Source organism: Vanellus vanellus, assembly GCF_965231255.1.
Source record: "Vanellus vanellus genome assembly, chromosome: 1".
Lineage (NCBI taxonomy): Eukaryota > Metazoa > Chordata > Aves > Charadriiformes > Charadriidae > Vanellus > Vanellus vanellus.
In genome coordinates this window covers 86,685,507-86,945,550 of record NC_138905.1, presented here as the reverse complement: position 1 = coordinate 86,945,550, position 260,044 = coordinate 86,685,507, and the positions used below count along the sequence as shown (strand labels likewise).

Here is a 260,044-nt window from a genome sequence, read left to right as displayed (position 1 = left end):
GAGAAACTGTGTATTTCACTGAGGTACTATGTATTTGTGACAGGCTAACAACATGTGTGGAGTTACCAGGGCTCAGATGACATGCAACAACTTGACCTTGTATCTGCATCTTGAATTTGTTTTTCTATACAGGTCTACCTAAAGTATCCACAAATTTGTCAGATAATTTTTAACAGAGAGAAGTATTTGGAGAGGCATTTGACTATTGCAAAGGAGCATAGCCTGGTTCTGATCCAGCATGACTGGCACAATCTGGAACAACTCCAACAGAGGCCAGTGAGAATTATTTGAATCTGTTGTCTTCAGAGTACAGGCCTTGGCATTGTTTAAGTTCAAACCTGGCAGTGCTTTATACCTCTTAAAACACAGCATCTTCCAAGAACTTCTTAAATGTACGGTTTGTCACACTTGCAGCCTGCAGTGGCTTTCCATGACAAAGTGATTTCTCCCATATCTATGGGCCAGGCTGTTGGAATTCTCATGTTGCACGTAAGTATAAAATCACTGTAAATAGGTCATTGACTTCAAACCAAACTGGGACTTTGACGAGCAAATCATCCACCCCCTTTGAAACCACGTAGCAAAAATCTGCACACAGGTCAATTTTCCTCTCTCTCCCTCACTCTCTTTTGCAATTCTGACCAATTGACTGTTGTTCAAAGACTCTCCAAAGCTGAAATAATTCTGGCTTAATGACCAAAGAATTCAGCTGTCAAAATCCTTCCTAAAGCAGAGTTACAAGCAGAAGAACAAAAACACATGCTGAGAGAAGGGAAAGGATGGCTACAACCATAACATCCCACTTTAGTAAACTTCTCAGAATGGGTCTTACTTCAGTTTAAACATATGGCAGTCAGGGGTGATTTATAAACCCCGAGGCCAGCTATATGAACCAAGCCGTGTCCCCTCCGCCTGCACACAGCATGCAGGCACAGGGTACCCCTCATTGCTGTGCCTGGTGAGCCTTCTGCTGGGGCTCACTGCACTCCGCACCCCAAAAGGCACCGAACCCTGCCAGAGCACCCATGCCGGCCGGCAGCCAAGCAGGCCCTAACAAGTCTAGGAAATGCTGTCACGGGGAATATAGGTCTGACATAGCAAGTGGCATTTGGCTATTACAGCTGCCTGAACAGCTGTACTCTTTCCTCTCATGACGAAAGTTGCTAGCTCAGAAAGTCTGACCAACCACCAGCAGCTGGGAAGATACACAAAGGAAAAGATCACTCCATAACTGCCCTGTCTCTTAATCCCTTTCCTGACGTTTCCAATCTTAGACAGTCTCAAAACCAGATGAATCTTTGCTCTGACTCTATATAGTCACCCACACACTTGTGACCAGATGGAAATGCCACTGCAAGCCACATTCAGACTATAGTGATATAATAGTCTGGACAAGATTCTCCTTTCATGCTGCTTTTACACACCTAACCTTCACTTACTTCAATACAGCTCATTCTTGATTGACACCAGTGTATGAGGTAATCAAAACCAGGCCATCAATTTCAATTTCACAATAACACTAACTTAAAAACAGGTTTAAAAATATCAAAAATCAGTGGGACAAGCTCAGCCTATAGACGGTCTTGACAAGATCTGACCCAGACTCCATGTGCATTGGATGTAATACTTCCCCCCCTCCCCCCCTCATCTCAACGATTTCTGAAAAGGCCACAACTGCAGGAACAGGCCAAACTCAACGTGATAGTGCTGCTAGTCCCTGTGGTTTCTGTACAGTTCATTAGACTTCCTTAAGAAAAAGCAAAAAGAAAAATTGTGCAAGTAATAGACAGCCAATTGCATCTGAAAGAATAGAAATGTGAAAACAGATTAAAAATGGTGGAACAAAAAAGCACTATATACAGTTTGATAAAGTTGTTTACATTTAGCAAACAGTACAGCTACAATTCAGAAAACATCACCAGGCTCTCTAAATACTCGCATACCACAAAATGAAACTATGTGCATCACAGGAGCCTCACCTTCTTACAATTTTCCCCACCTTTCATACACACCATAAAAACTTGCTACACAGCAAGCATCTTGAATACAGCACAAAATTAAATTAGAGCATACACTAAAATTCTTAATCCTTACAGCAGCTTTCATCTTAGTTCCTAGAGTGTCCTGATACTTTGCAAATGCTGGTAATAACATGAAAGATTAAAACTGCAATTTGCCCCGTGTTACTGGATCAGCAATGTAATTACTCCAAGGCCAGTTTTAAATAACATAGGTAGTTCCATTCATTCATGCATCTCCTTTAGAAATCAAATGGCTTACAAATTCAAAAGACTATTCTATTCTATGAAGACCTTTGATTTCTATTCTTTTAGCTACAAACAAACACTTCACTATGCAAAATATGTCGTATTATGAGCTGATGGAAACAAGCATAGCTCCAAATAATACTAAACCAGGACATAGGCTTTATGTTTTTTTTACAGATGATAAATCATGGGGTATTTTTGGACTGGTCTGCAAAAGGCAGGTCACTGTTAGCATTTCAAATGACATTTTCATCATTATTTTCCTGTCAGGTGTACTGTAAATCACCAAACTCGAGAGGTACAAAGCACGGTTGAGCCACAGATTTCGTAAGTCATTACTTGTGACAACCCCATTCTCCCTAATTATGATCACTGAAAACTTACAGAGCTGTTTTATCTGCACTCATGTCTCTGAGTTTCCAGGTTTCAGTAAAATATTTTTTTAGCATCTGTCTATAGTTACAAACTTTCTGCAGCACACTTCAAAACACAAATCAGCAGTAGAAAAATGTAGTAAGCTTACTTAATATTGAGGTCACCATGGATTTATACAAAATACTCATAAGAGATAACATGTATGTTTTACAAACACTGGAAAGTAAAAATGAGATTGCGTAATTTTGCTTCAAGAAATATATTTTCCTACAACCAAATGATCATTGTTAAAATAACCTGCAGTTGTTCACATGACACAGGAACAGGGACCTCTTTAGAACTAACTTAGTGTCAGCATTATGCTGAAAAGCTGCTAAATCTGCTAAAATATACCACCAGTTTGCACAAGTCTGCTGAAAGAAGTCATTCTGTTTCCTGTTACTGTGCCCTGCCCTTGGACAAGTGTTCATCCTGTTAGACAGTGAACCCTGTTGTAGAATCCTTTCTATTTAATCAGAAAAGTTATAGTTTATTTAGCGCAATTATGACCAAGTGACCCATCAAGGAAACACATCAAAGAAAAATCAAAAACCAAAAAAAAGCAGGACCTACGTAGAACGATAGAGCAATGGGACTGCTAAGCCCAGAGAGAGCGCAGTAACCGTCCTCCAGTACGTAGAAGTTTGCTAGATACAAGATTGGAGAAAAATGCTCCCTATGCACATAATGCGATACACAAGAAGTAACACTCTTGTGCTGTAACACGGCAGATAATCTAGACAGGAAAAAACAAAAACATCCAATGATAAAGAACATAGAGCACTGAACAGTGACTGCAAAGGCAGTGCAACTGCCATCATGGAAGAACAGACCAAACACAAACCTGAGAAAGATGAATAGATCAGTGGACCTCAGTGTCACTTTTAGCCATTTTTTAAGGATTTTGTGACATTTCAAGGTAAAAATGCAGGTCCCATGCTTAAAAAAAGTAATAGAGATACAAAGTTGTGCACCCCAAAAAAATCTGTATTTTTTTCCTCTACTATGACTAAGACAATTGCCTTTTAGGGTCTCATGGAAGCATTATAAACCACAGGAACGCCCAGACTGAATTAGATGAAAAATGGGACTTCCATTCCTTCAATTTTGACTTTTCAAGTAGAAACATGCAAGTCTCATGCTTTTTCTTCAGAAAGGTGCGGACATTTGTCATCAAAGCCTCTTTTTTTCCACACAGCCTGAATTCACTCGCTAGATAACTTCTCTCATGATGCACACAATCTCTCATGACTCTTCATCTTAGGAGACAGTGCACCATAGAGCGGCTGTGAAGAGTTTAGTTTAACTGTGGAAGGAGAGATCTGAGGCAGGCTGGAGTTCCTATGAGGGAGCACAAGAGGACAGTCTGAAAGAAATGTGTCGTGAAAATAATTTCAGGGCTGCAGCAAAGGCAGACAACAAAGGAATTCTGCATCCACTGGCCTAAAAAAAAAAAAAAAGGAGAAACTTTAAATTATGTAGAAATTCATTTCCTGTGAGTAAATTTGTGTGGGAGAACCAAATACTGTTTACAATCAGTCTTAATAGAAACTCCCCAACCAGCCCTGACTGTAGCTTTTAAAGGTTAAGGGAACCATTAGGATCACCTACTTTGATATTCTGCATAACATAAGCTCAAAGCTTTATTTATACCACAATAAGTTTTCAGATTTCCATAAAATTACCTCCAATTTATTTCAAGGTAAGGGGGATGAGCAGAAATCAAAAAGGGAAAAGACCCGCAAGAAGACGTTGTGGGTTATAAATACATTGTAATCATAGAAATGAAATTCCTCATTTTCAGAAAATGACTGGTTAAGGAAAAAAAAATGTACCTAAAACTAAAGAATAAGGGAAAAAAAAGAAGATCATATATCAGAAGTACAGATTCCACAATATAACTGGGAAACAGGAGAAAAACAGAAAAGATGCTTAAAGTGACAGCATTAACGAATCCAAAACAGGCTACTGAAGACTTTGGAGAGAGAAAACTCACTCCCCGCTCAGCACTTGTTCCTAGTCCACAAATCCAAACATTGGCAAAAACCCAAACTATGTCACTTCTGTGCACAATGATGCAGGATCCCAACACTCTGACTGGTGATCATGCCCTCATTAACCTTTTTTATTTTCTAACATCTCCATCCAAGCAACTAGTTTTTAATCTGTTTGTAAGAAAATTTGCCTCTCCCAAACGCTAGCTTCCCACACAGATGAGGAAGGAAGTTGCCTGCCTGTCTTCTTGTTGGCTCCTATGGAAGCAGCAAACCAAACTATCCATGTATCAAAATTCAGATGTCCAAAGGTAGCAGAGATAAGCAAAGGAAGCAGGCAGATTCATCTATTCCCCATCCTCCTCCTTCAATATGGAAATACTAATGAAAAACAACTAAAGTGCAGGCAACAATAGTCACAAAACCTCTCACTTTCCTTCCAGCACTCTTCTCTGATTTTTATTGCCTAAACATTAGCAGTTCTTAGGGATCCACACTGAAAAGGTAGGGTGAAGTTAAATGGACCTGCTTAGTGCTACTACGCTCCTTAAGAAGTAAAGCTGCTCTAAGTAGTTAGGATTTTAGTGGAAATGCATCTTTTCCTCTTGCTTCATTGCTTTGGATGCTTCCTTTTTATTGTACTTAAGAAATGAAAAGCTAAGGACTGTCTGGAAATGCAAACTTCTTATAAAAGGACACTGAATTTAGGGGCAACAATCATGGAAATCACTGTTGCAGAATAATCACAGGACCATTAGAGCTGTGATGGTCATTATTCAGCCCAAAAATGACCTGCTCCTCCTGCCTTATTCAAGGACATCATCTCCAACAAGTCTGTTCCTCCTTCCCTCTTGTTCCTTGCCTGTCTGCTGGTTGCAAAACCTTGAGTCTTCGAGAAACTGTTGACCTACCCAGCACCTGAGCAGGATGGTGGTAGAAGTGTGTATGTGTATCTGACTGTGTGTTCCCCCCACAAATTCTGTCTCTCTCATCAATAAACCCCTACTGCATACAAATAGAATTTGGGCAGTTAGGTATTTTGTGCAACAACTCTGGCTAACATTTGTGACTGCAGCATTAGTTCTTTTAAATGTTTGCATGTAAACAGTAGTGACAGTAGCAGTTATAGAACAATATAACTATAGTTATATTGTATCAGAACTTATAGAACTTGTATCAGAACTTATAGAACTATATAGAACTATTTTACCATTATTTTGACTTCTTTCCAAAACATAAAATGTTAGTTCAGAGAAGTAAAACCTCTTGTTAAGAAGGAGCACCTTACAACACATGCAACATATTCTAAGCATGGTGAAGTCAAAACCGAGCCGACTCCATCTGACTGCATGATTTATTGTGTTGCATTGTCCCAAACACTGAAATTAAATGCAATAACTATATTAATAACAGCATTATATTAGTAAATGGTGTAACCTGTAACGTGTTCTGGACAAATTATTTGCATCAGAAACAGACCCCCTTCCTGAAGTAGAGGCATGGAAAAAGTTGAAGTAAAGCAGTATATGTTCATTTTAATTGTCTTATCTTTCAGGGTTTCCTAATGACTCACTGCTAAATGGAGCTACTTTCAGCTGGTGAAATCTGGCTGACAAGAACATCTTTAAAGTATGCCATTTTCACAAAAAAAAATCTTGAAATATTCTGCCTCCTCCAAAAGTCCCCGCTAAAAATGTAAGTTCTGAAAAAAAAAAAAAATCAAAACCTTTTATCTGCCTGAAAACCACCAGAATTTGGCTTGAAAACTAAAATATACTCTATTTCTAGTTTGTCAAGGAATGTTACATCTTTAACCTAAATTAAAGGATTTTGAGATGCAAATTAAATATTCTCTTCAAACAAAAATTCATTTTTAATGGAAAAAATATGAGTGGAAAATTTCAGTCTACTCTGCCGCTGACCTTAGTGGACCCAAGCAAATGCAGATTGCACTAGAAGACCCAAGAGGCATGTTCCAAGTGGCTCTTTACTTATCTGGCCCTTGGGTTGCAGTCAGGTTTGCAAGAATTCTTGTTTTCAAAATTTTCAGAATTTCTAAAACTATAAACTTGCTCTTGCAAACCACCTTCACCTGAGTCAATGGGACAGTTTGTATGGGACAAGACCATGTGAGTGAGGCACAGAGATATTTAACCTTATTTCATAAGGTTAAATAATAATTAACCTTATGAAATTCAACATGGGCAGGTGTAGGGTACTGCATCTGGGGAGGAATAACCCCACGCATCAGTACAGGTTGGGGGCTGACCTGCTGGAGAGCAGCTCTGTGGAAAGGGACCTGGGAGTCCTGGTGGACAACAGGATGACCATGAACCAGCAATGTGCCCTGGTGGCCAAGAAGGCCAATGGCATCCTGGGGTGCATCAAGAAGAGCGTGGCCAGCAGGTCAAGGGAGGTTATCCTCCCCCTCTACTCTGCCCTGGTGAGGCCGCATCTGGAGTACTGTGTCCAGTTCTGTGCTCCCCAGTTCAGGAAGTACAGGGTACTGCTGCAGAGGGTCCAGCAAAGGGCTACAAAGATGATTAGGGGATTGGAGCATCTTTCTTATGAGGAAAGTCTGAGGGACTTGGGTCGTTTTAGTCTAGAGAAAAGAAGACTGAGGGAGGGATCTTAACAATCCTTATAAATACCTGAAGTATTTTTTCAGTGGTGCCCACTGATAGGACAAGAGGTAATGGGCACAAACTGGAACATAGGAAGTTCCATCTTAACACGAGGAGGAACTTCTTTACTTTGAGGGTGGCAGAGCACTGGGACAGGCTGCCCAGGGAGGTGGTGGAGTCTCCCACACTGGAGACATTCAAAACCCACCTGGACGCCGTCCTGTGGAACCTGTTTTAAGTGACCCTGCTCTGGCAGGGGGGTTGGACTAGATGATCTCCAGAGGTCCCTTCCAATCCTGACCATTCTGTGATTCTGTGATTCTGTAATTTGCTAGTCCACTGTTTTTCCATTGCAAGAAGTAATGGTAAAATATGATGCAATAAGAGTCATATTTTCCTATATGCACTATGAGATAACCTTCATGCTATCTCTTCTGCATGGCTCACTTCCAAGGTCTGGGAAACATATATAAACAAATCCACTTATCTATATTTGATTAGTAGGCTTGGTGTACCTCATCCTGTTCAGTTCCACAAAAAACTCTAGCAACACAAAGAATTAAAAATGCATCATTACAGATTCTTAATTGGATTTTAATTCACCCCTGCTTTCAAGTGCAAATATAAATTCCACATTCTCTGCGAGTCAACTAGTCAAAAAGTTATTCTTACAACTGTGCAGGATCCCTGCTTCCTTTTACACTGCTCACTAACGAAGGAAGTTCCCCAGCAAGACCCTTCACCTTTCCTGACACTCCTCTCTGTGAGTCTAAGAGATAAGATGAGCCATGTGAGGAAAAAGCAGCTATTGCATGATACTACAGATAGGGCAAATATCTTCTGGTGTGGCTCTCTGGAGGTCATAGGCTCTTCAAAGGGGCACATATCCTGGCCAAGGCTCAGCAATGTGACCTCCCACCATTGGAGCAGGTATGGCTACTTCGTCATTTCTGTCTGGCAAAAATAAGGTATGAGAGCAAGGGGTAGTCTGGGACACAACAGAACAAACACATGATACAGAGGCACAGCAGAAGGACAGCATAAGAAGTAAGTAAAATTAGACTGAGACATGACACGCAACAAATCTGACAGTGACTAATGAGCAGATTGGACAAGACTTCCAGTAAGCTATCCTATACCTTGCTTACCTGACTCTGTAGTGATTCAACTAACTAAACATGGGGAGGAACTACCCCAGAAAAGGGCACTGGTACCTAGAAATGCAGGCAAATATTTACCATCATTTTTTTTGTTTGTTTTCTCTTAGGATAAAAAATAAATCAGATTTAGACTGAAAACTCTAGGCCTGACCTGGTTAGATCTTTGTCTGGAAAGAGCTCTGAAGTCTGTAACTGAGTTTCAGTCAGTTTCTTGACACAGGCACCCCGGTGCTTCTACATGCATAAATCATGGACAGTGGAATCAATTATGTTTTTACATCAGGTTTAACCTAAAATGATTAAATCTACATTTTAAGCAAGAGAAATAAAACCCTACAGATATGTTACTCCCTCCCTATATGTAGAACTGTACATATATACTTATAGTATATATACTTATAGTACAAATTAGCAAACAATGGAGAAGGAATCTGGGCAGACCATTATATTCTTCACTACTCCATATGGCCATCTACAAAATCATGACAGTATATCATTTGTCAGGGAACAGAAACAGGAGAAGGAAAAGAGATAGATCTGTTAGAAGCAGCACATGCATCCTGTGGGCTGAAGAAACCACAAGAAAAGCTTGCGGAGTAATGCTCTTTAGTGCATTACTTTCTGCTGCTTTCTTTACAGTTCTCTTCTAGTCCATCACAAGACAGGAAGAAAAGGCGGGTGAGGTGTCTCACACAGAACCAAATACACCTCCTTCATTTCAACAGCAGCAAATGTTAAGTGTCCAAGAGCTGACCAGGAGACTGTAAACTATTATTGCCCTAAATCTCTTTTGCTACTTAATCCATTCACAGAAATACATCTGCTCTTTGTACTTGAAACACTGACTTTTGATTTCTTTTCTTGATGTCAAGATGAGAATTTAGTATAGAGAAGACTGACATTTAATTTTCACTCTTTTGAGTTGTAAAATACTGAAGTCCTTAGTGATAAGTTTGGGGACCAGATATCAGAGTCCTTAGGACATCCCACAGACAACCAATAAACTTTTACCAGTGCATCAGAATAATTCATACAAGCCATCCAAAAAGAAAAGTGAAACTAACCTGGAAACTATTGATGAAAACCACAAAGTTGCAACTAAGCAAATAGAAAAGTATGTTAAATTAGTCAAAGTGTTTCAGAGGGATTTCACCATTCTCTCAATTGTGACACTACCCGCGTTTCATTACATGCAGCCATAATCTATTCTGTTTATATATATATTAAGAAATCTATTATCTTGGCAGCAGTAAGTTTCTTTCATAACTGTCATTTACAGTCTTCATAAGCATTCAGTATCAAGAAAGACAGAAAACTAAATCAAATACAATGTAAGACTGATGCCGAACTATTGTAGGGGAACACAAGAATCATTTTTACAACCATCAGTAGCAGCACTGCCTCCATCTTCACCAAGTGCTTGGTGGGTCTGTTCTCACCCTGAAGGCAGTCATCAGCCACAAACTCAATTATCTTTTGTATCTGCAGCTGAAAACCAACTGGGCAGCTCCTGAAGTAACCAGGACATGAAGTGGTTTCTCTGTGACACTGTGTCGATCAGCCTTAGTGTGAAGCTATGTGAGGAAAGCAGAAGTGCAAATACAAAGACTATGGGTCAACAGCACTTCTGGGCACCACCTTTACGAAATGTTCCCTGTGTAGGAGGAGCCACGACACCTCACGCTCCAGCACACCCAGCTGTCCTCGTTCTGAAGGCAACCTTCTCCCCCCCTACAATCATGGAATCACAGAATGGTTTAGGTTGAAAGGGACCTTAAAGATCATCGAGTTCCAACCCCCCTGCCATGGGCAGGGACACCTCCCACTACACCAGGTTGCTCAAAGCCACATCCAACCTGGCCTTGAGCACCTCCAGGGATAAGGCATCCACAACTTTCTCTGGGCAACCTGTTTCAGTGCCGTACCATCCTCACAGTGAAAATTTTCTTCCTGATACCTAATCTGAACCTGCCCTCTTCCAGTTTAAAGCCATTCCCCCTCGTCCTATCACTCCATGCCCTAGTAAAAAGTCCCTCCCCAGCTCTCCTGTAGGCGCCCTTTAGGTACTGGAAGGCCGCTATAAGGTCACCCCGGAGCCTTCCCTTCTCCAGGCTGAAGAACCCCAGTTGCTCCAGTGCCGGTACCAGCGCCGTCCAAAGAAGGGGAACACGGGCAGCGCGCCCTTAAGCAAACCGCCCGCTGTCCCGCCGGCGACGCGGCGGCAGAAGCAGCCGGTTCGGCAACCGCTGACGTTCCCACCCTGCTGCCCTCCAGCCCGAGGGCGAGCTGAGGGCTAAGGGAAAGGCCCGGGGCTGGGAAGGCAGCCTGCTTCCCCCCTCACCGCGGCCTCCGAACCGCTGCCGGGCCGGTCCCGCACCTGCCGCCGGGCAGGGCCCCTCCTCCGCCCGGGAAACTTTCCCCAGCCCCCTTGCGGCAGCTCCCTCCTCCCGGAGCGGGCGGCGACGCCTGACGGACAGCCGGGGACGGGCCGTGGGCTGGGAACGGCTGTCCTTCGCCGGCTCTAGCCCTGAACCTGCCAAGCCCCCGCCGGGCCCGGCGGAGCCCCCTCCACGGCGCCGCTGTCCCGCGGACGGCCCACCCCTCCGCAGGAAGCCGCTCTTGCAACCGGCGGAGCGCGGCGGAAGAGCCGGGCGGTGTTGAGACACCCGGGGGGCCCCGCAAAGCAGGGGGAAGCAGCGGCCGCGGGTGCTTTTTCCGCCAGCAGCTCCGCGAGGAGAACGATCGGGCTGCGCGCCGTCCGCCGCCTCGTCCGCCCCCGCCTCTTTCGGCCCCGTTCCCCCCGACTCACCTCCCGCCGCTCCCTGCGGGCGCCCCGGCGAGGGAGCGATGGGGGCCCTGCCCGCTGGCCGGCACGGTTCTCCCCCGCTTGCCCGCGCCCCAGGGTGGAAGTCCGACCGCGGAATGGTCGAAACAACTTTCTAAACCTGTTTTCGAGCACGGGTGGCATAATGGGGCGAGGCGGGCTGCGCCCCGGGGGCGGGACGGCCGGCCCGTCCAGCCCGGCCTCCTCCCGCCCCGGCGGGGCCGTGCAGTCGAGGCTCGGGCGCTGCGCCCGGGAGGCCGCTGAGGCGCGGGGGGTCCCCGCGGCAGCTCACCCCTGGCAGGACCGGCTCGAGTGAGGTCGGGGAGGCAGGGGGAGGGCGTCGAGGCGCTGCTTTCGACGGTCCCACTCGCAGCCAGGACTGCGATGGGTTTCTGGGGTAAAGGTGCGGAGCTGTCGTCTCCGTAACCTGAACGGCGCAGGGCAGAAGGGTTTGGAAGGGAGCCGGGACAGGCGTCCACAGACAGGCCTTACGGTGGCGAGCAATCGGAGTGGACCGACGAGGATCTTCCACACCTGGTGGTCTCAAACCGCCCCGAGTCTGGTTACACGTGTGCGGATGATGGCAACGGGAGACAGAACTGATTTCACCTTCATTTGGTTCGGAGATTTCGCTTAGGCCAAAGTATATTTTGAAAAATGTTTCAATACATGCATCTGGGGTCGGGTTGTCGGAGTAGTCCCCCAGGAAGAGAAAAATCCTTAACATAGTTCTTAGCCCTGTAAGGTCTCCCGACTGCAGAAGGGCTTGTGGTGCCTGAAGAAGGCTTCATCTGCCTCTTCTTAATCAGGTGATCTGGTGGCAGACGCCTGCTATGACATCAGCTGCACTGGTCTGTTCTCTGGTCCTTACCCACACTCTCCATGGGTTCATCAGCTGTCCCAAAATAAAGCTCCATGCGCCTAAGGCACTCCTTTTCACAGTGTGCAAGCCCTCCTACTTGCCTTCCTACCCCATCTTTCCCCAACAGCCTGTAACCCTTCAGGCTTATCTCCTTAAATTAAGCTACAATACCAGAACAGTGGTAAACAGCAAATCTTACATCTATAAAGGGGAACGTGAGGAAGACCTGCAAGTAGTTTGCAGAATACAGGTATCAGGTATGCCCGATATATCTATTTACAAAGTAAATACAAGTAATAGTTTAAAACAGTTGTTAAATGCCAAGTTGATGATTATGTGACTGGGTTTAACTAGGATGGCTTTTGCAAAGGGAAATTATACTTCCCTAATCGTTACGATTCTTTGACTATAGGCTTGCACAAGTTTCCCCAAGGCATGATCTAGTGTGGGTTTACAGTACATTAAAGTGCTACTTGACCGTTACTGCTCACATCCATGCTCAGTAATAGAGTAAATATTTGAAACTTGCTTACCACAGCAGCTGCCTTATATGTACTGTGGACTAAAATAGGCATATAGGTAGTTACCATGAAATCATCAGCATGTTGAATAGCTGTAATACTTTGCACGTGCTGACTTGACTCAGGCTAACTTTTCAATTTAGCTTTTTGCCATGTTAGTAAAATAGTGGGTAAAAGATGGAATTACACTTCTTTTAAAGGTGTGGACAAGATTCTTTCAGAAAAATGAAGGCACGCTAACAGCCACAAGGTACTAGAAAAATTCAGAAGCTTGGGGAGAAACTGAAGACAGCATATAGAAAGTTAGCTTCTTACAATGTTGAAAACTATTCTAAAGGGCTCCACAGCATTCCATACTCAATAAATTCATGGAAGACAAGGTGAGAAACAGCATAGAAATATTTCTAAGAAACATCCTGTATTCACGATTAGCTAAGACAGGAAAATTCTAGAACAGCAAAGGGAATTTGTCACAGGCATGGGGAAAAAAGCTCGCTGATGTAGCACTTGCAGACTTAGTCGTAACATTAATGTATTAAGGTCCCAGAGAATATATCTTAAAACTGGGGACCGCTTAGGCACATTGTTGCAACAAATCACTCAGTTTTCTTCCTTATCATTTTCTATGATGCAGTTTAGACTTTCCAGTTTCTGTAAGAAAGTTTTGGGGCCTAGTGACTGAGGTTGTCTAGGTCTTTTCTAATCAGCTAATGCTGTTTTTACATTTATCTGTGAATACCTTGGAGTAGAGCCTCACAGAGCCAGCTAGAACTCAGCTTTTGCTCTCAGTTTTCATTCTCTCTCATAGCAAAAAGTTATGGATTCTAGCTCTTCATTAGGAAGAACAAACAGTGGAGTAAGAAGCAAGACATACAATGCTTACGAGTGTAGGACCAGTAATGTATTGCAGTACCTATGCAGATACATGTCAACTACAAGATAGGGCTTAGCAATAACCATTATAATTCACAATTTAAATTATTTAGCCTGGTATTATTTGAAAATCTGGGTCAAATCTGCAGTTTGAATTGAACTGAGTTGTCTAGGTCTCCCAAACAAAGAAAGAAATCTTTGCTTTTACTTCTTGTGAGTAGCAGTTGATGGAGCTACTGAATTTAATCATATTAGCCAAAAGAATAAAGTGGGTATTTATTGTTTCCAACTACCTCAGTGAGTGTCCTGATGAAGTCAGTGTCACCTGATAGGTGAAACTTGCACCATGACACCATCCATTTTACATCCTCTGCATTAAAGTGGATCTTTTCTTTTCTTCTCTTTTCTTTTTAGCAAAATTGGGAAGAATATTGGACTTGCATCAAAGTATTTGCAAACTGGAGGAGTAGCAAGAATAAGGAGCAACTACCTATGTCTTTCAGAGGACTGTCACCATAATCATCAAACTCCAGAAGACCTACACAAGGAATGGACTACTTTGGCATATAGCTAAAGGGTAAATTTATCACATTGAAATTTGGTGTGATTGGAACATCAGATTCCTATATACTACCATGGAAATTCAGCCTCTGAGGCCTTGAAGAAACTTGTTTCAGAATAGAATTATGCTGTCAAAATTGCACTCGTACTGCTGTGATTTCTTTCAGCAGTTCATATACCCTCATATAATCATATATATATAATCATATAGCTTTGTATGCACTCAGTTCCCTAGCTGATTCTGGCAGAGACAAAGACCCTGACAGGTTTCAGCAGCCACAAGTTTGTTTTCATGAAAAGCCAGAATCAAATCAATTTCCATCTCTACCTCCTGGAGTAAGTGGAGTGAAAAGCAGTAAACTCATATACTGTGATGTCAGAGACTATGATGCTAACTGCAAAGAGGAAAAAGAGCCCAAGAATAAAGATGCATATGCATGAACCTACTTCTTAGCACAGGCTTAAATTACAGTGGTAAACGAAATACTTTAATGAATTCCACCCTTTTATATGGGTCCAGAATTGTCCTCTATGAAGTCTAGGTACAAACTCACTTGATTTTCTTCATGGACTAAACCCATAAGATTTTGAAAATCACTGGGGTGCAAAACATATTGTCCAGAGCTAGGATCCTTCTGATTGCTATGTTTAATGTAAAATGAGTTAGAAACTGGATGACAGTCTCTACCACTGGATTATACAAATGCCAGAACTACAAACAGAAACAGGTGGTAGGCAGAAGACAGCTTGCAGCTCTTCAGTCAGGAAATGACAAGTGCAACATAAAAATAAAACCCCCACCCTTTAAATAAAACAGGCTGTATTTCACAGTTTATTTATGGTGATGTGTGTTTATTTCAGTCTGGAGATCCATCATACTGTTGGGATGCAAGGGGTCACTTTCTTCTATGTTTAGGCTGTCAGTAACAGGCCTATTTTGGCTTTCCGCATTAATGCAGCTTTTGATTGCCTATGAAATTGCATCACCCTGAGGGAACTTTATAGAAACATTCAAAATCATGTTTTCTTTTTTTATGCTCAGGGATCAGAGAAGTTACAGAAACTGGAGTCATAAACACAGTGCAAGAAATTTACAGGTTGGCTATAAAGTGGAAATCGTAATAACTGACAGCCAGGAAACTGGAGGTCTTCCAGCTTGACCTGCTCTAGAGTCATCTCACTTGACACAGTAGAGGAAATACGTGTTTGACTTCATGCTCACGTCACCTGCAGCAGTAAAAGTTTGATCGTGCTACACTGCAAAAAAATGTGTAAGACTTTTCTAAAAATAAAGCTTTAATCATGGAGTTAACCTGGCTGTCATCTGTTCCAGCCTCACAGCAGAGTCAGCTACAGCATGTTGCCCAGGGCCTTGTCCAATTGTATTTTGAAAATCTCCAAAGATGGAGACTCCACAACCTCTCTAGGCAACCTGTTCTAGTGTTTGACCATGCACACAGTAAAAACATTTTTTCTTATGTTTAGGTGGAATTTCCCGTATTTCAATTTGTGTCCTTTGCCTCTTGTCTTTTCACTTTGCAGTACTGAGGAGAGTCTAGCTTTGTCTTCTTTAGCCCCACCGACCAAGTGATACAATTGATAAAATTGTCCCCTGAGCCTTTTCTTCTTGAGGCTAAGCAGTCCCAGCTCTCTCAGTCTCTTCTCGGGTGTTTCAGTCCCTTAATCATTTTAGTGGCTGTTTGCTGGATTCACTGCAGTACCTCCATGTCTTCTACTGGGAAACTCAGAACTGCACACAACACTCCAGATGCAGTCTGAGCGCTGAGTAGAGGGGAAGGATCACCTTCTTCAAACCTGCCAGAAACACTCCTCCTCATTGTGAGTCACCTTGCCAGCTGGCTCATTTCTCAGGGATGCATCCCATCAGGTTCATAACTTACAGAATCATAGAATATCTCAAGTTGGAAGGCACTCATGACGATCATCAAGTCCAACTCCCTGCTCCTCGCAGGACTACCTAAAACTAAATCATATGACTAAAAGCATCATCCAGATGCTCCTTGAACTCTGACAGGCTTGCTGCCATGACCACCTCCCTGGGGAGCCTGTTACAGTGACTGACCACCCTCTCATTGAAGAACCTTTTCCTAACGTCCAAGCCGAACTTCCCCTGATGCAGCTTCATTCCATTTCCTCCTGTCCTATCACTGGTCACCAGAGAGAGGAGATCAGCACACACACCCCCTCCGCTGCCCCCCTTGAGGAAGTTGGAGACTGTGATGAGGTCACCCCTCAGCCTTCTCTTCTCCAAGCTGAACAAGCCAAGTGACCTCAGCTGCTCCTCCAAAGACTTGCTCTCAAGGCCTTTCAGTATCTTGGTCGCCCTCCTCTGGACACAGTCTAATAGTTCGATGTCCTTCTTATACTGAGTGCAGAGTGGGACAATCACCTCCTTCGACGAGCTAGCTATGCTGTGCTTGACACACCCCAGGACACAGTTGGCCCTTTTTGGCTGCCAGGGCCCACTGCTGACTCATATTCTACTTGCCATCAACCCAAACCCCCAGATCTCTTTTTTCCGCGGGGCTGCTCTCCAGCCTCTCATCCCTCAATTTGTACGTATAACCAGGATTACCCTGTCCCAGGTGGAGAATCCAGCACTAACTCTTGTCAAATTCATACAGTTGGTAATTGCCCAGCTCTTGAGTCTATTCTGATCTCTCCATAAGGCCTGTCTACCCTCAAGGGAGTCCACAGCTCTTCCTAGTTAAGTATCGTTGGCAAACTTACTTAATGTACATTCAACTCCTGCATCCAGATCATTTATAAAAAGATTAAAGAGCACTGGCCCTAAAATTGAGCCCTGGGGAACCCCACTGGTGACTGGCTGCCAGCCTGATGTGACCCCATTTACTATAAGCCTTTGAGCCTGACCCATCAGCCAGGTGCTCACCCAACGTATTATGGATTTGTCTAGCTGTGTGCTGGACATTTTATCCAGAAGGATACTGTGAGAGACAATATCAAACGCTTTGCTAAAATCCAAAACCACCACATCTACTGGCTTCTCTTGGTCAACTAGTTGGATGACCTTGTCATAAAAGGAAATTACGTTGGTTAAGCAGGACTTTCCCCTCGTGAACCCATGCTGACTATGACCAATGATTGTGTTGTCTCTCAAGTGTTTTTCAATTACTCCCAGAATAACCTTCTCCATAATTTTACCAGGCACTCAAGTGAGACTGACAGTCCTGTGATTACCAGGCTCCTCCTTTTTACCCTTCTTGAGAACTAGGACAACTTTTACCAGCTTCCAGTCGACTGGGGTCTCACCAGACTCCCAAGACAGTTGAAAAATAATGGAGAGACGTCCTGCAATGACATAGTACAGCTCATTCAGTACCCTGGGCTGAATCCCATTGGGCCCCATAGATTTATGTGCATCCAGCTGGAACAGCAAATCTCAAGCAAGTTCAGGGTCGCATGGGAGTTTATCATCCACCAGTCACGGTCTTCCAACACAGGGCTCTGGGGGTTCCAAGGCCCATCATCAACGTTGAAGACAGAGGTGAAGAAGGCATTAAATGTCTCTGCTTTGTCTACATGCCCATTTGTGAGGTGACCGACCCTGTCAAGCAATGGACCAATGTTATCTATGATTCTCCTTTTGCTATTAACATATTTAGAAAAGCCCTTTTTGTTGTCCTTCACAGTGCTGGCCTGCTTGAACTCTAATCGAGCTTTGGCCACATGAATTTTCTCCCTACAGTGGTGAACAGCATCTCTATAGTCCTCCCGTGTTGCCTGTCCTTGCTTCCAGTGTCTACACACTTTCCTCTTCTGGCTAAGTTATGGAAGATCCCTGCTCAGCCAAGCTGTCCTTCTGCCCTGGTTTCTTGACTTCCCACACTTTGGAATAGCCTGTTCCTGCTATCTTAAGAGATGGCTCTTAAAGAGTGACCAGCATTCATGGACCCAAATACCTTCAAAAGCAGATTCCCAGGGGACCTTACTAACTTGCTCTTTCAACAGCCCAAAGTCTGCTCTCCCCATATTCAGGGCTGAAGTTTGCTCACAGTTTTTCTCCTACCTCCAATGATTTGAAACTCAACTACTTCATGGTACACTGTGACCAAGACAGCCACCAATCACCACTTGACCCACAAGACCCTCTCTGTTTGTAAACAACAAATCTAGGGCATTCATTGGTGGGCCACCTCTCCACCTTGCCTGCCCTGCCTATCCCTCCTGCAGAGCCGATAACCACCCATCACAGTAACCCAGCCACAGGACCCTACACCAGCCACCTGATCTGACTCTACTGAGGGAAAGTCTTCACTGTGCCAGACTTTGCCACTTGTCTCAGGGCCCTGAGAATCCTGATGGCAGATCTTCTCATTGAGGCACTGAGTATCTCAGCCTTTGCCCTGTCCTTTGTCACTGGGTCCCTTGTCCCATTCAGCAACAGGCCCATCACCTCCCTAATTGTTTTGGTTTTGTTTTGTTACTGATATACCTCTAGAAGCCCTTCTTGTTGCCCTTCAAATCCCTCACCACATTCAACTCCAAGTTAGTTTTTGCTTTCCTAACACTCAAGACAGTGTTGTTGTATTCTTCCCAGGTCACCTCTCCATGCTGCCACCTCTTGTGTGCTTCCTTCTGATGTCTGAGTTCAGTCAGGAGCTCCTTGTTCATCCATGCAGGCATCTTGCCACTTTTGTTTGACTTTCTTGATGCTGGGATGGACTATTCTTGGGCATAACATATAATAGATAAAAAAAAGCCCAACTAACAAGAAAAGTGTTTCCTTCCGTATACCTGCATTAGAAATGTTTTTCTTAGACCTCAGCATTGCCACATGATTAATTAGAGCTGTTGCATAAACTGGCACTTTTTCCAGTAAGGCAACATCAGCTCAGTAGTAAAGCATGAATTAACAGGTGTATTTGTGTAAATCAAGAGTCTACAAAGCAAGAAGACTTAAGATCTACATTGCTTATTTGTCCTGTCTCCTGAGGGGAGACAGTATCCATTCTTCCTGGTCGCAGCTCAGCACTTTCTACCTCTTGTGGCTTTAAAGGGAACCAAATTAGCTATCTAATCTACAGTGACCTATTTTTTCCCCCTTAATACTGAAAGTACAGTCTTTGTGCATGCTTGTGTCTGTCATGCTCCTCCAATCCTTTTCCCTCAGGCCTAAGCAAACCCATTTCTGAAATACTAAAAAACACAACATTCCCTGGGGAACATTCAAATCAGTTCTTCGTGTTGATTTTTTTCCTATCACGTTTTACAGCCACACTCTTCATATTTCTCAAGCTGAAAAGGACTAGCATTTAATTTTTATTTTAAAAGAAAAGTGCCGTTTCAGAAAGTTTTGCTGCGAGGACGTGGAGCCAGCTGTACTGTATGTGGACTTCTCCTCTCTTAGTCTGTGCCATGATACAGTTCTTTTTTCACTTAATATTCCACAGTTTGCTGAACCATAAACCAGTCTTAAAAACATACTGCCATTAAAAGTCTTGATCTAGTCTCCTAAGGAAAGGTATCCTGGGCCAAATCCAACAATAATTATATACTGCCTTACCAATGCCCCACACAGTTATGCTGAGGGGGTAAACTGTGTATTTTTGTCCACAACGTGGCAATCTGTGATGAAGCGTTACATAGATTCCAGCCCCGAAACAGCTGAAGTACATTGATAGCTAAAAACTGTGCATCACATCTCTTCCGCTCAGGGCTTTTCAGTTTAAATGAATAGCTGTTATAAAGAGAACGATATTGTCTTCCCTAGTGCAATTCACATAAATAGAGTGTTGAACACTGTTCAGTGAAGGATTTTGCACATCAGAGGAAAACTTGTAGAAACTCACCACCTTGTGAGCATGCTTGATAGAAACCTGTTTTTGCAAAGACACAGAGAAAGTTCATATTGTGAAATTGGACATCATTCGTATTTATGGCCATAGCAGTTAAAGGCCAAGAAAAATTGAGATCTATTGCAATAACTACTGTATGCACAAAACAGAAGACAGTTCCAGTCCAGAAATCAATTGCTTCATAGAGAAGAAATACTTAGAGCAATAGCACAGTTTCCTCCAATTCACTAACGCACAACAGAACATTTTTGCTCCTTTCATCACACTACAGTGATCAGTTAAGTCCAGTAAAATTGATATCACACACTTGTCGTGGAAGAGATGCAAAGACAAGATGTATGCAATGTTGCTGATGTGGGGATATTCTGGGAAGCATGTTGGCCCCTTGAGAAGCCAGTTATGCTTACAGCTGACAGCAATATTTTGCTATCCCCATGCTCCTTACAGCAGTGCTTAGAAGAGGTGCTGTAGCTATGTCTCTCATTTCTGACAGTTCTGTGTCATTTATCTGCCACTTCTGTAAATCTGCCCTCATCACAAAGTGCCAAAATTTGACTACAGGTCCCCTGACTCTCCATCCCATACACTGTCCCACTAGGAATACATAAGGTTGCTAAACATTCAAGATACAATCAGCATGAAAGTTGACTTTAAAAATTTTAAAGAACAGATTAAAAGCAGTAATACTTTTATTTTTTCTCCCCTTCTTGCCTCCACTCCCCAGCCCCAGTATACATGCACACACATGCACTATTTCACTTATGTAACCATTTTTCTCCCATTTATCTTTTTTTCCCAGGTTCTCTATCTCTTGCCCTTGTTTTATCCCATTGCTTTGGTCATATTTCTTATACTAAAAAAATAATCAAAAACATTTAAAAAGCTCAGTCTGGAGTTGCTACTTAAGTCACTCTCATATACATACAGTAATTAGTTGACAGTGCTTTGTGAAGGATACTGTATTCTCAACAGTTGTGTTAACACAAAATCTATGGTGAAAATATTCGTGTCAGCCAGCCCTTTTATAGCAAAAATTCTTAAAAGTAATCCCACTGCTTAATACATAGATAATAGCACAGTGTATCCACTATCCAATCATCCTTTGAAAGCCTAATTTGCACCAACTGTTCTCAGTTGGGATTACTTTCTTGGACAACCTTCACCGGCTCAAAGGTAACGTCGACTGGAAAAAAAATCACATGTACCTAGCTACTTGGTCATCACCAGGTCTATAAGCTAAACACATCACTTAATATAGTAAACTGCGTTAGCATTTTACAAAGGGTATCTACACTGAAGATCACAGTATCACAGTATCACAGTATGCTAGGGATTGGAAGGGACCTCAAAAGATCATCTAGTCCAATCCCCCTGTCGGAGCAGGAACACCTAGACGAGGTTGCACAGGAAGGTGTCCAGGCGAGTTTTGAATGTCTCCAGAGAAGGAGACTCCACAACCTCCCTGGGCAGCCTGTTCCAGTGCTCTGTCACCCTCACTGAGAAGAAGTTTCTTCTCAAATTTAAGTGGAACCTCTTGTGTTCCAGCTTGAATCCATTACCCCTTGTCCTATCACTGGTCGCCACTGAGAAGAGCCTGGCTCCATCCTCATGACATTCCCCCTTTATATATTTATAAACGCTAATAAGATCACCCCTCAGTCTCCTCTTCTCCAAACTAAAGAGACCCAGCTCCCTCAGTCTTTCCTCATAAGGGAGATGCTCCACTCCCTTAATCATCTTAGTTGCCCTACGCTGGACTCTCTCCAGCAGCTCTCTGTCCTTCTTGAACTGAGGGGCCCAGAACTGGACACAATATTCCAGATGCGGTCTCACCAGGGCAGAGTAGAGGGGAAGGAGGACCTCTCTCGATCTGCTAACCACCCCCCTTCTAATACAGCCCAGGATGCCATTGGCCTTCTTGGCCACAAGGGCACAGTGCTGGCTCATGGTCATCCTGCTGTCCACCAGGACCCCCAGGTCCCTTTCCTCTACACTGCTCTCTAACAGGTAGCTCCCCATCCTATACTGGAACCTGGGGTTGTTTCTGCCCAGATGTAGGACCCTACACTTTCCCTTGTTGTATTTCATTATACAACATTATACATATCTGGGGGGTGCTAGCCAAGCTCAGCTGCAAGCTGCGCTCCGTGTGTGCTGTAAACATAAAAGAAGAGATGAATGGGAAGTGAGGCATAGAAAAGTGACTAAGTATGTTGAAGGACAAGTGCATTTTAGAACTACTGCTCCCATTCCTACGACTTAAGCCCTGTACAAGGAAGGCTGTTGCAGTTAATGTGGTCTTTCTCTATGCATGCTTTAGGTAATTAAGTGATCCTTCTCTTAAGGACTTCTTTAAATTAAAACAACCCTAATGTGGCTACAACAGTAGTCATGTACTCACAGATGAGTACAGTTGTTGCTCTTCAAGTCTCCTCTGCCTGCTTTAGCCTGATAGCCTTCTCACAAAGTTTAAGGTGGCCGATTTTCCTTACAGCTTTCATGCACAATACACCATAATTGGAGCTACTTCCAAAGACACAGGTCTGTCATTCCTGTTACGTTTTTCCTGACGTTCTTCTCCCATTTTCCTTTTTGTCTTGTCAACAGTAGGTAGCTATACTGGAGCCATATATTATTTATGTGGTAGTGCACAGAGCAGAAAAGAAAACTGAATGGCACTGTAACTAAGCTGAACCATCTTTCCCACTCCAATTTAGTTATTAACAAAGATCCAGATCTTTTGGCTGGTTCACTTTACGACAACACGAATGCAAGCAGAGCATGGGAACAGAAAGAGGGAGGTGAGCAGGCTAGGGCCTTACGTTGCCTTACATTGTTCATGAAACCAGGACACAAGTCAGATACTTGCCACCTGTTACTGGTTTACATATTACATTGATTGATTAGTCAAAGGGAAGAAAACCGTATCAGTGAAGAACCTGAGTAAAGAGAAGAAATATTTAAGGTTGTTCCTTTTGGTGTCAATATGATTTCATTCCCATTAACTAAAATTTGGCATTTATTGGCTAGAAGACTGAGAGAGAAAATCGATCTAACTGTTCTTGGTTTCTGATAGGAAACATAATATCATTTCCACTATCTGCCTTCCTGACAGGTACACTCTCAGCATGTGGACCAAGCAGCTTCCCCAAATGCTGATACATTTCTCCTTTTTTATTCTTCTTTCACCCCCCTCTAATTGCAAAATACATTTTTCTAAAGAAGAAAATACTGAAAAAAAAAAAAACAACTCAAAGACATTTTAAGACAGGCAAAATATAAATACAGAAATTAACAACATTTCTAGTTAACAAAGTCAAGAGCTGAGAAGAGCACAGCTGAAGACTTGTTTCTAGCAGTGCAGTCGCAATCTCTATTGCAAAAGACTCTAGAAGTAGTAGCTGTAAATTAATCTTTAATTGTCTGCTGTGTGCAAACAGCACAGGACCAGCTGGTTTACCATCCTTAACATGACAGCAGTATCAAACTCATAACAGCTCAAAGCACACAAGGAAGAGGAACTCATTTTATGGTATTCCATGGAACTGAATAATGTCTGAATAGGCAGAGTTTATTTTCTTTATCCTTTTCCCATACTGCACACACTATCTTCCCATACTGTACACCCTCTCTTCATTACACTGCAATCACAGAATCACAGAATCACAGAATGGTCAGGGTTGGAAGGGACCTCTGGAGATCATCTAGTCCAACCCCCCTGCCAGAGCAGGGTCACCTACAGCAAGTTGCACAGGACGGCGTCCAGGTGGGTTTTGAATGTTTCCAGAGTGGGAGACTCCACCACCTCTCTGGGTGGCCTGTTCCAGTGCTCTGCCACCCTCAAAGTAAAGAAGTTCTTCCTCATGTTTATTCCACTATACACCAAATACTCTCCTACTTCTGTACATTCAAGCGGGCCCTTTAAAATTAAAAGATCCACTCAAAAGAACTTGCAAGCTTGCAGCCTTTGTGGTCACTTTGGCTGTCTCTTGTCCAGGCATTGGGATGAAAACTCAGTGCGAACAATCCTACTATGTGTGCTCATTACCATAGGAATGACATGTGACCTCTCCAACTAAATCCCCAAGTTAGGACAAATGTGGGAGTAGAATTGCTGGATGTGTTATGTGGCACAATTATCTGTATGTGGAAGGAGAGTGTCTGCTCCTTTAAGGGCATCTAGTCAAGGACCTCTTCCAATACAATGGGGACAATAAGAAAAGGAGGAAGCTATGAACAAGAACATATGGGGACACAAACCTGACTGACATGATAAGGGAGGCAGTGATGAGAACCAAACCTGGTCACTCACGTCAACTGATAAGGGCACATAAGAGTGTGAGAAAGTTTATTCCAGTGAGGTTATCTGACTGGGGACCTGTCAGGTAAGGGAAAAGGAAAAAACAGAAACAAAATACACAGAGACATAGACCTGATGAAACGAACGTGGAGACAATGGCAAGAAACAAACGTCACTCCTCACACTAACTGGTGGGATATCAAGAAGCCACAGCTGCCACTTCCAGGAAGATCAGCCTGAACTTTACGAGGGATGATATTGCATACCAGGGGCAACACCTGACATGGGGACGGGGCATATGTGCAGGGGAAGGGGGAGCAGGAGGCAACAAATGGGTATAGACAGGGGGTGTAAGAGGGGCCAGTCGGCTGTAAAATGGGGCTGGTCAGTAGGCTTGTCTGGCTGAGCCTCGTCCCTGATCACCACAGCCTGGCCTAGCTTGTTGTGTCTTCTTATTCTTTCCTTAAGCATCCCTCTGCGTAGGCTCGCTCTCTGTCCCATGTGGACTCAGTGCCAGCTACTGGTGAGACCTGTGTGTGAATGGGGGGGAATATGGTTCCCGTTCCTGGGGTCAGACTGTGGTGGCAGTGAATGGAGCCAGCAGGGTCTCCACCTCAGCTACTGGGGCCAGTGGAGGTCTTGAACTCCCAGCCACCACGGCGGGGGGAAGGTGTCTGTTCCCAAAACCAGCTACTGGGGGGACAGTGTGAGCGAGGTGAGCCAGGAGCTCAGCACCGCTGGAGCAGGACCCTGTGCCTGGTGCCAGCTGCTGGGGCAGGGTCTGCGTCTTCCCCAATTCTGGTATGCCTGGCATCTGCCTGCATATTCTCCAGCAAACTTTAAGCCGGCCTAGCCGGTGACTAGGGGGGGGCCTAAGGTCCAGGCCAGGGTCCCCCAGTCCATTTGGAAGTTTGACCTCTAGTGTGGTAGTGTGGCTTACTGACATAGGCTTTTCTATGCTGTAACTGACAGAAATCAAGTTGATGAATTCATCAGCAGAGCGGTTTCTGTCTCTGTAAACAAAAAGACAAAAAAAATACAGCTAAGTAACCCCATTCTTATTTTGGTTGCTCTAAACTCCCTCACTAACTCTGCAGGATTGTGTCAGTGGAGAAAAGCAGAAGCAGGAGGGGAGCACACACATTACAAAGCATTCCCCACAATTTTTTGGTGACCTGTCAAGTAGGTGGCTATACTGGGAGAAGATCAATGTTGTTCTCTGAATCTGCTGTTTTGGACAGTGCCTAATAATAATAATAGTTACAACACTGATGGACATATATGTCAAAGGAATTTTAAGACTGACAGGTCTCATCAGGTGTACACTCTGTATAGGGCACTGAGAAGTACACCAAGTACTGATGAGTCTTCTTCCTGAAGGTAGTCTCCACCCATGTAGACTGCACAAACTCATTTTAGCCTTCCTGCTATGATCTTGTGTGCTGATAATGGTTTAAAAAGGATCAGCTGAACTGGCATCCAATGTACTCCTGGAATTTATGTCACTAACTCCAGCTGGTACATTATGTATCTCACATCTAGCTTGGATGTGAGCATACTGGGACATCTGTTAAAAAATAAAGCTGTATTGTTTCTGCCGATTTTAACCTGGAAACAAAAGTTCGTACAAAGTGCCCCTGCAAATGAACTAGAACAAAGACAGACTCTTCTCCCAAACTGCTTTGGATGAAATGAGATTTGTTCAGCAATAATTGAGTACATCCCCATTCAAAAAAAGCAAAGCTGGCACAAGAGGCCAGTATGATATAGAAATAAGATCAGCTCATATTGAAGCGTTGTGCCCATGTGAAAACATTCTGCCACCAGAATAATTCAGTAAGAAAGCTTTAACTCAGATCAAGACACGTATGAGAATGATATGCTCTCTTGCAAAGGTGTAAAAAGAAAACGGAGCATAAAGTTTCACTCCATTAAATAGTACCAGAAAATAGCAGGTTTTCTTCCCCACAATCAGACCAAATCCCTTTGCGTTTCTTTAATGCTCCGTAGTCCAAGAAATTATTTTCCTCCTTTCCCCTTTGTTCCTTTTATTAAGTCCAACTATTTCTTGTATTGGCTACTCATATAGTTTTGGACTTTGCTTGCAATAATAATCTCTCTCCCCTTGCTAGCAAAAGGATGGCTACTTCACAGATACTTTCAGTATCAAGATTCATCAGCACAAAAATGGACACCAGAAAGCAGAACAGTACTTTAAAAAAAAAAAAGAGCTGAAGCTACAATTCGCAGTGATTTAGTAAGATTAAGATTCCTCCATTCAATTTAAATGAGTTAAGTAGCAAACAAAACACCACCACACAAAAAATTGGAAAAGTCACTGGAATCAGTATACATTATGGTATTTTGTGTCCACGAGACATCAAAAAGAAACTTCATTTTTCTTAAGTAAAAACACCAGTTCAGACCTCAGAAGAAATAAAAGACCAAATCAAAGGAACAACAGCATGTACATCTGTTCGTTTCATAAAATGTATGTTGTGTAGAATGCTGTGTAAGAATAAAAAGGAGTCAGTAATACACAAATTCCCTGCATGATTTGCTATTAAATATTTTCTACAATGTGGGGAACAATGTGCCTTTTGCACTGCTAGCATAGTAGCGAATCAAACACAAATCATGCCTACAACAGTAGAACCTAGAGTTCATAATTCCTGTTGCACGAAGATAAAGGAAAACGCATCTCAGCAATAAACGTTTTAGGAACAGAAGCAAAAGGAAAAGATGCCATAAAAGAGATAAAAAGATACCCAACTTGTGCAAGATCCACTGACAGGCAAAGATAACAGAACTAAGGAGAAAAGAGAGATGTTTGTGTCTTCACTTATGATGTTAGATATGTAGTCATATTGTGCTTCCAGTTCCACAGGTTTAGCGTGATTTTCAACAGACTTGATCATGCCAGCTGCAGTGCCTTTTAAATACAATAGATTTTAAACATATCCTTTAATCCAAAAAGTCCGTTAACAATTCCATGACAGACCAACACAGATCATTCTATATCTGCCATAATTATATACTATTTCTACAAGGATTTTTTACTGGTCATAGCCAAAGCAGAAGCCTCAAAGGCTTCCATTTAGACCTCGTACTCCTGTCCCTTTAGCGCTCCTTAGGTCCTTTAACGACAAAAAACACTACAGACACAATTTTGCAGCAAATTGTCTAACATTTCAGTGCATTTGAATGTAACAGCCACTTCTGCAGGCTCTTCATGTATTTCGGTACTCAAGTTTGTTCTTTACCCAAATATTGTCTCTTTTGCTCTTTCTACATGTGAAAAATACTCAACTTCACAGCTATACCAGTTACGAAAACCCAATCTACACAGGTGTTCTTGAAAGCTTTCTATTAAAGTGTTTAAAAACTAAAGGATAGCATCTTTTGATATTTTAATTGTTAGCTTAACTGTATTATTTCCAGTAAAGTTAATCTAAACGTTGTCTTCAGTACACGAGCACCGAGTGCTTCTTAAACCCTGACCAGGCAAGCATCACAGCAGCATGAATGTAACTGCACGCGCACACATGTACTATAACAAGAGGGCAAAAATCCTACAGAATAAGAACTCAGAAAGGTGTATGGCACTGCAGATTTCCCAACACTGAGCTCGACAGTTACACACCAAACAGTTAACAACTACAAGAGCATAATTTCCATCAAAACCAAATTTCAAATCCTAGTGCAAGGGTTTTGTGATCTTGCTAGTGTATGATTGAACCTCTGCAAGTATGGAATTGAAGCTTACACTAAAATGTACCTAAAGTTAAACATAACAGCTTTGGTGAACTTTATAGCTCCTTCAATAGTTTTTTCTCCAGATGGATTTTTTTGTAGGTTTAGAACTCAAACTAAGAGACCTCCGAACACAAAGCAACGTGTACTACAGAACACAGACATACACGCATACGTAGCCAAGTCCCCTGGGGTTTTGTTGTTGTTTTTGTTGTTTTTATGTTCTACAGACAATCTTTATAAAAGATTAGTTTCATCATACACATACTATATAACAGGCATATTTCTACCACATGAATAAATACTTGTAATATATTAAAAAAATCAGAACATAAATCTTGCCTTTCAAAACTTACCAATGCCCAATGTATTTAAGGCTCATTAAGGAATTTCAAATTTGTAATAGTCTCTACGTTTGAAAAATGCATTAATACAGTTTACAGATTTTTTAAAAACAGTTTGACAATCTCTGTTAAATGTTTAATAGCTTCCCTCCTCCATAAACATATGCTAGCTTTTCTGTCACCTCTCTCACGCTTCATGTTTTTATATTGTTGTTTTTACAAAAGGAACAAAAGTATCAAAAAGACACAAACAATATTCAGTTCAGCTCCTTTCACACTTAACAAAATTCTATTAAGTATTCAGGGTAGATTTGGTTGGCATCAAAGATAACAAAGATCTTTGGGTTCCAGGTATTATCCACACAGCTGTCATACAAGTTCACAAAACTTCCATCTTTTGAAGGAGGCCGCATATATTTTGAATCGCCGTTGATATAGTCACCAGTTAATACGCGAGCAAGAAACATGACTTTATCTGGTCGATGCAGATGAGGCTGCAGAGTCACACCATGAATTTGAAAAGTATCTCCATGCTTCATGTCCTCTTTGCAGAAACGACTGGAATATGATGCATCTCTTGCAAAATAGGTCCCTTTCAAATAAAAAAAATCTGATTACATTCTTATCATGACAACTTAACTACTAGAGCATGGATATAGGTATCAGGATGATGAAAAAATGTCTGTTCTTTTATGTTCATTAGGAATCCAATTTTTTTTTCTTTCCTCTAAATTGTGAAGATTATAGTAACGTGACCAAATATTTTTAGCAGGAACATTTTAGTAGGGAGATTGTCTTGTGATCAACACTGCTTTGTTGGGCATCCTTTCCCCATGCTCCCCAGTCCTATCAGCCAGCTGTGACAATTACATTCCTTACTACATCCTAACATTCTTAATTACACTTGATGCAAAAGCAGACCTATACTAAACAGCTCTGAGCTAAACACAGGGAGTACATCACAAAGAACATACTATAGGGAACTTAACAATGTTGAACTGTTAAGATTACCAAACTGTTGTATGTGACAAAAATACTTACCTTTTCCATATACAGCAGCATGCATCCCGTTTATTCTCCAGTCAAAATTATGAATACATATTGCTTCTACAAATTCATTACTGGTACCATGAAATAACATCTGCTCATTAATAGTTGGGACACCTCTTTTCTTCTTTAGTTGAGCTTTCTTCCTACAGAGAACACACAATACAGCATTACAAACATCTGTACAATCAAATTAAGTTACTACTCTGAAAACACTGCAGAGGGGACAGACCTAAAACACACCATACATTCCCCTTTCACAAGGGTCTGGATGATTCTAGTTTTTAAACTAGAATCAGAATTCTTAAGCTACATGTTCAGAAATTACACACTTCTGGATGCTGTGGACTATTTTCATAAGTAACACAAGATTAGGAAAAAAGGTCTTTTATAACAATTTTATCAACATTGTTCATTTCGCATTAGTTTCAGTGTGGTCATTTTTTGCAGATACATTTTTAAAAGAAAGGCATTTTTCTCCCATTTTGTTCCTTCCACCTACTTAAATAGCATGGTGGGAGGGATAACAAAGTTAGTGGATTATAAAGTACATAACCCAAGTAAACCAACAAAAGAATTAAAAATAAAATTACCTATATTTTTAGGTAAAAATACTTCAACATGATCATTTCATAATGGTTTTCTCAATTTATGGTTCACATATTTTCTAAAACAGCTAAGTCGTGCACTGACAGGGTTACATCAGTCTAGAATTTTGAAAAAAAAAAAACCAAACAAAAAAACTTGTACTACAGGTGAAGCTATATTACAGTCTCATGGACAGAAGGCCATGGCAAACCTTCAATTAAAGAACAGATATATTTTCCATCAATCTTTTTAAGTGACTTTTTGACAGCTGGGTTCTCCTAAGATCCATGAAGAAGTGGACTCTGGAGCTGTGTCTAAATCACTGAGCTGTTCATAGTGATCATCCCTATGACTGTCCAAACAAAACCAAGTTGGAATGCATCATAGCTTTGTTCTTGTTCAGGTACCTGAATTTTCTTCCTATAAAAGCCACAGTGCATGAGGCACTGTGCTACATACTGCTTTGCTTTAAGGAGCAAATATTCTTCATCATATTAGTGGCATTACATTGCAATTATGCATTATTTAGAAATAAGTACATTCCACGGAAGTGAAAATTTTGCAGTACTTAGCTTGAAAGATGTATTTATTCTGTTTTGTTGTTCAGCTCTTTTTTTTCTCCTCCTCCATTTAGTGCAAACTAAAATAACTATGTCTTAGCAACTTAATGTTTTGTGGGGGGTTGTTTTTTTTTCCCCTACAACTGCTTTCCAAATCAGAAGAATGTCAACAGAATCTCAAGGGCATCTGAGAGGTTTCACTAATAATCTCCTTTGTGACATTTTCTGTCAGAGGCAGAGAGGTTCCAGGCACTCAAGTTCCACTCTATTAGCAATTCAACAAAACCCAGGAGCCAAGATTCCCTGCATCTTGACAAAACTACCTGTGTGAAGCAACACCGCTGAGCTAAGGGCTAGTAATGCTGAACATTCGAAATTTTTCAGTCAGCACCCCTCTGTTGTTGGCTGTTGATCTCTGACAGTGTACAGAGGTAGCCTGGAGTAACTTCTCTTGAAATAGGGGAACAGAACAGATTTATAAAACAGGCGAATAATCAATTGTCCAAAAATGTTTTGTAACAGTCCTTCACTATCTCCAACCAGTTGATTTCATAAAACCAATTTAAAACAGTCATTAATATGGGAACTATGATAAAAGGCAAACACATTTTGACCACTACAGTGATGCAAATAATCATTCAAGCAATGCTCAAATTTAATCACTGAATTAATGCTCGAATTTAATCAATGAAACAAAACACTTGCTCAAATCCACAAAAGTTTAAGTAGCAATTGTTCCTCATAAGTAGTGGAATACACTGAGCATGCTGGGAAGCTGGTTTTGCAGAATGCAGAAATGCCACAGCAGGACTTTTCATTGATTTGGAACAGAAATCAAGGAGTCAAAGTATTCTAAACCACATTGTCTTAGCACTTTCCACCAGCAGTGACAAGCTAACACAGTAAAACAAAATTAAGTTGATCCACCACTCGGAAGGCTCTCATGCAGTCAGTTCACTCAGTAAAGGAGAAACCTAAAGCAAAACTAAATACCTGGAGACATGCTCTTTGTACATACACAAGCACACAAGCTTTTTCTAAAGATGGTCAGCAATCTCACTGACTAAACACTGTTTTCTACTTGGTGCACTCCTCTACAACTCCAAACTGAGATGCATAAACCAAAATATGCTACACTAAGATTTATCTTCTGTTACTTTCACTTTCCCACATGGGACACCAAAAGAACTTTTAGTGGATTTGAAATGCCGGAATACCTTCTTCGTTGTAATATACTACTGCGCAATAATTTCTTCATCAGTGTCTGTAGGCCCATCTACTCCAAGGCTGTATTTTACCCTCAGCAGAAAAGCAGCTAAGCCTCAACTGCATACACTTATTCCAGCAATTTTCATTGTTACTTGTATTATTTTGATACAGGAAAAGAGTTTTAAAACTGAAATTACTTTTCTCCATATACTTTTATACTGTACAGGTACTAAGAAGTACCTTGCAGTTAGTGATACAGCAATGCTGTAATACTCCTGACGTATGAAATTCTAATTCCTGTTCTCAGTTTCATACCTTGAGAATATTCTAGCACAGAATCCATAGATTCAGAGCTCTTAAATCACAAATTCTAGTCACGAACCAGTCAGGAAAACTAGCACCCTCTCCAAACGACATCAGTTCCTAAGCTAAGCAAAAGAGGTCTTCCCCTGCACCCCTCTCCTATCTACACTGGAGAACTAAAGGACATTTATTTTGAAGTCTGCTTGCTATTTCTATTCTCAAAAATTAAGATTGGTATTAAGATGGTATAAATACACCTCTACAGGAACTTATTTGTAGAAAGGTAGATGTTGTAACACAAGGCCAAGCAAATAAGCCTTAATACCTAAACATGTAAATATAACCAAATAGATTTGCAATTAAGAGGCGGCTAACTCTTAACTAAGAACTTAAATTCACTTCCTTATGCATATTCATGATATAGACCTAAATTAACAATAAATTACATATCTTTCAAAAGATCATGTAACATGCAAATTTTTAATATACATCTGCTTAGTTATTTCCTCACTATTTAACTTAGTTCGGTTGGTTTTTAGTGTAACACATGTAAAACTGATTCTGATGTGTACATCTTCTTAAAGGCTACACAAATAACTTTCGTCAAATACAACTGCTTAAGATTGATAATACGAAGTAAGTGGAAACAGAACTCAGCACTTCCTACTTCTTCCAGGCCAGCACAATACGAATAGGGAAAAGCAGAGAACTTAGAAAAATCTTTTGTAGCACATTAAACTTAAAGAAATTGCATGAATATGAGCTAATTGGACACTTAATTCTGTCCTAGGTTGCATAAAGTTGAGAAATTAAACAAGCCACAGATATTAATTTGCTTTGTTCCCTAAAAATTAAAATAATACAAGCCTGTCAAGGAATTATTTTACAAAAAGGTTATTTGCGTTCTCCTTACTGTACTGCAAGTATCATGGACATCTACCACATGGACATCCTGAACGTTTTTAATGCATGAGTCTTATCTATGCCACATCTCCATCTAATTTTTGCACGCGTAGAAGCTACAGAGTCTTGGAAATGGAATTTTGAATACAGAGGAATGACAAATAAGAAAATAAAAGATAAAGAGTAACACATTTTCATTAATGATAAATTAAACATATTTCTGCTGCATGCCTTCAAGATCTGCTCTGTTAAAAATCCTAAGACTGTTGGGTTTAGAAATAATCTCACCTGCAAAAAAACTCCCACAAGTCTAGATTTTGTATTCTCTTAATTCTTTTAATTCGGTGGCTATCCATTGTTTTTCCAAAGAGACTAGAAACTTCATTATATTCATTTGTTTTCTTTTGCAATGGAATAAGCTGGAAAAAAAGAGGTTAGTACGATTTCAATTCGATCCATTATTGCATTATCACGTGCTTTTGACCAAATTGCATACCAAGTCTTACCTGATATGGCTCCTCAGTATTTACATTCTCCCAGTGTGAAGGCATAGGGATAGCCTCATTTTCACAGATGAAACTTCAAACAAAAGAAGGTAAAAACACATCACATCAAAGACATGAGGCATTTTCTTCTTGTCAAACTCGTGCTCTGAACAATACAGTATGCAAAAAAATCCAACTTATACAAAACTACTTAGGGTTTTAATTTAAACAAAGGCGGTTATCAGTAGGTTAGGTCAAAGGCAAGAGGTCTTATTTTGCATTCAAGTTCTGGCTTAGCTTATTATAAATAAACCACAGTAATGAACAGTTTCAATACACCATCTACCAAAAAAAAAGATAAGATAGGAAGATAAATCAGAAGAGATGGTCAGAAAGGTACACAACATCAGGAGAGCAACACTAATTTAGAAATGTAAGAGTGGAGATATAGCCTGAACTTTCCAAACTATCATGAATTACAACTAGCCTAAGCCTCTGGAAACTGAGCCCTCATTTGAAGTATTTAAAAGCATCATGTTAGAAATACACACTTGAAAATTATAGTTGAATTTGTTTTTTAAAAAAAACAAACCCTCAAAAAAGTGTTTTAAGCATATAAACCACATACATAGCAGCTTTTAAGCCTAAAAACCAACCTAGAAGCAATCTCATGAAAGTAAAGAATGATCTCATCACATAGCGAGAGAGTACTGAATGCAATTATTCAAGAAACAAAAAACCAAAAGTGAACTGCCACATTATTGCATGCACTCTTCAGCAAACATCCATTGTAAAAACAGTTGACGCTTCAATAAAAAAAGTCCTTCTTGAATATCAGTGTGAAAAGACTGCTATTACATTTCTTATTACACACGCCAAATTTCTTTTTGAAAGTATAATCAGACTACAATTCAGAACTAAAATTATTTCTAAGAAACTATTTAGGGAAAAACCTCCGCATATTCCATAGAGTCAATTTTACCTGTAGTAGTAGCACTGCATAGATCAGTTTATTGTTTAGTGAGTATCAGATTTATGTCAGCACAGCTTTACTTCTAATGACTGATCAAATGGTAAGAAACTTACAACCTAAAGCAATTAGACTCATAAAATAATCTGCAACTGTTTTGATGCAATTTCTTGTCTTTTCAATTTATTTTAGAATATATGATTAAAACATACAGGCAAGAAAATATAACTCAATCTTTTTTGCTGTTACAATAATACTTCTAAATAATTTATGAAGTCATTATTACAATGGAACAAACTACCCCATTTTGCTTCTCCAATGGCTAAAGTCAGGCACAGCTTTAAGAACCCTGCCAAAAGATACCAGTACTCAGTATACCTTGCCCCTCCCACTACAAGTTCCTTACTTTCTCAGAAAAAGATAAAAAACTAAAAAATCTTTTGTCACTCGTCTCCTCTGAAATGTCTTCCTTCCTCACCTGACTAGCTCCCCCACCTTGGTTCACCTCTCAAATTGTTTGATGCAAAAAGTAAATAACTATAAACAATAAATATAAAGCATATTTTTCTTTCTTTTTACTTAGAAGAATCAGGAATAAAATAAAAATAAGGAGTCTTCCTTTTATTTCCTTACCTGAAAGCACTGATAGAAAAAGGAGCTCGCTTTATTGGACGTTGCTTAAGGGTAGTTAGGTTGGTTTGTTTCATCACTGAGCATAAAACAAGAGTTAGGATGAAAGTTTCTGGAATTCATCTATAGCATACGAAACATTTAAGTGTCATTTTTTAAAATAACATTACCGCACTCAAAGTTGCCTGACAGGAACCTATTTCAGCAATTAACGAATCAGCATTTTCTATAAATGTTTCTAAATACTGGTCTCAGAATCATTGTCATTTATATGAGTTAGCAAATATTACACAAACAAAAGGTTTATTGTTAAAATACCCATCAAACATTCAGCCCCACTAACTCACTGGCAGAACTTCCGCTGACTTTAATACAATTAGGATGACAAAGCATATTACTGCTATCATCAATGTAAGACATCATGACCTAGCATAAAAATCATTGTTTATCATTTGCATTTAGTGTTTTTATTCTGGATGCAAACCAAAGGTTTTTTTAAACAGACATTTCAACACAAGTAAACATAAAACTCCTTGTATTGTTACATACTACTTTAGTCGCAGTACATTGCTGTTTTACCCAGTCTTCACTTGTTGTGTTTGAAATATTATTATTTCATTTGATTTGGAAGAGGCTTCTATTTAAGCATATAGCTGTTTTGTAATTTAATCAGAAAATAAACAATCTATGGATGGAAAAGGTAAAAAAGAGAGAGAGAGAGAAAAAAAAAAGAAGTCATGATCCTTTTGCCTGTCTCCTTATTATCCTGACAACAGAATTGGCTTCAACTACCTGCTGAATTATAAAATCACTTTTATGCCAGTATTTTGCAGAAAGCTTCCTTTGTATCAATGTTTCTTGTGCAGACTCCAAAGGAAAGAGATTTTTCAAGCTTACAAGCTGTTGCATATTAAAGAAAAAAGGTTCAAACTTCCAAGTCCCATAGATGAGGTAAGTGGCAGTAACATGATGGAGTGCTACTAACCAAGACATGCTACTTTATTAATAAACTACACTAGAAAATGCAATGGGGCAGCTGCTTCTAAAAACTCCTACGTACTTTCCAGTAAAGAAGATATTTCCAATCACAAGTTTTTATACTAGATACAAGGACAATAATTTGCTGAATGAACTGGTGTATCTGGCACCTTCTATTATTTAAATTTACTCTATGAATAGATACATACCTGAAAAGTCTAGCATGTAGTTAAATTTTGCAGTAGTAAAAGAAACAGAACCGTGTGGGTTTGTTCGGAAGCTCCTTTCAATATCTTCACTGCTAACAGAGCAATGATTGTTTGAATCAGTCTTCAAAATAAATGAAAAAGCACATTTAGACAAATTCAGCAACAGGCAGTTTGATGTATGGAATCCATCATAGGCAATATAACTTCATAGGTATTTACCTGAAACATATGCCATTTACCACACTCAGCCAAATAAAACCAGCCCCACTGGGTATCAGAGGTATCCATTTCTTCAACTGAACTTTCCATCTTTGGAAAAAAATCTTCTGATGTTCTTTGAAGCATTTCCTGAAACATTGACAAAAAAAATTTTCACACTATTCACAAAAATGCATTATTTGAGAAATTCATAAAAAAGCAAAATTAAGTCAATTTGCAATACTTAAAAAAAAACCCGAACCCTGGCAGGCAGAGTGCAGATTTGTTTTCTCTTTTTCAGAGAAAAATTCTCAATTTGCTACTTATCCAATATTATCCTTTAGGTTAGTTAAACATTTTCAAAACACTCTCAAATGTCTGTAAGCGTGCCAGTAAAGGCAAGAGCTACAGGCTTTATCAAATCAAAGAGAGGTGCAAAATTTCATACTGATGGTCATATAAGCAAGGTCATTCTTATATACAACAGGCTCCGAGTTAGATACCACTCAGGAATGAGGTATTGGGGTTACATCTGATAGGTTGATGAAAACATCTACTAGGTACTCACCAACAGTGAACAAATCAGACTGGGTATCAGAAGTTGTTAGAAAAAAATTAAAAAGCTAAGACAAAGAATATAATTATTTAACTGTGCAAGTCCACAGTGCATTATTCCTCAACATTGCATGAATGTTTGTTCCCCCCCTAATGCACCCACTTAAAACTGATACAGTAAAATTACTGGTACTCTGTACTTTTAATTATAGAGAAGGTTCACACATAAAGCCAGAGTGGCTTCCACACAAGCCAGGATGACTATAGATAGGGTTCTGCAGGAGGAAGAAAAAGGACTGAGGAAAGAATACAGCAGAGGTCTACAAAATCATGACAAAACTGAATAGGGAATAATGAATCACATTTTCTTCCAACATAAGGAAATGTATCAAAGGTTGCACATGTCAAGCCCAAAACAAGTGAAAGAGAAACTTCTTCATGAAACAGATGGCAATCTATGGAATTCCTATTCATGGTATGCTGTGGATGCTGCAAGTTTATGGAAGTTCAAAAAGCGGCTAGACACGTTCAAGACTACCAAGAGCTATGCCGGAATACCTTTAGAAAAACAGTCCCTGCCAGATTTCAGCTCCTTCTTCATTCATCAATAAAATCATGGAAACTCTGAAAGTACTTGACTCTACTTGCATATACCTCCTAACATGTCCACTCTGTCTGCCACCCCCACCTCCTCCAAGCAAAAAATCTAAAATTCCAAAATCTATGAGGGGACTCTTTCAGAGAAAGAAGCTTGTCCTACTCCCAGAAAAGGTCAGCAATTCATCCACTGTAACTTCTTAACCAACACTGGAACTCTTCCCAACAATTTCCTCAACTTAACTTTTGCTTCCAAAAAGTGGAATAACACCCTCCAGCATAAGTAAGTCAAACAACGTCCAGTGATTAAATATCCTGGATGCTTCAGTTGTTTCCTGGACACTTCAACCCAGAAAAAAAGTAGAGACAAGAAGAATGTAAATACTGGAAACCAGAAGTAGGCACCAGCTGGCCAGTGCTACTGGGGCAGAAGGCACCTCTTCTAGCACTTCAGAAGGCACTTCTTTAGCACTATCCTTCTCCCTCATTTCTCCCAAGCTAGCCCTCTGCGGTTGTTTGAAAAACAATCCCAGAAACCTCTTTGAGGTAATAGCTAGAGACTGTATTCTAATCATCAAGAGCTCCAAAGGGCTGCAAAAATCTAGCTGCTTAGAAAACAGGGGAATTAAAAGTGGACTTCCACAACATCTCTAAATTCCAGAATCCAAGGGCAAACCTACTTGAATACAAATGGAAGCCTACAAGGCTACATACATGCATAGCTGCCTCAAGGACAAGCATAACTACACTAAAGATATATCAGCTGCGTGGAAAATACTTTGAAAGAGATAAGAAAACTGTTCTCTATTTCAGAGGACATCTGCCAACATCTCTTCTATTCCTCACAGCAATACAAAGTCACAGAGCCAACACATCCTTGATGTTAAAAGCCAAGCCTACACCTTTTGATGATAATATTTCACCTTCAACTTGAGTCTTCCTCTATTTGGCTATGTTCTTTCTCACAGAGAGAAGGCAGAGGTAGTCTACACTTTTTTAAAGCTAAGAGGAAAGCAATTCAGGCTTTTCTTGGATAACGTTTAGTTTCCTCATGTTCCCACTAAAACGGCCAGACCTCAGCTCCATCCCAACTTTAGTTCAGGGCCTTGAATCTGATCAATAAAATCAGTAATGCCTTTTGAACAAGTTACAAACAGGGAAGGCATATTCATATGTGACCCATCACACACATGTGCTCCTCTGGGGGCAAAACAGCCTCCAGAATAAACCACTTAACAGTTATTGCCATTGCTTTCAAAAATGTCATATTCGATTAACGTGTCTAGTCTAGTTGCAAAGTCTAGGTTAAGTAGGAAGATTCCAGGTATTTAGAAGTACGGAACAATGACCCAAAGGCACAAACACATAAAGTCATAAAAACAAGACAGCTGTTCTCAAAGGTGACACAAATCCAAAATGCTTGAAAGAAATTTCTCAACTGATGAATTTAAAATCAAACCCACACCATTTATAAGCAGGAGGCAGCTTTTTGTCCCAAGACTCTGAATGCGTACAGAGTGAGCTGAAGTGTCTCAGTGTTTTTTCTGGATAACAGGATGTCAACTATCAAAGATGCAGCAATGAGAATTTTATTAGCAATGCTGTTGCTAACAGAAGGTCTCTCAACTCCCATTATTAGTACTGTTTCTACAAGTCCAGCAGTTACCAGAACAGCTCAAATTAAACACAGTTACTCTGACAGCAAAAACATCCTTCTAAACAGAATGAACGCTCGCTGTGTGTTGTGCCGTGACCAAATGGCTTTACTTACAACTGGTAATGCACTGCCTCGTTTTTCCCGAAGTACTTTTAAGTTTGAATGATAAACACGCTTTACAGTGTGTAGAATCATAGAATGGTTTGGGCTGGAAGGGACCTTAAAGATCATCTAGTTCCAACCCTCCTGCCATAGGCAGGGACCCCTTCTGCTAGACCAGGTTGCTCAAAGCCCCATCCAACATGGCCTTGAACACTTCCAGGGATGGGACATCCACAGCTTCTCCAGGCAACCTGTTCCAGTGCCTGTCATGTTCCAGTGCCTCACCACGCTCATGGTAAAAAATACAGAAGCACCTGATGGGCTATTCTATCTGCTTTTTTGTGCTGTCCACTTCCATTTGGCAGATGGTGCTTTATTGCCAAAGCTTCTTTTGCCTACAGACACCAACTTTGTACAGTTCCCTGCTGGGAACACTAGCAGCTCTGAGACCCTCTGGCTCTTCCTTAAAGAAAATACCTGGGCAGGAGCCCTGGCTAAGAGCGCAGGGCCAGGGAGGGGCACCGAGCAGCAACAACAGCATTAGCACTGTGAGGGGACACAACGCGAAGTGACAGAGCCCTCCGCAGCTGCATCACCACTTACCCCCTTTGTGCTGCCGGGGACCACCGCTGCCGGTCACCCCCTTCTACCGACCCCCTCCAAGAGCTCATGGGCACGGTCGCGCTAAGCACAGCGCCATCACCTTTCCGTCTGCCTTCCCCAAAGATGGTGGCCTACACCCCTCACCCCCTTCCCCAACCGGGCCGCGCGCTCGCCGGCGGGGGCGGGGCGGGGCGGCAGAGGTAGCGGCCTGCGGGGCGCGCGCAGTACGGAGACGGGCCCAGGAGGGAAAAAAAAAAAGGGAACGGCCGTTTCCCCCGTCCCCCTCCCGCCCGCACTCACCGCGTCGGCCGCCCCCCCCGGGCTCGCTCCCCACATGCCGCCCGGAGGGTGTGTGTGCTGGTGGTGGTGGTGGTGGTGGTGGTGGTGGTGGTTGGGGGGGGGGGGGGGGGCAGTGCGTGTGGGAGGGGTGGCACGCAGGCGGCGCGCGTCACTGCTCGGCCTCTGGCCGCTTCCGTTACGGTTGGCAGGAGAAAAGGGCGGGCGACCGCCGCTGTAGGTGGTGCTCCATAGGCTCGTCACACAGAGGGGCGGGGCCTGGCGTACGAGCGTGAGGCGGAGTGGGCGGGGCTGGGGGAAGCAGGGAGGGGGCAGGCTTTCCAGTGGGAGTGGGAGTCCGGGTGCGTCGGGCCGCGTCGGGCCGCGGCCTTGCCCGCTCCCCGCGGCCACGCGGGCGGCGGTTGTTGCGGTGACAGTCGCCCGGCAGTTGCGCGGGCGCTGGCAGCCCCGCCGGCGCTGCGCGGCGCGAGGGTGGCGGTTTGGCGGGGCGGTGCCCGGGTGCGGCACCCCACCTCACTGCGCTGCACCCCCGCGAAATTTGTTTTGTTTGTTTGTTGTTTTTTTTTTCCCTTTCGTTCTTTTGGTTGTCGGCTGTCCTCCTGGATGGCAACGGGCCTCTGCTTTGCCAAGGATTTTTTACAGCCCGTAATTTTCCTGTGAAATACACATATGTATACACGTAGCATTTTAAAGAACTGATGCCATCTTGGCGCCAGGCAGGGCAGCAGAAGTGACCCTTCATACCATGCATAAGGTATGATTTTCTAATACGAAGAGGGAATACGAACGACAGCCTGCTGTGGGCATTCCGCAACCGCGCCTTTGGGGCCTGTGGGCAGCTTCATGCTACAACGGAGGTCTAGAAGCAGCAGCAGCTCTGGGACTGCTTAGTAAGCGAGGCCACAGTCATTCATGAATGTAGCTCATGCCAGCCTCTTGGTGCAGAGACTCTAGGGTGAGAGCTGCAGAGTGGAAAAGCAGGCAGTGATGCCTGCTAAAGCAGGCTGCAGTCAGCCAGTGAGCTAGGAACATCAAAAAACAGGCAGTTATCACAGAATCCCAGAATGGTCAGGGTTGGAAGGGACCTCTGGAGATCATCTAGTCCAACTCCCCTGCCAGAGCAGGGTCACCTACAGCAGGTTGCACAGGATGGCGTTTTGAATTCAGGCAGGTTTTGAATGTCTCCAGAGTGGGAGACTCCACAACCTCTCTGGGCAGCCTGTTCCAGTGCTCTGCCACCCTCAAATAAAGAAGTTCCTCATGTTAAGGTGGAACTTCCTATGTTCAAGTTTGTGCCTGTTACCTCTTGTCCTATCACTGGGCACCACTGAAAAAAGACTGTTCCCATCCCCCTGGCACCCTCCCTTTAAGTATTTATAAGCATTAATAAGATCCCCCTTCAGTCTTCTCCAGACTGAAAAGACCCAAGTCCCTCAGCCTTTCCTCATAAGAGAGATGCTCCAGTCCCCTAATCATCTTTGTAGCCCTTTGCTGGACCCTCTCCAGCAGTTCCCTGTCCTTGAACCAGGGAGCCCAGAACTGGACACAGTACTCCAGATGCGGCCTCACCAGGGCAGAGTAGAGGCGGAGGATGACCTCCCTCAACCTGCTGGCCATACTCTTTTTGATGCACCCCAGGATGCCATTGGCCTTCTTGGCCACCAGGGCACATTGCTGGTTCACAGTTGTCCTGTTGTCCACCAGGACTCCCAGGTCCCCTTCCAAAGAACTGCTTTCCAGGTCAGCCCCCAACCTGTACTGAGGCATGGGGTTATTCCTCCTCAGGTGCAGTACCCTACACTGGCCCTTGTTGAATTTCATAAGGTTTCTCTCTGCCCAACTCTCCAGCCTGTCCAGGTCACGCTGTAAGGCGGCACAGCCTTCTGGCATGTCAGCTACTCCTCCCAGTTTTGTGTCATCAGCAAACTTGCTGATGGTACACTCTATCCCTTCATCCAGCTCATTGATGAATATACTGAACAGGACTGGACCCACTACTGACCCCTGAGGAACACCACTCATTACTGACCTCCAACTAGACTCTGCACCGCTAACCACAACCCTCTGAGCTCTATCTGCCAGCTGCTGTTCAATCCACCCCACTGTCCATTCATCTAACCCACAATTTTGAAGGTTGCCTAAGAGAATGATGTGGGAGACAGTGTTGAAAGCCTTGTTGAAGTCAAGGCAGACAACATCCACTGCCCTCCCCTCACCCACCCATCCAGTCACACCATTGTAGAAGGCTATCAGATTAGTCAGACATGACTTCCCCTTGGTGAATCCATGTTGACTACTTCTGACAACCTTCTTTTCCTCCAGATGTTTGGAGATGATGCCCAGAACAAGCTCTTCCATCATCTTTCCAGAGATGGAGGTGAGGCTGACCAGCCTGTTGTCCTCATAAAGGTGTGCAAAGCCATTACAGTGCATCCTGCTGTGAGGGATTTTTTCTTGAGTAGCATGCCAAAAACAATACAGGTGGATTGAAAATGATGAGTTTCTCAAATTCTGAGGGAGTGTCAGGTAGGATGTGTGTCCAGATTCTGGCTGTGCTGACCTTGCCTCTGAATACAGCATTAGAAAAGGTTATTTTTCTGAGAGAAAAAGTTAAGCCACCTGTGATGAATCACTGGAGGTATTCCACTGGCATGAACGTGATGCTTCTGGAATAAAGGAGTTTTCTGGAAGTAGGGACATCTTTCTCCCGTCATGATTTTTGTATTGACATTGTTGGAAAGCACATGAAGGTGGTGGGTACATATCCTTGCCTGTGCTGCCTTTCTTTATGAACCTATACACAGGATAGAAGTAAGGGAGGATTCTTTTGCTGCCTTAGCTGTTGCAGAATGTCTGTTGACCATCTTTTTTGCTTGAAAAGATGCTGGCAATCCTTTATGTCTAACGTGGGCCTCTTTGAATCATCTATTCCTATTGTTATTACTGCCTGTTGTGTGCTTTTTCAAAAATGATCAGGCTTGTTGCAGAATTTGCCTAAGTATATCTGAAGTTACATTAGCGCAACACACAGCTGTCTAGCAGCCAAAAGTTTTAAAAAGGTTTTGCTGCTATGCCTTGAAGTGTGAGTTAAAGTTGAGATTTTTGTGTATGCTTCTTCGCTTTCTTTGCATGTTCAGTCTGATAATTAATAATGGAGCATAAACCTCTCTTTTGAGATAAGAATATCTTAGTCACAGTGAAAATATAGCTTGTCAGAATGACTGTATTCTCAAGAAGCTACATGCTAATGCCAGACTCTTCATAGCAAGAACAAATTAAAAACCTTTAAAATCCAAAGATTTCTGTGGATATCTTATGTACTGTGTGCAGACTAACAGTCTATCTGGAGAAGACATAATTGCATTAATTGATTCTCATGACCCTCTACTTCAAGCAGCAAAAAGGCAGAAACTGGAAAGGTTTGACCATGTGACCTGAGCTACAAACACATTTTTGCAGTCAATGGTCAAATGGAAGTGAAAGAGAGAACTCCCAGGTACTGCCTGGTACATAAATCAGAGGATCATAGAAAGATCTAGGTTTGAAAGGACTCGTGAAGTTCTTTAATCCAGTCTCTTTACCAAACCAGGTCTAGCTTCAAATCTAGATTAGGTTGCTCAATTCCTCATGCAGCCAACTTTTTTTTTTCTCCAGGAATGTCTGCTGAACTGTTTTCAGAGACAAGAAGTTTTTTTTCCCTTGTATCCATCCATAATCTCCCATGTTGCAACTTGTGCGCATTGCCTCTTGTCCTTTCACTGTAACTGTGTGAGGTGAGCTCCCTCAGTCTTCCTTCTGATGCCTTTACCTGCATAGGGAAATAACAGGCACAGTGACTCCAAGCTGCTAAAAATCAGCTGAAGTAGAGGGAAATTACAGTCAATACCGTAACATTATGCCTTTTTAATTGGATCAGTCTGGGGATTAAAAGAGGATTCAGGTTGGAATGCACCTTGGTCATCTAGCCCAACCTCCTGCTTAAAGCAGGTTCAGCTATCAGATCAAGTCATTTTGTTAAGGGCTCTATCCAGTCAGGTCTTGAAACCTACAAGGATACAGACTGTGCAACTTGTCTGGCTAACCTTTTCCAATGCTTGATGTTTGACTGTCATCATGGTGAAGAAGTTTTCCCTATATCCCTTCAGTACCTCTCATTACAGCTGAAGCCTTCTGTCTCCTCTCCTACCACTGTGAAGAGCCTGGTCTGGTCTTCTTGATAACCTCTGTAGGTATTGGAAGATTGCAGTTAGCTCCTCCAATCCAAGCCTTCTCTTCTTCAGGCTAAACAAGTCCAGGTCCATCAGTTTCTCCTCGCAAGGCAAGTGCTCCAGCCTCCTGACTGTCTTGGTGGTCCTCTGCTGAACTTGCTTCAGTTGATCAGTGCCTTTCATGTACTTACTGATGCAAAACTGGATGCAGTATTCTAGATGGGGTTTAACAAATGCCAGTTATTCTTTCCTTTGAACTACTGGGTAGCGTCCTGTTATTTTCCAGCCAAGGATGCAGTTGGCCTACACTGCCGCCAGGGCACACTGCTGGCTCGCATCCAGCTTTCCATCCACCAGGATCACATCTCTTTTTCAGAAGAGCTGCTCACCAGCTAGTCGTTTCCTAACTTGTATTGTTGCCAGGGGTTATTTCTTCCCAGGTGCAGAACTTTGGTTTTGTCCTCATTCAATTTCATAAGGTTCCTCTGAGCCCATTCCTACAGCTTGTCTATGTCCCTCTGAATAGCTGCTCTCTGCCCTTGAATGTATCGACTAGGATAAGACAAGGAAGGTAAACTGCCATTATACATTCTCTTAGAGGGAGAAGTGGGTGACTCTTTGGTATTTGCTATTTCATAGTAGGTTAATTTTTAATAATCAAAGTAATGATGCATTCATGCAATTGAATGATAATGTAAATGATAATGAAATATAATCTGCCGGCACTAACTGAAAGTAAGTAGAAAACAAACAGAATAACCAAAGAGAGAATGAAATATAAACATTCTGTGCCAAAAAAACCCATAACAATACAATGACGGTGCCATGGGAAAAAAAAAAGAAAGTTTGTCAGTGTTTTGTCACTTTGCAGAAAACTTTAAGATTTTGTGATGTGCATGAATATCACAGCATAAAGGAAATTGTGGGGTGCATGTGAAGCCTTTGGTAACCATAAACTGGTACACGCACAAATACAGTTGCCAAGAGGCAAGAAAAGAGAATGAGGAAATATTCTACCTATTACAGAGCATCACATCTGGAGGCTGTATACTTCAAATATGGCATTGGTCTTGAGATGGGAGGTAGCTGTAGAAGCAATCATTCTGCATTTTTTCCTTGAAAGTCTACATCATCTTGATTTGTTGTTCAAGGAGCTGTTAGACGTGTTAGATGATCTTTCTTAACCTGACTCTCCTGCATCCTTACCTTGTTCCTTTTGTGTTGCTTAAAAGTGCCCAGAGCAAGAATGAAAACATGACTAAGAAAGACCTCAGGTCTGGGTTGATGGCAAGTAGAATATGAGTCAGCAGTGGGCCCTGGCAGCCAAAAGGGCCAACTGTGTCCTGGGGTGTATCAAGCACAGCATAGCTAGCTCGTCGAGGGAGGTGATTGTCCCACTCTGCACTGCACTGCTGTGGCCCCACCTCGAGTACTGTGTGCAGGTTTGGGTGCATCAGTATAAGAAGGACATCGAACTATTAGAGTGTGTCCAGAGGAGGGCGACCAAGATAGTGAAAGGCCTTGAGAGCAAGTCTTTGGAGGAGCAGCTGAGGTCACTTGGCTTGTTCAGCTTGGAGAAGAGAAGGCTGAGGGGTGACCTCATCACAGTCTCCAACTTCCTCAAGGGGGGCAGCAGAGGGGGTGTGTGCTGATCTCCTCTCTCTGGTGACCAGTGACAGGACAGGAGGAAATGGAATGAAGCTGCATCAGGGGAAGTTCGGCTTGGACATTAGGAGAAGGTTCTTCAATGAGAGGGTGGTCGGTCACTGTAACAGGCTCCCCAGGGAGGTGGTCATGGCAGCAAGCCTGTCAGAGTTCAAGGAGCATCTGGATGATGCTTTTAGTCATATGATTTAGTTTTAGGTAGTCCTGCGAGGAGCAGGGAGTTGGACTTGATGATCGTCATGAGTCCCTTCTGACTGGAGATACTCTATGATTCTAAGAGGACACAAAGAGGGCTAAAACATCGGCTCAAGACAGCATGAGACTCTTGAGTTGTGCAGCAATGGACTCTGTATAATAGGAAACATTCCAGGACACTGCCCGGAGTAACTACCCTGACGTACTAGAGCCTTCAGAACAGATAGAGCCCTAAATCACGGAATCACGGAGTTTTCAGAGTTGGAAGGGACCTCTAGAGATCATCTAGTCCAACTCCCCTGCTAAAGCAGGATTGCCTAGAGCACATTACTCAGGACTGCATCCAGGCGGTTCTGGAAAATCTCCAGAGAAGGGGACTCCACAACCTCCCTGGGCAGCCTGTTCCAGTGCTCTGTCACCCTCACCGTAAGGAAGTTTTTACGTGTATTTGAATGCAACTTCCTATGTTCTAACTTGTGCCCATTACCCCTCGTCCTGTCACTTGGAACCATTGAAAAGAGCCTGGCTCCATCCTCCTTCAACCCACCCTTCAGATACTTGTATGCCATAATAAGGTCTCCCCTCAGCCTTCTCTTCTCCAGGCTAAAGAGTCCCAGCTCTCTCAGCCTTTCCTCATAAGGGAGATGCTCCAAGACCTTAATCATCTTAGTTGCCCTTTGCTGGACTCGCTCCAGCAGTTCCCTGTCCCTCTTGAACTGGGGAGCCCAAAACAGATACACTCCAGAAAGCAGTTACACTCCAGGCCTTGGACAACAGAGGGCCTGGGTGAAATGTGGTGTTGCATGTGGCCAGCAGGTCGAGGGAGGTGATTCTACCCCTCTACTCCACTCTCATGAGACCCTACCTGGAGTACTGCATCCAGCTCTGGAGTCCTCAGCACAAGAAGGACTGTTAGAGTGGGTCCAAAGAAGGGCCACGAAGATGATCAGAGGGCTGGAGCCCCTCTCCTATGAAGACTGACTGAGAGAGTTGGGGTTCTTCAGCCTGGAGAAGAGAAGGCTCTGGGAGATCTTATAGCGGCCTTCCAGGGCAAAGGGGGCCTAAAGAAAGCTGGAGAGGGACATTTTACAAGGGCATGTAGTGATATATGAGGGGTAATGGGTCCAAACTGGAAGAAGGTAGACTTAGATTAGATATCAGGAAGAAATTTTTCACTATGAGGGTGGTAAGGCACTGGAACAGGCTGCCCAGAGAAGTTGTAGATGCCCCATCCCTGGAGGTGTTTAAGGCCCGGCTGGATAGGGCTTTGAGCAAGCTGGTCTAGTGGGAGGTGTCCCTGCCCATGGCAGGAGGGTTGGAACTCGATGATCTTCAAGGTCCCTTCCAAAGTAAATCATTCTGTGATTCTATGATTCTATGTCAGGGTTGCAGCCCTGGTTGACTCACTAAGGCACCAGAAAACAGGATGTGAGGGATATGCCATGTCTGGCCTTTGGCCTGTTACCCTAGGCCTGCTTATCCGTGTGTGTACCAATGATACTGTCAAAGGAGACCTTAACAAACCAAGAGTGGCTAAGAGCGCACTGGAGCCCAGACGCTGTTCGCCTTGGTCCTACCAGTGGAGAGGAAAGGCTTGCGTAGGAGGCCACCCAACTTATGGGTTAACACCTGACTGCACAGCCAGTGTTGCAGACAGAGCTTTGGCTGTTATGACAGTGGACCCCCTCTTTGATGAATGGGCAGTTCTGGGGAGACACAGGATGCCACACAGAGATGGGGCAAGACGATGTTCTTCAGCAGGTTTTCCAGCCTAGATAGGAGGTCTTGAGCCTAGATTCATCAGGGGATGGTGACCAAAGCCTGAAGGGGAGGCACAGGGAACAGGAAGGAAGCACCTGGTGGAACGGGTATGCACGCTTTTGTTGGAGAGCTGCAAGGCAGGGGGGCAAACTAGGAGTTGGGGTTGGCCACAGCACAGGTAGCGCCCTCAGTGGCCAGGGTGTGCTCCCACAGCACGCCCGCTGAATAGGGAGGGCAGAGCAGGTGTGCTGGTAACAGGGTCCACTGACTTTGCCAGGCAAGGCAAGGTAATGATCATGGTCCATCCAGAGAGTCTAGTGAAGAGAAGAAGGAGGTGGGGTCAGTGTGTCAGGGCCCGGAGTGCATCCGTCTTTGAGGAGTTTAGATGGCTAAATTAGAGTGTCGGTGGCTGAGTCTGAGTCCTTTGCTGATAAGAGCTGTGGGAAGAAAGCTAGGAGCAAGGCCCTGTCCCTCCTTCCCCTTGGGAACTGTTTTTAAGCAGTGGCCGTACCACTGGCTCCTGCCTGTGTTAAACTGCAGCTGCGTAGCAGCCCTGTCTATGGCTGATCCTGTACCTGCACAGTCTGGGCCTTGACCCAGACCCACTGGTTGAGCTTCCTGGCTGACCTTGCATCTGCCTCATCACTATGGACTTGCTGGGGGATTGCTGGGCTGCCTGTGACCCACTGTCTTTGGCCCCCATCCTGACCTGGACTTGCAGTTCTGCAGCCTGATTCCTTCTTGGTGAGGCCACTGCTTGTGCCTGCCTTGTTACTGTGTACCGCTCCTGACTAGCCTTCCATGGAGGAGCAGCCAGCCCCCACTGCTCTCTGACACAGAGGCAGAACTGCCGAGAAGGCTGCAATGTAGGTCCAAGGTCCATTCAGCCATGAGTGAGACATGTAGCAAGATCACAGCCCTGGACTTGAAGAAAGCAGGCTTTGGCTTGTTCAGGGAATCTGGTAGACAGTATCCCATGGGAGTCGCCCTGGAGGGCAAAGTGGTCCAGGAGAGCAGGTCAGACTTCAAATACAACATCCTCAAAGCACAAGAATGGTCCATTCTGATGTGTGGGAGGTCTATCAGGCCTGGCAGAAGGCTATCACGGATGAACAGAGAACTCCTGACTGAGGTTGACAGCACAAAGGAAGTGCACGGAAGGCAGACGTGGGGCCGGGCTGCTCTGGAGGAATAGAGCCATTGCCTGAGGGTGGTGGGGTGGAATCTGCAAAGCCCAAAGCTCAGCTGGGGTTGAAATGAGTGAGGAAAGTGGAAAACAACATGAAGAACTTTTATGAATACATTGGTGGTAGGAGGAATCCGAAGGAAAAACAGTGGACTCTCTGCCAAATGGGGCAGGGGACCTCGTGACAGAGGACACACACGATGCCTTTTTTTTCAAAATACCACAGGTCAAGAGATATGGTCATGCCTTGCCACAGGCTCCTCCTGCTCTCCTCTCAACCTGTCTCAAACTCCTCTCCATTGGTCTCTCTCACTCAAAGAGCTACTCTGCATGCTTTCAGAGGCTGTTTGAGACTATCTGCTTGCTTCTTCAGTGCCCTAAGCATACTCCGCATGCAGTGGGGTTCTTCTAGTCTGTCTCCTACTTTTGTGGCCTTCCAGTGTGTTCTCCTTGGGCTCTTTTAACATCTCTGCTTCTTTCTCAGTCTATGTGAGGCTACTCACTGCCCTCTCAGCATTCTTTCAGTCTTCCTGCTATATTTTTTCATCTCTTCAAGGCCACTGTATGCTCTCCGGGTCTCTTTCTTGGAAATTTTTTTTTCCACCTTTCTGAGGCTAGTCATTAGCCTTCACATTTGCAGGCTTTATGCTATTTTCTTACCTTCTCTGAGACTACTCTGTTTTCTCTGAGGTTCTTTCAGGCTCTCTTCTAGTCTCTCAGACTCTGTAAGGCTTCACCATTCTCTGGGACCCTCTCAACCTCTTCACTTCATCCCTAGCTTCTCCAAAACTGCTATGGCTGCCTTTCAGGCTTTCGGTCTGCTCCTTCCTCTCACTGAGGTGACTTTGGAGCACTTTCAGTCTTTCTGCTGTGTCCCCTTCTCTGGCGTCCCCTCCACTTTTCTGAAGTTAAACTGGGTTTTCTCAGTCTGTTTCAGTCTCTTCAAGGTTTGTGGCATCTCAGCAGCCACTCTTCTTTCTCCTGAGACTTTTTCAGCCTCCCTGCTTGTTTCTTCCCTTCTCCAAGGCTATTCTCTGTTGCTTTTTTAGCCTCTCTCCTTTCTTAGCAGTTGCAGGCATACTCTCCTAGTGCTTTTTCAGAATGTCTGCTACTTGTTATTGTAAAGGTCTCTGGTGTGTTCACCATGGTTCTTTCAGGCTTTCTAACTAGCTTCTTTGCCTCTTTGAGGCTGTTGTGCTCTCTGAGTCTTTTACAGATTTTTAGCTTCTTTGATGTTACTCTTTGGGGCACTTTCAAGCTTTCTGCCTTTCCCCTTCCCTCCCCCTCCCTCCCCCCCTCCTTCTCTGAGGCCATCCTTGGTACTACTGCATACTCTGGAGCTCCTTTAGTATCTCTGATACTTTCTTGTTATCACTGAGCCTCTTTGGTATTCTCTGGGGGTCCTTTGCCTTGTCTATTTCTTTCTTGGCCTCTTTGACACTGCTACATTTTGTTTCCTTGGGCACTTTCAGGCTTTCTTCCCTTCCTTGAGGCTACTTTATGTTCTCTGAATCTTTTTCAGACTTTCTGTTGCTTTATTGGCTTCTGCTTGGCTCCACTGTTTCATCTGAGGACCTTTCAGACCATCCTCTACTTTCCTGGCATTTGGAGGGCTATTCTGTGATCTCTCCCTCAGTGTTTAATCATTTTTCATGGTTTCTCTGAAATTTCTCAGTGTCCTCTGATGTCTTTCAAGTTCTCTACTACTTTGTCCTCTCTTTGACTATTCTGTATTCTATGGGACACTTGCAAACTCTTTCCTATATTATCAGGCTCTCAAAACCAATTTGCTGTTCTTTGGGGATCTTTCACATCTAATTCTGGTATATTATTGTTTTGAAAGAGAATACGAGAGATTGGGGGTGGGATCTTTTCAGAGAGGCAACAGCTTCAAAACCTCTGAACTTCAACTGCAGTGGAGTTGGAATAGATCTCTGCAGGTCACCTTTTGGATTTATTTTTGTCCCCTTTTGGTTTTGGTGGTAGTTGGGGTTAGGAGACAAATAAGCTCAAAGAGGCACCTTTTAAAAAATCCTTTATTTTTATATCATCCTAGTAAAAATCTTTTATATAAAGGCGAAAGTAGGTATTGCATAGAAGAAACACTGGTGCAAACACCACCTGGTGGGAATGGCATGTTGTTTCTTAGTGTCTGCTATCTACTGCACAACAGATGGCTAGCCCATAGGCAAACATCTTCAGGTTTCCCCATGCCAGCTACAGCATGAAGCTGCTCAACTCTGTGGAAAGAAGTTACGTCAGAATTATGTGTGTCCTACTCCATGCTGCTCCCAAGAACCATATGCTGGGAAAACAGCCTTTTCCTCCTTGCCTTTTCTATGCCTGACCAATACATTGCCCAAGAAAGCCCATGAGGATCAGTTCAGCTGCCCTCTGCTTACACCCCTCCTGTGTGTGAGTTTGTATTTCACGCGTACAAATGGGGAGCGGACACAGGATAGGAGAGTTGGGCTAACATGACCACAGTCCAGGACCTCAATGCATGAAATATACAAGGCATCTTCTGTCACCTTGAAGACATTTATGCCATTGTTTTTATCATCTCACATGCTACTTAGCTACAGGCAATTCTTTTGAGGACCCTCCACTTGGGCTTCCTATAACTAACAGCCTTGGTACCACCAGGAGGGAACATAATTCACTGCTATCACTTCAACAGCTTTCACGTAGAGGTTCTTCGAGCACTTCTCCTATTATGTCTCTGCTTAAGTTCTGCTGCAGCTTCCAAGCATGAAGCACAGTGAGACAGCACGTATGCTACAGTCTGAAGGAACACTCAGAAACAGCACTTTCACACACTTGAACTGTGCTTTCATGAATTAGAGTTACAGAGAGGTATGCATTTATACAGATCAATATTTGTGTATATTAAAGATACTTTTACTCAGTATCAGTTTTTATTTAAAAACATGCTAAAAACTTATAGTTAAATAATCAGAGTGACATTTGGGGAAAACACACAGACAGCCACCCACCAGCATAAGCAAAAAAAGTGCATTCATACATGAGCCAAAGCTCCCTTTGACCAATTTACAGGACGGTTAAGTGTCTTCTCTGACAAATTGACTGATGCAGCCTCATACTTTCCAGGGCTGTTTTTTGTTGCCTGGAAAATGACATTACTTTTCTGCTCCTTTCAGGATGTCTGTCATCACCTCCCACATCAGAGAGTCAGCTAAGAGACACAAATCAGCCCTGCTTTTGACTCCTTTCCTGTAGGTGGCTTCATAGAGATGAATATGTGAAGCTCGTGTAACTATCTCACTTAATACTGTGCTTAAAATGCCAAAAGTAGTCATTAAAAAAAGATTTCAGGATCTATGCTGCTAGATCATGAAATGGAATGAAGCATTCTAGAAAAATAAGTTTGGATGGAAGGCAAAGTAGCTGAGTTTGCAACTATACATTTCATCTCTGAGTTACTCATAAACATTTTTTATTTCCTTATTACTTTCACTAATATATTTTACCATTTTTTGTACAAAAACTGACTGCAGAATAAAACTTAAGATGCGGCAGGTACCACTGTGCGACCCAAAAGGACAGAAATGATGCTCCTGCTCAACCCTGCACCCTGTTCTATTTGAACACCAGAGAAAGCTGGAGAAAGCTAAGCACCTCTGCTCAGAGGGAGAATGCAGTGGAGCCATCAGATGAAAATTGTACTGTCTTTTCTTGCAAAAATAGGAACGCATCTTAGCAACTTTGGATACAGTCTTACATGTAGCAGCAAGTACACTGGGCATCAGAGCCCCTTCTTCAACATGGAACATCCATCTCCAGTGGGGCTCAGATGCTCCTGGTCCCAATTTTTGTTAGAAATGGAAGTAAAACTGGATTCAGTTTCTGTGCTTTCCCTCTGCTTCTTCCCTGACTCTTTCAAAAGCAATCCAAGTGAAATAGCTGAACCCATATGGCATTGTCTGCTTCAGTGGGAAAGAAGAGCCCTGTGAAACTTTAGGCATTGTGCTCATATGGGCAAGGGCCATGCTCTAAGAATAGTAACCTCCTTTGTCACGACAACACCCAAATTCATCTCTATATCCCACACATTCACACTCCTTCCTGTCACACTGATTTCATAGGAACAAAAAAGTGACACATAGGCCACACAAAACGCTATTGCTGCCAGATGCATGCAGGACCTACTAGGAAGATAAATAGGGGACTAAAAGCTCCCAGATATGAAGTGGCTCAACAGCTATTTCAGCCCACAAGGAAAAGATAGGCTGAATGACACAATGAAAATGGTATCTTTTAAGAATCTAAAGTATAAATATTCAGACTGGACATTAAGAGAAACTTGTTTACCAGAGGAGTAGTTTGACATGGCATGGCTCTGAAAGGCACAAATTCTCCATCCTCAACAGTTTCTGAAACTCAGCCCAATAATGTCACAGCAAACCCCATCTCACATAGATGACAGGCCAGGTTGGATGGGGCTTTGAATAACCTGGTCGAGCGGAAGATGTCCCTGCCCATGGCATGGGGGGTGGAACTAGATGATCTTTAAGGTCCCTTCCAACCTAAACCATTCTATGATTCTATGACAGTACCCCTTTGAGAGTGACATTGGATGAGGTAACCTCTAAAGGTCACTTCTGACTGCTGCTCGTACAAAAAGCAGTGTTACTTTCAGAGCTAAGTTGAGCCCTGACTGGAGTTAAATCAGAATATCCTCCAATGTCTGAGCCTTTCCTTCTTCCTTCACAAAACAGCAAAAACCTGGAATAAAGGGTAAGTGGGGGCTGCTTGCAATGAAGCAGCATTCAAACTAAAGAAATATATGTTCAAGTTTTCTAACAGGAATGTTGGTAAAAATATGCATTGCAGTGAACTCTGAACTACCCTATTGGTTGGACTCGGCAATCTGTCAGCAAGAACCAATTCTGTACTGAAGGTGTGACAACACATACTGTCTCTTGAGTGCTGTTTTGGAAAGCGCCCCTTTCCTGCATCATCTGGTCACCTTTAATCAAACCACCTTTTCCAGCTCAGGGAGACAGCTGTCATCTGCCTGAGGAAACCCCTTCAATGGCATAACAATGCTGCCATCAAATTGTCATCCCCTTTCCTCATATCCAGCAGCGTGCCATGCCTTGGGCAAATTTTTTGAAACAGAGAACACAATCTGTGAAGTCTGCTGCCAGCTGGCCAGTAGGTCAGACTGCAATCTCTCTCCTTCGTGCCAGGGAGCACTCACTTGCTTAGTCAGTACTTTTAGCTTTCAAAATAGCATGACATCAAAGCAGCCAGACACTGCTTTGGGTCAGTAAAGGCATTGTAACTTTGCCTCACAGGAGTAGGAAGTTCCCCATCTGGTCCAATGGGAAGGCATTGCATGCCATCTGAGGAATAAGCCTCTGATTTAAAAGGTACCACCTTTGTTACAGTAAGGGCATCAAGGCCCTGGATAAAGGTAGATGATACCTCCCCATGGACTTGAGAAAATTTATGTCCTTATTTGCCCGCACGAACTGTCAACTTTGAAAAACACGTCCTCTGGAGATCGCACAGTGGTTCCCAAATTAATGTACAGTAAATGTGAAAAACCAAAACCAGTAAGAAGTTATAAGTCAGGCAACTAAATTCTAAGCTATATCCATCATAATAATCATCATCATCATTATCATAATAAAAAAGTATACACCATAAGGTACAAGAAGCTGCAAAGCAAAACAGCTCCAATTCCCAGGACTCTCAGTTAGAGTGGCTTTTCCGAGTCTTCCAGTAAATTGGACATGAGGGTTGAAACTTAATGGAAGACTTTGAAGAATTCTCCCTTGAAGTTGAACACACATAATTTTTGCACATATAGCATGGATTAGTAGAGCAAAACATTTTCTTAAGTTAAGAAACATTCTTAGAGCAGATTTATGATTTCGTGTAGAAAATCCATTTGTTTGGGGGGTTTCCCCCCTCTTTGGCAAATAAATGGCAAATGTGAAACAGACAAAAAAATGAGTCAAATAACAGGTTGTGATAATAACTGGACAAGTAACAACAAAGTAGATCGGTCAATGGGACGGATTCCCTCAGCAGGGCTAGGCTTGATACTCTTTGTGGTCATTCCTTTTGTTCATTTTTACGATGAGACAGAAGGGTTGATGTGAAAATGTTTCAGAGGCTTTAGGCATCATATTTTTTGCCAGTCCTGTGAATCTGCTGGAAGAGTGTCATGGAGAAGGCCATGCCAAGAATCTGAAGGAAAACAAACAATAACAGCTTCAGTACAGGGAGGCTGCCTAAACTGCACTGCTGACCTCTGTTCATGGTCCAGCAGTAGTTTTAAAAGATATTCTACACTAGCCATATTCTCTAGAAATATTCTCTCTCTCATATTCACTAGAAATATTCTCAAGCTTCAACACTGAGCAGCAAACTTGGAGGTATGTTGTTCAGGCACACAGTGATGTCTGGAGATGTGTCAGAGCACAGATGGAGGCAAAAAGCTCTCAGGGCTATTTGTCATACATGCAACATTTTTTCAGAATCAATACACAGGAGTCACTCTTCCTTTTTACCCAACAACTTGTGCTTGTTTAGCTAGATAACTGTGACTGAAAATATCAGATTCAGATATTCTCCCCCAAAAGTACACCAGTGATACAGGAACCCCAAAATCTTAACAGATTATGATGCTACTTCTGCATTTCTTTTTAAAAATACATTAACCTACAGTTCAGTGATTTGACTTATTTTGGCAATTTCTAGAACTTTCTTCCAAAATTAAAAAAAAAAAAACAAAACAGTTCCTTAAGGGACAGCGTAACATTTGGCTAAACATGGGAACTCCAAACTGGTGTTCTGAAGTCAAAATGCACGTAAGCAAAACTCCACTGTAGTATGTCTTCTTTGTGGGACATACTACAGTCCTGCTTCCTTAAACGAACTCATAAAACAAATCTGACATTTTTGAAATCATGATCAAACCAAAAGCAGTTGAGTACCACTTTTCACACAGCAGAATCAAGGATGCTGACAGCAAATCAAAGCCATGTTGACAAATGTCATACCAGTATTACCTGCATTATGAGGATGCACATCCCAATCGAACCAAGGACATGCTTGTTCTCATCGAACCAGGTCATAACTCTCTCATAACATCCCTGAAATGATGAAAGACGAAAACTGAAATCCCAAGGTCATATTTTCTTTCACGTACATTCCCTATATTTTATTCCTTCCCACCCCTCCCTAAGCCTTGACCTGGGCAAAGTGAGCCTTACTGTTTTCCACACTAATTCGGTCGAGTTCCGTCCACAGTCTTGGGAGTTTTCTGTACAACATCGGTCTGGGACAGTGTTTTCTCCCAGCACTGGGTACCAATCCGTAAAGTCATTCACACCACAGCATTTCATCTATGGTAAAAGTAAAGGATTAATAAATTAAGTAGCACAATTTGTGAATCCTGCACCACCACAAACTTCCACTGAACCCTGTATATTTTCAAAAGGGTTGCCACAACACTTTTGTATTTTTAAAGTTCTTTATGCTCAGTGATCACTAAAAGCAAATACTTAACAACATTAAAAAAGAAAAAAGCCCAAATAAAATAAATCATCCCATGCCCAAGTCATGTTAGTCTTCTTGTCACAGAGACGTGAGCCCAAACACCGAAACGTGCGGTAAGCTGCCCACAACTGCTGAATGGCAAAAGCCTAGCTGCCAAAGCTGCAATTCTACCTACACAGGTTTTGCTGCTTCTCCTCTGTTTCAGATCATCTCTGTGCCTGTCATAGGCACAGAGAATCTCAGGGAAGGGTAAGCATCTTTCACCTTACAGAATGAACTTTGATCGTGGGTTTCAGAGTACTCCCTGGATGTTCAAAAGTGCAAAATCAGAAACCAAAGCCTGCATTAGTCATCTTTTAGCCTTGGCATGGATGCAACAGTTAACAGACTACAGCAGCCTTTATGGCCAAACTGTTATTTTTCTTCTATTGAGAAAATGCGTTACCTCTGCTTGAATGATATTCCATGCATTTTTCAGTCCAACGTTATTTTCTGAATTGTATAGCTTCATACCTTCCTTCAAATCATTCTTTGCACTCTCACTGACCTGCATCATGTAAAAAATACAGAAAGTCAACGCACTGCTGTTTAGAGGAAAGGACCAAATGGTACGGACTTGCATATAGAATGCATCTCTCTCACTTTTGCTCACCACAAATTTAACATGGTTAGAAAAGCTTCATCATACCTTCAAGACTCTCACAAGTCAATGGGACCTTTCAATACCTGCCAAGGTAATGGCCAATACAAAATCAATTGAAAAAAAGCATTATTATTGTTGTTCTTTTTGTGGGGACAAGCTTGTAGGGTTTATGATTTTCAAATGTGCTCTTCTTTCTTTAGAGGAGAAAGTTGGAATGCTTAACAGGAGACCTGAGATGTCCCATTTCTTGTATAAATTTCAGTCTGAGCCTGGAGTCCTGCGTGCAGGTAGGAATCTACCTGGGTTTTGAAACAGTGAGCTGGCATCAGAGAAAGGATTAACCTATAGGTCCTGGCATAAAGGCCAACTGTACTATAACATCTGTTTCATCCCTCTTTGACACCCCATTCAAAATCAGAAGTTCACCCCATCTCCCTGAAAGTGGCAAGCTTCATAATGACAACATGGGAAGAGACACAAATCTGGTAGGAGCTCAGTTTTAAAATCAGTCTGGACATGCTCATACATACATAAGGCTCTGTCCTGCATTTAGAAGAGTTCTCCTGTTCTCTAAGGATTTTTCCAGTCTTACTTATCTGACAGGCCAGCCAGTTGTGCCTGCTTCACTTAGTCTCTACTAGCTAGCAGATTCCGACAGGAGGGCTTTATGAGAAGCTGCCTCTTGATCTGCTCCCTACCCTTGTCAAACTCTCTGGGACTGCCCAGTCAAGTGAGACAGCTGGTGACATCTGGAATAACCTGTGAATATCCCAGGCCTCTCTCCTCCAGTCCTGTTCAAGGGTTGGCCCTAAGAAGCTAACCAGACCTTAAGTAGGACTTCCTACAACACAGGTCCACAAGATTATAAGCTTCTTGCAGAGACATCAAACAGCTATGTTGAAGGCTATCTTAGCTTTTAGGAGAAGACTAAAAGGGAGGCCCTGGACCATGAGGTTTTTTTCAGGGAGGAAACTGTAAAGCTCAGTGGGTTCTTCTCTGCTGTTTGCCCTCCTCATCACTTCCTCCTCCCCCTGCAGAAGCAGCTTACAGAAAACAGCCAAGATATCAAGGTTAAACTTTCACCAAAGTGAAAAGCAGAGAGAACCCACATACCTCCATCAAACAAAAGCAAACTGAACCTTGTTTATGTGCTAGTACAAATAATTAATCTATATGGCATATTTGCTTACCTTGTCCATATAAACAAAGAACAATATGAGTAATATCAGCTCTGCCAGGAGAATTATCAGCAAAACGATGAAAAACTAGAACAGAAAAAACAGACAGTGTATACATACTTGCCAACTAGAGAGCAAACCTGGGGCTGCTAGAAACTCTGAAGAATATAGGCCTTGTCCTTTAAACCTTTCCTCTACTGCCAAAAATATGCAAGTTTGATTTCAAACTATTCAGGCTTATTGATACCATATTGCCACTAAAGCCCCTGTAGGTCTCACCATCAATGAAGAAGCTCACTGTCTAGCATTCTCTAAATCTTAGGTTTTGCCTTACTACCAGTTTGCGGGTTTCAGCAATGCTTTTGTCTTGATTTTTTTGACTGCTGTCACAGCACACAGCCTTGGTAGTCTCTTTCCTTTATACAGACTACAGAACAGATGCTAAACCCATTACCACAAAGTTCAATGTGAGGTGCCTAGCAGGTGGGCCTTAACCCCATCCGACCGCCTGCTGGAATACTCATTATATCACTCAGCACTTCTATTCCCAACTCTCTGTAGCTGAAATCTCTCTCTGCAGGGGCATCCCAAGTATGAGCTCCAATAGTTGGAAGCTAACCATGGCAGGGGGGTTCGAACTAGATCATCTTTAAGGTCCCTTCCGACTCTAACCATTCTATGATTCTATGAAGAAAAGCATGATAAAGCCTCCTGGGTTTATGCAAGAGGAGTGACCCACACTGTGTTTTATGAGTGGGGTTCCCAACCTCTGTGTTTCAGTGCTGGACAAAGACTGCCAAGGATCAGATTATTTTTTTTTTTTTTTACTGCTAAGGACGGGCAGAAACCTTGACTTCTTAACTTTGGGTCACATGGTTTCCACCAACTGACAAAGGCCTTAGATAAAGGCAAAGTAGAAAATGGCCATGAGAGCGCTTTGAGTGGCATCCAAAAGTAGCTGTTCTTAAGATTTTTTAGTCAGTCCTTCTAACAGACATTTCCAGAAGTGCTACCCAGGTTGACCCTACAGTTTATGTTTAACCATTCAGAGGTAGCAATTGGCTTTGCTATCTAATACATTAGGGCACACAGTAACAAGGATACATTTGCTAATACACCAATGATATCCCAGTGACCAAAGCTGTGGGATGTCATACTGCAAGCATACAAAAGACTGAAAGCCAAGGGCAATGTTACAGTGATCCACAAGACTATTTTGCACTGGTCATTTAAATAAAGTAATAAAGAAACAGTCACTGGTCTTAGTGAAAAGAAGTATTGATATCTTACGCTCAACAGGAGGCACTTGTTTTCCTTGATAGCACCTAGGCAGCCCAGAAAGCCCGTCACCATGATGACCGTGCCAATGGCAATGACGAGGTTGGCAGCTGAAAGTGATGGAAAGCTAGGAGAAAATGTGGCGAAGTTTCCTTGCGACACCGACAGCCAGATGCCCACACCCAGCAGCCCACAGCCACATAACTGCAAAGAGATAAACAAAAGAAAGGTTTCACCATTAAAATAAATGGCACTGGCTCCTCCCCTGCACACTCTGAAAAGAAAGAATTTCTCAAGCAAATTCTCAGGCAACTGTTCGGCAGCTGGGTTGGTGCTGAAACAAAGTGAAACTAAATGTTCTTACCTTGACTTGGTCATGTCACCTATACTTATAAATCTATTCAAAAGCCACTGGATAGCAGAATTATCTTTTTGAAGACTCAGCACATGAAACTAGGGCTACCCATTGATGTCCCAAGAGCACAACCCAATGAAATTTTTCTGTAGGAAAGAATGGTGGGAGAATGCTCCATTGTGCTTATTTCTGCAGTCATCTACAATGTTTCAGAGTATCCAGCCCTGTATTTCCTCATCCTAGGGCAGGCAAGGAAGTCCTGGAGATCATTACAATCGATAGTATCACTTACAATACATATTTGTCATAAAATGCGCAGTCCCAGTAGCCAGGTTGGGTTTTAGTATGAGTTCTAGTAGGTTTACTGTTGTTTGCCTGGGTTCAATGCCACAGGAGTCAGATTTCTAGGTTTATTATCTACAGGAAGCTCAACTTCTGCTACTCTCTGTCAGTGAGAGAACCTGAAGGAAATGCAAAGCTGCTCATAAAACATGAAATTAACTTCACTTTGCTTCTCACTCTTAACAATACCATGCCTGGTTAAGGAAATAAGGTTTCCCACCCTAAGTCACGGGGCAGGTCTTCAGAACAATGGCCAAGTGTTGCACTACAGGGGGCCTAAAAGCTGTCCATCTTTTAGTACTTGCTCGAAATGGCTGTGATACAACTTCCCATCTGATCCCTGTGCACTGAAATCAGAAGTAGGAGTTAGCTGCACTTCCATTAAATCTGTGCACTGCTAAACAGTACTATTACAGATTCCTGCCAAATCTGACCTTTGCCAAGGCCAGAGGTAAAATTCACACCACCTTCATTGGAAGGGGGATCAGAGTACACACCCTCCCCCCCCCCCCCCCCCCCAGCGCAGAGTATTTTGCTCCAATTTACTTGGATCACTGCACAGGAAAAAAAAAAATAAATAAACCAGCACCTAATCATTACTCACAATGATATCCCAAAGCTGCTGGTGCTCACCTGTCAGCAGTGAGGAACAAGAGGAACAAAAGTTCTTGCTATCTAGCAGGTTTACAACACCCAGCACACCCCATTGTGCTGGCATAAATTACAACTTTTACTCAAACTGGAAACTCAAGGTCAGAGAACAGTACCTCTACTAAAACAGGGTTCAATTCAGCCTTGTGATGAGCTCTTACTTGGCACAAGTACTCAAGTGCATATGCAAGTCTATTTTCTTTTACTTTCCCCATTACTCTATGTCCCTTCTGGGCCCCCTTCCTAGTTTGCTTGAAGCTTTTGAAACTGCTTTGCATCTAGGGAGATTCACCAGTTTTGTGAAGAATTGTGACCAGGAGTAGGCCTTATGCAAGATGCTTACAGACATTCCCATGGGAGGCAGAGTAAAGCATCTCCCCATGTACCAAGTCTACAAGAGCTAACATCACGCAAAGCATAAAAATTGTTGTTGCATAGGCAGAGAAAGAGAATAAGAAATGGAGATTAACTGTACTGCATTGGTGGTTATTTCCAGGCCCCCTTGCACCTAAGCATTAGCTTAGCAGTCTGGAAGAAAACCCCACAACTGTCTAAAGCTCACAAGCACATGCATTGGGTAACACAGAGGAAATTTTCAGCACTACTGTACGAAGGCTGGAAGCACCTCTGCTTCCAAAACTCAACACACAGTAACTCCACAGGGAGAGCTGGGGAGCTTTGTATCACTGGGTGTGAATAAATGTCACAACATCTCTACCTGTAACAGAGCTGGATGCAGCTGCAACATGAGTGTGTGTACCAGGAAAAAGTCAAACATGTACTATCCCTATGAAAAGACTGGTACAAAACATAGACACATACATGTGGCAGGAAAGAGCTACTGAACTTTCATCTCTTCCCCCAAATGCATCCTCTCCAATTAATAGTCTTGAAGTGATTTCTCATTGCCTTTCATGGTACGTCAGCAAGGTCAACGTGAACTTGGGAATAGTAGAGAAGTGTGGGGGGGATGCAAAACAGAAGTCTCCTGATCACATCCTGCTGCAGGACCCAGTGGACATCACTGCAGGTTTAAACTGTCTGCAGTTCATGGTATCAGTCACCCTATTGCTCTTGCTTTAAATTTCATCTACTCTGTCCTTGAATTGCTGCAGTCTTGGTGCCTCAAGCCCTCTCAGGAATCCACTCTGTGGCTCAGCTGCTTCACCTGTTAGGTGACAACTGCAGGCTGTTGCTTAGGCTGAGAGCTTGGTGGTTCAGGAGGTTAGAGGCAGCTCTCACCACACAACATTAATTAAGGTTTTAAATAGCATTTCTAAGCTGCCAGGGCTGTACATTGCCAATAACTGATGGCAGTCGATGAATTCATGACACTCCATGGATGAGACTGTAAATATTTCCAAAGAAGTTTCTACCCAACACTGAAATTGTTCAGTGTAACTTTCATGCAGAACCTAAATTCAGACTTTAAAGGTTATTCACAAACGTGTTCTTTGGACTTTTATACTCTGTTAGGCTCCAAAATCACAGCCGTAGCTCAAAGTGTTTTGAAAGAGGGCAGTCAATTCTGGAATCATCAGGCCAAAACCAATAGATCATTGCAGATAAACTAAGTGGTGGTAAGAGCAAGATCAGGGCAAAAGGCTTACAGAGGAAGGGCAAGTAAAGGACAGAAAGGAGCGCATGTGATCAATAGAAGGATCAGCCCCTGAAGATCTGCACCTCAGTATCCAACTCCAATTATGAGGGAAAAGAAAGAAGACCTTACCAGCATCTCTTCACCATTTGAAAAAAAAAAGAAAACGGCATAATCCTTAACAGAGACTGGATCTAGAAGAGAAAGGTGGCTAGGAAATGACTCCAGAAGGCTCATGTTTATGTTCATTTAGACTAAGTTAGAAGCAGATAATTGCTTATTTGAGGGAAGGGAGAGCTACCGTCAAGTGCAGGAAATCAAGAAAGTGACAGGCCTACTGGTACTCCATGGGATGGACATGAAGACAGTAAAGGACCAAGAGCAGAAGGAGAATCAAAGCTGGAGAGCGGAAAAACAGACAGATGCCCTTCGTCCCTCTGACAGGTTCTCAGTTCAGAAGACCCTCTATGTACACTTCCATACAGGAGAGATCATTTCTTCACTTGCTTGTGGTAGCCACCCTAGTATTTTGGTAAACTCTGCTTTTTGGCAGAAAACCAGTCATCTACTGCACCTTCACACAATGCCTCCAGCAGGGAAGAAGCATTTGACACTTGATGTGAAATGTTAGCAACAAAGGTCTTATGGATTAGCAACACACCTGTGCTGTCCCTAGGCAGACCACTATGGAGATACAACTTGAATGCCAGACACCTGAACGTGTTGGGAGAAGAGTCCTTTGCAATGCAAAATTAAGTGGTACATCAGCTGAGACAGCAGACATGTCCACAGTTGATTTTTCTTCCTGCAGTTCTAATGTCCTGCTGAAGACAACCATGGAATAACTCCTTTCCAGCTGCTGTAGTGATTGGATTAACATGCCAAAGTGCACAATGTGATTACAGTTCCCTTCAGAGCTTTCTGATAATGCACATTAGTGCAGTACTACAATTATACCACAGTAGCTGTACTGATCATGCTCTCACCATGGCAGAATCCCAGGCACACTGGAAGTTCTCCTTTTCACAGACTTTTTACCTCCCAAAGTAAGGTATCTCCATCCCTAAATTACACTGAAAGTTCAGATTACATAAAAAATCAGGTGAGGGGCTATTAAAGACCATGGCTGATCTATGGAAACAGGATTATCTATAGTGACTGAAGAGAGTAAATAGGAAGACTTGAAAAATTTGACAAAAGACATGACATCCTAAAAACTTCCACAAGGTGGCAACCCATACCAAAGAGTACTAACAGTTTAAGTCAAATTTTATTTTTCTCCTCTCCAGAGCTCAATTTTTGTGCTTCTTCTCTGTTTTTAACTCTGTCATTCTACTAAGTAGCAGTACTGTTGATGCTAAAATTCATACTTTAAACCTCAGGTCCCAGGACAAATGCTTTTTTCATTCACGCTCCTTAAAAAAATCCCAAATAGTTCCACTGACTTGGGACTTCATTGCATACAACCATACCAACCAAAGCTAGCTAGAATTCTAGCCATAAAATAGCTTTCTCTGACATTTAATTCTCTACCAATCTCATTTTTTATACAACGTGAACACTGTAAAAATGCTCTCACTACAATTTATTCTCACAGGATCCACCTCTGTGTTTGGTACAACTGAATCCTGGAGGGTGAAAGCAGAAAAATATATCAAGTCATCTTATTAATTCCTTTTTCACCATATAATTAAATAATATATGCTTCTTGGTATTTAATTGTGTGACAGCGATGGCACTGACATTCCTTCCCCAGGGAAATGGTTTAACAGCATCATAAATTTCACTGGATTTTTCTTCTCAAAAAATGTTGGCTCATTTCCCTCTCATGTCCTCCAGGCAACCATCAAGTCTCTCCTTCCCCTGGTGTTTATGTCATGCAGGTAACTATCATAAAGTCAGTCACATACATGATACACACACTCTTACATATAGGGTGGTTTAGTCAGGCTATGACAGATGTATTTTGAGCTTAAAAGCAAACAAAAGGAACACCAACTTATCTTCACAGTTTCTCCCTCACTTTGCTATTTTACAATCGAAGCCTGAATTCTTTTCAGTACCTCAACATCTGTCTGTCATCATCACTGTGCCCAGAAAAAAATATAGCATTCTAGGAAACACTAAAAAGAGTCTCAACTCAAGAGAAATTAGAACTTCAGATAAACCTAGAGAGAGAGAAACCCAAAAGCAGGTCTTTCCCTGACAAGTGCTATCTTCAGAGTGGGAAAGAGGCTCTTTTATTTTATTCTGGATTTTTGAGCATTGTGTGAACTAATACAATGATAAAAACGTTGAGAATAGAGCATCATATCCAGGTTCAGTTGCCTTAACCTAAAGAAGATATAGTAAGAGTTTACAAGACCTAGGGAAGGACAACACAGATGGTCAGAGGTATGCCAAGACTGACATATTGTACAGAAGGAAATTGTGCACAGGATTATCTAGCCTGGGAGGAATTATTATACAGGATGTGAATGAAATATTCACAACTCTAGAGGTCAGTATGAAAACCAAGCAGTCTTTAATCTTTTCCAGTAATAGGAACAAGGGGGATATTAGCAAGCATTATGTAGTGTATTTTGCTTCACATAACTGAGAAGTAAACTGATAACTTATGCCATAGGTGATTACAACAATCAAGTATTGTGGCCACAATTGTCAGTAAGGGCTAGATAATTTTATTTATTGTTAACAGCATTTGTAGTTTGTTAGTGTATATACAAATAATGACATTTAATGCTTTTCAGAGGAAGACATCATGCTTCTCTGAGGAAGATAATGCACACAGAATCCGGCAAAACTACCAAGCAGCAAACAAGTTGGGGTAAAGAAGGGGTAGGATATGCCATTCTGGTAAGGTTTATTAATAGAGTAATACTGATAGACTTACCCTTGAAATAAATCATTGAATAGCATCAGGAAACAGAAATCTGACAAGGAAGGCAGTACCAAGAGGAAAAGGGATGAGGCCATACTCTTGTTGACTTTGCCATTATTCCATCCCATGCACACAATTCAGTGTCCAGGTGGCTCTTAAAACCCTCCCTTCTCTTGGGGTCAGCAACACTTTGGAAAAGCTGCCAGTAATATTTTCCCTCTATTTGGTAAGTCCTACAAGATAAAGGTTACCTATCTTAGCTCTTCTTTTCAAGACAGAGAGTTTTTCCACCATTTTCCAACTGAAGACGAGTCAGTGTGCAGAGGAGATGAGGAAAAGAATGGCCTTTATGAAGCAGTACAGTCTTCTCACTCTGTCATTTTTTTGATGGATTTTTTTTTGGTTATTTCCCCTGTCCTTCATTTATGGTATCTTAAAGAGCTCAGAGGTTTCCTGTGGAATCACGAAGCAGCACATCTTGGAAAACAGTTTGAATGGCTGTTCTTTCCCACCATGCTGGAATTTTTAAAGAAAAATTCTGAGACATAAAGATGAACACCATCTTCTTTAGCAGCTGGAAACCTGATTCGAAGACTCTTCAGATCAGTAGGAAGAGTTCACATCTTTTGTGCATTTTGGATATGGTGCTTCATTTGGAAGCAGTCTGGTGTGGAGATTCAAAACTAAGAAATACTGTTCAAAAAACCACCACCCCGTCTTCCTGTCTCAACAGACACGGCAGTCCCTGTTCTTGTTTCAATGCACATTAACCTAAATTTTGGAGGATACTAACTGAATTGTCCAGAAATATTATCACCACAAATAACAGGATTTTTCAAAATATCACCATGCATTAACTGCTCTGCTGAGAGCACAATATTAATCAAAGTGGGGGCTGACTTCAAGGGGAAAGGGGACTCAAAGCTCAGCAGTAGAGCCATTCCATTAATTTACTGTCATACAGAGGTGCTCATCTTTTGCTTTTGCAGTATTCTTCCCTGAGTTACAGATCAGAACGATTGTTCTGGAAGGAGGCAGGGATGGGAACTACATGGTTTCTACCACTTCAAAACAGAGATATACTTCCTGCAGATTAATTGTTTTGATGCCACTTGCCATCTCTGGATTTGGGTCGTTCATCCACCTCTGGAAATGGCTGGTGCTTCAAGGAGATTTTCAGATAAGCCCAGATAAATTTTCCTGCTCTGTCTTGATAATCCACATGATTAATCAAAACTGGGTCTTAACAGCTGAAAATCTCAGAGAAAGTCTCTTGCAAAGCAAGATCACCTTCTAAATATGATCCAAAATATAGTGAGGACACCAAAATCTGAGAAGTTCTTCAGCCATAGACTAGAAAATGAGAATGGAGTATGGAAGTGGGTGAATATACTTAATAATACCTACTTAGTGCTACTACCGTAACAATAGGGCAAAGATTTAAACACCTCTACAGCATTCCTATGAACTGGACATTGATGCAAGACAAAGGAATTATTTTGATGTCTCCTTTGAGTCTAGTGCTGTAACAGCTGTAATGATAGTCTGCGCGTAACAGAAGGTACGGAACTGGAATCTGTGCAAACGCTGAGGCTCCTTAATTCATCTGCCACAGAAAGCAGTTATCCTCTTCCTACAGTCATCCATCAGCAGCACTGCTGGGATGGTCCTGAAAAACTGAGTTATGAGAGACTGTGATCTTTTGTGGGGCTAGCAGATGGAGAGCTACCCTGAGGAGCATTAAATTCTGAAACTTATTATTATAATAAGTCTGTGTTTTTGGGATGTTTAAATATGCAGCCAGAAGCCTTAAGCTTTGGCTTTGATGTCTTACCCGGTCACATTGGAGTCTTCCGTAAAGGGCATGTTTTGCAAAAGGAAGCTGTAAGAGCTGGGTTTGCTTGGTTTCTCAAGGACAGCTTAATCTCCTCTTTACTTAGTTGAAGGGTAGCTTGGGTAGTTTATGTTGCACAAACTTTCTTGAGCAACTAGTACAGCACTGGAAGAAGCTACCAAGAAGGTGTCACAATCTCCAGTCTTGGAGGTTTTCAATGCTTTGCTAGAGACAGTCACGGCTGACCTGACCTAGCACCAGCAACAGTACTGCTTCGGTATGACTTGCAGAGATTCCTGCCAAGTAATAAGTCTATAATTTTATAATTTCCTCAGCTGCCGTGTTCCTCCTAATTTGTGAAAAATCCAACAACCATGCCATTTCTAATGAACACAACAAATCTATTACCTTTGGAAGCCTTATGGGAAAAGCTCTTGTGCCCATTCCAGGGAATAAGCACGCTTGGGTGTCTCTCTCCAATGCCTGTACACCAGTGCATGCAACACAGGGAACAAACAGGAGGAACTGTACATCTGAGCGCAGTTACGGGGCTATGACATCACTGCGGTGACAGAGATAGTGGGATAACTCACGTAACTGGAGCATTCTGATGGATGGGTGCAGGCTCTTTAGGAAGATCAGGCTGGGAAAACGAAGTGGGGATGTTGCACCTTATGTGAGAGAGCAATGGAAATGCATAGAGCTCTGCCTTGGGATGGGTGAGGAGTCAGTCAAGAGTTATGAGTCATATTAATAGGCAGATGAATACAAGTGATGTTTGAGTAGGTATCTGCTATAGACCTCCCAATGCGGAAGAATAAGTAGATGAGGCCTTCTTCATACAACCGGAAGAAGCCTCATGTTCACAGGCCCAGGTCCTCATGAAGGATTTCAACCACCACAATGTCTGCTAGAAGGATAACACAGCAGGGGACAAGCAATCTAAGAGATTTCTGGGATGTACTGCTAACTATTTCCTGACAGAGGCAATTGAGGGGTCAACAAGAAGAGGTGCTCTGTTAGACCTGCTGCTTACAAACAGGGAAGAACTTGTTGGGGATGTGAAAATCATGGGCAGCCTTGACTGTAGCGACCATGAGATCATCAAATTCAGGATCCCGTGAGGAGGGAGCAGGGCACTGACTTTTCAGGAGAGCAGACTTTAATCTCTTCAGAGATCTGAGTAGTACAGGTTTCAATGATGTGCAAGACAAGAAGTGACAAGTTCCCCACCCCCCCAGAGCAGCAGCCTCAGGGGCCATTTGCCCCACATGCCATTCCCATCTTTTGGTCAAGTGGTCTGTAGCGATTGACTGGCAGGACCAGCCACCCCCTACTGGTTTACCTGGAAGTACGTCAGAGCTGGACAGCCCTTCCCCATACATACATAGGGAACGTTATTTTGGTTTGGCCACCATTTTGACAAGGTACCACCATTTTATGGCAGGGAGCTGCCATTTTGTTAAATGTCACTGCTGATTGTCACTGTGAATGTGATTGGCTGATGGCCATTTCTTGACACTGCCCTACACACGTGTTCTCAGGCACACCCTGTGATCCTTCACACCTTTGCACCAGGAAGTGCTTAGATATAAAAATATATTGTACAAATATTTATGTACATTTGTGTACAACATACATATACATATATTCTATATATTTCATATGAAAATAATACGTATGGGTATAATATATGACACATAAAAATATCTAAAGGAGTGTGCAAATGTATGCATAGGTATAAATACATATTTATTTACAGATAGTGACATTATTTCATATATAATACTTCTATATATGTATATATGCATATATATTTTTATGTATAAAAATATAAAAAGTTATATAAAATAAATATATATATACCCATAAACCCAGGTATAAAATGGATAAAACATTCTTTAATAAGAGCTAATGGAATGAATAATTAAAGCTTAAATATAAACAAAAGTGAAAGGCTGGGTTGAGGTCCTCCACTTTAGCAGACTGCAGAACAAGTCCTGACATGTCTGAGGTGGGGGGAGACTTCAAGAAGCTGGAGGGGCACCAAAAGGGTGACAGACATAGACAAAGGGGCACATCAGGACAGCTGACACAAACTAGCCAGAGGGGTATTTGATACCATATGACATCATGGTCAGTATGTAACTGGGGAAGTTGGCCAGGGGGGTGGGGATCACTGCTATTTTGTTGATCACATCCATGGGAATATGATGACGCCCAAAATGGAAAATTTTATTCCTAAAAACTGGATCTCCTGTGCAGGTCCCTTGACCTTACTTCATTTATGGCAAAACTGGCTTTCAGAAGGATTCGAACTATTTTATTCCCTTTCTCAAGAACTACTTCTGCTGCGTTGCCCCATATGATGATGTCATCAACGTACTGCAGGTGTTCCAGAACTTCACTCTGTTCCAGTGCGGTCTGGATCAGTCCATGGCAAATAGTAGGGCTGTCCTTCCACCCCGGGGCAGTCAATTCCAGGTGTACTGGATGCCCCTCCAAATGAAAGCCAACTGTGGCCTGCACTCTGCCACCAAAGGGATTCAAAAAAACACATCAGTGATATCAGTTGTCACATACTACTTGGCTGCCTTTGACTCCAGTTCGTATTGAAGTTCTAGCATGTCCAGCATGGCAGCACTCAGCGGCTGCGTGACTTCATTCAGGCCATGATAGTCCACTGTTAGCCTCCATTCTCCATTAGTCTTTCGCACTGGCCGTATGGGACTATTAAAGGGTTAGCGAGTCTTACTGATCACGCCTTGGCTCTCCAGTTGACGAAACAGCTTATGGATGGGAACCAGGGAGTCTCATTTTGTGCAATACTGCCGCTGATGCACTGGTTGTGGTAGTGATCAGCATGTTATTCTTCAACCCTCAGCAAGTCCACAACAGAAGAGTCCTCTGGGAGACCAGGCAAGGTAGACAGCTGTTTAATTTCCTCCGTCTCCAAGGCTGCTATGCCAAAAGCCCACCAGTACCCTTTTGGGTCCTTGAATACCCTCTCCTGAGATAGTCTATGCCAAGACTGCATGGAGCCCCTGGGCCAGTCACAATGGGATGCTTTTGCCACTCATTCCCAGTTAGGCACACTTCAGCCTCCAATACAGTTAGCTGTTGGGATCCCCCTGTCACTCCAGAAATACAGATGGGTTCTGCCCCTTTATAGCTTGATGGTACTAGGGTACACTGCGCACCGGTGTCCACTAGAGCTTTATACTCTCATGGATCTGATGTGCCAGGCCATCGCGTCCACACAGTCCAATAAACCCGGTTGTCCCTTTCCCCCACCTGATTGGACGCAGGGCCCCTCTAGTAGTATTTGTCATAGTATTTGTTACTCAGTTCTTGCAAAAATGACTTAGAAGTCCCTTCAAGAGGATCAGAAGTAAGATCTGGCCTTCTACTCTGTCTGGGGAACTGCCCGCTGGAAGCTGGAGAGGCATTTTTTCCTGGAAGAATCCCCCTTTTTGATTGTTTGTCCTTGCAACTCGCATACCCGTGTGTCTAGGATCGAGGTTGGTTTTCCATCCCACTTCCTCATGCCCTCGCTGTGGTCATGCACAGGGCACCTCACGGTACGTACCCTCTGTATTCTCCCTCTTGAGCAGAAAAATGCTTACTCCTAATAGCTGAGATACTGGTCCATACAGCTGGGGAGCAGAACCTATCCTCAAATTGCTGGAACTCTCAGGACAGTTTCTTGGACGGTTTCTTGGCTAACATGTCTGGCATAGTTTCTCCACAGCCAAGACACAGGCCCGTAAGGTGGAAGAGAAACTTGCTTCATATTGCCAGAGTTGGCCAGCCAATTCATCCACCGTTTGCCCCTAGTTTTCTTTCCAAGACACCACTGTCAATGAGATAGCATACACTAATGGTGCACTCCGTAGAAACTTCCGTCCCATGGGTTGTGTGCATTGGACATCATCGGGATTTGTGGGTAACTGCTCATTATTCGGATCATTACAAGTCACCTCCAGCACACCTAATTCCCTCAGGTACTGGATACCTCTCTCCATGGTGGCCCACTTGCCTGGGTGACATGTAACATCTTCCTTGAAGTAGTACCTTTCCTTCATGCCTGACAGAAATCACCTCCAGAGGCTGAGGGCTTGTGTCTTTTTTCCAATCGCCTTGTCAATGCCCCCTTCCCTAGACAGGGATCCCAGCTGCTTGGCTTCCCTACCCACTAATTCCAAGCTACTGGCCCCATTATCCCAGCATTGGAGCAGCCAGGTGACAATGTGCTCACCTGGATGGCAGCTGAAATCTTTTCACACAACTTGCAGCTCACTCAGGGATAGGGATCGGGTAATCATCTCTGGTTCTGCCTCTTCCTCCTGTTCTCATGATGGCACCTGGTTCATCGTCATCCCTTACTAAGCAAACTGATTTTTTTGTGTATTTCTTCTTCTGTATAGGCATGACTGATACCGGCATGGGTTTGTTTTCTGGTTCAGATGCAGTGCCTGCCACTGGGGTTTGAGTAGCCACAGCACATGTTGCTGGGGCTGGAGTAGCTGCAGTGCCTGTCGTGGGGGTTGGAGTAGCCACAGTACTTGTTGGTTTATTTTTCCTCTCTTCAACTTGAGGCTGCTGCACAATATCAAGCAGTCTTCGGTAGATGCTGGCCAGAGCCCAGCACAGTGTGGTAAGTTGTGCCTCTCTGGAATACCCACAGCATTTATTTATTTTTTTTTCAAACATTCTATTACTTTATTAGGGTGCTGTAGTGGTTCGTGAGTGAAGTTCCAGACCACTGAAGGTGAGTAGTTCTCTAGATACCTGCCCATATTCTCACACGTGCCATGCCACCTATGACCAAACTCTCGTGGAGTCTGGGTCACATTCCTAAATTGCTTGTTAACTTTAAACACGTTCAGGAGACATGGAAATAGGAACGTACTGATTTGAACATCCCAAGAATATTCAGAATTCTCAAGAGCTATTGCAATTAGCCTGCAAGACAAGGGGAGATGAAGGAAGGTGTCTCCCCCCCCAGTTTGTCTCTCGGAGGAGAAAAGGTAAAAAGTGTAATTATTAATAGTTTCTGCTAGATAGCTCACTAAGTACAAAGATGATGGCAATGCTGAATACAAATACAATATTGTTCTTACTATCAATCATTTTATCATACCATAAGCCAGTGTTATACTGCACAGCAACGTGGTAACCTTAACTCAACTCCCACAGGTGATAAACAGCGCATAATTACTGGTAAACAGTGTTACATAACACAAATCTGAGAACAAATGAAGCAACATTGTGACCAGCAAGTATTAAACTAATATAATGAGTGCTTACAATAAATATAACAAAATTGTTTTAAAACTTTCTGATCAGATCTGTCATTATCTCGACCCTTTGAGCCCCACATTGGGCACCAAAAAGGACTGTTGTGGTTTAGCTCCAGCCGGCAACTAATAAGCACCACATGGCTACTCACTCGCTCCTCGTCCCCCCCAGAACCGGAACTATGACCAGAACCATGCAGAGCTTTTTGACTAGTATGGCTATCCTCCAAACAGTGCTTTCTTTCCTGAAATCATTGTGTCCTCTTTAAAACACAACACTATAGATACTACTTTCCAGAGGAAGCAACTGCAGCACCCCCTCTCCAGGGCCTGCAGAAACCACTGCATTGTTTTCCTACCTCACCATAACAAGGGATTACTTTTTGAATAGCTTTTAAAACTGTATTCTAACAATCTAGTACAAAATGACCAGATGGTGATGTGTTTGTAAAATATTAATATGAAGCTTTCTCCGTGACCACAGCTACTCCAAATATTTTTCAGAAGACACACACCTGCATCTCTTGTAATGATTTTCATAAATATATTCTGTAAATAAAACAACCCAACCACAAGGCTGTGTGTGTTCTTGAACCCTGCCCCAACATGTTTTTTAAATGGACACTATAGATATCAAAGGTTAAAGATTTTATGAATATTTTATTTTCAACAGCAAACTTTACAGGGTAAATCACTGGGCTTTAGGTATCTTTCTCTTCTTAGGTGGCGTCAATCTTGCTTCTTGATCCTTCTCAGTCACTTTTAGTTGTTCCAAAAGATCCCGGTTTGCTGTATGACCCATGACAGAAGATGGGACATTTCACCACAGCCATGGATTCATAAAAACATTCCAGGTGTTCTCAGGCTAGAAGGCGCACAAGTCTGAAAGACACATCGAACTAATTCAAGCAAGCGCAACCCCTTGATGACGTCTCCTTTGTACACAAAACTTCCCTGGTTGTCCCAAGAAGAAATACGCTTGTGTTGCCCTAGTTTACCTAGCAGCACGTGTGCATTCTTTTGATACAGTGGATGCACATTATCCCGCACTTTCTGAACACCAGCACTTCCTGAACAACAGGGTAGGGATCCTCAGGAGCCTCCGGGGTTTTTTCCACTTCTGCCTTGTTTTCTTTCAGAAAACCAAGAGTCATTTTCCTCCTCTCCTCATTGCTCTGCTTCACATGTGCCAGGGACTTGTGAAGAGCTGCTGTACACACCTTAGCTTTCTTGTGGGCCACCAAGCCTTGTTTCTGGACAATGTCCCTCATTTCAGCATCCCAAGAATGGACTTCATGAGTCCTCATTTTTTCCTAGGGCAATGGTAGCACCCTTAGTTGCTCCAGTTGATTTGCAGGCACCAGATGTATTTTTCCCACATATCCATCACTGCTTTACCAAGCTCCGTATGAGCAGAAGAACAAAACTTAGAAGAGGATTGATAAAGCCACTGGTTTGCTTTGCCAATAGTTTCTTTCTTTTGAAGGACAAACTTTTACTACTCAGGCTTCTAATGAATTTGCAGCCATCAGAAGCTGCATGGAGTATTGCTTTTCTCTGCTGGGGGATGGGGAGATGGATCAACAGTTCCAGGAGGGACAGATTACACTTCAGACACTGGAACACCATGTTCCCAAGCCTGCACCAATAGCAACACATGGTGACAGTCTAACTCTTCTCTATTTATTGCCAAACACCAGTTTTACTCCCTTCCCTCCCCAAAATGTAAGTGGCTGGCCACTGGTGGGAAAAGACCAGTTCCTTAAAGACCTATCCTAAAAGCCTCTGGGGTAGAAGCATTTAAATCAACAACCTGGAACTCATATCGTGCCTGAGTGTTCCTTTGCAGCATCTTCAAACACCTCTAAAAAGAATAGGGCCTTGCCAGGATACATCTGCTTAGCTAGGGACGCAGCCTTGAGCTTAACTCAGGGATTCTTAAATAAGACCAGATATTTTCTTTTGAGAGTGATGGTGTGGCTCTTTTTACCCTGCAAAAAAAAATTCTAGACAGTGTACAGGATGCAACCGTTCTTGCAATGCACGTACTTAGTGAAAGCTTTCTCTTTTTTTTTTTCTCTCACAAGCAGAGTTCATCAAATCATTGATCACAACCATATTTACTTCATTTGGGGGAAATAAATGTTTATCACTAAGACTTTCAGGGAATTCTTCCACAAATTTGATAAAAGTATAGTTACAGAGCGGTTCCTGATACAACAGTTGCCAACAATTATAATACCACACAATATTCTCAGTCATAACTGACAGCAAGTGGTTGGCGTTCTTCAAAAGGCTTTTACAAAATAAATTTTCTAGGCCCTGCCAGAATGGCTGCCAGTCAATCACAGAGCAGTATGATATTTAACAAAGTGGCAGCTCCCTGCCATAAAATGGCATCACTCTGTCATAAAATGGTGGCCAAAACAAAACGGTGGCCACTGCGTATGTATGGGGGGAGGGCCTTGTGGGTCGGATATACTTCTAGGTACACTGGTAGGGGTCACCTGTACCACTGATCTGCTTGGAAGACTCCCATGGGATACAGCCCTGGAGAGAAGAGGGGGCCAAGAAAGCTGTGGATGTTCAGGAATCACCCTGTCCATACTCAAGAATGGTCCATCCTGACAAGCAGGGAATTGAGCAAAGGCAGCAGGAGGTCTGCACAGATGAACGAGGAACTTCTGACTAAACTAAAACATAAAAGGGAAGTGTACAAGAGGTAGAAGCAGGGGGATATAGGGACAGTCAGGAAGATTGAGGTTAGAAAAGCAAAAGTCCATCTAGAGTTGAATTTGGCACGGGATGTGAAGGGCAGCAAGAAAAGATTCTACAATTACATAAACAGCAAAAGGGAGCCTCCGGAAAATACAGGGTCATTGCTAAAAAATGTGACAGGGGCACTGGTAACAAAGGACACTGAAAAGTCGGAGGTACTTAATACTTTCTTTGTCTCAGTCTTGACTGGTAAGACCAGGCCGCTGAGGCCAGAGAGAAAGTCTTGAGAAGGATCAGACTGTGGAGCACTTAAACAAACTGGACATTCATAATTCCATAGGGCCTGACAGGAGGCACCCAGCAGTGCTGAGTGAGATAGCTGATGTCATTGCAAGACTACTCTTGATTACTTTTGAAATGTCATGGCAATTGGGAGAAGCTACTGAAAAGACTGAAAGAAAACAAATGTCACTCCTGTCTTCAAGAAAGAAGATCTAGGAAACCACATGCCAGTCAGTGTCACCTCAATCCCTGGAAAAGCGATGGAGCTACTAACCCTGGAAACAATTTCCAAATACATGAAGGACAAGAAGGTGATTGGAAGTAGCCCCCATGGATTTACAAAGGGCAAATCATGCCGAAGGAACCTGATGGCTAATGAGGTGACTAACTTGGGGGGTTAAGGGAGAGCTGCTGAGGTTGTTTAACTCAACTTTAGTAAGGCTTTTGACGCTGTCTCACATAATATCCTCATTGACAAGCTGGCAAAGTGTGGGTTCGGTAAGTGGACAGCGAGGTGGACTGAAAAGTGGCTGAACAGCTGGGCCCAGAGATTTGTGATCAGTGGCACAAAGTCCAGCTGGAGACTAGTTATTAGTGATGTACCCCAGGGGCCGATACTGGGGCCAGTGCTGCTTAACCTCTTCATTAATGACCTGGACAATGGGACAGAGCGTACCCTCAGCAAGTTTGCAGATAAGCTATGAGTGGCTAATAAACCAGATGGCAGCGCTGCCGTTCATAGAAACCTGGACTGGGTGAAGAGTTGGGCAGAAAGGAATCTCATGAAGTTCAATGAAGTAGAGTGCAAAGTCCTGCACCTGGGGAGGAATTACCTTAGGTACCAGGACACACTGGGGGCTGACAGGTTGGAAAGCAGCTCTGCAGTGGAGGGCCTGGAGTCCTGGTGGACAATAAGCTGATCACAAGCCAGGAGTACAACCTCATAGCAAAGAAGGCCAAGAGCATCCAGGGCGGCATTAGGAAGAATGTTTCCAGCAGGTTTGAGGGATGTCATCCTTTCTCCCTACTCAGCACTGGTGAGACAACAACTGGAGTGCTGTGTCCAGTTCTGGGCTCCCCAGTACAAGACAGACGTGTGGTGAATGTGAATAAGTGAATAGATTACCTTTCATATGAGAAGAGGCTGAGAGAGCTAGGACTGTTTATCCTCAAGAAGAGAAGACTCAGGGGGATCTTATTGATCTGTATAAATACCTGGTGAAAGGCATTGAAGAAGAGGGAGCCAGACTCTTCTCAGGAGTGCCCAGTGACAGGACAAGAGGCAACGGGTACAAATTAAAATACAAAATTCTATGCAAGAAAAAGCTGCCTTTTTTTTTTTTTTTTTTTAACCTGAGGGTGGTCAAACACTGGAATAGTGTTCCCAGAGAGGTTGTGGAGTCTCCATCTGTCCAAGGTAACCTGTTCTAGCTGACCTTGCTTGAGCAGGGGTTGAGGACTAGATGATCTCAACAGGGCCCTTCTTTTTTTTTTTCCCAGTACCCCAAGTCTGCCTGAACAGGTAATGAGTAAGCTCCTTCCATTATTCACAGCTTGTGTCCAACACAAACACTGCCCTGATTTGCTAATGATTGTCGTTAATTATTAGGTGGTAAACATCTTGTTCATGAAATTCCTAGGTGATAAATTGTCAGCAGTTAAGTGTGGACAAAAGTAGCAATAGAAAGGGACTTGGAAAGACTGTAAACAAAGGATAAACTTAAATGAAATATACACCTGCAGAATAATATTCCCAAACACAGACTTTCTACAGGATGATTTTGGAAAAGTTGGTATAAAAAAAGCAAAGTGTCAAAGTAAATTAGACATTACTTTGAACCGCAGTAATTCTTCCCCGAAAACTTCACAGCTATTTTGAGTGGGATGCACAAAGGCAACAAAGGGAAACACAACAAAACTGTCCCGGCCGGCAGCTCTGAAAGGTCAAATTTAGTTGTGCCAATGTCAGCATTATCATCTTTTTGTATATAACACACAATGCTCAAAGTGCAGTATGTAAGAAAGAAGACTGAACATTTGAAGGGGATTCAGAGATGATGTACAAAGAAAGATTAAAATGTGCACAACATAACTGAGTGATAGTTAAACTCAGAGGACAGGGAGGAGAATGGAGGTAGAACTTGGAAGTAGTATTAGGTCTCTAAGGGGAAAAAAAGAAATATTAAAAATTATAGATGAACTACAGAGACTCCTGAAATCAGAAGGACTAGAAGGACCCTAGTCATTCATCTGCTGGATGGAAAAATACACAAAGATCAAATAGACTTCAAAATATCACAGAAAACATATATAAAATCCAGAACAAAATAACTAATATAGAAGACTGAATTATGTAGTACCTCCACAGAGGAGACCTGATTGGATGGGTATTTAACATATAATTCATACAGGTTATATAATCCAGAAAGCCCATAAAGGACTTGTGGTTCCTCCAGAAACACTAGCCTTATGCATATATTGGAATGTGCAGTTATGCTGTCCTTGATAACAGACTTGACAACAATAGTTAGTTTAAAATACAGTAACTAAGCTTTATACATAATCTTCATATTAAACCATTTTCTCATCAGTAAGCAGGGGGATAGGAGCAGAACAATTCTCTAAGCAATTCATCATAATGCATGAAAATCCATCAGCCTAACAAAGCCGTTCTGAGCATTAAGCCCTATTTCCTAAACAGACATAACTCTAAAGATATCTTTCTTAAAGGCAAAGTTTCAGATTAAATTCAGTCTCTCTTTAATTCTTGCAAACGAGCCTATCTACCCAGACTTCAAACTGAAAACAGGCAGCAAACTGCAATGCTTTCTTTTAAGCTACTTGTCAGATGTAAGTTTAGGGCTTTTCCTTATGTTGTATCATTAATTGAAAAATAGAACTCTGCCATGATTTTAAAATGCTTTTATTTTATTTTCCTAATTATTTCCATAAAGTTAATTTCACTTGAAATGAGAATCCAATCTGAAAAACAGCTGGACAGAATGATCTCCTGCATTCACCTGCTCCATAGAAACATTCAGATCTGAGTTTGATAGCAAAAGCAAATACATATTGTTGCTTAATCCCATTAGACCTGCAGAACAGAAAGAGCAGCTGCATTAAAGCCTTTTGAAAACAGAACTGTATGGCTGTTTATATGTTAAATTCATGTGTTATGTATTTGCAGAAATGCAGGGGCATGTATCTGCAGTACTTTCTTCTGAGATGTATGTCCCCACCTATTTATTCATGGACACCTTCTGCCCCACAAGGAGCACAGTCAGATTCTGGTCAGTCCACCGTCAAACATACATTTACAATGTTTAGCATTCATTGGCATAACTCCATGAAATCTAGGCACCTCTGTTAGTCACGTGTTATTAATCTGCCTCTTTTTTCCTGAGCCAATTCTCCTGAAGCCTCTTTATCCTCTTTGTTTATTTTAATCACAGCTGCTTAATTCTGCTCTATCTCTTAATACCAAATGAAAACAGTAGTAACAAAAAATAATAAATCAGATGTTTCAATCACCTGGGGGGGAGGGGTGGGGTGGGGATGACACTCAGCAATTTGTCTAAAAGGACTGGGACATTTCCAGCCCCAAAGAAGTTACTATGACTTAAGATCCTCTCTTGAAAATGTACTACAGGGCACAACCAAGAACACAGTGTCTCAAACACTTAGTGTTCTCCATCAGCTCAGAAGATGCTAACAAGGGCTTAAACTACATTCTGCAAATCCACTTGTATCCTTCTCTTTCAGCTGTTGGAGGCACTTCTGAGAAAAGATGCAAGGAAACAGTGTGAAGAAACTACCTACAGGAGTTACTTGTAAGCCAATCACTGTATATGTGTGAAATAAGTCGTGCTGAGGAAGTTGGACCACCACGAGCATTTTTCTCTTGGTCAGTTCATATGTTAAAAAAGCACAAAACAGAGAGGGGAGTGAATCCCCTCTCTAATTCATGACATCTTCTGGCAGCCCTGATATCTGATTAAGGAGTAAAACTGACTTCCCGTTTTACTTATTTTACATCATGGCTTCCAGTTCCCAATGACCTTCTATTGTTTAAACTTTCAGTAGAACTAGCATGTGAGTACTAAAATACAACTGAGAACAGGAACAAACGCAGGAAAACAAGTTGTCTGCCCTCAGCACTATCTGCTTTTCTTGGTATTGAAGTACAATTCTGCGATAAAAACCAGCAATGATAATAAAAGGATGAATGGTTTTGCTCAGCATTCATTAGGAAAAAAAAGATCTACCAGAGAAAAAATTGTTTTACAACTGACTAATTCAGGTTTAATTTTTCTTTGCTAGTATTCAAAGCTCTCCTATCTCTTTCCATTAGTATGTTCTATTTTGAAGCTACTACCTGGCAAATAACATCTCCCAGGGGACTGGGAACACCTCCTACATATTCTTAAATACTCTGGCAAGAGGTCTTCAATTAAAATCATGTTATGCATTATCCATCCATTGCCTGGATCATCTGTATCTCATTACTTAAAAAAGCTGGGCAAGTGAAACCTTCCACCTGCAGCTTGCTGGAAATACTACAAGGCTGAACCTGATTCTCTTCAGAGAGACTGCTAACAAGGACTGACATTATAAAGCAGCCAGATAAATAAAAAAGGGTAGGAAAGCAGCCACATGCTACAGTGAGACTTATAAGCATCAGAGAGTAGGCAGATGACTTGTCAGTTAATTGAATCTCACTCTTCCCTTCTGTCCAAAGATCTGCTAGGCAAATGAAAACCAGGCAATCACACTGGCTCAGGAAGAAACATGACAATTCAGTAAGAAAATTCAGCCAGTTACAGGTGGACAAATACCTTTGCTATCCTAAAGCAAACACAGGACAGTGGCATTAGACCACTTAACAAATACAGATGCATCTTGCTTCCAAGAAAAAAGATTTTAAAAGCTTTCATTGACTTGTTTGAAAGGAGATCGAGGACTACTTATTGTGGAAGCAAGAAAAAAAAGGAAATGCTCCAATCTTTATCTAGAATGTTTTAACAATATGTTCCTGCCAAACCCACTATAAGAAGGAACCTGTAGAGAAACAGATGTAAGAATGATTTAGTTACAGGAGTACTGAGGTCAGGTCTGATCCTGCTCAGTGTTGATTAACTTCCATGGTCCAGCTACCATCAGAGCAAATGCAGATTCCCATTATATCTGCCTGTATATTTAAAGACACTCCCTAGTATTCCTGGAGCTTTCATTCACAGAGCCTTCATATGGAGGGAAGGATCAGCAAAGACAAACCTTAAAACATTTAGAAATTAGCTCATAAAAGAGAACTGTGTCATGGGACTTCTTCAGATTCCAATTCTGTCACATTAGAATAGGCAGAACTGAAATAAAGAACAGGGTACCAGGAAAAGGATGAGAAAGACATGGGGCTGCTTCATCGCCATTATGCTATTTTTTTCATATACCATTACAAAACAATCTTCCTATCAGAAAAGCTAGGCAAGAAGTCACTGTTGCAAGATAAGTGCTGCGATGTTATCTTGGTATCTGAAATGTTGTAAAAAAAGAGACTGGGACAAAAGAATGTCTAGCAACCAACTCTAAATCTGAGCAATGATAAACAGCTCTTGCGATTATTGTAACTAACAAGTGAGTATTCATGGTGTGTATACATTTAGTCTTCAGACAGGCAGCACTAATAAAACAGACAGCACAGCTTGTGATGTAGTGATTTCAGATGATTAGAAGGAAGTAAACCTAAAAGGGGCAGCCCTAGAAGAGGTGAGAAAAAGCTACTAGAACAGGAGGACAAACAACGCCATATGAGAAGCAGAAGATAAGCTCATGCATCTCTTCTTTCCACAAGACAGACTGAAGAAGAATTGGGTCAGCAAAGAACAATCCAAGGCCTTAAGGATTCACAACTGATAAAGTAACTTCAAATACTCACATGAAGGGACTCTGCAAGCAGTACATATGACAATGACACCTGATGTCCCTGATACCTAGGGGAAAGTGCCAAGGAGTGGCTGGCTTATCTCTCTTTTAGATTGTCCTTTCCCTACCACACGTTCAGTCTGCTAACATGACCAATGGATGAAATATTTCAGGTGGCAGGCATTCTGTGTTTTCTGTGCCTTTAACAATCTGACTGAATCTAGTGTGAAGGAGAGAAAAGTGCTTCCCATTGGAGTCTAATTGCACATCAGTCTTCCCAAAGACAAATGCAATGGATATAAATGTAAAGGAAAACACTAGAGAAATTTACATTCCCAATAATACCTTAAATAAAAATAACTTGCCGTTCAATCTGTAAGGTAAAGTTACAGGTCTTGATTCTCTCTGTAACACGAAGAATCATTGGGTTTCTGCAAGTTCTCCACAGACTTCCCACATATTCTGATTTTCGGAGCTGGATTAGGTTCACAGAAAGTATTACCAGAAGTAAGGAGACTACACGAGACTGGTGTTGGCTCCTCCTTTCCCCTCTTTCGGTGAGCCTCTCTGTCCACCACACAAACTCAATAAACACAAAAGCTGCTGTTTTGACAGCATCACATTTGAACATGCTGACAAGACTGCGGTGGTCCCAGCTGGGAAGTACTGGGACTACAGAAGACAGTTCCATCCCACTGTACATTCTCTGACAGATTTCTTTGTATCCACTTCTGCACAGATCAGAACAGTTACAGAGCTTTTACACCATCCAGACTGAGAAGCGTGTTTTATTTTGCAACTCAAATAAAATTCAACAATCAACAGAGAATGTGATTGCCAGATGAGCGGCAGTAGGATAAAACAATTTCCTATAACTCTTTTGTTGACAAGAGTTACAAAGTGTTCTGAATGCTTTCTTGTTACCAGAAAGAGCAATAAATAAATTAACTAGCGGTAACTATGTTGAGGTAAATACATCCTCAGCAACTCATACTCACTTGACTATGGCTTTGCACTCAAAATTATTTTGGTTTACTTTGTGCTTTTACCTAAAAACAGTTTCACAATGTGCCTGCAGTTAAAAATGCCCTTTCAACAATCAATGAAGAGAAGAAAAGGCACAGTTCATTATAAAATGTTCCAGAGTAAGATAAAAAAGGCTTTTGGCCAGAACATCATGTACGATCTCCCAATCTCTTATTTCTGCTTTGCCACTTTCACACAGGTAAAATGCAAAGCCCTGTCTCATGGGCATATTTTACTGCTTAAAAGGCTCAACTACTGGTAACAACACACTGATACTAGCAGCAATGTGACTATTTGAGAAAATCACTATCTACCTACATCATATGCATAAAACAAAAGAAATGCAGTATTCAGATTCTGTAAGGAACAAAAATCTGTGCCCACGGGATTCATCTGGGTATGATGCAGTAAGACTCAAGGGTTCCATGCCAACACTGAATCAATGTAATATGTGTGATTCTTTCCACATGAAAAAGAAAAAAAAAAAAAAAAAAAATCCAAAAACCAACCCAGCAGTTCTTCAGACTGATTTATTTATTTTAGCTTACAGGAGGGAAATATATCCTCGACAACTCATACTCACTTGACTGTGGCCTAAAAAAAGCAAATCACTCTGCCACAGAAGATGCAATGAAACCTGGATTCCTACAGATTTGTGATTCATGATTGGATTCATGACTTTCTGATCCATTGTGAATTAACATTTGTTAACACGTCCCCTCCTAGAGGGCACACAGAAGCACTTGCTCATGTGTGGATTCTCTGGCGTCTAATAAAGTTGGAGCTCATTCTGCAGGCTTCCTCTAAGGGAAGCAGGGTCTGTGTCCACTACCCAGTCACATCTTCAGTTTTATTTCTGTCCCTGCATAATTCATTAAAATGTAAATTGTGTTCTACTGAAAAAACACAAGACTTAAATGGAATTCCATCCATTGCACTATGCAGATATCCAAAATAGACAACCACTTTGAGCTAGTCACGATATGCAGTGAAAGTTAGCCTCAAAGGTCATCTCGAAAAGTAAACATACTGGGTTTGATTTTTTCTTATCCAAGGTGCTACTTGTTTCGTTTATGGACACATGCTTGACTCAAAAACTTAACAGATGGAAGGAATTAAATCCTTCAAGTGCAGCCTAAAAATACCTCTCATTTCCCTACCTCTAATTCTTTATTCACAAGTTAACTGCCCCTTGAGCAGTTTTTTCCTCCCATTTCTGCAGGTCACCTGTAAGTAATTTATCAAGAACCCAAATATCTTAGGTACAGAGTAGGCTGCTCTTCCAGTAAGTCCAGACCACAGCCTCCAGTAATCTCCTTGGCGCGCCTGTAACTAAGAACAAGCTACCTGATGCACTTATCATGATGTCAGAAATAGTTAATGGTTAATCACTGAGAAGAAAACCAACAAAGTATGGTCATAGACAATGACCATAAAATGTATTTATTCCAAACAAAGGATTCATCACCCATCTTGGTATCTCATCTGACTTTGTCATGAAAAAAAATTAACTGGTAAGAACCTAACACGGGACTACCCAGTAGCCACTCTTTACATCTACAAGCACAACAGCAATATTACATTACTTCAATCTTTACCAAAGTCAACTGTCTTAGTTGTCAAGCTATCAGTATATTCTGTAGCTATGGAATTGACTAGACTCACACCTGCTAATGGCAAATGTAACTTTGTATTTTCATACTCGAATAATGAGACTCAAATGGAGCTACTTGGTTACAAAAATGAAATCCACAATGAAGAGAAATACACATATTTTGAAGCTATTCCTCAGCAGAAAGCCTCACTACACTGAAGCTAAACTTCTAAATTTAGCATAGCATTGCCTTCATGAGGGAGCTGGCTCAAGAACCAAACCCCAAGAAATAAACAAATCTCTTACAGAAGTCTCACTGCACTGCATGGAAAGCTTCAGCATGTTACACAGGAGATGTCAATTCAAATCCCTACTGTTAGCAAAACAGTTATATTCCTCTGTCCTGTAATTTTATGTATTTCCTAAGGCACTCTAGTTAACAGTCTCATAATCCTGGGCTGCCTGTATAGAGAAACACGCGCACCTTCAGAAAAAGACTTATGCCACCTGGAAGTAGTGTTCATTTTGGGTGTGCAGAAAGTGGATAACAGCATCCTACATAGCTCACAAGCAGAGACAGAGATGATTCACATATACAAGTTTTGTTGTCTTTAAATTAAAGTTGTGGCATAAAACTGCAAAGCTATATTGCCAAACGGGTATGAGGTGGAACTAAAATTGGAACATACCCCACTTCAGAACACATGCTGATCTAGACTGCTGAAGGTAATCTGTATTCCACCTCTACAAGTACCATGACTCATGCAGATAGACAGATATAAAACACTATCGTACAGTTCTAATGGGTTGAGAGTCTGTGTAAAACAAACTGGTATGAATTGCATTTGGAGTCTCCCATCCATCTTTTAATTTTTCCCATCATTCTGGATACTATATACAAATTAGCCATCAAAGGGAGCAAAGCCATTACTGTACTATGACTTAAGGGAGTCACAAGTCTTACATTATTTCTAAAATACAAGATTCACCATCTGGAATATTAGATAATAACACTTTCTACCCTACAGAGAGATTTTCTTTCTCTAATTACAATATCCTTATGAGGAAATCCAAACAATTAAAGCACCAGAATAAATCAAGGAAAAGTTTAGAAACAAAAATAGAATACACAGACAAGAATATGAAATAAAAAAAAAATAACCATCTCCATCTTATCACCCCACACATTACATTTTTTGTGTGCATTTTTTGTGGGTTTTTTTTTCTACTTGTATGGCACTTTTGTAGTGTCTACAAACTTTGAGCATAGAATCCCTCTAGAGGTAAGCCAGATTTCTGTTTTCAGTTATGCCAGTTACCTTCATGAGCCTTACACTGGGAGTCATCTCAAAGGACCACTTGTCACTGAGAACAATTTCTGAGTGTCAGTCTTTCAATCCCTGCGTTTTCTTGATGCTTCTTTTCTCAATGCCATTCTGTGTTTCTGTATTTTGGCTCATGGTTTCCATGGCTTGAACTAACGTTCAACACTAACTATCAAGAGTAATTCTAGCAAGGTTACTACACTTGATACCAGTGATGGTTTCCCTGGCTTTACACAAGGACAGATACATGCAAGCCGTGTACATGGCTGAGGCCTGCAGAGCCATGAAAAGTCTCTAAAAGAAAGTAAAACGTAACTACAGGCTCCTAAGTCCACATTTGGATATCTTTGTGAGTTTAAAACACAAAGGCAAGAACACTCTTCATCATAATGAAATTTTTCATTTTTCTTGAGAAAACCCCAAACCATTTCAGGCTAAACTCATTCTAAGCCTGGACACACCAACAATGTTTTTCCTCTGATGTATATTTTTACCCAGAATGGTGTTTCTCCCTTATGAAGCCAGTGGAAATGCATGGCTGTACACAGTCTCCAAAAAAACAGCTAGTCTTTTACAAAAAATAGGAAAGTTTACTGCTGTAAAGGAAGTATGCTTACTTGTCTTTACTGGCCGCCACCGGATACCTCAGTGTGCATGTAACAGGACTAGTGGATTCTCTGGAAGGTGACAACTCATAACACCCACTATGTGGAAATTTATATGTTTATACAGCTCTACACGACAGCAGACAACGGAGCTGTCAACATCAGTTTTTGAACACGCAGTGTCTTACGATATATATCCTTCTATGCTTTTAGTGATTGACTTGTATAGCACAAATTCACCTGTCCAGAAATGGCAATTTCCAATCAGGATTATTGGTCTTCAACTTCTCCTAATTTTGTCTCTGGGCCTCCTTTCTAGTCTTCCTTCCAAGCCTGGTATACCTGGAATGTCCTTTCCCGCATGGGTTTGCCAAGTCATCAGCCTTTATGCATTACAGCCCAGCTGGAGAGACTTTGGGTTGTCCTGAGACTGCTCATTTACTATATATAGACCTGAGAATTATGTATCATTATGCACAGACAACATACTCAATAAGCCACAAATATGAATCACAGAATCACAGACCAGTTGAGGTTGGAAGGGTCCTCTGGAGGTGATCTGGTCCAACCTCACTGCTCAAACAGGGCCACCTAGAATCAGTTGCCCAGGACCATACCCAGGCAGCTTTTGAATATCTTCAAGGATGGAGACTCCACAACCTCTCTGGGCAACCTCTGCCAGTGCTGTGTTACCCTCACAGTAAAAAAAGTGTTTCCTGATGTTCAGGTTTTGCCCATTGGCTCTTGTACTGTCACTGGGCACCACTGAAAAGAGCTTTGCTCAGTCTTCTTTGAGCGGAAGGGCGTGTGAGAAGGGCACCTCTTCAAAGGAGGAGCATTCCACTGGCCTAGCACCAGGCATCATTCTGTGACCATCTGTACAGGTCAAGGGCACTCATCCTACCTGACCATCTGTACGGGTCAAGGGCACTCGTTCTACCTGACCCTCAAGGCAGAATGGGGGCACTCATCTGAGAGCAAAGGCTGCAGCTCGGGCTCTGGGTTGTGCACCATCTACCCCACCAGTGGCTGATACCTGCATCCAGACGGAGCTCCTGAAGGGAAAGGCTGCAGTGCAGACCTCAGACTCCAGGAGGTACCTCAACCTTTCCCTTGGGACAGGGATAGGTGGCACACCTGCCTGCCAAAGGTGTGCCCAGGTGGAGGACCTCTGCAGCAGGTGGCTGAGCTGCAGGAGGCCATGAGGAGGCTGCGTAGCATCAGGGAGGCCGAGAAGGAGATAGCTAGCTGCTTCCAAGCACAGTCTGCAGTGGACCAACAGCCCAGGGCCAAACAGTCAAAAACCCCCACACCAGCACACGCAGAAGGAAGGGGGGCCAGTAGCACAGGAGAACGGAAGCGTGTGACAGCAAGGACCAGCAGGAGGAAAAGACTTCCCCCAAAGCCTGCGGTGCCCTTGCAGAACCACTTCACAGCTCTGCAGCGTGAAGAGGAAAGACCCATGGCATCAGAAGAGGTGCTGGAGCTAAGTAAGGCAACCCAATCTGCTCTCCATATAACAACCAGTGCGACTAAGAAAAGGCGACAGGTGATAGTAGTAGGTGACTCTCTTCTGAAAGGCACAGAGGCACCCATTTGCCAACACCTACAGAGGAGTGCTGCTTACCAGGGGCTTGTATCGGGGATGTCACCAAGGGACATCCTTGCTTCATACAGTCCTCTGACTTTTATCCACTGCTGTTGTTTCACATGGGCACCAGTGATACAGCCAGGAGCAGCCTGAGGACTATCAAGAAAGATTATAGAGCCCTGGGAGCGGCAGTCAAAGACTCTGGGGCAGCTCAGGAAGTTTCTTCATCCGTCCTCCCAGTCAAAGGGAAGGGGCCAATCGAATCTGGCAAATCAACAAATGGCTACAGGATTGGTGCCACAGCCAAGGATTCGGCTTCTTAGACCATGGGACTTGCTTTGAGAAACCCGGTCTACTGGGGCCTGATGGTGTCCACTTGTCAGAGAAGAGTATCTTTGGTCAGACAGAGGCTTGCCAAGCTCATGAAGAGGGCTTTAAAGTAGAGTTGCCAGGGGAGGGGAACCTCAATCCATCCCACTCCCACCAGTTTAATGCCAATACCAGCAATAGATGCCCAGAGCCTGGAGACAGGTCGCGGCTCAGCAAGAGAGCACCTGTAGTGCAGCACAAAGGAATACTAGCCACTCAAACCAGTACGTTAGCTTCATCGGGGGCCCAACTTAAAAGTCTCTATGCAAATGCACATAGCATGAGCAATAAACAGGAGGAGTTAGAGACGTGTGCATGCCTGCAGGGCTATGATCTCATTGGAATCACGGAGAGATGTGGTGGGATGGCTCCTGTAACTGGAATGTTGGAATGGAAGGATACAGACTCTTCAGGAAGGACAGGCAGGGCATGGAGGGGAGGGAGTGTCACCCTCAATGTCAAGGACCAGCTGGAGTGCGTGGAGCTCCACCTGGGGATAGATGAAGAGAGCCAACTGAGAGCTTATGGGTCAGGATTAAAGGGAACACAGGGGTAGGTGATGTTACAGTGGGGGTCTGCTACAAGCCTCCCGACCAGGAAGAGCAAGTGGACAAGGTGCTCTATTATACATTTATAATGTGTATAACTATATACATTGATTATATCCCTGAGCCTTCTCTTCTCCAAGCTAAACAGTCCTGGTTCTCTAAGCCTTTCCTTATATGAGAGATACTTCAACATCTTAGTGGCCCTTCATTTGACTCTCTCCACTATGTCCACTTCTCTCTTGTACTGGGAAGTGCTGAATAAAGGGGAAGGGTCACCTTCCCTCGACCTGCAGGCAACACTCCTCCCAGTGCAGCACAGGATACCCTTAGCCTTCTTTGCATCAAGGGCACACTGCGGGGTCCTGTTCAACCTGGTGTCCACCAGAATTCCCAATTTCTGCCAAACTGCTTTCCAGCCAGGTGGCCCTCAGCATGTACTGGTGCATGGGGTTGTTCCTTCCTGTGTGCAGGACTTTGCACTTCCCCTTGTTGAACTGCATGACATTCCTCTCAGCCCATGAAAATCGTCTCCACATCATGATTATATTTTGGTTGAAGCAGAGGGAACGCACCTGAAACTTAACTGGGGCTCTCTATAGCTAAAAGCACGAGCTAGTATATTTTGAGCTAAACAGTGAGGCCCATCAAATGGATCCAAAGCAACCTGTTCTTCCTGCAAGGGCATACAAAGACAAGGCTGTCACTCACATGCAATCACTCTAATGGCTTATGCAGCTCATGAAGAGCTCATAATCTGGAAAGCATAAGAAGCCAGAAGTCAGAAAGAAGAGCTGCCAGGAGCCACATCTGAAAGATTAAGCGACACATAAACAAATTCTCCAAATCTGTAAAAATAGCAGTGTTTAAACAAATCGAGAAAAGCAGTTCTACCTTCAACCCATATGCTGGGATTGCTTACCTTATTATACAGTCAGGATATCCTGTTATCGCATATGACTCTTGAGTTTCCTTTACCAGTTCTGTAGAATTCATAATAAAGCTCCAGTTGCTGACTGTAAATTTGTACAGTGTAATCTGCCTGCATTAGACTGCTTGTCATGATAAAATCATTCTGGGGACGTTTTCTTACCTTTCAGTACTGAATCCATCCAGCAAGACCTTGAAGTCAGGAAAGACTTATCTAATTCGTGAATTGACTTTACATGTGCTGACATATTTCTCCAATTATCCTCTGACCTCCTACACATTACAAAAATACAGAAACCTAAGCAGTGATTGCTTTGCCATTCACAATGCATGTCTGACTGGGACTTGAGGCCCGTGCCTTGTCCTCATGAACTTCATTGAATGATCTACATGTTGAGAAGAACAAAATGAATAATCTGAAATGAAAGCTGCTGGTGTCAAAAACTGGTTTAGACTTCCAGTCAGCTTTGCTTTCAGCTGCTAAAACTTCTACCAGGTTTTTTGCTTGCCTTCTTTGCAGAAATTGACAGCAAGTATCCCCTCCTTGGATATTCTTATTTAACTTGCATTTTTAGAGATTATAGTCATAAAATGGGTTGTCAAGATTTCAAACAGGTTTAGTTTCTCAAAAGGAGTTAAATTAAAAGGCCTTTTTATTTTTTCCCCTCCAGCTTAGAATGCAGACAGTTAGCAACTAGGAAAAACTGGAGAGGACTCTCTTGCCCAAAGCATGAAGAAATTCTAGTAATTGTTTATGTTGTCCTTATTCTTTCAAGTTCTCCTTTTCAAAGATTAAAAATTATTTTCACTTTCTTCTTTATTTTAAAAAAAGCCCATCTCCAGTAGTAGTTGTGCTAGAAGGGCACAAAGATAACATATCAGATGCTATAAAGATTCACACTACATCAGGAATGCAACAATATCTCTTCATACCATGGTCAAAATAGCAGCATGAAATGAATATCACATGCAAATTCACTCAGCTATAACAAACAAGGAATGTTATTTCCATAAAAAGCAGCAACCTGGGAATAAGAGTAAAGACATTGCTCTGTGCTCATTCTCTAGACACCTTGGTCTATTAGGCTCCTCTCTCACTGTTAGAACATCACTGTTTCAGTTTGCTCACTTGGTTTTGTCCCAGATGTAACTGTGATGATTTTGCAGTCCTACCCTCACAAGTTACTGTCTGTGCCTTAAAAATGTAGTCAAGCCAAATACTCTACAAATACTGTAGCATTTCCACAAGTTAGCACTCAGTTCATTCACCAACCAAGTGAAAGTCCTTCTTTCTTCCCTATAACACAAACATTCTTGCTACTTGCATTTTTTCATTTTGTTTTTTAATACATAAATATGCAGACCAGACCCACTTCTCAGGGAAGTCTGCTGCCTCCCTGTGGCCCGGGTTGAAGATATAAAGAGAAAGTTTCCTTCCCTGGTACGTCCTTCAGATTACTACCCATTACTGATTCTTCAAGCAGGCAGCAATGAACTGGCAACAAGAAAGCTGAGGGCAATCAAAAGAGACTTCTGGGCCTTGGGACGACTGGTTAAGGGATCAGGAGCACAAGTAGTGTTCTCCTTTACCATTCCAGTTGCAGGGGAGGATGAGGGAAGAAGCAGGAAGAGCCAGGCCCCGAGCCTGGTGTCAGCAGCAGGACTTTGGGTTCTTTGATCATGGGTCGGTTTATATGACACCAGGTCTGCTGGTGACCGACGGTGTACACCTGTCTCAAAGGGGGAAAAGGTTCTTGGCACAGGAGTTGGCAGGGCTCATTGAAAGGGCTTTAAACTAGATTTCAAGGGGATGAAACCAGGCTCTTTAGAGGTAAGCCTGGGGGTGGTGTGCCCACATCTGTGGGGCAGGATGCTAGTGAGGTCCCTCAGTCTGCTGACTCAGTGAAGGTAGGGGATGGAGATTCATGCAGCAGCAGAGATGTGAGGGTTATTGATGGATTAGCAATTTTGGCTGCGCCTGGGAATGGTCAGGTAGGAATTAGGACTTGTCCCAGTAAAAAGGTGGCAGGACCAATAGCCCAATTGAAATGCTTCTACACTAATGCATGCAGCATGGGCAACGAACAGAAAGAGCGAGAAGCCGTTGTACAGCAGGAAAACTATAATGTTTTTCTATATTTCTATAAACTATAAAGTCACCATCACAGAAATGTGGTGGGATGACTTGCATGACTGGAGTGCTGCAATGGATGGCTATAAACCCTTCAGAAGGGATAGGCAAGGAAGGAGAGGTGGTGGGGTGGCCCTGTATGTTAGGGAGTGTTAAGAATGTCTAGAACTAAATAACAGTGACAATAGGGTTGAGTGTTTATGGATAAGAATCAGGGTGAGGGCCAACAAGGCAGATATCATGGTGGGAGTCTGTTACACACTACCCAACCAGGATGAAGAGACAGATTAAACGTTCTATAAACAACTGGGAGAAGTCTCAAGATCGCTAACCTTAGTCCTTGTGGGGGACTTCAACTTACCAGATATCTGCTGGGAATACAGTACAGCAGAGAGGGGACAGTCTAGGAGGTTCCTGAAGTATGTTGAGGATAACTTCCTGACACAGCTGGTGAGGGAGCTGACTAGGCAAGGTGCCCTCATGGGCCTGTTGTTTGTAAACAGAGAAGGACTTGTGGGAGATCTGACAGTTGGAGGGTATAGTCTTGGGGTACAGTGATCATGAAATAGTCTTGGGTATAGTGATCATGAAATGATAGATTTTTTGATTCTTGGAGAAGCGAGGAGGGTGGGTCAGCAGAACTGCTACCTTGGACTTCTGGAGGGCAGACATTGGTCTATTCAGGAGCCTGGTGGACAGAGTCCCTTGAGAGGCTGTCCTGAAGGGCAAAGGAGTCCAGGAAGGCTGGACGTTTTTCAAGAAGGAAGTCTTAAAGGCACAGGAGCAGGCCATCCGCATGTGCCAAAAAACGAGCTGCCGGGGAAGAAGATGGGCCTGGCTGAACAGAGAGCTATGGTTGCAACTCAGGGAAAAAAAGGAAAATTTATGGCCTGTGGAAGAAGGGACAGGCCACTAATGAGGAATACAAAGACATTGTGAGGCTATATAGGGAGAAAATTAGAAGGCCCAAAGCCCAACTAGAACTTAACCTGGCTTCTGATGTTAAGGACAATTAAAAATAGTTTCTATAAATACATTAGCAATAAAAGGAGGACTAAGGATAATCTCTATCCTTTAGTAGATGGGGGCAGAAACATAGGGACTAAGTATGAGGAAAGGGCTGAGGTACTTAATGCCTTCTTTGCTTCAGTCTTTAACAGTAAGACCAGTTGTTCCCTGAGTACCCAGCCCCCTGAGCTAGTAGAGAGGGGCGGGGATCAGAATGAAGCCCCCGTAATCCAAGGGGAAATGGTGAGCGACCTGCTACAGCACTGAGACACACACAAGTCCATGGGGCCAGATGGGATTCACCCAAGGGTACTGAGGGAGCTAGCACAAGTGCTCACCAGGCCACTTTCCATTATGTATCAGCATTCCCGGCTAACCGGGGAGGTCCCAGTTGACTGAAGGTTAGCAAATGTGATGCTCATCCACAAGAAGGGCCAGAAGGGGGATCTGGGGATCTATAGGCCTGTCAGTCTAACCTCGGTGTCTGGGAAGGTTATGGAGCAGATCATCCTGAGTGCCATTACGTGGCACATACAGGACTACCAGGAGATCAGGCCCAGTCGGCACGGGTTTGTGAAGGGCAGGTCCTGCTTTACAAACCTGATCTCCTTCTATGACAAGGTGACCCGCTTACTGGATGAGGGAAAGGCTGTGGATGTTGTCTACCTGGACTTCAGTAAAGCCTTGGACATCGTTTCCAACAGCATTCTCCTGGAGAAACTGGCTGTGCATGGCTTGGATAGGTGTACTCTTAGCTGGGTAAAAAACTGGCTGGATGGCCGGGCCCAAAGACTTCTGGTGAATGGAGTGAAATCCAGTTGGCGGCTGGTCACAAGTGCTGTTCCCCAGGGCTCAGTATTGGGGCAAGTTCTGTTTAATATCTTTATCAATGACTTGGGTGAGGGGATTGAATGCACCTTCAGTAAGTGTGCAGACGACACCAAGTTAGGTGGGAGTGTCAACCTGCTTGAAGGTAGGACAGCCCTACAGAGGGATCTGGACAGGCTGGATAGGCCAGTGGTATTGGGTTCAACAAGACCAAGTGTCGGGTCCTGCACTTGGGTCACAACAACCCCATGCAGCACTACAGGCTTGGGGAAGAGTGGCTGGAAAGCTGCCTGACAGAAAAGGACCTGGGGGTGTTGGTCAACAGCCAGCTGAATACGAGCCAGCAGTGTGTCCAGGTGGCCAAGAAGGCCAAACACATCCTGTCTTGTATCAGGAATAGTGTGGCCAGTAGGACCAGGGAGGTGATTGTCCCCCTGTATTCAGCACTGGTGAGACCCCATCTTGAGTACTTTGTTCAGTTGTGGGCCCCTCACTACAAGAAAGATATTGAGATTCTGGAGCGAGTCCAGAGAAGGGCAACAAAGCTGGTGAGGGGTCTAGAGAACAAGTCTTATGAGAAGCGGCTGAGGGAACTGGGGTTGTTTAGTCTGGAGAAAAAGAGGCCAGGGGAGACCTTATTGCTCTCCAGAACTACCTGAAATGAGGTTGTAGTGAGGTGGGGGCTGATATCTTCTGCCAAGTAACAAGTGATAGGACAAGAGGAAATGGCCTTAAGTCACACCAGGGGAGGTTTAGATTGGATATTAGGAAAAATTTCTTCACAGAAAAGGTTATCAAGCATTTGAACAGGCTGCCCAGGGAAGTGGTGGAATTGCCATCCCTGGAGATATTTAAAAGACAGGTAGACATGGTGCTTAAGGGACATGGTTTAGTAGTGTTTTTGGTGGTGTCAGATTGATGGTTGGATGCTGTGATCTTAAAGGTCCCTTCCAACCTAGACGATTCTATATCCATTACAGATCCTGCGTTAACCACAGAGAGGTGCTCCCCATATGCAAATAGAAAAGAGCATGAAACACTGTATTTCACATGCAAAAACATGACTCTTTTTGATCACACAGCCTCTGAACCTTAAAAACCTACTAGTAGGGACTACTTGGGTGAGATTTCATAGAGAACTACAAAGTTTGTACTTCATAGTGAGAACAAAAATAATGAAATAAATAATTTTTTTTGCTTTTGTTGAATTCTTGCATTTCTATCATTATAATACATATCATTTTACCAGTTAAGGTAAACTTGCTTAATTTATCTGATATTAAACAATTGGTCCTGGCCATAGGAAGCAGTATAAAAGCTGTGATTACAGGTATGGTCAGGCACAGAAGGGGAAGAAAACAGAAAACTCTTAACTGACAGTTCCATTATGCCATTAACCAAGAGAATACCACAGATTGCACTGGCTCAGCATGTGTGAGAAGAAAAAAGGGGCACATAGATGAAAGACCTTGTGGGTTTTTTTCAAATTAAAAAAAATAAATAAATTGAAGTTGCATAAATAAATCTTCAACACCTAGCTCAGCAAAGTAGCAGTACATAATTGAAAATGACACTCACTTGTTTCACAGCATTAATGGAAGGTGTAAAATGAAAATTCCTATGGTTTATCAATGTGAAGTGATAATTTTACTTCATAAATTTTTTGTGGAATGTTTCCTGGAGGCACACATTATTTGATCCTGAGATGCACCACTCCTTTCCTCCCAAAAAAGACCATCAGAATCACTCTGGCATATGTCCAGTGCATTTTAGACACTAAATTAAACCTCTGATGACCTCTACTACTTTTCTTCCCCTTGTCTATTTCTCTAAAAGTAGGTAGGGTAAGGCTTGCACCATCCTTAGCACTGAGAGAATGAGAGCAATTTCCCTTTACACAGTTTAAAATAGAAATACAAACCTTGCCAGAATGATTTGAAAGCATTGGCAGATGGATGAAATATTTCTGAATCTGCATCGTGTAACATTTGGCAGCTAGCATGACTACTGAACAGCTGACTTACATGCAATGACATTATTAATTATATCTTCCTTGCCAAACAAGCACCGTAACTGAGCCTTTGGAATATTCTTTCATTAAGCAGTTCATGCATATCTGCTAAACTGCTCATACAGTAAAGTAATGTAGCTGTCCTGTCCCATGCCTACTAAAAACATCAGTTTGATTCAGCCAAACTACCATCTGACTGCAACAGCTACCATATATGGGCCAAAGACAGTGCAGTAGCCAGAAGGTGGTATGTTCCACCCGTCTCATCAGGCATGGGACAACAGCCATTCTCAGCATTATTCCTGGCTTGCCAAGACCACCAACAATGCAAGACAGGCATTCATGCCTACTGACTAATTTGCATAAAACTCGCCTGCAGGCTGAAATGTCTTCATTTTGGACATTTTCCGTTTAAGGATTTTTTAAAAACGGGAATCAGCAGAAGCATCTCAAAAGTCCATGTATGCCAGCAGACATATATTAACTGAGCTCAGATTTACAGTGTGCAAAATTAACTCAATGGAAAGCCAGCACTTGTTTCATGAAATAGAAAAGCTGACAGAAGCCATCATGTCCCTAATCCTTACTGCCTTGAGCCTCAATATTGTGCAAACATGGTGATCCTTCTCACTTCAACCCAACATAAGAAATATTAGATAGTTGTGTAAATGTCTGCAACACTAAATTCCAACAACTACTCAAATATTCTGTGTCCCAAATCCCAACATCCACTCATACACAGCAGTAATGTTATCCTATCCCTTTGACTTCCTTATTTCCCTCATCCAAGCTCTCAGCAGTTCTGCTGACTTTTAGAACCCAGTTCCTGCTGTTTGACACTATTTGCTTCACAAGAAATTCCTGGGGGCTGTCCTTCATACTTCAGCTTGAATCTGATGGTCTCCCTTCACTTCTATTCTAATTCCCCCCTAGGTAGTCAAAGAACAGGTGAGAGGCAGCACAGACTTGATTTCTCCTCAGGCAGCAGCAGCTCCTAGCCAGCCATTTGCCTTGAGATCCTTTGGGTAATACATAACCAGGGTGTGATTTTTGCTGTCCTCCAACAGACCTCCTAGTGTGACGAGACCCAGCATGTTCAATTACATGTCAAACTTTGTGAGCAGTTCCACAACTCCATAAACTTGACTAATTCTGACAGCAGCTTATTGTAACAGGTAAATTAATAGAATTGGACTGACACAATCTTCACAGGTCCCTGATGTCATCGAAAAGGCACTGCATCAGTTCAATTTGCTTCTGAGTAGACCATAAACAAGCATATTTATATGAATGATAACATATGGGTATGAAGAATGCTACAAAGCCTTGTTGCCACCATCATTTCTATACTTAAACATGGAAAATATGTAGTATTGTTCTCACTTTCCAAAGCTACAGATAGAACCTGTTTTGAATATCCAGCAAAGTGTTGACTGCCACCATGGGGTCACTTATCTTCCTTTTGCTCTGAAAATTTATCTTGCTTTATCAATGGATTTCTTTATTTGTTTATAATTATATTCAAGTATATGACCGTGTATTTGAGTTCACAAGCTCTCTATTCCATGCGTTTCATGGGTCATTCCCAGTACTATATGGTAGCTTTAGCTCTATCATCATAATATTAAAGCTGCATTAGGAACCCATAGTAAACAGAAAATTAGAGCAGTATCTTGCACAATAAGAGGGCACAGTACACACAGACTTCTGCCACTGATAAGCCAGTTGTTACTGCTCACGTACCTTCACGGAAACTACTTACGCACCACAAAGAAGGGTCTACCTTCTGTTTCCAGATGAAAAGAGGGATCAGTACGACGCGCAGATACAATGGTAGGACTCTTTGCCAAAACATTGGCATTGACCAAAACAGCGAGAAATGACTGTCATACGTTGTGATCAAGGCTCCAGAGCCACCTTGCACAGATAAGGTTTGCATGTATCTCTGAATAAAAAGACCATCCACATAGCAGAAAGCACCAGAAAAAGCGCAGAAAGAATGCACAGTGTCTTCAGTGACTTATTACTTGTTTGGGGGAGGGTGTGTGGGGTTTTTTTTTTTTAATGTAAAAGGTGAAAAATTGGAAATTCTGCAACACCTCAAAGTGACAATCCAGGCCAAGGGTGTGGTCAGGATACTTGCTTTATGCCATTTGTCCAACAGAACCTCACTTCTGAAACTGAAATTTCCCTACAGATATGTCAAAGGCATGAATAATGGATGATATGAAAGCTATTAAACACTTCATTTCTGAGAAGAAGCCTCTGTGAAATGGACACCGCTCTTCAGGAGGCTGAACTGATAGAACTTAGGCTGAATTAAGACACCACACTGACAGCTAATTATGTCCCTTAACTCCACTGTGTATTTGAGCATGATCTTTGACTCCACCACGTTCAAAGGATTTGCCACGGAAAGTTACATTGCCCTAACCGTAGGAATTGTGTACATTATTATTATGATGATCAACTTTATCATCAAGATTCCTCTTTGTATGGGGCCGAGAAGAACTAGACTACTCTCTGACAACGGTTTTGCTGTGTTACCCTTATGTTTTTGATTTGCTATTTGGAAATTACATTCACCTGCTGTTGTAAATGGCTCTGAAAAACGCTGAAGAAAAGCAGGATAGTTCTAAACAGCATTCTTATTGCTTGGGTCCTTGCAAATGCGTGGCTTCACTTCTGGAATTCCTAACCCCCAGACTGAGTTTAGAAAGGTGGAACAGAGTAATCCCAGAATAAATGACTGAAGGAATGAATGAATGAAAACACTACGTTGCTGTTAAGCCTCCCCCCCAAGTTGCAAAGAAGCAGCTATTTAGTCTTAGCTAAAGCAGTCCCTCATTTCCTTTTTCACTGGGAATATTTTAGAAACCAAACCTAAAAGAACTCTGATTCCAGCTATATGGGGAAAAAGATGAGGCAGACAATATTTAATCCTGCCAATGCTGTAGCATTTTTATACCACACAAAACAGTCCTAAAACAGGAAGGCTGTACCAGAACTACACAACCCTTATGAGGTGAGGGAGGAGGGACGGGAAGGGCAGGGGAGAAGCATTAACATAAACTTGGTATTAATCATTAGAGTATAATATAGAAGTCTCTGCTTTAAAATCTCAAGAAAAAAAAGGTTACTAAACAAGGCCTTGAATACATCTGAAGACAGGATGTTAATGACCGCTTTAGCATCCTCTTGTCATCATCCAAATGAAAATTTAACAGTCACAAGTGAAAACAGCATGCTCCATGCTGCAGTTTTTTCCCTTGCTTATATAAAAAGTGAAAATTACAAGATTGTGTGTTTCTTCCTGGAAAAAAAATCTGTTAGCACAGCCTGCTGGTTTTTATCAAAATTGCAAATAAAGAACTTAACATTTTCTTTCTGAAATCTTTTTTCTTCTGACAATCTCTCTTCTTGAATATTCCTGACTGGTAACGTCATACAACATGTGACCAAAGAACCCCAATTTTTAACTGACTCACCTTGCAGACAAGGCTGCACTTAGCATTGGAAACGACTGCTGTAGGCACAGCACTCGCACTACTCTGGATCCAACATTGTACTTCAGAATAAATTTTGGTGACATTTGGATCCATCTCCTGCTCAAAGCAAAGTCAGCATAAACAAAGTAACTCATGGCCTTGTCAAGTTACAAATATATCCAAGGATGGAGTCCAAACATCTCTAGGCACCCACTGGAACGTTTAACTTTCCTCAAATCAAAAATTCTTTTCCTAATAACTCCTCATAATTTCCCTTGTTCCACTTTGCATCTGTTGCCTCTTGCCCTACCACTGCACACCTCCAAGAAGAGATTGGCTCCATTTCCTATATGTCCTCACATGAAAGTAGCTGAAGACAACAATGAGACCATCTCTTACACCCTCTCAAACTCTCTTCTTCTAACTAATCCAGTTCTCTCAAATTCTCCTTGTATGTCACCCATCCTAGTCTCCCAAACAATCCTGATGGATCCAGTATGCCCATGTCTTTCTTCCACTGGGGAACACAAAATTGGTACAGCAGTCCAGGTGCAGTACCAAATAAAATGTAATAACCATGACTCCTGACCTGCGGACTTCTTTAAAGTTGTGTCCTTGCCAGATTTTGCCACTAAGCTCAGGGACCTAACGTCTAAGAGCAGACCTTACACAAGTAAATGCCAAGGCAAGGACGGCACCGTGTGTGTCCTTTCTCATGAGGGCCCCTGCCCCATTTGGCAGAGAGTCCACTTTTATTTATTTGGGTCCCTCCTACTGCAAATATAGTTTTGTGGTGACTTAGTGACTCAACCATGGCTGCAACCCTGACATAGAATCATAGAATCACAGAATGGTTTGGGTTGGAAGGGACCTTAAATATCATCTAGTTCCAACCCCCCTGCCATGGGCAGGGACACCTCCCACTACACCAGTTTACTCAAAGCCCCATCCAGCCTGGCCTTAAACACCTCCAAGGATGGAGCATCTACTCTGGTCAGCCTGTCCCAGTGTCTCAGCACACTCAAGGGGAAAAATTTCTTCCTGATATCTAATCTAAGTCTACCCTCTTCCAGTTTGAAGCCATTACCCCTCATCCTATCACCACATGCCCTTGTAAAAAGTCCCTCTCCAGCTTTCTTTAGGCCCCCTTCGCACACTGGAAGGCCACTATAAGATCTCCCCAGAGCCTTCTCTTCTCCAGGCTGAAGAACCCCAACTCTCTCAGTCTGTCTTCATAGGAGAGGGGCTCCAGCCCTCTGATCATCTTTGTGGCCCTCTTCTGGACCCGCTCTAACAAGTCCATGTCCTTCTTGTGCTGAGGACTCCAGAGCTGGATGCAGTACTCCAGGTGGGGTCTCATGAGAGCGGAGTAGAGGGGTAGAATCACCTCCCTCGACCTGCTGGCCACATGCAACACCACATTGCACCCAGGCACTCTGTTGTCCAAGGCCTGGAGTGTATCCACTTTCAGGGGCTCTATCTGTTCTGAAGGCTCTAGTACGTCAGGGTAGTTACTCCGGGCAGTGCCCTGGAATCTCTCCTATTGTACAGAGTCCATTGCTACACAACTCGAGAGTCTCATGCTGTCTTAAGCCAATGTTTTAGCCCTCTTTGTGTCCTCTTAGAATCAGAGTATCTCAAGTCGGAAGGGACTCATAAGGACCATCAAGTCCAACTCCCTGCTCCTCGCAGGACTACCTAAAACTAAATCATATGGCTAAAAGCGTCATCCAGATGTTCCTTGAACTCTGACAGGCTTGCTGCCATGACCACCTCCCTGGGGAGCCTGTTACAGTGACCGACCACCCTCTCATTGAAGAACCTTTTCCTAATGTCCAAGCCGAACTTCCCCTGATGCAGCTTCATTCCATTTCCTCCTGTCCTGTCACTGGTCACCAGAGAGAGGAGATCAGCACCTCCCCCCTCCTTGAGGAAGTTGGAGACTGTGATGAGATCACCCCTCAGCCTTCTCTTCTCACAGTATCACAGTATCACAGTATGCTAGGGATTGGAAGGGACCTCAAAAGATCATCTAGTCCAATCCCCCTGTCGGAGCAGGAACACCTAGATGAGGTTGCACAGGAAGGCGTCCAGGCGAGTTTTGAATGTCTCCAGAGAAGGAGACTCCACAACCTCCCTGGGCAGCCTGTTCCAGTGCTCTGTCACCCTCACTGAGAAGAAGTTTCTTCTCAAATTTAAGTGGAACCTCTTGTGTTCCAGCTTGAATCCATTACCCCTTGTCCTATCATTGGTCGCTACTGAGAAGAGCCTGGCTCCATCCTCATGACATTCCCCCTTTATATATTTATAAACGCTAATAAGATCACCCCTCAGTCTCCTCTTCTCCAAACTAAAGAGACCCAGCTCCCTCAGTCTTTCCTCATAAGGGAGATGCTCCACTCCCTTAATCATCTTAGTTGCCCTACGCTGGACTCTCTCCAGCAGCTCTCTGTCCTTCTTGAACTGAGGGGCCCAGAACTGGACACAATATTCCAGATGCGGTCTCACCAGGGCAGAGTAGAGGGGAAGGAGGACCTCTCTCGATCTGCTAACCACCCCCCTTCTAATACAGCCCAGGATGCCATTGGCCTTCTTGGCCACAAGGGCACAGTGCTGGCTCATGGTCATCCTGCTGTCCACCAGGACCCCCAGGTCCCTTTCCTCTACACTGCTCTCTAACAGGTAGCTCCCCATCCTATACTGGAACCTGGGGTTGTTCAGCTCCAAGCTGAACAAGCCAAGTGACCTCAGCTGCTCCTCCTAAGTCTTGCTCTCGGGGCCTTTCACCATCTTGGTTACCCTCCTCTGGACACACTCTAATAGTTTGATGTCCTTCTTATACTGATGCACCCAAACCTGCACACAGTACTCGAGGTGGGGCCACAGCAGTGCAGTGCAGAGTGGGACAATCACCTCCCTCGACAAGCTAGCTATGCTGTGCTTGACACACCCCAGGACACAGTTGGCCCTTTTGGCTGCCAGGGCCCACTGCTGACTCACATTCAACTTGCCATCAACCCAGACCCGAGATCTTTCTTAGTCATGTTTTCATTCTTGCTCTGGACACTTTTAAGCAACACAAAAAGAACAACGTAATTGCTGCAAAGAAATGCAACCCAAATGTCATGGCAGAGTCTATATAACAATTACATCAGGCACATGGCATTCTTAGACTCAACTTGTAATTTGTCTCCTGACATGTCTTATGACCTCAGACTAATCAGTTCACAATCTGAGCTAAATGTATTGCCTTCTTTGACCTGTAAAACTAGAAGACCTTTGAACTAGCAAAGCATCTACGTAATCACTCTATAAGCATGTTAACTTCCTCAAACATTTAATCTATTGCCTCGTAGTGGTACAAAACCAAAGTATGGCTGTGGACAGGCACATGTGTGGCAGACCTTTCTGTCAAGTACAGTCACCTTTGGTTTATTCCTTATTCCCCTCCCCTCATCCCACACAAGAAGAAAGTTCCAAGATACTTTTCAGTAGGGTTGTTGTACAATGACAGCACAGTCTAGGGAAGCTAACTCTGGAACTGGGCGCATGGGGGACCTATGTCCTAGATTCAGAAGAGGCAGCTGAAAAGCTAGACTGATTCTAGACGTGAGCCAAGAGGGCTGTGGACTTAGTGGCTCGGACTAACACCAGCTCAGAGGCCTTTTGGTTCTGCTTTATTGACCAGTGTAGCCAGCCTGCTGTTGGAAAATCCTTAAGAAGGACAACTTGCTAAACACAGAGCTACATTTTTGTGCATTAATAATTTTTCTGCCTCGCCAATCTGAACCAAATATTTCCTATGCTGTTTTCCAAAGCTATTTTAAAGATTCCTCCTTTCATTCTCAGCCCATGCAGGTTTTTTTGTGCACATGCTAAACCACTTGCCAGCAGATGTACAGCCAAGTTTACACTGAACCATCAGAGACAGCTCTCCCATTTTTTCTGTAATCTCTGCAAAAAAAGGTAGAAAATAGCATGGCCACTAAGAATTCAAATTGAACAGCTGACACTACATAAAACATTGAAGGAACATGGAGGTCAGAAATGAAGCAGGGCTAGCGAGCATAAATGAGATGCGCTGGGACCCTTTGTTTATGCATCACTTGCTTTCTGCCTGACAAGAATTAGATCTGTCCAAGTACATTTATAAGGATGCAGGTCAGGATTAATCTCTGGCTAAATTAATCCTTTTATGGTGACAAGCACTACGTGGTGATTCCTCTGCTACAGCAAAAAATTTTGAAAGGCTATTTCCTCCATAAATTCCAGAGAAGTTTCTAGGGCAGGATGGGTTCTTAGTTCATTTTCTAACAGTCCTTGTAAGAAGGTGAAATGTTTGAAGACGCTTAAGTATCTCTTTGATAAAAGTGGAAGCGGCTCCCACTTAACATTAATGCAGTCATTTCACTGATCTTGACATTGGCAAAAAGCCTTAAGGAATACTTTGTTAGGAAAAGACGAGTGTCCTTAGTAAATATAGACTGTAAATCACTTTCCAAAAGTTTTTAGGTTAAACTTTCAGATTAAATTAAGGCTTGGCTCACCTAATCCAGAGATCATATATGTTTTGTGCAGGGGAAGCTGGCAGAAGTTCATTTTAGGAAGGTACTACATTCATATCCGCTATTCTAAATTTATTTCTGAACCAGTCTTTTTGATCTCATTGCCATTGCCTTATATGCATGTGTGTGAAAATCTGTCATATGTATATGAAATGTCTAGGCCTGGAAAATAAGCTACACAGATGACAAAAACTTCAAAATAGTCTATTCATACCTATCTTAATTTCCTCATAAAGAGAAAGAAACTGACCCACTGTTTCCTGAATAGCAACAAACTACAGGTAGAACGTTTAGCTGTGACTATAATGGGAAATTAAGTGGTAGAAGAGTCTGAGCATAAACTGTTTTCTTAAATACAAGGGATAAAATTCTGTCTGAAGTGAAATCAATAGCATAGCTTCTGCTGACTTCAACAGGGTCACAGAAAGGAGGGAAGGTCAGCCCTCCTGATTCTCTTCAAACCAAACTTTTCATAATGCAAAGATAAATAACACAAAAGTCAAAGAAATTGGAGTAGAAAAAGGAGACGATAAGGGGGGCAAGGACCCTAGCTTACCACTGGCAGCAGGATCCAAGCAATCCCACTGCCCTATTTCTGAAAGCACAGTCAGGTGTGAATTCCAGTTCTCACAACATTAGCTGAAGTGCTGTTTTTCAAGAAATAGATTAATTGCTGCTCACTGCTTTTAGGAAAACATTTTTTGGAGTGATAAAAAAAGATATAGAAAATCACTCTTATGCACCCAGCTTCAAAAATGTAGTTATAGATTTTCTTCATATTTTACAGACTATTGAGCTGAAGGACCTTGCCCCTTGGAATATTTTTTGGAAAGAAAGATCAGGTTGGAAATGGAATAATGTCTTCCAAGATCTGGGTCTAATCTCTAGACACCTACCAAAAGGGAAAAGTTACACATTACCTTTTTAGCACAATAATTAACAGCTAGACAAAAGCAAAAACAGTTAAAACCAGACATTTCAAATACTGAGACACAACCAAATGAATACAGAATTGCTGATCTACACAACATGGGTTTGCTGTAATATGGGTGCTTAGCAGCACTCAGAATTTCAAGCACTTTTGAAGTACAAATCATTGCTAAATATTAGCTCAGAGTGTTAAATATATTGTCAGGTGGCTGTACCCTGGTAAAATAAAATAGAAAATGACCACATATTCATACAGCTTGTAGCTTTGAACAAGAATGTAGAAAGAATCAACTTTTGCTATGCAACTGGCAGAGGAGGGCACCAACTGTTCCTCTCAGAAAGCGTACGTGAAAGCACAAAACCACATATCCGATCTAAATTTGTTGCTTTTAAGGCCTTGCAGCAGAATTAAAAGCTACTGTAAGTAATGCAGAAATCTATTCTGCTATACACTAGGGTAATGAAAGAGGGCTCACTTCTTACCAATGACACCGGGCTCCCCAGTGACATCTCAAATAGTATTTTGTTGGTGGATATGTATGTTTGCTGGTTTTGCAGGTGCAGCATACTTCCCTTCCTGTGATTGTTTTGCTGGCAAAAAAAAAAAAAAAAAAAAAAACAACTCGGGAAGACTTTACTTTGGTGATCACCTGTAAAGTTCTAGTGGAAATGGACCTAAGTGTCCCCAGTGAAAGAGTCAACCCCACATGCTTGCTTTCTTGCTAAGAAAGAAAATGTATCAAGGCTGCTACAGAAGTGTCATTGCTCAGAACTATGTGAGAACATTTAAGACCTTGGAAGCTACTGACATGCAGATTAAGAAAAAGAACATCAAAACAATCAAATTCAAGTAAATCACAGATATATCTTCCCAGGAAGAGACTCATTCTTCCATGTGGCAGCAAACCAGGGAACCATGCACAAAACAACTTTCTCATTTCAGCATGCTAAAACCCCATAAATAAATATACAAAACCAGCTGCTTAAAATGAAAGGAAACTCAAAATTCTCATACACCACTTTATGAAGGAGCAGTTCGACTTCAGCATTAGTTAGCAGAGTCTTACCCATACTCGCCAATCATCTGCTGATTTCTAGGTACGAAGGCATGAACAACTGCCAACGAGCCTATTAAGTAGAAGAAAAAGATACTGTTTCCCTATTACAGGAACAGACATCCCCAAGAACCAATAACTTTTAGTCATCTACCCCATTTTTTCGAAGAGAGATAATACACAATGTTCTATCCTCAAGTGCTCTGATGTACCTTTCATACACTCCACTGGGGTCAAGAGTGTTCACAATAGCAGAATTCAGTCAGAAGAATTAACTGCCCTGAGTTACACAACTGTTTGAGACTAATCCAAGAACAAAGAGCAAAAAGGACAGAGTTTCAACCCATTCTCTAACTGCTATGCATATGCCCTAGTTTATTTCTTCACCCCATCCCATCAACCCATTCCCCCCAAAAAAAGAAGCATTTTCATTTGTGTAACTTCTCCCTGTCAGGGCAGCTGATACCCTTCCATTCCCAGTGCGGCTGTTTAGATTATTCAGGGAATCAAATTAAAATAGATACTCACATCAATAGTTTGGATTTTCTGGCCCTAAATGCCAGCCCCTGCCTAGAGGTGCTAAGATTGGTACAAGATTTTAGAGGACCTGATTTGCAGTTTCCTAATTTTAGATCTTCCCTGTAGACTAAAAGAGAGGATTGCAAATCCTTGCAAATCTTCCCCGAAGTCAAGAGAGAGGTAGACTGTCTTTGGCCATGACCTAGGTGTGCTGAATTTCCAAGTGAACAAAACCTGTGGCTCTTTCATGTGGGCAAAGTTGTGCAAAGCACCCCCAGAAAGACCTCAGAAGCATATTGTCTTTTTTGCTGCCAGCTAGCTAGAAGAATGAAGATGTCCTACACAGCTATTCACAAAAACTTCCCAAGTTGCTTCTAGTCCCAAATGAATTTTTAATAACAACCCAATCAATATCTACATGAAGAATCAATCAATGAAGGGAAACCAGAAAGAACATCCTTTTGTTCACTTAGTAAGCATAACAGATTGCTTCCAGACAAATGACATTACCTTTTTCTCACTTAATATACTTATATATACAACTAGAAAACAGAGGGACTCTACCATCTGAGATTTCCATGTTATCAACACCCATAAAACACAACTCATACATAATGCTAGTACCATATCTATTATAATATTCAATTTCACAGTATGGATTTGATGAGAACTAGATCACCTCATCTCTGGACAAGGGGTCTAGAATCTTCACTACTTCTCACAATGCCTTTCTACAGTTTACAATAGGAATTACAGCACATGCATACAAACTCCATCTGCCTCCAGTAGGAACACTTTCAATATTCAACCGTTTATAGAAAAAAACACAATAGCTTCATAAAGGGAACACAGCCTTCCATGTCAAAATACAGGCTGCTGCAGGCATTTTTGCTAAGCTGGGCTTCGTTTTTTTAAATACTGGGCATTCAGAACTTTGGTTGAAATCAAAAGAAACTGAAGGGAATCAGCTCCTTGGTAAATCAGGTCTGACGTGTTAGTGGATGCATGAATAGTGCGACTCTCAAGACCTAGATTCTATCCTCAACATGATGCTGGTCTGCTGGAGGGCAAGGAGTGATTTCATTGCCTGTGACTTGGTTTCTCCCGTAATAAAATTGGCCTAAGGGTATTTAGCTCTTTTGAAAAGCACTTTTTGATCTGCTGATGAAAACCATCACAAAAATCAGTCCTGCTCATTTCCTGATTCTGTATTGGTACGATAAGAACCTAACTAGGACTCACAGGTTCTACACCAATGAAAACCAAAGTAAGTATGATGAGAGTAATCACCAGAAAGAGACTTAATCAGGACAGTCATTGCTACTTGATCGTCAAAAAGCAAACCCCAACCATCTGAAATCCAGTAGTCCCTGTCTAGGTTTACCTTCTCTTACAGCACTACAAGTGAAACATGCTCTTTATAGAATCAATTCACCCTCTTCTTATAGAGGCAAAGTTCTTCTAGGTGATCTGTCATCCACGCAGCCATCATGCCCAAACCTGCTTAGTTGCACCACACAATGAAGCTGTAGTTGTCAATACCCTGTTTTTCAATGGAAATTGGGCTGACTCCTCACCAAGCCTTTATACAGAGGCAGATATAAATTAGACGGCAACAGATCCATTGCCAACAACCTGGGCTGGATTTGAAACTATGACCTGGAGTACAGTGCTTTATATCTCAGTCAAATGAGCAGTTTCTTTCTTCCTGTGTCTCAAATGTAAAAGAAAATATTATGGTGATATACCTTCACCACAGGAATTTTTTTTAAATCTTCCCTCATTACATAGACATACATTGCCCTTTACTACCATACCCTCAGCCAGATGGCTGTCTCTATAAAAATGCTCCAGAGACAGCATCTAGCCAAAACACATATTGATAATGGACAATTTCTATGTGCACAATCGCATCATATTAAAGGGAAAACCCCCACAACTAAGTAGTATGTGGATACTTATAAGTCTCTAAGTACTAGTAGAAGACTAACAAACTTCCCTGTCAGCTTATTACTGGTCTTCATTTTGTATTACTGGATGAAAAGCCCTTAGAACACACTATACGCAGATGCTGCACTCCCTTAATCCAGTATGCCTTTTATATAACTCCATATAACAGCACTTATCTCAAGAATCCTTGCAGATCCACGGATTACTTTTTTGGAGTAGAAGACCCCACAAATACATGCATGCTATATAACAATCAACATATAACTACAAATGAATGAATCGTTACTGCTTAGGAGACTACAAACCAAAAAAACTAGTCAGAGCAAGTCATTACCCCCACACACCAGAACACAGATCCCCTCAGGACAACTTGGGATATCTCCTAGAAAATGCAAGAAGGTGCTTCTGGATAGTTTTTGGAAATTAAAAATTAAAATTCAGGACCAAATCTACTCAATTATCAGTGAAGTTTAGCATTACATGTACCTTCTGGAAAATGTTGTACACAGCCAGGCTAAGGGAGATTCTTCAGTGTAGACTGAGACTAAATAACGTGGACCAGATTCAATAATGTAATTTACTAACTTTCTCAGTTCTAAACCTGGCTGAGAACTGCATCTCAATGAAGCTAATATTTAGCCTTACATTTAAGCTTCTTTATTTTATCAACCAGCTATACCTGTACAATAATAAGCAAAGTATTTTTTCAGTCTTCTTGCAATGACACCAAGGTGAAAGCTCCTGTCTCACCTCCCCTTATGGAGCAACCCATTCTTACTGCTCCCTGACACGCACATCCCACACGAGAGTCCCATTAGAGAGACAAAGGCTCCAAATTATTTACAGTGAGACTTGGGAGCCCAAGTTGTGTTAACTAACCACTCTTGCAATTACGAAGAAAGATATTTTTGATAACTGTAACTATTATTTGCAACTTTCTTAGGGTCCTGTGTAGCTAGCAGCATTCAGGTCAGAGCAATGTGACTACATTTGTGCTGCCATCCAGCGTGACCTGGACAGACTGGAGAGCTGGGCAGAGAAGAACCTAATGAGGTTCAACAAAACCAAGTGCAAGGTCCTGCACCTGGGGAGGAAGAATGCTAGGCACCAGTACAGGTTAGGGGCGGACCTGCTGGGAAGTAGCTTGGAGGAGAAGGATCTGGGGGTTGTGGTAGACAGTAAATTATCCATGGCCCAGCAATGTGCCCTTGTTGCCAAAAAGGCCAATGGAATCCTGGGCTGCATAGGGAAGAGTGTGGCCAGTAGGTCGAGGGAGGTCATTCTCCCCCTCTACTCTGCACTGGTGAGGCCACAACTGGAATACTGTGTCCAGTTTTGGGCTCCCCAGTTCAAGAGGGACAGGGAACTGCTGGAGCGAGTCCAGCGAAGAGCAACTAAGATGATTAAGGGCTTGGAGCATCTCCCTTATGAGGAAAGGCTGAGAGAGCTGGGACTCTTTAGCCTGGAGAAGAGAAGGCTGAGGGGAGACCTTATTATGGCGTACAAGTATCTAAAGGGTGGGTTGAAGGAGGATGGAGCCAGGCTCTTTTCAATGGTTCCCAGTGACAGGACGAGGGGCAATGGGCACAAGTTAGAACACAGGAAGTTCCGTTCAAATACACGGAAAAACTTCTTTACGGTGAGGGTGACAGAGCACTGGCACAGGCTGCCCAGGGAGGTTGTGGAGTCCCCTTCCCTGGAGATTTTCAAGACCCGCCTGGATGCAGTCCTGAGTAATGTGCTCTAGGCAATCCTGCTCTAGCAGGGGAGTTGGACTAGATGATCTCTAGAGGTCCCTTCCAACTCTGATAATTCTGTGATTCTGTCATTCTGTGATACATAAGAATGTAACACAGCTAGACATGATGAAGGATAAACACAGAAATGAATACTTTTTTTCCCGTATTTAATAAAGAAAAGGTAGCACATAAAAAATGCCAGAAGAAATGAAGAGCAGGAACAAAAAAGATCATTGAGCTTGTACTCTCTGCATTTCAGTGGGGAGAAGAATAAGAGAGATCCTCAAGATGAGGATCAGTATTCTTTTCCAGTGCACTTTAGTAGTAAAACCTCTGGGCCATGCTTTCTCACAAAGTTATTTAAATGATATTTATTCCCTCATGTTCTATTAAGATCCCTCTTAATTAGTGTTATTTTAAAATATACACAGAGGACCACTTTATAAATGCAAGAGGACATCATGAGGCAAGTGCACGATACTGTGAAAGCATTGCTTCATAGCTGGTATGAGAATTCTGCTCCAAATGTCACCTTCATTTCTCCCTGGTTAAAGAACAGTGATGTTGTAGCATGACAGTACCTTGGTCGGCCGTGGCATTCTTCCTGTGTTAGGTAATTCTACGCCACTGAAGCTGCACTACCACTACTTTTAAGAAGGTTAATGGAAACAGGCTTAGTCTAGGTTGCCCCTAACAGCAATTGCCGGTGCCTAAGAAAACAAGAACCTTTCCCCTATTAGTATCAGCAGCACAGGACTTAGGCACGATCAATGACGGAAGTACTTTGAAACTCCCCCACAGAGGTTGGGCAACTCCAAATACGATCTGAAGCTACCAGGACATGAAGTGATGCCATACAGCAACGTGAAAGCATGGGGTAAACTGTCAATCACATTTCTTATTCCAAGTCCAGTACCGTAATCTATAGGATTCTACTACAGAAGAACTGCCGTACTAGATCAAATGGTAAGTCCTCACCACTCCAGTAGCTTGCCTTTGACAATGTCTGAAAACCAGGCACATCCAAAGGAAGCCCAATATGCAAAATGCACCCATGAAAGTTAATTTAAGAATGCCAACTGGATCCCTAGACACAAAGACCAGATTAAGTCACAAAGCAAGGGAGATTTTCTTTTCCTCTGATATTTGACCCGTGGGTAGTCTTATAAGCCCAAATTGTCTTTGAATCCTTTGGTGTTGATATCATCTTGTAGCAGTGAGTTCCACAGCCAAGGCATGCATCACGAGAGCAGCATTTGGGAACTTTTAGGGTTCCAAGCATTTTGCATAGTGATTTGCCACATGCTGTGGAACAAGATGAAGAGAAACTACAGATTCCTTTCTTTATCAAGTTTCATTATTTTGCTTTCTGTTACAGTGTTATTTATTCAACTCATTTCATTATTCAACTAATTTCCAAGACAAACAGTAGCAGTCTTCTCAGGCTCTCTACAGTTGTTACACCTCTTTGAAGCGAAGAACACAGTAAGCTTTCTCCTTCAATGCCAAAAGTATCTTTGAAAATAAGCAGGATCCTCCCTTTGTCTAGGAAGTGAGAGTCTTTTATCCATTCTGTTCCCAGCACAGGTAGAGCTCGAGCATTAGGCGGCACAGCACAAAGACCAACATATCATCTCACTGTGACACATTCTCGGTCAACCATGAGCAGCTACAACTGCAATGCCAATAACCTCTGCAATTCGCCGCTCTGAAAGACTCAAAGACAATACATTTGTTTTGAGCACAGACGAGTGACCGCTATCCATTTTTAAAGGCCCGCAGCTTAAACAACAAACCAGAAAGCCAATTATTAGGTTAATCCATACCAAAATGGCATCGCAGATTGTTTCCTGCTCTTTTCATGAAGTAAAGCTGCTTGGTTTCATTTGCTGCCACCCACTGAAAACACAGAGAACTTTTACAAGGAACTGGACAGTTTTATATCAAGGCCGTGTGACTGCCTCCCTGCTGAAGCCCATGTATCAGAGCAGGCAGCTGCTAGCCTGAGAGCGGAGCACAGCATCTATTTTCACATAGGAATTATTGTGTCGCTTGGCAGAATTCTGTTCTATATTCAGAGGGTGACATACACCACAGCAGTGATCCCTGGAAGCTGAGTCTCTCTCTCCCCTACCCCTGCGCTGCACTCAGAGGTGAAATGCCAGCAAAACGAAACCTGTCCCGTGCCAGGGAAGCATATGCTGAACAAGCATTCTCTCTGTTTTTCTCCGTCCTTCACTCCAATAAGGAAAGGCTGGGCTCAGATTCATTAATAATTAAAATTAGATATGCATAAACTATGTTCATGGAAACTACGGCGAGGTGAAGCCAACGGAAGCGAGAAATAATCCTCTAGCAATACATATTTCAAAATGCCATAGTCAAAAATACTACTCTGTGCTAACATACCGTATGCTACTGATTAAGAATTCAAACAGAATTAAGAGCTACAAACTTTTAACAAGATTAAAACAAATTTCCTTCTCAATTATAAACTGGCATAAGGCAGAGAGGGAAAAAAATCAGAAAAATTATGCTGCAGAAACAAGAAGACAAAGCTCTCTGGCGGGAGCAAGTACACTCACTCAATCTCAGAGCAGATTATTTTTTTTTCAAAGAAAAGAGAGATTTGGGGTTTTCTCCTCATTTATTTAAAAAATTACACCCATGTCCTAAAAATGTAGCTTTAAAATTGGAATATTGCCAAGGAGCTTAGGCTTAACATTCAATCTAGTAATAAAACTGACAGATGAAGGAGAGGACAGAAATGAATTAAAGTGAACTTCAATAAAGACAAATGGGAAGCGATTCACAGTGATTATTCCTTATGCATTAAAACAGAGCAGGGGTTAACTGGCTTGGCAGCTGTTCCACATGGACAGATCTCATTGGTCAGACTGGGCAGTAAACTGAATACTGAATTTGAATGCCAAGATGATAATCTTCCCAAAATGGAAAATGGCAACGTGGCACAGCAATCTCAGCTGATGACATACTCATGGAGAGTTTATTTACTTATTTATTTAAACATACATCAATGTATCAGGCTGGACTGTTTTTATTAAAGCTTATGGCAACTGCATGGCAAATTCTTTTTTGTTCCCTTTTGTTCTAGCTAACATGAGCTGGGGCTGCAGGCTGGCAGCTTGGCTTCCCAAATCCTGGAGCTGAGGTGCCTCTCTAGGTACCCATGCCTGGAAATCTCAGCCAATATTTTACTTGAAAAATTGCTAGACATGAAAATCAATTCAGCAGTGCAACTAAACTTACATTTATTTATTGCATGAGCCTCTTTATATTGCTTTCTCCCTGACCTTTCATAACTATTTATGTATTATTCACTTTCTAGTCTTCATGTTTTGCCTTTCTTAATGAAATGCGCCAAAAGGCGCGCATTACGAAATTCATATTTTTCATTTTTTTCCTTAAACAAGTCTCTCTTCCTTTAAATTAAGCTAACTCTATGCTTTGTGATGAGTAATGCCAGTGAATGTGGGGTTACAATACCACAACAAATTGAGAAAGGAGAGATGATATATGCACAGCTGCGAGGTCTACTCAGAATGTAGAAGGCTTACTAAAAAACAGAAAGGAAAATCTCATTTACCTGTTAGTCAACAGAAACAGAATTAAGAATCCAGTTTGACCAGGCTGCTGCAGAGAGGTTAAACTTAAGATGTATTTTGTTCTATGGAAGTGAAGAAAATGGAAATCACAGGAATTTCTATCAAAGACGTGGTAGACAATGAGTGCTGGAAAACTGCAAAGCTATGATGACCTTGGTGAAGGAATTCTGTCATTCCATTCAAATGGGGGGAGGAATTGAGGATCATCAGTTAATAACTGAGCTTGAATGCTGGGCACATTTTGAGATGCCTGTGTTTTCTTAGAACGATAGTGGTATTTTTTCATAGATGACAGACAAAAAAAAACCCAACCAAACAAACCTTAAGTTAAGAATTCAGGATGCAAAAAACCCCCAAAGGATTGGGAGAAGGATTGGGAGCGGGTGGTCTTTTGGTCATACTATGTCTTCCCTGTATATCCTGTGCTTCACAGCATGCGGTTACACTTTAGCCAAAATTCAAGTGCTCACCCAACAGGCCTTCCCAAGCAAGTGGCCAAACCATTTCATTAATCCTGCCTGCTCTGGTCACTAGGGAGGAGAAAGAGGGAGAAAGACACAATGGCAGAGGACTCTGTACCAGACTGTCTCCTACCTCCTAAGGGTGTCTCACCCTTACCTCAGCACTGGTAGGCACTGCCAATTCAAAAAAGGGAAGGAGGCGAGAGAAAAAAGCAGGTTTCAACCGTTCTATAAACAGCCCATACAAGCCATTCCTTTCAACTTCGTCACGGGATTGTCTTTCACTTCCCAAAGCCCATTTCTGATGGTCCTGAGGTTAGAGCTGATGTTTTACTGGGTTTGTGGCTGCACTGTCACATGTGAAAAGCCACCAGCTGACTCTGACATTTCAGCTTCTCCTCTGTCTCCGCTGCTGGAACAAGGCCACCTGGACAGCTGCCCCATTTAACAGTCACAGTGGAAAACGCTTTGCTGGACCACTCCTTCACCTGAAGTTTCCTGTCTTTCCAGGGTTACAATGCTGCCCAGCAACCAGAGACCACGCGTCATGTTTTGCCGCGGCTCTCATTGTTTGTTCGCTCCCAAGCAGTGTAGGTACATGTACCAGGGACTGCGGTTAAACCTTTCTAACAGCTGTATAAGCCACAACATTATCATCCACTTTGTGAAAATTCAGTCCAATTTATTTCTTCTCACACCAAACAGCTGCCTTTCAGCATAGATGCTTTAGAAGTACTTAACGTTAGGGCTTAAATTACACACGAATTATTCACAATGAGCAGCAATGACACTAAGAAAGCATACCAGCCCCTTGCAGACCCTTCTTCTTCCATGAAGTGAGTAAAAGGGACATGCTTTTTTAATAAAGACAGCTTTCCCAGTTAAATTCCTGTGAATTATTCATGCTCCTCTCAGATGTTTAGGTACATGTCCAACCGTTAGATTACACATGTGGGTTATCAGCAAGAAATGGAGAATCATTCCTGCAGGGAATTGGAATTACAGCAGTCTAGCCAAGAAGAAAATGTACAGCAAGACAGCTACTGCTCTCCGCCCCCCCCCCCCGAAGTGTTCACATGTTCAGAGTTTGCCTGCAAGACAGAATATAGTTTGTGCATAAACCAGAATTTATACACACACTTGTATTAATAATTCTACACTTAAAATCACACTAGACATATGAACATGCACTCTCTCTGCACAAAGCCATTTCTTTTATGCGAACAACCTTGCTTTCTTAAAAAAGCTAGGGAGTTCTGCATTTGATTTTCTACCTGGTCCTTTTTTCATTCATTTTGAATAAGAAGGTGGTACTAACAATGTGATAAGCAACAAAGTTATGTGCTACTTTGAAAGAGAAGTAAATGTTAGGTATACTGTCTTCTGTCTGTGAGTCTGACTTGGACTAAGGCAGAAATGCTGTCTTCCTCTACAATAGCACTGGCCCAGCAAGTATAAATCACAGTGTTCAGCAATTATACCAAAATACCACATAATCCATATCAAACCCTACCCGTGAACACTGGCTGATAGGACTGTAAAAGGGAACAGCACATGCACAGAGTTAAAAATTGAAGAAGGAAGAAGGGAGAGAGCAGCTAAAGGAAAAACTAGGAATAGACAAAGCTCTCAGGCTGCAATGCAAGAAAAGAACAACCGAGTCTGGCCACTTCATGGCAGTAAGGATACCGAGTCGTGAACAGAATGGTTAACTACAGATGCCAGCACACAGATGCGGGTACAGGGAAACAGATCCCTGAAAACCACATGGCTTGTAGAAGTGCCAGTGCTCAACACCTGAAAGGGAGAACCAGCTGACAAAATGACGAAGGAGTCTCGGGGCTTGGAGTGAGACACCATTGTTGTGAAGCTGACCTCAGTCTCAACCCAGCAATCACTCCTCCCTTCCCAGCTTTTCAAATCAAAAGACAACTGGAGGCTGAAATGAAAACAGTCAGTGTATTTAAACCATCAAACCGATGACTCCAGCAGCGAGGATGCTGGGTGCAGCTATAGTGTATGGTGGGGTCTGATTTCTTATTAAGCTTTATGAGGGGGGAAAAAATTACGTGTCTTATATGTTTCCAGTTAGAAAATGTAACCTAAAGGCATGCCAGCTATATGCAAGCTAAAGGTCTGATATCTGAATTATTTCCTGGAGAAGTAACCTCAAGAAAACAATGGGAAAAGGAAGATGTTGTCCCCTTCCCTTCTCTTTCCATGTTCTCAGCCTCTTCCCAACCCCCTTCTCTTCTTCCTCGTATTTTCCCTCGTCTTTTCTTTTAAACCACACAAAATCACCTGTTTCTCCCCTGCAGTTCTCCTACTACCCCATTATTCTGTTTTTTACTGCTCTGGAGCAGTCAGATTTTTCCATTTCCCTTCTTGAACTACAAGCCCTACAAGCACATTGCCTCACTCCTCTGTCCCATCAACAGACATGATGTGACTGGTTTGCACAAGACAGAATGAAACTGCCTGTCTTTTACTAAGATAATTAGCTAGTACACAGAAACATGAGCTGTCAGCAATTCTCAGATGGGACAGAGGAGATCCCCAGTACCAGGTCAAGGAGAGGGATGAGCATTGCCATTAGGGAGTTAACAACTCCACCCTGGACAGAAAGGCAGGCAGTGGGGACATCATCCCTCCCCTGTGTCCCTCATCACAGACCCGGAGTTCCTTCCAAGAGCTACTGAACACATCCGTGCTCTTGCCATAGTCACGGTGAGTGCTCTTTAGCTGCATTTATGCAGTGGAGTTCGGCAAACGCGTCACAACAGCTGCACTTGTAAAATAACCAGAACATAAATATTGTCACTGTTTACCGAGGCTGAAATTAAACCACCTTGGACTACCAGAGCTCAAGCGGAGTTCTACACACATACTGAGTCACAAAAGCTATTTAATTCTGAAGTGTGACATACCACAAAGGGACATTTTCTCTTCTGTTTTACATTCTCTGCAGGGCAAAGCAGGGCTTTTCCCCAAAATGGAAGCTTTGAAAAGCAGCCAAATCAGCCCTGAGCTATACTGGTCTCCCCAGACCCCTTTGATTGCCCCCTCAGCAATTGTCTTTCCTTTAATCAGTATCTTATGATTATTCTGGAAGGGACTAGGTGATTTTTCATGTTACCTTTCGTGGACACATTTTGAGATACTGAAGTTGAAACATATTGCAACAACAGACATAAACACCGTAACGAAAAGCAGTGTAATACTTCCTGTAATTACTAGAGGAAGAATTAAAAATGTGTAATCCCACTCCACAAATTCACAAATAATACCATTTTAAAGGTATCATAAAGTAAGTTACTAAAATATAAGGCTTTTTTCAGACACACAAGATGGATTTGTTTCTATCCCATCACTTTAATTTCATTTTGTCATAAAAAGCTAACTATTAATACAGAAAGTAAGCTTCACTTATATCATATAATGCTAATTATTTTTATGGTACCCACTTCTGCAATTGGCACTTGACAATGCTGCTGAAAAGAAAAGGAGTAACACCCCCAGTGCAGCTGCACCCATTCAGGGTGTCCACTTTAGCTACTTCAGATTCACTGGAAATCAACTAGAGCTATACTAGTGAATTCCTACATAAATTCTTTGTGCTATGACAAGCTTATTATGTAATTGTAATCACACAAATTCGTAGAATGGAGAGTCCTATCTAATTTCCTCAGTTACGTTTAATGTACGGTTCTCTTGCCAAAATCTACTGAATTCCTCTATATTTTTGATACGTTAATAATACACAGCAGAAGCCACTTTTGTGCAGGCAGAAGTTTTAGATTGTTTTCTTATATTGAAATTTCATTGGAAACTATAGATTAACTAGCAAAAAAAACCCTACACCCACGAAGACATAGTCTGAAACCTTATCTCTATAAACAGCCTTTTACACACAGATGATGTTAAACGAGAACTTCTCATACTTGTAGGAGGAAAGGGGCAAAACACCTAGAAAGCTACTGCATACTGTCATGAGTCACTTCAAAAATATCTGCCACAATTACAAAAAATAAAAAGATTTCTTTAATGATGCTATATAAATACATTTGATATGTTTCTTTCTCCTCAGTCTTTTCTATCGCCATCCTGTAGCACCAAAAGCTGCAAAAAAATGAAGCTGTAAAAAAAGCCCAAAATGACAACCTAGTGAGAGCTATTAAAAAGGAATTAGAGGTTCATATGGAACTTGCAATTTTTATAGCTGATTACTTTCTCAGGTTTTGAATTCCAATGTGTAAAGAACACATTTTCAGTTCATAAACACAATTTAAAAGATTTTTTCAAAATTCATATCTGTCACAGATGGAAATGGTTATACCTTTCAGCACAACTTCAACAGCTGGTGTTGTGAACTACAACGAGCTGGATGGAATCCATTTTCAAGGCAAGCCGTAAAAACCATAGACAACCATACTACCTCTACTACTTTCATATCTGAGAATCAAAAAGAACGTGGAAGAAAACATGGAACAAACCAAAACTGAACTAATCGACCTTCTGAAGAACCTCAGTCTATCATCTCAAAAATATACCATCAAATAGTATTTATAGAAAAGACAGAAACACCCTTGTGCTGGACACCAGTGCATTCAGTTATGTATCTGGGAGGAAGATCAGTCAGAATAAACTGTATCTTAGTCCATCATATTCAGCAAAAGTCACAGTCCTCTACAGGATTTCATCTTATTTTAAGAAGGTGTATTTGCTCTAATTAATTATATTGTTTTAATGTACTAGGCTCCTGTCCTAGCATCTAAAAAATTAGATTTCAAAATAAAATTAGTTCTAACATTAGTTCAACTTGGGTACTAATATTCCTTTAGTCATTAAAGATAATAACTCATTATGCCATACAACAGAAGCATGCTCACCAGGTTATTAAAAAAATCAATTTGTCATACATCTCATATGACCACATCCTATGTAAGGCAAGTACTGCAATCACAAGGTAAGAAGAGAGCTGAAGTGAAATTCATCAAGTACCTTCTCTGACACTCAGCTTTCCTTCATTGTTTCCTAAACACTGAATTTAAGTAAATTTAGAAATAAATAACCACAGAAAATGCAATGTACCCGGCTTTTGTGCACTGGAGTAAGTCTGCATTTCTCACACTCCTCTGCTCCCACTGTAAGTAGGATTTGTCCTAAGTTACCGGATCATTATTCAGCCATCAAATTCAATTGCCTCTGGCAATGGCCAATCATATCTAGTTGAATATGAGTAAATCCCTTACTATGCAAAAATATCCCTGGCTGAACACAGAGTAGTTAGAAAACATGCATTTAACAAGAAGACTCCAAACTCCTTTATCTTCGAAGGATGTTCATTAATAAATTTCAGAAAATTCCTCTTATCAAAGAAAGATACCATCTGACATGCCTGAGCCCAAAAGAAGGCCTCTTATCCTGTACATCGTTACTTAGGATAACAGAGCCTTTGGTTTCAGTGGGACCACATCTGCAAACAAAGACTCCTCGGACAAATGCAGGAAATAAGCCCCACTCTCAGAACTCATGTGATTTTTCCTACTTAGTCATAGAAGCGATCTTCACAAGAAGGTCAAAAAAACCCCTCACTATGTCTACAGATAGGTGATTTCCAGAAAGCCGCGGCCACACCAGCTGTTAACTCTGGACAACATCACTGCAATGCCAACTGTTAAGCGAATGCCTACCTCCTGAATTAAAAACAGACAGTAGTGTATTTTATTTGTCTCCCTTGCAATGCAGACTGCTTTCACAATTGTTAGACCCCAGAGTCCTTTGTCCAAAAAGGATTTCTAGGGTACTAGCCTACCTCCATATGGTGAGCCATGGCTGGACAGACTGCATTACACGTAAAAAATGCCTGACGATTCCTAAATGACAGTGACAAGGAATATTTACAGGCAGAAGTAAAGAGTAAAACACACATAAGACAAAGGGCTGAGCCCCTTCCATTCTGGTGGTAGAATAAACAGTGATGAGAACATTAAACAAATACCACTTATTCGAAAGCGTGCATAAAACATTACGATTTTTTTTAGATTCCATTAAAAAAAAAAAAAGTCATTTGGAGTAACTGTGGCTTTTCTTCCACCTGAAGCTGAAATAAATGGGAAGACTTATAGAAGACAGATTTCACATTCTGTCAACTCACCAGCCAGTCAACTCTACAGGTAAGAAACAAAATTTTTTTAAGTTTTTTTAAGTATGTTAATAGCAAGAGAAGGTGTAAGGAAAGCATTGGACTGATACTTGTTGAAGATGGTCACCTGACAAATAGGGATGAAGACAAAGTGGAGGCATTCAATGCTCTTTTTTTTTCCTCAGTCTCCAATAATACCGATAGACCCTGGGCTACCCGGTCCTCTGAGTCAGAGGACTATGACTGTGGGAACAGTGACTTTCCATTTGTGGACACTGAAATTGTGAGGGACCAGCTGTATCAACTGAATGTACATCCTGATGGGATTCATCCCAGACTACTGAAGGAGCTAGTGGATGTTACAGCAGGACCCCTCTGGTGCCCCTCTGACCGGGCACCAGCAGTGTTCCTCAGGGCTCAATTCTAGGGCCAGTTCTGTTCAATATTCTTATCAATGATCTGGGTGCAGGAGCTGAATGCATCATTAGCATGTTTGCTGGTGGTACTAACCCAGGAGGTGCTGTTGACTCTCTTGAGGGACAAGAGGCCCTGCAGAGGGATCTGGATAGATTGGAGCACTGAGCAATGATTGATTAGTGACATGAAATTTAACAAGAACAAATGCCAGATGCTGCACCAGGGATGGAGTAACGCCAGGCACAAGTATAAACTGGGAGTGAAATGTCTGGAGAGCAGCCCTGCAGAAAGGGACCTGGGGGTGCTGGTGGGCAGCAGGCTCAACAGGAGTCAGCAGTGTGCCCTGGCAGCCAAGAGGCCAAACCGCATCCTGGGGTGCATCAAACACAGCATCACCAGCTGGTCAAAAGAGGGGATTATCCCCTTGTATGCAGCGTTGGTGCAGCCTCATCTTGAGTGTTGTGTGCAGTTCTGGCCCCCACAATTTATGAAGGATGTGAAGGTCCTTGATTGCATCCAGAGGAGGACAACAAAGCTGATGAAAGGGCTGGAGGGCACGTCCTGTGAGGAGCAGCTGAGGACTCTGGGTCTGTCTAGTTTGGAGAGAAGGAGGCTGAGGGGTAACCTCATTGACCTCTACAGCTTTCTGAGGAGGAGAAGTGGAGAGAGAGGTGCTGATCTCTTCTCCCTCGGATCCAGTGATAGGACGCAGGGGAACAGTTCAAAGCTGCATCAGGGGAGGTTCAGACTTGATAGCAGGAAATGTGCCTTTACTGAGAGGGCAGTCAAATACTGGAACAGGCTGCCTAGAGAGGTGGTTGATGCCCCAGGCCTGTCAGTGTTTAAGCGGCATTTGGACAATGTGTTTAATAATATTCATTAACTTTTGGTCAGCCTTGAAGTGGTCATACAGTTGGACTAGATGATTGTTGTAGGTCCCTTCCAACTGAAATATTCTATTCTATTCTATTCTATTCTATTCTATTCTATTCTATTCTATTCTATTCTATTCTATTCTATTCTAAATCAAACCAATGAAGTAACTGTACTTTGGAAACAAAGGAATAGCATATTAAGTGAAATGTATGATCCTCCTGCCCAGCACCCACACACGTGAAGATCACTTTGATCTGTAGCATGATGGGTGGAACTAGTCATGATATGACGGCCTGGTGAGAAACAGGAAGGGAAGATCTGTCTTCTCATGCATCCAGTAGAACATGAAGTGCACAAGGAGGTGCTAACGGAGGCACTCTACTCACAGCAACCACGGCTTTGCAGAATTTCATAGATAGGAATAGTAATATCAGTCTATATTTCTACCATTACTGTTACCTTGGGATCACTGAATTCTACACCAACATTAAGAGCTGCTTTAGCCCTACTCCTTGCACAGGTGTGTCCTCACATGACAGAAACCATCTGTTCCCAAACTAGGACAGGTAGAACTGTAGTCGATACACTGACTGGAGTCCTAAGCCTGCTTCTTTTCCCATTTGTACCAATCAGTTGTGCCCCATTTCTCATTTTGAAGTTACTCCTGACAAGTAGAAACAGTAATACATCTGAAAGAGGTGTAATGGGAGATGCGCAGCACCTCCAAAGGGCTACTACCAGGTCTGCTGTCCTTGCTCCCAGGCTACTATGCCTCAGTTCCAGGCAGCTTCGTGTTTCCTGAGTGCATCCGAGGTGTGCTGAAATACACCCGAAACATGGGAAGTCTTCAAATACAGAAAAGCACTTAAAGAACTCGTAATTTCAAAGTGATTGAGCTCAGGCTTAAGTCTCGTATGCCTTTACAGTGTTACTTTCCGTTTCATAACACGGAGTTTAACTTCACATTTCACAAGTTTGTCAAGCATAGGATTAAAACCTCCTTTTCCCAGTTGATGCTTCAGAACAGCAAAGCCAGGCTATAAACTAAATACGTACGCTAGAAGTAACGAATGGTATGGAAGGCGTCAAATAAAATGGCCATTCCAAATAGATCACTTCAGATACAACATGCAAGATATCCTGCATGCTGAATGACGCCAGTCTGACGGAGCATAAATTATGCCACGCTGTTCTTATCCAAATCAGAAGCACTACCATTTAAGCCATTTATTATCAGCCCACTAACTTGCCTTTAATTAATATGGGTATGCTGATCATTTTATGAACGATTATTTCACAAATGATCATTTTACATTGATTACACAACCAATGAAAGTTTTCTTGTGATCCAGCTTAATAACCCCCCCAGGATCTACAGTCTATACACCTACGGAAAAGCCAGAAACTCAGAGGGGACTGATACACAGATAAAAGGACTATATTTAGGTAAAGATGTATCCATGGCTCCGTGTATGCGACACACAAAAATACTAATCACAATCAGGTCTGATGAACAGTACTGAAACTAATTTTATGTGCAGAAGTAACAATTAAGTAGGCCTTGAAATGCACATACCAAGTAAAAATTAGCTCTACTTATTATGGCACTCTAAAAGGCATTAGCAAACTACCCAAGGAATCTTTGTACGTCATTACAATCACTGTATTTTAGAAAGAATATTGCTGCAGAAGGAAGTCATTTAGATGACTTCTTTTTGTGGGTCTGAGCTGAGAAAATTGATTATTCAGACATGGCATTTACAGGTCTGACAAACAGAAACCAGCAAAATGCTGGAGACAAAACAGACTCTGAAATGAAAGGAACATACTGACACCAATAATCAATTTCAGATGGTACCTAATTTAATCGTAAACGGAAATACAGTCAATATTTCTGAACTCCAGAAATAAATGTACCTTCACCTGCTTTTGCACAAGGTCCTTTCTCTTTGTCATCACAAAAAAATATTTCCTTTTTAATAAGGTCGCATGTTGTAAAATTAAATTACTAACAGATACAAAAATAACAAAAATACGTAGGGATGATTCCAGCTTGGGAAGAAGCCAACAATGACTCTGGATATAGTTTCCTTGGTTCATCTTCTCAACTATTAATCATTTAACATTGCTAAGGCTTTTAATTTGAAATACCTGCACCAGGAACTCAAACAGAAGTCATTTTAGTATTGCAGTTTTGTTTGACAGTCCTGCAGCAACCACATGTTTAAACAATTAAGTCTCAGTACCTCCATGACATGGGTACCACCGCACCTTCCCACAAAGAAAAGGAAATCAGAACAGAGTATACGATCCGGCTAAAATGTCACAGCAAGTCGACAGCAGCCCCTGAAATAGGGGTCTTGTGATTTACTTCTCAGTTCTCCGTCCTAGCCAGTAAAGAATGAATGTAATGCAATTTATTTTAAAATTTATTTTCAAAGGCACAAAAATGAGCAAGGCACCCAACTTCCACCAGGAGCAGGAAACCAGGTCTCACTTAGGTCTTGTAAAATCCTTCCCCCAAGCACCGTATTACCTCAGTCAAAACACCACACCACTTGACAAAAGCTCAGGCAAAAGGTACTGAAAGCTGAGAGAAATTTTGTGAGGAAGTGAAATTAAGCTGCAAATCGTTGGGAGCTCAGTGAGAACCTGAATGGGTAACAGATACCACACGAACTAAACCATTAATTAATTTTACCAAACACAGCAATGCTGGGATGCTCATTCCAGGAGAGGAGGGAGCCAGCAGGCCATTTCAAGCAGAGTTCTGCACTGAACCCCCCCGAGGGGGCAGGTAGGTGGCACAGGAGGGGCAGGGTGAGTGCCCGTCTGCCCAGAGGGGCTGCGGGGGAGCGGGCTGCTGCGCTACACAAGCCGTCCTGCCCCTCTCGTAGGACCTGAGGCAGTAAGTTTTATTAAAACTTAGTGGTTAAACTGGCAGGTCGCAATGAAGTCTTCCAATGTATCGCATGTTAAGTAATTACCATTTCTCAAAAAGAGACAAAAGTAAGAACGTAAGACATACATAAAGCTAGCTTTTTAAATAAGTAACGAGGAAGAGAGAAGTTGTAGCACTGTGCAGGTTTCTGGTCAGTCTGCTCTCCCAAGAAGGCGCGCAACCTAAATCTGTTTTTCTTTCAATTTTATCGCATGCAATTCCACACAATAAAGTTACCTTAACATTAACTAACCCAATCTGCATGTAGCAAGCCTGGTGCATTCAGTTAACTGATCCTCCATTCCTCATTAAATTAGATGTTAAACTAACTCAGTAATTCCTTTCTCATGCTCTGCAGTGCTTAAGGTCTAAGGCAGTTGAACAAAAAAAGGAGGGCAAGAAGACAGAAGACATGAAGAGTAAACGATGGACTTTTAAGCATAGAGATGGTGTTGACACTGGCAAAAGACACACCTGAGGAACACGTGGGTCTTTCAAGCCCCCGCTCACTGGTGACAGATGCTACCCAAGAACATCAAAGAAGCCTGATGGAATCTTTCAAACAGAGTAAAACAGAAAGTTCCTTATGAGTTTCCTATTTAGACTTCTTTCACTTTTTTTTTTTTTGTAATAATAAAAATTATCATTAAAAAGCAGGAATCACTTTGCTGATTCACTGGTCTTTCAATCGTTCCCCCACAGCTGCCTGAAGTACAGCAGGAAAAAATAAAGCCACATTCTATTCAGAACATCTGCATTCACAGATGATGTTCTTTTGTCTCCTTTCAGAGTTTTTTTTAATGTCCCTGCACTACTTGCCATTTTTAAGTGTGCTTGCTATTTGTCACATCGTATTCTCAGTTCAGAAGTTTTGCTGAGGCAATGTTTCACTTGATAATTTAACAGTAAAAAAACACTGGGTCAATATATCCCTCAAAAAGATTACTGATTTTCCATTGCAAATCAACCTTCCTTTCCTCTCATACCTATCAAAAGTGTCAATGACTGATTTCTAGACATGTTAACTCTATTATAATTATCAATAAACTCTCCTTGCTCTCTTTTTAAACTTTCTCTCCCTTGAACTAACATAGGAGGACAAAACGGTGATTACATCTTTGAAAGGAAAAGCAATCATTACTGACAGGCACACTTTCAATTCTGCTCTGTATTTCCCTGCATGTTATTAAAGAAGGGAAGCTGGAAGTCCAGGCAGAATGGTTCTCTAGGTGAGATCCAACCCACGGGCTGTATGCTAGACACTCCACAACTGGACAGGCAAGACAAAGAAAACAAAGGAAAATAAAGTTTTCTCCACTTTGCAGAAAGGGAAGCAAGAAAAATGAGACTCAAATGTCTTCCATGACATTGCCCCAAAGGTCTGCAGCAGAATCAAGAACTCAGTGAAGGCCTTTCCAAGCCCTGCCCAAATTAGTCTTGACCTCTTCCAACACAATTCAAACCTGAAATAAAATTCAGTACTACAGAAGGAGATTGCACATCAACTGTGAAGATTACGCTGAAATTTCAGTTTGTTTAGCGACTGAGAGGCAACTCATTCATTAACAAATAAGTTGTTACTTTTTTTTATCTCTACATTTGGGATACTATTCAAGACTTCCCAAACTTCACTGCTTCTAAAAACTGTGACATCCCAGGGAAAGGACTGCGCTATCAGATGATGTCCTCGAAGTAAAAGCAGATGGAATAGCAAAACAATAAATGTATTTTCATGGATATTGCTCACACAGCCAGAGGGGAACAAACTGCATAGATATTGAGAATACATAACCAGCTAATGAAAAGCATTTTCTCTAAACAGGATGCTTTCCAAAATCTTCTTAGGAAACAGGTATCCTCAGCTGTTTAGGGTCACTGAGCAGGCAGTCACTGCAACAATGTTATTAACAAGCATATACATACCAAGAGAATGTCATAATTTATAGCATAAGAACAATATTGCTACTGCTGATCTGGGATGCAAAGCCTGCAGTAACCTCCAGTACCGACTTAACCAGCTCCATACCTAGAGAGAGAAAGTAGCGAAGAGTTGAGGACAGGTTTAGCATTTTTAAATAAACCTATTCTTTCAATTTTACAGTCCCATTTGGCTGGCAGAATGCCACCAGAGTATGCAATTTAATACAGTCATAGCTGTCACAAGACATACTAGATTGCTCTATCCATGGACTGTCTTCTATATATAACTGATAAGAGCTTGCATAATTAAGGTTGCATTTAGAAGTCTCAGCTATGTAACTAATGGCTCTTTGCAGTGAGCTTTCATTATATGGAACACAGGCTTTCCTCACAACAGTAATTTTTCTTCTCCAAAAATGCCTCAAATGTTTTGATGTTGTATTTACAATAATCTCCAACGTTAACAAGGGCTCTAATTTAAAACCTGCTGCAATTCGTTTGAACATTTAATATTAAACTGCAGACCTTTTCTTCTGCAGAAACAGAACAGAACAGAACCAGAATTTCATATGAATGTTCAACAAGAAAAAGTCTGTATATTATTATAATTATTACACACTGGATTGTGAAACAACTGGAGACTCCTTTTCCTGAGACTCATCAAGGAGTCCATCTCACTTCATACACAGCACAAAAAGAAGCTGTCAAAAGCAGGAATATCTGGAAAGCTGCCAGTAAAAAGAAGATTTTGTGCAGAGTTGTGGTACTGTTACTTCCAAAGAAAACCAAACATCTAAAAATGACACATGACTTTCCCTTCCCAGGCAGTAAACAAGATGTCACACGAACAAAATTTGAGATGACAAATATAGGAGGTATGACATTTCAAAACTGTCCACAGGACTAGTTATTACTGCATCTTTTGCTTATAATTCAGAGGGCTTTCTCCATCAAATCATAGGATGATAGACTGGTTTAGGTTGGAAGGGACCTTGAAGATCATCAAGTTCCAACCCCCCTGCCATGGGCAGGGACACCTCCCACTACACCAGGTTGCTCAAAGCCCCATCCAGCCTGGACTTGAACACATCCAGGGACGGGGCATCCACAACTTCTCTGGGCAACCTGTTCCAATGCCTCAGCACCCTCAAAGTGAAAAATTTCTTCCTGATACCTAATCTAAATCTACCTTCTTCCAGTTTGAAGCCATTCCCCTCATCCTATCACCACATGTTCTTCTAAAATGTCCTTCCCCAACTCACCTGTAGGCCCCCTCCCCCTTTAGGTACTGGAAGGCCGCAATAAAGTCTCCCCAGAGCCTTCTCTTCTCCAGGCTGAACAACACCAACTCTCTCAGCCTGGCTTCATAAGACAGGTGCTCCAGCCCTCTGATCATCTTTGTGGCCCTTCTCTTGACTCACTCCAACAGGTTCACATCCTTCTTGTGCTGAGGACTCCAGAGCTGGACACAGTACTCCAGGTGGGGTCTCACGAGAACAGAGCAGAGGGGCAGAATCACCTCCCTCGACCTGCTGGCCACACTTCCTCAGATGCAGCCCAGGATACAGTTGACCTTCTGGGCTGCCATCGCGCATTGCTGAGTCATGTTGAGCTTCTCATCCACCAACACCCCCAAGTCCTTCTCCTCAGGCCTGCTCTCAAACCATTCCCTGCCCAGCCTCTATTTGTGCTTGGGACTGCCCTGACCCACATGCAGGACCTTGCACTTGGCCTGGTTGAACTTCATGAGGTTGGCATGTGTCCACCTCTCTGGCCTCTCCAGGCCTCTCTGGACGGCATCCCTCCACTCCAGCATGTCAATTGCACCACACAACTTGGTGTCATCAGCAAACATGCTCAGGGTGCACTCAATCCCACTGTCCACGTTGCCAACAAAGATGTTGAACAGCACCGGTCCCAGTACTGACCCCTGAGGAATGCCACTCATCACTGGTTTCCATTTGGACATCAAGCCATTGACCGCAACCCTTTCAGTGCAGCCATCCAGCCAGTTCCTTATCAACTGAGTGATCCATCCATCAAATCCATGTCTCTCCAATTTAGAGACCAGGATGTCATGTGGGACAGTGTCAAGTGCTTTGCACAAGTCCAGGTAGATGACGTCTTTTGCTCTCCCCTTATCCACCAATGCTATAACCCCGTCATAGAAGGTCACCAAATTTGTCAGGCATGACTTGCCCTTGGTGAAGCCATGCTGGCTGTCAGCAATCACGTCCTTTTTTTCCATGTGCCTTAGCAGAGTTTCCAGGAGGATCTGCTCCATGATCTTGCCAGGGACAGAGGTGAGACTGACTGGCCTATAGTTCCCCAGGTCTTCCTTTTTTCCCTTTTTGAAAATGGGGGTTATATTTCTGCTTTTCCGATCTACCCTCTGTAGGCCTCCTTTTTGGAGTCTGTGCAGAAGCTCCTTGTTCATCCATGTAGGCCTCCTGGCTATTTTGCCTGACTTTCTCTTTGTTGGGATACCTTGCTCCTGAGCTTGGAGGAGGTGATGCTTGGGCCTCTCTTCCCTCCAGTGCTTTATCCCACGGTACCCTACCAAGCAGATCCCTGAAGAGGCCAAAGTCTGCTCTCCTGAATTCCAGGGTGGTGAGTTTGCTGAGCACCCTCCTTGTTGCCCTAAGGATCCTGAACTCTACCAATTTCATGGTCACCGCAGCCAAGGCTGCCCTTGAGCTTCACATTCCCCAGTAGCCCCTCCCTGTTGGTAAGGTCTAGGTCCAGCTTAGCTCCTCTCCTTGTTGGCTCCTCTACCAGTTGGAGAAGGAAGATATTATAATCACATTCCAAGAACTTCCTGGATTGCTTGTGCCTTGCTGTGTTGTCCTTCCAACAGGTATCAGGGTGGTTGAAGTCCCCCATGAGGACCAGGGCCTGTGAATGTGAGGCTGCTCCTGTCTGTCTATAGAGGGCTTCACCCACTCCATCATCCTGGTCAGGTAGCCTGTAGCAGACCCCCACTGTAACATCACCTACCCCTGTGTTCCCTTTAATCCTGACCCATAAGCTCTCAGTTGGCTCTTCATCCATCTCCAGGCGGAGCTCCATGCACTCCAGCTGGTCCTTGACATAGAGGGCAATATCCTCTCCCCTCCTCCATCCCCTGCCTGTCCTTCCTGAAGAGCCTGTACCTTCCATTCCACCACTCCAGTCATAGGAGCCGTTCAACCACCTCTCTCCATGATGCCAATGAGATCATAGCCCTGCAGGCATGTAACTCCTTTGTTCCCCGTGCTAGTGGGTTTGCATAGAGACTTAAGTTGGGTCCCTCTGGAAGCTGACTTATTGGCTGGAGTGGCTGCAGTTCCTTTGTGCTGCCCTCCAGTTGCCTTCCTTTGAGCTGTTTTATCCATGTTTTCTGTTGGCTCCTGTTACCTCAGGAGCTCCTGACTCGTCTCCATAAGACTTCGAGAGTGCTGCAGTGTACCCAGCACATCTCAGAGCAGCAGGCTGAGGGCCCTCGCTAGCACCCCATCCCTCTAACCTTGGTGTGTCGTCCCTTGGCTTGTCACGGGCAAGCTTGATAATACACCCCTCCCCCATCAAGCCTTGTTTAAAGCCCTGTCAATAAGCCCCGCTAGCTCATGAGCAAAGACCTTCTTCCCCCTTTGAGAAAGTTGAACCCCATCCGACGTCAGCATGCCTGCTGCCGTGCAGGCCATCCCATTATTGAAAAACTCCAAATTGTGGCAGTTACACCAGTCACGCAGCGATGTATTAAAAGACCAAGTGCATCTGTTTCTTCCAATGTCACTGCCTGCAACTGGAAGGAGAGAAGCAAAAATAACTTGTGCCCCAGATTCCCTTACTAACTGTCCTGAGGCCCTGAAGTCTCTTTTAACCACCCTTGGGCTACGTGTTGTGAATTCATCGCCACCCACGTGGAAGAGCAGCAGTGGGTAATAGCCTGAGGGCTGTACCAGGCTAGGAAGTTTTCTAGTGATGTCCCTAACCTGGGCCCCAGGGAGGCAGCAGACTTCCCTAAGAGGAGGGTCTGCCCGGCATATTGGACCCTCTGTTCCCCTCACAAGGGAGTCGCCTCTCTCATTTGTGTGCATCAGTTATGCACTTGTGTACTAATCCACAGAATAAACAGAAAGCTGTTTGGAACCATGGAAGCTAAACAGAGAAAATTAATTTATAACATTAACTTTAGAACAGTCTAATTTGTTTCTTGCTCGGCACATGACAATGAAAATGTTAGGTGGTTAAACACTCCGTACATCTTTTACAACCAGTGGAATCTCAGCACCTTTGCCGGAAAAACAGCCCACTTATTTGGTGGCCAAGTAATTCACCAGAGACATCTATTTTCTTAGAAATAGCAGTTGCAGGACCTGAGGTATGCCACAGCTTTACCATTAGCCAAGATTCTTTTGAATTTCCTTTCAGCGTTATTTGTTCCTCTGTTATTTTGAAGAAGCACTCAAAATACCCTGAAAATAAGCACCGAGTCTTCTAACAAACTTTTACAGCTACTGGAACAAAATTCAGTTAACCAATTCTGTTTTATGAAAAGTTAAAGTTATGCAAAGGCTTCACTTACTTTCAGAGGCTTTCACGACAATTTTTGGACAGGTTCTATTTTGCTTATTTTCAAATAATGTCAGGAGTGGTCTATTAACCTCAGCCAAATGTGGGCCTTTTTGACCCTACACATATTCAAAGCAGAAGAAATTAAATGAATTGCATTCTCCATTATGCAACTCTATCACCCAAGAGCCAATAAGACAAAGAGAGAGAGAAAGTCTCACCTCCTTCTTTTGCTTCCTTCCCTTGCCCCCAGGGGTAAATACGCAGTTTGAGTCTACAGTATTAATCCCTATATGAAAATTGTGACCGTTGTCCAAATCCCTTAGTTTCATATCCTGTGCAACATATCCCTAACATCACAGAAAGTACAATATGTGATCCTTAGAATAATATTAGAAATGCACACAACGCACTCTGTACCTCGTAGCTCACTTACTACCAACACCTGTACATGCTGACACTAAAAAGATGTTACAACGAGGTACCTGTTGTGAGACCCAGGTAACCTCATCTGTAGGTAGTATAGTTTGCATTTATTTATTTATCTATCTAGATACTTATATGGCTCCCTCACTGTATTACTAAGGCATTTCACAGACAGTAATGAATTTCTCCAGGAAACAGCATTGCAAAATACGCATGATTATCTCCAGTTGAGAGCTGAAGAACAGATACACACAGGAACAGAGTGCACTGCTGAAGGTCACATTGAAAGTCTGTGAAACAACCATAATCAAACCAGAAGTCTCCCAAAATCACAGGTGGGCTGTGACTCCTCTCATGCTGTCTTGGCTGAACAGAAAGTCAAAAAGAAGCAGTAACACGACCTTTTGATACTCAAGTTTGAGACAAAATTATTACCGCTAGCTGAAATAATCTTAGAATGTTAAAATCACTACGATTTTCTGTATCATGCCACTGGAAATACCTTAGTACGCATTTATCCCTAATATTCTTAACAAAATGCTTATATCATAATTGTCCCACCAATAACTACCGCTGCTAGCAGTAGCTGTGTCAGAGCTCAGTAACAGTGGCTATTTTCATCATGCAGAAATAATTCTGCAGCAGCTCATATTGAGTTTATAGCATCTAGGAGCACAGATGACATCAGTCTACCACTCAGGAGTTTTTTAAAGTCCTTGTCCTGAATGATCAATTTTCATTAACTTTAGGTCCAAGATGGGTTCCTGGCTGCTTCCTAGTAAAATCTATGGAGAAGACTTTGAAGAAATGTAGGGATGAGAGGGATTCAAACCTAACAAAGAAGTTGTGTGCCTGAAATAAACCCTTTTTGGGGGAAGTATCAACTGGTATAATAAAAGAAACATGTTTCCCTACAAACTATTGCTTCCTTATAGCCTCTGACCTTCACAGTACCATAATGCTAATCTTTCTTGATTTTTTCATCCGAGACCGCTAGGAAAAAAACCTCAATGTTCATATTAGAAATCCCCCCAGTGCAAACAGCCTGGTAACACTAGGAATGATGCTGGTAAGCAAGAGTATTTATAGCTTGGTTTTGATGGCCATTCTGTTTCTTTGGGAATACAAAACACAGACTTCACGGTTTTGTAGTGGCCCTAGCACCGAGAAACTACCAGGAAGCTTACTGGTGCATCTTGACTATGAAAGCAAACAGAAGCACAGATTTAGGCTCAGAAGGGAGTTTCCCTGAAGCAGGGAATGGGGGATCCATGGGAGTAATCTGCTTACTCTGTAATACTGTCCACTCACAAGGATCACCTGGTCATTTCTGACTATCAATGTGCATACTACAGTGCAGACCTAGAAGTCTGGTACTTTCCTGCAGCTTGTGATAGCTTTTTGTTATTTTTCATCTTTTGTACAAAAGACATTTAGTTTGTTTCAATCTACCAGAGTGTTCTATGACTTATGCATGTAGAGGGGAGGTCTCTGGATGGGTGTCCAACGAGCCACTCTGCACCATGCACATACCACATTTTGCCTGCCTGAACAAGTCTGATGGACTTTTTCTGTCCTGAGTTCTTATCCTATCAGCAAGCCTGAGAATGTGCCTGAAGTGAGCTCACTGTATCCATACCAAACCTGTCATCAGAAGGACTGCAGAAACAGCACCAAACAAATGCCTGATGTAACTTGGAGGATGAAGAAATCAGCATGTGCTTTCAGCATCATACACAAAGGCTAGCTGCAAGCAGTACATCTCAGGTGCACCACTTCTCTTGAAGTGGCTTATTAATGGTGAGAGGCACACTTGAGTTTGAAACAGCACAGGCTGGGCATGATGTAGCTCAGGCTGTCCCAAGGAAGACACAGATTCAACCAGTAGCTAAATGTCTCCCCCCTTCCCCATCAGATAGACCATCCTGCAAAAAAATGCTAATTCATAATGGCAGAAAACCATTAGGGTGCCCATTACACACCGAACAGAAATCAGCTTATGCAGGAGCTACATCACAGCAAAGTCAATGTGCAATACTTCCACACCCTTGACAGCAATGTAACCAGCCATCAAGTCGACCAGTCAACCCTTCCTAATAAATCAGCATTACAATTCAAACATCTATTGCTGAGACAGCACATGTAACAAACAGTAGAGATGAGATTAGAACCTGGTACTATTCTCTGGGTCTTTCCTATGTCAGAGAAGGCTTAAAGGCCAGGAACACACACACCACACAAAAAAAAAAAGGAATGAAAACTACACAGGTCAAAAAAGGACTTCATCTTACAGACGTGACAATAAAACTTTAGCTTGAAAATATGGCAGTAGTAAGCAAAACCAACACATCATCCCAGCAAACTTCTCACGCTGCAGTACAGCATATTTAACTATTTCTGAATGGGAACACTGAGCATCATCTGCTGATTCCCAACATGATATCCTGCAGCAAACAGCCTCCCTTTATGATCATGCCATCTAGTCTGCACCATGCCCAGCTCCAGCATAAATTGCAAGATCAGCGCAGCCCACCATGGTGCGATATAAGACTGTCAGATTCCACCATCTGCTGTGACAGGAAATTGTTTTTCATTAAAATTTTAGAAATTGATCGAGTGCATTTGCCTCGGTGTATATTTTTCCACAAAAGGTCTCTGGATTGTTAAAGCACCCCAAGGGTCCTCAATTCATTTATTCCAACCATCTACTTCCCCTAGCAACTCTTCCCCTTTGTTAACCATCTAGAACAGATGCCAGCCGTAACGGATCTTCTTTTATCTTCCTCTGACACTTTTCTACACAAAGCATTTCATCCACAGCATCCCTATATCCCTACAGTTAAGGTCAATGTGTATGTCTGTATGCAATTCTTTATTTCGTCTTGCATTCACTTCTACACGGTGTCTAACCATCAAAGCTGTACAAGCCATCCCGCCATGTTTCTCAGTTATCACAGTTAGGATAAGATGAGAGTTTTCACCAGTATTTATCAATTCAGTGTCACCTTCAGCCTCTGCCCCTGCAACAGATGAATCGCCTACTGCATTCCTCAGGAGAACTAAGCATCCTGGACCCATTCCTTTCTTCCCATCATCCACTGTGGAGAAATAATCATGAGCAGTAGATGTTTCAGGTTTTTTTAAATGTTCATGAATTTACTACATTTGGGTACAACAAGAGTGATGGCACCAGACAGAGATCCTGTCCTTGCATCCCTTTTTTGCTTCCTTTCTCATACACGAACTCACCTAAAAGTGCTTTCTTTCCCCTACATGCATCCTTTAATTAAAGAATGTGCATCATCCTTTAATTTCTTACAGCACTCCACACATCCTTCTGATGCACTAGTGGATCACTACTACCATTTTAGTAATACTCCCCAGAAAACCTTAAAAGGCTGCCAAATAGGATGATGCCGTACTTTTGATGTAGATAGAGTGTTACAGTGCCTTCCTTCACGCAGGTGGCTGCCTGCAGTCACTGCATACCCACATGAACTTGTTTATATCCTTCATCTTTCCCTTCCACAATGACAGGCTCGTTGCGTTTCCTCATCAAAGCCCTTGGGTTTTCTCAAGCGTAAAATATATTAAATGTATGACAACTTCAGCAGGACAATAGAAGGCTTACGGCAAGTTAGCTTCAAGTCAGTACTTCCATTCTCAGCTTCTGGCCTTAGTTCTGAAGTCTCCCACTACGCGTTATCAATTGCATCCAGCTCTGGTGTTGATACTCAATGGCCAGCAACTTGCTGTGTGACCCTGGCCACATTATTCCAATTATGCTTCCCATCTTAGTACGCATTTATCCCTAATATTCTTAACAAAATGCTTATATCATAATTGTCCCACCAATAACTACCACTCATGATTCTTAGACAGAGGAAGTCACTCATTCCAAATGCCAAATATTCTTATAATAAGCACGCTAAAATCCCATGATAAAAGGCTCTATAGAAGTGTAAAGTGATAGTAAAATGTTGTTATTAATATGTAAGTGAAGACAGAATTGCTTGAACTTTCAAGCACCTTTTCACTCCTGGAGAGGACACGAGAACCAAGAAATAGTGCTGCAAGAAAACTAGCAATTACATGAAGGGTACAATAGCAATAATGGAAATCTTTTTCTCAGATCAGCATAGAACCGTTTTAATTCTTCCTCAAGTGTTATCACACAATATTAATGATATTTTTACAGTTCCTAGCATCAACAAATACTATGAGGAACAAGCAAGGAGTTTTTCCTCCAACTGAATGAAACTGAAGAGAGAAAGAAATTCTAGTAGTGAAAAACATTTTAAAAAGTAGTAAAATGCTGACATCCTGACTTAGCTCTATGTTTATACATTTGACATTCATATTCTTAACTTTCTATTCATCTACAGAGAAAAATCCTTTATCTTTATGAAAAAAATAATTTGAGTTGCTGTGCAGCATAACTTCAATCTAATATTAAAGTCATAATACACATACATGCACACACATCTGTACAGCCAAACTGAGAAATTAACTCATAGAGCTATAAAGTAACTTCATTTTTTTAACATTTTCACAAAGTGAAGGTGTATAGATACATAGCTGGGCAAATTGATTTTGGAATCAGGCCAAACCTAAAATTAAATGCTTTGTGACAGCTGTCACTATCTGTCTGTCACGCATCAGAGAATGTCAGGCCATACTATGACATCAACTGAAGAACATACATCCTTTTGTTTAAGCTACTGTCTAGTTCAGTGCTTTCATGATAATTCTTGCTCACATTTCTTATACCTTTAATTGATACCTGGCAGGAGATTACAAGTGAAATTCCACTTGCACTACTCCCTTGCCTCTTTCCTATCAGGAGCATCAGTACCACTCAGAAGCAATCTTCAATCACTCAACACCTACTCCAGAAGCCTTCCACTACCTCTGTGGATTTGCAATTACCGTTGTTTACTATTCTTCTCTACCCCCAGATGATCCACAAGCACCTGCAGAGAAAGTGAGACGTACCAGCATATTCTCACTGCTTGTACTCTAAACTTTCTCCAATATGCAAACTAGGCAACTGAAAAAAACCCTTTAGTGGAAAATTCTTCCAGTACATATATATCAAATTAATTTACCAAATCACTGTTGACAGTCACAGAAATCAAACAACTGCACTTACTTTCTTTGTTTATTACAGGAGGAGCAGACACTCTCCATTAGACTGAGCAATTTGCTTTGTTACTAGCCAATGTGCCAATTACCAAAAGAGCTTGGGAATATGTTAATGTAGGTATACCAAATACAATCCATCCTATTTGTCCACAGTAGAGTTGCCAAAATGGTCTCAAAGTCACCAAAGATTTTTTACTTTAAAACAAATGAGGCAGCAGGAACTTGAGGACAGGCATCTGAAAAACTGCATCCAGAGGACAGATAAACAGCATACCTGTTCTCACCAGAATGCTGCTGCAAGATGGTTAATAGAGACAGCTCAGCCTGATGTTTTTCATCCCTCTTTCCATAGTAACCAACTTTAAAAGTCTAAGAACGCATACTGTAAAAATCTGTTCAAATTAGCCTGGAAATGGACATGGAATTTAGCTGGAATTGCTTGTGTTTGTGCCAAGTATTGCTGCTATAGCACATTTATCTTGTTAATGTCTGTAAACTATGAGCACATTGCAATCACTCTGCTTTGATTTTAAAAGCAGACTTAGCACAATAATGTGTCCGATTTGTAAGCAAACAGCAGCCCTATGAATCAAACTGTTAAAGTCACTATTTGAGCCAAACATGAGCAAATTAATAGAGAACAAGTATGGAGATCTGTATTTAGATTTCTATACATTAAAACTGTGGACTTTAGCATCCATTACATTGTGCTTTATGTCACTCACACAGCACAGGAAGAGAATTGCTGAATGACGGTAGCTTTATTGCCATGTCCCTCACCGTTAGTCAACACACACAGAACTGAAGATGACTTGCAGGTTCTTCCTTCTGCAAGGAAGTGCACACACAGGAAAGCCATTTGCTTGACACTACAAGCCTTTCACATATGGCCTTACAGTGGAAATGGTACCAAGATCTCCAACCACTGTGCCGTGAAAATATGACAGAAGAGCAGGATGTTGAACGAGCAAGTGATAATTACTTGATACAAGATTTTATTAGATTAATCTCTCTGTGTAATGTAGCAAAGTACTTTATAACAGCACAGATCAAGCCTCCAATGCACTGTCAGGCCAACAAAACTAGAGAATACATTATATTTCGTAGTTTCTGGCTCAGAAGACTAGAGATGTTTTATAGTTAAACTTGGGATGCTTACAGTAGCATACATCAGACAAACAGGCAACAAAGTCAAAAAAAGACTCCCATTAAAATTAGGCTCTGACACCTTGTCATCCATACCTGAGCAAATGTGTTCAGAACACAAATCAAAGGCTTATTTTTAATCCTGCCATCTTCCAAAATGACACCATGGCTCTCAGAGATGTGCTAGGCTTCCTGATTTTTGCCTTATCCGCAACAGAGGTGTCAACAATTCCCTCGTCTGTGAGATACACAGGTGAACATAACCTCGACACCACAGTGTATCTGCCCGGACACCCCACAGGCACTGAAAGGCTGCAGAGGTGCTCTGGACAAGGGCTGTGGTTAACACACAGCCATGGCTGGAGGCAGATGCATCCTCTCAGCCAAACCCCCACTCTAAGGGAAGAATACATAGAGCTGCTGCTTTTCTGTTTCCAAAAGGGCAGTCTTGAAGTTTGTCAGGTATACTGAAGAGGGAGGGAGTATCTTCTTCAATGGCCCGAGCAGATGGTCAGAGAAAGCTGTCCTCTAGAAATGCAGGAGGCAGGGTCCCACCAAAAAAAAAAAAAAAAAAAAAAAAAAAAGGCAAAAAAGCACATTTCCTCTGGCTGTCACGGCTGTCATTTTCGTACCAGAATAAAAAGCTGCTGTTGCTGCACTCTAACCAAGCAATGACTGCAAGACACTTAATTTTCCAATTAATTAGATCCTAACTCTAAATGTAGAAGTAATTGATGTGTCAACACAGGCAAATGAAACAACTCTCAACATAAAAGCAAGAGAGTTGCTTCTACTGCTCAGTACTGGGTGATGGATTCTTTTTTCTTTTTTTTTTTTTGTAAAGAATTGCTTCTGTGAGAAGCAACGCCACTGCAGCTCCTCAGCCAACCAGTGGCATATTTATTTTATGTGGTACCGTCACACCATTCCACACTTTTACTGGCATCACATCCTTACAAAACTCACTCAAAACTCTCTACTTCGGCTGTAAAAACTCCCTTATCATGTTTTGAACATGTATGGTTCACATAAGCATTCACTGACATCTTCCAAACACTATTTGCTTTCTTCTTTGCCAAACACACTGCATGGGGTCAATTAAACACTTAACATTGTAAACATAGACGCCTGGTCGTTGTCCTCTAAAAGCTCTCACAAAAATATCAGCCAACTGCCCCCAGTTAGATTGGCTGTCACCAACCGAGACTTAAAGCACTAAGAAGCTAACACACACCGGTGACCTTGCTACCTGCCCTTAATTTCACCTTTTGGCTGGGCATCAATCATTGTTCTCAATCAAATTTCTTAACTCCAGTCTGTAAGGGGCAATGGCTGTCTCCTTTGCCTTCGTTTGTAGTGACCACTACCATGGGGGACTGACCGGGCTCTACCAAACCTCACTGAAGTAATAAACCTGGCAGAGAGTTACAGGAAAGCTACAGCAGGTGTTAGCTGGGAAGCCCACATAACGTCAGAGCAATTCTCCCCTGTCTTTTTTGTTCTGTGGTCAGGCACACGTGCACACATACACACAGAGTTAGCAAGCACTACCAAGAATTGTTTGTAAGCCTTTTTGTAATGCTAGCCTAGGGGGTTTTTAACCTATCTAAATTACTAGCTCCGCTAGGAAACTTTGACTAGTCTACTTCTAGAATGCTTGCTGGAAACTTGCAAATTCACTGGCAACTGAGGCTCTACAAACAAAAGTCCTCACAAACCCTTCACTTGAGCCATGCAGCTATTACAGGACACCGTCAATGTGCTGTACAATACTTCACAATACCCGAGTTCCTACAATTCAAGTACCTTGCTCATATATCACTCCTAATCTTCCTTTAAAAGAAGAATGCATTAACAAGATAACAAAAATTCAGTCACAATTGGGGAAGACAGGTTTCATTTAAGTTAAATAAGGTTCTTAAGAAAGTCACTTAATAAATGTTTTTTGCTTTATCCGTTTAGTGCATGCCGTCATGGAGCCAAGGCACCGTCCAGTCTTTCAGCATTTAAACTATAAATGCAAACGTGCAGGGATGGGAAGGAGCCAGATGGCTCCAGGGATGACAGGCTGGTCAAGGGATATTCCGTCTTTCACCTTATCTAGGTCAACAGTTTGAAACAGACTGAAAAAATTACCAGCTGACAGGAAAGGACCTGCTAACCCATTCCAGTCCTCGCGCTGCCCACAGCAACTGGCAGCTTTTCTAACGTCTAATTAGCAGTATCAGAGGATGGACAAACACAGAGAGGACCTCAACCAGCTCTTTCTGGAACACCATCAGGGTGCAGAGTTGGATGCACGAGTGCAGGAGGACTGCTTGACAGAACCCAAACTCCTCTGTTCTGCAGCCAAAAACCTGCTTACTTTAAGGCTAGCAGACAGTTAACTTTTCACCGATACTGAAGGCTTCAACAAAGAAGAACAAAAGAGAATTGCCATTTCAAGAGGGTAGAAAAAATAGCTCAGCCCCTTCCCCTGGCAACACCATCTTACTCAAATGTTTTCCAAACTCTAGCACGCAGCACCCGAGACAGATGAAAGGCCGATTCAAGTCAGTTCTTACTTCAACTCTTTCTGAAATTGTGTAAAACCTCATCCTCCTCTAAAGTTGTTTAAATACCAGGAAACATTACTTTAGCCCTGTGAAATGTTGGCCGAAGGACCATCACATGTCCAGATTCTGGCACATACTTGGCTTTGACTCCTCTCTGTGCATACATTGGATACAGGAGGGGTTACACAATGGCTCTTACAAACCCATCTGATTAGAAACACCTTCCTGGGCATATATCACTGCAGTCATAAATGAGTATGAATGAGAGCAAGTTCTGTAAAAATCCACTCCTAGAACACTTGGGGAAAAGTTCATTCCTTCTCTGCTTTACTACCAGTGACCAAGTTTCACCACCCTACAAGCAGCAAAATGGCAGCTTCTGACTTTGTGGGAGCACTACAGCTACACCGCACAGAAAGGGGGGGGGGGGGGGCACGCGGGGGACAGCAGAGGAAGGGAAACAAATAGAGGCTGGGACCCAGCGCACACGTGGGACAGCAGAAAACAACAGAACAGCAGCAGCTGTCCAGAGCCCACTATTCTAACCCACGATGTGCTTGGCTTTGCATGCAGATGTACCCCATAACTTCCAGATATCAGATTCAGCAGCTCCCCAAATACGCTATCTCGCTCCCTTCTGCAGGTGGGGACTGGATTCCCCAGCAGCCCGCTTCTGGCCACATGATAAAATCCCAGGCAGTGGCTGATCTTGAAGTACTTCAGAGCTCCAAAGTAGCTATCCTGAAGTTTTAGATTTAGATACTTGGGCAACTGAGTTCTTTCCTAATAATTGAAAAAGACTTCCAGAGAGAGCAGTAACAGACGCATCTTACAGTTAAGTATACAACGAGCAGCTGTGGCTTGCAACAGACTTTATCTCCCAGTTAATTCAGGTACATTCAAAGGTGCATACAATCGGAGACAGCAGTTAAAGCAGCTTATGATAAAGCTGAGCATAAAATCCCATGAAAATATTCAGAAACGTATTTAAAATTTAATCTCTGCTTTTCTCCAAAACTGCCAGGGCTAATGCTTTGTCTAGTTTTTCAGTCTGGTTTCTTTTCAGCTAGTATTTTTAATAACACGACTCTGGGATTGAGGCCTTAACATAACTCTTAAAAGACTGGGGATTCAAAGTCATGGCATTTGGCAATGTTGAAGTCTTTCAGATTCTAACTGCTACATTGCTATCTTGCCATTTGCTGGTAAAGTTATCCCATCCATCTTACTGTTTTCAAATGGAGCTTTAATTGAGTCAAGGAAGGTGTCATCATTAGATGTCTTGTATCTACCCACAGAGTGCTAGCACACACACTTCATAATAAAAAAGAGGTACTACACAAAGAGAAGGAATTTATTTTGGACCAAGAAGGCAGAACAGCAAAACTAAATCAGGCTACTGCTGATGAAACAAACAGCTCAAAATGAGCACGTGTTACTGCAAGGGTTTAATAAAACTTGAACTTGGGTCACAACAACCCCATGCAGCGCTACAGGCTTGGGGAAGAATAGCTGGAAAGCTGCCCGGCAGAAAAAGACTGGGGGGTGTTGGTTGACAGCCGGCTGAATATGAGCCAGCAGCGTGCCCAGGTGGCCAAGAAGGCCAATAGCACTCTGGCTTGCATCAGGAATAGTGTGGCCAACAGGACCAGGGAAGTGATTGTCACCCTGTACTCATTACTGATGAGGCCCCACCTTGAATACGGTGTTCAGTTTTGGGCCCCTCGCTACAAGAAAGACATTGAGGTGCTGGAGCACGTCTGAAGAGGAGCAACAAAGCTGGTGAAGGGTCTAGAGAATACGTCTTAAGACAAGCGACTGAAGGAACCAGGGTTGTTGAGTCTGGAGAAAAGGAGGCTCAGGGGAGACTTTATCACCCTCGAGAATTACCTGAAAGGAGGTCGTAGCCAGGTGGGAGCCAATCTCTTCTTGCTAGTAACAAGCAATAGGACAAGAGGAAATGGTCTTAAGTTGTGCCAGTGGAGGTTTAGATTGGATATTAGGAAAAATTTCTTCACTGAAAGGGTTAGCAAGCATTTGAACAGGCTGCCAGGGAAGTGGTTGAGTCGCCATCCCTGGAGGTATTTAAAAGACATGTGGATGTGACGCTTAGGGACGTGGTTTAGTTGAGGACTTGGCAGTGCTAGCTTAACAGTTGGACTCAATGATCTTAAAGGTCTTTTCCAACTTAAACAATTCTATGATTCTATGGCTATTCCCCCTTTTGTATCCATAGACACTTCCGCGACAGTCTTCCACACTTAGCCCAAGCCATGCAGAATTGGGTACCATGAACCTAGACTCAGATGCCAAGCAAAGAGTCCCAGCTCATTCCACAGTAGGAAAAATGGGTCGTGATGATCACATAGAGTTTAACCTGGAGAGCTTCTTCCCTTGTTCTTGCTGCTTGCTTGCTTGAACACCAGGTTTGATGACTTTCTCTACACAGTTTCTCTGTCTTCTTTGGCCTAGAGGCTCATGAAGTCCCTTCTCTTCTACATTTCTTCTCCCTTCCTATATCGTGTGAATTAACGCACCACCTCCACTCCTATTTCACCAGCAAAAGTTCTGCCTGTCACACCATCATTCACTCTGCTTGCAAACTTTTATCCCTTTACCTGCCTTGTCTTCTGAGTGTCTAAGCTCCCAAAACAGGCCCTGCCTCTAATTCTGTATTTACACAACACCTTGCACAACCAGGCCCAGGTCTCTACTAGTCCCTAGACATTGTTCTGACTCTTACATCACTTTTTTTTTCTCCAGATATGTTACTTAATCAAATAAAGATATCATCTCTTCCTACAAACCTCAACACAATAATAAGAGGACAATAATAACAGTGGTAAAAGCAATAGCACTGCATAAGAACCACATAATCAGCACAAGATGCAGCAGAAAAAATACTTAACTGTGATACCCACATTTGGGACATGAATTGCTCACTCAGACACCATGCGGAATTTAAGAAGGCAGCGCATAATTACCCGAGCTGGTCTTGGCTAGGATGCCAGGATTAGCACTCCAACACTTCTGAAAAGTGGCCAGGAAGGCTATTTTGCCTCTCATCCAAAGGAAATAAGCCCATCATCGGCTAGATGGCCCCCAAACACTATGTCAGGCATAATTTCTACAAAGATTTGAGAAAAGTGCCTCTCCCGATCCGCCTGAGTGACTTTCAGTGTCAATGCATCCCTTGGCAGTGCACTGGACCCGTATCAACCCAGAAAACCAAGTGCTCTTCCTTAGTTTATCAAAAACATACCCTTTGCTACCTCAATTTTTCCGTACATTTCTCAGCCAGTTACACAGAGACATTAAAGGAAACAGTGACCTAATTTTGACACTGTGGTTTCATAATGTAAAGATAACCTAATTCTTCACTAGTCCCCAAACCCCTTTTCCTGGTAAATGACCTTCTCTCTAGAGTATTTAATATTACTTTTGGCAATAAGAGGACTGTACAAAATATGCAAACTGGAAATTAAAAAGCCTTGCTTTTCCTTGAGATCAATTAGGATGAGGTGCACAAACACAGAAAAAGAGTACAAAATATATTAATGTGCAGCTCTGCGTCCTAAGCTATGGACAATCAAATCTCTTGTTTCAGTATGCACTGAGAACAGTGGTCAAGAAGGAAAGTTGTTTCCCCCCCCCCATGGTACAACACTGCTTAATTGCTTATATGCATAGCGTTTTTCTTTAATTTTTTTTCAGCAAGAACAGTTATTGGCCCTAAATAGAGTCAAGAAAGGTCTTGGTACAACAGTTCCAATTAGAGCTAGCAAGCAAGTGTAGCCAAAGACATTTGGCAAATGAGAGTATGATAGATTCCTACCATATTATTAATCTGATCAAAAAGGGTTCATGCAAATAAGTAAAAAAAAATGTGGCCACTAAGACACAATTTTAACAGAAAATTGCATTGAAAAGCAAAAAAAAACCCGCAAATCAACAAGGAAACAGATGAGCTTAGCATAACTTACCCTTATGCATGGCTTGAAAGAGTGGAGAAGGATAAGATAGGGAACGGTCATGGACTTTTCAGGGAACAGGCTAACTGTATGTGCTCGTTAACCACATGTAGCGAAGTGGAGAAGTGCTTCTATGCAGCATGATGCTGGGCATGAAGTATCAGCATTCTCAGGGGAATGCCATTACTTCAGTAAGGAAGCGCAACAGATGAAGGTAAGTTTTACCTTCCATCACTCCTGCATTACTAGGAATGCAAGGAAAAATGGGCTAATTTGTGCATCCCCAGGAGACAGTCAGAGAGACCTTCACCAAGGTTGGGAACCCTAGCTTGGGGGGTCAAGACAGACTGTGTCTGTGGTGAAGTTGAAGAAAATCAGCATATGAAGTTCATCTGCCTCCTAGATGTATTCACAAAGTGTGATTCATATTCCCCTCACCTTTCAATTACTTTTCTAATTTCAAGAGCTCTCACCACATTTACAATCAACTGCTCTACAGCTATTTTTTGAACACAACAATCACAAACTGGAGAGACAGTAGCAAGACTCTGGCTTTATAAAAGCACAGATTTACTGCTTCCCCCTTCCTGCAATTCCTCTCCTCCTCTCCAGTTGGAAAAGCCAGAGGGACAACAGAGAGATAAATCACCTTTTTCAAGAGTAATTTACCTTCTGCAGAGCTTTCCGCTGACCATTCTGGATTCAATGTCACTTCAGAATGAAGACATTGTGAACTACTGAGGTGTCTGCAGAATTACTGACTTTAAAAATCTCTAACACCCTAGAAAGGCCATCATCATCTAGAGGTCCTACGGGGAGAAAGAACAATATTGTAGTAAAGACCTTTAATCAAACCTCTGGAGACGTGGGTTCAATTCTCAGCTCTTTCATTGCTGACTCTCTAACTTTATATTCCAGCTTAACATCTGTAAATATATACGGAGAAGTGTTTTCCATTTGAGATCATGAACTCTTAGCTGCTGGGAGCACCTTTTACTGTCTTCACTGTCTCATTCAGAATCTCATCAAGCAGAACCTCAGTTGCTGAGTGATATTCTGAGATGGTACATTCTGCACATGGCAACATAGGCAGAGCCTCACTGTGCTCCACTCTTAAGTTACCTGTAGGGTCCCAAAAGGAGTAGTAGACTCACATAGATAGATAGAATAATAGAAGTTAAAGCTTCCTCCCAGGACAAACTTCTTGGCTGGCAGGTACATACTGTATACCAGGCCTTAAGTTAGTTTTAGGCTTCTCTTTGCAGCTCACCTGTGAATTTTACACTTCCTTAAAACTTCCCATGAGCCTAGCAAAAACCTGGCTGCAACAACCTCTTCTCAGATCATTCTGAAACTGAGTATTTGTGACCCATAAGCAAGTCAGTAAAAAGCAGCTCTTTTCTACTGCCAGGTCTGACTCCTAGAGAGAAAATTATAATTATCAAGACATGATTATTTCATGTGGCAGTGATGACACACAATCCTTCTCACAGGGAGCTCTATTTTCCATTTCAAGTAAATAGATTTTCTGTCCTGAGCATCAAAAATTTAAACCACTCATATTCCCCAGTGTTTTGCATTGAGCATGGCTCTCTTCCAAAATGCAATGTCAAAAAGCAGTAGGGAGGTCCAGCATTACAATACATCTCAATTTTTTTGGATCAGTCATGTTTGGTTTGCAGCTATCAAATACAGTTTTGTAGAGGTTTTTTTCTGCTAACTCTGAACCGTGAAATATCAGCCTTGGGTTTTAGAGGCAAGCTGAGCTATTTTCTTCTCTCACACTTTCACTAATAGCAACGCTTTCACAGGCAAGTTCTGTTCTTCGAGAAGTTGGTGCAGTTCTACTGTGCAGGGTCTTATTGACTCAACAAAGCCACTATTTCTATGAAACATGCAGATCTGCTCCTGGGCAGGATAAGCACTAAAAGGATAAGAAGTGAAAAGCTCTCCAAGCTACCTCAGTCACCAAAGTCAATAGACATGACTACGTACATCACAGGTGGCCAACTTACAGCATTTGAGCCATGTATGGCTTGAATGCTTTGAGTGTAGATGACACCCATGGGTCAGCCCTATCTGACTACATAGCCAGGTTAGCCTCATGCAGCAACAAAGCGAAGGGACCTACAAAAAGTTGTTGTTGCCTCACACTCCCAAATTACTTATAGAAACCCCCACCCCGAGAGCTCTCCTAAGTATGAGGTATGTACCCTGTGGCATTCCGCTGCTGAGAAGTTTAATTCAAGTCTCATAGGGTTGGAAGAGCCGGACAGGAATAAGATACAAATGGCTGCATTAAGTGTCACTTTTACACAGCTCTCAGACCACGAACAACATACATAATAAAATGTCAACTCATCTGTTTGCTAGTCCAGAGGTCATTACAACTACAGCAAAAAATAAAGGGGATAAACGCTGAGAGTCGATCTACAGCAGACAGGGGACCTGACTAGAAGGGAACAGAAGTACACAGTGCTGCTACTCAGGTCTGCCATGTCCTCCTGCATGACCCTGGTTAAGACAGTCAAACCCTCTTTATCTCAGTTGCCTACCTTGTAATCCTTAATAAAGAGATTTAAATTTAAAGAAGAGAGGTGTCTTAACACTCCTCGTCCTTATCTTCAGCTTGAATTTTTTATTAGTTTTCCTTTCAGGAAGGTTAGCCCAGGAAAAGCATTAGGCTTCTCCCACGTCTTGACTCTATTCATTTATTCTTTTGTTTGTTTGTTCATCTTACGCTCATGAAAGGCAGCAGTAGAAAGCAACTTGCACATAACCACAATGCAAACCCGGTATCTCTCAGGTCCTTGGGCTCTTCGCACTTTTGACCCCCAGTTTTTTGCTCAGGAAATGAAAAAACGACAAGGTTCTTCATCTACAGCGCAGATAACCACAATATAACACACTCTCATGCTTCCCTCAGCCAGTGTATCCCAAACCTATTTGGAAAGCATCATCACCAGGCACCTTTTTGTGAGCAAATCTATTAAAGGAAACCTCTGTAAAGAAATCGCCTCAAGGCTACAGTTCAGTGGTAGCTATGGCAGTGTTCTGTGCTGTTGGCTTGCACTCACTGTGGAAAGTCCCCATGAAGTCACGAATAAATAGAGCTCTTTATGCTTTTGTCATGGGATCACATGGGCGTATCAGTCCAGAATGAGCAGGAATCTCTTTTACAAAACCACACTATTCTGAATATAGAAGAATGGACTCATTTAAGTAGGTCTTCCCAATTCAGTACCTTTGAATAAGAACTGTTAAATAAAAGCTCATGTAATTTGTCAGCTGAAATGTATTTTCTACCCCTATTGCTATATTTGGCTCTGAAAACAATGTTTAGAAGTCCCTTCCTAATTAATACCTTAAACAGAGATAACTTGGGAGTCATGTTACTTAACAGCAACTACATCAAGGTGAGAGTTTTTGCTCAAGGCCAAAGACATTTTAAATTAAGTCTTCCACTAAATGACAGACAACTCTATTGATAGAAAAGAAAAGAAAAGAAAAACAACAACAACAAAAATAAAAAAGCTAGAACAAGTCCATGTGCCCTGGGAGTCTGCAAATGGAAACATCCTTGTCATTAATCACTCAGACACAACGATGCTAAACTGAATATTCAAGCTAAGGTCCAACTCACTTTGCTTTGGCCATCTACAAAGTAATAATTTAGAATCTCTTGAAATCACATTTACCTGTCTTACATGAAGCAATTACATTAGAACAAATTTAACCAGACCGTCGCTGTCAACTACAAAGGGAGCTTTTAGGGAATCTCTCAGACGCAGCACCCACAGCACAATCTCCATAGCAGGCATCTCTTAGCATAGATACATAATTAAGGCAAGATGACTCCTGTCCATGGAGCTGGAAAGACAACAGAGTTTTCAAGACACAAAGAACTCTGTCACAAGCTGTTGAGAGCAAGCTTAACAAATCCTCAGGCACTAGCATCTGGCCAGTCACTGAATAGGGTACCAGGCATTCAGGACTTTGAAAACTAGCCATCAACCCATTCTTCTTTGAGAGAGCTGACTTCACCAGCAACAAAGCCCAGTCACTGATGAAAGATTTCAAAAATCCTACTTTTGATTATGGGTGTTCGACTTCAGGACTTCTCTTGAAGTTTTTGTTTTGATGGGGTTTTTTTTTTTGGTTGTCCGTTTCACTGGGGTTTTGTGCAACCGATGGCTCAGGAATCATTTTCTAAAGATGGATGTCAGATAGAACTAGAGTAACAAGGCTTGACTTTTCAAGTACTTGCACAAGTGTTATAAAATAACAACTTTACTGAAAACAATACAGTCTATTAAAAAGGCGTATTTTAATGGCCTCAGCTATGGTCAAGCACTCAAAAACAATTTAAGTTAGGCATATTCATGACCAAGAGTACTCAGTCTTTCTCCAATGCCCACTTTTTCACCCTGGAGAAACAAAAATATTTGCATCCTCTTCTTGCTCCTTCTTCATGGAGTGATAGGCAAAAGGCTGCCTCTGCTCAGTCTCAAAGAGCTGAGCTGTGCCTTATCATTAGAACAATCTCAAACTTGATCATGTGCAATGTCATGCTCTCTGTGTTTCCTAAGCACTGTTAGATTAAAATAATGGGACACTTAAGCAAAACAAGCACCACAAATACTGCCTAATCTTTCAGAGGAAAAATAATTCAAGGTGCATCCAGCACAGTGATGACATCGTCATGTCTCTGTGGCAATCTCTGTGCTCCCAAGGTTTTTCCTTTCAAGCACATGTTCCTGATTCTACACTCTGCCTTTTGTTTCAGCACTGCTGTGCTCATTCCAGCCCTCAGACAGATCTTAAGTCTATATAGTCTATATAATCCTAAACAGCCATAATTCAATAAGCCTGGTTTTCCTCTTCGTGCTATTGGGTTTGAACATTTTGTTTGCTAAACCTGCCCACAACACACTCTGTAGCGCAGACAACCTTGAGCTGACTACCCAGAAAATGCATCAATGACCAGACATAAATCTGCACTGATACTGCAGCAAAAAGAGCTACTGCTGAAATGAATGTCACATCAAGTTGCAGTCTCGGAAGAACAGACAGGAGTAGGAGACACTACAGGGCAGAAAAAATGAAGGAAGAAGCCTCCCTCTCTCCCCTAAGCTGCAATGAAGCAAAAAATTATGTGAGAGACTCTCATTAGCACAGTATTGAAATTACAGCTTCTAGAACCTTTTACCAGGTTGAGGACAGAAACCTTTTACCAAGCTGAGGACAGAAAGAAGGTTCCTTAGAAGGTGCTGAGCTTCTTTCAACAGAAAACAGAAAAAATCTACCGATTATCCACTCAAAAATCTGAAGGCACATCAGATACAGGCACAGTGCTACCAGATTTATAAAAGCTGTGCCTCACGCTCACAAGTGCAAATGAACCCTCATGGCTTTCTCTGATGGAGGCTGGGAAAGAAAGCAAATAAGCCAGCAGCTGTTATTACTCAGAAACCTGATCGTACTCTCATCAGGATCTTTGCTTCCCCCACTCAGTTACTCAAATTTTGAATCACAAAAGGGCAGGTATGACATAGTACCAGCAAGGCTGGGCAGGGAGAACAGACAGGTAGGTGTACAGCTAAACTTGGGGCAGCAACAAATTGTGTGCTGTGGATTCTGACCAAAAAAAAAGGAGGAGGAAGAGACTGGGGGGGGCAGAGGGGAAGAAACGAAGGATGCTTTTATCCTCCTCATTTTCTTTCATATGTCTTTATGATGCACACAGTAAAGCTTTAAAAGACAAATATACTTCTATGTATATGTTCCCACAAGTAAGAGACCAGATAAAATTACAATAGTGTTGTTTTCCTCCTTTTATAATAATTTTAGGCATAACCTTCTTGAACATGTTTGTTGAAGAACTCTTTGTAGATCCAGAATCAGGATCTCATAATTGGGGTTGTTAAGAGTTCTTGAATAACAAGGAAATAGAAACCATCCAGATCCAAAGAATAATTTTTTTCTCCTTTCCACTGCTCTGTCTCCACTCTTCTATCTTCCTGCTGTAACTGTGCCGTAATGCTATGTGTTCTCGTGAGCCCCTGAGAGTTTCCAAAGATGCAGGAACAGGGATGGCCATCACCTAGAGAAGAGTTATACACAGAACCACAAAACAAGGTGGGTGCCCCCAAAACATACCAACATCAGGGATACAGGAGATAAGGACAGCCTCGAAGGAGAACAAATCTTTTCCAATCTTTTGCATGTCCCCTTTTGAGATAAAATACAGGGAATGCTGCAAAGAAATAATAGTTTCACAAGAAACACATTCCAGGGTGGGAAGCCCAGAGAAAAAAAAAAAAACAGTGGTTAAGAACCAGAAAAATTAGAAGTAAGTAACAATTCAAACATCAGTGAAATTTCTGATAATGTGTCTAATTGTACAACACAGAATAAAATTAATCCTTAACTTTCTAATTTGGATTTATGGGAGTATATAAGTATATAATTCTGTGGATCTTCAGCATGTAACATACAGCAAGTATTTAAGCTTTCCAAATGCGTGTCCTGCTCCAATCAGGATATGCCATTTAGCACAGGTTTGGAGGAATTCACTAAATCTCTTGTTTATTATTAAAACTGTGTGAATGTGAATTCTATTGGCAACATGAATCAATCAGACAGCAAAGAGCTATTCTCTGGAGTCTGCATTAATCAGCCCGACAAGCTGTCACTAAGGATTGGGTCAGGCTCATAACATACCATCCAACCAGTGGGGAAAAAAATCCCCAAGACTGCTGAAATAGGGAACCATTCACCCATTTAAAGTTGTCCCCAAAGGCTTGCGTCAACCATTTATTACTGCTCACATACAGCTGCAGAAGCTTTTAAGTGAGAAACCTGCATTCTTGGACCTTCCAGACCTGTGTGTGTTGTGGAAACAGGCTTGATCCCAGCTATTTCTGTGAGGATAAGCAAGATGAAAGAAATATACTGAAAGCAATACTGTTGGGCTCTAATATAGCCCTCTGAAGAAGACACGTTCAGGAACTTGAAAAAGAACTAAAACTAGGACACATGTCAGAACAGATACACTGTTGGGAAACACACAGAGTTGTCATGCAGTCTGCACTTCAATAAAATGTTTAAAAAAACCACCACCTCTATTTCTACAAACTATTTTTCATACAGACACATTGTTTTCAAAGTTTAGCTGTTCCCCGACCTCCCCCAATGTAAGTTGAAAATATAAAGTATCATTTTTAAAAATACCACACATGAGAATACACAAAAAAATAGCTTTTAAAAAAAAGAAAAAAAAAAAAAAGAAACAAAAAACTAACCACAAGCATTAATCCACCCCCAGCCCTGGTAAAAATCATTAACTCCTAAAATCTCATGATTCTGCAATACACACCCTATTAATGAGACAAAACATGACAGAGAAAACAAGCACTAGCTGGACCGCAGGAGCCCTGATCAGACCAGAAATAAAAGTACTGTGGAAGAAAAAGAGCAGTCAGCAGTTCCGATAAATACTGTGAATCAGTGTAACACATATAGCAATGCATAAAATCAATATACTGTACCAGAGAACACGATCACAGACTGTGGCTGCTTGGATGAGGGAGTGATAAGATCAATGTTTTTGTTCTTGTCAGCACTTGCGCCAACCGTACGTTCAAGCTGGATAGAGTTTAAAACTAACTATGACTTACAGCGACACAGCTGCAGGATGGGATACAAAAACTGCTGAATGGCTCAAAGAATCAGAAGTGGTTTAGCTGAAGTGTACTCCAGGAGAGGCTACAAAGGAAGGCAGTCAGATTCACTCTAGGAGGGAAAAACAAAGGATGAAAGTGTCTAATTGCAGCAGTATATTATGAGTGTAAATGCTCAGAAGTGAGGAAGAAAACATGTCTGTCCTCACAGTAAAGCTTCTTCATCTCACTGAACTCTATATTGAGTGCTGCGCATGCTGCTGCTCTAAAACTTGGTGTTAAAAGCTGCACCACAGTATACCAGAATAGCATAAATAACAGTATAAGCATTTAAATCCTGCCACAGGCTGCATTGGCAAGACTATATCCAGAAGATCAAGGGATGCGATAATTCCACTCTACTCAGCATTTGTTAGACACATGGACTACTGTGTCTAGGTTTGGTCATCTCAGCTCAAGAAACTGGAGACCATCCAGCAGAGTGCGACCAAGACAAACAATGGCTGCAAGTTGCTTCAGGGAAAGTTATGGTGTGGCTGTAAGAAAAACTGAGAACAAACTGAATGAATTGACGTTGGAATATATTATCAAGAGAAATGGTGGAATCTCTTTTGCTGTAAATACTCAAGGCTGAACTTGACAGGGCCTTGGGTAACATGATCGAAGGCCTTGCTTTCAACAGAAGGTTGGACCAGATGTTCTCTACAGATTCCTACCAACCTAGAATTTTTCTATGATTCTATGATCTAAACATATGCTATCCTAAGCACTGCTAAATACTACTTTTGCAGTAACCTCATTTTAAGTTAGAATTTCTCAAAGTTTTCTTCTCATTCCAAAACTAAACTAAACTAAACTAAACCAAACCAAACCAATAATGACAAGCAGAAAGGAGGAAAGTTCACTGTTTTTCAGAATATCTGTCAGCATCTGACAGTGAGACCCCACCTGGAGTACTGCGTCTAGCTCTGGAGTCCCCAACATAGGAAAGATGTGAACCTGTTGGAATGGGTCCAGAGGAGGGCCACAAAAATGATCAGAGGGCTGGAGCCCCTCTGCTGGGAGGACAGGCTGAGAGAGTTGGGGTTCTTCAGCCTGGAGAAGAGAAGGTTCTGGGGAGACCTTATAGGGGCCTTCCAGTACCTAAAGGGGGCCTACGGGAGAACTGAGGAAGAACTTTTTACTAGGACGTGTAGTGATAGGACGAGGGGGAATGGCTTCAAACTGGAAGAAGGTAGATTTAGATTAGCTATCAGGAAGAAATTTTTCACTTTGAGGGTGCTGAGGCATTGAAATAGGTTGCCCAGAGAAGTTGTGGAAGCTCCATCCCTGGAGGTGTTTAAGGCCAGGCTGGATGGGGCTTTGAGCAACCTGGTGTAGTGGGAGGTGTCCCTGCCCATGGCAGGAGGGTTGGAACTTGATGATCTTCAAGGTCCCTTCCAACCTAAACCATTCTATGATTCTATGATCTATTGAAATTATCACGCACTAGGATTAAAAGGAAGTCCTCCTTCACAACATACGTAATGAAACAAGTGAACTTACTGCCAGAGAATTTAGGAAGGCCATAAGATAAAAGACGCAAAGGAGTTCCATGAATTTGTTCAATTTCGTTAGTGTCTATTAAGCACTCTTTGTCATCTACTTTCAAAGACAGGATATGCAAACTTTTGGTCTGATCCAATATATCCAGTTCTACATTTGAGTCTCATGAATGGGAGTTAAAAAACCAGTAGAAATCAAACATAGTATTCTTAAATGTCTTAACTTGTAACCCCACTACAGTTTATTTGGATCATCAATTTAAATGCTCACAGCAGAATGACAGAAGCCTTACCGCTAATAAATCATAAAGCATGAGAATGATTTATTCCAATTAAGTTGTAAATGGAAGAACAGGCTAAGAAAGAAGATGAGGAGAAAATCCAGCAATAGTGCCAGCTTCCATTTCTACCTAGAGGCAGAAAGAAAGAGTTAAAATACCCAAGAAAATGGAACTTCAACCTGCCAAAGTAACAGATAGCTCTGTCACACCAAGTCATACATCACAGACACCTCCACAGGTGCCTTCTATGAACAGAGTAGATAACATTTTAAAAAAAGCCTAAACAAACACAAAAATAACAGAACAGGATCAAAGATACCACTAGCTATCTGCATTTTAAAGTACATCCCATAAGAATGCTGCACTGAAAGACATAAACCCAACATCCTCCCAGATGCTGAGACTGGCAAAAAAGATCCCACTAGAGATTTCTTTTCACATTCTACCTGCTGAAAAAGCCATTAGAGCAAACGTTGCTCTGACAGGAGAAGACAAACATATGGCTTGAGGGGCTATGGAAAGTAGGAAGAATTGTTCCTGCCAGATATGCCACAGGAAACTTTTTTGTGTTCTTCTCTTTACCTTCTGTAAGTCTTAAATACAATGCTGGTTTATTTATTTATCACTTATGGAATTATTTTATTAGCTGCTTTGGCGTCATAAAAAAAAAATTACAATGGACACCACAAAGAGAGACATCCCATAGCAAAGTCTTCACCTGGATTGTAATCTCTTGGATGACAATCTCAAGAAAAGAACTTCAGTTTTCTCAGTGACGCTTTGCAGGTGGTGGTGGGGTTTATGATTTACGTTGTACGTCATGAGAAAACTTTCACTTTTCTAGGTACTTCTGGAAGTCAGTGACATGCTAGACCTCTGGAGTACACAGCCAAATAAAAGGCTGGTCTATGGGTCCTAAATCTGAAAGGAGTTTTGTGCCTGTGGCCCATGCTGCACAAGCATGTGGAGTTCAGAGGTGGCTTGCCTGCATCAAGTCTCTGACAAGGCAGGGCGCGTAACAGATGGTCTGTCGCTTAAGACACTTACCAAGGACTTTAGAGATCCAGATTCAATTTCAGTTTAACTTTGCACAAGTCTCTTAGTAGGACGCATCTACGCCATGGATATAGACAGATTTAAGCTGTCTCTGCCCAAGCTAATCTGGAAATGAAAGTGCAGGGAAGACCACTGCAAAGACACCCAAGCTCGCGATAGGCGATCAGCAGGATTTCTGAGCTCATGGACAGTGCCAGGCACACACAGCCGAACAGAACTCAACACAAGCCTACCCGTGCTGAACTGCGCCACGTGTACATGGACTCACTAGTTCTGGTCTCCAATAGCTCTCAGCCCTCTACCCTGTGCTTCACTGCAGGCATTCTCCTTGTTTTCATGGCTCAGCTCTCCATCTGCATCAGGAGGATAAAAGCACGGCCCATACTTACAAAGGTGTCAAGAGGATAAATATATTAAGCGGTCCTAAGGCACTCTGGGATTATGGCAACAGATGTAATGTCAATTCCTTAAAGCAGTGACAATGGAGATGACAGGGCAATCAAAACTCTAAGGAAAGAGCAATTGAGAACATAAAGTTTATTTTTTCTAGTTATCCGTGTCTTTGCATCCAGAGGACACTGCAGAAGAAAAGACACTCTTTGGGACACAGCAATAGCTAGATGAAGCAGAAAAAGGGGCAGGGGTGCACAGAAGCACAGGACTAAGATTCTTAACCACCAATTTAGTTTAAAAGTACAATGAAATGAGACAAAATGAGATACTTACATTTCTGAACTACAGTCCATTGATAGACAGCTCCCTTACCTGCTTAAGATCGTAACTGATTGGAAACTCTCCAAAACAATAGAGAGGAAGAAATGAGTCTTGTGAAGAACCCACGTTACTGAGCAGTGACACAGCTACTAACAAAATGTAAGTATTCAGCAGCATCATTCAAAGAGAAGTGTACTTAATCAAGATGCCTAAAAGAACAAACCTCTGATTCAGAAGTAGCCCTTCTAGTAACTTTCAGTTCTCTAAGATAGCAAATTAAGCATGAAAATTTGATTGAATAGTACAGTGCCAATTCTTCTCCCTCTGTTTCGCTTTTGCATCATTTCAGGCTCAGTGATTATACATTGCAGTATATGGAGATGATTATATATGACAGAATTACTCCAAGTTAACTGCTTCCACTGTTAACCATTACGCATAATATTTTCAGATTAAACTGCTTGGTTTAAGTTAGGATGATAGAAACGTGCACACAAGCAACTAATACATCTCTGCTAGTGACTAGTATTCGTTAAGCTGATGAATCCCTACAGCTTACAGTCATCTGTTCATAATCTTATCTTCGTCCATAGCTCATGATTATCTTGCTTCAGTCTTCTTCACCATTAAAAAATTAAAAGCCATTAAACCGCACTTATTTTAGTTAAAAAAAAACCCTTATCAGCCACAACTCCTTACAGTGTTAGAAATTAATAATTATGTGAGTAAGAAACGATTAGCATACCAGTTTCTGCTGGTTTTAATTCCTTGCAGCAACTCTCAGTATGTGTCATACACTTTTAAGAATCAACAGTAGTGTGATCATTTCCTACTGCAGGCCTACAATTTGTACCTACAGCAGTAGGAATTGTACCAGAATGCACATAAACCAGAAATATGGGGAAATCCACAAAAGAAAGAAAAAAAATACAAATTCAATCCCTGATGCCTCATGACTTGCCAGCGTTACGGAGGAAGAAAGACATACAGACACTAGGTCAGCGTATTTTCAAAACTATGTATCTCTGGTGCATTGATTAGAAACAGCGCAAGAGGGTTTCATTCAGGAGAGTCAGAAGACAGGCAAAAAGACAGGAGTACCAAGCGCAGCTTGCAACGAGGACCAGGTAGACTCAGTAGGAATCTGTGGGTACAGAATTCCTTCCCCACAAAAACAGAAGCAATAATTGCAAATATTATTAATTCTTCTGATTCTGAGAAGTTAATTCTCATTTTCCGCATTTAACAAAAACAACATAGCAAACACAAAGAGGCAAAGAAAGAAATAAAAGAAAGGGCAAGCCAGTCATTCTGCGCTTCAGCCTGCATCCCCTTCCAAGGGACACAAGGGGTAACCCACAGGTCTGCATTCCCCGACAGCACAGAGGCTCTGGGTGAGAGACGAGACAAGAGAGCCAGCATCTTTTAACTGTGACACTAAACACTTAAAGTTGCGTTCAGATCAGTTACTAAGAGCGTAGGGACTTGTCTGTGCCCTGATGAAGGACAACCACAAACACTACCTGGATGTATCGTAAACCTGTGGTAAACCTGCATCACCCGAGCAGTGAGAAACCTATTGGCCATGGTGCCAGGTTTTGAGAGACATTACTGAAGATGAGCTGCAGATGACTTTTAAAATTCAAACTGGCAGCAGGTCCCAAGAATATTCGCAATACCTGATGGAGTAATTAAATGAAAAAGGGTTTGGACGGCCATGTGAATTTTGGCCTCGCTCAAGAAAAGCAAGAGGAAAGAAGAACGATTATCCCAGTCAAATTTCCAAACACTTGGAAGTTCAATTATCTCTGCTGAACAAATTCAGCAATTTAAGTTGCTCCTAAGCAGCAAGGGATTGAGCTGAATGGAGATCTGAGTTAATTTAAAGCTAATTTGTTTCAGAAAGTGGTGAAATTGCTTTGAGTTCAGTGCCTGCAGTCATTTCTGTAAAGTGATACTAGAATGATTAAGTTTTATGTGACGACCCCAACAAGTTCAGCAAATATTCCCTGTTTAATAACACATCTTCAGCCCTATTAGGTCCCTTTACTTTGTTTGGAAGATAGTTTATTTATTTCTGCAAAATATGTATAGAATCATAGAATGGTTAGAGTTGGAAGGGACCTTAAAGATCACCTACTTCCAAGCCCCCTGCCATGGGCAGGGACACCTTCCACTAGACCAAGTATTTAAAGCAAAGCCCATGATATCGAGTGGAATTCCTCCTTTGATTCAAAGTTCCATGAGTTGCTGCAAGGTTGGGTAACTTCACGAATTATATGGGATAAACACAGAGGAGCTACTAAGCATAGTATACCACATTATCTGCGGTGACTTGGCTGCCCATTAAGAACAGCCTAACTTTATGTACAGCAAAACCCCAATTAACTAAATACTTCCCACAAACTGGGCTGCATCCTCCCATCTTTTCCACCCAGGTCTTGTTCTGTGTCAGCAGCATTTAAATAAGCAAATTAGATGCCTCCTCGGACAGCCAGATAATGGAGTTACAAACCCATCCTCTACTTGCATGGGGAAGATTATACCCCTTTGGATCGGCCTCTTGCAGGCTTACTTACCTAGAAAATAGCAGGAAGAGACAAAAAGGGAGCATGCTAACAGAGGCCCAACCAAGCAGCCTACCGAAATGTTCAGCATGGGTCTAGGAGTCCAGAGGGAAGTAAAAAACAGTGCAGTTATTAAGTTTATTCAAAGTTAAAAATAATTGTACCCCATTACTATAACCATCGCTTTATAAAAGTTGGTATCATTATTTTTAAAAGTTAGGGGAATTTGAGACACAGAAGGCTGAAGAAATTTGCTTAAGGTTATGCAGCGGGAGGATATGAAGAACAGAACCTAAGTCATAGACCAAAAGAAAGATTTAACTCTGGGAGTATGAGCAGGCAGGGAGGACTGGAGGGGATTAATTTGTTTTCCAATTTGAAATTCTTATTCCGCTTCTCACTTTCAATGACTATAAATGTCTTCAGATACAAATGATTAAACTATGTCCAGCAGGCTACATTACAACAGATGTATACAACAAATTTGCTTTTTGAGTCATGAATCAATTCATCGTTTATCCAAAATAACAGACACAAATGGCTCTCACACCTACCTACAGCTAGAGTAAAAACACTTCCACACTGAAGGAAAACAAAAATAATTAAAAAAACCCAAACAAACAAACAAACAAACAAACAAATAAAATAAAACAACTGGAATAGAATATGTGGTTAGCAAAGAGCAGTTAGTGAGAGGAACACTGTGAAAAATGCCATATCGGATGTCTTCCCTATCAAGTTGAAACAGCTTAGACCCTAAAATCACCTGGATTAACCAGGTGTTAGTTAAGTCTAACTCAGCTCTGAAGCAAACCGTGCTATTTTTAATTAAAACTAGTCTCAGCCCTCAAACAATGTTTGATTATTGTTCTGTAATGTCATCGTATAGGTTTTTATATGGACTTTATTTTCATCATATTCATTAGGACACTCTACCATTTGACTAAATATTACCTTTCCTTCTCCTCCCAGTCAAAATGTAGACATGCTAAAATCTTTATCTAATTGTTCTCCCCCACTGAGGTGCATGTTTGCATAGGCACACCAACAGTGCTATACCATTTGGATGGGAAACTAAAACCAAAAGCTGAAATCTTTTCACAGCTTATCAAATCCCTACTAAAAACTGAATTCTTCCTGCTAATGTGACTGAAAACACTAACTTTTTCCAAATTTCACTATCTTGATTGTTTTGTTGGTTTTTTGTTTGTTTGTTTTGGGCTGTTTTTTGTTTGTTTGGAGGTTTTGTTTGGGTTTGGGTTTTTTTTTTTGGTTGGTTGGTTGGTTTTGAGTAGTTTTACTTTCATGGGATTGTACCGCAATTGCCACCGCACTGATGACTTATGTCATTAAAGTCAAAATAGGACAGAAGGAAATATCGCTATTATGTCAAGAGACAAGCATCCCAGGGTCACTCATTGTCTTTCCGTGACATTATTCCCTGTGTCAGAAAACGGGGAATATCACATAAGGCAGCCAGGGGAAGGACAACAAAAAAGAGACATTGTGAATGTGCTTCCTGTTCTAAGCTGTCTGTAGTTAGCAATTTTGTTCTAATTTCAGGGAAAAACTGTCCAACCTTCTTAAACCTCAGAAACTAATTTTCAGTTATGCGTAGGGACAAAGTCTCTTCACAAGATTTAACTGTCTGTCAACAGGTTCGGTGAAGCATTAAAGCTTTGCACTTCAAACTAAACAGTGCACTATAGTATATGTTCCAGTTTGGCATAAATAAGGATGGATTACCTTATATAAACCATTCTAAAATTCTTAGCTGTTTTACAGTACCAATATCTCCGACAGCAGCCAGACCCAGAGAATGGCCATGCTCCCTTTCTTCTACTCTGATCTGAGACTTTAGGAAAAGTGACCTGCATGGCTGCTGGACTACTGTCTTTATGCTCACTGATAAACACGCAACATTGTTTTTAATCTACAGGAAAAAACATTAATTTCTCACACTATAAGATTAAATTAGACAAGTAATTAATGCAGAAAAATACTACTCAGGAGCAATAGTCTTTAGCCATTATTTTAATAACAGAGTATCAGTGAAAATTTTGCTGTATTTGACTTTCCTGCTACTTCTAGACCAGCAAATTTCCAGCTCCTCTCTTTCTCTTCTAGTCTTACGTTTTAGCGACAGGAAAATGCTCCCAACCTATTATAAAATTTACTTTGAAACTGAATATTAAATATCTAGATTTGTGAATCTGACTTCATTTAACTTAGATAAATTATAACTTCTGCTTATAATTATGACATTAATAAATAGGTATTATTCCTATCAGATTACTTTTGTAGTAGCTTAAATAAAAACAATTTAACAAATAAACCATATTAAGGATATTCTTGACTAGACTTAGATTTTCCTTAGTTCTTCCTAAAACAGAGAAGATCAGAGATTTAATAGTCTTGCCATACATTCCCCCTAATAAAATGCATTTTGTATTAAAATTAAGCGATGCTAAAATCTAACATGATGTGCACTATGAATGCTTCATTGCATGTGGACTCATTAACCCTAGTTAAATTAATAGAGCAACCTAAAATTTAACCATGACCACTATCTACTTGCAAAGTTCTCTAGTGAAGTTTTGATAACTTATTCTTATCACTTGTCCCTTTTAGGACCCTATGAAATTCTCATTTCACAAGTGAAATTTCTTTTAAAAGTTTATGTTTTACAGGATTTCCACTTTATAGCCAGTAAGATTTTCTGATACATTTTGTGAAAATAATTAATGTAATCTTTTTCCTCTAATAAAACAATGATGTGAAATCTACCCTAGAAAGGCATATACCCCATTGTTTATATTTGGTGATTACCTTTCTTGACAATTAAGCTGCTATCTGTAGAAGCAAAAATCAGTATTTTGTTTCTTCTGCAGAGCTATATTGGCTTCTTTGCAATCTCCATATGTTTGCACATAAATATTCTTGAAGGCAAACTAGATCAACTAACATTTGTAGTTGTCCAGTCCCTTTGCAAAACATATTATGCACTTAGGATTAATTCAGTGTAAATCATCATCCTAGCCACACAATTAAATACTATAAGCTTCCTTAACCCTCAGCTCAGACTTTCCTAATCTCTAAAAGAAAGCAATGCCAGATGGCCAAGAACAACTGCTAAGAATCAGAGGGCCACAGAGAAATACCTGAAGCTCTTCATGGTATGGTGGAAAAACACCTTCTGTTTCAGTTTACTGCTGGGCCCCACTTAGATCAATTTGCATTGCAGAACACGTATGTGATCCTTCCATGTCAACTAATACACATGCTACTAATTTTCAAAAACGGTATTTTGGTGTCATGAATCTAATTCACAAACACGGAATTCTTGCTGGGCAGAAACAACGCGCCACCTCTTTGTCATAGTTATCACGTCGACAGTATTTTTGCTTCATAGCGACAGAGAGAATCCACTAACCACTGCACTTCTCCATCACCTTCAAACACACACATGTGTGTGTATATATATGTATACATATTGAAATATGTAAAATGTATTACATATACAAAATAATGTGTATAATATATAATATACCTATATAATTGGTCTTCAAATATGTATGAGCTGGCTGCCAGGCTGAAGGAGTAGTACAGCTCTCTGTCACATGAGGGACAGATTAGGTCCCAGCCTTTTTCGCTGTGTCAAGAACCTAATAATGGAAAAAGATTTTTTTCTCTTTTACTGTAGAACACCCTTCTTTGGGCCAACACTGAGAATCGTTCAAGACAATAATGCCTAGCATTCTGGGATGCCAAAGGAGACCACCAGTCCTCTTTTTCAGAGGAAGCATCTCAGAAACACCGTTTTACTATGGCGGAAAAACACTTCCCATGAGACAGGCTTTCTGCTCCCACAGGCTCAGGACTTTGTGGCTTTGTGGCAAGCAAGCTGGTCAGACGGATTGCCTATTGCAGTTGTACAGCTGCTAGACTGGCATTTGTTTAAAGACTCCCTGAAACACAGTTTTCCCACCTCTGTTTCCAGACTGCCTAAATCAGTCCCTGTATAAAACAAAAAAAGCAAACAAACAAACAAAAAAACCCAACCCAAAGCAAAACCCCCAAACGCTTCTTGCCTTTGTCAGAAGGTAACAGTGTAGATGTGGTCTCCTCAGCTCTGAAGACCAGGAGTCTCATTCTGCTTTGAATTACAGGTTCAGAAAATTTCCTGCTTAAAAATTAGCCTTCTCTTTTTAAAAATAAAGCGCATTGCATTACAAAAGACGATAGTCGCTGCTCAAGAGCAGGCCACAACTTCATGTTTTGGGGCTTGGGTTGCTTAACAGGCATTCAGAAGGAAGCAATGAGAACAGGCAAAGCTGGGAATGGAAAAATGGGTCAAGAAGAAAGAGAGGACTGAAATAGCAGGGAGTGCTTCAGGACGGGGTGGAGCAGAGGGCACCGGCAGACCTGCACGGGGAGGCCAGAGCTGGGCTAGCGGTAGAGTCCAGGGCAGGAATGAGAGGTACTGCAAGTGCACAGTACCAGCATGGAGCACAGACAGCGCCAAACATCCAAAACCTGTCAGACAGCCATAGCAGAACTAATGTAGATTCCAGGTACAAAGCCAGAGGCGGCAAACTACAGAACACCTGCCTGTAGTATGCTTCGTTCTAGCTTGAGCTTCCATGAATAAAAAGATACGATAATGCTATTCATTTGAATGGCTCCAGACAAGAAAATAGCCTGGTTAAAAAAATTAAGAATTTAGCAAGACTGCAGTCCTCTGGAAGGACGCATGGGAACATCAAGACTGGCTTGCAAAAGCGAGTATAAGCCAGCTAAAGTGAAGAAAGGCAGATTTCTGAACAATTTAAACCAGGCTGGTGGATCAAATTTCTGTTGTGAACTACTTTGAAAAGTACCCGACATCTTGCTTTTAGCATTCTTCTCTGATGTGTCAGATTCGCCATTCTAGAGTACCATTTTCATTCTGTATAACTTGGTTCATACAAAAAGCATTTTTAGAATATTAGACAGAGATGTGGCGACAAAGTTCAATAACAAAAAGAAAAGTGGTATAAGCCTCACAGCAAAAGACATGGTGGGGCGGGTGTAAAAGGGATTAAGAGGTAAGAGTAAGAGTTGAAGCAGCACAGGGTGCTAAAGAACTGTTCCAGATGGTAGGCTGGTTTTAACCTAAGAAGCAATGTGTTTGTATAAAAGTCCAGCGGGAGCTGAGCAGACACATGAGCATGCAGATGAGGTCTGAAATATTTTTGCGAGTGCAAGGAATGGGAAAGTGGACTCTGAAGGTCTGATGCAGAGTCAAGAAAACTGCTGCCTGGGAAGGAGATAAAAGCAAATAAAGATATTGCATCTAAGGAGGTGAGGGGTAGGAGATACCTAATGACTGATCACAGAGGACATGAGTAATGATATCAGAAAAAAGCTGCACCAAAACTAACCACAACATACAGCATATGAAAAAAATACTTCCAAGGTGTCAAAGTAACGCAGCATTGGGTCAAATAGCCAGTTTGATACAAATCTGTTGTGTTCAAAGTCATTTATTCCAGAAACAGTTAAGGCATCTTTCTGGTAGGGTTTGTGTACAGAAAAGAAAAAAGAAATTAAAAATCACAAGTGAACCTCGATCAGCTGTTCTTCAGCTACCAGTTCTACCTTTCTAATTAAGTAAGACTCCCACAAGTTCAGTTATTGTAGCACTTCAGTCTATTACTGGTAAAAGCTCATCGTTGCACGAGTGGTTCAACACCATACCAAATCTCCCATTAACTCTTGCTCTTAAAGGTTATTTCAGTAAGTGGGTCAAGATAAAGAGAGAAGCTGCTAGTAAGACTCCTAATTTGAACAATGATATCTCTACACGAGAGGTAGCTATCTGAACTAGACTGTTAATGCCTCTTTCTCCAAAGTGAATCCAGGGATGGTGTTTTCATTTATTTATGAGGCATACTGTATATTTCTGGATCACAACCATGAATGATTTTGTTTATGTGCCCAAGCTTTGCAACCATCAGGAAAGCAGTGACCTTTGATTTCAAACTAGGCAAAACATTTCATATTGGGCTATATTCATGCACACTCAGTATTTCAATTAGCTTGTGATTTCCTCAACAACACTCTTCACTCAAGGATGCCTAGCTGCCAGATGACTTAACTTTTCCTCCCTCCCTTGTACGTGACAATACTTTGCTCAAAGTAGCCATTACGCTTTAAACTTGCTTGCTGAGGCATTGTTACAACTCCTCATGCCCCTTGGCTGATGGAAGAAAATCAATTTTGATCCTTCAAGAAGCAAGTGCAAGTCTCCAACTTCACACGCCAATGTGGACAACTGCAGCTGAAACTGAATCCAGATTAATTCACCATTCCAGTCATTTCACATTTATGCTGATACCTTAAGAGGTTAGAACATACGTGATTTATTGTTTTTAATTTGAGACATGGGACAGAACTTCCTTCAAATGTAAAAGCAGTTTGTCAAATGAAGTTTACAGAAGGCAAATGAGGTTTATGGTGACAATGTTCTTCAAATTTAAATTAACCTGCAGCTTAATGCAAAATGAGGTATTACAACAGAAGGCAAAAATCCTGCCACTGCAGGATTTTAATGCTACAATAATTCTGCTCTTCCTTAAAGGGCAACAATTCTGCCCTTTCTTAAATAACCCAGTTCAAAACACATACTAGAACAGCAAGTTTGAGGAATTAGTAGCCAAGCTACAGTAACCAGGTGGTAATAAAGATATAGAAAGCATGTACAATTTCCCAATAGACACAAGTTTAACACTGAAAATATTCCAAGCAGGTATGCGAGAGAGGAAGGGGAGGGGGGAATTTACCGTACTGCTTCAAAGATGCACTATGCACATAATGCAGCAGTACAGGATACACTAACGAATGAAGGCAACTGAAAAGGCAGTACTCACCCAAAATATTAAATTGAAAAGGAACATCATGTATTTCAAACAACACAGGCAGCCTCTTGCCATGTTGCACTTCTTAAATTCTAAAAGGAAAACAAAGGATAGATCCAGGTAAAAGACCACGTATTTGCTGCCTTTGGGTGCACTGTATTTGTCACTTTTTATGCCAGTCCCAGTCCCAACGCCGGTCCCGGTTCCGACCCCAGTGTGGCTCTGTGCGCGTGATCCAGTTGTACCATAGAAAGCTCCAGCAGTAAAACCTCGACCAAATTGCCTCCCTGAGGTAGAAGGTTTAGCAAAATCTGAGTCTTTGCTATCCAAAGATGGACTCCGGTGAATTGAAGAATCCTCACTACTTGACTTCTCCATGATCTCTCTTTTCACAGTTGTCAGATTTAATGTATAGCATCTCTCAGCATTAAATGCAGTGCCTTGCAAATGCCACAGTGCGATAAGAGCTGTCTGTGTTTTGCTTCTCTTTTTCTTCGTACATAAGTCAGATAATCACTGCAGAATTTATTCACTGCATTGTGGCTGGTTTTATTTTTTATAGCAATGTAGGCTGTACTCTGTCTAGCTGCAGCATGGATTTATACATTAATATCCCATGCAATAGCATACTCATGATTTATCTTGATGAATCAGTTATGCAGAACTTTGATTTTTATTCAAAAGAGCCATAAGCTTTTTCTCTCCGCTTCTAGCCTACAGCCCTCTAATCTATAGGCAGCAGATGGTCCTTGCATCCATTTCCAAAAAGCTTCTGCAGTACACCTGGGAGACTCTCCTCGAGCCGGAGCACTTTCCTTGCTCTCAGCTTCCCACTCTGTGCCTCTCTGACTCCCTCTCACACGCTGTCTTTTTCCTTTCCACCCATTTGCAGTATCTCATTCAGTAACCAGCTATCGGAGCGCACTCCGTTTCACTGCTGTTGCCGTGAAATCGTCAGCAACTGCAACCACTGGGCATTTCCCACAGAAATCCCTGACCTAACTATCAAGTAATAAATCCACCCTCCCGCTCGCCCCTCCCCTCTGCTTTCCATCCGGCCAGTTAGCAGAAGCCCTCTCCCCCAGGGCACGCCTCCATGACATAATATCTGTAATAGGATTAGAATTACTCTTGACTATACAAGTGCACAACAGAAAATCTCTTTAAATGTCAAGTACTGTTTAGCTGTTTATGAGCTAGAACTGTCAGGCAGTGATACTTCTTTAATGCAATAAAATACTGGAAAAGTGTGGATTAGATAGACAGGTGCTAGCCTCTCCTTGCTCGTTAAATTAACTGTGACTTACAATTTTTTTCTGGCTTAAACAAATGCCATGGGACAAGGAACTGGAATAGGCTAGCGCCCAGCAAACACTGAATAGGCACACGTCTCAGTTAGCCATGCACAAAATGTGACGCCATCACTGGTGATATAATTAACCATAACCAGAGCTGCTGTCTCTTACAGGATCGTCAATCAATTCTTGAAACTCTTGAAATGTAAGGATATCTGAACCCGCAGCTATTTACACTCTATTTAACTACTGTGTCAGAGATCGCTCTCGTGTACGGCAATAGGCCATCTGAATTGCAGGTAGCCCGTGAACTAGAAACACCAACCCGAAGGCCACTTTTCTTTTCCCGAGAACAGCGCAACATGCCTGCTAGGACTCCGAAACAGAAAGGGCATAACCGTGCACGTGTGCCTACGCATACGCGTGCAAGCGCCTGGAGGGGAGGAAGAGAAATACCTCAGGTCACGCCCAGTGCTTCCAAATCCGTCATTTTGTCATAAGCGTAAAAGCAGCGCACTGATGGTGCAAAGTGATACAGCAGATTTAAAAGGCAGGTTATTCTTTTCTTTTTGTAAAGAGAGAAACCGTATTAGGAGGCCGCTATGAAAGAATTACAGCCACCCAGAAAAGCAAAAATTATGCACAGTTTTCAACTGACGCTTTCACATGGACATTGTAATGCTCTGTTAATATTTTATCAGGTATCTTTGAGAAAAGATAATATAACATTTGTTCAATTTGCCCAAAAGCTGCTTAAAATTCTGTAAGTTTTATGTAACAACATCAGAATCAACACCCTAAAGCGGTGCTTTACCCCTCCTGACAGGCTTTTTCTAAGACAAGACCCCTCCATCATAAAGTACTTCAAGCCATGAAATACCCAGTATTTTTATGTGCAATACCTTTCTCTCACCTCTTCTGCTGTGGAATAACATTTTAACAGGCAGGCCCAAGTCTACATCAACAGTGTTTATTCACTTTGCTTTTCAAAAACCATTTCAGAACCACGTGCATGAAATGTGTCCATCAGAAAGGCAACTGCAAGGTGACCGCTCAGCAGCGCGTGTGATAGCAGAAAAGACTTAAACACAAAACATCCGAGTAGAAAAGATAATTTAGCGGTGGCCAAAGTAGACCGGGGCATTTCTGCAAACATCTATGATGCACATACAAACTTCAACGTGAGCCGTCATTAAGAACCAACTTTCTCAGAAAGAAACATGGAAGAGACTTGTAGACCACAGCCAGGTACCTGCCTCAGACACCAGAGCCTGCAGGGTAAGTTCCATTCGAACACAAGGCAAACATCTGAGCACGGTTTTGGAAGTCTGAAAACGCTTCTGGTTGATTGAAAATTCACTTACTTGTAAAGTTGTGCCATTACAATCCTGTGCTGCAGCTAGACACTTTCAGCGGTTTTTACTTGTCATGCAAAATTGAGCTCAGCTAAAAAATTGTGAGAATGCACAAGTATTTTAAAGCACTTTTTCCTGTTGTATCCAATGGTTTGCCATAAAATAAAATTTACACTGACATAGACTAGCTTCAGCAAATAAAAAAAAAATGCTGTGCGCTTGTGAAAACTAATGCAATATAAATATTTACCTTAGCTTCCAACATGAAGTTACATAACAATAATAATTAATCTGCCCTCCTCCAGGTTAAAAAAATGAAAGAATATTTCATAATAAACAACAAATCTCCACAAATCCAGTCAGCGTTTGTAAATAGTGGAAATATTTCTTAGTGGGTATAAAAAAAAAAAAAAGCTACACAACTCTCCCTTCAAGCTTATTTCTTTCAAGTTTTCAATATTAGACCTTACTGAAGTTTTCCAGTTTTCTATTTTTGCCTTCAAATACTACAAAAGGTTAGTTTTCTTTGCCATTACCTGCAATGCATCTTCCATTACGAGTTCTCCGTGACCGATCTACATGATAGGTTATTCTTCAGAATGAACAACCAAAGACACACGCATAGCCAGTAGCCAGCTCCAAAATCCAAGCTTGAGCAACGAGCACTAGGGCAAACACGGTTCCCAATCAGCCTTCCCTCCCGCTGTGTACAAAGGAAATATATTACCCTCTTACGGTTATGCTGTTGCCACCAGGGAGACTTTACAAGCTTCAGTAACCTTCCAGCACTTGAATTTGCAGCCACAGAACAGCTTTACAGGTTAGATGCCACTTCCTCCTGCTCAAACTCTAACTCCGTATTTATGCATCTCAGTTAATAAATCACACGAACTGCTTATTTGCTGAAAAAATAAGCAATGAAAAAGCTGCAACCCGTTCGTCCAGCTGTTTTGACCAGCCATTGCACTTAACTCTGCCTCTGGTTGAGACTTCAGTGGTAGGTGTTGCTGCAAGGGCATTTAATAGCATCTTACGGTGGTCCCACCTGACAGTGTAACCTCAGCACGGGAACAAACACATTTCGCTTCACTTCAGATCTCACCTCTGTTAAGTAATTAGAGCATGAAAAACATTCAAAAGCTCACTCTGTACTTCATTAATCTTTGATTACTGAATCACAGAATTTTGTTGCTGAGAGATGTCTCCACATCAAGAAAATCATTTCAGTCCCACACACAAATGCCTGGGAGAAGGCAACAAACATCAGTCTATCACATCTAAATGGCTCAGCCAAGTATTAAGGCTAAGAATTTAGGCCGCTTTCAGATACTAGGTATGAAAATGGATGTCACAATAGGCGTAGCAGAGAAATGGAAAGGAAGGGCATTAGTAATAAGGCCCAAACAACATAGGCTGATTCTCCTACTGAAACTGATTAACTTGGTTCCCTCCTGGCAACACTCGACCATAGTCCTCAAAATACAGATCCCAACGACTTCGTCTTTTATTGGGAGTCACAAAATACTTAACATTTTTCCTCAGCCCTTAGTTTCATCTCACCAGAACTTCGGTGCAATTACGCCCAGCTACAGTGCTCCTGAACCCCTCTGTTTCTGCATTCTTCAGCTGTTTTTGCACAACTGGCTTGTGGAACCATGCTGCAAAACAGAGCAAAAGCTAACCAAATTCATACACATATTTATAACCATGTATTTATAAAGATATAATACAGATATAAAACGTATTTCAGCAATACAGAAAAATTATTTTTATTTTTCCCCTTGTAAAAGTTCCAAATCCATTTTACAAGTCATTCCCCTTAAACGATCTTGTTGATCCAGCGACAGGGAGAGGGACTTCAGTAGCCAAACAAACACTGAAGGCAGAGCAAAAATATCTTACGCTTTTTTTATGATCCCCCATGATCCCTTACTTGAAAATACGAAACCCTAGGAGTTTTTAAAAGGGGAAAATACAAAATCCACTCACCACAATATATGAGCCATTTTACAACTTATTATATATTTTACCTTGCAATTTCTATTATGTAGGATAGTGCTACTTGTCCAGTCTTGTTCAACATGTTCATCAATGGGCTGAGGCCAATGGTATGAGCTTCAACAAGGCTGAGTCCTGCACTCGGGCCACAACAACCCCATGCAGTGCTACAGGCTTGGGGAGGAGTGGCTCAAAAGCTGCCTGGCAGAAAAGGACCTGGGAACATGAGCCAGCAGTGTGCCCAGGTGGCCAAGAAGGCCAACAGCATCCTGGCCTGCACCAGGAATAGTGTAGCTAGCAGGGCTGGAGAAGTGATTGTCCCAGTGTACTCAGCACTGGTGAGGCCGCACCTTGAGTACTGTGTTCAGTTCTGGGCACCACAGTATAAGAAGGACATTGAGGTGCTGGAGAGGGTCCAGAGAAGGGCAACAAAGCTGGTGAAGGGTCTTGAGAATAAGTCTTATGAGAAGCAGCTGCGTGACTTGGGGTTGTTTAGTCTGAAGAAAAGGAGGCTCAGGGAAGACCTTATTGCTCTCTACAACTACCTGAAAGGAGGTTGTAGAGAGGTGGGCATTGGTCTATTCTCACAAGTTGCAACCAATATGACAAGAGGAAATGGCGTCAAGTTGCACCAGGGGAGGTTTAGGTTAGACATTAGGTAAAACTTCTACACTGAAAGGGTTATCAAAGACTGGAACAGGCTGCCCAGGGAAGTGGTGGAATCACCATCCTTGGACGTATTTAAAAGCCACCTAGATATGGTGCTCAGGGACATGGTTTAGAAGTGGGCCTGGTAGAGTTAGGTAACGGTTGAACTTGATGATCTTAAAGGTCTTTTCCAACCACAACAATTCTATGTTCATCAGTGACATGGATGAGGTGACAGAGTGTACCCTCAGGAAGTTTGCTGGTGACAAAAAAATGGGAGGATTGGCTCACGCACCAGAAGGCTGTGCTGTCATTCAGCGAGACCTGGACAAGCTAGAGAGTTGGGCAGAGAGGAACATAATGAAGTTCAACAAGGGCAAGCGTAGGGTCCTGCACCGAGGGAGGAATAGCCCCGTGCATCAGTAGAGGTTAGGGGTTGACCTGCTGCAAAGCAGTTCTGCAGAGAAGGACCTGGGAGTCCTGGTGGACAACAAACTGACCATGAGCCAGCAATGTGCCCCTGCAGCCAAGAAGGCCAATGGTCTCCTGGGGTGCATTAAAAAGAGAGTGGCCAGAAGGTCAACAGAGGTTATCCTCCCCTTGTACTCTGCCCTGGTGAGGCCACATCTGGAGTACTGTGTCCAGTTCTGGGCTCCCCAGTTCCAGATAGACAAGGAACTACGGGAAAGAGTCCAGCAGAAGACTACAAAGATGATCAAGTGACTGGATCATCTCTCTTATGAGGAGAGGCTGAGAGACCTGGGTCTGTGTAGCCTGGAGAAAAGAAGACTGAGATCAATGCTTATAAATATCTAAAGGGCGTGTGTCATGAAGATGGGTCCACACTCCTTTCAGCGGTGCCCAGTAATAGGACAAGAAGCAACAAGCACAAAGTGGAGCACAGGCAATTCCATCTCAACATGAGGAAAAACTTCTTTACTGTGAGGGTGACAGAGCACTGGAACAGGCTGCCCAGAGAGGTTGTGGAGTCTCCTTCTCTGGAGGCACTTAAAACCAGCCTGGATGCATTCCTGTCCAACCTGCTCTAGGTGAACCTGCTCTAGCAGGGAGATTGGACTAGATGATCTCTGAAGGTCCCTTCCAACCCTGACCATTCTGTGATTCTGTACTGTCACGATTTTAAATATGGGGAACTTGAGGACCAAGACATTTGCTGAGGATGAATAGGAACCTGCTGGCAGCGAAGCAAACTGAATCTGTGCTTCACATAGCCTCAGCTAGTACACTAACCATTGCACCATTCTCAAATTAATTATTTTTAGAAATCGTGAGTTTTAGTAACCCTGCCACATGACTTCAGGGCAATACTCAGCCCCGCAGAGAGACACACAAATGCATACACTGTCAAGTGTTCAAGGGATAGGGTTCTAAAATTCATTGTTCTCTTTTGAATGATATTGACCAAGAACTCAATTATACAAGCCTTCCTCGGGGTACACTAGGTAGACAACGAACTGAGATTGCTGAGTATAAACTCAGTGACTATGTCTCTCCAGACACTGCTCTGAATCCTGGAAGGCCATGAGAAAGAGATATTGAATAAGAGTTGGAAAGAGTAGTTTATGACTCTGGCATATGGAGTTGTATACAGATGAAAGCTCAGATTAAAAACCCCACACAAATGATTCTGGAATAAGCTTAAAGGGAAAAGAATGTCCAAAAAAAAATGAACTAAAATTAATATCACATGAGAGACAAAAGCAGAGTTCTCAGGAATTCCATGGTCCTGGTTCCACAACAAAGAGCCTACAGACTCCAGCAAGTCAAAGTACCTGGAGTTCCCAGGGCTCCCAAGCCTGCAGGATTTATAATCAAAAACCTGGATGCTCTAAGGGTTGTATCCCACATCCTGGGGCCTTCCAAGCTCCAGGCTTGCATGCTGTAAATCCAAAGCATCCTGCCCACCATGGGATTAGGCAGAAAGAAGGTCGGTTTCAAGAACAACTTTCTACAGTAGACAAGTTTTGAAACCTGTCTGTGTTTTTCAGAACCAAATATCCCAAGCCATATTTTAGCTTTGACACATTTTCATTTTCTAACAGGAAAAGTCTTCCTTTAGAAACAGACAGAACTACTGTAACTTCAGTTTTGGAGTCTCCAATCACTGATCATCGCTTCCCACATTATTTAGAGCAGATATGAACAGTTTGTTTGTTATAAATGCTAAAAAGAATCTCTACCAAGTGTTTAGAGAAGAGTGAAATGCATACTTAGTTTCCCCACGAGCGTGAACGGCCTAAACTAATAATTTCTAGTTTCTACTTACATATACCAATAAGAACAGTTTATCCTTCTGACGTGGCACCTTCACTGGATGGATGATCAAGAAAAGATTTCCCACTGTGCCAAATATTCTATGTCATTTGGTCCGTGGGATTTCCATTAAAAATCATTTACTGCCAACAGGGCATATGTGGCTGAGATTTCTCATTCAGGATTTCACACCAGAGACAGAATGAGATTCTGTCTCAAAACTGTACAAAGGAATTAGTTGTAGACCATGTCATCAGATGCGGACATGATGACTTGATATGTTAATGCACAGGAGACATGGGAGTAGAGGTTCAAAATGCAATATCAGGTCCCAAAACTAAGAAATTGTGATTATGCCACTCTGTCATACCAGCTGTCCTTCAGAGGCCCTCAGAAAGAATTCCTGAGTTTCCAAAGCAACAGAAAAACATAACTTTATAAAACATAGAAATACGGCTACCTACCTTTAAACTTTTAAATCAAAACATTTGCACTAGCACAAGGGTCTTTGGGGGTTTTGTTTTCACTTTACAAACAACATCGTGAACTATGCTAAATCTGAAAGAAGCCCTCTAAAGATTACCTTAGAATGCAATTCACCATTGCTATTTTCACCTTTAAGAACTCAAAACTCTTAGAAAGTCTATTTATTGTTTGTTTCTGAGAAGCCCTGGAAGTCAGAGTCTTCTTGGGCTTGGCAGTGTACATATGGAGATCAAGTCAACCCACACAACAGTCTACAATCCAGGCTGAAAACAAGACATTAATAGTTACTATATTCAGAGCCAGCTATATTGAACATGTTTTTCAACTCCCAAAACTACCTTACCAATTCTCCCGCTAGCAGGTGGGAGAAAACAGAAAATATGAGGGGCAAGAGAAGCACGTGCCTAAGCAGTTAGGCCTATCCTGCTGGGCAGCAGAGAGTACCAGGTGTCTTGGAACAGTCTGGTTATGCCTTTTAGCATAAGAATCTGCATCCCTTTTAATTACAGGGTGTTTATGTCATCTTCTATAGCAATGAATACATTGTTCCATCTTCATCAACAGCTAATCCTTCTTAAATTCTGCTGAGAACTTAGCCTCAATATCTTACGGCAGTGAGTTCCATAGGTACGCTTTATGTTAAAAAACAGAGCATCTCCCTTTTATTCATTGTCAGTATTAAGCCTTCCAGCTCCATCTGTTCTGGCATTCATACCTATCCCATAATTCATTATTTTGTAATCCTCTATCACATCCCATATCATTTGTCCTTCATTAATCTAAGCACTTAATCTTTTCAATGTCTCCTGTTATTGAAAACTGTCTGACTCTAATAATTTCAGTTAACCATCTTAGGGCTTCTTTCTAATTGAGCTATGTTTATACCATAATCTTTGCCAATCTGCTGATGAAAACACCTTCTTCTATTTAAAGGACAAGAGTTAACATTCCAATTCAAAATTAATTTACTAAATTATGTTTCTATCAACACCTCACCTTCATGAAAGTCAAGTCATTCAGATTCAACAGACGTTTCTTCATCATTCTTATTCTGCTTTTCTATTTCAGATTCAAAATTTGGTCTCTGAAAAGCTCAACATTTCAGAGCCTAACAAGAAAATCCTTGTAACTTAAATTCTGTATCTTACGTGTAGGAGGAAGGGGCTTTTCTCACAACAGCAGCATCAGTGTAATACCAGTTACTTGTAAAATCATCAATAAGTCCATCTTCAAAGCCAAGGACTCACTTGTAAAGAAGCTAACATAAGCTGAACCAAGCTTTGGCCATCAATGATGCAAGCAAATGTGCAGTACCAACTGCTGTCCCCTCCCAGTACACAAAAAAGCATATGCAGACAAGTGCTTTTTACTGCACCCAGAGAAAACAAGATCAAGGGAGTGGAAAGCTGTCAACCACCGGCAGGAAGGCAGCAACATCACATCCCTGATATCCCCATGGGATGAAACATCACAAATCAGATCTCCAAAACCATGCTTTAAAAATTAAAGACCAAAAAAAAAGAAAGCAGGGCAAGAAAGTGAGAAGGGTTCTTCTTATTTACCACCTATTTTTTGCGGAGGTAGGGTATATGATCTGAGCATTTCTCTTCCACTCCCACTTTAAATGACAGTTTAGATTTTTACGTCTTCCCAATTGACTACAGATTAAGAAAGCTAGCAAATAGCAGAAGGCCTTTGCCTATCGTGAGAGATGGCATCCCTTCTTCCTCATGGACAGCGCAGGAGGATTTCATTACCATAGGAACTCTTCTAACTCTGTCCAATGTGTACAAGTTCCTTCAACAAAATCAGGTGGTTATTCTGTAACCTCTGTTTTAAAGAGGCTATCTTTCACCAGCAGTCTGCTGTTCTGAATTAACTGATAGCTGGTGTTTATGTATTAGCAGAACTATTAAACTTTAAAAAAAAAACAAACAAATCTTTTTTTTTTAAAAAAAGCCTCATACATATGGCTCCACCTGAAAAAAGAACCACAAGAATGATGTAAGTATTCCTTTTTAACAGGCAGCACACGTCTCTGAAACCTGCTCAATTATGCTGTGAAGGAACATTTCTACGCACATTCCTTTCACAATTGAGTGAATTCCTTCATTGCTAAAATATTCATTTTTTGGCACTTAAGCATAAACAGGTGTGATTCCATGAATGGGGACATACAAAACCACTGCGTCAGGGCTGGCAGAGACCCAGATGTCTACAACGGGCAGCAAACTTACACCATTATTTCAGGCTCCCGATTCCATTAACTCATCACCAGCCTCAGCCTCCAATTTAAGACATCACTGAAACTGACAGACTGACCGCCATACTGGAGAGCCATCTCCTCTGAGATGAGTGAGTTATCAAAAGGCTGTTTACCAGCAGCATTTCCAACCAAAACCATCATGATCCCAGGTTCCACCTTCAGGTCAAAGAGACACAGCTTTCATTAAAGGAGTCAAACTGCCAAATGAATTAAGTACCTGCCCAGAGCCAGTAGCCTCACAGCTGAAGGTTGTCAGTGGGCTGAGTTCAAGCCACAGTACAAGGTCCCTCTCTGCCGGGCCCCCAAGCGTGACCCAGGGCAGAATTGTGTGGAAACACGGGTGGCATCTAGTCTCTACAGCCACCCAGTCCTCAGCCTACTCCAGGCCCTCCCTGAGGTCTACCAGCTGTGCTAACAAGCTACATCGCCTGACAATTCCCCACACGTACCCGCTTTTGTCCCTCAAGAGAGACATTCCTGAACTCATGAGAAACAGTTTTTGAATAATTCAAGATAACTCGAACATACCTGACGGGCCATTCACAGCAGCTCTCAAGTTCTGATCAAACCACTGCATAACAGCCACATTTCATCCTGCTGGTTTGGGCTCGACTCTTTTCTATGGCTTCCAACAAACTTCCACAAGAAGCAACTTCGCCACAGCAAAGTCCATGAACTCCTTCCTGTCTTGACGTTCTTTAGATTTATAAAAACAACCCTACCTGATCATCTGCATCTGCCCTTGCAATAAAGCTTATCCACCCTCACAATAAAGCTTCTTGCATGTTGTGTGGTAACGCTGTGGGATATGGTCAACTTTAACATTAAAAATAGGCTGTCTATAATGTAACAGTTGTGCAATTAACGCTTTTTGCCTTGCCAACAACAACAAAGTCAGATTTAAATCCCAAGAGGAGACAGATACTTTAGCCACCTTACTCATCTCACAAGAATGAGGCTAAACAGTTCTCATCTATTCTGCATGAGATACAAGAAAGGGTGTAAAAATGAAACCAAGGTAAACCTCTTACTATAATCCAGCAGGTTTATGTAACGGTGCTGCATATGTAACATGAGCTTTGTGATCGGCGTCAGCTTTTATTACAAGGGTGTGAGAGATTTAAAATGACAAAGGAGGAAAGGAGAGGGAAAAAAAAATCAGAGTACAGTTTGACTTGACCCTGCGTCAAGCCACGAAGAGCCATGCAGCGGTTCAATTACCTGAGTTACAGTAGGAGCTACTTAAACTTTTTACAGTGTATTAATTAATGAGCTTTCGTAAAGGCAAAAGTGTAACGGCAAAACATAGTTTTATGACCTTATCCACATTAAGGAGGACTCATTTACACTTGGTGAGAATGCCGTGTGCTAGCCGCAATACCAGGCATTCAGAGCCTAATATGGGGTGTGAATGGATGCAAGCATGTTTGACTCCTTCCCAAACGCCAAGCCCACATTCACTTGAGTTTCGAAAAAGTTTATTCACACCATCAGTGTCTCTCAGACATAAGAAAACTAAGATACCCTTGATCAGCAGCCAGAAACTAAGAACCTTGCAAGAAATCCTCATAGTGGCATCTGAAAAAGAAAAAAGTGTTTTTTGAGGGGAAGACCACTTGTGTCATTCAAGTCTGCTCTGATCTACTTAAGCATGTAACAAGTATGCGGTAGTTACAGTATGAAATATCAATTGGCCTTTCGAAGCAGCACTTTGTTAATTCATCACAGGCAAGATATTTTCCAATTACAAATTAATTGGGACTCTGGCATTTTGTTTCAGAAGCAACCAACACGATGCTTCACGCTATACTCTGCAGACTGGTTCAGAGGAATCTATCAAATACTCAGCCATAAATGCTTAGTAAATGGCGTGTTTCAAGATGGATTTTTAAACAACATGCACTAAACTATAGGCTTCCAAAATGCAATACCACGTAAGGGTAGACAGTGCTAGTTTTGGTCCAACTATGCCTTGCAGGAGTCAAATTTGATGCCCATAGCAACAATACTTATATGATCTCCTAAATGTCCAAGTCTAGACCAATTTCAAACCTAACCTAATTTACTGAAAAGGCTTTCCAGACTTCTTCCCTGCAGAAGAACAAGTTAATAGTCAATATGCAATAATATAGTCCACGTGGTAATGTTTTGTTTTATTTTGTTGTTGTTTTAACCCTATAATCTCAGTGTCTATAAAACAGATCTATACAGGTTTGGACATGAATGCCCCTAACATGCAAGATACTTTGCTTCCTGGATTTTATCCAGCCTATGGGTTCTCCTTCTGTGTCATTTTTCTCATATGCTCATTTCTTATGTCGCACTAGTCCCTTTCCTGCCAAGCATCTGGCCAGAAGAAACAAAATTCTCTCATGCCACCCAGAACCTTTTCAGAAGTGTTTTATGAACCCAGCATCCTATCCCATATCTGAAACCTAACTTTTATAAATTAACCTCATCTCAGTCTTCTCCTCCCCCATCTCCTTCTGTGCCATTGGTTTTATTACAGGACACTCTTGTATAGTACTTAGTGTTTCTATTCCAATAGCGTGGAAACTGTTATATTAAACATTTATCAGTAATGGAGTTACTCCCTTCTACTGCAAGCTGAAGCAAGATAATTTGGCAGATACAATCATGAAAAGATTCTGTACGTTTGCCTCTTTTTGAAGAAATACTATACTCAAATACACAGCTTTAAACATGATTCCAAGCAAAACCTAATTGTAGAAACTACCCTCTGAAATCCCATGCTGCTTGTAGTCCACGGACTAGTAAATCAAGTCAGCTCAGTTCCTGGGTTTTCTTCTTTTAAATCAACTGGAATGCTTTCTGCCCAATACACTGAAAACAAAGGTTCAGAAATTTTAACTTTAGTAAGTAATTTGGCCCGAGATGGAAAATAAAGAAGAAAAAAACTCTTCTCACCCCCTGACAGCTATACCACTGGAAGTCTGTAGGTTTAGAGGAAACAAAAAGCAATAAAAGCTTAATCAATAGAATCAGCTGTGGATCTCTGAACACACAAAGAGAACAGAGACGATGAATTGGAAGGTGCAGTTTCTCTTTCTACACAGAATATTTTTCCAAAGAAAATGATGCTTTGCACCTGTCCTGTAATTCGATGCCAGGTTTATGTATTATGCTCCAAAACAGACTAAGATAGTCTCTTGATCATTTCAAAGAAAACTTATCCCAGTTCAGTGCCTCGCAAAGAGTGCTTATTGCTATTCTGTCGCACTTTTAGCTCCGTTTATACAGATGTCTCAGTTTTGTCCCTACCTAACACATCTGCTATGTTTATATAGTCTCTCTCAAATATCGATGATCTCTAACTGAGTCTAAAAGACTACATCAATACCAAGCTGTAGGCGGGGAGCAGGGAGGGGGGAATAATGAATTCTTCCCTATGAATTGTTCCCTAATGAATTGTTCCCAGGCACCAGAGCCTTCAAAATGTCTATCACAGAACTACCTTCATACATTTTAAACATCCTTCATATTTAAGATCCAGTTATTTTTATTTTAATATAAGGAACAAATACTTAAAATCCAAAGAATCCGAAACAGATTTCTACACAGTGTCCTGCAGTCTCAAGTAGTAAAAAAAAAGCCCAGACTACTTAAGGCCTGGCATGGTACATTGCTATGTTATTGCTGCAAAGTTCTGTCAACCAGATCACCTCTCAGATTTCACAGACTGGTCACCAGTAGCTCTTATGCACAATCTGTAAATCACATTTTTAAAGCAAACAGGGACCCTTTAAAATGAAAAGCCAGATACACATTATTGACGCACATTTCTCAATACTAGGAAATCTTAAGGCATTGACTTCTATTATGGAAGACAAAAGATACAAGCTTTGGGACAGAATTCCCAATGAAGATAGCCTCAAGAGATGCTACACGCTATTTTGAAATAAAACTTTCAGCTCATAAAATATTAATATTAGGGCTTTAGGCAGACACTAAGGTCAGGACAGATGTGCTGCCTAACACCTAAAGGACTCTCACTTTCCAGAAGGCCAATCAATGTCTTCCAAGAACTAAAAAGCAGTTACAGAAGATGGTGGTACTTTGTTCACAAGGATGTATGTTGGCAGGACAAGAAAAGTTGCTCAGGGGAAAATTTGGTCTGGATAAGGGGAAAAAACCCTTCAGTGGGAGAACAATTAAACATTGGAATCAATTGCTTAGAGAGATGGTAGATTCTCCCTCACTGGAAATATTCAAGACTCATCTTGACAGGGGCCTGGATAAACTAAACCGGGCCCCTGCTTTCAACAGAAGGTTGGACCACATGGTCTCCAGCGTCTCCTTCCAACCTAGACTCTGCTAACATTTTGTCCTACTATCCAAAACTTGTGTCAGCCAGTAACCCCAAAGATAGGCTGTGCGATTCCCTGCCACAGCTTAACTCATTCCCAGAGTGCAAAAGCCCAACGCTGAACTCCACGGTGCAGAGCTCACTAAGGACAGAGCAGTGACTTGCTTACAATATAAGTACAATTGCAGGCACTGAAAAACTGGCAAATTGAAATTGCCGTCACTGATGAGGAGGGAAAAAAAAATATGCACTTCTTAACAGTAGCTAGAGTTGACAAACTAGGAACATCCTCATCCTATCAATTGAGTATCGACAAACCATAAAGCCTGTCTGATCTGTGTGAACTAACTTGGCAGTTATCCTTTCTAATCTGTTAACTACCGTCTTCTTGAAAAACACGTTTAACAGAAGAAATGGCAAAACAAATTCCAGCCTTTCCTATCACCATGTTCTGCCTCCTCCCCCCCCCCCCCCCCCCCCCCCCCTCCTTACTGGAGTGCGAATCCCATACAGTGGCGTATTTGTCAGAATGCACGACCTACCCCAAGGAAAGGAATGTAATTTATTTGAAAAAACAGGGGTTAGTAATTATTTAAAGGCAACCCATCTGCCCCTAGAGATGTACCAGCTGCACAGATGAAGGGCTGTTTTAATCTCCTCAAGAGTAAATTTCTGAAAGATCCCAAATTAAAGTTACTTATATGGAAGAAGAAATCTCAACCCTTGAGCACAGAGTTGCTGAAATTTCTTTTGGTGTTGCCACTATGTCATGAAAGGTGAAAGCTGTTTAAGGACTTTGATCAGACAAGCTGATACAGTTTTAGATGCACCCATCTCCTTAACTGGGCATTATCAACATAAAATAATGTCGGTTTTTACAAACAGTCCATAAAGTTGTTTCAGATACATCTTGTGTTGCAAGTCTCTCCCTACAGCTTTCCTTTCATACTGTTTTCTTATAGTCCCCGCTTTGCACAAAAACAACCAGTGGCAAAGAGGGGAGGGAGAATAAGGAAAGAGGTGGGAGACAAAGCAGGAGGGAGAAAAATCCTTTTGCTCACTCAAACACCTTAGTTCAGGGCATCTCAGATGCTACTGTAATAAGAGTGAATAAAACTTTTTGGACAGGAGTCTGACTTTAGCAACTGTTGTTCCTTTAAATGCTAAAAGAGATATCAGATTGAGTAGATGAATAATGCATATTGGCGTGATTACTAAAGCTTTTCATCAAAATACTGAGTAAAGGACTAGTCTGTCAAAGGAAAAAGGCAATTTACCAAGCAAAATGGTGCTACATCCGGCCACATTCCCAAATAATTGCTTTATCGTTAGCGCCTTGAACAGTTACTGAGTCTTGTCTTTGCGCTGAGCCCACCTAGATGTTTCATTCTGCAGCAGCCTTACGTGGTGTGTTACTTTCCTTGGGATTTTGAAGGATTATTAGTCACATTGCCTCTAACCTCTTTGTCACAGCAAGCCATTAGCATACGGAAACACTCCTCTGCAGTGTTTGCTGTGTCTTCACAAGGAGCATAAAATAGGTTGTTCCTTGGGTGCTAGTAATGCTAAAGAGTTATTTTGAGAATGGAAATCTATTTAACTTCCCAACTTCCAGTACTTACGTGACTATAAAACAATTAATTTTGATGATCAAGTGAAAGAATCCTATGCACGTACCTTCAAAGTGCTGTACATTCCTTTCGTTCTTACAGAATCAAACAGATTTTCATACCCTGACATGATTTATCTTTTCAAGGCTAATCTTGGTAGCCATGCAGGTTGACAACAGGGTTTCTTCCCAGAGCAGGTGACCATATTCTATGTTAAACTAGCATGGCCTGTTGTAACTCAGAGGAAAAAAAACTCGCTACAGTCCAAAATAAAAACCCATGTCATAGTTCCTACAGATTTAAAAAATAATAAAAAATTCTCCCGTTCCTAACAAGCTCGGGTCTCCCTGAGAGTTTTAAACATCTAATTTCAGTATGTCAGTACAGGTAAGTGCACGCTTAAAGCTGTTAGAAAGGTCAAAAAAGGGGATGAATATGCAGAAAATTAGCTGAACTTCCTTTTTAAGCTCTAAAAGAAATACAGCCAGTGATAAACCTAAGTCATTCAGTGATCAGTTCTAGTGATGGCCTCTGGTGGCCCGTGGTCAGTTTCTGGTGGCCTCTTTGCCTCCACACTTCCTAAACAAAAACAAAACAAAACAAATCTACCTCTTTGCTACAAACAAAGTTGCAACACGGCAACAGCACCAGATTCTAGCCACTCTTCCTTCCCCAAATCGCATTACTTATTTTCACTCCGGATTTCTAAAGAAATAAGATTTATGGAACAGGACTGTCTATCGCCTTCAGTCAAACCTGAGGGAAAGGAGTGGGCACAGTGCCACAGAAGTCCTGGAAACTCAGCCCAACACACAGCAGCATGTGTTTAGGGTATCAATAGCAGCAAGGCGGAATATTCTGCAAGGCTGACCCAGAGCCTGCGTGAGGAACAGGCATGCACATGACTCCGGGCTTGCATTCTGCATGCCACGCTCTTACCCTGTAGAGCCCTATCAGAGGGACATGGGGAAGATCTTGGAGTCGGCAGGGATGGGGGTGGGGGGGAAGGGGTAGTGGGGGGCTGTGTAAGCATGGCCAGCTGGTGGAGGAAGGTGATTCTACCCCTCTGTTCTGCCCTGGTGAGACCCCACCTGGAGTACTGTGTCTAGCTCTGGAGCTACCAACATAAGAAGGTCATTGACCTTCTCGAGCGAGTCCAGACGAGGGCCACAAAGATGATCAGAGGGCTGGAGCACCTCTCCTATCAAGACAGGCTGAGAGACTCGGGGTTGTTGAGCCTGGAGAAGAGAAGGCTTCAGGGAGACCTTAGAGCAGCCTTCCAGTACTTAAAGGGGGCCTACAGGAAAGATGGGGTGGGACTCTTTATTAGGGAGTGTAGCGACAGGACAAGGGGTAACGGTTTTAAACTGAAAGGGGGTAGACTTAGATTGGCTATTAGGAAGAAATTCTTTACTGTGAGGGTGGTGAGACACTGGAACAAGTTACCCAGGGAAGTTGTGGATCCCTGGAAATGTTCCAGACCAGGCTGGATGGGGCTTTGAGTAATCTGGTCTCGTGGAAGGTGTCCCTGCCCATGGAAGGGGGGGTGGAACTAGATGATGTTTACAGTCCCTTCCAGCTCTAACCATTCTATGATTCTATTATAATGAGGTTAACCGTAAATATCCAAAAGAAAATCAGAAGTCCTTCATTCTGCTTTTGGCAGAATTTTAAATGGTAAGAGACAGAACTGGAGCTGGGCAGTCACACCTTCACCTCTAACAGTGTGCAGAGTAGTCTCAAGTATACATCACAACAGTAGCAGAAAGTGAATATTCACAAGTCAGATCATGGTAGTTTGACAGCTGTACTTATGAACCTTAGGTATGTGCAAAACAGCCCAAGGCGCTCTCTTCCAGTGCAGGGCATTCTGCAAGGAAATTTATGGACTCCCACCAAAAAGGGGCCATGACTTGACTGGACGACAGAACCTTCATGTATTAACCCGAACATCATTTTTATTTCTATGCCCATCAGGATTAAGCAAATACTTTTTACTTTTTTGCAAACAACTGAACCTGATTCTTATGACCAGGCACAGGTGTCCCTGGAATCGTAACAGTAAGCTGGAGCTAAAAGAAATTACATGCCTTATATGAAAGCCAGACCTCTGAAGCTGAGACAGTGTTTTGCTAAAGACATTAGAGGGAGTTTGATTGAAGTTGTCAGCTGAGCAGCAGTCAACGTGAATGCAATAATCAAAGCCACACGGCTAGGAGGTGATGAGGTAGAAGCTCACTTTAAAGGCTGCCCTCATGTAATCACTGAAAAAAAGGATCCCAACATATACAAATATTTTAGTCATTCCACACACAGCATTACAGTTCTCAAATAGACCCCTCCCAACAACATTCAGAACTTTTTTTTTTTTTACTGCAACTGTTATTTTCTACAATACGCACAAAAGTAGGTAAGAAAACAAAGCAATACGCTCCACCCTAACAGCACTGAATCATCCAGAGCACAAGATAAATACTAAAATTAAACTGAAGACAGAAAGTACTACTGACAGTTCAACCTATTAAGTTTATATGCAAAAATAAAGTCATACTAATATCCAGCCATGTATGCTTGTGGAATAATTGCTGGAGGTGACTTAGAAATTAAACTTATATTCACGTTTTAAAGAAAGGTACAGCATCAGCAAAATTTTCAGGGCAGAGTGCAGCTGGTGTGCAAGGGATACATTTCACAGAGGTTCCCGAGTCAACATCAGATGTTGGTGACTTCAGGGGAGTCTGGTGTGCTAACTCCAAGAAAAATGGCGCTGAGGATGGAACAGAGTGGAGACACCACGGCCAAACTCTGTTATAAAATGGGAAATTGAAGGTCTTGTGGAACCCTTGAAGGTCTTATGGAACTGATAAGCTGCCCAATTGCTACCCTGAGCCAACTACCTGTCATTTTTTGAGAAAATGCTATCCTTTGGGTGAACTTTGCTCATTATAATGTCAGTATAATACCAAAATACACCTCCATCCCAAAAGCCACACACCTCCAAGACACAACCACTCCTCACAGAGCCTGCGCTCTGAATTTTTCATAGTCTATACCTTTAAAAGCGAAGTGAGAAAATGTTGCACCAATCATAACAAAAGTATGTATGACTAGAGTCCCTCAAGCTCCACCTGAAAGGTAAAAAATAGTATAAAAAGAGCTTTAGAGAGGAGGGATGTCAGGAAGGATACCAACACGGTCAGGGAAATACCATCGCTGACCATCCCTGACTTCTGGGATCAGTCGATGGCTGAGCCACTCTTCACCCCATAAGGACACTTGCGGGTAAGATTCGAATCCTTGGCTATACCAAGTGCTTCCCTGGGAAACTTAGAAATCTCTATAGAGTTGCTTTATAACTTAACACATTTGTAGCCAGGCCGTATTACTAACATACTTAGTATTTGCATGTGCTTTGCAGACAGTAATTTTATCACCGGCAATCCTTGTGCATCTGTGGCTTCAAGAAACTACACTTTTCATTAATCTAGCCATGAGAGTCCATAGTGAACGTGACCAAATTCCTCAAGTGTGGCCGTGCTAGTTCATGGAACGCTGCTAGATCGAATTGTGTATGGTGTTATTAGTGCATCCATAATCATGATAGTTCAATATACATATTGAACACAACCAGACTTCTAACGCTGAATTGGGCATCACTCAGAATCTAAGCCCAGCCACCCCCAGCCCCGCTGATATACAGGCTGGAATGCAAGGGGGTTTATTTTCTGCCAAATTACTTTGCCCTTTAAGGCAACATTGCTTATTTCTATATTTCAAGCAGCTAACAAGTCTTCAAGAGTCTAGCACAGACTTGTAACTGGGATAGTCTTCACGCAGTACATTCCTCATATAAGCATCTTGCATGGGCTTATGTTTTCATTGAAACTTACCTCCCCCAAAGCCCCGTGACCACTAATTTAACCAGCACATTAGCCCCAAAATTCTTCCGCCAATTGTAAAAACCACCTTTACCTAAATCTTAACTGTGCTAAAACCCCTCTCATTATTGCAATGGGTGCAATCATTTCCTATCGGTCATTTTCAAGCCAATCACATTCTATCAAGATGGGTACTTCCAGACAACAAATTTTACCAACAGGTCACCCCCGTATCTCCAAAATGCTCTTAGAGGGTGTACTGACTCATGCAGACAGGACAAAGTTTATTCTAAGCCATTTCTGCAAAGAGTTTACTCTGTTGTTCAAGCCCGATGTCATGAGCAGGGGGTTTAAGGTGGCTCTGTCCCGTGGCAGGGGCAAGACCAGTGCCCTGCTCAGAAGGGGTTCTCGGACCCTAGCTGCCATTTTCAGTACCACAAATTGGCATGTCTCTTTTGAACCCCTCTCCTGACTTCTGTTTAGGATGTATGCTTTATATAGCATACATGCTCCTGATTTAACACTTCTCCAAGTTAAATCTCATTTTATTTTCTCTTTATGTATCTAAACTCACTGCCCCTTAATTTTTCTGCTCTGAGGCTCACAATTCCCAGTTTATTTTCAAAGCTTATTAAAAGTATTTTCTCTCTCCTTCTGCCGTGTCATTAACAGAAATGTCTAACTCCCAACCTATATAACCATTGCACTGCTGTTGATAATCAGCTTTTGTTTACTATCTTTCACCCAACTTTCAATCCACCTGATACTCTTCCTACCCAAACCAATTTCAATTAATCTTCATGTTAGAAAATAAGCATATACCTACTTCCCTCTTCATTCCCTCAAATCATTATTTTTGCAATTCTATCAAAAAAAGCAATTACATTGTCTGGCAAGATTTATTTTTTATGAACTCATGTTGTTATTGCTTACAATTCTGTTGCCCTGCAGACTCTTAGTTTTGCATCCTCTTTTAGTATCAGACCCATTATTTTACCAGCACTTACACTTTCAGGACAGTAATTGCTAAGAAAAACCTTGCCTTTCTTTTGAAGGTCAGCACTATAGTTGCCACTCTTCATTCACACCAACACTTCATTTTAGCTGCCATCTTGCAACAACAATAATCACTCGGTTGTGGCACTGCAAAAAAGGCTTGCTAAACACAAACTATTTAAGCTCGAGGGTGAGGAACAGAAAAAAAATCAACCTCTTTTTCACATAGTCCCTTAATCCCTCTTTAACAGAAGAAATTTTAAGAGTCAGCCTTCTGCTACAGGAAACTACTCAGTAATACTGTTTGCAGTCACAGAGTAATCCAGGTTGGAAGGGACCTCTTGAGATCACCTAGTCCAACCCTATGCTCAAAGCAGGACTAACTTCAAAGCTATATCATATTACTAAAGACCTTGTCCAGCTGAATTTGGAAAACTTCCAAGGTTGGTGATTCCACAGCTTCTTAGAGTAACCTCTTCACACAAGCAGCACTCCCAGGGAAGAAGTTTTTCCTCACCCCTCTTTGGGACTTACTCAGCCACCAACTGTGACCACTGCCTCTTGTCCTTCCTCTGCATCCCTGAGAAGAACCTGACTACCCATTCTAGGTAGAGTAAGACTACATAGATCGGCCTGTTCTCAGGTTAAAATAATCCAGCTACCTGGGCCTTGTAAACAGCATGTGCTCCAGACCCTGAAAAGTCTCCTTGTGGCCCTTTACTGGATGTGCTTGTCAGCACCCCTCTAGTACTGGGAGGCCCAGCACTGGGCACAGCATTCCCAGCGTGGCCTCATGAGCACTGAGCAGCAGCAAACAGAAATAATCACTTCCCCATTTCTATTATAAGACCTCTGACTGCAGTTTCTCAATCTCACTTTTCCAGGTTTTCTCATAGTGGTAAATTTTGATATTGACTGTCCTTGCACCCTACACAAAGGATTTCTAATCGCACTGAAAATTCAATCTTTGAACTGACGCATTCAAAGAAAGCTGATGTTTAATAAACCAAAGTATAAAATTTGCACTTGATCTATATAAGCTCTTGATCTATATTTGTACCCCAGTGTTAGAGAAATGGAAGGTGGGGATGTTGCAGGCAGGATCATCAGTATGCAGTGAGGAAAAGCTGGCATGCAAGTCTCAAAGGCAGCATCAGACGCCAAGCAGAGCGACAGAGAGAAGAGCTGCAACAAACAGGCCGGGTAAGAGAAGATAGATGGGATTTCAGACCTAGAACTTCCTAGAAATGCAAATACAAACAACGGAAGAAAAAGCAAAGGTGTAGGGCACAAACACTATTGTCATGTCTGAGGGAGAGGCAGGAGGAAAGGGAGGGAAGAGCAGGGCAGAGAGCAGCAAACAGCTGTAGCAGTTCAGCCAGTTCAGAAGGTTCCGATTTTAGCAAGCCAGGAAGGGGTAAATATATGCAAAATGGAAGGCCTTCTCATACGTAAGCTTAAAGACCAGCAAGATAAAGCTCTACCTTGGCTAAGCTTCTAAACATTTTCTGTGCTGCTGTTTATATTAGATTGGGAAAGAGATTGCTCTGTACTGGAGGTACTGCAGGGAACATGGAAGATGAAGAAGAGAAATGAATGGAGATGGTCTGTTTTTTCACATGCGCACTCTGTCATAAACCAAGAAAAAAAACAGGTTAATGCTCCTGTAGTACATGGCACAGAGCAACAGCTCCAGCGGCAACAGGAAATAATAAATAAAGGGGTGATGCTGGCCAGGAGTTCGTAAAGGGACATATGCATCATACAATTTCTTTGATTTTGAATTTCAGTTCATGAATCTGTGTTAGGATGTATACATCAGCCACTGCTCTCCACTCTGCATTAATAGCGATGGCCTGATGAAGGCGGAACGGTTTTGTTATAGGTTAGGAGTAACACGGACTAATTTTATTCTCAAGATATTTATTGCATTCATATAGTGGCTTAACAGAGAAGCTGAAAAGGCAAAACAAACAGTAAGAAAATAGAATGGCTTAAGAAAAATGTTTCTTTGCAAATATCTGAGGACTACTATGAGACAAAGGCCTACGTACTACACTAATCACAAGTTCAAGAAGTTCCCTCTCTAGCAAGAGGTCAGCTGTTTGGGGCAGTTGTTTGGGGAGCCAGGCAGAAAGCTGGGTTCTAGCTCCAGGAGAAACAGAAATACATGGTCTAACGACTGAGAGAGGAGCTCTTTTAAGACCAAGAAGTAAACAAAGTGGTATCTAATCCTGTAACTATCTCACAATAAAAATATAACCTACTGTCATTTTGATTTTCTTCACTTCTAGTATTTTCAAAGTTCTTGGAAAAGGGCTCAGGCACTGACACCTGCAAATGCTTCAAAAAACATTTCCAGCATGGTTACAGAATACAAGAAATGCACCTCTTTGTTTGGTTACATACAGAGTTTTTATTTTGTTATTATGAACGTGTTCCAATTTTATGAAAACAACCCAATTCCTTTGTTAAATACAAACTTTAAAATTTAGAACTTGCTTTTAAAAATTCATATCCCCCCTACATTGAAGTTATGGTGTGTGTATATATACATTATATTACAGTATATATGAATGAGAGTAGATATGAATTAAAGTATTTTGATGTCATAGAATCATAGAATCGTCTAGGTTGGAAGGGACCTTTAAGATCATAGTGTCCAACCATCAACCTAACACTGCCAAAAACCACCACTAAACCATGTCCCTTAAGCACCATGTCTACCTGTCTTTTAAATACCTCCAGGGATGGCAATTATACAACTTCCCTGGGCAGCCTGTTCCAATGGTTAACAACCCCTTCTGTGAAGAACTTTTTCCTGATATCCAATCTAAACCTCCCCTGGCGCAGCTTGAGGGCATTTCCTCTTGTCCTATCACTTGTTTCTAGGGAGAAGAGATCAGCCCCCACCTCACTACAACCTCCTTTCAGGTAGTTGTAGAGAGCAATGAGGTCTCCCCTCAGCAGAGGAGAGAGCCTCTCTCTCTCCTCTACCCTGACAGCCTCCCCCTGTCTGCTGCCAGCAGGGACACTAAATAAATAAATGTACAGCCCCAGAGTTACTTTTCCCAGTGAACTGTTTCTTATGAGATGTCTTTGAGAACTATTTACTCTTCAGTGCAACGCTGCATTATCAACACATTTCCCCATGCCTTTAGAAGGACTTGTACGAAGTCTCACGCCCTGCATGCTGGAGTCCAAGTCAAATCAAATATATTATTTTCAATTCCTCATCACCTTTTCTGTTGTTGGTTTTTTTGGGTGGAGGGGGGTGTTCCACTTGTAGCACCTTGGAAAAGAAAGAGAGAGGGTAAGCAACCTCCTACATATTAAGAACAACAAGCGAGCTGGGTTTGTTCTCCAAGAGAAAAGGACTAAGACAAAGGAAGAAGAACCGCTTTGGAGTTCAGAGACAAATGCTATGAACTGCATAGCAGAATAACAGGAGAAGACTCAGCACAGGGAGGTACATTCAAGAACAAGAAACACTGGAACTGAGTGGAATATAGATTGTGGGTGGAGGATGAAAATTTCTCAACGTACATGGCTGGAGAAAACTCTAAGATTATTTTTACTTTAAGATACTACTCTGCACCAGCTTTCAAGCAAAGAGGACCTGCACACCAAGTCTGTGGGGAACAAGGTGTCTTTGTACTGGTCTGAACATAGCTGTTTATTCAATAACATTATTTTATCACAAACAGTGCAGTCTCTTCCTAGGCTGTAGGGTTTTGGCAACCTAAAGCCATTGCAAATCCAAACTCCTGAGTTCCTCTGGTCTCCTCACTTCCCCTGCAGCACCCCACCATTCCCAGGAGCTGGCATTCGTATCTATTCAGTGAGACATTTCAAAAAGCTGAGCTGATTACAGACTATTGCTATGAAAAAAGCACCATCAGCCTGGCCACGGCCGCTCCAGGAGGCACACAGAGGAAAGCATGCTCAGGGAAAAAGAGGGCAGGGCTGGATCACAGCAATCCCAATTTAAGGTCAGCTTCAAAAGCTGCGCAACCACAGCCTAAATTTGTCCATTCTTGAAGTCGTACCCTCTGGATATTCTTGTGCAGCAGGATATGCCTATTATCCCATTTCATGGATAGCAAAGAGATGCCAACTGCCAAAGCTCACACAGGAAACCTCTGGCAGTACTGGGAAGCTGAATTTAGGCTTGTCATGATTCAAGAAGTGCCTCCTCCAACAACTGGACCCTGTCACTTTAATCTGTCTCTGCATCAAAGAGCTGGAATCCTAAGAGACAAAGGAAGTGCTATTTTAGAGATGGGAAGCAGATACACATATGAGAAAAGTGACTTTCCCAAAGTCAGTCACAGTAGTTCTGAACCACAGGCAAAACCCACAGCTGGCAGAACCACAGGCAAAAAATAATTCAGAACTACAGAAATCTGTGTTTACAAGACAGCCTTTGCTTAATATTATAGGATCCTGAAATGAAGAATACCTTTTTTCTTTTTCTTTTAAATTAACCCCATAAGGTTATTTTTCTGATGAGGAAGAAGACAACAGTTAAATAGCCAGCTGATAATCATCAATACATTCTGAGCAATGTTGCAGTTTTGGGTTCTTGAGAAGCCATCTTTTTGGCAAAATCAAAAGCAGCACATGCTGAATAATTTCCTACTAAGGGTACAGAGGAGCATGAAAAGACTACAAATGCTTGAGTCTTTCCATGCCTCAAATGCTACAAATGCTATGAGTCTTTCCATGCCTCATAAGGTATTTAGTTTTTGTCCTATGTCTATACCTCATAAGTAAAAGACAGGTTCCCTCCTTTAGCTTAAATAGAAATAATAGTACAATGAAGGTATCTCACAACCAGGAGACACTCTGAACTTCCACCCCTTAGAAACCTAGCAAGCTTTTACATTCTCCCAGTCACCCTTCTCAGCTTTTGATGATTCCCGTGCTGCGCCGTCTATGGTAGTGGAGATAGTGCTTTACCAGAGGCTTTAGATGCTAAAGGGTATAAGGAAGCAGGTTATGCAGAAAGCATCTATTTCCAGCACAGGAATGCAGCCTGTAACTATCCCATGACAGGGAGCTCAGCTCAAATAGAAAGTGTAAGCCCAAGCATATCAAAGTACCAGGAGCACTGCATCCTAAGATACCAGTGGGAAATTGGGGGGGGAGGGGCAGGAAATGAACAAGCACTTAAGTCTAAAAGAGGAAAGGGAACAGTAAAGCAGATCCTTAAGTTTTAGAAGGGAGGCTGGAATGCACCTCACAGCCTTAGACTGAAAGACTCAGCGTATAAAATACCAGAAAAAAAAGTCACCGAGAAAACTCAAAAGAAAAAGAAGGGAAAAAAAAAAAAAGCTACAGTGGACAAGTTCATTAATTGTTCAAAATGGAAGGGGCATTAGCATTAAAGCTCCTGTTTTAGCCTCAGATTCTTAAGAAAGCTCAGAGCCCAACAGCCTTCCTTTCAGTATCCAAAGGCACTCAGCACTCTAGCTCTTTCACATGGAGGATTTAGTGTCTTAATAGACATTGACAGGCATTATGGATTTTGAGGTGACCACGTGAGAACTAACACATTTTACAAAATCTATTCCTATCTGTAGCCCTCCCCCAAAACTAAAATGAAGCAAAACAAACCTTGCGCACTCAGTGCCGAACTCAAGTATTACATAACTGCTTTGAAGGTCACATCTTGAATGAGTTACGAACATTTAGGCTCCACATACGTTTTAGGAATACCGGTATATCTTCATTCCACCTCTCTCACCCCACTGACAACAGAACTGCAGCTTTCCATTTACATACAGAAAATGGGAATCATACTGCCCACAAACAATTCAGGACATGTTGTTCTCATCAGTTGAAAAGATCTTTCACATTTGAAGCTTACAGGGCTCAACTCTGATCACAACAGGGTGTTAGATCATTAATGAATAATTTTCACTTTCTCCAGATACTCTTGCTCATGTGTGTGCTAGAACACAAGTACAGGTGAACACCACCATGAAAAATGGTAAGGATTTAAGGAAATAATTCACAATTACTTGTGTTGCTTCCTTTATGGAAGGAGCAAGTAACTATCATGAAATTACTCCGAGACAGCAGAAGCACTCAACAGGTTTGTCTTAGATTCTAAAAGAAAGTAGGGAGGAACACATAACATTATTAGGGAGATAAATGAATCAACCTCACAAACAAGGAACGGACATTCAAAACAACATCACTTTATCCTTGTGCACAATGACATTTTGGGCAAAATGTTCTCTAGAAAAAAAGAAAAAGAAAAAGAAGGGGGATTTACGGTCAGATTTAATGAGAAAACATGACAAGTGAAGAAAGGCCAACCATTTCATAATTACCAGAATCAGTCCCAACAGCTGGCCGTATTCACGATGATGAAAATAGCAATACATTTATTTATAAATATATTCATAAAATGTGTCTTGTCTTCAAAGGGGTATAAATACCAGGGACATGTTCCTGCAGGTCTACTTTCCACATAAGGTGGTTGTTTGCCAAATACAGTACAGGAGGAGTTCTAAAGCTCATCCGAGTGGTGTGGAAAACCAAGCTGCTTACACTGAAAGCCCTCAGAAATACCAGTGGCACAGATCAGCAACAAACACGAAAACCAATATGAAAAATCTGTGGAACATAGAGACATTAAAAGGCCAGAAGAGAAGGAGGCGACTAAAATAAAACCACAGATACACAAGTCACTGCTGAAACTTGATAGTAGAGACAAACTTATCTTTGAGGGAAGGAGAAGTTCCTCCAAGAAAGAACTGACTCCTTACTGGAGTGCAGGGTGAGACCCAGCGAGACCCAGCTGCCATTTTGAATATCCCACTGGACAGCTAAGAGCTGCAAAGCCCAAAGCCAAAGCGACCAACACAGAGGACAACCACTTGGCAAACACTGATGGAACAGACATCAGGAGGAAAAGGGGCAGAGATCAGTGCTGTGAATCTAGAACTGCCTGCCTACCATCCATGACAGCAGCACAACACATATAGAAGGGCTGAGGGGGATTAATGTTTGCTTTTTTAAAATCTGCCAAATGATATGCCGAGATCCACGTTAAAAGGACATTATAATTGCAAATTCAACCGCTAAACACTGGGAACCATCATTATCAGCCCACTGCGGGTCCATTTATGCGATCACAGATTTATTTTGTCTGTGAATATAAAGTGGCTTCCACACCCCATGAGCACGACCAGCTTCTTCTAGAGAAAGTACCGTGCACGACCTAATCATGCAACAAATGCGGCTATGGGTCCTGTGGTGTAGATGGCCGGGACTGCACAAACAGGAACAATGCTCTGACAGTCAAGGCAGCCAACTCCTGTCCTTGAAACTCAACATGCATTTTCCTTGCATTTACCACAGAGTTTTTTGCAATGCATAGCAAAATTCCTCACGTAGCCATGCTCCCACTAATCACATTCCCTGTGTCTTAGTTGTGTTACTTGAAACCAAGGTTGCTCTGCAGGCGGAATGGCCAAGCACTTACAATTACAGTGAGACCAGCACTGTGAACACGGGCTGTTATTTAACACCAGGTTGTCCTGAAAAAATACAGGATCTAAAACTGTGCAGCCAGAAAAGAAAAACTTTCTGAACCTCATTGTGTCCAATTCCCATGCACTACAACGGAGAAAAGGCAACCCTCCTCTTTCGCTCAAATGAGTACTTTGAAAAACGAAGTGCTAAAATTTTATGCAGCACTCCAATACATCACACTAAGGTCATTGCAGGCTGTCTTCAGAGCGCAGTTTAAACAGCACACACTAATTACAACTGAACAGTGAGTAAAAAGCAAAACAGGTGCTCCTTGGCCGTACGCTACAGCACACAATTGAAGACAATGAGATGGCATCTCAGGGAACTGAAAAGTGGCATCGCACTGAATCCACGTAAGGCAACCCAACAGAAGTCCTGTACCTTAATTCCATTGTTCCCCTAACTTTCATGGAATCAGACTCACAGCCAAGTAGGGCTCAACAATTCATTTAGTATACCCTTCTCTCCAAAAGCAGCATCAACAGAAACAGGCATCTGCTCAGCAGGAAGCTGCGTCCCAGTTCCAGCTCCGCCAGATGCTGCATGCCACGCTCACAGCTGAGAAACAGTAGACACGTCCTGTATCTGCTCCCCAAGAGACCAGCAGAGGAAGAAAAACACTACCTCTCACAGCTCTGTGGGAAACATTTCACGTTTGCCCGACCTCACAAAAATTGCAGAAAAATCTACTCACTGTCCAGGACTGTACTCTCCATCTGAGTAGCTTGCACAATCCGTGTTCCTAAAAGCCTCCAAGGCTGGAGGCTCTGTACCTTTTCAGTCAATCTGTGCCGAGGCTGTCTTTCCCCAGGCGCTAGCACAGCCACCACGAGCTCCTTTTGCTTTTTACTTCTTGTCAGTGCTTAACTTCTGCAGCCTCAGTAATGTTCTTTCAGTTTCCTCCTTAGTATGTAAAACCAGTATAGTATATTCCTATTACTGGTTTTATTATATTTGCTTTTAATACCTTGTTATGTGAAAACAATATTGTTGTGTTTGTACAAAGTCTATTTGTAGCCTCCCTTACAGTCTGTTCTGAAACACAGTTATTTTTTGGCCAGGTAAGTTCAAAGGAATTCAGTCGCCTGGGACTCTTTCTGCCTCAGCGCCTCTGCTGACACTGCAAACAGGGACTAAGCAGCCAAACTGCTGTTCTCTACCAGAAACCTCTACTCACTACTCTCTACTGCCTGGACGGTACCTCATTTCTCACAACCCACCAGAAAGCTATCAGTTGGCAATAGCTTTCAGACCTTACAACCTGCGCTGGATGCAAACCAGGGATTCGGATACATGTCACCTGTCCTCCTGGAATTTTTTCTCTTAAACACAGTGGAAGGACGGGTTTAAGGGGAAGGTGGAAAGGAGGATGGCTAGCAAGAAAAGGCAAGCTACAATACTCTACGACTTGAAGGGTCTAAGAGCAATTCAGAGATCTTCAAGTTTCTGTGTGTAGAATCTCATCTTGGGTAGGGGTGACCCAGAGAGGCTCTTTATGAGTAATCATAAATCTTGATGGTTGAAAGAGCCTCTCTGGGCTTATCAGCATTACTTCCACATCTATTTACCACAGCAGTTTCTGACTTCAGTACATGGCCACCAAGAGCACGTGGGAAACAGCTGAAGCAAGCTTTAAACACAACAATCTTACCACAGTATCTATTAGAAAGGAAAGTTGTCTTATCCCTTAGGACCTCATCTAAATGCTCACCAGCCTCCTCACATCAGCAAGGCTTTTCTTAGAGAGAGATAGAGAGAGAGATTCCCTGATGGAGAGACCACCCATCAGGTATTCCGTCTCAGAGCTGCTCTTGTGCAGGGGTCCCTAAGGTTTCTTTCATGAAAACAAAGGTTTGGGGTTTATTTCCATTTTTTCAGAAGACAGATGATATTTATGTTTTTAGCTACAACTTCTCACAAAATGAGGTAATAAAAATATCCCCAACCATCGTTTATAACATGTAACAATGAAAACTAAGTTCCACATTGAGAAACTGTACCAACAGTTGCTGAAAACACTCCACATTGACTCCAAGGATGGGATATTGTGGCAACTGTAACTGAGATTGATCAAAGCTGCTTGTCTTTTATGGTCTTCATTTGCAAAGGACCGAATATAACTGGATTACCGGTAATACAGTACAGCTCAGAATAAAAGGGCATTAATTTTCTTTGCCTGGAAAAGACTCTTAGATTTTTTTCTTGTATGACACCAAAGTGCAAGTCAACTCTAGGGCTACAAGGGAGCAACCGTGAGGAGAAAAACAGGAACAAACCTTCAGTGGGACTTGAACTTGGGCAAATAATCCTGGCATGTTCAGAATGAGCAACACCACTTTCACCTCCTCTGATGAAAGTTCACACTGCTCAGCTCTACGAAAGCATTTGAAACAGGAGGGAAGAAGGGAATCACAGCAGGATTGAGAGGGAATGCGTATTGCCTCTGATGAATGGCACAACGCCCAGGCAGCTGCTGCGTGAATGCCAAAAGTGAGACCTTCATTGCTTCAGCTGGATCCCTCTTGAAGTTTTGAATTACAGACGGATACCTCACTTTATGGGATTCTGCTGCAACATGGCAATGCAGAGACTGCTTGCTACATGTGTCTTTTTCATTCTGAAATTGAAACCCCGATGGGAAACTAGCCTCTCCAACAGACTCGCACAGCAGCTAGAAAATATATTTCACCACTTTTACACCAGACCTTGCAGGAATTAACAGTATCGCAGATGTTTGTCTTTCAAATGCAAAAAGCTTCATCAATATCATAATTGACTTTAGAAAGCCATTTCTTAAAATCAAAACCTGAAAAAGCTAAGGTGTGCAGAGTAACTGAAATAAAATGAATTCTTTAAAATACTGTGAACAACTTGGAGGGTGGTTGCTGCATTTTAAATGCCGGCTGTGTCATTTTCCACTTGTAAATACAGTAAGTAAAAGAATGAATCATAGAATATCTTGAGTTGGAAGGAACCCATAAGCATCCTTGAGTCCAACTCCCTGTTCCTCGCAGGACTACCTAAAACTAAATCATATGACTAAGAGCGTTATCCAGATGCTCCTTGAACTCTGACAGGCTTGCTGCCATGACCACCTCCCTGGGGAGCCTGTTACAGTGACCGACCACCCTCTCAGTGAAGAACCTTTTCCCAATGCCCAAGCTGAACTTCCCCTGATGCAGCTTCATTCCATTTCCTCCATGTCTTATCACTGGTCTCCAGAGAGAGCAGATCAGCACCAGGATTACGCTGTCCCAGGTGGAGCATCTGGCACTTGCTCTTAAATTTCATACGGTTGGTGATCGCGCAGCTCTGCAGTCTATCCCGATCTCTCTGTAAGGTCTCTCTACCCTCGACGGAGTCCATAGCTCCTCGTAGTTTAGTATCGTTGGCAAACTTACTTAATGTACATTCAATTTCTGCATCCAGATCATTTATAAAAGCATTAAAGAGCACTGGCCCTAAAATTGAGCCCTGGGGAACCCCACTGGTGACTGGCTGCCAGCCTGATGTAACCCCATTTACTATAAGCCTTTGAGCCCAACCCATCAGCCAATTGTTCCCCCAACGTATTATGGACTTGTCTAACTGTGTGCTGGACATTTTATCCAGAAGGATACTGTAAGAGACAGTATCAAAAGCCTTGCTAAAGTGAAAAAAAAAAAAAAAAAAAAACAAACTAACAACTGGCTTCCCTTGTCCAACTGGCTTCATTTGGTCAACTAGATGGGTGACCTTGTCATAAAAGGAAATTGAGTTGGTCAAGCAGGACTTTCCCCTCATGAACCCATGCTGGCTATGACCAATGACTGCCTTGTCTCTCAATGCTTTAAGTAAATCAGATATACCTGCAAGTATATGGCACATTTTCCTCTAAAATGAAATTACTAAAAATTCAAAGTTATGACAACTTCTGAGATGTAAAAATTGCCAAGTTATTAAAATATTTTTAATTAGATAAACATATTCAGGTATTCCAGGTTTGCTCTTAAATACAGTGTAGAGTAGAACTGGGGGGAATCACCTTTGACAGCAGCAGTATTTTCTGAGAAGCTACTGTTTTCATTCCAGTCTAATCAGCCAGCTCTGTTTCATCATCAATTCACATGAAGTTGCAAGCTAACAAAAAAAAAAAAAAAGGTAAAAAAAGCTTGGTTTCTTCCTAGCTAAAAAAACCTCTTAATACACAGGGCTGAGTTCCATGTTTATACTTTAACAGTGACTAACAAATACAGTTCAACATAGTATAGATACTTTGCCCTAATACTGATTTTAAATGCAAAGCATGTTTTTAAAAATGTTTTTCTTTAAGCCGCCGGCACAATTAATGTAGCATTATATAACCATATAACAAATTTTTATAGTTTTAATTCATTTCCAGATTTCAAGCCACATCCAATATTATATAATCCTAAATTAATATTACACCAGCAAGTAAGTCATTTTTGAGTTTTTAACATAATACAAACCACATGGAAATTAAAATTCTCAATCAATGCACCATTTATTATATAATGAGAAGTAGTAAAACCCATTTTCCTATTTCCCGGTCTCCCAACCAAAATACCAAAGTTAACACCAAATCTGCTTTTTTCCTGAGGATAACAACTATATTAAGCAGATAATTTCTATTTTATTTAGATAATCAGAAAATTGGCAATTTAAAAGTGCACTTAAAAAAAAGGATTTTGCTTAAGGAGGTGGAAAAGTCCACCTCCTTAATATAGCCGGATGAAAAAGTTTGGTTTTCACTGTTTTCTGAAAATGGACAATTCAGCTGTGGACCTGTGGTTCTTCCATCCTTAAATTTTTCACAGAATTCAGAAAGTTTTGGAATTACCCTTAAAAAAAGAAAAAAGATAGGGATCTTTAAGTAATCCCAATTAAAGTAATTTGAAAGATGAGATGCCACTATTCTCCAATTACTGAAAAGGTCTTTTGATGTTTAGCCAGGTCTGAGTTTCTATTGTTACAGGTTGGGAAAACATGGAAATAATCTTCCAAGCTTTCTTCAAGCAGCAGAGATGAGATTAAAAAAAACTGAGGAAGCTCGTCTTTCCTTCTTTATAGGTCACTCTACTATAGGTCATTCTATTATAATTGTCAAGCTTTTTACAGTTCTTTCACTTGTTTTAACAAAGTTGGAATGAAATCTGTTTTAGAAGAATCCAGCACAGTTCCACAAGTGCCTTTAAGTTCACACACCTCCCTTAAATCACCTGAGGACAAGTAAATTCCTATCTTTCACTGTAGCTATTGCTGACAAGTAGTTTTCTGGAAGGCTGGGATAACAGAGCACCAGTATACCTGTTTATATCGACAACCCTCTGTTCTGGCAACCGCTAGAGATAAATAGCTTAGGTTTATTTTTAAAAAGAAACTTGGAATTCTCAGAATTAGAAATACAAGACATAAGACTAGAGGTCTGATGTGAAGCAAAAAAAAAAAAAAAAAGATACACCTATCACAATTTAAACTGGAAAGGTCACCTCAAATATTAAGTGAGGTCTAGAATGATTGAGACTCGGCTTGCCAGCATCATGCTGGCCTGGAGAGAGCTGCTAGTAAATAGCGGCAGCTACTTATCTATTACTCCTCACCCAGCGCACTTTTTTCCATTTCTCTTTCAATGCTGATGGTGACTGAGAAACAGTTGAAGGGGGAACTACTTGTGATGCATTGTAGACTATAGTTAACACTGTATTTGTACTCAGGGTCCTTATGCAAGGGGGTTGGGCAGGGAATCACGGAGTAGTAGCATAAAATGCCACCAAGAGAGCATCCATCCTTCCCTCCACTTCCCCCTCTCCTTTCCAGAGCCATTGCTTCTGCCTGGGACAACACCAAACCCAGCCTTACACAAGGGCTACACAGCTGTAGGCTACTAATAGGTAACCAAGGTGGATTACGACCTTGGGAGACACAGCACTGCGCAAGGAAAGAGTCCTGAGTGACGAGTGCTACTTCTCAATTTGACGCAGGGTTGACATATGGCTTGAAATGGGCCATCTCTCAGCATCATTTCTTTGCCCTGTCTACTGACCATCCAAGCTCTTTGGTTCAAGGTTACCTCTTCAGGCTGTTCTTCACAGCAGATGTAACTTGGTGGGGGATTTTGTTGGTTAGGGGTTGGTTTTTTTCTTAAGTGTTCTTCATAGTTTACAAATATTTTTCATCTGGACAACAGAACTCACTGCTTTTGTGCCAATAGCCTGTAAATGGTTCCGCAAGTTCTTCTTTCCCTTGCAGGCCTCACAAACCCTATGCCTAAGTGGACAGACAAGCTCTCCTACAGTCCAGAAGATAGTCTGGATTCCTATAGCACAAACGCCCCCAGAGATGGTCCGATAGACACCCATACAAGAAGCTAGTTTCCAGGAAGGACATAGTCAAGCAGACAGTCTTGGGCTCAACTTCAAGGTGTAAGGTACTCACACCCGAGTGCTAACCGTCACATATATCACTATGGTACTACGTGTATACACACCACCTAGTAATTTCGTACTTCTGAGCACCACTGTACCAAAAATAATGATTCCTCTCCCCCCCAATCATTTATAAAGAATTAGATTTAGCAGTCAGTCAGTTCAGATCAGACTACTGCCCATACTCTTAGATAGTCAATATGAAAAGTTAATGGCAACAGAGATCTCACCAAATTTCAACATCTGTACGGACTGTTCCATCACGTAAGGATGCTTTAAAAAAGGCAGGTTAAAACAATACAACTTCTCCACAGAGAGCAACTTCCAATTCCAGTGTTATGATCTATAACTTGACAGCATTTCATCTTCTTGTGCGGGGTTTTTCTTTTCTTTTTTTTTAATACAGTAGAATAGTTTTATTTTAAACAATAGACTTAAGTAACATTCAGTCATTCATTTTCTTACATGGTGATGCATCATCAGCACCCTATAATTATTTCAGTGTATGAACATGGTAGTTCAGAATAAAAGTCTTAAATTTATGCAATGTTACAGCACCTTTGGCATAAATCATATGCTCCTAGATATTCTGCATGATAATTCAGCCTGTACAAAACCTGCCAGCTCTTGAAAATGCCTTGTATTATAGACTAACCAGCAGATTTGTTGCATTTATAATATTCCTATCAGCCAGTACTATGCAATTAAATTCAATATAAATTAATCACAATAAAAAAAAAAGATCCAATTAAGTCCAAACTGCCTGCCAACCAGAGCAAAAAGATCTTACCTTAGAACAGCTAGCACTTGTATTTCTCACTATTGTGTCATATTTCTTGCATATACTTGCCCACCTGTCGTAGTCTCACTTCCAAAAAATATACAGTTACAACACATTCCTCTTTACATATAGGCATCTAACCCTCAAGGTTGAATATTAAGACTAAAAACCTAAAAATCCTGAAATTATCAAGGTGGTTTTTGTAAGAAGACCGTGACTTTCCATGCTTAGGACTTCCGTTGGCTAGAGTTATCCCACCCTTTCAATGAAGAAAGTTCACCTCTCAACAGCTGAGCCATGTGATAAGGCTTTCATCCAACTCAGGCACTCAACTATGGAGAAGCAAAAGAATCCTTATGTGCTCAAATAACGTATGGCTTTGTAACTCATGCTCCAGCTACACTCCTGAGACAAGCCAGCATGCTGCCACACCACAGCTAAAAGCTGGCACATCAACAGAACTCTCTCAAACCAAGCCATAACCCAGCACAGTGCTGCAGAAGGTCCTGACTAGCTTGCTGACTGACTCACACAGCTATAATTAAGAGGATTGAAAAGTCACAAAAAGACGTTCTGAGATTCAAGGTAATATCCACGATGAATGTGAACTACCTAGCACTTCCCAGATGTTCTATCAAGTTTTTGAAACTGGATAACAAACAGATGACATGGGGGTTTTGAGAGAAATTAACCGGTAGAAACGTCAAACGGGACCTCATCAGATCAACATAGAAACCTCACAACCCAAGCATAATGAGGATTGGTAGTGGTCCAAACTAAGAATAACGACTAAGTTTTGAAATTTCTTTGCTTAAAGTTCTGAAATTCATATTTAAGGTCAATTTGTAAAACTGTCAATTATCCACAATCTTGTTAAAAAATCTTTTAAAATAAAAAAAGGGCAATATATTCAAGTCTGTGTTTTTTAAGTGCAAAAGTTTGAAAATGTTGGCCTAAACATAGCTCTATTGACAAAGTTCATTATCTCATCTATTTTGAATCAAAAGAAACGATGAGGAGTAACTTTGGGAATGAAACAAAAAAGCAGAAGTGAGACTAAATATATTTGTCCAATTGCCTTGAAGGGAAGAAAATTTTAAATTCAATCTTAAGATTACAACTAACTTATATACTCAGTAACAGGTTTGCATTTTTTCTTGTTAAACTGGACTTTTATTCCTTTTCCTTGATACACTAAATGTAACAGATTTTTTGACAATGGCTTTCGTGGATGAAAACTTTAGAATTGGAAATAAAAGCTTTTGGGTGACATTCAAGCACTAAGCCTTAAGAGAACCAATGACTTGCAGGAAACAAAGAAAGAAACTAGTGCAGCAATAATCTTATTTTAAGATTAAAACCTAGAAATAAAAATTTCCCTTAACACATGCAAGGATAAAGTGACACTAGGTACCTTTAAAACAAGGTAGGAAAGGCATATTTCAACATATGGTCCTTTAGCCAAATGGCACTGATCCATCATCATACCCTCAGTTGGTTATTCTTAGAGGTACACTAACACTCAAAATAAAGAAGGCACTAAAGTTCCTGAGGGTGACAGGAAACCCAGCAGAGTAAGAAATCTTAGACAGAGTTATTTACAGATATTTTCCTGTGAGAAAAGAATGCTAAGAATGTAGCTTGAACATTTACAAATCCACTAGAATATTGGACTGCCTGGTATAGTCAGCAGGTTTGGAGGGGGATTCAGTGGGGCTGGAAATTCAAACTTTAGCTTGAAATCAGAAAAATCCTACTTTAGAAATTTGAACCAGCAGCTAGAAATGTGTAATATAATATAGAACTCTCCTAAAAAGGTACTCAGCTAAAGGGATCTTATACTGTATATGCGAAGCCTATGACTATTTAGCTTAAAAAAAAAAAAAAAAGGACCATTCATAAATGAGTGACATGGACAAAATCTGCATTTCCTTCCTTTTCTTTCCTTGGGAATGGTGCTGCAGATCACATGTGCAATTCCTCCATTAGGATGTTGACAGAGCAGATGAAATAAATTTCCAACTGAAATAGTCTATTCTATTCTGTTGTCTTCTAAACATGCACTCATGGAAAAAAAATTAGAACAACTGAATTTTAAAAGAAGATTATTCAAAATGTTTATACAGATTGTTTACGAAACAATTATTCAGAATATTTAGGCAGTGGTTTAAATGAACTGGTTACTAGTTACTAGTGTTTTACTGTCAAGTAGGAAGGCACGTGCAGTGGGGTTCTACAGGCGATCCAGTTCATATCCTGTGAATAGCCAAGAATTTAATTGTTAGCGTTAGAAATGAGAAGTTCAGTACAACGCAGGAAGCCCAGAAGTAACTACTTCCCTGCTGCTTTAGCTTAGCAGACACACGCAAGACCTATTTCATACTGTTTTCCTGAGATACCTCCACATCACTATGTAGTGCTGATTTTCCAGCGTACCAGTGGTTCTTCAAAGAACACTGACAAATACACCACACTATACAGAAGCTGCCATGTGGTTCAGCCAAGGAGCCACTCACCTATAAGTCAGTTTAGGCTTCCTTGAGAAAAAAAAAAAAGACAGTTTATTTATTAAGCAACCAAAAAAATAATGAAAATGAAGGAATGGATTTGGGGATTATTAGGGAATATTTATTTGGCAGGAGAAAGCAGACAGGACTTGATGAGACTTGTAAGAGATAAGTCCATAAAAAACACTGTGAACAGAATGAACCAGTTAAGTCCACATCCCCAAAGCAAGCTGCCAATCAGTTTTCAACACCTGTTTTCAGACCAGCGCTCACAGAGTTTAAATGCATTGTTAGAGTGATCTCCCCACAACCTGTAGGTCAAGAAACACAAGGTAGAAATGCACTTTTAGGATTGCTTACTGTGAACATTAGCCATACCAGACGCAATTTTCAACTGACAGCATTCAACACCCAATGGAGGAGGGCTGAGCATTCTGTCCTGAATGGAGTGTATCAAAATCACATGGTCAGCAAGTCGCAGACTGCTGAAGAAAGCAGGTCCCTCCTCACTAGTAAAAGTAAGAAACAGAAAGATCCATCCAAGAGAGTCACAAAGCCATATTTATTCACAAAAAAATGCATCTCCTTTAACTTAAAACGTGCTAAGCATTACTCATGTACTGGGACATACCACCTGCAGCCCTCAGGGCTTCCTAGAATCTCATAAGCATTTCCATCTAGGATCTCTGACTTACAGGATCAAAGGTCAGTACGAGAAAGTACAAGAAAGACATGGCCATACTGAAGCGGCTCCAGTGAAGGCCCACAAAGATGATTACGGGACTGGAACATCTTCCATACAAGGAGATGCTGAAAGATTCTGATTAAATTTAAAATACTTTTTTTATTCTAAGGGTGATCAAACACTGGCACAGATTGCCCAGAAAGCTTGTGGAATGTCCATCCTTGGAGATATTAAAAACCTAACTGGACACAGACCTGGGAAACCTGCTCTAGCTGACTCTGCTTTAAGCAAAGGGATTGGACTAAGGGATGTCCAAGAGATCCTTTCCAACCTCACTGATTCTGCGATGAACCCCAGAACTAATACCGATGTCCAACATTGCACTCTGGCAAACGTTCAGCTTTGCAACTCCTGCTCTCGGGACAGCATCCTAAGCCCATGCATTATACAGAGAAGTAACACTGCAAAAGGAGCTGCATCCTCTATCTCTTTGCATAGGATTTAATGAAACAAACACATCAGAAGAGAAGAAAAGCATCTGGAATTGGCAAAGTGTTGCGCAAATACCCTTACCGCTTTTTCAGAAGGAAGAATATAAAATGACAAATCCAGTCAGAAGTATTTTCCTTTAAACTGTTTTAGATTGCACAAAGTAAGATTGTATTTGCACAACAGAATTCACAATATACATCCAGTGTAGAAATAAGCCAATACACAGAGGCATGTAACACTTAACACAGATGCTTTCAATGCTCAGGTGTGCAAAGACTGTGGAAAAGTTCTGCATCAGTGATCACAGATGTCCCGTGTCTTCATTTTTTACATCCAAGGTCACACAGTTTCTTTTGGCACATAGATACACAAATGTAGCCTACACAGGCAGGTATACACCAATGTGCTTCCTACCAATTATGATTAAAAGGCATATTCTGTCCCCCAGAATGAGGTTCTCCTCCCCAGTGGTTTAGTAAATTAAATCTACAGGCATTGTCCTCGGACTTTCAATTTATGTTGCAGATACTCTCTCTACCCAGGTATTATACACATTAAAAAAAATCTAAACACCGCATCTGAGGAAATAAATAAGATCTGGGTTAAAGAGAACCGGAGGGAACTAGTCACGTGGATCACAAATGTGGCAAAGCAGCACTATAATTAACGTTTATTTAAGACTGTTGAACGGGACCTGCAGTTCCTACTGCACACGTGAAAAGCCTAATGGCTTGCTCAAGGTCTCTTCTACCCACAAATGATTCAGTAAGAACTGTGTAGATATGAAGGACAAGACAGCAAGGTACAAATAAGTTAGAACTCCAAGATGATCCCTGGGCCCAAATTAAGATGCAGTGCCAAGCTTGGAGAAGGAGTCCAGCAGAAACTCTGTAATCACAAGAGACTGTAAGGAAAGAGCAAGGGCATTGCCAGAGTTTTGTTGGGAAGCCAATATAAGTGCAAAATGGGTATGAGGCAGAAAAGACGACAGCGGGCAGAATTTCACAAAAGCACTTGATTCAAAACACACACATTTACAGAAACCTAAAAATCAGCTGAAAAAAAAACCCAAACGGAGAGATAAAGAGTATTAAAATGGGCAGCAACTTCACACCTGCAAATCATTTTTTAGGATAAGCCATCTAATATATGATACAACTGTGACAATCAATGAGTGACATGGCACTAAAACTGCCAAAAGGAATAAATATGCTGGCATCCAGTGTTAAATCAGATACTGATAAGGCTACAGTGCGAAGGCATTTAAAAAGCAGAGCATGGGAACAAAAAGGTTTAACCATTTTCTGCCAGTAAGTCTGCAAATCTTATCCTTCGATACTTCTGCATCTTATGTGTGCCCCTTACCAAGGAATTCAGCCTTGCAGCAGTTAAAGGTGTAGGTACTGCTTTGGCTGCAGATCACCTAACAGTAACACATATGCAAAGCACACACGACACTGCCCTTCGCACACAAGGGGCTGTGGCACTAATGGGAAATGTGGTATCTGGAGACAAAGATGAAATTCTAACAGCTGTGGCAGATTGGAGGGTGGAGAGAAAATAAAAGAGAGAGAGAAAGGGGATAGGGAGGGGGGATACTGGAGGACTGGAGCCAAACTAACAGCTGGATCAAAACAGCTTAAGACGAGAGGCATCTCTGGAGTTCCCACACCCTTTTCATCCCTCTTATATTTACCAGTTACAGGGAAAAAAGTAGTAGCGCACAAATAAATTACCTAGAATTGTACTCATCAACCCTGTCAGGTCATCATTCATCATCACATCATGGATCTTCTTCATAAAAGCAGGTAAACACACTGATGATGAGCACTACAGAAAACCCCTTAACAGAAAAATAAATGCAAAGGTGACCAGAAAGCCAAGCATCAATCACTGTCATGTTCTACACAAAGAGGCTTTGCAGCTACCCAATAGTTAAGAATTCTTGAGTAACGGTCACACAAAAAGAGACATGAAGGGAAAAAAAAATCTGCTCTGTGTGGGAACGACTGGTACCCAAAGGCTGGTGCCTACTTATTCAGCTTCCTGTAGATGGTGACGGTTTGGTTATGTCATAACCAAACACACACACAGGGAGCACAGAGAGGCCATGGCAGGTGGAGTAATCCCAGAAACACCTTGTGCAGCCATTCCCAGGGCCATCAAGAGAACGATCAACCCCTCAAAGGCTTTTATGTACACATACACACACATATTGAGCACAAAGACATGGAGACTCCCAAAAACTCTGTCAGGAAAACAGAGCCCAGCCCCTGGTAGGGCTGTCCCAGGAGAGCCATCAGCCCCATTGCCCAGATGTGTTGCCCACCAGATGAGTCAACTGGAGAGCGTCTCAGGGTCACCTTACAGTCTAAGGGAGATTACTGCCCAGGAGTATGGAACACATTACGGGATGCAGAGGAAGATCATTCGGGAATTGCACAAGAATTATGTCAGGGTGTTTAGGGTACAAAACAAAGGCAGGGGAAGGGAGAGATCAAGATGATTTGGGGGAACAAGCATGGAAAATAGACAAGGATAAAATGGGCCAGTCGTGTAAATAGGTTTGCTGTTCGTAGTGGGACTACAGGTTATAGAACCCCTGTGTCTGTGGTGCCAGCAACTGCAGCGAGTGTGTAATTGCTAGTAACTACCAAGCCACGCTAGCCAACAACTACTTGCTGGCTAAGCAAGTAGTTAAGCTAAGTGGCTTGGCAGACAGGTATGTGTGTGTCTCTGGGAGTAAGGCAACTAGTGGAATTGGCTTCTGGAGAGAGCAGGATGCTCCAGGCCAACTTTTGGAGAGACTCAGGTCTGAAAGTCAACTAGAAGTTCTGCTACTGGATGGACTCTATGTCCAAGGCTAACTACTGGGGGCTCCACAATGCAGGGGGTGCAGGAACGGGGGGCTGTCTGTGTGTGTCTGTGAGCGAGGGGGTCTATACCAAAAAACAGGAGTGGGGCTACAGCCTTGGGGGCTCATATGTCTAGGTGCCAACAACTGGGGAGACTGGGATCCAGAGCCCAGCTACTGAGCAGGCAGCGTCTAAACCCAGGTACTGGAGGGATCCACGCTACATGTTTGTATATATTTTCCACTAACAACCCCATCCTGCTCAGCCAGAGAACAGGGAACGGAATGAGGCCATTGGTGCTGTTGGCACTTGTGCAAGTGCTAAGCATTTCTATGTTGATCTGTGTGATCAGCCATGTGTGTCTGTCTAACGTGCCTGTTCGTGTGTGCCCCCACTGGGAATCGGTGTCCAGCCTCGCTAGCGGTTACACCTGGAGACACAAAGCTGCAGCAGCTGCACCTCTATCAGGTTACCAGATCCGTCAATCCCCTAATAACGACCAGGCTTCCCAGATTTCCATACAGAAAGAAGCAGAAAGGAGTCCAAACGCCTGCACTGCACAGCAAGCAGCGACCGGTACGGGTTCAGACACTTCCTGCAGTTCTGACAGCGTCATCAAGAAATCACAAGGCAAATGGCAAGTTTCTCTTTTTCTGCCTCGTGAAAACAAAAGCCAAAACGCAGCATTTACCCTTGACAAGGAGATAATTCAAATGCTCGTGTCACCTACAAATTCCAGTGTGTTTCTAGTATGCCAATTTGACAACATATTTAAGTAGGAACAGAGGAAACCATCATCTACTGGTGGGAGCGTAGGAATGGGTAGAAGATGAAACAGTCAACTGCATGGCTACTTGTCAACTGCATGGCTACTAACTGATCCATAAGATCAATTGTACAATACTAGGTAGTGTCCTAGGTGAGAATGACCACAATTCCTCAGATGCACCAGTACATGTGTGCAGTGTTACCCCGTTGGCAACTTTACAGTTGTACTGTATGTTCTGAAATTGCAGATTTTTTTTAAAATTCTAATTTATACTAGCAAAGGTAGAGGGGTGGGAAGGGAGTGGAGATTTTGGTTTTGGTCTCCAAGGTTGTGAAAAAAAAAGCTTGAAAGAGAGAACTTTAATGGCAAATAAAGAAAATCCAAAATAGCTTTGAAATACAAAAAGATGAGCAGCAGAGAGAAGGGACAAAGCTTTAATGTGACCCCTGTCCCGTTATTTCCCATATCTGTTTCCCTCACGTCATACTAACACCAATCTTGCTTCCACCATACTGCTGGTGCATCTGAATTTCGAGTGTAGAGGGTCAAATAGCCTAAGTAAACAAAATATATAAAAGAAACTAACCCCTTTAAAGGCATTCTTCACATGGTACAAAAGCAAAAAAGTGACTGGTTTGGGATTTTTCCTCTACCCCTTATTTTCACATTATACTTATTACATGAGCTTTAGAGTGGACCAAGAAAGAGCAAAGAAAGCAGGCTTATAGGAGGCCATTCTTAAACACGCTACTCGTAATTATTTTGTCATTTTACATTTACTTTCTATTTAATTGATTCTTCTCATGCATGCTTATAGACTAAGAAAAACAGGCTGCAACTGGAATAGCAACATCCACATTTGTTCTTTGTTCTGAAAGGACCAGGATTAGAGTAAAGAACACGTTTTTCATAGCCACTCCTTTTTTTTTTTATTGCATTTAATTACATTTTCAGACTATGCTGTCCTGTCCTATATATATACTTATGCTACATGAACAGACACAACATCCCTTTGTGTTGCTCTGCATCTTGGACATTTGCATGCTCCTGATCAAACAATGAGCTGGCGGTAAAGGGAGCGGACCTTAACTCACTGAATAAAGAGTTCAGTGAGACATGAAGATGCACAGTGGGACTTTTTTCCAATCTAAGGTTGTCAAAATAAGGCTCCAAATGAGCCACTGTCTCGCACAATACAGTTTTGTTCAGAGCTTGTTTGGTTTTTTGTGGGGCAATTTGTGTTTTCATCTTATTAATGCAAACTGTACACCAAAACGCTTTATGTTAGATAACAAGAGACAAAAGCAAGGCGCGCAGGCAGAAGGTAGGTCTCAGCTGATCCTGGGTATGAGAGGGGAATTGACTGAAATGGACAGACAGAGATTTCAGCAGTGCTGAGGCAGCAGCTGTTGCACTGACAGTAATTACACTGGGCTGAGGACCTGAGGAAGGGAAACGACAGAGCAGTGAAAGAACATAAGGTAAAGGGAGTCCTTTCTGAATTAGCAGGTTATTATTACAAGTTTTAGAGGTGGGGGAAATAAAGCAGAGTAATTCTCACACGAATGTCAGCATCGTATTTGAGACAAAAGCTCGTTCAAAAGCTGTTAAACAAGTAGTGGTGATGATGCATTTTATGAAACAAAAGCAGAAAATGTTGAAGTTACTATCTTTTACTCCTTTGTTTCATGTGGATACCCTTTTCTGCATACTGGCCACACAAAGTTATAATAGAAAAATACAATCTCCCGTAACTGGCTGCCTGAGAGTGAATTTCATTTTGTCAAGTTCAATAAATCTTACAAGCAGTATCCCATCTGGCAGAGGGGAATACTGAAGCAGAGGCTGATAAAACTACTGTACCAACATCACCAAGTGCTTTAAAGAACCAGGAACAGAATTCCCCCACTTCCCTGATTATATCTTTTTATGGCCTTATACAGCCAACAAACTCATCATCATCCCAGCTTCCTAGTAAAATGCTCTTTAAAGACTGCTGACCATTCTTCCCCCTCTTCCTTCACTCCTAGTTCCTGGAGTTTTCTGATGTAACAGGCGCTTTCAAGACACCCAAGTAAGAGTCAGTTGACCACCACCTGGAAGGCAATCAGAAACTCACTCTAGCAAATGAATATGAATCAGAACATGAATCCCCCTCCGGCTCTGCAGCGGGATAGGAATGCACAACTGTTACCACATCTCATTTCAGAGAGGCATCAGAAACTTGACATTCGTGACCACCACAAGCACATTCTGAAACTCTGCCCTACTCAGGTCCTCACTGGCAATCGGCCAGGCCCTTGGTGATTGGGACCACTGGGCATAAAACATATCAAATGGCATACTGCCTTTTGTAATTTCTGGGAACTGGATTAAGTACGAGGACTGCTGCAACACTTCATCTCCGTCTCGCTGCCCTCCTACCTCAACTGGAGATGGAGCATTAGTCTTACAGAGATGTAGCCAACAGATAAAACGCATCCCAGCCTGTACTGCATCCCTCTGATTCTAGTGACTCTGCTTTACAGAATATGGGATAACACTCTACAGCAGACAAAGAAATGTAGTGCAGTATGTTCACTAAAAAGAAATACCCCTAAACAATAACTCCTTGCTGCCTTATCTTTCAAATCAAGGAGGTGCTGCTTAGCACTTATGTGTTAGCAAAGTTCTTGGTAGAAGCTGCAATAGCCTAGGTCTTGCACATATTTTATTGTTAAAAACAAGACTACAAAAAAATCAGAAAGACAAGCAGTAGCTGGGTGAATAGTGAATAAGCGTATAATTAGAAGTTATACCTTCACATGAAAGCATGTGGTTTAATAGTTCAGGTAAGAAATCACAGCATATTGCCTGCAGGAGATTTTCAGCTTCTCCTCTCAGATGCAACAGGGACTTCGTAGGCAGCTACATCAGGTCACTTACGGCTACCAATGCTTTAGGATCTCACATCCAGAAGGGGAATGGTAATAAACACCCTTCTTTATAACACACTTTGGGGATCTTCTGTTCTACATACCAGCAAAGCTTCTGTCCTTCTGCTGCAGGAATTAAAGCTCAGTTAGTCTACAGGGAAAAGTAAGGAAAAAAGAGGAGAAAACGGGGGGGGGGAAATGAGAGGTTTAAGCACTTTTTCCCCCCTCAGCTGTTTGACCACTATGTTTGCATTGCCTTTTCTTTTTTTCTTTCAAGAATGTTTTGGCAGTTCCCTGTTCCAGCTGCAATGAGCAAGAAGCTGATGCAGCATCTTTGTTGCTGACAAACAGTTGGAAGTTTTGAGCCAATGAAAACAGCAAAGTACATGTACACTCTATGTTGGAGAACCAGCCACATACAGCTTACGGAAATGAGCCCTTTGACCAGAGAGCAGGATTTACATAAGGAAGAGAAACACTACAGTTTAAATCAAGAACTCAAGAGCATCCCCAGCTGATTGCTGGAGACTATTTTCACTACATACTTTCTCCACTTCTGCAGCTCCGTTCTGCAGCTACCGCTTAGGTTATTTCGTCTCCACTGAGCTTGAGCTCAGTTCTGGTTTCAGTTCAATAGAAAATTGATTTATGAAGCATATCTTGGATGCTTTGGTGTCAATTTTTTTTTTTTTTTTAATAAGGAAAGTCTCACACTGTGCTAAGGTATCTTCTGAAGCTCTGCATTTTAACACAGGATTGAGATGCTGGACTGTAGCTGACACACAGGATTGAGATACGGACTATAGCTGACGCACAGGATTGAGATACAGGCTGTAGCTGACACACCTCAAAGCAACTATGAGTGCACCAAGCCACATCACGTCACATCATCTGAACAGCTACAGTCTCTGTTATTACCTCAAGGATCTCCGCTCAGAGCTGTATTCTGCAGAGCAGATCCAGCCTCCCACGTACCAACAGTCTTACCGCCACAGCCTTTGCCCACAAGACCCTTTCACAACGCTTACAGAAACAAGGAAACGCAAGAAGCTGAACGCAAGGCTGGAGCTCTAATGAGCACTACTGACTGAACGGGCAGAGCACAACACCAACCACAAAGTGCTACTTTAGCAAGTACTGCCACCAATAGGCCAGTGAAGGCTTGGGGCCATTTGTCTACGCTTCAGTTTTGCCCGTATAGACACGTAATCTGCCTCAGTCTCACCCTTAAAATGACACAGATTGGAAATTTATACTGTGTCATCACATCAGCAAAATTCAACTTGCCACTCTATCTTTCCACTTTAAAGAACTTATTTAAACTGCAGCTCCAAGAGGAAGCTTGCTGATACGCCTCTACAAAGGAAGAGAATTACGGGATAATAAATAAGCTGCAATACTGAGCTCCCGTATGGCTACTACTGTATATTCACAGCGCATTTACAGATTATGCTCTTTTTTTATTCCAACTCTTAGTGTTCCAATTTGTTTTCCATCATACTGAATGGCTACTATTCCCAAATTTGAAAGCTCCCACTTTTTGCACACCAGTTTCTGAAACATAATTGACTTGGTTGGCGCAGTTGCACTGAAGTAACTCACAGACATTCACTAAATTACATATTTTTCCAGACTGCACAAACCTCCTGTTTTTCATGTTTACCTGTAGAATCCTCAAGTTCTTCCACCACAAAGAGATTTCTTTCTTACCAATCTCATATCTTCTGAGAAGTTCAATATAACTTACAATCAGTATCCCATCTAGCAGAACTTCTGAGAAGTTCTGCTTTTGGATATTCTCTCAGGCTGCCTTATACAGATGAATAATTAGCACTCCCCAGACTCTTTTATCATCCACACAACCTTCAGTGACACTTATCTGTTTCAGAGTTACTTTATCTAACCTGTGAACTTAAAACATTCAAGAAAGCGAATGATGAAGAATGACAAAATTGCAGTCTAATTGTGAAGAAAATCCAAAGAAAGTACTATGATGACATGTAACATCCGTAATATGATCTGGGCCAGCCACAGAAAGTCTTGCTGATACTCAGCCAATTCTTTTCCCCAACCCAGATATGATAGTATTGGGAAGAAGCTTATTTACTGATTTACAATTTGTTAATAAGAAAGCTGGTGCCCCGTCAGTGCAAAACCACTCTAAATAAAACCATTGGCAAAAAAGCCCCAGCAGTGGGCACGATAGCTGACAATCAGCAGATCCAGTGAGCATAAAATGCACCTTTCCAGCAAAAGTGAGGCCTTAAAAGGGTTAAACATGCCTCCAGACATTCTGCTTTCCCCAGATACATGATGGAGCTTAGAAGTATCAGCTGCAGCTCACTGGTCCATCTTCAAATGCACCCAGTTCTCCATGGGGCACCTTTAGTTACTATTTGTTTTATATTACTAAGGGCCATTAATGCTGTATTTATTAATTGCCATTTACACTGTATAGCCAGAAGTAAGGTAGCAACTACCACACTACCATATTCTGCAAAGGTTTCTTGCTCATGAATTATTGCAGCAAATTATCCAAATTCAAAACTCGACAAACAATTGAGTTTTTAAAAGTCTGATAGCTTAAAAAAAAAAAAAAAAACAAACAAAACACAACTAGCTTAACAGAAAACTATCTGTGTCTTCTCCTTTGCAACTCTTTTATCAACCTGTTCTCCTTCCCTCCAGCTACACAGAATATTGAATGGAAGACAGCAATCCCTGCCATTTTAACCAAAACCAGCACACCTGCTGATTTCTAACTTTTCCTTGTCAATCTAGTCTTTTGAAGGTCTCTGCACCTTTCCACACAATACCAGAAACAGCTATAATAAAGTTGCCCATCTGGATCATCTAGTAAGGAAAGTATTGTTTTGTTGTTACCTACCAGAATGGTATGATCTAAAGGATGTGCAATGGATGGGCAAAAGAAACGAAGAGCAACTTGAAACTGGAATTAATCACATAAACCGCATGATAACTGTGTTCTGATAGACAGAACTCTAAATCCATCCTAAATTATAAATCAGATCAAATTGATAAATGTTCTTCACAATGGAAAAAGCATTATCAAGTAAGAAAAAACTGCCTCCCAAGCTAAGACTTTATCTCAACAAGTACCTAGGTTTGATACAATATATATATAGGCGGGGCAAATGTTGCCATTATGGGGGAATTTCTATGCAGTTTGTTAGAAACAAAACACACACACACGTAGTGAGTTTTTACAAAAAATATACTAAAGATACCCCTGTTACCTAAATGTACTACAGAAAGTAAGCATTCTAAACATTTTTTGGAAGGACTGACTGTGCAAAATGCCTGATTAAATATCACTGGTGATTTTGCAGCAATTATCAAGATTTGATTTAATTTTTTAAAACAAATTTCAAGGTAAGTTTCAAGATACTGGACATACACAGTAAGTAAAACAATTTAATTAATTTTATAAAAGGCTGATTTAATTGTCCTCAGGGCTCTTCTTCCCACAAACTGGTTCTTGTGCTTGCATTCACTCTCTAATCCAACTGAGCTTGTATTCTGTGACTCAAAGTGCTTTTTTTTATCTGCTTAGCACTTCCCTCACTTTTTTGTTACACCTGAAGAGGAAACACTTGCAAGCATTCACAGCCTTCCTGTCTCACTTAGACAAGGTACTATAGGCAACAAATCCCTTTTTACATGCATTCTCTGTTATGATGCAAAGTAAAGGCTACTTCCTAGGAAAGTCCACATTTACCTTTGGAATAAATTCTAAAGGAAAGCATAGAGACCTTGTTCTAGCACCTTACAGTATGTTAATTGTGAGCTGAGGCAATCTCCCGCTCCAACGTGCTCCTTCCTGAAAGTATGGCAAATACAAAGGATCCTGATAGATCAGCAGATAGGAAATAAAGGGATGAGAATTCATTAATGGCCTCACTCCAGGAAATGTCAAAACACCGATCAAATATAAGTAGTAAAGCTGGGTATCTTCTTATTGCTTGGGAAGCTTATAAAACAACGGCCACAGGTTTAATGTTTGTCACGCAGATGTCTATGTTACTGCTGGTCCTGAAAAGCACATCAGCAGCAGTCGCTAAATGCAGGGCTTTAAATAGGAAACACATCCATCTTGCATTCCTCATAAAGGAACACAAATAACAGAATTTTCTCTCATCTGCTTTCCCCAGCTTCCCATCCACAATAAACAGAAAGTCAGGACTTCCACAAAGCTATTTTCCTTTACCCTTCAAGTTTACCTCCTATCTATAATTGTTCTCAAGCTCTTAGGGGCTTGCCTAGCTGGGTAAGAGATTGCTAAATGACCTAGCTATCTGATTTGAAGCATGAGACTTCTGGACTCTCTCCTTCTAACGTTGGAGCGATAGATAAATCTGTACAAATCAGGGTGCCACAGTTCTGCACAATTAAAGAAAGAGATGACCAGCAGTCAGGGGAGAGGAAGGTACAGAGACAACGCAAGGTATGCTTTCTGTTCAGCTTACATCCACTCCAGCTAAATCATGCACAGACCACTGGAAAGCAGAGGATGAAGTGTCTACACCGAATCAGCTATTCCTCTACATACTCTTTACTCTTGATAATTAGGCATGCAAAAATTTAAAAAATCCCACTTAGAAGTTAGTTTCTCCCTCATCAAAAGTCCAAATCACCATGCTGCCAAGAACATGCCTTTTTGTTAAGATGGAAGTTTTGTTTTCAATAAATCTATCAATCAATAGGAAGTAATATCTGGGATTTGATGAATTTCTGTACTGTTAGTCTTCATGACTGCATTGAAATCTCACAATTTCTCCTAAAGGTTCAGCTCATGTAGTCCTGCATCAGCATAGGTTCAGATATGTTTTTTCAAGTGTATTTCTATTTTGGATTCCAGAAATCGTCATTTCAAATCCCTCTCTGTGAGCTCAAACACCAACAAAAAATAACACTCATTGATCTCACCACAGAAACAAAAAGAATCTCTAATTTTAAGCTGTTCCATCACATCATGGAGGAACAACCTGTCTTTAAAAAACAAGTAGCACAGAGTATTTAAAAACCTTTCCATCTTCAAAGCAACGACGTGTTTTACATGAGCAAATCTATTCTCTAGAAGATAAGTTGAAAAGTAATACAAAGTGTGTCTAAACTGTTGTCCAGACAAAACCTATTTCCTGACCAACCCTTCCAAACTATGTGTCACATACTTGCAGCCTCATACTGTGGTCAGGGGACAGACTGATGAGACTGTATGTCCCAGGTCATTAGAATTACTGTGGCTAGAAGCTGCTCTGGATTTCTTAATAAGCTGAAATCAGACTGTTAAAGAATTATAGCTGAAGCCACAGATACTCTATTATGCTCTGACAGCTGGTACTCTCTCTCCCTCTCTTTTTCAAAAATATTGGAAATTGGTGGAAAATCTTTCTATTAGCTTCGGTATCTCTGATCTGTACCTCCCTGCTCTGACCTGTACCTCCCTGCAAATATACTATGAAGTTGCAACCTATACAAATTACAGATACCACCACTTACTGCTACTTGTCCCAAGAAAAAGCCAGATGGAGGACTCAGCAAAAACCAAACAAAAGATAAGAACAGCTGAAAGTAAGATTACTCCTAGCAATATGCAATTTAGGTGAAGCCTTCAATTTTCTGGCAAACTGCCCATGAGAATGTTGCTTGAGCCAACTTGAATACTTCTGATGTATGGATGTTTAAAGAAAGACACCAATTATGGAGTGCTGCCAGGTCATATTAATGGGACTAAACAATTTAAACAAGAGAAGAAAGAGCCAGCACTGGACTTGAAATTTTACAAATACTGTGAGTTTTCCTTCAGCCTAATTCTTGGTTAAAATAAATAAATAAATCAGAAATTTTAGCATTGTGGAAATGAAGCAGTTTTGATTTCTTTTTGATAGCTTTGGACATATAGACTAAAAACAGAATACACAGAGTTGCTGAAATACTGATCAATCTTAGATGTTTCACACCTTAATTTTAAAGTAGGTAGTAAGCTCTACAGAAGGGGGGAAAAAACACCCCACGAAACAGCATCTGTTGTACTTGTTAAAAGTAAATTGACATTTTCTTTTTGTTCTCTGTCTCTTTTTTTCCCCTCTTTCCTTTTTCACCCGTTCCTGTCCAATGGACACTTTGCTGAGAGGTTCAGAGAACCTGCAAGCTGTATGCAAAGACAGCAAGAAAACTAGTATGCGCAGATTGTGAGAGACTCTGCCCAGATCAGAGCACAGTTCAGTTTCAATAGTTTCCACAGGAACACTGTAGGTTGCTAAACTAACCTTTTATATGTTAAGTTTTTCTGAATTTTAGTAAGACTACTGTCCCTCACAGCATCCTTCTGGACAAGTTGTCCAGCTGTGGGATGAGCAGGTTCAAGGTGTGCTGGGTGAAGAACAGGCTGAAGGGCAGGGCTCAAAGGGTTGAAGTGAACGGGGCTACATCTAGCTGGTGACCGGGCACCAGCGGTGTCCCTCAAGGCTCAGTTCTAGGGCCAGTTCTGTTCAATATTCTTATCAATGATCTGGGTGCAGGAACCGAATGCATCATTAGCACGTTTGTTGATGATACTAAACCAGGAGATGCTGCTGACTCTCTTGAGGGACAAGAGGCCCTGCAGAGGGATCTGGATAGATTGGAGAACTGAGCAATGGGATGACATTTAACAAGAATAAATGCCAGATGCTGCACCAGGGATGGAGTAACACCAGGCACAAGTATAAATTGGGACAGGAGTGTCTGGAGAGCAGCCTCAGCTTGAGCGTGCAGTTCTTGGCCCCACACTTTATGAAGAATGTGAAGGTCCTTAATTGTATCCAGAGGAGAGTAACAAAGCTGGTGAAAGGGCTGGAAGGCATGTCCTGTGAGGAGCAGCTGAGGACTCTGGGTTTGTCTAGTTTGGAGAGAAGGAGGCCGAGGGGTGACCTCACTGATCTCTATAGCTTCCCGAGGAGGAGAGCTGGAGAAGGCGGTGCTGATCTCTTCTCCCTGGGATCCGGTGAGAGGATGCATGGGAGTGTTTAAAAGCTGCATCAGGGGAGGTTCAGACTTGATAGTAGAAAACATGCCTTTTCCAAGACGGCAGTCCAACACTGGAACAGGCTGCCTAGAGAGGTGGTTGATGCCCCATGCCTGTCAGTGTTTAAGTGGCATTTGGACAATGACCTTAATAATTTGCTTCACCTTTTGGTCAGTCCTGAATTGGTTAGGCAGTTGGACTAGATGATCGTTGTAGGTCCCTTCCAATTGGAACTGTTCTGTTCTGTTCTATTCTATTCTATTCTATCCCAAATTTTCACCTGTGTATGAAGCACATTCTGTAGGGCTTTGCAAGTAGCCTACGTTCTGGTCTTGTGTTTGAAATCTCTGTTGAAATGGAAATCCTCAGGACCAGTCACATGTGAGGCTCACTCCACTCCACTCCACTCCACTCCACTCCACTCCACTCCACTCCACTCCACCCCACGTTTCTTTTTTAACTTTTGTCTGTTAAGTTTCTTCTAAAACTTCTGAAATCCCAAGTCCCCGTCCAGTTATAATTTGTATAGCATAACGCTGTACTATCCCCCTTTTTAGATCCTTACCACACCATTAGCTACAACTCCTTACAAGCTGTTAGCTCCAGAGTAATTTTCAGATCAACCAGTCCTGTAAGAGTGCTTTTATAACAATATATTGGGTACTTAAGCAAAATCAAAGTAAGACGTTGCCAGAAACAGATGCCAACTAGAGGTTACAGCCAAGAGAACTCTTTTTCACTTGCATCTCATTGTACTGCAGTGCTCATCATTGCTGGCCCCAATCACATCTTGCCACAGTGATGCATGAACTTGTCACCTCAAAATTAGACTGCTGTGACCTACATGGTGTGATGCCATCCAGGCCCTGTAGCTGGCAAGGAATGCTGAGGCTGAGGTGGCATGGTGCCACTTGAGCACATTGGGCTCATGTTTCAAGGATCTGTCCTTGCAAATTCAAAAATCCAAGGTTCTGATTTTAATCATTAGAGCAAAATTGTTTGAGAGGAATTGGCTTGATGTCCAAATGGAGACCAGTGATGAGTGCCGTTCCTCAGGGGTCATTACTGGGACCAGCACTGTTTAACATCTTTATAGGCAACATGGACAGGAGGATTGAGTGCACCCTCAGCAAATTCACCAACAACACCCAAGCTGTGTGGTGCAGTCGACACAGTGGAGGAGAGGGATGCCATCCAGAGGGAGCTGGACAGCCTGGAGAGGTGGGCCCGTGCAAATCTCATGAAGTTCAACAAGGCCAAGTGCAGGGTCCTGCACATGTGTCAGGGAAATCCCAAGCACAAATACAGGCTGGGCAGAGAATGGATTGAGAGCAGGCCTGAGGAGAAGGACCTGGGGGTGCTGATTGATGAGAACTTCAACACGACCCAGCAATGCATGCTCACAGCCCAGAAAGCCAACCGTATCCTGAGCTGCATCAGAAGCATGGCCAGCAGGTTGAGGGGGGTGATTTTACCCCTCTACTCCGCTCTTATGAGACCCCACCTGGAGTATTGTGTCTAGCTCTTGGGCCCCCATCGTAAGAAGGACATGGATCTGCTGGAGTAAGTCCCGAGGAGGGCCACAAAGATGATCAGAGGGCTGGAGCACCTCTCCTTTGAAGCCAGGCTGAGAGACTCGGGGTTGTTCAGCCTGGAGAAGAGAAGGCTCCAGGGAGGCCTTAGAGCAGCCTTCCAGTACTTAAAAGGGGCCTACAAGAAAGCTGGGGTGGGACTCTTTATCAGGGACTGTAGTCATAGGATGAGGGGTAACAGTTTTAAACTGAAAGACGGTGGATTTAGATTAGATATGAGGAAGAAATTCTTTACTCTGAGGGTAATGAGACACTGGAACAAGCTGCCAGGACAATCTGTGGATGCCCCCTCCCTGGAAGTGTTCCAAGCCAGGCTGGATCGGGCCTTGAGTAACCTGGTTTAGTGGGAGGTGTCCCTGCCCATGGGAGTGGGGTTAGAACTAGATGGTCTTTAAGCTCCCTTCTAACCTAAACCATTCTATGATTCTATGAATTACCCAAGAGACTGAGCCCTGCGGACAACTGCTGATATAACAACTTGGCCTTGGAGATAACTGAAAAGAAACTACCAAAGGGGGTTCTCAAAGACAGGTTCCTGATTTGGGTTGTTCATGTCCACTGAGAGTTCAGCACAGTCTAAATTCATTTGGACATACAAGGGCATTTTTTCTCACTCCTTCAAACCTTTCCCAAACTCTAGCAAAAGGATGGGTTGGAGATTAGGGGTGACTGACTTACAAACAGTCCATTTATATGCACTTCATTTGTCAATAAAGGACCTACACCACAAAATAGAAACCAAAACTAACCAAAAAAACTTTTTAACAAAAACTTTTTACCCAAACAGATATTCTGACCATCTCACTTGACCGCTGAAGCAACTGAGAGCACAGGATTTCACTTCGGAGCTCCTCTCTGACACCTGGAAAAGTGTTTTGGAAAGACTTGCCAATTTTGCTTTAGCTACTTCCAGTTAAGGATGTTCAAATCCTTTTTGAACCAGTACAATCACCAGAAATTTATGAAATCACTAAAGGAATCATTAGCAGATAAATCATACACTACCCATCCTCATAATCACATAACTGTCTGCGTATCTCTTGGTTTATAAGTGAGAACATGATAGCCCCTTTCAACATAAAATATAGTTTGCATATGCAGTTAAAACAGAGAGGTGCTATTGCCAATCCTGTTGTTTCTTTAAAAACCTGTAATTTAAGTGTATTATCAAAAATGCAATAACCTCCCTCTTGAAATATCTTCAAATGCTTCTACACTCAAAGCTTCTTGTACCATCTTTTTTAGAAAACGCTGAAAACAATTGCCATTATTAAAAAATTGAATTATTTTATTCTCATTCAAGACATTTAACACCATTTCCATTTACTTTTTTAACCTGCAGTTAATAAAAATATCCCAGATGTTTCTTAAAGTCTAAGGTGTTTCCTACAACTAAGAAGACATGCAGGTCAGATTTTAAGTAACTGAATAGTTACATTACAAGCAGATTTAGCTTCATACAGAAGCAAGTAGCTATAGGATTGCTTTAGGAACAGAGTCACGTAGTGCAGATGTGCTGATCCACAGCATCCTGTGTCACTGAGAAGCAGGCAATATTCGAGTGGTTTAGATACCAGCATTGCTACTACTGATTTCCCACTGTTACATATGGGAAATACCCTAAGTAACCATAACAGAGTTCATCTGTGAAGCTGATGCACTGTATGACTCACGTCAAAAAGAAATCTTCTTGCAAACACATTTTTGTTTTGTTTTGGTTTTGTGGGTTGGGTTTTTTTTTAATATGGTTTACAATCATTGTATATGACCCAGAATAAAAATTACTATGACAGGGTTGGTTGTGGGAAGCTGTAACTAATCACAAGTCAAAGCTGATCGAAAATAAAATGGTTGTAGTTTTACCTCATTCTTAGAGAATGACCTTATCATGCAACAAATAAACCTATTGTGCACTGCTCCCTTCTCCCCAAAAAATCCTCGAAGAAAATGAAATGTAATATTATGCCACTTGGCAATGTATCAGGATTTATTGCCTGTAAAAAGACAGCTAAAGGCTGTACCAGATGCTTCTTTATCAGAAAACTTAGAGAAACTGGAACAAGACAGAGGAGGCTTTTGTTATTGCTAATGCTTCCATGTTTGTTCTCAGGAGCTTGACACCCTTAGGGAGGAAGAGACCATTATATTAGTTCCTCGCAGACTTAACTAACTTACAAGAGGAATTTAAGCTATTCGGATCACCAGCCAAACCAATGCAGAGCTGCTGTTACAGATAGCAGTCCAACATTTTGTACTGAAAGAAGCACAGGGGCAAACAAGCAGTAGCTAGTTGCAAAACTCTTCCACCGGGAGAGTGTTTCTCAACTGAATAGTAGCACAATTTTCTCTGTCAAAAACATCAAAGCTTTAGGAAAAGGACTTATTCCTTTAAATTCTCAAACACTAAAGGAAGCTGTAATGGACTATCAAAATCTAAAACTCCCGTAAGAACTTTTTTTCCCTGAGAGCACAAAGTAACTGCTGCCAGGACATTGCATCATCAGACAAAAAATGAAGCAAGCTACTAAAAGAGGCTAGTCTCCCAGTCGTTCATATTTTAAGAAGGAGTAAGGGGAAAATACCGAAGCAAAGCTTATTTATCTACTAGGACCTTTAAATATGAAACTTGAATATTAAAATATACAAAGTGCCTACTACAAAGTGATTTCATTTACAAGAGCCCCATCCAAAGAAGGATGGATTATTAAGCAGTCAAGCTCAAACACAATCTGCTCTAAAATCTCATCAGAATAGCAGTGTCTTTCCATCAGGTTTATTCCCTACATACAGCCACAGTTTCATCTATTAAATATAACAATTTGCTAGGGTGCAATATGTCCCTAAGAGAGGCATGGGTTACTTTTCAGATCACATAATTTGTAGAGCAGGAAACAAATCACCTCACACCAAGATGAGGAAAAATCAGATTAATCTCTTGCACTAACCACAAGAGACAAAGAGTTTCTTTCTTAAAGGCTTACTGATACTATTTTGTTACTGTTCCAAATATCATTCAAAGTTCAAGTGCAAATAAACATTTGATCACTCAGCTGCCGAAAAACATTGTTCAACACTTGCAGTAAGCGTAATGGATTCAAAACAGGAAGAGAGGACACAAAACCCAAAAAGACATACAAGCAACCAACTCACAAGATACAATCGATTCTTATTTACATCCAGAATAGATGAATATCACATCTCTAACAATACACCCTTGAAGCAACTTACAAAGAGTACCATGTTTCACTATGTACTTCACCACACTTTTTCTTAATAAAAAGTGTAATGTTTCCAATTGTAGGTTTAAGCCGAGAAGAACTCCTGTGGCAATTTTCACGTGAGCTCTGAAAATAATGAATTTTAACTGTCTTGACCTTTTCTTTCTAAAGTCTTCATATTGGATTATGTTTTCTGATTGCTGAGATGGTACAATAACATCTGGAAGGACAAGAGTTGCTATTTTGAAGCTCTGCTAGGGAAAAAGAGATGACTTTGAAGCAAAGCATAGAATAAGAAAAGATCGACTTGAGTTGTTTTGGAATGTAATTTAAAATTACATACCAACAAAACCTACAAAATTACTTGGAAGTGCTATAAAATAAACTTCTACTTTCTTGAGAAAAATTAACAGTAGATATCTTGAATACATTCCCATCTCTGGCATCTCTCTCCTTGTTTCAATACAAGGTGGTTCAAAACACCCATCTATCTAATCATACAGGAAGTAGAAGCAGTATGTCTTCATAGCTACTAAAATGTGAAACTATTGTCCCTCCTTGACTGCTGATCAGCCTAACTGCATGACAGAGCTATAAATGCACAAAGAAAGCTAGGACATTAGAAGCTAGATTTTCAGTTTTTAAAAGGACTGAGAGAAACAAAGCAAATTAATTGTGAAAATATAAATATTGGAAAATAGGTGGTTAACAAAACTCCTTTCTTCTGGTAATGAAAAACGAAAGCTATTCTCCTGCTTTCCAGGGTTGGGTTTGGTTTTTTTTTTTTCATTTTTCTTCAGAAAAATGAAAGCTGTTCTCCCGTTGGTTTTGTGAAAGAACTGAAGTGTTTCAACTGCCCTCTAGCGTTAAAATTAATGCAAAGGCTAGGCAAGAGGAAGACTGAAAAGATACATAAGAAATTAATTATTATGATGTCTTGTTAACCACTGTAAAGCTAAAAACTAAAAAGTAGATTTTTAAGAGAGCAGTGGGCCACTTCTGTTTTTAAAATTAAGGTTTTCAATCATCTTTGTAAGGTACAATTCTCCCCACAGCAGCTAGCTAATGAAATTATGGGAATTTTTTACTCAACTTCAGCCCTGTATTTCTATGAAAATTGAAAACAGTGCCCAAGGAAAAGTTCTGCTTGATGCTAAAGAAGGAAATGTTTAGAATTTTAAAAGAGAAAAGAATCAATCACCTATTTCCATAGCCTAAGCTGTAAGATAAGTAAACATTAAAACTAAAGGAGAACTATTGGCTTTTCTAATTCACTTTATTTAAAATAAGTTGTTTATACATAAGCATAGCTGAAAAACTCCTCTTTTCCTCCTCAGGCCCCACATATGAATTTTAACTTGACTTTAACTAGCATGCAGAACAAGGAAAGCTCAGAGGGAAACCTTCTCTGAATGTCATAAAGTCCTTTACCAGCAAACTAAATGAAATCCTGAGCACCAATAACAAAATAAAGAATAAAGTTAATATGCCCAATAGTGAGACTTTCCTAAGAATATTATGTACTGACAGAAGAACGAGAAATCTTCTAACAGACAAGCTCTCCAGATAAGCTATCTAATGGGCTAAAAAAATGAAAATACAGATCAAGGATTTAATGACTAGGAAAAAAAAATCGCCACCACATTTGGATTGCTATATCAAATTCAGCCAGGGTTACTATTGAAGGAGTCAGGGCCCAGCCTAAGCTGGATATAATGCACATAGTTCAATAGAAAACAGCATATTCATTATTCATGGGCGGCTTTGTTGTATGAAATATAGCGCTTTTATTCTAAGCTAGTACTGACCAAGTTTGCTACAGAACCAGTGACAGCATAATTGCATCGGGACAGCGCTGCTCCTGACCTAATTAATCCTGCTGAGAGATAAGGGTAATTAGCTCAGTTGTAACACTGTAACAACACATCTACACCACTTACAGGACTTAGATAATATCCCCATCTTATACCATAGGTATACCACTTCAGTCTTGCCTTTCCAAGATCAGGGGTTGTATTTACTATAGTTCAACAGCAGGCCTGTCACATCACTGAAACCTGTATTACACCTAGTCCAGGCCTGCAGTCTCAGGAAAGTCAGTAGCCTAGTTTGGAACGAGTGACTTCCTTGCTTTTAAACCAGGGAAGGAGAGGCTGGCAGGTCTTTGATGACAACCTCCTCAAAGCACAGGAACAGTCTGTTCTACTATTCAGGAAAACAGGTACACATAAAGGAGACTGGCTTGTCTTAACGAGGAAAGTAGGACTGAGCTCTAATGCACACAAGACATTCACAAGAGATAGAAATGATGGTAGGTTACAGAGCAGGAATACAGAAACCCTGCCTGCCATGTGCATTGTTGCTAGGAAAGCCAAAGGCCACCTAAATTTGAAACTGGCAAGCGACATCAAGGGCAACAAGAAAAGCTATGTTAGCACCAAAAGAGAAAATGAGGAACACATAGGCTTGCTGGGAGCCAGATGATACATCATCAAATTGTACAAATAAGGCTGAGGTTCTTAATGTCTTCCTTGCATCAGTCTTCATGAAGAAGGTCTCAGGCCCCTGTATCCAGAGAGAGGGTTCAAAGAGGATAAGGACTATCAGTAGCAGAAGTGAACAGAGTCAGTGTATCTCTTAAAAAACCTCAATCCACAGAAGTCCTTCAGACCAAATAAGACGAATTCTAGGGTGCTGAAAGAATCAGTCAATGTAATAGTGAGACTGCTCACTATCACATTTGAAAGTTCGTAGAGATCGTGGTAGGTGTCCTGCAACTGGAGAAAGGCAAACCTGTCCTCAAAAATGGAAAAAGGACAATCCAGACAACTACATGCTGGTAAACCTCACTTTGACACCTGGGAAAATCACAGAATCATTAAGGTTGGAAGGGGGCTCTTGAGATCAACTAGTCCAGCCCCCTACTCAAACAGGGTCAGCTACAACAGGTTGTCTAGGATTGTCTCTAGTTGGGTTTTGAGTATCTCACAAGATGAAGATTTCACAACCTCTCTGGGCAACCCATTCCGGTGTTTGACCATGCTGACAGTGAAAACAATCTTTTTTTTTCTTGTGTTCACATGGAATTTCACGTTTTAATTTGGGTCCCTTGCCTCTTGTCCTGTCAGTGGACAGTACTGAGAAGAGCCTGTCTCCCTCTTCTTTTTCCCCCTATCAGGTATTTACACGCATTGATGAGGCTTTTCTTCTTGAGCCTTCTCTCCTCCAGGCTGAATAGTCTCAGCTCATATGAATAGCCTCTCCTCATATGAAAGATGCTCTGGTCCCTTAGTAATTTTTGTGGACTATTGCTGGACTAGCTCAAATACGTCCATACCTTTCTTTTCCTGAGGAACCCACAACTGGGCACAGTACTCCAGATGTGGCTTACCAGTGCTGAGCAGAGAGGAAGGACCTTCCTCGACCTGCTGGAAATGCTCTTCCTAATGCAGTCCTGAATGTTGTTGGCTGACTTTGCCAGAAGGGTGCATTGCTGGCTCATGGTCAGCTTGTGGTCAACCAGGACCTCAAGGTCCTTCTCTACAGAGCTGCTTTCCAGATCGTCATTCCACAGTGTGTATCGGTGCGTAAAGCAGGTATTCTTGGAACACATTTCTGGGTGTATGGAGATGCTGTTGGTGAGTGTTAGCAGTCAACATGAATTGACCAGTGATAAATGATGCCTGACCAACTTGATTGCCTTATACAATAAAAAAACTGGATTTCTGGACAATGGGAGAGCACTAGATGTCATTTACCTCAGGAAGTGTTTTAACAGTCTCTCACAGTACTCTTGTTATTCAAGTTACAACATCACAGTCTGGATGGGTGGACAACTAGATAGGTAAAACCCTGGTTGGAAGGTTGGGCTCAAAGAATAGTGGTTGAAGTGTCATACTCTATGCCGGATGCCAGTAACAAGTAGAACACCGCCACATGGGTCTATCTTGAGGCTTGTCCTGTTTAACGTCTTTATCAATGACCTGGAGAAGGCGACACGGTAGCCTATCATCTAGTTTGTAGATGACAGCAAATTAAGCGGACACAGTCAATATGCTCCAGGACAGGGTTACCATTTTGAGGGACCCAGACAGGCCAGAGGAATAGGCCACCAGGAAGGGACTTCTGCTGAAAATTATTTGTGGGTCCTGGTGGACAGTAGGCTAAACAGGAGTCAGAACTAAGCTATGACAGCAATGAAGGCTAAAAGCTTACTGGACAATGGTATTACAGATTCAACACCCTTTCTGATAGTAACATCACAAACGTCAATATTTATTTTTGGGTGCTCCCCACTCTGAAGCAACTGCATTTATAAATGCTTCTAAAATGGTATGGGAAATATCATTAACATCTGGCATATGCCTATACCAGGGTTTCCTGTTCTGCATTGACAAGGAGTGCTGGCATATGTTTGTAGCATTGAGGAATGTTTGGGCTGCTCACCCACAGCTTATGTGCTTTGTTAGGAGCATTTGTTTCAACAAAATTTAAATCAGTGTCCCCACTCCCTCCGTATGCTTCTTTCAGTGCAAACGTACTGATATGGGTACCAAGATGCATAAGGTCAAGCTTTTAAGCAGGCTGGAAGCAAGTCTTTGGAAAGTTTCCATGATGCAGATGGTCACCCTTGTCTTGTGTAACACCTCTGTAATGCCATTATCCTTACCGTATCTGATCCATAAGAGCCATCACAAGCATGAAAGTTGCCAGTTGTAGAATAGTGTCATCTGACCACAATAGTCAATGATGTGACCCACATTTAAGGTCATTAATCTAGATTAAAACTTGCCAATCATGAGTAGACTTGCTGTCACAAAGTCTGAGCGCAGCAATAACTCAGCAGGGCCAAACCAAATCACTGCCTGGTATGCAGAGTCTGATGTAATACTTGGCTTCGAGTTGCTCCCGTGACTCTCAGTTACACATACAGAAACAGTCACACACATTACACAGCTACTTTTGTTCAGCAGTTTTGTGAAATCTGTCAAAAAATTCCCTGCTGTTCACACCAGTAGCAGCAATAAGCATTACATCACAGTAAGCACCCTGGATCTCTGAAGCAAAGTTAAGTATTTAGGAGGACAAAAGATAAATACAGTTTTAAAACAGAGGGTGATGTTTATAAATATCTCATAGGAATGTCAAAATCTCTGAAGTAGAGGAGACCAGAGTTCATCAAATACAAAAGTTTCAAAATTACTTTCTCAGCTACATACCTTCATGACAATGCTTTATGCACATTCTCAGCATGATAATATAATTCTGCTGCATGGGAGTGCTCAGATACCACAACCAGCACATGTACCATCCTTTGGGAATCTCTGAGTTAGTACAGCATCAAGTCTGGCATCCATCCACTTTTATAAAACAACTCATCTCCCCCAGAGCCCATTTTCCATCATCTTTGTTGACTGTCCCACAGCTGTCCCAGGGGCCCACAGCCTGTTTCCTTGCTCTCTTGTTACCGACACTCCTGTAATGCACTCCCATTGCATGACGGAACTTACTGAAACAGGAGGAAAATGCCTCCAATTTTGCTGAATAATAAACATTTAGCCAACCTCATGCAACAACCTTCCCGTCACATGGTGACGCACTCATGTGCCATGTTCTTACAGTACCAGAAGTTCATCAGTCCCTTGACAGGAAGTTTGTGAGCACCATGATCAGAGCAGACACACCATGATGGAAATCGTGCCAGTGCTTCACTTAAGAAGATACTAGATCATGTGCAGTCTTGAAATGCTGAGTGCTATACTGTCACTAGAAAGGACAAGAATCTCACAGCATTCAGTAAAGAGAGAAATTGTCCCTAACTGAAAATCCCTAATTGAACTTAAATAGGTGGAGAACAGACTTAAGAGCTGAAACCAAACATTTACTATTCCTTTACAAGTAGGATTTCTTGAGTGTATTTAGGCATTCATTACCTAACTGTACCCCCAAACTGTTCTAAATGCACTAAATTCATCCACCTTGATGATGACTTCCACAATCTATAATGATGATATGCTGTATGAGAAGAAGTACACAACTTTCATTATTTTTCCCATCTTTGAGTTTCAGTGAACCTCCCCTTCTCGTACATGACAAAAAGCAATCGAAAGCTTTCTTTTAAGAATCTTGGAAGACTACCAAATTAAAATATAGGATGGCATGTATAATACTACTATATAGTTTCAATTTTAAGTACTTGACATGTTTGTTTTGAGCAGGTATCCATGGAATCATGATAATGCAAATAAAAGTGAATAAGGTGAATTAACAGATGTTATTTTGAAACAAGGGTACACAAATATATCTACAGCTTTCTGTAAATTGAGTGCAGAGAACAAAAAGTGGACAAAGCCACTAAACAGTTTCAATATTTTAACCTGTAAAAATGTTGAAGATTAGTTTTTTCTCTCTCTTTACATACCCTTCCTTAAAAGAGAAAATTTCCATGCCCATACTTTATTTCTTTCCACATACCACTACTATCTTCTCATTCATCTAAGGTTCACCAGCCTCATTTAATACATTTGAAATTGGGTAGCTCTGTATGCTTTAACAAACAGGAATTTGTCTGAGCTTGGCTGGATTCCCTCAACTGCACCCTCATCCACCAGTTGTAGATGACTGGTACTAGCCAACTGTAAACCACTGTTCCTGAACAAGTAACAATTGTTAAAAAAAAAAACAAAACGTAGAATTTACTCTATGTATTGTTCTGAACGGCTATCAAAGGAAGCACTTGCATGAAAATACAAAAGCAGGAAACATTAAAAAAGTACATTCCTTGGCACCAGCTCTTTGCCGGCTTAAGTCTTCATTGCACAGAGCATCATACCAATAAATAAAAGATGCACTGTGGGCAGCTTTAAAGCAAAAACAAACAAACAAACAAAACCAAAACAAAACAAAATCCAAACCAACCAAACACACCCCCAAAAAAAACCACAAACCAAACAACAAGCAGACTGAAGACTAAAGCAGCAAATGCTTGTGACCTGTAAAAAATCTCAACAAAATCAATGTTGCCCCCGAGATTTTTATTTCAGCCATTAGCTTTGAAAGACAAATCATATACAAATATCAGTAAATGCCAAAGGTAAAAAAAACAGTACACTTATACAGCCATACTCACTGAATTTCCACAAATCCTTTTTTTTAATTAACAAGGTTATAATAATAAATTACAAGGAAGGATACCAATTTTGCTAGCGTACCAATTTTCTTATTCAGAACTGTAAAATACCAATATTCAATTCACCCCTGGAGTCCTCTTCCCATCGTGCATGTCTCTGGAATGACTCAAACAGCACCAAGTCTCATAGATATAGCTGGACAAAGAGCACACTTTCTTTCTCTGTGAGATCTCCCATACAGAAACCAGCTCTTAGCGCATCTTTACTTTCTAGTTGGTGAACAGAACTTAGAATCACAAGCCACAGAAAAAAAAAAAACAGGTTTAATAACGCACATTTCAAGCAACATTGCTCACAATGCTTTAAGTTTAAATTGTATAGCAACCATTAAAAAATTTAACATCAAAATAGCGAACAAACATACACGTCAGAACAGGCAGCCTTCACTAACTTCTTCCCAACTGTTTCTAATATTAATATGTACCAGGCATGTAAGAAAAAATAGGAAATGCTGTCAGAGAAGTATGTAACACTTAAACATTAATTAGATACATAAACACTATTTAGGCTAAAAATAACCCCCTGGAGACAAAATAAACCAATTGCTAGATATTACCTTTTTAAAAGTATGCTTATAAAAAAGCAAATACATTTTAAAATCAAAACCACTTTAAAAATTGACATCTGAAACTACCTGGTTTTCTGTTTTCACCTTAAATTGCATAAACTCTTTAAAAAGATTCCAAAAATTAGTATGACAAAAAGTTATACATCATGATATGAGTTTTGCCCAGTAACTGGTATTAACATACTTATTCTTTTCAGCAGTGTTGTGTGACAAGTCCATCACCCTTCAGCCTATTTAGTCTGAGAACAATCCAAAATAACTACAGCGTCAACACTCCGTGTGTGAACACTCATGTCAGAGACAGAGACCCTGCAAAGTCTGATTGTGCTTTAAGCTTACTATCTATGCCTATTCAAACTCACTTTGCTGTAAGGATGAGTTCATGCTTTAGCTACTGCTCCCCACAAATCTGTGTCATCTGTCCTGCTCAGTCACAGGCACCAAATTCTGTTCCTCCTCCACCATTCTTACCACTGCTAGCAACATCCAGTCAAGCTTGGGTTTGTACTGAATATCTTATCAAAATCCAAGTAGGTTTTATCAATTCAATCAAATAATTGAATCAGATAAGGGTCTGGGACTTGCTTGATGCAGCCTACTTGAAGTTTCCTGGCGAGTAACTTTGGAGAATCTCTCCATGACCCTCTGAAACCCATTACTGAGGGCAAATTAAAGGAAATATAATAGGCTTTCCATCTCTCCCATCCTAAGCTCTATACAGCAATAATACGTTTATGCCATATATTTTCCCATTAATAGTACTACTTTGTGTTCTCAGATGTTGCACACCAAATCCTAGCTAACTGACCATTTGTTTCCCAATTCCCCCATTTTCCTTCTTAAACATTTGTGGAGTGAGGACAGGAAAAATTCTACAATACTAGAGGAATTAATCTGCATCAGCCTGAGGGCAATACAGAGGCAGGCAGTGAGGGAACTCGCAGGATGGAAAAGCAGGATGGAAAAGATAAAACAGCTGAGTAGCATAGTCAAAAGCAGCACAGGGCTGAGAACAAGCCAACAGCCTCCCAGTACTGCAATGGTAGGAACACAAAGGGGAAGAGTGATTAATTAGCTTGATAGAAGGAAAGAACTAGGATTGATGGCTATTCTTGTTACCCACCAACTTTTTTTTCAAAAAGTACTGAACTGTCAGCCCAAACAATGGGCTTGGCAAAGACCTCAGCAATGACTTCTACAATCCAGAATGATACGCTATACAAAAAGTCTGGAGTATATAAGGAAAAGACTTCTGACTTCTGCTTGGGGGAAAACCTAGCTGCCTGAAAATCTGCAGCAACTGAACCAAAGAGCCAGGAAACTCATCAATAGGAAGCAATTTGATATCGGCTCTACAGAGGGCTGGAAAGTTTAATTTTTTCCCCTCACTAACATCTCTAACTGCTGTAATACTACAAATGCTTCTGCTGAGTGACAGCGGTATCTCTTTGAAAATGAAGGGGAGGAGATCAGGGCTACTAGAAAGGAAAGTAGTGCAGCTCCTGAAATTCCCACCTATGTCCACATGGAGCTACAGCTATGTGACCTAATTTCTCTCCTACAATGAAGGAAATTCTTCAGGGATTATAAGGGCAATAATTTTATGCAAAGGAATAAAAAGAAAGGAAGAATCCACTGATAATCAAAGTTTTGGTACTCTAAGAAGTTCATTTTCTTGGTTCCTTAAGACAAATACACCTAATCATACATAGTCTCTCTGGACTTGAGCAGCGTAAGCGTGATGTGCAGAGCAGACATGAACAGCTGGGTCAAGAATTTAAACACAGCAGCTGAAAAGTCAGAGTTCAAAGTGGGGGTGAATTGACTGTACAGACTGCCTCCTGTAGAAAATGCTTAAGGTCTGATAATAGAAAGACTGAAAACTACCATTTTAAGAAAATGAATTTAGTTCACAGCTGTCCAATAGGCTAGGATGGGAACATATACACATCACTATTAAAAACAAGGCTTTTCCATAACACGTACCATGGACCAGTTCAGACCAGAGAGAAGCACCCCTCAGTTGCCTTCAGAGGCAGTCATGCTCAAGAACTGCTGTATAGAAAACAGCTGGGGACCACAGCTCTGCGGGAGGTTGGTGACAAGCAATAGGGACAACAAGCTAAGAGCAGAAAATGGTGCTCCATCAGTGACCACATTCCTCCATGCTTTCTCTCACATGACAAATGAGTAAGAGACAGCCTCACCCTACCATTCATAAGGAGATCTGGTTATACGTGCCACTAAAGACATGAAAATTTTTCTCTGTATTGAAAAACTTAAATAAAAATCTACCTGTGGGAGAGGGCCATAAATCTGATATTCCAAGGGAGAAGAAGTAATATGAAAACATAGAATGGTTGAGGTTGGAAGGGACCTTAAAGATCATCTAGTTCCAACCTCCCTGCCATAGGCAGGGACACCTCCCACTACACCAGGTTGCTCAAAGCCCCATCCAGCCTGGCCTTAAACACCTCCAGGGACAGAGCTTCCACGACTTCTCTGGGGAACCTGTTCCAGTGCCCTACCACCCTCAGAGTGAAATATTTCTTCCTATTATCTAATCTAAGTCTATCCTCTTCCAGTTTGAAGCCATTCCCCCTCGTCCTATCACTTCAAGCCCTTGTAAAAAGTCCTTCCCCAGCTTTCTTGTAGGCCCCCTTCACATACTAGAAGGCCGATATAAAGTGTCCCCAGAGCCTTCTCTTCTCCAGGCTGAACAACACCAACTCTCTCCCCCTGGCTTCATAGGATCGGTTCTCCAGCCCTCTGATCATCTTTGTGGCCATCCTCTTGACTCACTCCAACAGGTCCATGTCTTTCCTATGTTGGGGTCTCCAGAGCTGGACACAGTACTCCAGGTGGGGTCTCATGAGAGTGGAATAGAGGAGCAGAATCACCTCCCTCGACCTGCTGGCCACACTTCATCTGATGCAGCCCAGGATACAGTTAGCTTTCTGTGCTGCCATCACGCATTGCCAGCTCATGTTGAGCTTCTCATTAACCAACACCCCCAAGTCCTTCTCCTCAGGCCTGCTCTCAATCCATTCCCTGCCCAGACTGTATTTATGCTTGGGATTGCCCTGACCCAGGTGCCGGACCTTGCACTTGGCCTTGCTGAACTTCATGAGGTTGGCATGGGCCCACCTCTCCAGCCGGTCCAGCTCCCTCTGGATGGTATCCCTCCCCTCCAGTGTGTCTACCTCGCCACACAGCTTGGTATCATCAGCAAACTTGCTGAGGGTGCATTCAATCCCACTGTCCATGTCACCAACAAAGACGTTGAACAGCACCGGTCCTAGTACCGACCCCTGAGGAACACCACCCGTAACTGGTCGCCATTTGGACATCGAGCTGTTGACCACAACTCTTTGAGTGCAATTGTCCAGCCAGTTCTTTATCCACTGAGTGATTCATCTGTTGAATCCATGTCTCTCCAATTGAGAGACCAGGGTATTGTGTGGGACAGTGTCAAACACTTTGCCCAAGTCCAAGCAGATGACATCAGTTGCTCTCCCCTTGTCCACTACTGCTGTAACCCCCTCATAGAAGGCCATCAAATTTGTCAGGGATGACTTGTCCTTGGTGAAGCCATGCTGGCTGCTACCAATCACCTCCTTAATTTCCATGTGCCTTAGCAGAGTTTCCAAGAGGATCTGCTCCATGATCTTGCCAGGCACAGAGGCGAGACTGACTGGCCTGTAGTTCCCCTGGTCTTTCTTTTTTTCCTTTTTAAAAATAGGGGTTATGTTTCCCCTTTTCCAGTCAGCAGAAACCTCACCAGACTGCCATGACTTCTCAAATATGACAGAGAGTGGCTGAGCACTATCCCCAGCTCTTAGCACTTAATCCTATCTGGGCTTTAGCTTGCCTAACGTGATCCCTGGCTGCTCAAATTTCTCTTTATTTCTCCCAGGCTACCCACCCCTGTTTCCACCCCCTATAGGCCTCTTTTTTACTTTTGAGCATGTCCAGGTGCTCCTTGTTCATCCATGCAGGCGTCCTGGCTTTTCCACCTGCCTTCTTCTTTGTTGGGATGCATCACTCCTGAGCTTGGAGGAGGTGATCCTTAAATATTAACCAGCCTTCTTGGCCCCATTTTCCTGGTGACAGTGGTAGCCCAAAGAGAACCTCTTAAGTTAATTAATGATGGGGGCAAATATTCTAGGTTCAAGCAACCTGAGAAGAGCCAGCAATTAACCCTTAACAATATCCCCAGGACAAATAATTTTCCTTTCCCCATAAGTAATTTATCTTTTGCCAGTGGGGTGCTCTCATATATGGAGATCTAAGTTTATGGCACATTAACCTTAGCTATATCATATTACTTAGTAACTTACAGGACAGGATCATTTAGAATTCTGCCTCAAGGCCTCAGAAACCAGTTTAAAACAGAGACCCCTGTAAACGAAATTACCCTGACTTGGCCAAAGGCCAACCCCAAGGCTGCTGCGCACAGGAACTTTCTTTTCCTCATGCTACCTTAGCAGGACTTCTAATAATGTTCCTGAAGACCTGATCCAACGTTATCCATTTAACTGGACAAGCTCTTCATATGACAAAGAACAGAGATCAATGCCAAGAAGTCACTCAAATCAGACATGAACAAGGTGTTGGCCCGACTGTGGAACACCCAAGCACTTTACACACATTTCATAAATAGGTGTCTTTGACACAACCGGGTCATCAAGTTATTTCTGTAACTGTAAGACAGACAAATAAGTTAACTAGATCCATTCTCATACTTCTCTTCCTCACCTTGCTTGTCTGATCTCATTTTGGATTAAGCTTTACCGCCCATATTTGTACAGTGCTTCCCAGGCTGTCCTCTCTGCACGTCACTCTGCTGGGCACAGAATAATGAATTTGGGAGCAATAACCATGCTCACAGTCCAAAACAAACTAGACAAATGAAAAACAGACTTGCCCCAATGAGGTATTAAGGGTCACCCTAGAAGATCTCACAGTCACCACATGGGTAAGGCATAGTGCCAACTTGCCCTCATACAACAGCACTTCAAATATTTAAAACCCATTATTCAATACATTCTATAAGTTAAAATGTCCACCTTCTTTAAAATGGCTGTCCACCAAAAACATACCATCACAAACAATCTCACGCCCTTTCTGATTCCGTTACACAATAGTGAGAACAATTAGGGTTTACAGTGCTTTATGGACATTTGGAAAAAAAAAAAAAATCACAGTAAGTGGTGGTTTTAAGATATAACCAAAGACAGTCTCCTCTAATCATCTACATCTGACTTCTCTACTGAGCTGCTTCCTACAATAGCTTTTGCAATACACTGCATTTAATTTTGAGTGATAAGTAGGAGTATTTCACTCGACTTAAACAGCACATGCTAGCAAGGCATTTGATCATTTTATTTTAACAACAATTTTATTGTCCAGACACTAGAAATTCAAGTCTGGCAAGCTTTTTAATATGCACAAGTATAAGTGTGTTTCATAGAAAGTAAAAAGCACGTTTGCCACTCTGCTCAGCATGACAAAGTCCTATCTTCTTAGCAGAAATGGACACCTTTGAGAAGAAAATCCTTTAATTACAGTAAAGGGTATCTGAAATCCCATAGCCAACGCTGATCGGCAAGGTAAAGAGAGTGAGGTAATTTCTAGACCTCCATTAGAGATGGGGTACTAATTTTTCAATCTGCTGTGAAACTGATTTCAGTAACATAATGGAAAGGAGAGAAAATTGCATATTACCATGCATGCAAGAAAAATGTTTGAAATATCCTATCTATCTTCTCTCTCTGAGGGATGTCGATTCTTTTGTACTCCTTGATGATGTGATTTACAGATTAGCATTCTGGGAATCAAGCCTACAAGGGTAATATGATCGTTTAGCATAATTAGCATATGATATTTCAACACTGCCATGGACTTGGACCAGATTTGAAATGTAAATATTTGCCAAACAGTACATCCTAGTGCCCAGTGCTACATACTGGTGTAACTTAAGACACTCACTTCATGTGCTTTCTCTTCTGGGGGCAGAGTCAGGGCTGCTGTGGGAATTCTCACTTTCATAACATAAGGCAGTTTAAACATTATAGATAATGTTACATTAATTTCTGCAGTATCAAATTTTACAGGGATGGAAACAAGATGAAAAGAGCTCACAATACAGCAATCATTTCAAGTGGCACATGGATGAACAGAAAGAAAACTTCTGGAACAAATAACAACAATTTCAAGCTTCCCCAGCTATCTTTTTCCTGGTGTACTCCATCACCCAAGAGCAGAACCCAGCTTTCCTAGGAGACAGGAATCAACAGAGTACCATTCGGTATGATTCAGAGCATGGCATACATGCAAAAAGCAATAAAAAAAAAAAATCACTGCAAGACGTAAACACACAGCAGCTTCACAGGAGAGATATTTTATGCCTAAACTGAGGCTTTTTATAACTGTCTTAAATTCTGCAGCATGAAATTTCATAAGTTCTTTATCTTACATACTGTAACATTTTGTCTCATCTACTACAAAACCAGATGTTACCTGTATCAATGTCTAACACCCCCCAACTATCTCTTCATTCTTTTTCTTGTAACAGAAATATCCAGAAGCTGTTCATGTCCAATAGCAAATGTATAGATTTTAAGCTAGTTGTACACCTCTTATTACTGATTTTTTCTCTCAGAAACATACTGGTCCTACAATTGAAATTTTCCACAGCAGTTTGACAACAGAACTACTGCCCTAACATCGAAAAATCCTTCTCAGTATATTTCTCAGTTCTGCCTTATATAAAGAGTATCCTAAGGTCCATGCCTTTGCCACATCCCCAGGACTGAGTCATTGTGTAGCATCACCTGTAATAATTATTTACACAAGGGTAAAGGAAAACTTCAGCATTTCTTTTTCTTAACCTCACCTAACATGTTCTTTGCCTTTTCCAATCACAGGGAGATGTTTCTCCTTCACAGACCATAATCTCTCATCACTCATCCCAAAATGTACAATACGTTCTTTGCCTACAGTTGTCTTTACAACTTTTACACAAGCAGCACAGAGGTATGCCACGGTCCTTGGCAAACTAAGTGCAGGAGTGGACTATTATCTCTCTGCTGCTCCCACTCCTAGGATCTACCAACCTGCACTCCTTGCAGCCTTGGGCAGAACACATGGCATTCAGCAGAAAGGTGCCTATCGACTTTCCTTTCCCTGAAGGGCCAGAAGTTGCTTCCTCTACTATGTCAGAAACACAATAAAAGGTAGGCAGTGCCACATTTTCCACTCACTTCTTCACCAAGGCTAAATCCCTGAAGAACGCAGGGAATGTAAAAGAACAAAGCAGTAGGCCCGCAGCTGCACTAAGACACCAAATGTGAGGGTAACAGTGGGTCCCTCCAAGATACGTCTATTTTTCCAAGCCTGTTTATAAAACTATGCTTGCATAAAAGGACAAAACTTGTATGGACTAATGAAAGTGCTGTCCATAGGAACCCTGTTTGGTTCTTCCCTGCTTCCTTTTCCTTCAAATGTCAGACACAGGTTAAAAAACAGAGGAAGAAGAATATTTGCATATAATGAAGAGTATTACTGTCCTCCTCTGTTAAATTTCCTTGGGTACCTACAGCAGCACTTGGAGACAACCCCAACAACAACCACGTTACTCTGGACTCTCTCAGCATTTGTGGCAAAAAAATAACAGATCACAGGAAGGTTTCATAAGGGCTCTGTGTTGGCCCAACTCGTCGCCCCTTAATGTCAATGCCAGCAGCATTAAAGATCAGATTGACTGACTCCGAGTATCCTTCACAGAGATCTTACTTACTTGAGGTAATTGGATGTACACCAACAGAAAAGTCACAGACCAAACCTGTAGAGATAAAGAAGACCAAAGTGAACTTGGTTGCCTTTTGGACCCACCTCCCATCACAAACACAATTACCTCCAGATGACAGAAAGGAGGGATTGAGGGGGAAAAAAAACCCAACAAGCAAAGTTACGTCAAATCCCACCTGTTTCCGAACAGAAGGAGTAAGTCTAAACACTGGTCTCAAAGACATAATGTACGGATTTCATCTGGACCCAAATTTAAATAATGACAATAGGCAAAATTTTAAAACAGACTCACGGAAACTAAAGGGAAAACAGAGATTAAGGGGAAAAGCAAAATTTATGTGTCAATTTCTGACCAGAAATACTGGTCAGAAAAATCTAGTGCTTCTTCCCCTTTGCATTTAGGTCCCCTATCATCACCAAGACACCTGATGACCGTTTACAGCATCAAGAACAGAAATTAAGCAAGACCTTTCCTGCTGAATGCTCCTGCACTAGTCCCACTTTCTGACTGGTCTCATCTTTGCTTCTAGTACAAGAAACTACTACTGGAGTGAAAATCACACAAAACCAAACAACTTGAAGCACCCCACTTTCTCAAATTCACACTAGTACTTTCAGGGCTGTAACAGCACCACCTCAATGTTAGAAAGGTGCTGCAAAAACAGCAAACTGACAAGAGTGAGACCAGGCCTTCCTTCAACGATGTGGAGAGACACAGAACAGTACAACCTCCAATGTTTAAAATCCCCTAAAAATTATTGCAGCTGCATACAAAAAGTACAGATTGACTATTAAAAAAAATGTGATTATTCACCAAACTTGGTGAACTGAAATGTTTCCACTATCCCATTGTTGTTGTCGAGTTTTAAATTGATTCTTTCCCTCAGCCTGCCTCACTGTATCATGTAAGATTCCGAAACCAAGGCAGGCTCTCTTTTCAGTCTAGAAGTCACAAAAAGTACTCAAGTATATATATGAAAAAATTATTAATTTCTAAATGTTTTCAGATTTCCAATATAAGGCCTTTTTTACAGATGGATAAGAAAACATGATTTCAAGAATGGTGCTTTCAAAACTGCCCCTTTCAGAAAAGCGAATATGGAGCTAATTAGCTGCCTTCACCTTCAACCTTTTCACATTTAGTTTTAAGAATTAATTTACCTGAAATTAATCACTGCCTTTGTTGCCAAGAGAAGTTCTTGTTGATTTCACAGTTCACAGAGTCTATTCACTACACCTGCTGGAGCACATGGACACCTCAACATATCATACACATCAGTTCTATACATCTTCCATAAAGTGAACTAATACTATATGAACATTAGTCTCATCGCTGATGTCAAGCACATGCAGGCAACCAACCAAACCAGCTCCCTAGAGACACAAGAGACAACTTTATTTCAGCAACTGAATTCATCACACTGAAGTCAAATGTGGCTTAGTAAAAATAAATATAAAAATATAAAAATAATTTCAAGAATTAAATAGTCCAAGTTTACCATAGTTCCATTGCATAGATGTTGGCTACTTAGTCAAACTGATGCCACACACAGTATGCGGTCAACTACATTTAGAGATTAACGTAATTCACCACTCATATAAGCCTGTTATGAACACAGCATGATTTGTAGCAAAGGCAGAAATGGTCAGAGAAGAGTCCTTCAAGTTATGTAATCCAGTTCCAGGTAGTGGTCCTCGCCACATCACAGGTATGCTGCTTGCAAGAAAGAGGTATTCCTGCTGACCAAGGCAAATGTTGATAACAAACTCAAAGAAACAAGAATCTTTTGACCGACCAGAACTGGTGAGACAAAAATTCACAAGCAGATGCAACTGAAGAGCTCAGTTCATGGCCTGCAAGATTCACTACAGGACTCAGCTAGGTACAAGGTTGTTGGAACAAAAGATGATGCAAAGAACAGATATCCTCCGAATCCTTCAGAAACTTGCATCTTTCACCACGTTGTCTACATGAGTGGGGAACAGCACATAACAGCCAGGCAATCTGTCCAGTCTGTTCACAGCAGAAGGAGGTCAGGAGTCAGAGCTGCCTTCCAAACCAGAAGTCCTATACGGCAGAATCATAGAACAGTTTGGGTTGGAAGGAACCTTTACAGGTCATCTAGTCCAATGCCCCTGCAATGAGCAGGGACAAACATGAGGGCTAGCAAAATCTAGAAAAAAAACGGAAATCTTTTATGTTCTAGAAAGCTCAATGATTGGTAGGCACTTACCTCCTGATAACCGTTAGGTACATCACCACAGTTGGTCCTCTAAAATAAAGCATACTTGTCTTTCAGTTCCTCAAATCATGTCCCAAGGGCAAGCACAGTCTGTTTGCTTTTGTAAATGGATGTCTTGGACTAACGCCATCAGCACCAGGTAAATATCTACTTTGACTGTCACGGACAGTCTCAAGCATGCTGTGGGGATATTTTGCCCCTGAAGCGTGGGATGAGTGTATTTTATTAATAAAATTAAAACCTACATCTCTAACCATGTTCAGATCTTTGAAACAGTAATAGGGCTGTCTAGTGACCCAAGCAGAAACAGCCTGATAGGTATCTTCTTCCACCAACTTCAGAGCAAGGAACATAACTTGTCAGTGCCTCTTAAGAGCAAAGGAGAGGGATACCTTAGCAGCTCCAAAAAAGAAAAGTGCCTTAAGAAGATTTTGAGAAGTGACTTTCAAGTTTAAAAAACTTGAGGAATTAAATACTATTTGCTAAAGCAGGAATAAAGGTGGGGATTCCAGCACGAAGCAACATTTCTCTTTAGAGGTCTTTAAAAAGCAGTTCAGAAAAAAAAAAGCTGCATATCTAAATAACCTGAACTATTTTTCTTTCCTCTGTTGTGGTTTAATGTAAAAACAGCAAGGAAGAAACGGACTATAGAGAGCGAAACAGAATGTGTGGTTCTCTTACCATAAATGAACTTCCTCAGCTTTTCAAGAAGGAATTGATGGAGAATAGAATGAGAAGAAAGAGTTGGACACGGAGACTACACAGCTGGGAAAATCAAGCTAGGATGAGACACAAGCAGGATTTTTTGCTTTCATAAAAGAAAGCAAGATTTAATAGATCGTTTGGGTGTTTGTGGAGAGTAGGAAACTTCAACTGGTGGAGTTAGAAAAGGAAAGTCTGAGAGCAAATAAGAGAAAACCTAACAAAAGTGGATTTTTCAGGGAAAACTGCTTTAAAAAAGATGTCTTGAGAAATTATTTTAAGAAAAATAGAATTAAAAGGGGAGAGTCTCTTGTATAACTCTTGGGAGATATTTTGTGGTAACCATCCCACCAGGAAAGGGTGGAACAAATGGAACTTGGAAAAATGAAAGCCACACAGATGAATTTACATTGGTGTGGGAACGTAGAACTGCCTGCTCATTTCCTCCTCCTGGTTTTCCCTAGAAGACTCCCTTCTCTGCTTCAAAGTCCTTTTCACTTTGCCTTCTACATTTGGAATAGACAACACTTCCAAAAAGCTCCTGTTCACAATGAGTTATCTTCCTTTCTTTCATACCCCTCTGTGGATCACTGGTCCCTGCAATTATGTTTACCATGGCCTTCTTATCCTAACCTAAGACCGCATTCACCTGAAATACCATCCTGGGTCTTCCCTGTTACCCACCTGAAAGAGGAGAATCCTCATAGTGGAGGATCCAGCCCCTCTTCCATCCTGAGTGGTTGTGAAAGGAATAAGTTGGGAATTTTTCTAGAGCTGGAGTTCTTCCCCCTTGCTCTTCACCTTTTACAGCACCAAATAGCTCACCAATAGGTGTCTACACAATTTATAAGCTCCTCATAGCTGCACCTGCTGTTATCAATAGTGCCCCTGGTGCTATGAAATGCAAAAGTCTTGCCTGTCCTGCCACCTCCTCCATTGCTGGGAAACATCAGCAAGAGTCTTTTTCACACTCAGAACCACTGTTGCTTGGCAAAACTTTGTGAGACAGCACAGCAGCACTGGAGAGATCCAAATTCTCTGCTGTATGAAAGAGAATCACTTTAAACTATTCATATTTGGAAGGTTTCCTTTGCAGGCTTTTAAGACAGCCATTTAGTATTTATTTTACAAGGAGACATGCTCCTGTCTACTTGTTAGTACACGTCTCTTCTATTGCCAGAGCCATTATCCCATTCTCCTGATGGGATTTTGTCCACATGTATATAAATATATATAAACAATAATCTGCACACTGTCATCAAGTGGAAACAACTTGCCAGACATTTGTAGAACATTGCTTTCAATCCTTCATAACTTCAGCTGCACTTTCTTCAAACAAAGCAAAGCAAAACCTTCATTCGCATAAGGTTACAGTCTTAACATAAAATGCAATGCAAAGCTGATTTTGGGATAAGTGCATATTTGAGAAATCAAAGAACTGTTCAAAATAAAGCTATTTGAACATCCTGGCCAAAACAAACAGCAATAGACACAGAGAAAGGAAAATATATGTTCAAAAGCATTCTTGAATAATTTAACCTTTAGAAATGAAGAAATCCAAATAGAAAGTCTCCTTGCCTGTGCTCAACACAAGTTTTGAGCATGACTGCATTCTCCATAAAAACGGTGTTTGTCAACATACTGCCATAAGACACTTGAGGAGTTAGCATTCACCTCCAAATTGCAAAAGACAAGGAACTGGGGTTAGCAACACTACAGTATGAAATGCTGCCTCTCAGGCTTTGCCCCCCTATAGTCATATTCATTTGGATATTAGTAATGATTACCTAGAGGTTATAGAGAACAGTGCAACCCCTGAATACAGATAAAACTACCAGTCAGAAAGTGCTACTCATCTAGCTTTGTCACGACATTTTCGTTCCTAGGAGTCATTCCCACCAGTGTCCTAAAACCCAGATTCCTTGAACTTCAAGCTCCACCTCCCTCAATCCTTCAGGTCGAATCACTTTAATTAATCCAAAGCACCTGGATGAAAAGAAGGTTATCAGAAGTAGTCAACATGGATTCACTAAGGGGAAGTCGTGTCTGACTAATCTGATAGCATTCTATGATGAAGTGACTAGATGTGTGGATGAGGGGAGGGCAGTGGATGTTGTCTACCTTGACTTTGGCAAGGCTTTCGACACTGTCTCCCACATCATCCTCACATGCAAGCTTAGGAAGTGTGGGCTAGATGAATGGACAGTGGGGTGGATTGAGAACTGGCTGACAGATAGAGCTCAGAGGGTTGTGGTTAGTAGTGCAGAGTCTAGTTGGAGGAGGTCAGTAACAAGTGGTGTCCCTCAAGGGTCAGTACTGGGTCCAGTCCTGTTCAATATATTCATCGATGATCTGGATGAAGGGATAGAGTGTACCATCAGCAAGTTTGCTGATGACACAAAACTGGGAGGAGTGGCTGACACGCCAGAAGGCTGTGCTGCTTTACAGCGTGACCTGGAAAGGCTGGAGAGTTGGGCAGGGAGGAACCTAATGAAATTCAACAAGAGTAAATGTAGGGTACTGCATCTGGGGAGGAATAACCCCACGCATCAGTACAGGTTGGGGGCTGACCTCCTGGAGAGCAGCTCTGTGGAAAGGGACCTGGGAGTCCTGGTGGACAACAGGATGACCATGAGCCAGCAATGTGCCCTGGCGGCCAAGAGGGCCAATGGCATCCTGGGGTGCATCAAAAAGAGTGTGGCCAGCAGGTCGAGGGAGGTCATCCTCCCCCTCTGCTCTGCCCTGGTGAGGCCGCATCTGGAGTACTGCGTCCAGTTCTGGGCTCCCCAGTTCAAGAAAGACAGGGATCTGCTGGAGAGGGTCCAGCAAAGGGCTACAAAGATGATTAGGGGATTAGAACATCTTTCATATGAGGAAAGGCTGAGGAACTTGGGTCTCTTTAGTCTAGAGAAAAGAAGAAAGAGGGGGGATCTTATTAATGCTTTCAAATACTTAAAGGGAGGATGCCAGAGGGATGGGAGGAGTCTTTTTTCAGTGGTGCCCATTGATAGGACAAGGGGTAATGGGCACAAGCTTGAACATAGGAAGTTCCATCTTAACATGAGGAGGAACTTCTTCACTTTGAGGGTAGTGGAGCACTGGAACAGGCTGCCCAGAGAGGTGGTGGAGTCTCCCACTCTGGAGATATTCAAAACCTGCCTGGATGCTGTCCTGTGCAACCTGATGTAGGTGACCCTGCTCTGGCAGGGGGGTTGGACTAGATGATCTCCAGAGGTCCCTTCCAACCCTGACTATTCTGTGATTCTGTGAGTGTACTTGAAGGACACCAAATACAGGAGAGCTCACAGAGCCCTCTGCTCTCCAGGATTTGAGGTGATCCCTGTTCCCTAGGACAGAATCACAAGATTTTGAGCTAAGTCTCCTTCAAATCTGCTGGGTGTGACATTTTAGCTCTCTGTTCAGTGTACCACCTCATCCTTCCTTTTCAGACCTTCCTCCCAGGGGAGGGCCACAGACTTCCTCTCCATTAGCCTACTGCCTTCTCAAGACTGCATTTTCACTTACTTCCTCCGAGCTCCTTCTTCAGTCTAGCCCTGCCTCCTCCCCAGACATGCCACATAAGGATAATACAGCTCCTGTGGTCCTATGCCTGGATGAAGTTGATATACTCCATCATATCCTTATTACGAGTATACACAGACCAGTCCAAGCAATTGTAAATCAGTGAAGACTGTCCACAGCAAAGGCAGTTCTACTTAAACAATATCAGTGTAGGAACTAAAGCTCAGTTCACGCAGTTCAGCTGATTCTTAGACATGCAGTGACCTGGCTTCAGAAATATAATCAGCTTTTCACTAGTTAATGCAGTTTGTTTCCTTTTTTGCATTTGTAACATGGATCATGGAAATAAACACCCTAGCTATTAGTCACTTCCTTCTTCAGAAATATCAGGCATTAGAATGGCATGACAGAGTTTGCATTAGAAAGGAAAACCCTGACAGCAAAAGGAAAAAGTGCTTTCAAAAGAATTTAAATAAGAAAAATTTTCCTGTTATGCCTTTTGAAACAAAGATTAATGCAAACCAAATCTTTTAAACTGATGTTATTACTTCAGCGTTATCATAATATCACAACACCATATGCACACCGCTGCAAAGAAATGCTAAGCTTAATTAATACCTTTGTCCATTTTAAGGCTTATTGGAGCATATGTTTATGATTTAGTCTGCCTCATCTGCCTGGAGCTATCCCCAGAACATGCCTATCTGTTTTATAGTCTGGATTTTAAAAGCTTTTCAACAATAAGATTTTTTCACCCCTCCTCAACAGGCGTACATCTCTACTGCCACCAAAATGCAGCTCATCACCTACTGGGGATCCCACGTTTCTTATCTGTTCTTTCTTCTCTGTGAAGCACAGTGGTCAGATGCCTCCTGTTTTACTGTGCTTGCAGACAAGGCAAAAGCAGCAGGGCTCTTCCCAAGGATCATGCCTTATTCTACAAACTCTAGCCTTCAAGGCTTATTTTTGATAGCAATGAATGCAAGTGCTTGGGATATCAGAAGAAACAATTTAATAGAGCCTGAAGAGGAAGTGCTTTCAAAAGCAGGCTGAGAAGGAAAGGTGAGGTAGGGGTTAAAAGACACATGAAGCACAGTGCCCTCTAACTGTGGCAATATAAAACTCACAGAGAGACGACTTTCCCAGAAACACCGTTGCAATGAGGAGACCATCCAACATCTTTCACTGGAGAACAACGTCCTGCCTCATTACAAACACACCACAGAAAGTATGTCACTGAACCAGAGGAAGTGACCCAAGAGACCGATTTGATGTGTTTTTTTTCCCAGGAAGCGCAGCATTCAGAAATGCAAGTTTCATCTGAGAAAGGCTACAGGGACCAGCAGAAACAGTCTCTGCAAGTCAGCTTTAGGAGACCAGGAGAGATGGAGAGGAAGGGCAGAGTGCACTGCTGATAGCTCTTTTGTCTCCAATAGAGCATCTTGCTACACATGAGTAAAATATACAAATATATATTGAGAATCAATAAAGGAAAGTAAGTTTTCAAATAGAAAGTACCTTCAGCCTCCTGCCCACACACACACACCTTTCCACCACAAGCCCTAAGCACAGTAAGGAAAATTTTAAATTTATTTTTTTAAAATTCCTTTACTAAGCATGAGGTGATCTAGTTCCACTCTTGCTCTATTCTACATAGGGTTGGCTGTGAGGGCACAACAGGACTTTATCCACTTTAGCTTTGAAAATCAGTGAGAACAGACATTGCACAACCCCTCTGGACAACCTGTTCCAACACTTGACTGTCCTCATAGTAGAAAAAGTTTTCATTATATCTGGCTTGAACCTCTTGTTTCAACTTATATTTGTTGTCCCTCATCCAACCACCATGTACAAATATGAAGAGCCTAGCTCTGTCTTCTTGATAACCTCTTCTTAAGTATTGGAAGGTTATATAAGCCCCATAAAAGCCTTTTCTTCTACAGGCTGAATAAGCCCAGTTCCCTCAGCGTATGATCCTCACACTGCATCAGGGTCCTGAGTGCAGTGAAAAGGCTTTAAAGGCTCTGATCAGCCTCACCTGGTGCCTCCACCCCCACTCTCTGCCCATGGCCCCAGGGGTTCCATTTAAGCTCTGCCTTTGGCCTTCAGTCCCTGCACAAGCTACATTGTAGGTGTGCCTGTCTCCAACCATGCCTGTGTATGGTCATGGACCCTGTTGAGCCAGACCCTCACCCATGGTATGACCCTCACTTGACCTCAGACCTGCCGCATCACTATGGACCTACTCAGTAATAACTGGACTGTATCTGACCCCAATTACTATCACTGGACCTGATCCTGATCTGCTGATTCACATCTCTACTTGATCATGGACCTGACTTATCACCACAAACCTACCTGGCAATCTAGACTCTTGCTTGGCACTGGCTGCCTTGCTTGGTACCATGGGACAGGGCCCTGGCTGCTGGGGTACCGGCCTTGCCAGCTGGGTTACTGAGCTCCCAGCTCCCCATTCCTTACTGAGGGCCACGTGCTCCAGCCCCCGATGGTCCTAATGGCCCTCCACTAGTCTAGCTTCAGTTTATCCATACCTTTCTTGTCTCTGAGAGCAGGAAACAGGATGCAGTGCCCTAGACTCTGTCTAACAAATGCTAAGTACAGGGAGATAATCACTTCCTTTGATAGACTGGTTGCAGTCTTATTAATATAGCTCTGCATATTGTTGGTCACCTTTGCTTCCAGGGCACGTTGCTGGCTCATGCCCAGCTTCTTTAAAGCATTCTCATCTCTTTTTGTGCATCAATAAACGTGGTGACTTTCTTGCAATGTAGAAAACTAATTGGGCAAATGTGCAAATAGCACAATACTGAAACACAACAGAAATGGAAAACCGAGATGGGTTTTCAATTGTCAATCCCAAGTGCAACAGGAATGTTAACGTATTAAAAACAAGCAGGCTCTTCTGATCAAGGCCAAACCAACTCCATACCCACTCTCACAGAGTAACACTGAGGCACAGTCTTGGATTCTGTAGCGCAAACTTGCCAGTTTCACATGTGCCACAAATGCGAAAGTAACACCTCCAAGCAGTGCTGCAGCCTCAGTGCTGTTTTGCTGTTTCATTTTGTGCGGTTCCCATGTTTCACTTCTTTATTGCAATGTTTTAGATTCTGTATTTGGGGAGGGAGGTGTTAAACTCTAAAAATAAGCAGTTGTGTTGGAAATATCCTCATGGACAGGCTGAGGTTTGGCATGCTTTGGAAGAAAGTAACTTAAAAAAGCAAGGAAAGCAAAGACCGTGGGATATGCATCTCTGCTGGCTATTTTCTATTAAAATAGCCACAATAACTAAGATAACACTGACATCCCCAGTTAACCCTCTACCCTCCTCAAGAGAGATGAACAGGATCATTCTAAGCTCAGAGCTTTGTCTAAATAATGCAAATGATGCTGCATTAGTTATATTCCAACCCCAAGGTCTTCTCATGCAGCTTTATTCATGAGAATTAGTTCTAAAGAAAGTGTAGATGCCCAAAACCAAATTTGCTATAAGTTCTACAGCCCCATTATAGAAAAGGTCTCATCTGTAGGATTTGCAATTTGAACAGCATAGGTCTAAAAATATGAAAGCGAAAGATATGGAGGCAGAAGTTACATCAGCTCCATCAGTTTTCACTTCTGGAGCTCAGAAAAAATGCACAATGGAAGCAAAGGGCATAGAACTATGAGGACTGATTTCTTCCTTGGTGTTATCAACCACATGCATATTACACTGATAATTAATCTTTTGCTATTTTTTAAATTATTGAGTGCTAACTTTGGCCCCATATTCTGTGCTGATATAACTGATATGAATGCACTTTTTCAGTGGTTATTATCCTTTGCCATTATATGCGCCAGCTATAAAGAACTTCATCTATCAACTTAACAAACAAACCATTTAAACTACCTGTGGCACCTGTTACTAAGAACTTTGCTACAGTAATATACTAAGTTTTGGCATCCACAGGCCCATCTAGGAGTAACAGCACAAACAAGCCTCATGATCCAATTCTCATGGCTGTTCTGGAGATTATCCGACTTTTTCCCAGTCAAATCCCAGGTGACTTACCCCAAAGCCTTAAAATAAGCTCAGTGCAGTCAGGTAGGAAAATCAGGTGCCCCCATTGCTGTGGTTCGAACCACAAAACTATACAGAGCAAAAGCACAGAACAAGGGAGTTGCTAAAATGACGAAGTAAAGAAACGCAGCTTTATTCACCCTTGCAGCCTCGCTTTTCCCCCCAACACAGCATCCCCGTACCACCGGTCCTCCTCTCTGCCCATCAGAAATCTCTGGAGCTGAAGGCCTTTTCGAGAGCAGCAGAGCTCACGGAGCTCCCAACACCCATCCCGGAGCACAGTGACAGGCGGATATCCAGGATCCAGCAAGAAAAGTTTCCAAAAGCTCGAACAGGAAAAGGCAAAGCTGGAGTCAAGTTTTACGTAAGACTGGGGGGGCGGGGGGGGGCAGGCACTGTTGGCACCACCTCTATGGGGCCGGTGGCCCACAAGAGCTGTCAGCCCACCCGGCCAGCCCCTAGCCTTGCTCCCCCATCGCCCCCGGGACCACTGCCTCCCTCCTGACCCCCGGGGCTTCCCTCCCGCGGCTTCACGCCTGCTCTGCCCCCACCGGGGGGCGCGGGGGGGTCTTCTCTGCGCTCCCACCCATCCAAGGGTCGGCTGAGCTCTGCGCCCTCACACCCTGCTACAGCCTCGGGGGGAGGAGGGGGTGCATGGGGAGAGGAGAGGAAGCCCCCCGCCCGCCAGCAGCGCTGTCGCAGGGCGGTATTTCCCTCGGCGGTGGGGAGAACCCCCCCCCCCCCCGAAGCCGTCTGCTCCCGTGAGGAGACGGGCAACGCGGGCTCCGGGGCGGAGAGCGGCACCGCGCCCGCAGACGCTGCTGGGCTCGTCCTCGGTCCCTTCTCAACTAACTTTCCTGTTTTCGCAAAAATTATACAGACCCTGAGGGGGAGTGGGGGGTGTTACTGTTCTCACCACGCGCCCCTTACTCCGAAGGAGCCATCCGCACCCCTCCCCGCACACCCGCCCTGCTCCGCCCGCCGGGACCCCGCCGCTCCCCAACGCCTCCAACCGCCAGACCGCCGGCCCCCCGCCTCCCCCGCCGCCGGCTGTGCCCCGCTCTCTGCCATCTCCCGAGGCCGGGAAGCGCCCGCAACTTTCCGCCACCCCCTTCCCCGCGGCGCGGGGTCTCACCCGCGCGTCCCTGGGCCGGGCCGGGCCGGGGCGGATAGGGCCGAGCGGTGTAGAAGCAGCAGGAGCACGGCAGGACACGGATCCAGCTCCTGCCAGCGGAAACGGGAGGAGGGGCTCGGACCGGCGCTACCGAGCGGGGAGGAGCTGGGGGCGCTGCCCAGGGGAGGCTCCAGCCCCGCGAAGGAGGGGAGGGAGCGCCGCCAGCCCAGTCCTCCACCGCGCCTCACGCCGCCCGCAGCAGAAGACCGCCGCCATCCCGCGCCGGCTGCCCTTTCTTGAGAGCTTTACCTGGAGCCTCCGCGCCCGGGGGCCCACCCCGGCTCCCTGTGCCGCCCACGCACCCCACGGGAATCCCCCCGCAACCCCCAGGGGCATTCCCTCCCCCCCCCCCGCCCCGCAGCCTCCCAGACTTCGCGGGGCTGATCGCCGACCTCCCTGCCTGCCTCCCCCGCCTGCCTGCCCTGCCGTGAGGGGCCTGCGGCTGAAGGCCTCTCTGGGTTCACGTCGGCAGGGGCCGGAGCCGCGCTAAGCTGTGAGCCAGCGGGAGGCTGGGGTGAGGGTAGCCCTCTTGGCACCTAGACCGCTGCTGTGAATGGCAAACCCGTGGCTAAGTCGCTCGTTGGTCCCAAGCCCGCTGCCGCCGATATATCACTGTGGCTCGTAGCGCAGCGGGTGGGCTTGTCTTGAGTGCTCTTGGCAGCTGGAGACTGCGGTCTGCACAGCGGGTTATCTGCGTTGCTGCGTGAGAGAAGGCCGTGAGGGAGACCCTCTTGAGATCCTACAGAAAGTCCCTACCTGCCTTCGTCTGGGTGTCAGTGGAAGTGCAACAAAAAGTTTACCAACTTCAAACGCTGTGTCTCCAGCGCAGAGGTGTCTCTCGGGTCTTAATGCAGCTGGTTCTGGCACAGACCACCAAGCAAACTGTGTGAGGGCGAAATGGCTGAGAATTGGGGCAGAGGTACCTATGGAAATAGACCAGTGCAGTTATGGACATGGTCCTCCTGGGGGGAACTGCATTTTGCAGTGTATTAAGAGCAACTCAAGGCTCTTCCGTAAATATTTCTGCGTAAGGAAGATCTGTTTCCCATTCCTGGGTCCCCTGTGTATTCTCATTTCCTTCTCTGGTGCTGCCGTTGTTGTCATAGTTCTCAATTCAAGGGCATGTTTGCATCAAATATATTCTTTCATACCTTCCATTCTGTCCTATGTGGATTTTTATAAACTGCTCGGTTCAAGGGACTATAAGCACCCTGGTGGCAGTGCTGCCAACAACACAACTATCACCTGCCGCATGTTTGTTCCTCTCTCCCCCAGAAGAGAAGCATGTACAGCAGCTTTCTGTTCTTCACTCATTTATGTACAAAAGTACACAAACATTGCTACATGTTTACCTTAAAGGAAAGAATGAAGGAAACCTGTCTTGCAATGCACCAGGAGATAAAGAGATCTGTGGAGAGAATTTTATTTGTTTCTTTGGTTCTAGGCTCCAAAAAAGGTCCATCTCCTGGACACCATAGATCTAATGCAGTAACTCCCATTGTACCTGAGGACTGAAGGATCTGCATTCCAGAATTGTTGTCAATCTCAGGCTCAAACTTTGGAGATAAAGAACCCACTTCCTCTAAGATGAACAGTGCAGGAAGCCAGTAGACAATGAGGACAAGTTTGGCAGTTTTGGTGGTGGTGTTAATTGTTGGTTCATTGTTTAACAGAGACAGCATGATGTTTTGTGCTTTATCTGTTGGCATAGGCACAAGCAGCTTTATACCCAGGTATATGGGATTTCTATAGTTCAAGTCAAAGGTGAATAGATGAAATCATGTTACATTTGGAATCTACATTGGAAAGAAGGTAAAAAGTTCTTGGAAAGAAGATAAAAAATATATGGAAGCTTTCTATGAACTTGACAGTCACTTAGGGAAGAACTTGAGCATCAGTCTGAAACTGGGGACAGGAGTGGCTCATAGTTCTGCATGTGACCAAATCTGACATGGGAGTACTCTGATGTTGTCCATACAATGAGGAACAGAAAGAGTTGCACCTCATCAGCAGTGTGCTTAAACCTATGGCATCTGACCAGCAAAGCTAAAGGCTACATACAGTTTTTGAAAACAGCTTTGAGTTTCAGGCATCCAGAAATGGACACACAACTTTCCAGTGTGATTCCCTGGATATACCCCCTCTACTGTAACAGGCAGACTGCTTTGAGTCCCAACCACCAATTTCAGATGAAATAATAGCATGGCAATGTACTGAGTACTGTGGGGAAGTTAGGGAGATTGAAAATAAAAGTAGGTGCTTCTCTTCTTGGCAGAAAGAGATTCGCTAGCTTTGCTATATTCAGGTTCTTCCCATCATTGTTACTATATTGGCCATTTGAAAGTGAGCAGGGAGCTTTTCTTTAATCATGCACTGCTTATTTTCCTCAGAATGAGCACCAGTACTTTGTGGCTCATTTAAGAGGCCAAAAATGGTATTGATTACAGATCTGGAGTCTTGACCCAGTTGCTGAATCAGCATGTTAAATTACCCAAATGCAAGCAAAACATGGCTACCAGCATAGTAGACCTCAGTCTGGTGTCAAAGAGATTTGTCAAAAAAAGCACGTTTGCAAGGTGTGGGACGCACCATGGTGGGAGGGGAAGCTGCTCTTGGGGCCTTGAATGCACTAATAGGCCTCAGGTGCCCTTGACTAGCTTTACCCGCTACTCATTTGCCCAGGAGCTTTATCTGTGCTCAGGTCTGGGCATTCCAGTCCTTGTCTGAACTATGTTGTAGGTTTGTCCGTGTCTACTCCTGGGTCGACTTCAGCCCTGACGTAGCCTTTGTCTGACGGTTACTGGACTCTCAATGGATCCTTTTGCAACCCTTGCTCTGCTCACCTGCTTAGATGCTCTGGGACTATACCCGTCTGTGAGGTTACTGACAGAGCTGTGGTCAACCTAAGCTTCTGGCTAGCCTTCCCTTGTAGAGAAGCCCTGCTCTTGCTGTTCCGTTACAAGCATGCCAGTTGTCTGCTGCCTTGCTACTTGGTCTTGATATAGACTGTGCTTGCAGGATTGATGAAGCAGCATCACCCCCTCGCAGCTTCTTGGAGGCTCAGTATGTGTTCTCTCTGCCTCTGCTACAGCTTTAGAGCAAGTTTGAGGGTGTTCTCACCTGTCTGAACCAGTTCTTATTCTTTGCTATCACCACTCAAGTTCTTCAACTCCTTCATCTGGTCCAAGATGTCAAAGAACCAGGGAAAAAATGAGCTGGATAATGGGGAAGAAAAAGTCACTCCACCAAAGGCTCAAGCATGTATGTAATACCAAGGAAATAATGATCCTTAGGTATAGATATTGAAGTAGAAAGAGATTTAAATTCAATCCCTACCTCTGCCTCTAGGCCTACCTATATGTTTTCCTTGTTGGCAATGTCAGCTTAAGCAGTTTCCACCCGCTCACCACAGATAAATAAATGAATTCAAAGGAACTTGTCTTACCTGAAGTGTTTCTTTTGGCTTTGAAGTTAAGGGAGGGCTCCTGTTTTAGCTAGTTCTGTGTTGCTCAGACCGATGGTCTGTTGTGTCTTATCTCAGAAGACTATCATTAAGTGGAATCATTTCAGTAATGGAGTTTGACATGATTACACACGTAGATGTAGCTGCACAATTAAGGGCTGATAAACTGAAGCATATGGGTTTGAAAAGAAAGGAGCCACAGTTGAATCGAAACTCCTGAGCTGCTTTTTTCTAAAGAAAGCATGGATATTTAGATCCTTGTTTTGTCACTTTATCTTCTAATGCCTCAGTGTTGTGGCTGCAAAGTGGTGAGGGGAATCAGCTTTGCTGTTTTGTCCCTTGATTTTACAGGAAGTTCTTATAGGCTAAGCTTAATATTTCTAGTATTTCTGCCCAAACAGAAATTACACTTTGATATCATTTATTGTTGGTTGTTCAGAGTTAATTTAGCCTTTCCTCTTGAAAATAGGCTAGCTTTTGTTGTTTGCTTTCCATTATTTCCAGCAAAATTGCAGCTAGCTCTTATTTCTGATGTACTGTGTGGTTTCTTCTGGTGAAATTCCAAGAAAGGAAGCTTTCGGGACAGAGTTCTACAGTCCTTTCATTTTTTAAGTATTTTTGCATGAATCTCACCCAGTTTGCAAGAGGACAGAAGCCTTTTAGTCCAGAACAAAATTTCCAGTCCTCCTTTTGACTCACAGCTTTATTAAATCTTCTTCATCTGGTAGCCTGCATAAAAGTGAGCTCTCCCAGACACATGAATTTTCTGTTTGTTTCTCCACTGAGTTTGAAAGGTAGGTAGATGTCTCTTGGTGACCCTGGTTATTGACACCAAGGAGCTGTGAACTCCAAGAGCAAGAGGAGAAAGGAGCAGTGCCGGAGAAGAGGTTTTCATTGCTACTAAGTGAGAAAACAACCTGCATGAGTGTCCCTAAATCAGCTGTCCTAAGATTGAAACTGTTCTTCAGCATGTTGACTTGTAGTCATTGCTTTGATAACATCTTAAAACTGTGCTAATGTGGTTTTATTCATGATCAGCTGATAGACTAAGTAGACTTCTAGGGCTCATCTCCTTTAGGGACTACTCCATGGGGTCTGCTATACCTGTGTAAACCTGCAGTGGATGCATGCAAGGCACCAGGCTCATGTTTGCAGGGTGTACTAATACACATCACAAGCGATTTTCCATTGCTGGGGACATCGCTGCCCTTTCTCTGTACAGGCTTCCGTTTCAAAACATATTTGTTGTCTGTGTTGGCCAAAAATATTTTTTCCCAAGAGTCAATCTTTTCTTTTTTTTTTTTTCAGTAGTGAGGTTTTATTTGATTAGTTGACTGCTCCACGCATGGTTCACAGATCAGGAAGGAAATTGCATAGAGCTGAAATAGGCAGGTGCACGCATCGGTAATGGACTGTAGCCAGTTGGTTCCTTTCATTCGTACGTGGCCGACTGTGGGGGCTGGTTGGTTTGCAAAGAAGTTAATTCGGTGGTTTGGTCACTTCGCTGTGGCTAGCGATGACACCCGATGGGGAAGAGCGGGACTGCGCCTGCAGAGATTTTTCATGGGAGCACAGAGCAGGGATTTTGAGATGCTGTGTTTTCTAGATGTTTAAAGTACTCAGCTTGTCTTTCTCCAAGCTTGACTGATTCTGGTTACCAGCCACACAGATGTTATGGAAAGCTGTTGGCATCTCTGTTCTGTGTTGCTGTTTGGAAGTCAGTTCTTGAGGGCATTTGGTTGTGTTGGAGAGAGTTGCCACAGCAGGAACTTTGTGCACAAGAAGAAGATGTAGATTTTGTTTAATGGGTGCAAAAATTGCTCCTGTCCTTTACTAGCCACTTTTGGCTCCTGCACAGAAGTTAACAGCACTAGTCCTGCACAGTCCTTAAAAGCAGCCTCTGGGAGTGCAGAGTCTGCAAGATCGGGGGGCTGGGGTGGGGTGTGTGTGTGATGATATTCATTATATATAAAAAATAAATTGACCCCTTTTCCCTTAACGAGAACCAAAGCATCTTTCTCCAGCTCTGACTTCATAGCATCATCTTTGTTATCCTCCTTACCTGCATCCTTTCCTTCCCATGCTTCAAAGCACAGGTTATGACCTAGATGCAGGCCATGAGCAGCAAAGTGCAAAGTGCATGTCAGAGGCAGTATCATGACAGTTGCTCCACAGTAATGTCTGTGGGGGACCTTCTACATGCAGATAGAAACCTGCACTTGGACAGTTACATGCAACACCTAGCATGCAATAATAGGAAGTCAATTAGTCCCCCTTCCACATTAAACTGATTGTCCAGACCCAATGGGACTCCAGTGGTACAGGACTATGTGTTGCAAGGCTAGTCCCGGTGCAGTTTGTGCTTAAACGAGGACAAAAATTAGAGAACCCCACTGACTGGAAGCTAGCCAATGTTATTCAAATCTACAAAAAGGGCATAAGGGAAGACCCAGGAAACTACATACCTATTAGTCTAACCTCAGTACCTGGAAAAAACATGGAGAAGATCATACTGGGTGTTATTGAAAGGCATTTAAAGAACAATGCAACCATCAGGCACAGTCAACATGGGTTGACAAAGGGCAAGTCCTGTCTAAATAATTTGATATCCTTCTATGATAAGGTCACTCACCTACCGGATGAAGGGAAGGTGGTGGATTTAGTAAGGCTTTTGATACTGTCCCTCACAGCATCCTTCTGGACAAGTTGTCCAGCGGTGGGATGAGCAGGTTCAAGGTGTGCTGGGTGAAGAACAGGCTGAAGGGCAGGGCTCAAAGGGTTGAAGTGAACGGGGCTACATCTAGCTGGTGACCGGGCACCAGCGGTGTCCCTCAAGGCTCAGTTCTAGGGCCAGTTCTGTTCAATATTCTCATCAATGATCTGGGTGCAGGAGCTGAATGCATCATTAGCATGTTTGTTGATGATACTAACCCAGGAGGTGCTGTTGACTCTCTTGAGGGACAAGAGGCCTTGCAGAGGGATCTGGATAGATTGGAGCACTGAGCAATGATTGATTAGTGACATGAAACTTAACAAGAACAAATGCCAGATGCTGCACCAGGGATGGAGTAACACCAGGCACAAGTATAAATTGGGAGAGGAGTGTCTGGAGAGCAGCCCTGCAGAAAGGGACCTGGGGGTGCTGGTGGGCAGCAGGCTCAACAGGAGTCAGCAGTGTGCCCTGGCAGCCAAGAGGCCAAACCACATCCTGAGGTGCAAACACAGCATCACCAGCTGGTCAAAAGAGGGGATTACCCTGCTGTACTCAGCATTGGTGCAGCCTCATCTTGAGTGTTGTGTGCAGTTCTTGGCCCCACAATTTATGAAGGACGTGAAGGTCCTTAATTGCATCCAGAGGAGGACAACAAAGCTGGTGAAAGGGCTGGAAGGCATGTCCTGTGAGGAAGCAGCTGAGGACTCTGGGTTTGTCTAGTTTGGAGAGAAGGAGGCTGAGGGGCGAACTCATTGATCTTTCTGAGGAGGAGAAGTGGAGAGGGAGGTGCTGATCTCTTCTCCCTGGGATCCGGTGAGAGGATGCGTGGGAATGGTTCAAAGCTGCATCAGGGGAGGTTTTGACTTGCCCTTAGGAAGCATTTCTTCACCGAGAGGGTGGTCAGACGCTAGAACAGGCTGCCTAGAGAGGTGGTTGATGCCCCATGTCTGTCACTGTTTAAGAGGCATTTGGACAATTCCCTTAATAATTTGCTTCACCTTTTGGTCAGCCCTGAATTGGTCAGGCAGTTGGACTAGATGATCGTTATAGGTCCCTTCCAACTGGAACTGTACTGTTCTATTCCGTTCCATTCCGTTCCGTTCCGTTCCGTTCCATTCCATTCCATTCCATTCCATTCCATTCCATTATTCCACCTGTATATGAAGCGCATTCAGTAGGGCTTTGCAAGTAGCCTATGTTCTGGTCTTGTGTTTGAAATCTTTGTTGAAATGGAAATCCTCAGGACTAGTTACGTGTGAGGCCAAATAAAATGCCCTTTGCAGAGCCTGGCATCACCTTTTCCACAGGTAGTGAAATCTTCATCTTCCAGTATATGCCTCCATTTCATTGAGTGGGTAGCACCGTGAGACTTTCATCTGACTCTAATGTTTATCTCTGTCACTGATGTTTTGTATTTATCTGTCCTTTGGCAATTAGTTCCATTATGCTGTCCAATTTTGGAACATATGCTGACCATGTATCTCTCAGGCACGTTATCACAAATTATCTTTCTTTCATTTACCATCTTTCCCTCATTCTTTTAAGAACCTTTTACATTGTATTTCAAATCACTCTTAGTATTTATTCTCCCAGTTCAAGCCTAGTGTTTCAATGGTGTTCAAGTTGCTCGAGTTGTCTATACGTACTCAGCTTGCAAAAATCTCCTTTAGTCCTATATGCAAATTAATTTACCCTGCTGCTTTCTCCCTCCTCCAGATCACTGATGATGTTGAAAGGTCTTTTTCAGTACACACCTTCCCCTCAGTTAACACACTCATCTGTCATCTTTGTTAATCGTCTTTTACTCATTTGCTTTTCATCTAACTGCTGACAGCCACAGCAATGTGAACCCATACTTCAGGCAAAAATTTTTGGGGGATGCCATATCAAAATCTTTCCATAATAAACTAACTCAATTTATAAGTTAAATTTTAATAGTTCATTCTTCACTGTTGCTTGAATATGAATTCCTTGTGAGGAATCAACTCACCTAGCTGCAACACAGAGTCAGAAAAGATTGTATTGAATCCTAATGTCATAAATTAAGTATTACAAACCTAGAGACAGTATTACAGACTTGAATAAATTTTACACAGACTTTGGAAAACAGTTCAGAGAAAGAAACTCGAGCCAGCAATGAGCCAGAGGAATACTAAAGACTTAAGTCATTGAGGAAAACACTGTGTGTTTCTCTAGACTTACAAGCTAGCAAAGAACAATTGCTCTCAATACCAGCTTCAAAATAAAACCATGATGATTTCAAGACAGCATCAGATTTCTCCTCAGAAGTATTGCGTGAAGTGGTTGAAGCTACCATTATGCAGCTAAGTTCCAGCTAAGTTCAGTGTTTACTAGAACTTTTTTAAAGCACAGCTAGTGAAACACAGGAGCCTGAGAACCCCTGGGAAGTGAAAGAGCTGAGAGCTGATGTGAAAGATGCTGGTGATTTCTCTGAGCATATTAAAGAGTTTGGAGGAGATAATTGAGTATAATACCAGATTACGTTTTAAAAACAATGTGTTCCAGTAAGGGAATCTTCCCTTCTTTTCTCCCCCACTCCCAATCTAATGTACCAATGTGCTTACGGTACACCGGAAGGTGGCTGGCTGAGTATTTTTCTTGAATTTCAGTGAGAGGATGGGAAATATTCACAATTCTTGTGAAAAAGTCCAGGGGAGGCAGACCTCCAAGTACTCAAAGGATTAATTTGAGTCCATAAAACATGGGAAGAATATTCTCTAGGAGCAGAAGATTTAAACTTGAAGGGAGTTGAGATTTAGATGTGCAGGAAACAAAATCATCAATCTGTGAGAATACTCCTGGAGTACCTTGTAAACGAGTACAACTTACAACTTCAAATACAGAAATGAAACGTTTTTAAGGACAGGAAGATGGTCAGGGAGCTGGAGGAGATATGTAAGTCTGCAGGCCTCTACGTATGCTGTAGAGTTGTACAGTGTCTTCATGGAGTCCACAGAGCCCTTTAACTGGCAGGCTGAAAGCTGTAGAAGGGAGTACTTACAGGGTCATGAGTTCTTGAAAGAAGTGAGATTTCATCTCTGTGTGTCTGAACCCCTTACCTTCTGGCATTCTAAGAAACCCTTGATTTCTGATGGTATCTCAGATGCCTCATATAGATACCTGTGAGTACTTTTATCTGTACCAAAAATGCAAGGATAGAAACATTTGAAATAAGCATGAGAGGTGTTTCCTAAGGCGTTGTGATGCATTGTGGAAAGAGGAAATGTAACACCATATATTCAAATCTGTGCCATGGGAGTGTGCCTGTGCCCAATAAATTGCCTGTTCAGTGGCTGCCAGAGAGCATCATGCAACCCACCTCTTCCCTCAAAGTAACATGAATGGCTGGCTCTTCCCCCACATCATCATTGTGGGGACCAAGATTGCCTCTCAGTGACTCTTGAGTAAACAACCTCAGTTTACAAGTAAAGCAGAGAGACTGTGTTTGATTGCCTTGGAAACATGGAAAGCTCACCTCTTTTCACTATTCTCTCTCATTCTTTTCCTGCAATTTTCTGGCCAAATGGCATTCTTTGCAATAGTTGTACACCTTCACTGTCTGCAACTAACAGGTGGAACAATTTGATCTCAGTAAACAACTATTTTGCTGGTGCGCAAGAAAAGAGCAGAGTCTAGCTCCCCAAGCAGTGCCACCTGCGCAGGGAGAACAGAAGAAAAAGCAACAAGACTTATTTTAGTCAGTCAAGTCAGCAGAC

At 42.1% G+C, this 260,044-nt stretch overlaps 2 protein-coding genes across 2 annotated transcripts; both read right to left on the bottom strand.

The window, feature by feature from the left end:
- Positions 1–28,169: 28,169 nt before the first annotated feature.
- Positions 28,170–40,321, bottom strand: PARP11 (poly(ADP-ribose) polymerase family member 11). The gene is made up of 8 exons (XM_082498261.1): positions 40,232–40,321; positions 36,439–36,567; positions 36,220–36,340; positions 35,036–35,111; positions 33,454–33,526; positions 33,236–33,366; positions 29,379–29,530; positions 28,170–28,929 (listed from the first exon to the last, which is right to left on the bottom strand). The coding sequence occupies exons 1-8, from the start codon at positions 40,265–40,267 to the stop codon at positions 28,616–28,618; spliced, it is 1,032 nt and encodes a 343-aa protein (XP_082354387.1). The 5' UTR covers positions 40,268–40,321; the 3' UTR covers positions 28,170–28,615.
- Positions 40,322–55,340: 15,019 nt separating this feature from the next.
- Positions 55,341–250,112, bottom strand: TSPAN9 (tetraspanin 9). Its single transcript, XM_082484043.1, has 9 exons — positions 250,093–250,112; positions 238,399–238,443; positions 164,905–164,984; positions 59,891–60,082; positions 58,613–58,687; positions 57,225–57,326; positions 56,494–56,625; positions 56,290–56,373; positions 55,341–55,465 (listed from the first exon to the last, which is right to left on the bottom strand). The coding sequence occupies exons 3-9, from the start codon at positions 164,965–164,967 to the stop codon at positions 55,394–55,396; spliced, it is 720 nt and encodes a 239-aa protein (XP_082340169.1). The 5' UTR covers positions 164,968–164,984; positions 238,399–238,443; positions 250,093–250,112; the 3' UTR covers positions 55,341–55,393.
- Between the last annotated feature and the right edge of the window lie 9,932 nt (positions 250,113–260,044).

Coding starts and splice junctions, on each gene's coding strand:
- PARP11 (XM_082498261.1), bottom strand. CDS start 40,267: ATGTGGGGAGCGAGCCCGGGGGGGGCGGCCGACGCG. Junction 35,112..36,219: donor CTACATGCTAGACTTTTCAG/GTATGTATCTAT, acceptor TTTTATGCTCAG/TGATGAAACAAACCAACCTA. Junction 28,930..29,378: donor TGCTGCTGTATATGGAAAAG/GTAAGTATTTTT, acceptor TTTATTTGAAAG/GGACCTATTTTGCAAGAGAT.
- TSPAN9 (XM_082484043.1), bottom strand. CDS start 164,967: ATGGCAAGAGGCTGCCTGTGTTGTTTGAAATACATGATGTTCCTTTTC. Junction 58,688..59,890: donor ACAAGTGCCTCCTGTTGAGC/GTAAGATATCAA, acceptor TTTCTGTTCTAG/TTTTTCATCGTTTTGCTGAT. Junction 55,466..56,289: donor TGTGCATCCTCATAATGCAG/GTAATACTGGTA, acceptor GTTTTCCTTCAG/ATTCTTGGCATGGCCTTCTC.